Raw genomic sequence first — 288,358 nt, forward strand, 5'->3', positions numbered from 1 at the left:
GATCATGAGAGCATATTCCGTCTCTTTGCTTCAGGTATTCGAAGCCAGTGGGTGTTTCCGAAATTAACCCATTTCAGAACAATATATCTTCGACATGGGTGACGATAGACACTTGCAGTAAATTTTAACAGACAATCATTTCAAAAGTTGGGTGCAGATGAGGACCAAATTGGTATATTTACATAAGAGGAGTTCCTTTTGAAAACTACATAATAACAGCTTCCTCAAACATTTCCAATGAACGGAACAAAGACCTAGAGGTGTCAAGGGTCAAACATAAGTGGAAAGACAATAACTCGGTCGACATTTGTCAGTATTATTTGCTGAAGAATGACGTGCTGTTCTACAGACGAGACCCAAGTACAAGTTTATGGTCAGTATGCGATCCCGATGATCTAGTGAACAAGCATATATGGTACACTCACTTAAGTAATGGGCACTTTGGGGCGAAGAAATGTTTTATGAAACTTAAAAAGACAATACATTTCCCCAACATGGAAAGACGTATTCGGCAAGTATTCAAAAAATATAAGGACTGCCAACGTGGCAAACACGTTACTTTTCAGACACGGCCACCGTTGTCACCCATAATGCCGAAAAAGCTAAAACATCTAGGAGCAGCAGATTTGGTGGGCCCGTAACCAAGGACAAGGAACACGTTTATCTTTGTAGATTTAGAGTTAACTTAAAAGTACGTCACTTTCAACCCTTTGAAACGTGCAACTGCTGTTACGATCAGTAACGCACTGCAACGTGATCTCCTCAGACAGGTAGGGCACGCAGAAAGGTTAATTTCAGATTATGTGCCCCAATATAGATCTAAACCTTGGTTGGAAACTTTAAAAAGACATAAAATTAAATCCATCTTCATATCCAGGCACAAACCCAGCGCCAGTTGTGCAGAACGAACGATGAAGGATATTGGCACATGATGTCATCTGTATTGTAGTACACAACATACCACAAGGAAAGCCAATTTACAGCATTTACAGACGATTATTAACGAAATACCGCACAGTACTACTCGATTACCACGAGTCACACTGCTCAAAAATAAAAGACCATTAGGTAGGTTAAGAGAAATTGTACACTTCCCCCCCATCCAGAGGATCATCACACCAGCAGATAATAAAATTCCCACTCAAGAACATTGAACGAGCAGCTGCAAAATGAAAGGTCAGAGCAGACACATGGGTATTCAACGTGGGACCATTGATTCCTGTTATAACTCACTTATTATCTAATTAAGGAAAACAGGTTTTCCATAAATTCTATCCAGTTTATAAGGGACCCATGTTAATTAGTAATGTGGTTTACACAAATATTCTAGAATTGGTGAATCCAAGAACAGGGAATAATTATAGGTCTACATCACGTAAGCCACCTAAAGGCTTACAATGAATGATAATTGTAGCAGAGGTCAGATGGCTATTAGCCATGAAAACTAAAATGTAAATAGATCATAGATGGTACAGCAAAAGAATGTAGATATGTTTCAGGTAGCAGCAGATCTCAATAGGCAGACTGGACGAGTTACAAACATATAAATATTAAAATAAAGATACAATAATACTACTCATTTAAATTATGAAAGTCGGTTAGGATACAAAAAATAAATTAAGGGAAAACTAATTGCATGATTCTCTAATTAACTAACCTACACATCATCAATCCAAGCTCATTCAAGAAGTAAAGAAACCATTATAAAGTGAAGTAACTTAATGTATCAGAGATATATTTTAATTTCTTATGTAAAGTACTGAAGAAACTATTAAAAAGTTCATTATGTATTATTTATGTAAATGTTCAAGTGTAAATCTCGTAGTAAATTTAGACAAAGAAACTTGTAAGTAGCAGCATTAAGCAAAAGCCATTGTGAAACAAATGAAACAAAGAAGACACGCAACACAACGTCAGTACAATCATCTGGAGAAGTGGGCCAAGCTGACAACAGAAGCAGAAAGTTGACAGGTAGCTACAGGCTCAGTGTGAGAGTTTATATGATAGCACAATATGGCATTGGTGACACATCTAAGACAGAAGTAAGGAATTCAATGTCTCATTCTTCACATTAACATGGAGAATGAGCCACATGTATTTTGAAGAATATTGTCCTATGCCTCATCCCATTATCAAGAGAAGGGGAAAACCCATTAGCAGAAAGGGACACATAAGCTGCACACCTGCAAGGGAGACACAAGTAAACCCATTAGCAGTGATGAACAATAGGAAACTGTCTGCAACAGTTGATTTGTACAACTGCCTGGAAAAATGAACTCTGAATATTTCTCTCAATATTCCACATGGAGAAGCTGGTAACTGAAAACAGATATATCACTTCAGAAATTATCTATTCAGGCTTGACCATATCTCATAACAACATTACTGGCAGTCATTCAGAATATGTCTCTGAATAATATATCCTGTTCCTATGCCCAAGAAGTTGCAAGTTCCAAGAAAGAATACATGAAGACTTAGCAAGTAATGAAGCGAAGAAAGGGTCCCTAGATCAGTGCAGAAGACAGCAGGATTACTTTATAAGACCTACACCTTAAAATAGTACCAGATTAGGCAGAATGAACAGAAAGCAATATTCAACAAAACCATGGCAGTTATTTCATTCTAATGATCAAAACAACCAAAGGCAGTCAAACTAGGCAGAATCAACAGAAAGCAATATTCAACAAAACCATGGCAGTTATTTCATTCTAACTATCATAACAGCCAAAGGCGGTCAAACCATCCAACAGAGCATGCATAATGGGGACATCAAGATGCAGGATCCATTGGGGGGGGGGGGGGGATGGGGGGATGGGTCACTCATCAACCTCTATGGCCACTACGCCAATAAAGGTCTATGCCACCTGTGTTGTCACATCATAGCACTGCCTTTGGATGAGCAGTTTGTCATCAAAATAATGCTACATGGAATTGACCATGCAATGGCCTTTGTGCTCGAACACTCAGAACTGTAAATGTAGATAATCTTCATCGACATCACTCAGAGTCTACAACTGACCAGCAGCATCAACCATCACTGATCGACAGCAGTGTAGAAAAACAAATGCAGCTCCAATTTCAAAGCATAACGTATGTTAAGAAAGAAAGTGATTCATGTGACAAATCCATACTAATATTTTAAAGACTGCAAATGATAATTGCTTCAGCTAGGAGTTGAGATGCCTACTAATTGTAATATGTAAATGTGCATCCACTCTAAATATATGTTAATAAGAATTCGTGTATTGTAGATAATTTGGAAACGTGTTTTTAATGATTAAATACAATGAATACAACGTTTGAATTAATGTGTATTGAAATATGCAAAAATATTAACTATATTACATATATAATGTTCACTTAAGTACATACATGTCTGCTTATGTAGATAAGTTTCAATACTGATATAGCATTTAAGTGTTGAGAGTACATATAAGAGAAACCAACGTTTCCTTAACTTGACTCATCTTTCACAGTCATCAATACCATGAATATTTAAGAGTTGTGAAATGCCTGAAGTTATTGTAAACAGAGAATCTAAAGGGCTGATGAACCATTTTAATAGAATTTAACCACAAGTACTAGAGAAAAACGTTGTAAGATTACTCAAATAACTACCTACAAAGTACTGTAAAGCCACATAATAGTCATCTAAATATAAAATGCCATGTAAAGCAATAGATTTCAATTCAAAATATAGTGATAAAACGACATCATCTAGCATAAGAGAGACACGTTGCTGGAGAATTATTAAATAATTGATATTATAATTTTGCGCTGCAATGAGCAGTGCCTCAATTATTGATCACAGCAGCACAAAATTAATTTGGAAGATTTAACAGACCTTACATGGACTTGATCCATAAGAACAGCACGATATGGTATGAGATCCTCAGAAAATAATAATTACATTATATCAACAAAAGGCAATTGCAGTTAATCTCATGTACCTGAAAATTAACAAAACAATCTCTATCAATATATGGGCAGTAGCATGAAACAAACAAGTTAGAGCAAAACGCATTTTGGAGACGAAAAGAGCAGATGGCTAATGATATTATAAAACTTCCATTGGCAAGCGCATGGTGAGCTTCAGCACAGAAAGGGATAAGGCCAGAACAATACATTACTCCTATTAGCGTAAATAAGGCTGGGATTGAGGGCAAGTGGCTGCACACAGGTCTATGCAAGTACCCAGAAAGAAAAATAAAGATGTCTAGTCACCCTAGCAGGACAGTGATTGGCTGAAGACATACTTGGCGTCGCAGACACGACATGGTGGGGAGATCCCCATTATATAAAAGCAATTTTAAAACTAAAAGTATGTATCTCTCTCTCTCTCTCTCTCTCTCTCTCTCCTGTCTCACAGTGGACAGCACACCCGTATGGAAATAAGAGAAAACGTTGAGAGTTCGCTTTCTGCAAATTTCAATATTCCGGCGGAAATTTTTGTGAGCAAAAAAATTGTGCACCTCATTCCAACCCATAGCAAGTGTGCAATAGTCATTATTTCGGCTGTGGAAATATTAGTGATCTACAGAATGCAGGAAGGTTGCGAGTGAGTGAATTCAGTCATGGCCAGAGTAGGGAATTAGCATTTCAGATCCAGCATGGAGACAACAACATTGCATATGCCACTTGGTAAAGTACTACTGCGCATTAGGTCACAGTAAATGTTGAGTCTAGATTTCGCTCACTCGAACTTGTGTACACTTTGATCATTGAATATCAAATGCTAGGATAGTAACCTACCCTCATACTGAATACATGAGAGTTTTTCATTGGTTCAAAAAGTAAATTTAATCTCCACCAATTCAGTTCATTGGCCAGCCACAATTATGTAAATTAAAATAAGCTGACAAGGTATTTTAATATTCATTCTTTCCTGTGATGAGACATTTTCACTTGTAGAGATAATAGTTTTAATAATTGTCATTTCAATATGTCCAAGAATTAAATATTTTGTTATTAATTATCAAAAGTAATTGAACACATTTATCACTTAGCCCCTGAAAGCAGAAGTTGATAAATTGTATGTAGAATAAAAAAGGGAATAGCTGTTTTATCTTTCTAAAATAGACCCCAAACTCTCACTTTTAATATTTCACACATTCTAGGTACTTGGCAGCAGAATTTCTAATGATATTTTCTCGATCTGCTCCCGATTTAGCTGCTTTACAGGGCCAGGATCATATTTATTTAGAATGCCCGTTTGACACCCTGAGCTTGAGAAGACAGTTCAGAAGATTGGTCCACTTACACACTAAGTTGTAAGCTAAGTTTGCAAACATTAACACACTCACTGCACAGATGCAAAGGTGGTCGGATGTGCGACACTTGATTCAATAGCATACAATGTTGTACTCCAGACATACATTCACAGAAATTTCTTCCTCAAATTAAGGCCGATATTTGATATTATTAGACTTCTCTTTCAGCCATTGCTAGTCTGCTTTAGAAGTGCTCCTTGCTCTGTCCATCATTGACTACTTTTGTTCCTAAGTAGCAGAATTCCTTAACTTCATTTACTTTGTGCCCATCAATCCTGATCCTAAGTTTCACGCTGTTCTCGTTTCTAGTCCGTCTCATTACCTTTCTCTTTCTTCGATGTACTCTCTGTCCATACTGTGTACTCATTAGAGTGTTCATTCCGCTTAGCAGATCATGGAATTATTTTTCACTTTCACTCTAGACAACAATGTCATTAGCAAATCGTATAATTGATATCCTTTCATCTTAAATTTAAATTCCACTCCCGAACCTTACTTTCATTTCCGTCATTGCTTCCTCGATGTACTGATTGAACAGTAGGGGCGAAAGGCTATATCCTAGTCTTGCACCCATTATAATACGAGTACTTCGTTCTTGGTCGTCCACACTTATTATTCCCTCTCGGCTGTTGTACATATTGTATATGGCCCGTCTCACCCTATAGCTTACCTCAGCTTTTTTTCAGAATTTCGAACACCTTGCACCATTTTACATTGTCGGACGCTTTTTCCAGGTTGACAATCCTATGAACAGGTCTTGATTTTTCTTTAGTCTTCCCTCTACTATTAACCGCAACGTCAGAATTTCCTCTCTCGCGCCTTTACCTTTCCTAAAGCCAAACAGATCGTCATCTAGCGCATCCTCAATTTTCTTTTCCATTCTTCTGTATATTATTCTCGTTAGCAGGTTGGATACATGAGCTGTTAAGCTGACTGTGCGATAATTATCACAATTTTCAGCTCTTTGAGTCTTCGGAATTGCGTGGATGATATTTTTCTGGTATATCGCCAGACTCATACATTCTACACACCAACTTGAATAGTCGTTTTGTTGCCACTTCTCAAAATGGTTTTAGAAATTCTGATGGAATGTTTTCTACCTTGTTTGTTCTTATGTCCTCCAAAGAGTTCTTAATTTTTGATTCGAATACTGGATTCCATATCTCTCCTAAATCGACTCCTGTTTCTACTTCTATGACATCAATCAAATCGTCCCTGTCATAGATGCCTCCAATGTACTCTTTTCACCTATCCGCTCTTTCCACTACATTTGAGAGTGGAACTCCTGTTGCACTCTTAATGTTACCACTCTTCCTTTTAATTTCACCACACATTGTTTCGAATTTTCTGAGTAAATCCCTCCGACAGTCATTTCCTTTTCGATTTCTTCACATTTTTCGTGCAGAAAATTGAGGATGTGTTAGATGACGATCACTTTGGCTTTAGGGAAGGTAAAGGCACCATAAAGGTAATCTTGACGTTTCGGTTGATAATGGAAGCAAGGCTAACTGGAAAACAAAACATTTTTATAGGTTTATAGGTTCGTCAAAGTAAAATGGTGCAATGTGTTCGAAATTCTGAGAAAAATAGGGTAAGCTGTAGGTAGATCTACAATACAATGTACAAGAGCCAACAGGGAATAATAAGGGCGGAAGACCTGAAACGAAGTGCTAGGATTAAAAAGCGTGAGAGTCAGGAATGTAGTCTTTCGCCACTACTGTTCAATCTGTAATCGAAGGAGCCACAACATAAACACAAGAAAGGTTCAGGAGTGGAACTAAAATTCAAGGCGATATATATCTACGATACGATTCGCTAATGACATTGCTATCCTGAATAAAAGTGAAGAAGAATTACATGATCTGCTTAATGAAATGAACGGTCTTAAATGTGGAGAATATAGACTGAGAGTAAATAGAAGAAAGACGAAAGTAATGAGAAGTAGCAGATATGAGAGCAGTGAGAAACTTAACATTACTACTGATGAAACTTCCTGGCAGATTAAAACTGTGTGCCCGACCGAGACTCGAACTCGGGACCTTTACCTTTCGCGGGCAAGTGCTCTACCATCTGAGCTACTGAAGCACGACTCACGCCCGGTACTCACAGCTTTACTTCTGCCAGTATCTCGTCTCCTACCTTCCAAACTTTACAGAAGCTCTCCTGCGAACCTTGCAGAACTAGCACTCCTGAAAGAAAGGATACTGCGGAGACATGGCTTAGCCACAGCCTAGTTCTAGTTCTGAAAGGTTCGCAGGAGAGCTTCTGTAAAGTTTGGAAGGTAGGAGACGAGATACTGGCAGACGTAAAGCTGTGAGTACCGGGCGTGAGTCGTGCTTCGGTAGCTCAGATGGTAGATCACTTGCCCGCGAAAGGCAAAGGTCCCGAGTTCGAGTCTCGGTCGGGCACACAGTTTGAATCTGCCAGGAAGTTTCATATCAGCGCACACTTCGCTGCAGAGTGAAAATCTCATTCTGATTACTATTGATGGTCACGAAATAGATGAAGTTAAGGAATTCTGCTACCTTGGCAGAGAAATGACCAACGACAGATGGAGGAGGCAGAATATCAAAAGAAGACTGGTACTGGCAAAAAGGGCTTTCCTGATCAAGAGAAGTCTACTAGTATCTAACATAGGCTTTAATTTGACTGAGAAATTTCTGACAATGTGCGTTAGGAGCACACCATTGTATGATAGTGAAACATGGACTGTGGGATAACAGGGTCAGAAGAGAATCGAAGCATTTGATATGTGGTGTTACAGACGAATGTTGAATATTACGTGGACTGACAAGGTAAGGAAATAGGGGGTTCCGAGCCCAGTTGTGGAGGGTAGAAATGTATGGGAAACAGTGACAAAGAGAAGGCACAGGACGATAGAACATCAGGGAATTACTTCCATGGTACAAGAGGAAGCTATAGAGGACAAAAACTGTGGAGGAATACAGAGATTGTAATAGATGCAGCAAATAATTGATGGCGTGGGATGCAAGTGCTATTCTGAGATGAAGAGTTTGGCTCAGGAGAGGAATTCGAGGCATGCCGCATCTAAATGGTCAGATGACTGATGACTCGAAAAAAAAAAAAAAACTTAAACTTTGTTAGGATGTCTCCAGTAGTCAGTACTATCATCAACGCATTTGACGGTTTTTCTACTACATTTGCTTTTCTTTACATTCATTTTCATCACAATTTTCAGTAGATGGAACATGTGTTCCAATTCTAAATGCTGCTTATAGCCTGGGATACTGGTCAGAACGACATTTGTTTTTCCGAAGAAAAAATTATCTATGCCCCTGTGTGCTTTACACCCGAGCTACCATTAATTGTCTTATGATCCTAAGAAATATTTACCTAGGGCACCACCGTTGCTGAACTCTGCTTCTGAAGCCGCTCCGCAAATGCTTGAGTGAGGGCACTTTATGTGCCACTGTTCTGCTTCCTGTTTCTTTTGTGAATAGTTCGAGCGTGTAACGACATTCCATTAATTTCATATGAGCAAGAATTTTATTTAATTTGCTGTCATAGTCGTTCCACGAGATGTAATCGAGAGGAAGTAATATGTTGCCTCACCCTTCCTTAAACGTAAGCTCTCGCAATTTTAACCTCAAATTTTTCCATGCAACATCTAGCTCCTGAGTTTTTAGAGCATCCCTGCAACGCCGTTGCACTAAACTATTCGTGACGATGCGCTCCTATCTTCTTTGGACCTTCTCCATTCCTTCTACTAGTTCCAACTGTTGAATGTAACAGAATGATCTGCAGTACCAATAAATCAGATGAGCTGAGGTTTACCCAACTACGTCGTTCGCAGATGAAAAACGTTTTCTTACGTTCTTACAGTGACTCTCAGGCCGCCATCTATCCCACGATTCATTAGACGTAATCGTCTCACTTCAGGTAACTCCAGGCAGATCCTCACACATATTCTATTGTTGTTCCTGTTTCCACTGCTTCAGCATAGGTAGTGTAGTCGAACGAGAAAGGATCATTCCCCCTATTTGTGGGCAATGCGTTACATTTTGCTATGATGAGACTCTATTGCATAGCTCCTTAGCGTCGTTTACCTGCAGATTTTCGTGTATTTGGCTCCAGTTTTCTGCTATGTAGACTTTTCTATTCACAGTAGAAACGAATTCCAAATTAACACATACGTCTTGCCAAAACTTGTTAGACCTTTTTCTCAGACTGGGAAACAAATTCACGGCTATTGGATTATGGATACCAGTCCCTTCCTTTACAATCAACCCGTCAGACATTTCTCTAAAACATATTCTGAAAGTTTATACTTGGATCACACATTCATCTCCAGAGTTGAGTTTCTCATGATGACAGTCCCGACAATCTTCAGTGGCATTGTAAATTGACATTTTGTGCGTGCTATGCTTAACACCTGAACAACGATATCAGATGAATCGCAGATGTTGTTTTTTTCCCTTTCCTAGCAAATACAGGAACACAATGGTATTTTATTTTCGGTGTAGTTTCTATGTCGTTTGGGAATACAGTGTTGATTACATGTTCAGTGTCGTATTGTGTGTGAGTAATTATTGGCAACTGTTTATAAAAACCTGTAAAATATGATGTTTCAACCAAAAGAAAAGCAAACAAATGGTTTTATTTGGAAGCGAGAACGAGGCATTTACAACCGTAAACATGAAACAGAAATCCATTGTAAGATTCGTATACACATTTCTGCGAAGAACGTGACACAAGATGAGTGCAGAAGCGAGGAAACGTCCTCGCATCCATTATACGTAAGTGTCGTCTAAGAGCCGAGCAAAACGGGGATTTCTGCTTGTAAGCCCGGCGACGGCGCTAGAATCACGTTCCCTTCCAGAGAATCTTGTTTCGCGGAGAATATTTTCTATTTATTTTTTTCTGTTAGTTGCGTGAGATGCATTGCGGCTGCATAGGAACGCTGTGAGTCACACTTGACACATAACCCTGACATCGTTGTTTCAAGGAAATCAGCTTGTGATAGACATCAGGCAGCTCCATAAATGACGTTGTTAATGAGTTTGGCTGACCATAATGGCTCTAAATCTTAAATTTATGTAAAAGTAAACCTTATTAGCTGCTGTACGTTTCTCCTAGACCTGAAAAAAAATTGAAGCGCATTTGGGAAAATACATTCTAGCTCTAACAACTTAAGTGGATTCTAAAAATCATTTTGTATTCCAAAAAACCATCTGTAAGCAGTAAAAAAGACTTATTTGTTTGACATGTCCAGTTGTTACCGTAGTGATGAATTGATTACTCATAAAATTGGAGGATGTGGAAAATTTAAGAAGCGCTTTCTTTGTATTTCCATTTTATTCCGTTAGATCTCTGTGCCTCAGAGTCATAATCATGGAAAAATCAGAATTATCGGAAGGTTTAAGCATAAAATGCCAAGTGAACAAAAATGACATCAATAACCATAATAATGATAATTTGCCACATAACAAACATTAAGTTTTAGAAAGTTCAATAACTGCTAAGGCCTGTTAACAGGAACCAATACATAGGCCTTTCTGGTGATCAGCTTTGATGTAGTTTTCTGGTCACTGTAATGGGTCAAAACAGCTGTAATGGAACAATATTTACTTAAGATATTCGTTTATGGCCAGCATTATCGTACCTTCCTAAGCAATTCACTGAGCCGTACATATTTTAACATAATCCGTTACTTTATGTACTTTACTGAGACACTTCCGTAATACATTAATGCTGTAAGAGAGTATGACGCCGCTGGGTGGCGGATACAGTTGGAAAAACTATCGACGTACACTGAAGAATCAAAGAAACTACATCTGCCTTACATTGTATAAGGCCCTACGAGCATGCAGAAGTGCCACAATAAGACGAGGCATGAGCTCGACTAATGTCTGAAGTAGTGCTGGAGGGAACTGACACCATGTATCCTGCAGGGCTGTTCATAAATTCGTAAGCGTCCGAGGGGAAGGAGATCATTTCTGAATAGCAAGTCTCAAGGCATCCCAGTTATGTCGAATACTGTTCACGTCTGGGGAGTTTGGTGGCCAGCGAAAGTGTTGAAACTCAGAAGAGTGCTCCTGGAGCCACTCTGTAGCAATGCTGGACGCCTGGACTGCCGCATTACCCTGCTGGAATTGCCCAAGTCTGTCGGAATGCTCAATGGACATGAGGGGATGCAGGTGATCCGACAGGATGTTTATGTACGTGTCACCTGTCAGAGTTGCAACTCGACGTATCAGGGGTCCCATATCACTCCAACTGCACACGCCCCATACCATTATGGAGCCTCCACCAGCTTGAACAGTCCCTTTCTTGCATACAGGATCCATGTATTCATGAGGTTGTCTCCTTAACAGTACAAATCCATCCACTCGATAAAATTTGAAAAAAGATTCGTTCGACTAGGCAATATGTTTCCAGTCATCAACAGTCCAATGTCGGTGTTTACGGACCCAGGCGAGGCGTAAAGCCTTGTGTCGTACAGTCATCAAGGGTACACGAGTGGGCCTTAGGCTCCGAAAGCACATTTCGATGATGTTTCATGGAACGTTTCGCACGCTGACATTTGTTGATGGCTCAGTATTGAAATCTGTCGCAATTTGAGAACGGATTACACTTCTGTGACGTTGAACTATTCTCTTCAGTCGTCGTTGGTCCCATTATATCAAGATCTTTTTCCAACCGCAGTGATGTTGAAGATTTATTTTTTTTTGTTTTTTTTGTTTTTTTTTTTTTACCGGATTCCTGATATTCACAGTACACTCGTGAAATTGTCGTAGGGGAAAATCAGGACTTCATTGCTACCTGGGAGATGCTGTGTGCCATTGCTCGTGCGACGACTATAACATTACGTTCAAACTCACTTAAATCTTGATAAACTGTCATTGTAGCATCAGTAACCGATCTAACAACTGCGCCAGGCACTTGTAGTCTTATATAGCGTTACCGACAGCAGTGACGTATTCTGGCTGTTTACATACCTCTGTATTTGAATACGCATGCCTATACCAGTTTTTTGGGGGTTTCGGTGTAAATAGCATGTAATATAATGTGAACATCTGATTAGCTGGTGAAACTGGCCACAAGATTATTTTGCCCAAGACAGTAAATAAACGAGATATATATATGCGGAAAATGATCTCCAACTTTCAATGCTAAGTTATACATCGCATTTCATAAAATTTATAAATGATGAACTTATGTCGAACCTCCCAGACTCAAAGCAGAGGAACGACAGCAATGGCTTATCTATACAAGAGAAATGATTACATGCTTCAAAGTTACAAAACTTGTGAGGAAAAAAGCCAAGAAACAGATCTGTCATTAAAATTTACATTTTTGCCAATACTAGTCACAAAACTTGAGTAGATAATTGTGATGTATGCACACATAATCACATTCATGTTAGAACCTTTCGAATAGTTCACAGAAATGATAGTGGGAGGTTAAATTAAAAACTGAATTGATTATAAATTCTCCGATTTTCTTCAGGGGAATATAGTCACACTTTATGCTTAATGTAGGAGGAAAGAAGGAAGAAGCCAATGCACAGTAATATTTTAGAAATTGTCAGGTAAATAGTTATAAATTAAAATGTTATATGTGTAATTTATGAGTACAATTAGCATTTGGGAGTATTTGACGGGGACAGCCAAGTGAAATATATGCCCATAATGTAGAACAAAGTAAAAGGTTTTAGTTACTTATTTAAGATTTAGGCTTACGTGAAAGAGGAAATGGAAGATATTTTCAGGGCAAATGTTTACTGGAGAAGAGGATAAGCAAGATATATGTTTAATGAAACTGACCAATTATCAATCGCACTACATTATTTGTGCTCAGAAAAAGTAAATCCGAACCTACATTATTTATCTGAATGTCATTACCCTGAAGAAACCTGCTGTCCTTTAGTTATGTCAGTAAATATTTATCTGTTACCAATTGCTTGAAATAATTATTGTGTGGGTACTATTTAAAAAAATATCTATATTGCAGAACAACTGTAGAAACTTATCATATGACTCCTACAATCAGTAGCGTAAATAATAGTGATGTATGTTTCCGGGAAGTGATCCCAGTACTTCGACACAAAGAATTACATCAACCGTCATGAAATTTCTAAATAGTGAGATTATGTCGAAAATCTTAGAGACTACAAAAATTAAAGAAATGATAGTATTTCTCAAGATCATTCGACTTATTCGCTTGCTAACAGGAATTTTAGTCCTCAGATCCTTATACTTTAAAATAAAGTACTTATAAAAACCGTGTTAAAATACTTTTGGATTTAGTATCTCGATGTAGTGTTGGGCCTTAGAGGGCATTCTTAAGCAACAGTTCCAACTTTATACAAAAGTGCTGCCTGAAGCCTAGGCAGAAAGATAGTGTCTACATAGATTGTATTATTGTCTTAAACTGTGATTAGGACTCGTATTAATTATGAAAGACACTTTTTTTAAACTGTTGGCTATCATTAAGTAGCATATCTACGGAGACCTGAGGATAAGAGCCTCAAATCTGATAAGAAGGAACTGAAAAACGCTTAGCTACTTAGTAACACCATATTCCTAGTTACTTAGATAAATATTTTGTTTACTTAGTTTCATATTCCAGAGGGCAGTATAATCCAATATTAAGCAGGGAAGTAAAATACAGAAGTGCAGGTAACATGTGTACTAAGATAACCATAGTGTGCAATACATCAATGTGATTTTATTCAATAGCATGTTAATTTTTGACCCCACTTTAATTTGTCATTTATCTGCAGCCCCAGAGGATATTACAAAAGATTTTGATTTACTGCATGGGCATCAAACTGTGAAAGCAAGAGATTTATACTTGTTCACAACTAGTATCAGTAGGGTTGAAAACTGGAAGTAACATATTTTCTGAGAGTAGGTTGAGCAACACTTGTACTACAGCTTCACCTAGGACCTCAAACTTGATACAGTTATTGAAACTTTTTGACTCATTTAGAAATATAAATCATGTAAGTGTAGATTAGGAATGAATCAAGTACAGAACCTTCAGGCATGTTATGCTTTGTATACTGATTCTAGTTTCATTTACAGGGTATGTGTTGTTATGGAAGTTCCCCCCTTTTCGTTTCGAACATACGATTCTGTTTTTAGGTAAGGGGTATTAGGGCCAGAATATTTTAACAATCTAACTATATTTTTCTCATTTTGACCTATCCTCGTATTCTGTGTGCATAAAGAAGTTGGTACTGTGTAAGCTAGCTCTAGAAAAAAAATTTTAGATCTTGACTATGAGAACTTAATTAGTTCTGTAATTAGAAATTAGTGCAACTCAACTCAATACAAAATTGAATCAAGTTGTGGCGAAGCGCTATAGTTCTCAGGAGCTCTGTAATGTTTTCTGTTCTCTATATTGATATGTGTGTTATGTGCTATGCCTATAATAGAAAAGAATATGCATATGATTTTGAATATCAACTATGCTTCCTGAAATTAATGTAGATACACAAACGGATTTCAGTGAATACGCAAAGGAATTGCCATGTGCTGCCACATCTGTTAACTATGAAACGTATTTCTAAGTCGTCATTGTTGAGTCTTCCTCTCTGTTCATTAATGTGCTACATAACTGTTGTTAAAATTTTGCCAAAACTGTATGATTTTTTTCTACAGAGCAATAAATTAGTTACAGTTCATTAGATGCTGTGAACCGAACTCAACATAAGGCCTGTTCACAATACCTCTGAATCACTGAAAATTTTCCCTTCAGGAGGCGAAATGTTAGTCCTCCCTAAATGTAATGTCTTTCGTACGTCTGCACTCAAATAGGCGTCCAGCTTAATGCTTGATAGTGAACATTTGCATTATTTCTGCTAGACGTGCAGATGTCACCAGCGTCACGAAAATGTGAGCGACAGAGTTGAAAATTATGATTGACTCTACTAATACGTTTTGTAGCTATGCAGTTGCTCTCTGCAGTACAACCCAGTCAGTCCAGAAAGTTTCGAAACTGGATTGATACAAAAATAGCGAAAAATTAAGATGGTTGAAATTTTGGAAATTTGTGGTCAGTTTCTGCGGGACGAAACTGCTGAGGTCACCGGTCCCTAGGTTTACACACCACTTAGTGTAACTTAAACTTACGCTAATGACAACACACACACTGATGCCCGAGGGAGAACTGGAGCCTCCGACGAAAGAGGGAGGGGTGAAGGGGGGAAGCCGCGCGAAGGCGTCCTAGACCACGCGGCTTCCCAACGCGGCAAGAAGATGGTTGACTTAATGCTTCAGGTATCCAACACTGTCCCACCCCTTCCTACCCCCCCCCCCCTACTTGAACGTTTATACAATCATGGAAAGCCGTCAACAAATACTTATTTACTTATTTGGAACGCTGTTCAACTTACATGTCATACTAGCTTGAACGTCGGTTATGTCATCAAAAGCGTTGGCCGTCCATGTGAATTTTTCCATTTCGTCATTCTGTGGTAGGGTGGAGTCTAGTCGTAAGTGAAGAATTTTTTCCAGAAAGGGGTTTCCTGCATTTTGCATTTCAGACAAATCTTGGCAGGAATCCGAGCGTCGTTGTTTTGCTTCGGGAATCAAGATGTGCGTGACACATTTTTCACATATTTTTCGGTTCTTCAAAATGTTTTGAAGAACGTTTGATAAACCTCATTTAGAAATGTTGCTCCAATGCGATGTATGACGTAGCAGCTACGATACTTTGCACGTCCATTACTTAACAGTGCCTGTTCACACACAATTCTTTTAATGAATAGCTGTGCTTTACAGTTGAAGCGACCACAGTGGTTACTGCGCTGATGTCGTTTATCGGCCAGTAATAAAATGGGGCTCGATACTTTTAGACTGGCGCTGAATGTATAGTTCTAAACGTCGCCCTTTATATGCAGCTGCCTCCTTACAGTGTCTTCATCGAGAAATTAAAGATATGAACGTCGGAATAAAAAGGTGTTATCGTTCACTTCAAGCTCTGCGTAATCAGTAACGTTTATAGCCAATTCTTGATCACCACTTTTTGATACAAGCTTGACATCGAAGAAATATTAAAGTTTCACTTTCCCCATCCTACAAATGAGTTTGAAAGCGGGAATTCCGGATTAGAAAAACTGCAGTAACCAATAGCAACGAAAACTGAAGTGCTCTTGTATCAGGACACTATTCGTCTAGCAGAGTTGGAACTGCTGTTCTGTTGCCGCAGAACCTAAGGCAACAATCACTGACACATTGATTTTTTTCTCACAGCACCATCCGAAACCGACTGAACATTCTAAGTGTTTCTGCTGATCAGCGCCGTGACTGCAGAGTGGTTGATCGACACTTTCATGGCATTAGCCCATCTGCAGCTATTTATAACATTCCAATACAGTGAAGCAGCCTTACAAAAGTAGCTTGCAGTTAAATTTTTCAAATTAATTAAAATATTTTCCCTGACGACACAAGTGACTCTTAGAATACTGGAACAGTAAGAAATACGCAGACGGAAAAAAAGAACGGTTACAGAAAGAAGGAATTGTACGACATAGACTAAAGTTGATAGGCGTATTTCTAGAACTGAAGGATAAGGTCTTTCCACATTTCGCGTCAGTCGCCAGTGTTGCTTTTAGCGGCACTATGAGGATGCATATGAAGTTTGCTTTCAATACACGACGTAACGGTCGTGAGCGTTAGTTACCTTGACGGGTTGACGCTAGTCATGAATGTCTTTAAGGCTACAAAGACGCCATTATCAACACCTCACTGAGTTTGAACGAGGTCGTCTAACAGAGCTACGGGAAGCTGGTTGTGCCTTTTGCGACATTGCAGGAACACTTAGCACGAATGTAGCCACTGTACGTAACTATTGGAAGCGGTGGTCACGAGAATCTACGCTTGCAAGAAGACCTGACTCCGGACGACCAAGTGGCACTTTTAATTTACAGAGTTAGTTATTTCGGCTATCGGCTCTGAGGTAAATATACGCACAGAACGGGCCTGAGCCAAAGCCAACATTTTTACCCACTGCTAAGCCAGGAACTCGTTAAATTTCATCATACCATTATTACAATCGAACGATAAGCAGTCATGGAGGCAGAAGTGTAGATACGTGTGCGTTTGGGCTCGAGAGGGCATAATAACGATAAATAAATGTGAATAACTGTGAATTACGTTCTGCGAGTATCATGACTTTTCCAGAGTGGCTATCACCTCGTGGCTTAATGTATAGAAGCTATATTTCTGCTGCACTTCGTCATCGTCAGTAGGAGAAGGGTGGAGCAATAACCTTACGTGAGGTGTCATCCAAGGGATTCTTTCATTTATTAAATCCGTGGTAGCCCTAAGTAGAAAGTAACTCACCGAATCCATGAATACCCGTAACTTAAATGTCCGACTCACCATCTTTTGTCCTCAGCACGAGTCAGCTGCCTTATTTTGTCATCCTATTCGGTATTGTTAACATTTTGCAATACCAATACGTCCACTACATTTTTAATTGAGCATTCGCCTCAATTAACAGTAGTATTGACATCAGCTAAATTGACAGAGCCGGAAATGTTGAAGTTAGGTTAAGCACGATTCAGGCGTTGGAAATATAGGAACTTTATAATAAATCGATTTGCAATTGGATGTTATCAACCGCGAAAATTGGTTAGCATTATATTTAGTTAGAAGCTAGTGAGTATAGAGTTCCGATTTTATTTGTGACGATCGATAGCTGGAAAGATCAGATTAGAATATGATTAAGTTCACGAGGACTCCTCACTCCATTTTGACGCCTTTTTTCCTAGTAAGTTTGATTATACTAGTCATCTTAGGTCTTTAGATGAATAAGGGTGAGGCATTTCACAGGATAAGATTTAAATAATCATTGTGTTGCTATGGAAGATAGTGAAGTGTGGGTGAGCTAATATCGGGATTTACATGCACTGCAAGATAACTGCATTATACGCAGGAAACAGAATGTGTGTATGTCCTGTGGATCCTAGGAATCATGACTGCAGTCTTTCTTCCTTTCTTCTCCTTTTTCTTTTTTTTTAAAAAAGAAAGGCGCATAGAAACCATTTTAAAGCAAAACCCAGAAATGTTTCTGAACTTACTTTAGGATTTTAGTTTGGATTCATGATCATCAATAAAACGAAACATTGTCAATTTCTGGAGACCAAAGTAAAAACCAGTGGCTGAAGGTGATGCAGGGGAGGGATGATTGGTAATGTGAAAAAGTGAAGGCCCGTGCTTTTTGGGTTTCCCAGTGTTTAACACCTATGTATTACACGTACAGGGACAGATCTAAGTTTGACTTCCTTAAGCTGCCTTGAAGGAGGGACTGACTGAAAAATGTTTCAGACTGACTTGAAACTGCATCCGAAATGTGATAGTCACAATGGTAAACGTGCGCCGCTTGGGATTAGAATTAGCTCCTCATTTGTCTTAATCTCCAAAAATAGCTCTAGAAGATTTCATCCTACACCCTTGCTAGGAAATTTTGTTTTTTGAGAAGAAATTTTCTGAATATGAGAATCAGTTGCCTTGATAACAGAATAGCTTATATGTTTGAAGAAATATATGGTACTAATGGGTAATAAAAATGCCATCATTCAGTGTCAAATATTTGGCTGTCGTAAGCTAATTTCACTGGAAAAATACAGGTAGTTTTCTCCAGGATTATGAATCCATCCTGGTAGTTATGCTGCGCAGTAGAAGTTTACATGACAAATTTAGTCAGCTTTAGGAGATAGAAAGAAGTGAAGGTCTTAGTGCTGTGCATTAAATAACGTTTAGAACAAGTTTTTAAAGAATAGAAAGGAGAAGGAAAAAATATAATTTGAAAATGTTGTGTGAAATGGTAGATGTTTTAGTATCGTTGCTATTTATTTGTGTTACATTTTTTTAACAGATCCATAATATGTATTATCAGAGTAATCTTTCTGTGTATAGAATGTATTGCTAAACAGGTCCTTCTAAACTACATATTTCCTTAAATTTCTGTTAGTAATTTCTTTAACTCCCTTTGCCAATTCATTGTACAGTTTTACTCTTTGGTAGAAAACGCTGTTTTGCAATTTACCTTTATTCTTTCTTGGTAAACGTAAGTTTAATCTGGATCTTGTTCTCGATAGACAAAGTTGTCTGTACAGTAATTTCAGTGTATTTGTAACTTCTGCCACTGAATGTATCAGGTTGAAATGTAGCAGGAAAAGGTAGAAGTCACCGTATTAAGACTCGTCCGAGCTTTCCAAATGATTTGTTGTTTCCAACTACAGTGCCCCCATTCCTCTCAATCTGCATCAGTGGGTCCCACGATGATGAGGATACCACTTTACTGTTTGCGAAACGGCTTGGTGTGGAATGGCTGCCGCAGTGACCCGTGCACGCACTGCTGTGAGTTGGCCTTGTTCGCCAGCAGAGTTGCGGCGCCAGGATGCTGGCAGTCACCTCAGTAGTCTGCATCCCAGCCGACTCTGTGCCACTCGGTAAGAGCTGCAGGTGGTCAGCTGCGTGTCCTCGCTGGCGTGGCTGAGATTTCGGCAACAACAGAGCACCTGCAATCCGGTGTCCGCAACTGTGACCATCGCCTCAGGATGCCTCCGGCGTGTGTTGGAAGCCAGGACTCCTGCCCGTGGTACCGAGCCTTGGAGTGGCTCGCCGCTGGCTGGCTATTGACCCCGCATTGGCCTCAGAGGATCGAACCAGCGACCTGCCGTGGACTGGAATGCTGGTGCTCCATTGGCTACTGCGTGTAGCTGCAGTTGTGACATGCCACGCCACCCAGGAGAGCTGTCACACATGAATGAATCTCGTTAGAAACCTGGACCTATTTATATGTCGCTGTGCACCTCTGTTTTGCTATACACACTGCTTCACGTCACGTACTCATAACATGGTAGGTTGGCCAGTAGGCCCCTTCTGCCGTGATTTGCGACATGCAAAACCACTATGTATACGCATTCAGCAATTTGACGGCCCTGTGGCCTCCATTCTACTTCGCAATTGTTGGTATACGTAACTCACTGCAATCTGGCCTGCACCTCGCAATAACTTGTGCTCAGAATATTGCACAAAACTATCTTACCCTGTCCTAAACGGTGGTGTCGCTACATTATTCCCCTCTTTGGAAAGAGCCGGTCCCTGGGTTGACTCTTAGATAGCTCTTAACTTGTTTGGATAGGCACCTACGGCATATTTCCTTACCATTAGAAAATTTATATATGGTATAGCGCCCCTTAAAACCACGACATGAAACAAAACTTCAAAATTCCATACTGGTTGACGACTGCTCGATCAACCCCTTACCTACTCGTCTCACGCCCTCGGTATCCAATCCACTGGGATTTGGACTATCCTTGGTTCCCTCTTGCAGTTAACTCTCCGACTGATCAGAAAGAAAACAACACATAACAAAGTTAAGACTGCCATGACACTTGGCACACAGGTGCTCGAAATGATCGTTGTTTGCTATTGCATTTCCCTATACTGTGCAAGGTGTCAGGCAAATCCAACACCTTCCATGAAAACCCTGACATGATAAGCAAATCCCTAAGTATGTCACATAGCTCCGAATAAATCGTGACATTAAATTAACCAAAGTAATACGAGTAACGAGTGAGCAAATGGAATACCACAGACTAACACAAGAAGGCCTAAATGCATGTCATACCTTCCCACCGTGAGACAGACGCAGTTCCGAGAGGAGAACGAGAACAGAAGCCGAGAGCAGAACCGTGTTAAGCTGGAAGGCCCTACGATAAGGGACGGACACCCACGTCGCGAGCTAACCGCTAGGACCACCCCCCAGCCCATGTTAATAGCTAGAGCCCTCCAGAAGAAAAGTATAGATCTTACGATAACACTAAAAGAGCCACCCCAGCCGCAAGTTTTAGCGTGAGACTTTTTCACGTCTCCTTTTATCAATAGTGCAATTTATAAAAAATGTTTTGTGAGTAGAATAAAATTTCCAATGGTAAACTTAACTGCCTTTTCGACGTTATTTTACCAGCTAACTAAAAATAGGAAAGCCTTGAACCCCTTCCACTAAATTTAGTTAGTATTATGATTCTTTTACAGGGAGTGCAGTGGAGGTGACGCTGAAATCATTAAGTATTTGGTTATATCATCGATAGTCTCACTGAACTCTTCTGAACTCTACATGTCATGTGTGGTCTGGCGTCTCCTTACCAGCAACAGGTCCCAGGTTCAAACTAGTCAATTCCCTAAAAAACACGCTCAGAGCGTCGTTGCGCGAAAGTGGTAGGGAGACACGATATAGAACAAACAGACACCACGCAGAATGTTAGAACTGAGCGACATGTTGCACCAGCTGTTCTGCTGATATGTGCCCCTCTTGCTCTAAAATGAACTGGTTTACGGATCTCAATAGACCTGGCTACAGAGTTTGACTTAACTAGGTCAGGTTCTGGCTTGGCAAAAACTCTAAAGTGAGTTCTGGCCAGTACAGCTGTGGCTGCGTAACATTCAATTATGTGACTCCTGAAATTGACGCTGGCAGGTGGATGGTTGTTCCTATTATGTTACACTTAGTTCCATTAATTAAAATTCCGCTCCTCTCGAGCTCTGTACGTTTCGCTTCTGCAAATACTCCCTGATCAAACAACTTGCTACTACTACCAAATTCTCTTAGGTGGAGAAGATGCAATGCATCCCGACCCATTGTAAGCTCAATTTTGGTTCCACGATATCTCTTGGACAGTCTATTCCTTTCCCCCTGGCCGAAAATAACTGCACCACGCATGTGTCCGGATTAGTACTTACCACCCTGGCTGGACATACCGTTACCTTCCCTCTATGGCAGATTCGTAATTCCTCCCTTGCCATTTCGGCGTACCAGTTTCTAGTTGCTGAAATCAGCAATACCTCTTTAGATTTCTCTTCCACAAATTTGCTCAACGTTCCCCACTTCAGTGAGTTGAGGACAGGGATCACCATCACCCTTCCTCTCTCCTCAAAAGGACCGCTGTCCGCAGCAGGCTATATTCTAAAATACATACAACATATGAAAATACAATGACTAATAACTCTACGCAAACCCAATGATACATGACACGAAAACAAAAGAAAAAGAACTACAAATACTCTAATAATTTCTGGATCTCAAAGCATATGGTACTTTGTGCTGTACTCTATCTTCCTGGTTTTCTCTGCGCTTAGCACCTCTCTTCATTCTCTCTTTCTTCCTCTTTCCTTCCGGTGACATGCCTGGAATCACATCTGGGCAACACTTGAATGGCCATAACCACCCAAGGTGTACCATCGTTTTTCTAGTTGGCAGCTGAAGCTTAACATTAATGGGGGATGTGGTTTCAACAACTTGGTATGGACCTTGATACCTTATGAGGAACATCTCTGTTTTCCCTTTTTGCGTATGAGGCCTGGGCTGCATTACACATTGCCCCACTCTATACTGCTGTAAACTTCCTTTCCACTTTACTGCGTCTTCCTGCCTTTCCAGATCCTTTGTATTCGCCTTTTGTATCCGTTTCCAAACATCTGCAATTGTCCTTGCGAACTGACGTACCGATTCACCGCTCCTTCCCTTCTCTAGCTTCACCAAATCAAACGGTGATGGCATTTTTCGCCCGTACACTACCTCATATGGAGACCAACCGGCATTTGTATGGATTGTTGCATTATATGCGCATACAATATACTTCTATTACTCGCCCCACTGGTGGTGATGAGAATCCACATAAAAACTCAGCATATTCCCGATTGTTCTGTGTACCTGTTCAGTCCTTCCATTGGCCTGTGGATGCAATGCGCTCATCCTCAACTTCTTTACGTTTAACAATTTAAACAGTTCCTTCATTAAATCCGGCATGAAGTTGGTCCCTTGGGCAGTAATTATTGTCTCCGGTACACCAAACTTCAAAATCCAGTTATTTACTATCGCTTGCACGACCATTGCTGCCAGTTGATACGGCATAGCCATCATCTCCACATACCTCGAAAAATGGTCTATTAATGTCAGAACGAATCTGTTGACCTGAAAGGTCCTGAGACATCGATCCCCAGCATAGAAAATGGACACGTTGCTTCCGGCAATCGTATAACTGTATCGGTTTCGGACTCAGATTTGCTCTCTGCGCACATGGTAAACAATTCTTGACATGCTGATCCACATCTACCCTTCCTACCTCTCCACCAATACCTTTCCACCACTCTCCTATTCGTCGCTCTACACCCTCCGTGACCAGATGACACATGTTCATGTGCTTCCTTTAAAACCCCATCCCTCAACTTCGCTGGCTCTACTATCCTGGGCCCTAACTTCGTTTCCTTGCACAGAAGACCGTTGTACAAATTAAACTGTGGCTGTGTCCGATACAGTTTACAATCGCTGTCTGCTTCCTGCAATTCTTGCCTTACTGCTAGATCATAACCTATGCCTTCTACTTTTGCCACCTTTCTATTTAATGCATCTGCATTACCGTGTTTCTTCCCGGGCTTGTGCACCACCTCGTAGTCGAATTCACTAAGCCTCACAGCCCATATGGCGAATCTAGTGTGTGGATTCTTCAACCCCAACAACCACTTCAATGCAGCATGATCTGTCACTACCCGAAAACTTCTCCCAATTAAATAACATTTAAAATATGTGATTCCATAGATTACGCTAAGCATCTCTCTGTCAATTCTTGAGTAATTCCTGTGCTGCAATCAACTGCCAAGATGCATAGGCTACAGGATGATTTTTCCCATCAGTTTTCTGACTAAGAACACTCCCTAACGCTTAGTTCGATGCATCGAATGCTAGTATAAACTCCTTTTCTAAATCTAGAAACACAAGAAACGGACTTGAAGTTAACACTTCTTTCAGTTTGTCAAAAGTTTTCTGACACTCTTCTGTCCACTCAAATTTGAAACCCTTGTATAACAATCGCGTCAACATGTGTGCTAAATCTTCAAAACCCTTGACCTACTTTGGATAGAAATTCCAAATTGTGATGAATGACTGCACTACCTTAATTGTTTTAGATTCCCGAAAATCCCTTACAGCCTGTACCAACATCGGATCTGTTCGCACTCTGTCCTTACCGATAATATGACCCAAACATTTTACGTCTTCTAATGCATAATGACACTTCTCCAGTCTCAAAGTCAAATGAGCTGCTCTTAATCTTATAAAGACTTCCATTAACCACTGTCTATGTTGCTCGATACTACTAGAAAACACTATAATGTCATCCAAAAATACGAGACACTGCCGTGGTTTCAAACCCCTCAAGACACTGTCTAGCAACCTCTGAAACGTTGCTGGAGCGTTTTTCAAATCGAATGACATTCTAATGTACTGGTAATGGCCTCCAGGAGTAGAGAAAGCAGCTTTTGGACGATACTCTGGAGTCACCTCTAACTGATGGTAACCACTTGTCAAATCCATCATAGAAAAGTACTGGCACTGTCCTAAGTGATCCAAAGTCTCTGATATGTTTGGAATGGGGTATACATCCGTTACTGTCTTATGATTGGGGTATCGGTAGTCACAACAGAACCTGTATTTCTTAGTTCCCTCTATAGATTTTTAGGCACAACGACAATGCCCGCTCCCCAGCAACTATTATTATGCTCTGTAATACCATCTGCAAGCTGCTGATCAATGAATTCTCCATAATTGGCGGGCAATACCGCGGTATTCTGTATGGTTTACGGTAAATAATTGCTTCATTCCATATAGGTATCCTATGTTGAACTAATGGAATTGATGGTAATGGTTCTTGTGGAAAAAACAAATCCTTTAATTTCCACAATAATTCTTCCATATGTTCCATTTCTCCTCCTTTCAAACGCTTCATTTTGTCACGCAATGCATCTCTATCGGCAGTTAGTGGTTGATCGCTTCGTCTACCTCTCGAACACCAGTCTTCGTCATCTGGCACATCCAAATTTGCTACTAAAACTCCTTTCCTCACATTCGTGTCTACAGCGCTAAAATTATACACGTTCACGGGAACTACTCGCCCGTCGTTCCCCTCCTGTAGATGTTCAACACTACGTTTCACAGAAAAACCCAATGGACCTAAACCTTCATTATCCTCCAATGGTTCAATAACACATACTGTACACACAGGTAGATTTGACTCCACTCTTACCCAAAGCGACTTCGACTTCCTGATGCCACTAGACACACTCTCATGCGAATTAAGCCTTAATGCTAATGTACGCGGTTCAATTAGTTTGTGAATTACGTTGAACGCTGTAACCTCCCCGCAAAATCTATGAATAAAAATGCAAAATGTAGCCAAGTGTAACCTCCCCGCAAAATTATTAATTTAAATAAATTTGGTAATTGAGCTAAGTGTAACCTCTCCTTACGAAATATTGTTAAAAGGAAATGCAAAAATTAAAGAATGAAAAATGACCATAAACCACACAATAATATCAATTAAATAGTGAACCATGAACAAAATGTAGCCTCCTAACGGAAATAATAATATCTGGTAAATTTTATGAGGGCAGCAGCGCTGACCTTCGGCCCTGTATTCTGAATAAAAAAGCAAAAATTCTTACCTCAATAAAAACTGCATCTATATCTGCTCTTACCTATCGACATAGCTTCGTGCAATGCTGCCGTATATTTAATTTTGATACTTGGAGGAATTGCATAGTAAAAATACTTTAGATTGAAATGATTGCTTTTTCTTCAAAAGAGTAGAAAAATTCTTTAAATTGAAATGATTACTTTTTTTTAAAAGAGTTACTTTATAAAAAATTATTATTGGGGCATTTTTTAACAAATTAATTACAATTAAAATACATTACTAGATGTGCGCAATGCTGCTTCATTACTTTCTACAACAATACTCATCGTCCACCACAATCCTGACCAGAGTCGCAAGAAGAGCACGCCGCCGACGCATGCCGACGTCTGCTCGGTACAACTGTCCACTCGCTACCACTGACGACTGACTACTACTACAGACAGAGTACAACTGAACACTCGCGCGGTCAAGCGCAGACTAGCAACGATAAATAACTCTCTGGTCAGAGACTCCGTCGTGCCTCGCCATCGCTGGTGATGAATACATACGTGTTTCATAACCCTCCACTGGGGGGGAGGGAAAAATTTGGCAGCGACGGTGAGTCATTTGGACTTGCCATGAGCAACAAATTTTTGTTAACTAGCTAACTTTACAGTCACAGAATACACAGATATATATAGGTATAGAACATGCAATAAATACAGTGCACATGCACCGACTACAGAACATATCAGATAATGACAAAATATACATACAATGAGTACAAAACAAATTAACAAATGACGTAAGTGCACATGCACTGTAGTTCAGGACATATCAGCAAATCACAAAAAATGTATAGGTCATGAATACAAATCATGTTAGCAAAAATGATTTTCACTATGTTACAAGAATTAGGATAGGAAAGGGAAGGATTGCATCATGGTTGTAGCACTTCAGGTTGCACGCAACTGCACTGAAAGTCCATATCTTTCTACAGAAGCACAACACCAAGTGAGACAATCTGAAGTTCTTTTCCCGGAAATATTAATCAGCGTAGCCAATACACTGAAATGTCGTAGTAATAGTCCATGTTATCTTTTTGGTAGTACATTAGGTACACCAAACAGTGGGATCATAATAGCATCTCCATCGCTCACGGTGGTGGACAGCATGTCGTGTCAACACCACGTTCTTGTAAGGTACACCAACGTAGAATTAGTGCAAAAACCAAATATAGTGCTCCATGATCATGTGGATATACAGGACAAACGGATATTGCAGTAATTCCAGGTAATTAGGTACAGAAGGTGAAGGACATTAAGTCACATACTAGTCTTCATTGAGAATTACACTTATAGTTGGTGGCATTCATTGCCCAGTTATTAAACATTTCTGTACCATGTATGTATTATTACAGAATAATGTTCATGAGTTGTTTTACAGAGAATATTGGCACTCATTGCCTAATTATAAACCATCAGAAGCCGTCATTGAAAACAGGAGCTTATAAATGACATAGTGTTACAGAATAATGTACATAAATCGTTTTACAGAGAACATTGGCACTCATTGCCTAATTATAAACATTATATATATATATATATATATATATATATATATATATATATATATATATGTATATATATATACACTCCTGGAAATGGAAAAAAGAACACATTGACACCGGTGTGTCAGACCCACCATACTTGCTCCGGACACTGCGAGAGGGCTGTACAAGCAATGATCACACGCACGGCACAGCGGACTCGCCAGGAACCGCGGTGTTGGCCGTCGAATGGCGCTAGCTGTGCAGCATTTGTGCACCGCCGCCGTCAGTGTCAGCCAGTTTGCCGTGGCATACGGAGCTCCATCGCAGTCTTTAACACTGGTAGCATGCCGCGACAGCGTGGACGTGAACCGTATGTGCAGTTGACGGACTTTGAGCGAGGGCGTATAGTGGGCATGCGGGAGGCCGGGTGGACGTACCGCCGAATTGCTCAACACGTGGGGCGTGAGGTCTCCACAGTACATCGATGTTGTCGCCAGTGGTCGGCGGAAGGTGCACGTGCCCGTCGACCTGGGACCGGACCGCAGCGACGCACGAATGCACGCCAAGACCGTAGGATCCTACGCAGTGCCGTAGGGGACCGCACCGCCACTTCCCAGCAAATTAGGGACACTGTTGCTCCTGGGGTATCGGCGAGGACCATTCGCAACTGTCTCCATGAAGCTGGGCTACGGTCCCGCACACCGTTAGGCCGTCTTCCTCTCACGCCCCAACATCGTGCAGCCCGCCTCCAGTGGTGTCGCGACAGGCGTGAATGGAGGGACGGATGGAGACGTGTCGTCTTCAGCGATGAGAGTCGCTTCTGCCTTGGTGCCAATGATGGTCGTATGCGTGTTTGGCGCCGTGCAGGTGAGCGCCACAATCAGGACTGCATACGACCGAGGCACACAGGGCCAACACCCGGCATCATGGTGTGGGGAGCGATCTCCTACACTGGCCGTACACCACTGGTGATCGTCGAGGGGACACTGAATAGTGCACGGTACATCCAAACCGTCATCGAACCCATCGTTCTACCATTCCTAGACCGGCAAGGGAACTTGCTGTTTCAACAGGACAATGCACGTCCGCATGTATCCCGTGCCACCCAACGTGCTCTAGAAGGTGTAAGTCAACTACCCTGGCCAGCAAGATCTCCGGATCTGTCCCCCATTGAGCATGTTTGGGACTGGATGAAGCGTCGTCTCACGCGGTCTGCACGTCCAGCACGAACGCTGGTCCAACTGAGGCGCCAGGTGGAAATGGCATGGCAAACCGTTCCACAGGACTACATTCAGCATCTCTACGATCGTCTCCATGGGAGAATAGCAGCCTGCATTGCTGCGAAAGGTGGATATACACTGTACTAGTGCCGACATTGTGCATGCTCTGTTGCCTGTGTCTATGTGCCTGTGGTTCTGTCAGTGTGATCATGTGATGTATCTGACCCCAGGAATGTGTCAATAAAGTTTCCCCTTCCTGGGACAATGAATTCACGGTGTTCTTATTTCAATTTCCAGGAGTGTATATTTAAGCAATGCATTGCGTTGGGTAATTACTGAAGAATGAAAATATTTGCTTTTGAGTTGTTGCTGCAAATGAAGATGTGTAACGTCATTCGTCATGAGTCAGCTGTAGCAAGATTATGAAACAACTAGAGTATATGTAATCACATTCATAAATGATATCGGTTTAATGAACAACTGCTAATAGCACATTAATTTCATAAATAATTTCTCCTGCAAAATACAAAAACGGATTATTAAACTGAAAGAAGAAACGCATTTTATGCTAAAAAGTAGTGAACTTCGAATTAACAGGTAGTGAAATGTGTATAAAAAAATGTGTTCCCTTGCTGTCCTTTCCGAAACCTTCACTCATCATACTATGCAATATAACACACACTGTCAAAACGAACTGCAACAAATACTTAAATAACTACATAGCATCTCTTAACTAACAGCAAATATATAAACTTCATCATTATTTTCATCTGCAAAGAAAAACTTCATTATCCATATCACCATAACTCCATAAGTATCATCACCTGTAAAGAAAAACTTCATTATCCATAGTAGCATATTCTTCATCATTATTCATCACCATTCATTATCATCCGCAAAAAAAGTCACTTCATTACTCATTACACAAATATTCCTTATTTATAGCATATTTCATCACTAAAACTAAGATGTGTAGTTCTGTCTGACAGCCTGCATCAATTGCCTTGTATTCTGAAAGAAAAAATTAGCTAAGACTGCTATTCTACGATGTGTATAGTATATTCTTGTTAATGCTTGTTGATTCTGATCCATTTACTCTTCATCACGAAGTATTGTATCCTTTTCCGTTCATTCCGAAGGAGAAATTCCCATTTCTGTTTAATTTATTTCTTTTACACGTTATTTCTTTCTGAAAATGATGAACAAAGAATAATGTCTTGCATTTAAATCATATATTCATTAAATAAAAACTGGTTTATAGTAACATAATTGAGCATACAGCGTAGCATGACAGAAAACGTAATATGTCAAAAACATAGATAGTGTTCAGAGGCAAAAATGTACACAGTGTATCACAATGTAGCAGCAAAAAAGAAGTAAAGTAGTCACGAAGTTGAGATATCATAAGGCAAAATGTCTAAGTCAACTGGTGTTTGCTATATCTTAACTATTTCATAGTGCATACAAACAAAACAGGAAAACAATCGTACATACATAAAAAATGATGACAAGAAATCTGACTTTCTCTGTGTTCAGCTTGCATGTTGTGTAGTTAATAGAGGCGAGAATTAAAGACTTTAATGGAGAGAGAATTTAATAAAATTAATACGTCACTAGATAAAATTGCATATTTATTCAAAAGATAAGTAAGTTTATCTGGAAAAATGTGCATGGTCTGATGTGTAACGACAAGAAGAGCGACCTGCTAACCTTACCTTGCCGGGCACTTGCCAAGAAAAAATACGACAATCATCAGTAAGTAGTCACATAAATATAATTGCATAAGTGGTCATAAAAATTATCAAATGGCATTACAGCATGTTAAATCATAAAGTATCTTCATTCAGTAAAAGGTTTGATATTCGATATGTGGTGGTTTCCTTTGGTTTTTCTGGTTCTCAAAGTTTCGACGTGTACAACATTGGGGTGAGGAATGCTGCGAATCCGATACGGACTTGCGTATAGAAGTTGAAATTTACTGCACCTACCTTTTACTCTATTGGATAAATAGTGTGTACGTACTAATAACTTCCGTCCAATGTGAAAGTCACGGCGTGTTCAAACCTGTTTTTGCTGTCTTCTCCGGCGCTCTGCGGCACGTTTGATGTTGTTCAGCGCATTGTCAATTATTTCATGGTGTCGTAGTCGACGAGATGTGGGAAAGTTTACTAATTCTTTAATTTTGTTAGGTGGTTCAACATTTTTCAGTATAACAGACGGAGATAGCATAGTGGATTCACTTGGTATGGAATTAATTACATCCTGGAATGAGAGTATGTGTGTGTCCCAATCAATATATCTTTTATGGCAGTATATTCTACACAGTTTACCAATTTCTTTCATTAATCGTTCACAAGAATTCGAAGAAGCATGGTACCTGGATATATAGATCGGAGAAATGTTTCTAGCTCGTAACATACGGGTCCATATAGCAGATCGAAACTGTGGTCCATTGTCGGAAATTACTTTCAACACATGCCCTACATGAAATAAAAAATGTTTTACAAATGCTTTCGAAACAGTTTTAGCAGTAGCTTTGCGTAACGGAGTGAAGGTAACAAATTTTGAAGTGAGTTCAACAGCGAAAAAGATGTAGCAAAAACCACTATTAGTTCTGGGAATCGGACCAAAAATGTCTACAGCGGCCATACGTCTCAATTTAACAGGTACATTGGGATGTAATGGAGGAATATGTGAAGTCGTATCTGACTTAGCTTTCTGGCAGATTTTACATGAAGTTAAAACTCGTCGAATACGTTTCTCCATGTTCGTAAAATAACAGTTCTGTCTCAGTATAAGAAAACATTTTCTGGCTCCGTAATGTGCGTAACTTAAATGAGTATACCAGATTAATTTGTTAACAAGTTCATCAGGAATGCATAATAACCAATTGTTGCTGTCAGGATGAGAGCAGCGAAACAGAATGTCATTGCGCACAGTGTAATGGTTTCCAATCGTAACATTTTTCCTATCTTGCCAAAGGTGTTTAATCTCTTTCCATATGTTGCCTTTACTCTACCCCTGTGCTATGTCTTGTAATGACGACGAAATGAAATTTTCAAATGCAACTTGTTGAATGTACATGACGCTGAAATTTGCTTTGCAGAAGTTGGTTGCGACGTCTTGCTGATTGTTGCTAAGAGAACGAGATAGTGCGTCTGCTACAATATTTTGTGTGCCGGGAATGTGAACAATTGTAAAACTAAATTCCTGTGGATAAAGTTTTCATCTGCTTAATCTGTCGTGCGTAAACTAACAATTGTATCGCTCTATGGTCTGTGTAAACGGTAGTATGTCTTCCATAAAGAAAGTGCCGAAATCTGGTTAAAGCCCAAACAACACATAATGTTTCAAGTTCTGTAACGGAATAATTTCGTTCAGCAGGTGACAAAATGCGACTTGCAAATGCGATGTTTTTAATTACTGTAGAGCCATCTTCTTCAATTTCCTGAAAAATATGTGCGCCTAAAGCGGTGTTAGAACTGTCGGTGGCAATGGAAAAATTTCTGGTAAGATCTGGGTGCGATAAAAGTGGTGCATTCAACAAAGCTTCTTTCAGGTTCACAAATTCAGAATGTGCCTGCGGTACTGCAATATGCAACCTGTACTGCATTTAATCAAATCCTATCTGACGTGTTATTATTTTCGGGAGGATGCTGTGGCATTTCAACTATTTGTACTGTTCTGTTAATTCTTCCTGACGTATTACGCTCTGGAAGATACCTACTGTCTGGTTCATTCATGATTATTTGTTGTTGCCGATGTTCTTGCTGCTGATAAGACCGACTGTTATTAAATGTACGCTGAAAATTGTGCTCATTAATTTTACGTCTGTCATGATAGTCATTTCTATACGGCGCATTGCGATAAGAATTGAAGTAGTGTGTTTTCTGTACGTACTGATTTCCTTGTTGCTGTGCGTTACTATTTGTTGGAGCTGAGACTATACGTGCACGCGGCGAAACATTAAAGCTTGGTTGACCTTGTACATTACATTGTTGGTTAGGTATGCTAACCGGTTGATTTTGTCGCTGTTGTGGAGAAAAAACATCCTTTGTTACTAAAATGTAGTTCTGTTGCTAATAATTTTACACATACTGATGATTATAATTTTTATCTGTTATTAAAATTGCGCTGATAGTTCTGGAGTGCCTAATGAAAAAACGTCACTTTCGGTATAACTTGTGTAATCGGGTTTTCTTTACACTTTTCTGAACACTAGGTAGAGCAATAGTTAAAGAGCTGTTTTGATAGATATAACGGATAGTAGAAGAGAAGGCAGCAGTGCAGAAAACTAATGATGAAACAGCACTACTACGGCTCGGGGCCCTGTGCACGCTACAGCACATACTCATTAAAGCGTAATGAATCCTCTGAGGTCAGTTACGCACTGCAAATAAACTTTGATTTTTGCGTTACAGGCAATGCCGTTAAAAATTCAGAAGCAAATTGCCATATCGATGCTAATTCTAGTTTCTGCATTACACGAAATGTTGGTAAAAATTCAAGAGCAAATTGTCGTATCCAGTTCAACGCTAGTTTCTGCGTTACAGACCAAGCTGGTGAAAGTACAAAAATGAATCGACGTATCCAGTTCAAAGTGTATATCTGTCCTCTGTCATTTTTGAATTCCTTAGATTTTCTTACAGATACAAATTGCTTATAATCAACGTTCTCGTCCCTGAATGTGTGAACAGGTTCACGATTACATAAGAATCTGTTTGTATGTATCTTTTCGGATTTTAAGTCGCGTAGCTTTTCGGATTTTAAGTTGCGTACTCTCTGTAAATTATCCAAATTACAGTGGCTGTGTGATTGTGAGAACTGTTCGGAATTCGCCGTATGCTGTGACGTGTTATTAACTGAAATATTTTTTATCTCTGTTACCTCTTGCTGTAAACTTGACAAATTTCTACGTAATGTGTTATTAGACGAATCGATCTCATTGATTGTCTGCTGTAAATTTTGGAATTCAGGTGTTTGGTTAAACAAAATCGGTGCAGTATCGTCTGATTTGCTGTCATTATTACTTTCGATAACATCAATACGACTGGCCAATTCATCATATTTTTCAGTCAGTATTTTTACCTGATCATCGTTTTTAGTGTCAGAAGCATTAATTTGTTTTTGTATTTTACGTGTAGTTTCGCTCAATTTTTTAACGTCTGCTTTAATGAGATCGGAATCCTGTGTTAGTTCTAATTGTTCGAGTCTGTCTGTCACTGTCTGTAAGTCTGCTGTGTGAGTGTCTGTTTTCGATTTAAGATCGGAAATTTCATCACGTAATTCTGTGTTCAACTGTTTGATGGTATTAATTTCGTCGGACACTGTAGCAATATTGTCGTCCACGTATGTTTTTGCTTTCGTAAACAATTTAAGTTTATCTTCCAGTCTCTGTGCGGTGATTGTTTCCATTTTACGGAAACGCGTATCACTGTTTTGTAGGTGGTGATAAAACCTTCGTCAATTTGACTGTTCTGTTGGTCGAATTTCGCGTCTACTTTTGTATCCAGTGTGCGCGAAAAGTTCTGCTGTCATCAATTTAAACTCGTCGCGTAACTGTGTTGCTTTTTCAGAGCACTGTTTACCGACTGCACTAATTTCGTCTCTAAGTGATTCTGTTGTAGTTGTTTGCATATCTCTTAATTCTTGCGCAACAGATCTAATTTCCTCGCTACTTTTCCTATCACAAGCCTCGATTTCCTCGCGTAATTGTTCCTTAGTATCATGACACTGCGCGGCAACGGCTCTAATCTGTTCACTAAGCTGTCTCGAGTTGTTGTCTAATTTTTCATTCAACTGTTTGGAATTGTTGTCTAATTTTTAATTAAGGTTGTCATATTTTTCATTAAGTTGTTTGAAATTTTCGTCTTGTTTTTCATTCTGTTGTTTGGAATTGTTGTCTAGTTTCTCATTAAAGTGTTATTTGAGATTTTCACCAAATTGTTTAAGATTGTTCTCTTGTCTTTCATTCTGTTGTTTGACACTGTTGTTTTGTTTTTCCTCCATTTGTCGTAAAAATGCCATAACTTGATCCCAGCCAAAGTTATCGGCTCTATTCTCTGTGCTATTTGATGTTGTACCTGCAATTGTCACGTTTTGTGTATCCATTCGGTCATTTTGCGATTCTTGAAAATGTTTGCTAATCGGATGTGCATTGTTAATCACTACACCGGAATTAAATAAATCTATCGTACTCTGATTACTCTCTTCATTTTCATTGGAAAAATTTGTCTGTTCTTCACGTAAATCCCGCAAACCGGGTGTGTCAAGCTGGGCAGCGCTCATTGCAACAGAACGCCCCTTGTCAACAATTGTCGTAAAATTAACAGAGGACACAATTGAGTTTATTTGCTCATCATTAGCAATGAAATCATTACCGGTGATCAGTACGCATTTACTGTCTGTAAATGGGGAATTGTCATTATTACACTGCGTGTCGCAAGTACTACCGGTCAAGTTATTTAACTCGGTTATTTCACTCACTATACATCGCAATGTATTAACAGTTTTTCGCGGCATTTATCTCAAAACAAATTACTCACAAATGAAATAAGCACAATGCAAAAAGCAACAAACTCTATTACAACAAAGAGCAACAAATTGCCGATGATCTGTGGAAGAAAAATTAACAAATTAGAAAATGCGTTGCGCCAAATGCTAATTGCATTTAAGTAAATAAGAGCAGATATATGACTACTTCTCAGAAGATTCACTAAGAAATACGATCCTGGTCCGGATGTCGCCAAGTGTAGCCTCCCCGCAAAATCTATTAATTTAAATAAATGTGGTAATTCAGCTAAGTGTAACCTCTCCTTACGAAATATTGTTAAATGAAAATGCAAAAATTAAGGAATGAAAAATGACCATAAACCACACAATAATATTAATTAAATAGTGAACCATGAACCAAATATAACCTCCTAACAGAAAAAATAATATCTGGTAAATTTTATGAGGGCAGCAGCGCTGACCTTCGGCCCTGTATTCTGAATAAAAAAGCAAAAATTCTTACCTCAATAAAGACTGCATCTATATCTGCTCTTATCTATCGACATAGCTTCGTGCACTGCTGGCGTATATTTAATTTTGATTCTTGGAGGAAATGCATAGTAAAAATACTTTAGATTGAAATGAATGCTTTTTCTTCAAAAGAGTAGAAAAATTCTTTAAATTGAAATGAATACTTTTTTTTAGAGAGTTACTTTATAAAAAATTATTATTGGGGCATTTTTTAACAAATTAATTACAATTAACATACATTACTAGATGTGCGCAATGCTGCTTCATTACCTTCTACAACAATACTCATCGTCCACCACAATCCTGACCAGAGTCGCAAGAAGAACACGCCGCCGACGCATGCCGACGTCTGCTCGGTACAACTGTCCACTCGCTACCACTGACGACTGACTACTACTACAGACAGAGTACAACTGAACACTCGCGCGGTCAAGCGCAGACTAGCAACGATAAATAACTCTCTGGTCAGAGATTCTGTCGTGCCTCGCCATCGCTGGTAATGAATACATACGCTCCTCGAGACAGCTCTGCATTGGCAACAGATTCCACTAGCTGAAATAACATTCCACGCAGTTCCACAGTGCGTTGTCGTCAATTTTGGCATGATGTTAATGCAAGAAATCTACTCCTAGGATCATGTCATAGCCCTCGCTTACCCGTGGTACTACCTCCGTGGAAGCATTAAATTGGACTTTCTCTATTCGAAAGTCACCTGTCACTGACCCCAAAGGCGTGATCTCCTTATCCCTCACTCGACGCAACCTTTAACGTGGTGGGTTTATCTTCCTTCGTCCTATTATATTCCTAGTAGTCCCTGACACTTACGCCCCTGTGTCCTACACAATCTTATAATTTTTGGTCCCTATGGATACTACCACTGAACATTCCACCTCTGCATATGTATTCATATGTATCCGTAGCATTAAAATTAAATGAGAGCTGCCTTAGGTGGATCTTGGGCCCCCTCTGCCCTTTAACGCTTGTCCACCTCTTCTATCTCAACTTCTCCATCCTCGCCACTGCCGATTTCCACCCCTTCCTTTATTCCTCGGTGACTGGGTACATTGCCCCTGCACATGTCCCGTACGACTACACTTAAAACATTTCACACCCGCTGTGAACACTGTTTGCCTCTCGCGTGCCCCTGTTGCCACGTCTGTTTCCTCACATTGAATTTCCGGCTTAGTGGCTGAATACAAATCTTTCGGAATCCCTTCACGCACTTTCCGTGAAATATGCTGCGGTAACCACCTCAAAGAAACATCAAGTGACTTTTACTTGGCCTAATGCAACAGAACACTATTCGCTTCATCGCTCTGACCCATCTCGTAAGTATAGTCATTAATTTCCCTTTTCCTGTCCGCAAATTTCTCCACCATCTCCCCCTGTCTCTTTGTCATTGTACTTAACCTCTCCCTAAAGTAACGAGCCCTATTCTGTTTTTGTACCTTTGAAAAAGCCCTTCCTTTAACTACTTAAACTGTCCTGCCTTCCTTAATGCCGCAGAACACCTTACATATGTTTTCGCTCCACTCGTTAATCTAATCTTGGCTATATGTAACGACTGCTCATCTGGCCAACCATTCATCACCACTGAAATCTCCAATTCCTCCACAAACCATCGCACATCCTCAGATGCCTTGCCAGAAAACGAAATAATCAAACTCGCGGCAGCTGGATCAGCCTCCTGTACCCTAGGCAACAACGACAATCAGATTCGGTTTCCTGCTCACTTATGATGTTAATTCATTTCTCAACTGCTTAATGTCTGCTGTCAATTGTGCTACTTTTTCCAAGAAAATCCGTACTGCTTTTGGTTCCAACACACCTCGCTTCTCTGGCTCTGCCATTGTGTTGCTTTCGTTCACTGTTAGTCCCGAAATAAAACATTTAAGTACAAGAATAAGCTACACCTACACCTCAGTATCATCATACTCCGTAACATCATACCCAACCCAATAAAAAAGTAATTAAATGTCACAAAAAAAGAAATTGTAAATCTTATTGCCCCATATACACTAACACTACTCTGACAAAAAAAAAAAAAAGAAATAATATGCCTATGCAAAACATCCAAAATGGCCTGCCAGGAGCCATGCTCAAAAACACAAATAAGAAAGAAAACGTCCAACACTCAAAAGGAAACTGGTCAAAACTCACAACATCTTATGAATATAATGTGATCAGTGGCCTGGAATGTCGTGCTGTACGGACGATGTCCGCTATTCTGACACCAAATGTAGTGGCAACTTTTGCCACCGAATGTATCAGGATGACCAAATGTAGCAGGAAGAGGTAGATGGCACAGTGTTAAGAATTGTCTCAGCTTTCCTAGTGATTTATTGTTTCCAAATACAGTGCCCCCATTCCTCTCAGTCTGTGTCACTGGGTCCCACAAGCCTGAGGACACAACTTCACTGTCCGCGAAGCGACTTGGCGCGGAGTGGCTGCTGCAATGACACGTGCACACACTGATGTGAGTCAGCCATATACGCCAGAGGAGTTGAGTCATCATCAGGATGCCGGCAGTGAACTCAGCTGTCTGTGTCCCTGCCAACTCAGCACTGCTTGGTGTGAGCCGCACACGGCCAGCTGCGTGCTTCTCGCTATCGTGGCTAAGATCACGGCGACAACAAGCGCCTGTGATCCGGTGTGCAAACCCGTGGCCCTCTCCTCGGGATGCCTTTGGCGTGTGTTGGAAGCCAGGACACCTGCCCGTGGTAGCGAGCTGTGGAGTGGTCCGCCGCTGGCTGGCTACGGACCGCGCATTGGCCTCAGAGGGTCGAACCAGCGACCCACCGTGGACTGGAATGCTAGTGCCCCATCTGCTGCATGTAGCTGGTTGTGTGACACGCCCCGCCATCCAGGAGAGCTGCCACACTTGAATGAATCTCGTTAGAGACGCACACCTATTTACACGTGGCTGTGGACACCTGTGTTGCCATATGTGCTGCTTCGTGTCAGATACTCATAACATGCTAGGTTGGCTAGTGGACCCCTTCTGCCTGTGATTTGGGACATGCAAAACCGCTATCTATACTCTTTCAGCAAATTGGCAGCCCTATGGCCTCTATTCCACTTGGCAAGTATCGGTATATGTAACTCACTGCTATCCGGCCTGCACCTGGGTAACTTGTGCTCAGAATATTGCACAAAACTGACTTTCCCTGTCCTAAACGGTGGTGCCGCTACATCGGTGTTATTTTCAGTGTATACATGTGGTTGAATCCCCCGTGTTTTGAACCGATCTTAACAGTGCGATCCACTACAACGAATTTTTAGCTATCATTCTCAACGGTTTTTCTGTCGTTTGATAAATGTGTTCAGCTTTTGTGCCTTTTTCCCCAGAAAAGAATGCACATTGGTGACAGGACACTAGGGGTACAACGTACTGCTGATATTAAGAGTCTTTACACATAAATACTCATTCTTAAAAATCCTTCCTTCGTGTGGTCTACATTTAATTTAACTAAAATACATGGCACTGTTTCTCATTATGTTCAATGTCTCTTTATTATTTACTATCCAATTGTGAACTTCCTTGAGGAAGTTTACAAGTGGTTGGTACAAAATTATTTGAGGCACCAAAACAGTTTCTTTTTCGCAAAGCAAGGGCCGAAAACAGTCAGCCTTCTTACTTAGTTACTGATTGACTGTTGCCAGTAACTGCGAGACGTGAGACAAATATTGTTAAATGGGACACATTTTGCATCCGAGAAACGACTGTAGAAACCTGGTCTAACAACGAAACAAAAATAGGCTGCTTTGGAGTTTGCTGAAAAACGTATGTCATGGACTTCATAATGAGATACAGTGGTCTTCACTGATGAGAAGAAGTTTAATTTAGAAGAGTTGAATGTATTTCAATTACATTGTCAAGATCTGAGAACAGACCAGAAGGTAATTATGAGGACAAATTTTCGTGGTGAAAATGCTAAGATTGGAGAAGCCTTCTGCAATAAAAGTAAACCACACATTGCTTGGATGAACACTATATAAACTCAAATATGTACACTGAGGTGCTAGAGACAGCATGGATTAGAATCTATGAGGACTTAACGGACGAAAGTCTAATATTGTAACAAGATAATGGATCTGTGCATGTTTCTGTTTGAAGGTACACATCGATGTTTTACTCTTTCCTGCGCGTTACCCGGATATTAAAACCGTGGTAAACCGTTGGGGAACACTTGCAAGGTTTGTTTATCGCAATGGAAGGCTATTTGAAGCCTCGTGGGAGATAAAATGAGGGATACGAAATAATGGTCGACAGTTTCACAGTAAGAAATACAAACCCAATCAAAGAGATGTTCTGAGGTAATTAGAAACACCGGAGGTTGTACGAAGTACCAACCATGCAACAACACACCATGACAATGAATGCGTCTATACCTATTTCCACCCGAGAAATGCATAAGTCTTAAATTATTATTCGTGTTATGGAAGGATTGTCTATATCTTACATGTACCAACTACTTTGACAATAACTTCGATACAGTATGCTATCTCAATGTGTATCTATATAGATACTCCGCAAGCCACCATACGGTGCGAGGCAGAGGGTACCCTGCACCACAACGTGTCAAAATAAAGCGTGATTTCCTACGGGACCAAACTGCCAAGGTCATCGGGCCCTCTACTTACACATACTTAAGCTAACTTATGCTAAGAATAATACACACACCCATGAATGAGGGAGGACTGGAACCTCCAGTGGGAGGGGCCGCGCAATCCGTGACATGACGCCCCAAACCGCGTACGACTTGTCATTTGCCGGCCGTAGTGGCCGAGCGGTTCTAGGCGCTACAGTCTGGAACCGCGCGTGATGTCCTTAGGTTAGTTAGGTTTAAGTAGTTGTAAGTTCTAGGGGACTGATGACCTCAGAAGTTAAGTCCCATAGTGTTCAGAGCCATTTGAACCAATTGAACTTGCCATTTCCACTCCTGCTTCACTCGTAAATAGAGAGAGGGAAAAACGACTGTCTGTATGCCTCCGTATGAGCCCTTACTTCTCGTATCTTATCTTTCTTATCTTAGTGGTCCTTCTAACAACCCTACCACAACAAAGGTAGAAAATTAATTACGATTGTAGTTTTGCTCACGCTGCTAAATATTGCATTTTCGGGCGACAACAAAGTTATATTATGTGGCATGTGTCATTAGAGCACAGTTAATAAAGTCATTTCTTGAAATAATGGATAAACTAGGCATTCATCATTTCGTGTTTCCCACGCTGGTCTCGTTGTCAACTCATGGCTCAATCGTCGAAAATCTAGGTATTGATGATTCCAAGCTCGGATGCAAAGAGCCCTAGGTGTTATTCTGCGATATTCAAAAGTTTTATAGATGTGTTTCATAAACCATTCTTGAAGATTAAACTTTTGCAAGTTAGGAAAATGGTGATGTAAAAAAGTAATCAGCACTCCGAATTTAATTTACACTTCTGTTTTATTACTTTTGTTGCACGTAACTCGTTCCAAGACATCACTTCACAGTATAATACATACGTGAAAATATCTTCCTCAGTGTTAAAGTTCACATTTCATTAACTGACTACAATTTGCGTCCTTTTAACATGACGACCAAAACTTGACTTTCTAATAACCGCTCACGCGCCCAAAAATCAGTGTTACAAGTACGTCAAAGATCACAGTGACAAAAGAAAGAATACACGTAAGAATAATATCATTGCAATATATACATATCGATGTTCGAAGTACCTCTACATTAATGAAATCAAATCTGAATGTTGCCACAGAAATATGTTAACTATTTTACGGAAACACAGTAGAATATTGCTGGTATCGAGAGGTTGAGGTGAGGTGCCGTAATGATTACGTAATTCAAGTAGCATTACATCCTGAAGCGCAATGTATGTAGGCGCAGTAAAATCGCTCGGAAGTGAGTTTCAGTTGCCGGTTCTCTATATTTTATCAATAGTGTATCTCGAAAAGAACGTCGCCTTCCTTCCACGAATTCGCATTTGAGTTCCCGAAGCATCTCTGTAACACTTATTTGATGTTCCAACTACCTGTAACAAATCTAGCACCCCCATTCTGAACTGCTTCGATGTGTTACTCCAATATGATCGGGTACGTATCCCAAACACATGAGCAGTACTCAACAAGAGGTCGCACCAGCGTCCTATATGCGGTCTCCTTTACAGTTGAACCACTCTTCCCTAAATTTCTCCCTATAAATCGAAGTCAACAATTGCCTTTCCTACCACAATTCTCACAGCTCGTTTCACCTCATACCGCACTGCAACGTTATGTCCAGACATTTAAACGACTTGACCGTGTCAAGCAGGACACTAGTAATAATGTATCCGAACAATACATGCTTGATCTCCCTACTCATTCACATTAACTTACATTTTTCCACATTTAGAGCAAGCTGCCATTCATCACACCAGCTTGAAATTTTGTCTAAGTCGTCTTGGATCTTTCTACAGTCGCGCAGCTTCCATACCTCACCGAACACCGCGGCATCATCAGCATACAACCGCTGATTCCTGCCCACCCTGTCTACCGGTTTATTTATGTACATAGAGAATAACAGTGGTCCTATCACTCTTCCCTGGGGCATTCCTCCTGACGACACCCTTGTCTCTGACTAACACTCGCCGTCGAGGACAACATATTGGGTTCTACTATTTAAGAAGTCTTCGAGCCACTCATATATCCGTGAACTTCATCAACAATCTCGTACTTTCGTTAACAAACTGCTGTGGAGCACCGTGTCAAATGTCTTTCATTACTCTAGAAATATGGAATCTACCTGTTGCCCCTCATCCACAGATCTCAGCATATCATGTGATAAAACGGCGAGCATCGTACTATTACTTTAAAAGGAATGCTGTCACTATACTCATTTCTACTACTCTATTGATACTGAATGGTTCCGATAAAGGTTTTAGTAAATATTTGGAATTATTTGTCACATCGAAAACAACATTCGTGGTGTGCCCACGGGCCCGCCTAAACACTATAGCCCTTTCCTACCATTCTTTCACGTCTCCATGTCGACCATTCTTATTGCACTGTTTGCATACAACCGACTGTAGCGTACACACCTCTTCATTAACGTGAGTTACGTCTATGGTGTGCCGTTACATGAGCGCCTACCCCATCTACAGTGTTTCAACGGGAGTTGGGCTGTATTTTGCGTTTTGAGGGGGGGGGGGGGGGGGGGGGAGCAGCGTCTTGGCAAGTAATGTATTCTTTGAGCTTACGGCATACAGAAAAATCAAAACAACCTTCTCTGAAATTAAAAGCAACTGCGCTAATATTAAGGGCGCAATGGGAATTCAAGTGTTAAATGTAGAGGAGAGAGCGAATAGGCGAAGGGAGTACATTGAAGGCCTCTATGAGCGGCAGGAAATACCTGATTACATGATGGAAGAAAGAAGAGGAGTCGATAGGGAAGAGATGGGGCATCCAGAATTTGATGCAGAACGTATAAGAGCTGTCGAGGACTTGAGATACACATAAGGCGGAACGGATAGATAACATTCCATCGGAGTTTCTAAAATCGTTGGGGTGAATAGCAATAGTGATTGTTGACGTTGGTGTGTAGAATGTACGAGACTGGCGATATAATATCACGCTTTCGGAAAATCATCATTCGCATACTTCCCACGAATAAAAGAACCGACACATGCCAGAATAATCGCAAGATCAGCTGAACAGCTCATGCATCGAAATTGCTATTAAGACTAACGTACAGAAGAATGGTAAACAAAACTGAGGAATTGCTAGAGACGATGTGGGTGGCTTTAGCAAAGATAAAGGAGTCAGGGACGCTTTTCTGTCGTGGCGTTTCATAATGCAAGCAAGACTGAAGAAAAATCAAACATTTTATAGGATCTGTGAACCTGGTAAAAGCGTCGACAACGTCAAACAGTGCAGGATGCACGAAATTCTGCGAAAAATAGGGGGAAGCTATAGGGAAAGACGGCAATGTACAATATTAACAAGAATCAAGACGGACCAATAAGAGTGGAAGATCAAGAACGAAGTTCTCGGGTTAAGAAGAGAGTAAAACAGGGGTGTAGTTCTTTACCTCTAGTGTTCAATCTATACTTGGAAGAAGCCATAACGGAAATAAAAGAATGTTATCACGAAGTAGAGGGAGATAAGTCTGCAAAATAACACACGATGGACGGAAGAAGCAGGGTATAAAAGGCAGATTAGCACAGGCAAAAAGGACATTCTTGGCCAGAGAAGTCTTCAAGTATGAAACATAGGCCTAAATTTGACGAAGAAACTTCTGAGGATGTACGTATGGACCCCGTCATTCTGTGGTAGTGAAATGTAGCTTGTGGGAAACGTTAACAGAAGAGAATCGGAGGATTTGAGATGTAGAGCTACAGAAGATCGTTGAAAATTAAGTGGACTGATAAGGTAAGGAATGAGGAGGTTCTTCTTAGAATCGACGAGGAAATGAATGTGTGGAAAACGCTAACAAGAGGAAAGTACAAGATGATAGGGAATTTTGAAACATTACTGAACAACTTCCATGGTACTAGAGTAAAAGCTGTAGAGGAAAACAGAGACTGAAATACATCAAGTAAATAAGTTGTAAATGCTACTCTGAGATGAAAAGTTTGGCTCAAGGAGGAGGGGGCAGCATCAAACCATTCGGAAGACTGAAGAAGAAAATAAAAAAATAAAAAATGGGCAGGCATCATCAGATGCCCGGTGTGTATGTTAGTATCTTATAGCTGGTATCATTTACCAGTTCACCAAGCTAAATTCGACTTCGTGGAATCAAAGGTAACGGCACCCCTACTACTCAGACAGTCCCCACAGTGAAATCACGGATACGTAAGAACATCGCATTTGCCACGCCAATTCGTGCAATCCGTTCCTTGAATTTGACTAGCAGTCTCCTGTACTCAAAGCCATCACGGCTCGCTAGAAGGAAAAGACGATTAAGTTCGGTGTGTTGGTTTGTGGTCCCTAGGCGAGCTGAGAGAGAGCATCAGCGCGGCCGGCAATTTGCATAATTGATTGCTTTCAGTGTCGTGGCGGCGTACAATATTATTCTGTCAAAGTAAGTAAGGTGTAACGTCGTTGGAGGTGGAAAGCGGAAAAGCGAAGCAGACCACTAGCTGCTGGGGTGGGGGCGGTCGAGAAGGATCGGCAGCGGGTTGTGCGCCGCCCCTCTGCTCACTGAGCTGCGGGCCAACCACAGAGTTGGTGAGCGGGTGGGTGGGGGAGGGAAGGAGTGTGGGAACACTTCTCTTTGAGAGCGCACAGACCGAGAGGCACGCCAACCGCTGCCTCTGCGAAGACGGCGCGGGAGATTGCGGGAAAGGGAGTCATTTCCAAAGTCGTCGCAGGAGAGGCAGGGGAAAGAGGGGAGATAAAAAAGTGGATAGACAGAGATAGAGAAGTCACAAGAGAAAAGGGGCGGGGAAGGGGAGCCACTTAGGAATCAAAGGCCAGAGCACGGGGTGGTGGCAGCGTTTCAGATTTGTTTCCGTTCGACGACTGCTGCAGCGGGCTGCCTCCCGTGACATGGGTCCTACAGAAGTGATCCGGCCCTAACTCGATGTCTCCTCCGCCGAGCTACTGCCTGCGCGAAGTTCATTTATGAAAATGTGGGGCAGAGATCGAGGACCGCTCACGGAAAACGCCGCACTTCATTCTTAATTGGACAAAATGCATATGTTCGTATTAAACAACATAAACTAAGGAACCGTTTGGTATTAGAAGAAATACAGGAACACAGGGTGCCGGCAGCAGTGGCCGAGCGGTTCTAGCAACCACAGTCTGGAACCGCGCGACCGCTACGGTCGCCGGTTCGAATTCTGCCTCGGGCATGGATGTGTGTGATTCCCCTAGGTTAGTTAAGTTTAAGTAGTTCTATGTTCTAGGGGACTGATGACCTCAGAAATTAAGTCCCATAGTACTCAGAGCCATTTGAACCATTTTTTGAACACAGGGTGGAGCATCAGTTGCAAACTTTTGGAGAGAGCGAAAGCCGTTCATTTGAACACTTTTTGAATACTATTCATTGCACTAATTGCCTACGTACATATTAAACTACTTATACGAAGGAATAGTTGATTTGAAAAGGAGTATAGTCGCTGTCGACATGTAAGGATACAGTATGCATCGGTTTCATCTGCTAGGTATGCACGGCCTTTCACGGCATCGCTGAAGTATATCTACACTACTTGCCATTAAAATTTCTACACCACAACGATGACGTGCTACAGACGTGAAATTTAACCGACGGGAAGAAGATGCTATAAAATGCAAATGATTAGCTTTTCAGAGCTTTCACACGAGGTTGGCGCCGGTGGCGACACCTACAACGTGCTGACGGAGGGAAGTTTCCAACCGATTTCTCATACACAAACAGCATTTGACCGGCGTTCCCTGGTGAAACGTTGTTGTGATGTCTCGTGAAAGGAGGATAAGTCCGTACCATCACATTTCCGACTTTGATAAAGGTCGGGTTGTAACCTATCGCGATTGCGGTTAATCGATTCGCGACATTGCTGCTCGCGTTGGTCGAGATCCAAAGACTGTTAGCAGAATATGGAATCGGTGGGTTCAGGAGGGTAATACGGAACGCCGTGCTGGATCCCAACGGCCTCATATCACTAGCAGTCGATATGACAGGCATCTTATCCGCATGGCTGTAACGGATCGTGCAGCCACGTCTCGATCCCTGAGTCAACAGATGGGGACGTTTGCGAGACAACAACCGTCTGCACGAACAGTTCGACGACGTTTGCGTCAGCATTGACTACCAGCTCGGAGTCCATGGCTGCGGTTACCCTTGGAGCTGCATCACAGACAGGAGGACAGGTGCGATGGTGTACTCAACGACGAACGTGGAAGCACAAATGGCCAAACGTCATTTTTTCGGATGAATCCAGGTGCTGTTTACAGCATCACGAAGGTCGCATCCGTGTTTGGCGACATCGCGGTGAACGTACATTGTGTAAGTAGGCTGTTTAGGTTTTTATGTTGGTAACGCCATGTAGCGCTCTATATGAAAATCACTGACTGTGCTGTGTGAAGGCTATGGCTGGTTTGCATTGTTGGAATTTGCTATTTTAGTGTTGGGCAGTTGGCTGTTAACAGCGCGGAGCGTTGCGCAGTTGGAGGTGAGCCGCCAGCAGTGGTGGATGTGGGGAGTGAGATGGCGGAGTTTTGAGAGCGGATGATCTGGACGTGTGTCCGTCAGAGACAGTAAATTTGTAAGACTGGATGTCATGAACTGATATATATATATATATATATATATATATATATATATATATATAATACATTGTTTGTTCTTTATCAAAAATCTTTCATTTGCTAACTATGCCTATCATTAGTTAGTGACTTCAGTAGTTAGAATCTTTTATTTAGCTGGCAGTATTGGCACTCACTGTATTGCAGTAGTTCGGGTAATGAAGATTTTTGTGAGGTAAGTGATTCATGACAGGTATAGGCTATTGCTAGTCAGGGCCATTCTGTTGTAGGGATTATGAAAAGTCAGATTGCGTAAAAATATTGTGTGTCAGTTTAAGCACAGTCATTTATAATTTTTCTGAGGGGACGTTACAATTGGAAGCATGTATTCTTCATCGCCATACTAGCGTATCACCCGGCTTGATGGTATGGAGTGCCATGGTTACACGTCTCGGTGACCTCTTGATCGCATTGACGGCACTTTGAACAGTGGACGTTACATTTCAGATGTGTGACGACCCGTGGCTCTACCCTTCATTCGATCCCTGCGAAACCCTACTTTTCAGCAGGATAATGCACGACCGCATGTTGCAGGACCTGTACGGAATTTTCTGGATACAGAAAGTGTTCGACTGCTGCCCTGGCCAGCACATTCTCCAGATCTCTCACGAATTGAAAACGTCTGGTCAATAGTGGCCGAGCAATTGGCTCGTCACAATACGCTAGTCACTACTCTTGATGAACTGTGGTATCGTGTTGAAGCTGCATGGGCAGCTGTACCTGAACACGCCATACAAACTCTGTTTGACTCAATGCCCAGGCGTATCAGGGCCAGAGGTGGATGTTCTGGGTATGGATTTCTCATGATCTATGCACCCAAATTGCGTGAAAATGTAATCACTTATCAGTTCTACTGAAATATGTTTGCCCAATGAACACCCGTTTATCATCTGCATTTCTTCTTGGTTAGCAATTTTAATGGCCAGTAGTGTATAACGTTTGTGCAGGGCGCAGTACTGAATAATGTATCCTGTGTCGGAAGGATGAGATCTCAGGGCCATCAGCACACGACCTCCGTAGCTGTACAGCTGTGCTTCATTAAATGACAATTTCTACGCTCCAACACCGAGGAATTTATATTGAGAACGTTGCTTATGAGCGCGCTTTGCAATAGTATTTCGTCCACCGTAATTTTAGCTTTATATACGGTAACGAATCATTAATCTGACCACCTGTAAAAACCCTCGACAGCCCCCTACAGCAGCGTGGAGGTTTACGAGACGTCCAGGAAGAAAGTCAACGAGGTTCTGGAAGGTAAGGACTGGAATGTAGGACCACGTCGACTCCAGTGCGCGAACAACCCGGAAGAGGGGCCCATTGATCCTAGACTGGGTTTATATTCGGGGATTTTGGTGGCCATGGGAGTGTGGTAAACTCATTCTAGGGCTCTTCAAAACACGCACATACACTGTGAGCTCTGACATGTTGCATTGTGGTGCTGGAAGATGTCTTGTGCCAATGAAAAACAAACCGCATCGAAAGGTGGACATGGTCCCCAAGAATAGAGGCATACCTTTGATGATCCATTGTGCCTTCCAGTACGATGAGATCACCCAGGGAATGCCACGAAAACGTTCTGCCTCGCCGGGCTGCGTCCTGCACCCGAGTGCCGCAAGGTGTTTGCCATTGTCCGATAGAGTATAAACTGTGATTCATCTCAAAGGCCACCTGTCGTCGCACAGTGGACGTCCAGCTGCAGTATTGATCTGCAAATTCCAGCCCTCATCTCCGACGTACATCAGTAGGCATGGGTGCATGAGTCAGACACTGGCTATGGAGGCGCAAACGAGTAATGTTCACTGAACGGTCGTGGAGGAGTGCCCCTTAATTCATAAGTGCTGTCAGTTGGTCAACAATAGCCCGGCCATTAGCCCGGATTGATCTCCACAGCCGTAGTTCCCACTGTCATCTATGGCCCATGGTGCACCACAGTTGCCTTGACGCCAGTTTTGGATGGCACCATTTTACCACACACTGTATCCTTTAACTCGGCGGCACGAGAACAGTTTACAATCTTAGCCGTTCCGTGAACCACCCTAGCCCAAAAGCCAATGAATATGTTTTTGGGACGTCTGATAAGGCTCTCCGTTTCCGCATTACGACAGCGACTGCACTGCTTTTCGCGACCATCCAGTGCGCTTTATATACTCTCCACTGCGAGTGCTGCCACCAGCCATCTCTGAGCGGCTATTGCACGTTGACGTCAAGCGTAGGCGGTTGTCACAATAACTTTCCTGAAGCGTGTGGATGTATATTTTTGTGATCAAAATTAAGTTAGTTGATTAATGCATGATGATTAGTTCCATGTTCGAGATTCAGTACCGGTTTTTCATTTATTCATTAGTTATGTACTAATTTTATGTTTAAAAGTAGTAAAGAGAAAATCAAGAGGTCTATCCAGAATGGTAGTGACATATTTTATAGTCCAGGAAAAGGCTGGCTGTGGATAATCTTACAACTGCAGGGTGTCCCAAGTAGAATGGTTAATATTCAGGGTTATGACAGGAACGATCATTCGGAGCAAAAAGTGTAGTAAACATAGGCCTTAAAATGTATACCTTACATCTTATGAGCAGTTCTTCATCTTCGATACTATGAAACAAATCTCTTCCACTTGAAGCTCTTTGATTTCCATATTTTGAGAGCAGTCAGTATGGCTCAAAATATTCGTAAACATGGGCTCTAAAATACATACTTTCCAAGCTTGGAGCACTTGTTTACTAGAAAAGATGTGTTTCACATTAGGAAAGATAAACAAGTTCTCATAGTTCTTTAGATACACACTTTGCACTATATGATCAAAAGTATCTGGACACCTGGCTAGGAGGGATTTACAAGTTCGTGGCGCCCTCCATTGGTAATGCTGGAATTCAATATGGTATTGGCCCACCCTTAGCCTTGCTGACAGCTTCCACTATGCCAGGCATACGTTCAGTCAGGTCCTGCACTGAGGAGAGGTATCGGCGTCAGTCTGTGAGGCCTGATACGCAGTCGGCGTTCCAAAACACTCCAAAGGTATTCTTTAGGATTCCAGTCAGGTTTCTGTGCAGGCCAGTCCATTACAGGGATGTTATTGTCAAGTAACCACTCCGCCACAGGCCATGCATTATGAACAGGTGCTCGATAGTGTTGAAAGATTTCTCTTCAACATTGGGAAGCAAGAAGGTGCTTAAAACATCAACTTAGGCCCGTACTGTGATAGCGCTACGCAAAACAATAAGGAGTGCAAGCCCTCTCCGTGAAAAACTCGACCACACCATAACACCACCGCCTCCGAATTTTATTCTTGGCACTACACACGCTGGCAGATGACGTTCACCGGGAATTCGCCATACCCACACCCTGCCATCGGATCGCCACATTGTGTACCGTGATTCCTCACTCCACACAACATTTTTCCACTGTTAAATCGTCCAATGTTTACGCTCCTTACACCAAGTGAGGCGTCGTTTGGCATTTACCGGCGTGATGTGTGGCTTATGAGCAGCCGCTCGACCACTAAATCCTAGTTTTCTCACCTCCTGCCTGTCACAGTATTTGCAGTGGATCCTGATGCAGCGTTACTTATAATCCGTATTGAGTCCAAAATATTTATTCACACGACCGGTTTCGGTTCTTCTAGAACCATCTTGAGATCTGCAATTTCAGTTACACGAGTAACCTGTCCACACTCAGCAACCTTCACAAGGTACGTCACATGTGCAGATCTGAAAATGGTTCTAGAGGAACCGAAACAGGTCATGTGAATAGATATTTTGCAGTCAAGACGGGTTATAAGTAACATTGAACAAAAAAGTGATAATGGTATCCCTGCAGACATTATGTCTGTTTTTGCAAAGATCCTGATGCAGTTTGGAATTCCTGTGTGATGGTCACATAACGAACCTCTTCAACTGTCGGTGGTCTCTGTCAGTCAACAGAGGAATTCGGCCTGTAGGCTTTTGTGCTGTACGTGTTCCTTCACGATTCCAGTTCACTATCACATTGGAAACAGTGGACATAGGGATATTTAAGAGTATGGAAATCTCGCGTACAGACGTATGACACAGGTGACACCCAATCACCTAACCACGTTCGAAGTTCTTGAGTTCCGCGTAGCGCCCCATTCTGTTCTCCCACGCTGTCCAATGACTGCTGAGGTAGCTGATATGGAGTACCTGGCAGTAGGTGGCCGCAAAATGCACCTAATATGAAAAACGTATGTTTTTGGGGTGTCCGGATACTTTTGATCAGATAGTGCAGGTCTCTGTTTATTAGACAACTTTTTCTGTTATGGTGCACATGGTGCATGGTTGTTTATTAGACAACTTTTTCATGTTATGGTGCACGCTACCACCTCTCAAAATATGGCTGGCTCTGAGCACTATGGGACTTCTGTGGTCATCAGTCCCCCAGAACTTAGAACTACTTAAATCTAACTAACCTAAGGACATCACACACATCCATGCCCGAGGGAGGATTCGAACCTGCGACCGTAGCAGTCCCACGGTTCCGGACTGCGCGCCTAGAACCACTAGACCACCGCATCAAAATATGGAAAGCTAACAGCTTGCAGTAGATGACATTTCTTTAACAGAATCGAAGTTGATGAAGTAATTGTAGCTCTTAATGTGTGCGTTTTAGAGCCCATACTTACAAGACCATTCCTCTCACAGCTCTGAATACCGATCATACCTCCTGGGACACATAGGGATAACGATGGAAAGGCAGGTGACTTGTGAATACATTATACTTAAATCAAATAGTTGGAAGTGCGAGCAGAAGAAGGAAAACCCCAACAGTACTGAACTAGGAAAAAAGTGTGAGATAAGACTTTCGGAATGTTCACTGTTTCCTACTGTTTTCAGTCTCTACCAAGAGAAAATCGGTAAAAATGACAGCAAGATCAATGTGATGTCTGGTGTTTGAAGGCGGCGAATGAAAAAAAGTTGAATCATCTAGTGGGAATGATTTAATACAAAGGAAAAATCTATGGAATGACAGTCAGTATGTAGGAAACTAAAGTAAACGGCATTAGCAAGAAATGACAGAGTTAAGGGAAACCGAATGAATAAGTATTAGAACACATGGCATACTGTACATAGCTAAGAAGTAGAATAGAAGTGACTAGAAGTGCAGCACAGAAATTAAATCAGGGTATCTATGGGGAAGAGCTGTTTTGGAAGAAAAGGAGAGTTTTCTACAGTATTATGGATAAAGATTTCATAAAAAGCAATGTGTTTTGCTTGGAATGTCCTCCTGTGTGAGTAGTAGAACAAGGCTGGGATCACTCCTCTCTATGGTGTTGCAAAATATATTCAAGATGGCTGATCCAAGATGGCAGCGATAGATATGGCTACATTGCAATGGCATCATGGTGGGAAGTTCAAGTTTTAGCGGGAAGATAGGTCAGTTTGCTGTCTCCAATAACCTAACCCCCTGCCCCCTTTTCCCCGTTCCAGAAAATGGCATCAAGTTCAAATTCCAGCAGGACAATGCAGCACACCGCAGCTACCTCCAGTAACCTAAGAAAATGGTGGGAAAATAGGTAACTTGGGCTACCACCACTAATCTAAGTTGTCTGAGAGCCACCTCTTCCTAGGAATTTGTGGGGAAAGGTCTCAACCTCTACTGGATAGGATGGAGTGAGGAAGGAGTGTACTTTATTCATTTTGGAACAATTTATTTAGGGACAGATTTGACATAGCATATTTATTACGCTGATACAAAACACTCACCATGATGTGCTTCAGGTCGCAGTAAATGGCCTACAGACCTGACAAACACTCGTAAGTAAAGCAGTTCACTGATGTACAAAGGTGCACAAAACTCGTAAATTACCGAAATAATGCAGTACACAGCCTAAAGACGTGCAAACCACTTGCAGATCACCGCTATAAGGAATCTAAAAGGCTCTGAAAACACACTCACGACGCTTAAACAGCCGAAAATAATGCTATGCACAGAGATAAATTGCACATAAAAAAAACGCTTTCAAACTACCGTCAACAGCGACATACAGTGAACTGTTCCAACACGCGCATGCATGGACGCCACCACAAGCCACCGCTGGATGCAAGCATTCTCCAGAGACCGAGCTATTGCTCTGAGGCCCCTGCCAATGGCAGGTGAAAGTCACGTCTACAGTTACAGTTCTTCGAGTGTTATACTGGCGTCACATATCTATGGAAACAAGAAGCAAGTCACCCTCTGGGCCGTGCATTTGTATTTACTGTTGCTGGCGCGAAACCTCTCTATCTGTGGATACTGACATCACAGGTCATGCTATAGAAATCTGGTATAATGCTTCCCAGAATAGCACAGGATGCATTGTTCGTAGCGACACTAATAGGATATGCAAGAAGCCTCTAGCCACTTACATGGTTACCCAGACAGCATCCGTACCTGCTGGTACAGCACAAGCCTAATTGCAAAGCGAGAGATGTTTGTATAGTGACTCACCTCCACTGGTGCAGATAAATGCTCTCAATGTTATACTGATGTCTCTTGTCTAAGTAAATATCAGCCAATCCATCACCCCTTAGGATATGCTATAGAAATTTTCTACAATGCTTTCACAAACTGTTAACAAAATAAGCCAGAATAATACTGAACGCTTTCTCCCTTGTGATCCTAGTGGGACAGCCTGTCCATTACTTATCAGTCCCTTCTCGGATTTGGTAAACTTTCACAGAAGTAGTTAACCCTCACTTTTGTTGTAGATTTCGTGACGTCTCAGCTTGTGTGAATGGAAATCCCTGTCCTAACAGGACCTGTTCACGAAAACAGCCGGGAATAGCATTTATTGCATTCTTATTGATCGTCCTTATGAGGCAGCCTGTCCATCACGTGTTACCCATCCTTGAAATCGTTAAGTCTTGCTTTCAACCAACATCTCCGAAACACAAACGTCTTCACCACTATGTTGAGGCTCCTATACCCCACCAAAAAGAATTTTTGTGAGTTAATGGAGCATTCTGATTAACTCTTACAGAAATTACCCGCCAAATTACTGATGCTGCTAGTGTAGAAGCACTGTCTGCCTTTTTTTCTGAAGATGAGGCTTTCAGTGGCAAGCAAATATTTTGTACAGATCGCCATATTGCACTGACAGTTAAATCCTGCAAAAGTCAAATGCATCTCATGTATTCACCATGACACTTTGCAGCGTTGTTAGAGGAAACTTCCATTGTACAGGTGGCCCGTGATCGCAGTCGAGGAAGAGTATGTCAAGAAGAGGGAGAGAGGCCAGACCGCCATGGATGACCCCAAATCCTGGGAGAATGCTATCAATACTCCCAGCGCTAACACTCTTCGTATTGAATCTTCTCAAACTTCGGAAGAGAATACATTTTACACACATGGTCCAAAGGCAACTCAGCACAAAGAGGGTATTAGTTCACTATTCACTGGCGCACGGAAAGCCATGAGATAAATCTTCATAAACCATAAGCTTTCTTGGACACTATGAACTGATGTACAGAGGATGGGCAAGCCCCATCTCGGAACAAAGGTGTTACTGTATCCGGCCCCGCATGTTTGATTGCTGCTATACTTTCTATGGCCATCTCCAGACTCACAAGAATATGATGAACCAGACATATATTTATCAGTGTAACTACATTTAAATGTCAGGATTGCTGCCACAGTCTGATACTGAGCAATGTACTGGACATGTCTCCACTTTACGACCATGGTTCTGGATCGAATCTCAGTATCTGTAGCACATAATAGTTTTTCACGTAAAAGAAATTTTTCATTCCCCTTACAGCTATTAATGTGCCGAATCTGTACCTCCCTCTCTATAGGGCACGCAGTAGCGACCACCAGACGCTCGTACACATACCACAAAGACTGTTGCACAAAGGTTGGGTCGGTTCCCCTAGGCACAATGACGTCACTGCTTCTGGCCCCGACCAATTTGTTGCTTGCTTGCTTTCTACACACAACTCCAGCCTTTGGGATTACAAGAACACATATATTTTCAAATGGTTTGCCAGAATATTATATCATTTACTGGATGCTTCTCGATATCAAGCACATAGCAGTAACCTACTGACCGCTCGCGCAACATAATCCTGAAGGTACAGACTGAAAGTTATTTCTCTACAAACTAGAAACACTAGCGAGGTGGAGCGTGCTGTAAAGCATTGAGTAACTAGAAATTTATCCCATCTGTGAAGATCTTTATGTGAAAACACTAAAGAAATAGGGGAGACTGATATTTCCTATAACTTACAAACTCAGCTAAGTGTTTCTCATGTCTAGAGAACTAGAAAAGCGTGTCCTCCACCCATCTTTCACCTGCTATATGCACTCAACGCACAGCACAATAGATGTTCTCTCAACCAACTGAAGACAGGAAATGTGAAGAAGCAATGAACTGGACAATTTACATGGTAGGGAATAATGGTCCAGTGCAAACAGATGCTCATTTCGAATCTTCTCAAATTTCCACGCGATCAGGATAGCGCTCCATAACATAATAAGTTTTAGTTCACTATTCAGCTGTCTAGAGGACGACACGGTTAAGTCAGCTATATTCCTGGCTTTATAAATCAAGGTACGGCATTACCTCTGATTGAAGTGGTTTTTTCCAGACAAATACCGTGACACTGAACATAGACCGTGGTCGCCAAAGTGTATAGTATCAGACCAACAGACCGGTTACACATCGCCGTTTGTGCGAGCTCGTAATAAAGTTACCAAATTTAGAAAGTGATTCAGCTAAGGAACGTGGTATGAAACCAGTATTTGCAACTCCCTCACGCCGCCACCACTAGATATTTCTCCAGTATTTGTAATGCATTCCGTTTTGAACCATGTTAGAGGTTCGGTGATATATCGACTGGGTTGTAGGCGATGGTTGAGCGAGAAGGATCACAAACAGTTGTAGATGGTATGTTGATTGAGGTCATAAGAAATGTACACTAGCTTTTCAGATCTCTGCTGTTATGCCATCAACTATAAATGCTGTCTCGTATTTGGAATCAAGTCTTTCCATTCAACCACATACCTGCGTTGGATTCTATGGAGAAATCCTTTAATGATTACAGACACTAGTGAATCATAATTATGGCACTCTCGTATCTCAAGTCACCTTTCTCGAACCTATGTGCTACAGTAGAATTCCAATGTCGTTTTAGGTAGTCTCTATGCATCATGCCACTGCTACCATTTCTGCAGCTTTACACATGTGATCATTCCAGTTTAAGTCGGAACTGAGTAGAAGTCAGAGAAAGCTATATCTACCACCTTCTGCCACCCTTGTAGAAACAGGCTAAGCAGAGTTAGTGTGACAGGTCTGTGTTTTGACCATGGCAACGGGAACATATTGTCTTAGCTCCGACAAATATGCATGATGTGTAAAGTTAGCGCCAAATGAAGCCCAATCCTGCAATACGAAGTAGTATAAAATACATAACTGGAACAGGGAGAAGGACGAGCGATTTTCTACTGCATTATGATGCGTCCCCAAACTAAATACAAGTACTGCTGTCTGGAGCAGATCTGCATCCCTCAGTGCCAATTTACGTCTATCGCTCCAACATCTTCGTTATTCTGTACCATACCTCAGAGAAAAATTACAGACTATAAAAGCTCCACAAACTTCGTCCAATTAAGAACTCGATGAGATTTTTACCGCATCTCTCTCCTCCCATATATCAATAATAAATACTGACTGCATGCCGTCCTTGAGCACATGTGACGATCCTGTTAAAAATACTGCTATTGATCCATTGCACGGACCAGTATCAAGGTGCATCGCGTGTATTGTAGGAGATGACTGTAACCCACAAACCATACTATAAGTCGAAGAAATCCTCCCTGTGACTCTGTGTCGCTGTTTGAAACGTTGTTTTTTTTTTGCTGTAACATGCTTTGTACACTGCCATACATTTTGCTGTCTCCACAACGACTTGAAGGTCAAAAGTTCTAACCAGACATTTACACGTTCTCATCCATTGCTTTTCACAGAAAACTACAAATCGCGTGATATAAGTCATGTTGTTACTGCTGCTACCATAGCACACCACACACACTGGATGATTTTAAATAAAAGACAGTTACAACATAAGGAATCTGGAGGAGTTTGGCGGCATTGTGGAGAGTTTTCAAACTGCTAACCGAAGGTGATTGATGACCTCTACATTTAAACTCATCTGTCGCAGTGACGGAACAGCTGATGGCTCTGTGTACAATTTCCAATGATTCTTCATATTTCAGTCATGTATGCGATCACTATTTCAGTGCTATCCATCCCCAGAAGGTGTTGCCCCTCCACCAAATACTCAAATAAGCGATATAAGTCAATCATTATCTAGTAAACAACAGCGTACCAGTGCATGGATGTGATAGAAAAGACACCTTCGATGTACAGAAATAATAAATATCACAGTTGAATGGCTTCAAATGGCTCTGAGCACTATGGGACTTAACAGCTGACGTCATCAGTCCCCTAGAACTTAGAACTACTTAAACCTATCTAACCTAAGGACATCACACACGCCCATGCCCGAGGCAGGATTCGAGCCTGCGACCGTAGCGGTCGCGCGGTTCCAGACTGAAGCGCCTAGAACCACTCGGCCACCCCGGCCGGCTATCACAGTTGACAGTATACACAATTTTAGCAATTTTACAGTAATTTCAACACCGACCAATGATGTGACATCATGTTTCCCAATATCAGTATCATAGCTAAACCGTCCCTTCTCTAATTGGCGAATATCGTTGCGAAGGTAGATAGATGACTGTGCAGTACGTCCATTCATTGTTAATTGTCGAACATGTACATTATCTAAGTATACCAGACAGCACTCTAGATGTTTCTAACATCTCGAGCATAATGCTTTAGTTATGATCTATCTTTATATGTATGAGAGTCACAGAGCATTCTCGAAGTAAGGATAAAATTAGAGACTGAAAGACCCCTTCGCACTGTCTTTGACCAACCCACCCTCCAGCACCTTTTCCGATTTAATCTGCAACCAACTAGAACTAGACTGCTACATTCCATGTCTCGCGAATGAATGGAGCTTGCCGAGTCCTCACTCATCCAAGTACATGAGATTTCTCCAGATGCGCCCATGTGGAGGAGGTTAGCACACCTTATCGATGTATGGTAACAGATTTGAAAGTGTTGTGATGTAATAGCAGATGGTTAAGAGGAACTAGAAACTGGTGACTTTTATGCATGATGGAGCTCCAGACGGATGGAGTTCGAAGCATTTTATGTAAATCAACTACGCTATCAATTTTAATGTATTGGTCTAGTGTCTGGGATCAGTATCAGGAGGGTATTGGTAACAGAGAGCATAAACACATTCAGCCCTAAGGCTACAAAGTTCTGCACCTATAATAGACTATAATGTTATATCGCTTGAATTTACAACGTTTCAGTCGTGTGGAATGCAGCACTGTTAATATTCGAATGTAAGAAATATATTTCAAGCGCATGACATACATCCTTCTTGCAGGTTTCTTTACGATAAACTTTGGTAACAAACTGTAAAACGAAGAAATCTACTTCCTTAAAACAGCGGCTCTGTGTGATACATGCACAATATAGCTTTCCAGAGACGTATAGCGTTTACTGTTCACATCAGATCACGGTTCAGAAATTATACTATGCCCACATCAGTCCTATATAAAATGATCGTTAGTAACGGAGAATACCTGATACAAGGAAACAGATAAACGCATAGCAGCAGCCTCCGACATTTGAAATTACAAGTGGTGACGCCACTAACTCTGTAAACAGCATATATGCCAAGCAGATGTATACGAGGGCAGTTGAATAAGTAATGCAACACTTTTTTTTTCTGAAACAGGGGTTGTTTTATTCAGCATTGAAATACACCAGGTTATTCCCCAATCTTTTAGCTACACAACACTATTTTTCAACGTAATCTCCATTCAATGCTACGGCCTTACGCCACCTTGAAATGAGGGCCTGTATGCCTGCACGGTACCATTCCACTGGTCGATGTCGGAGCCAACGTCGTACTGCATCAATAACTTCTTCATCATCCGCGTACTGCCTCCCACGGATTGCGTCCTTCATTGGGCCAAACATATGGAAATCCGACGGTGCGAGATCGGGGCTGTAGGGTGCATGAGGAAGAACAGTCCACTGAAGTTTTGTGAGCTCCTCTCGGGTGCGAAGACTTGTGTGAGGTCTTGCGTTGTCAGGAAGAAGGAGAAGTTCGTTCAGATTTTTGTGCCTACGAACACGCTGAAGTCGTTTCTTCAATTTCTGAAGAGTAGCACAATACACTTCAAAGTTGATCGTTTGACCATGGGGAAGGACATCGAACAGAATAACCCCTTCAGCGTCCCAGAAGACTGTAACCATGACTTTACCGGCTGAGGGTATGGCTTTAAACTTTTTCTTGGTAGGGGAGTGGGTGTGGCGCCACTCCATTGATTGCCGTTTTGTTTCAGGTTCGAAGTGATGAACCCATGTTTCATCGCCTGTAACAATCTTTGACAAGAAATTGTCACCCTCAGCCACGTGACGAGCAAGCAATTCCGCACAGATGGTTCTCCTTTGCTCTTTATGGTGTTCGGTTAGACAACGAGGGGCCCAGCGGGAACAAACCTTTGAATATCCCAACTGGTGAACAATTGTGACAGCACTACCAACAGAGATGTCAAGTTGAGCACTGAGTTGTTTGATGGTGATCCGTCGATCATCTCGAACTGTGTTCGCACGCTCCGCCATTGCAGGAGTCACAGCTGTGCACGGCCGGCCCGCACGCGGGAGATCAGACAGTCTTGCTTGACCTTGCGGCGATGATGACACACACTTTGCCCAACGACTCACCGTGCTTTTGTCCACTGCCAGATCACCGTAGACATTCTGCAAGCGCCTATCAATATCTGAGATGCCCTGGTTTTCCGCCAAAAGAAACTCGATCACTTCCCGTTGTTTGCAACGCACATCCGTTACAGACGCCATTTTAACAGCTCCGTACAGCGCTGCCACCTGTCGGAAGTCAATGAAACCGTGCGAAACGAAGCGGAAATGTTTGAAAATATTCCAGAAGAAATTTCCGGTTTTTTCAACCAAAATTGGCCGAGAAAAAAAATGTGTTGCATTACTTATTGAACTGCCCTCGTACATTGGGCTTGCAGTGTCTCACAAACACCTATCGCCATCTTAGTTATGAGACTGAAGTATCGAATTTTCACGCAACATACGACAGATGAATGGAGGACATCTCATAAATCTTCGTTTGTTTAGAGGAATGTGTCACGTTTCATAACACAAGTGATGGAACTCCTCTGATGACCGAGAGGTTTACTGTTAAAAATCGCAAGTAGACACTGCTCTAAGACCCACACATGCAGTTGTATATGGGTCGAATGCACGCTATGTCACACAACTGATGTATCCTGACAGAGCATCAGGAAAAAATGGTCAAATGACCTGCAGAAACCTCTCCCTCTCTCTCTCTAGAATGCATTACCAGTCTACCAATAAATGGTACCTTGTTACAACTCCACCTCAACCGAACACTCTATCGACTCTGCGTCAGCCTTTAACACAGATGCAAGTAACTTTGGAGGCAGATGGCTCTCTGTCTTCCTGAAAAGCGTCAAATACAGTATTCAACTCGTGTGTATCAGTGTTGCCTCAATAGACATACAGTAGAATGCTGCTGTGACAGGAAAAACGTGACTCTTACCCTGGTTACCTTCACTTCCATGTCGACGTTTCCTCGGATTCCTCTTGCTGTCACATACTTGTTTCCATGTACAAACTGTTCTGCGCGAACCAGAAGACACACAAGTACTTCCTCAAATTCCCCGCAATTCTATCGATTTGTTTACGTCAGCTCTATCCATGCGATCATGACATAACCTCTCGTTCCGTGTTCTAAAATCGCTTGTAAATGTAGTACAGATGCCAACAGCTAGCGAAAATGCACTGATTAGGAGGCGTAATACAGCACTAACCGTAGGCGTGGACTAGGGGTGTCGTCTTTGATTCATAATCAAAACGTCTTAGGTCCCGGGTTCTATCCCCACCGCTGCCTAAATTTTGATAAATAATCAGCATTGGTGGCCGAAGACTTCCGGCATAAGAAGTCAGCCTCATTCTGCCAACGACCTTGTCAAAGAGGGTGGAGGAGTGGATAGAGGTTCAGGGCACTCTCTTCTCCTAGGGGTGGGAAATTGCCACTAAAGGCGGAAGAATCAGCAATGATCAACGACATGAGGATGCAGAAGGCAATGGAAACCACTGCATTAAAGACACGTAACGTGTATCCACAGGACAGGTGGCCTGTACTTGAAGAGGCGTCATGATGATCTCTCCATTGGCACAATATTCCGGAATAGTCCCCCATTCGGATCTCCGGGAGGGGACTGCCAAGGGGGAGGTTACAATGAGAAAAAGATTGAATAATCAACGAAAGGATAACGTTCTACGAGTCGGGGCGTGGAATGTCAGAAGCTTGAACGTGGTAGGGAAACTAGAAAATCTGAAAAGGGAAATGCAAAGGCTCAATCTAGATATAGCAGGGGTCAGTGAAGTGAAGCGGAAGGAAGACAAGGATTTCTGGTCAGATGAGTATTGGGTAATATCAACAGCAGCAGAAAATGGTATAACAGGTGTAGGATTCGTTATGAATAGGAAGGTATGGCAGAGGGTGTGTTACTGTGAACAGTTCAGTGACTGGGTTGTTCTAATCAGAATCGACAGCAGACCAACACCGACAACGATAGTTCAGGTATACATGCCGACGTCGCAAGCTGAAGATGAACAGATAGAGAAAGTGTATGAGGATATTGAAAGGGTAATGCAGTATGTAGAGGGGGATATGTAAAGGGGGACGAAAATCTAATAGTCATGGGCGACTGGAATGCAGTTGTAGGGGAAGGAGTAGAAGAAAAGGTTACAGGAGAATATGGGCTTGGGACAAGAAATGAAAGAGGAGAAAGACTAATTGAGTTCTGTAACAAATTTCAGCTAGTAATAACGAATACCCTGTTCAAGAATCACAAGAGGAGGAGGTATACTTGGAGAAGGCAAGGAGATACTGGAAGATTTCAATTAGATTACATCATGGTCAGACAGAGATTCCGAAATCAGATACTGGACTGTAAGGCGTACCCAGGAGCAGATATAGACTCAGATCACAATATAGTAGTGATGAAGAGTAGGTTGAAGTTCAAGACATTAGTCAGGAAGAATCAATACGCAAAGAAGTGGGATACGGAAGTACTAAGGAATGACGAGATACGTTTGAAGTTCTCTAACGCTATAGATACAGCAATAAGGAATAGCGCAGTAGGCAGTACAGTTGAAGAGGAATGGACATCGCTAAATAGTGCAATCACAGAAGTTGGGAAGGAAAACATAGGTACAAAGACGGTAGCTGCGAAGAAACCATGGGTAGCAGAAGAAATACTTCAGTTGATTGAAGACAGGAGGAAGTACAAACATGTTCCGGGAAAATCAGGAATACAGAAATACAAGTCGCTGAGGAATGAAATAAATAGGAAGTGCAGGGAAGCTAAGACGAAATGGCTGCAGGAAAAATGTGAAGACATCGAAAAAGATATGAGTGTCGGAAGGACAGACTCAGTATACAGGAATGTCAAAACAACCTTTGGTGACATTAAAAGCAACGGTGGTAACATTATAAGTGCAACGGTAATTCCACTGTTAAACGCAGAGGAGAGAGCAGATAGGTGGAAAGAATGCATAGAAAGCCTCTATGAGGTTGAAGATTTGTCTGATGTGATAGAAGAAGAAACAGGAGTCGATTTAGAAGAGATAGGGGATCCAGTATTAGAATCGGAATTTAAAAGAGTTTTGGAGGACTTACGGTCAAATAAGGCAGAAGGGATAGATAACATTCCATCAGAATTTCTAAAATCATGGGGGAAGTGGCAACAAAACGACTATTCACGTTGGTGTGTAGTGTATATGAGTCTGGCGATATAGCATCTGACTTTCGGAAAAGCATTATCCACAGAACTCCGAAGACGGCAAGAGCTGACAAGTGCGAGAATTATTGCACAATCAGCTTAACAGCTCATGCATCGAAGCTGCTTACAAGAATAATATACAGAAGAATGGAAAAGAAAATTGAGAATGCGCTAGGTGACGATCAGTTTGGCTTTAGGAAAAGTAAAGGGACGAGAGAGGCAATTCTGACATTACGGCTAATAATGGAAGCAAGGCTAAAGAAAAATCAAGACACTTTCATAGGATTTGTCGACCTGGATAAAGCGTTCGACAATATAAAATGGTACAAGCTGTTCGAGATTCTGAAAAAAGTAGGGGTAAGCAATAGGGAGAGACGGGTCATATACAATATGTACAACAACCAAGAGGGAATAATAAGAGTGGACGATCAGGAACGAAGTGCTCGTATTAAGAAGGGTCTAAGACAAGGCTGTAGCCTTTCGCCCCTACTCTTCAATCTGTACATCGAGGAAGCAATGATGGAAATAAAAGAAAGGTTCAGGAGTGGAATTAAAATACAAGGTGAAAGGATATCAATGATACGATTCGCTGATGACATCGCTATCCTGAGTGAAAGTGAAGAAGAATTAAATGATCTGCTGAACAGATCGAACAGTCTAATGAGTACACAGTATGGTTTGAGAGTAAATCGGAGAAAGACGAAGGTAATGAGAAGTAGTAGAAAGGAGAACAGCGAGAAACTTAACGTCAGGATTGATGGTCACGAAGTCAATGAAGTTAAGGAATTCTGCTACCTAGGCAGTAAAATAACCAATGACGGACGGAGAAAGGAGGACATCAAAAGCAGACTCGCTATGGCAAAGATGGCATTTGTGGCCAAGAGAAGTCTACTAATATCAAATACTGGCCTTAATTTGAGGAAGAAATTTCTGAGGATGTACGTCTGGAGTACAGCATTGTATGGTAGTGAAACATGGACTGTGGGAAAACCGGAACAGAAGACAATCGAAGCATTTGAGATGTGGTGCTATAGACGAATGTTGAAAATTAGGTGGATTGATAAGGTAAGGAATGAGGCGGATCTACGCAGAATCGGAGAGGAAAGGAATATGTGGAAAACACTGATAAGGAGTAGGGACAGGTTGATAGGACATCTGCTAAGACATGAGGGAATGACTTCCATGGTACTAGAGGGAGCTGTAGAGGGCAAAAACTGTAGAGGAAAACAGAGATTGGAATACGTCAAGCAAATAATTGAGGACGTAGGTTGCAAGTGCTACTCTGAGATAAAGAGGTTAGGACAGGAAAGGAATTCGTGGCGGGCCGCATAAAACCAGTCAGTAGACTGATGACAAGAAAAAAGTATAGCACTGTACTTTATTGTATCCAGTCACCTCCACCCCACATATTCCACATTTGCAGAGCGTTTGCTCTGTTTTCTATATGTCTGTATGTCTGCATGAGTCACAGATGACTCCCAGGACCTATAGTAGACCCGAGATAGTGTTCAAATGTAGCTACGCCATGCATTATATCTGGAGTGATGTTCTTTCGTGGATTCACAATGTGTCACATCTGTGATAGTGTTTGAAGGTGGATCTGCAACACACAATGTACAGAGTGATGTTGGGATACAGATCGACAATATACCACATCCACGTTAGCATTCGAGTGTGGGTCTACAACGCACTATATATCCAGACCGATGTTCAGAGGTGGATACACCACATGTTACATCTGGGATAGGACTCACAGGCTCGACCAACCACACATTGCATCCACATGCTTATCCTATATTCGAAGTTGGGGCCACCAGCAGGAGGACCTTTTGGATTGCAGTATGTCAAGTCACAGGAATGGTATAGATACTTCTATTTCCAGAGCCACAGCGTCAGCAGGGTGCACTATCAGGATTTCGCTCATTGTCGAATGTCGTTCAACTGAGACTGCAATGGTAGTATTTAATTGTAAGTATAGCGATCAAATACATACGTGGCCAATTTCGTAGGACAATTCTGTCTATGCGCGCTTGGCATGGCAGTGGTGGTCGCCCGTGCGGGGAATGATTTATGTTTCCCACTAATGGCAAGATCCGTCAGAATGGAAAGTCCTGTTAGGATGCAGGAATTTAGTTGACTTAACAATGTTGTCCGAATAGGGGACCAATACTTAGTATATGTTGGATAGCTTTCGTGATAACGTGAAAATTTGAGAAGATTCAATATGGGCATGTGTTTGCGCTGGACCATTATTCTCTCCCATGTAAAATGTCCAATAGACTGCTTCTTCACATTTCCTGTCTCTATTTGGTTGAGAGAGCATCGATTGTGGTCTGTGTTGAGTGCAACTAGCAGGTGGAAGACAGGTGGATGACACGTTTTCTGGTTCTCCAGAAATGAGAAACACCTTAGCTGAGTTTGTAAATTATAAGTATGATTTGTAATTTGCAATATCAACGACATTGTTATTCAAGAGTAGAAATATCAGTTTCCACTGGTTTTTTCGAATTTTCATATAAAGGTCTTCGCAGACAGGATAAGTTTCTAGTTACTCAATGGTTTACAGCACGCTCCACCTCGATAGTGTTTCTGGTTTGTAGAGAAGTAGCTTCCAGTCAGTATCTTCGGAATTATGTTGCACGAGCGATCAGTAGGATAATGCTATGAGCTTGATATCGAGAGGTATCGCGTTAATGGTATAATATTATGGCAAACCATGTGAAAATACATGTGTATATGTAATCCCAGAGGCTGGAGATCTGTGTAGAAAGCTAACGAGCAAGAAAATAGGTCGGGGCCAGAAGCTGTGACGCCTTTGTGCCTATGGGAACTGACGAGGCCTTTACACAACAGTCTTTGTGGTATATGTACGAGTGTCTGGTGGTCGTTACTGCGTGCCCAGTCGTGAGGGAGGTACAGATTCAGCAAATCAAAAGCTGTTAGGGGGAGTGAAAGACTTTTTTTTTTACAAGAAAAATTAATATGAGCTATAGAAACTGAGATTTGTTCCAGGCCTGCCACTTTGACCGAGCGGTTCTAGGCGCTACAGTCTGGAACCGCGCGACCGATATGATCACAGGTCCGAATCGTGCCTCGGGCATGGATGTGTGTGATGCCCGTAGGTTAGTTAGGTTTAAGTAGTTCTAAGTTCTAGGGGACTGATGAGCTCAGAAGTTAAGTCCCATAGCGCTCAGAGCCATTTGAACCATTCGTTCCGGAACCACAGTTGTAAAGAAGAGACATATCCAGTACACTGCACGGTTTCAGACTGTGGCAATAATCCTCATATTTAATTGTAGGTACGCTGATAAATATGTGTCTGGTTCCCAATATTCTTGTGAGTCTGGAGATGGGGCGTGCCCATCATTTGTTCCGAGATGGGGCTAGCCCAATCTCTGTATATCAGTTCAGAGAGCCAGAGAAAGCTTATGGTTTATGACGATTTTGCTTGTGGCTCCCTCTGGGTGGGTGACTAATGAAGTAATACCCAGTTTGGATTGAGTTTCCTTCGGGACCGCATGTGTCGCATGTATACTCTTTGAAACTTTTAGAAGATACAGTACGACGAGTGTTTACGCTGGGAGTATTGATAGCATTCTCCCAGGATTTGGGCTCGTTCACGACTGGCTGGCCTCTGTCTTTGGTTGACAAGCTCTTCCGCAACTTCGATCATGGGCCGTGTTTACAGTGGTAGTTCCCTCTGTCGGCGCTACACAGCAGCACGGTGAATATATCAGATGTATCTGACGATCTGTAAATTACTTTTGCATGGTTTACTGGTCAGTGCAATATGGCCATCTGTGAAAAACATTTTTTTGCCACTGAAAGTGTTGTGTCTAGGCAAGACAGCCTAGACACAATGAGAGGAAGCCGAAAGGCACGCGCTTAAACTCACGCAGGCTGGCGTGAGGTCTGAAACAGGATACGTAACGAATGTTATAAAGAAAAGTACGTAGCTTCTGGAATACTTAACTTTAATCCATAATTGTAGAACATCGCTCTTGATGATACATGCTTCATAATATTAATTAGCAATTGAATACGGCGCCTTGCTAGGTCGTAGCAAATGTAGCTGAAGGCCAGGCTAACTATCGTCTCGGCAACTGAGAGCGTAATTGTCAGTGATTCCCTTCTGGCAAAGTCGTCTGTACAACTGGGGCGAGTGCTAGTACGTCTCTCTAGACCTGCCGTGTGGTGGCGCTCGGTCTGCGATCACTGACAGTGGCGACACGCGGGTTCGACTTATACTACCGGACTGCGGCCGATTTAAAAGCTACCACCTAGCTAGTGTGGTGTCTGGCGGTGACACCACAGAAAGTCTGATCTGCAGAAAAAAAGGCAAACAGTGCATCCACACTGGCAGCATCAGTAATGTGGTGGGCAAAATCACTATGAGCCAATCAGAATGCTCCATTCAGTCACAAAAATCCTTTCTGTTGTGGCATACGAGCCTCAACATAGCGGTGAAAACGTTTGTTTTTCGGAGATGTTGGCTGAAAGCAGGACTCAACGATTTCCAGGAAGGGTGACACGTGATGGATGGGGCGCCTCGTTAGGACCATAAGGAAGACTGCAATCGGTGTTATTCTGGGCTGCTTTCGTGAACATGTCCTGTTAGGATAGGGATTTCCATTCAGACGAGCTGAGACGTCACGAAATCTACAACAAAAGCGAGGGTTAAGTACTTCTGTGAATGTTTACCAAGAAGGGACTGATAGGTAATGGGCAGGCTGTCCCGTTAGGATTGCGTGGTAGAATGCATAAGGTGTTATTCAGCCCTATTTTCGTTAACAGTTTCTGCAAACATTGCAGAAGAATTCTATAGTGCATCCAGAGGGGGAGCTTGGCTGTTATTTACTTAGACACAAGACAGAGCATTTATCTGCACCTGCGCAGGTGAGTCATTACGGAGACATCTCTCCCTTGGCAATTAGGCCTGTGCTGGACTGGCAGTTACATATGCTGGCTGGCCCGCATCTCGTGGTCGTGCGGTAGCGCTCTCGCTTCCCACGCCCGGGTTCCCGGGTTCGATTCCCGGCGGGGTCAGGGATTTACTCTGCCTCGTGATGGCTGGGTGTTGTGTGATGTCCTTCGGTTAGTTAGGTTTAAGTAGTTCTAAGTTCTAGGGGACTGATGACCATAGATGTTAAGTCCCATAGTGCTCAGAGCCATCTGTGCTGGCTGGGTAAGCATGTATGCATCTGTAGGTGTCTCACGTGTCCGATTAGTATTGCTAGGATTTATGCTATTCTGGAAAGCATTGGAACAGATTTGTATACTGCGACCGGTGGGGTCAGCATCCACAGGTAGAGAGGTTTCGCGCGAGCAACGGCAAAGACACACACCTGTCCCAGAGTGTGACTTGCCTCTTATTTAAATAGACATGTGAAGTCAGCATAACACTCGAAGAACTGTAACTGTAGACACGACTGCCGTTGGCAGAGGCCTAAGAACTATATCTCGTGCTGCAGTGCTTGCTTGCATCCAGCGGTGGTTCGAAGTGGCGTCTGCATGTGCGCCTGTTGGTAAGGTTCACTGTACTCTGAAGATGGCGATAGTTCGTAAGCGTTTTTACATGCAATGAGTCTTTGTGCACTGCATTATTTTCGGCTGTTTAAGCGTTGTGAGTGTGTTTGCAGAGCCTTTTACATGCATTATTTCGGTGATCTACGAGTAGTTTGCACGTCCGTATGCTGTGTACTGCATTATTTCTGTAATTTAAGAGTTGTTTGCATCTCTGCACATCATTGTACTTCGTTACTTATGAGTAGTTGGCAGGTCTGTCGGCTATTTACTGCGACCTCAAGCATGTCACTGCGAGTGTTTTGTATCAGCGTAATAAATATACTTTGTCAAATCTGTCCCTAAATAAATGATTCTAAATGAAATAAAGTATACTCCATCCTCTCTCCAGCAGCCCAGAACAGGATGACTCTTTTTCCCACCACTCTTGCCCTTCCCCAGACCGTCATGTCGGATTACAGCACAGGAGAGAGGATGGTGCGCTTTGGTGGCAGTACTGTGTACTAGCTCAGTTGCACTCCAGACCACATGGTGAACATACTGGGTGAAGATATTGCCTCAAATTGTTTAAGTAAGGACTGAATGTAAAATAAAGACTTTTGTTTATGCTATGCAGCACAGGTGAGTCTTTTCTGCCCCCATTCCTAGGAAGAGGTGGGGGTTGGATGACATAGATTAGTGGAGGTAACCCAAGTGACCCATTTGCTGGCCATTTTCTTAGGTTAGTGGAGGTAGCTGTGGTGTGTTGCATTGTCCAGCTCTAATTTGGACGTCCTGCCATTTTGTATGGGAGGGAATGGGAGGGGGGAGGGGATGGGGTTAGGTTAGTCGAGGTAGCCCAACTGATCTATCTTCCCGCCAAAAATTTGAACTTCCCACCATGAAGCCATTGCGACATTGCCATATCTATTGCCGCCATCTTGGAACCGCCGTCTTGAATACATTTTGCAGCAATGGTGAGTGGGGAGACACCAGGCATGTTCCACTTCTTATGTGGTGCTGAAACATGGACAGTCGATACTAATCAATACTCCCGTATTAGTATTATAAAAGCGAAAGTAAGTATATCTAATATACTTTCATGATTAAACTGTTGAACCGACTTTTACATAATGTGTTATGGAGATATCTTGAAAGCTGAGGAAGAACATATGCTACTTAAGAAAGTGTGTAGTAGAAAATTTTGATTGATTTGAAGAATATAGTGCAAAATATGGAACAATAATTACTCGTTGATAAAGCCAATTACTCTTTGACTTCTGCTATTTATCATCTTTCGTAAAACGCTTTTATTGTTGCATATGTTCTAAACAATGAGATTCAATGTAAGAAATACAATGTTTATAGAATCCTCTAGGTGTTTACATACTTCCATACTAGTACCAGTTTCTAACCAGTCATGTTTTAGTCGCTCATCTTCATCCTTCAGTTATAACTTCTTTATTGTGTTCCATGGCACAGACAATTCATATAACATTAGGACATACATTAACGGACAACTTACAATATCTGGTATACTTATGGGATGAATATCACGAAGTAACGAGTTAGCCTAAATTCAAGATTATGTACGTGAATTTTCTCAAGATTCCAGTATGTAAAGCTTAAATATTTTGACATGAAACATCACGCAAAAAAGGGCAATGTAACGTGAATTCTACAAAAATGTCATTTAAGAAATAACTCAATGGAAAAATTATATCAAATTTCCGTGCAAAAAACTTAAATGCGCTGTAATACATACAATTATTTTTATAATGAGCTTGTTTTCTGTTATTACGTGAAAGTGTTAAAAACTAAATAACTATCTTTAAAAAATGTGGTTACAGTTGCTGGCTTACGATCATGGGTTCCCAGATACATTTCCCACTGCGTCAATTTTCTTCTGAATGTGTGCATTTTCCTAATCGTAATGTTATCATCATCGACGTACATGTCACCGAGGTGACGTCAAACAAAAAGATTTGCGCCAAGCTCCAAAACATACCAACTGGGGCCTCTATGCTAATGAAACCATGTGCACGTTTTATTTTACTGATGGGTGGAAGCAGTCGTGGGTAACAGCTGGTATACAATGCTTATATAATCCACGACGTGTTTAATCCATGCCAACCATACTTCCATACTAATGTCATAAATGTGAAAGTAACTCTGTCTGTTACGTTTCCATGAATAAACTGCTGGATCGACATGTATGAAATTGGACATGAGGTAGCACGAACCGCGATAAAAAAGTATGTAGTACAAGACATTTGTTCATTTGAGGAATATTGCGTAAGTTAAAAAAATATTTCCTCTTTGAAAAATCTATTTATTCTTCCACTTTTGAACAATATCATATTTGTGAAAATGCTTTTCCTGGTTGATATTTCTTATGTAATATGATTCGTTGTCATCAATACAATGCTTTTTCAGTTCTCAAAGCGTTAAATACATACTTCCATGGAAATACCAGTATTCTTAATTGCAAAAGTAAATCCCTCCGTTACGTTTCCCCGACTCCACCGTGGAACCCATTCCGATGATATCTGGTATGGAGATAGCTTCAACCCTGAGGAAGACCATAGTCTAGGTTTCAGATACTTGATGATGTGCTAGATAGCAGCACATGTAGCAGAATTAAGAGGAAAGCGATGGACTACCTGAAACGAAGACCGAAAGTACCTGTTAAAGGAGCAGACAACTGGTGATGATGACCATAATAAGCTAAATTTGTGGCATACTAATTGTATACGATCATTCAGTCATAAAGCATGGTAGGGTGCATTTGCAGTAATTATTCTTCTGTTAGTGACTATATCTGCAGAAACATCTCGTGCCACCTTACGTTTCATTCAGTGACAAACAATACAACTTTGTATATGTAAAGTAATTGGTAATTGACGGTGAACTCAAAACCCAGAACATGAAGGTGTTTCATTAGGAGAAAGCACCTCTGAGTAAAGAAAAATGTAATTCTAAGAGTGTTGCATCCATCGTTAAATTATTTCAACCCATATGATGTAATAAGTGGAAATCATCACACATGAAGTAGGGACACTACTCAGCAGTGTCAGCTGAGGAGTGTACGTCTAGAGAGACGCCAGGTAATAAAAGCCAACTTGGATTCCACAAACAGCCAACATGGATTCCACAAACAGGCATCTGATGAGACTCAGATCGCTCTGTTCTTTCATGAGATCAGTAGTGTTGTAGACAACGGTGCTCTAATGCTGCGTTCCTTGACATCAAAAATACATTTTACACCATCCCATATTGCCGTTTAGTGAAAAAAGTACGACCATATCAAGTATCTGACTTCCTTGTAGATGGAAATCCACACATCACTCTTAATTGAACAAAGTCGACAAATGCCAAGTTAATTTCAGGATTTCTCCAAGAAAGTGTGACAGTACCACTACTGTTTACAAAGTATATAAACACTGTAGTAGAAAGCACCGGTAGGTCTGTAACAATGTTAGCAGTTGGTGTCGACGACTGGCAGTCGATATTGAAGGCAAATGAATGTAAAATGCTGCGTACACATACGGAAAGAAATCCACTACTGAAAAACTACACTATTGATTATAAACTGCTGGAAATAGTATCTACCATGAAATATCTAGGAGTAACTGTCCCGAGCAACATTAAGAGGAATGATCACATAAAGCAAGTAGTAGGGTTCTCATTTGAATTCACAACTTGATTATTTCATGGAGCTGTAGTGAGTTGATTGCCCGCAGCTAGCACAGTCCCACCGACATTGACAAACTGATGTCATATAAGTGCGATGTGTCTCTGTCTTTTGATCCAGATTAGTGTTCCTTTCGTGGTAGCTTGCCGCCACTGTTGCATAGTAGCATGGCTGGACCCAGAGCATTTCATTTATGATGGCCTGTCGGCGCTTCTGGCTTGTGTTAGCTAGCAGTCCAAACCGGATGAACTCTCTCCTCACCATGCAATAAACGCCACTCAAGTTGCATGTTCGTCACACACATGTGTGCGAGCATGTACATCCAGTACACGAGCACTGTCTCCATCCTCAACTGGTCCCCGCTACCTGAAGCTGCCCAGTGGACTCTGCTTGCTGCACATTCGCCTGTGGGTGCCGTGCCATTCCCTGATGCCAGGCATCATCCATTGTTGCTGCAGCCTATTCCTGCCATTCATTAATACTGTCTGTACACCGCCACTATCTCCACCCAATCCTACTAATGCAAGTATTATTAGCCACGGATTCGGTATCCTGTCAATTATTTGCTAGCAAGTATACGTAACTGCATATCAGCCATAAATAATAGGTAATTTGCTCCCTGTAGGGCTTGATTTTCATTTCTTACCTTTGCTTTGATCCATTATTGTTAATTTTTAGGTCCGCTTTTTCTCGTAATCATACCTCAAACACAGTCTCAGGAGGAAGATTCCACAGAAAATAACAATACAGATATCGTCGGATCCTTACAATAAGAAATGCATCAATTTGTGTCCAAAAATACAGGGTTTAAAAAACAGAATAGTCAGTTGCGAAGGCAAGCCACTCCATCAAGAGCAGGCGTGAACTCTCAAGACACTCTACATGAACTTAAAGAAGTTGAAACTAGCTTCGCTGTTCTACCATCTGCTATTGCAAACAGCTCTCCATCAGTTAATTTTATTCCTCCTCCTCAGGAAATTCAACAGAGAGTGTAGATTGCTTTCTAGAAAGGGGACATGGGCTGCAGCTGCTCATAGCCAGATAATTTCCACCTAAATATGGTGTGAGGAAGTTTGCAGGACACACATGCACCACGTATGTTAAGTTCGGAGACGCAATAGTAAAATACTGACAGATTTTAACTCCACCTGGAAACCAGTTAGTAATACCAAAGTAACACCAGCCCTGCATCATTTTTCAGTGCCATGATACCATCCAAGCTCACTGTAATGTGAAATGGGCCACAAATGCCCATATTTCTACCTGCTGTTGGTGGCAATAACGTAGATAAGTAAATAAGCACCAGCTTGCCATCCACCCAGAGGTCACAGAAGGCACAGCCATAAATTCCTTTGGAGGTCTTACTGGAAGCTTCAGGAGCCTTTGAAACTGTGGAATTAGAGATAATACTACCCTTCCCACAAACCCGGCAGGAAAATAAATATATTTCTTCAATAAATGACCACCATTCACAGTACATAGTACTGGTGCTGATTGCTGATATGACAGCAGAAACTGTGGCCAACTTGCTACTAATCTCTGGCTGTCCTAATGCTACATTAATTGATTATGAAACAAATTTTACGTCCTCATTTTTCGTACAAGTGCGTAAACTACCCAGAATTAAAAAGCGGATGAATTCCCCTTTCCACCGTGTTTGATGGACTGGAGGGCTAGGTTGATTTGACTGACACGGTTGAGATGAACTTTCCTATGAAACTTCGTAAAAGCAGCAGGATGTGTTGCAGCTTCTGGTGTATCCTCTTCTTAGCACCATATGAAGTTAGCTGTAATTGGTATTTTGAAACAGCGCCAACAATCATAAGTCAGGCTAAAGTCGTCTGTCAGAGATGCTGTGACTTACAAACACTCAATTAATTGGAAATGATTCTCTCATCAGCTTAAAACCATTTACTATGGCGATTACGAAACAACAGAACAGCAAACTGATTGAGGTGTTCAAAGCTGAATTTTGTACTGTGAAAAAATTGTTGCTTTAAAATGAACTCCAAGTATAAAAATATTTCGAAAGCTTGAAACGGGCGTCCGAAACCAGTCACCATCAAGAAGTAAGAAATTGTACTTCCCAACGTAACTTATGACTGAGCTACAGCCATTTATTTCAGTTACAAAAATTTGCATTTGCCGCCGGTATTCTAAGTCTCTTACACAGCAAAAAACTTGGAAGGATTGTTGAACGGAGTAAAGAGTCTTTCGGTAAAGGTTGTAAAATGGACGTCAACTTAGGGTGGAACGAAGGAAAGGAATGAAGTAGAGTTAAATCAACTGATACTGAGGGTATCACTCGTACATTACGTAATGAGACACTGACACTAAAGATGTTTTGTTGTTCAAACACCAAAATAAATGACGATGGCAGAATAACAAAGGCTTAGCATGTGGAATGACAACAATAAGGAAATCACTTCTGAAAAAGAGAATTTCTTAACTTCGAGAATAAAATGAACTGGAAGGACGTTTTTTTCTAAAGACTTGTACCCAACTGTGCGTAGTCACCTACGGAAATACAAGTGGCACGATAAACAATTCAGACACGGAGAGAAAATGAAGTTTCCATGAACAGCGCTACAGAAGAATGTTGAAGACAGAAATATTAGATCGGATAACTATTAAGGTACTATGTCGAATTGGAGAAAAATTATTTATAGCACAATCTGATTAACTGCGGGTATTGTTTGATAAGACGCATCGTAAGTGAAATGTTCTTTCATTGGTGCGGCAGGAAATCATGGAATAGCCACGCCCCATGTTTTACATCACTTGCATTTAACAATATCTATATTTACTTCATGAAAACATTTAAAATATTTCTTTTCACTGGAATAAGGCTAAAAGCCAGTTAACTACAATCAATAAACACACAGTGTCAGAAGGGATTAAAATTTTCTTTGATATTGACCCCTTTTTTTTAAAAAAACAGGAAGTTACAACAAGATCAATACCAATAAATACAGAGCGCCACAAGGCTGAGAATTTAGTTTAAATTTGAGTATTAAAAAGTTTACGACATCAAAATCAAATATCACCTAGCGCCAGAAGGCATAGATATTGCCCTGAAATGTTTGAGCGCTACAACAGGGTCAGGATCAATACAGAGCTCCACAAGGCTTAGAAATATTTCCATAAAAACACTTTAATAGAAAGAGATCAAGATATTTTACCCTTCTTCCAAAACAAATTAAGAAAGTAAATGCCCTGCTTAAAAACGCCAAGGCCAAGGTAGTGGCTACAAGAAATGCAACAAATGTAAAAACAGTAACAACAAAGGGCTTAAACGTTTGGTAAATTGGCAACAATCTGAAATACATGTATATACCTGTGGTGAACGAAACTTACAATAGAGTTATACTTGTTGAAATAATGCACCTGTCTGATGATTTGAAACCTTCCTATTCCCACAACTGTGAGGCTTTACTCCAGGAGGGAAGGCAGGCAACGGCAGATTTAATGAGGAACAGAAAATTAACAGGATCTCTGAGACAGTAAGTCTCAATAAGCACAAGAACATAACTTAGGTGTCTGACGACCCTCAACCACAACTCGACTTGGAATAGTGGTCCCAATGAGGTCCTAGTATCGGCTTCCACCCAGAACCACATCCACTTTCTCTCCCGTCGGCCTACACCTCGAACAGCACCCACTTCCCCTCCAATCATCAAGTCATCCAGCTGATGAGGCCCAGCGGAACAATTTGTCGGTCGGTCAGATAACGAGGAGCTGGGTCAGCATACAACATTGCTAACTAGCGCAGCCAGCGAAACTGATATTTTGATATTAGTATTAGATCAGCTTAGACAGAAACTGTGGTGTCACCGCCAGACACCACACTTGCTAGGTGGTAGCCTTTAAATCGGTCGCGGCCGGGTAGTATACGTCGGACCCGCGTGTCGCCACTATCAGTGATTGCAGACCGAGCGCCGCCACACGGCAGGTCTAGAGAGACTTCCTAGCACTCGCCCCAGTTGTACAGCCGACTTTGCTAGCGATGGTTCACTGACAAATTACGCTCTCATTTGCCGAGACGATAGTTAGCATAGCCTTCAGCTACGTCATTTGCTACGACCTAGCAAGGCGCCATTATCATTTGCTATTTATCTTGTGATGCATGTGCCGTCAGACCGACGTTCACCAATTATGGATTAAGGTTAAGTATTCCAGAAGCTACGTACTTTTTTTACTAGACTCAACTACTTTAACTGTTCCAGACCTCACGCCAGCCTGCGTGAGCTTAAACGCGTGCCTTTCGGCTTCCTCTCATAGTGACTTGGCTGTCTTGCCAAGTCACAACAGAAACCACATAAAACTAAAGAGCAATTCACCTTTTTTTTTTAAAAAAAAAAGGTAACGAACACTTAAATAAGACTATAACACTTACTCCCAAGAAATAATAAATAATTACAGCAATAAAACTAATATTTGTCCTCAGAACTCCGATACACTGACAAACATTTAAATAAGAGGGTAAAATGCAAACATGAGATTAATCCAAGGTAATTACAACAAGTTGCCTCCATAGATCCAGTATGCTGACAGCGTTGAGACTGACTGTGCATTTGAAAATTTCATTAGATACAAATATTACACCTTACCAATATAGGGCACTCTTCAACAGTCCACAGCATCATGACAGCTGTCTCCCTGCGCAGCTTGGTCTAACGGATACCCCACTGGATGGCCAATGTAATTCTACACAATAAAAGGAGTTCAACAACTCAGCGCAATAATTGACTTGTCTATCGCAGTAGGAACGCTATTGTTGGACCACAGATCCACCCAAACACAATACCACAAGCAACTCAAACAATGCTAAACCCAGTCGCTGTGCAAGTAATCCGGGGCACCAGAACCCAGAAGCGGCCAAAAGACCCAATACACGTCGTCCGCTAAGACGACCGATCCACCAACCAACGGTCGTTTCCAATTAAATCACAGGCAAGTGAAAATATTGCAAGTGAATCGCTAACTGACAACTTGTCAGCGTCAGCGTCACTTCGATGGATGACAGCACAATGGGTGGTGGTGGCAACACACTTTCGATGGAAAACCAATAGCCATCAGCCTCTTGTGGAATGTAGTCTTTCGTCACTTCTTTCACAATTGGCCAACAGTCTTCCCAACCACTTCAGATCGGTGCTCCAACTTTCTCCCAGTGCTGTGCAAACGAGACTCATACGCCGTGAAAATTCTGCCCACTGGCCGCGGCATGGCATCAGCGTCACCGGACGACTAGAGGAGAGACCAAGCAGAGGAAATAATCCAGAAGGGAAATCGATTCGATCTGACACAGATAACTGAGGTATCAAAAATCGCCAAATTTGGCAAGGTTCGAATGTGATAGAAGAAAGTTGAGAAGGGAATCCAAGACTCGATTATAGGAAGACCGTTCAAATGGATATAGGCTGCGGTAGTCACTCAGATGTGGTGGGGCTCGTACAAGATGAGTTGGAGTGGACAGTCGCAGGAAACAACACTCTGGAATGAAGACTAGTACATGCAAAGTCCACCAGGCCAAAATGGAAGTGAAATTAATGTTACATTACAGAACGAAATTTTCTCTCTGCAGTGGAGTGTGCACTGATATGAAAGTACCTAAAAAATTATGACTGTGTGCCAGACCAAGACTCGAATTAGGGACCTTTGCTTTTTGCAGGCAGGTGCTTACCATCTGAGCATTCCTAGCACGACTCACGACCCATCCTCGTAGCTTCAATGCTGCCAGTACCTCGTCTTCTACCTTCCAAACTTCACGGAAGCTTGAGAGATTGCAGGGCACACTCACTTCTCAGTGAACTTCCAATGACTTTGTGGATGACATCGGAAGTTCACTGAGGCTTTTTGCAGATGGTGGTGTGGGGTATCGAGAGGTTGTAACAATGGAAAATTGTACTGAAATGCAGGTGGATCTCCAGCGAATTGACGCATGGTGCAGGGAATGGCAATTGAATCTCAATGTAGGCAAGTGTAATGTGCTGCGAATACTTAGAAACTGGAAGCAGTTAATTCCATAAATTATCTGGGAGTACGCATTAGGAGTGATTTAAAATGGAATGATCATATAAAGTTGATCGTCGGTAAAGCAGATGCCAGACTGAGATTCATTGGAAGATTCCTAAGGAAATGCAATCCGAAAACAAAGGAAGTAGGTTACAGTACGCTTGTTCGACCACTGCTTGAATACTGCTCAGCAGTGTGGGATCCGTACCAGATAGGGTTGATAGAAGAGATAGAGAAGATCCAACGGAGAGCAGCGCGCTTCGTTACAGGATCATTTAGTAATCGCGAAAGCGTTTCAGAGATGATAGATAAACTCCAGAGGAAGACTCTGCAAGAGAGACGCTCAGTAGCCCGGTACGGGCTTTTGTTAAAGTTTCGAGAACATATCTTCACCGAAGAGTCAAGCAGTATATTGCTCCCTCCTACGTATATCTCGCGAAGAGACCATGAGGATAAAATCAGAGAGATTAGAGCCCACACAGAAGCATACCGATAATCCTTCTTTCCACGAACAATACTAGACTGGAATAGAAGGGAGAACCGATAGAGGTACTCAAGGTACCCTCCGCCACACACCGTCAGGTGGCTTGCGGAGTATGGATGTAGATGTAGATGTAGATGTAGATGTCATGCTACTTAATGTTCTTAAGGAAGATGATTTTTATTACGATCTGACTTCATACATCATGATGAAATGGTGCGCAGTAGTTAAGGTTCTTGCTTGTGTGCGCTAGTGAAGGAATAGTGGCAAGCTTTACCTGCATTCAAAGGAAGAGGGTGGCAATTTAAACAACTGCAGTAAAAGTGTATGGTGACTGAGGGTTGAGGAGAGGGCGTTTTTTCTGCAGAACCTGGGTGAAAACATTTCCAGACTGCTGAGTTCCATGGTTTCATTGTGCAGACACTTTGGTGACGCTGGTCGGTCGGCAGCCACGTCCAGGTAGACTGACTAGCGCCGAGAAGTCGCCACTGCATCAGGCAGCGCATTCTAGACTGGCAGTAAAGTAGAGGAAGGGCCCTCGTTAGGCAGAAAGCCGACGAGACAACTCTAAGCTTTCTGCAAATCTCTGTGGGACAGGTCACTGGCGCCCAGACGTCCAGACTCTGTTACAGTACAATTTGTGAAGGCACGAGGATTTTAGCGAGTTTATGGCTGTTGTTTGGAAACTTCGAAATGGATGCAACATACGAGATAACGATCTTTTTAAGAAGGACTGTGCTTCCTCCCTGGTCCTGTTGTTGGAGAAAGACATGGCGTAAACGTGTGGGAAAGAGGCCGTGAAGCTCTTTTTTTCCTATACTCCCAATTAACTTCGAAGTCTCTGATTGGTCAAATCTGTGCATTCAGAGTAAGGGGCAGTCTCCCATAATCGTATGTGGCGCTCCAGCTCGTGATTGGCTTGTGATGAACTGGAAGTAGTCTAAGATGTAAATGTGCTTTGCTACCGAGCTGCCAAGTAGAGAAAGAGAAATGGGAACTCCTGTATTGATGCTTCGCTAGTAAAGAACTGCAGGTCCCTACCTAAAGGGTAAGACTTGTGTCCTTCGCTAGTATGCCATTTAGAGCCCATGCCAGTCACCTTCTGAGCCATCAGAGGTACTGCTCCTAGCATCACGCACACAACGAGTGATGTGTGGGTGTACTTATTTGTCTTCAGTCGGTCGTTTAAACATTTGACATGTTCCGTCACGCATAGTCGTGGGACGGAGTCAGATTCGTGTGGCAGAACAGCAAACGGGCCCATCTGCTCACTGGAATCCACCGGGGTTTCAGAGACTCAGAGGTAAGTACCTGCGTTCCGAATTAGCTGAACGCGGAACAGCGTACTTGCATTTTCCTGGCGCGCGCCACTAATAACAGATTGCTGCCGTCCAGGGCTTCAGTCGCCGAACGCATCGTGGTGTGTCGCCCTGACAAGCAGAAGGGTAAAGAATTCGCTGCTGCGGCCTAGGGCTCTAATATATGCTTCTCAGCACCCTTTTCCTTGGAACCATATTTTTCTTTTTGGAATAGTACAGTATATATGCTTTATTGTGGGGTAGTTTTTGTGCCATACCTGGATTCACGTATATGAAGTCAGATAAAGCGATTAGTGTTCTGGTTAGTGTCGTGTGTCGATCCCCAGCTGATCACTTTGCCCACCATAGACCCCATATTAGTGAAAGTGTTTGTCAAATGAAAATGTGTGTGTGACGTTTCTTTAGCCATTTTTTTGTCATGGGATGTTGAGAATGAATAAAGCTATTGTTATTTAAATCACAACTCCCCCTTGTGTTCTGATTAAGATTACCTTTGCCATTTTTATCCACGTCCAGATTATAAGAGAAAGTAGCAAAGTTGCAAACTCTCTTGTGAACATTCTAGAAACATCCCCCAGGGTGTTGGAAAGCTATGTTTCCGCAATATCCTTTCTTCCAGGATTGCTAGTCATAAAAGGTTCGCAGGAGAGCTTCTGCGAAGTTTGGAAGGTAGGGGACGATGTACTGCCGGAAATGAAGCTGTGAGGACGGGCTGTGAGTCGCACTTGGGTAGCTCAGATGGTAAAGTCTGCTTTCCGCAACGCTGCGGTGAGGATGTCCTGTTTACGTCCCGTCCGTGCGGTCGCGATTGTCCTTAGTTGTTTATTACATATTAACCGCTAGTTTACAGTCCACAACTACCGACCTAATATGGCACATTCTTACAGACAGACCACCATCAAGATCAGTTTTCAACCCGCTCATGCACGGCCGCGAGCCTTTGAAGTGGAACGTTTTCTACGTGTCTATGTTGAAACTGATCCGCCGGACATAGTTGGTATCCATCTCTCTATCACGAGCGGTTTTGTCTACGTCAAGTTTGTAAGTGATGAGGTGTGCAACAGAATCATGCGCTCGCATGCGAACGATCTTAAATTCAAACATTCTGATGGCCATATTAGGGCAGTCTCTATAAACCACGCGTGGCTTGGCGTCCGTACGACACGAGTCTTCGAATTCGTGTTCGAAGTACCAGCGGACGTAGTCGCTGTAGCTTTCCAGCCTTACGGCAGAGCGGTCAGCCACATGGCTGAAAAATAGACGACCTTTATAACGTACCCATTTCTTAATGGGGTATGACAGATCAAAATTGAGCTGACAAAACATGTACCATTCTACCTTGTCATCGGCGGATCTAGGGCAATTATTATGCATGACGGACAGCCACGCACTCGTTCTAACAATGCGCAAGAAGGACACATCAGGTCGAAATGTCTCTACAACGTCTTGCTCAACTCCAGCCAGGTGTATCTACGACTCCTTCTACGGTGACCACCCTTCATCTGAATTACGTCGGGGTTGCACGAGCGGCCACCCTTTCCGATGCTGACCACATTCTTCCGATAGCCGCCCCCGATAACGAGGCACGATGGATTCTGCGGTACCGGATCCAGCCACTACAACGGTGCCCCCTCCTGAGGACAACCACCGACCGACCTTACAAGAAAGCAGGGATGACTGAATGGACATTGACCCACGGGTTGTGGCGACAGTGGCTTTTCTTCCTGACACAGTAGCAGCTGAAGAGATCCACCCACATTCGGATACTGAAACACTCGTCCGTAAACAGCGTTTCCCGTGGAAACACAAGAGACAGCGGCGTGCTCCATCGGACGAGTGCTTGCAGCTAGCGTTTGACATGGACTGTGGACAATCCGAGACGATATCGGCGGTAGAGAGGCCCCAGTAACGTCCTATCCAACAGAACGCCATGGTAACGGCTTCAGTCCCTCCGACCCCACTGAGATGCAGGATCACATGCGGACTGTGGATACCGATTACCAGCCAGTAGCGCCGAAGGAGTCTGCTCCGAGTGCCGCAGCAGCCACCAACAGCCACCAACAGCCTTTGGTATTTCACGGCGACTCGACGGACGACGGTGAGGAATGCTCCTTGCCCATCGTGTCGGACGACACACTGGGGAATTCACCCCAACAGTGTTGATTCTTTTCCATTATCAGTCACTGTGATGAGACAGCCTGACGTCACGTGCACAATCCTCAAACTTAGCGTTGTGACTATAAACATCAAAACTATACGGACGCGCGCTAATTTGTAATTGCTTCAGGATATGTTGAATTCTGCTTCTCCAGGAGGTGTACGTCGACGACTTCGTAGGCATGTACAGTTACGGCGCGTGTGTTTCTCCAGCTTCCCCCACAGGCAGCGGCGTCGCTGTACTTCCACGGGAAGGGATAGTGGTGAACGATATCTTCTCTCTGCCAGAGGCAATTACTCACAGTACTGGGTGCCCGCCTTATCAATATCTATGCACCTTCCGGGATTGACAAATCTCGCGAACGTTCACGATTCTTTGTGGAAGACGTCGCCCAGCTCTTCGCCACGACCATCTGGTGCTTGGAGGTGACTACAATTACGTACTGGCACCCAGAGAACAACTCCCAAAACACAATCCTTGCCAGGTACTCGAGACGCCAATCCAAGACCTGCAGATGGTGAACACTAGCGAACATCTTCAAGGCCACCTACCGGGATTCACACACTGTACTCTTCCAGTCGCATCGACCGGATTTATGTCTCACGCTCTCCTGCCGCTGCGACACAGGATGCGGAACTGTGGCCAGCAGCTTTCTCGGATCACTCAGTTTACATCTGTGCCTTCACCCTACGGCAACAAGTGTGGAGAAGCCGCAGCCCGTAGAAATTAAACGTCGCTCTCCTGTCGTACCCAGATTGCTGCCAAGCCGTTCAGGATATCTGTGATTCGTGTGAAAATCTCCTCCGTGCATATCCCACAACGATCCGCTGGTGGTTGAACTGCGCCAAACCGGCATTGAGGCGAATGTTGATAACCTATGGTCTCGACCACGCTGCTTGGCTCGATCTTTACTTTAGGGTCCTGCTATGGCGCCGTCTCCGAAACGACAAACGGCGGTGCACCGTGCCAAGGCTCAGATCATCTCTAATATGCGACGCCACCTAGAGATAGTGGTCATCCGCTCGAGGACGCAGGATGGGATAACGAGCGAACGCCCGTCTATGTTCCACATACTTCGTGAACGCAAACGATGCCAAAGAGCGCTGATACGATTCATCGACGCGGAGGACGGTCGTCGCCTGACCAAGCAACATGACGTAAGCACAGCGTTCTAAGACCACCACTCCCAGCTCTATTCAGCTCAGACTCCTGATCCGAAAGCATTAGAGGACGTCCCTGAAACGATTTACGGCACCGTCACCCCAGCAATGGAAGCGGCCTTGATGGAAGAAATTACGGAAGGAGAAGTGATCGACGCCATTAGAAAAGGAGCTGTAAACAAGTATACGGGTCCTGATGGCCTCCGCGATGGGCGGACATCTGTCGCGAACCACTATCCACAGAAGTGCCGCTCCCTGAGGCTCTTGTAGAGGGGATGATTATTCCTATTCGCAAAGCGTCTGGTGGCCCACGGATGCAGGACTACCGCCCGCTGACACTACTAAATTGTGAGTTTAAGATCATTTCTAGACTGTTGGCGGCGCGGATACGTCAGACATTACAACACGTCATCTCACCCGATCAAACGTCATTTTGAAGCGACAATAATATTCAAACACTAGTCAGTGAATATTGTGACTTGATCTCACTGGTGGGGGCACGTCGTCTGAAGGGTGCCTTGGCGGCAACCGATTTCAGCTAAGCTATCGGCTGCGTGGACCACGAATATTTGAAAGTGGTCCTCCAACATATGCGATACCCACAGCCATTTGTCACTGTCGTCACGTGACTACTACATGGCGCGACATAGAAGGTGGTCGTCAAGGGCCGACCTACGCAGCCCCTCACCATTTCTATATTGGTACGCCAAGGCCACCCTCTGTACTCTTTACTTTACGCTGTGCCCAAGGAGTCACTCATATGCGGCCTCTGACAACGACTAACGGGTATGACGTTACGAGGCCACACTTTCCGATGTAAAACATACGCTGACGCCCTAGTGATTGTCATCCGCAACGGCGACGACACCGCCAGCGCACTGAATTGGTTAGCTACTTACAGCATGGTCACTGGTAGTCGTATCAACGTTGCAAAATCAGTGGCGATGAACATCGGGGTCGGACTGCCTGAAGACAGCGTCACTTCCTCACAGCTCAGAGATACTTTGAAATGCCTCGACATTGATTTCACAGACGATATACGACGAATCGCTGCTCACACTTTCGACGAATTTTACGAAAAGTTCGGACTGGGATAGCCAGCAACTGCCTACGAGCACTGGAGATCGTCCAGCGGACCCATTATGTCAACACAAATTTAGCGTGACGCATTCCGCACATCGCCCAGATATTACCTATACCGGTGACATAGCTCACCGTACACTGGCGGCTTATGACTCCTTCGTGAGTTCAGGAATGCTTTTCAAAATCACATACGAGACTCTCATCCCTCCCCCGGATCGGGCAGGGCTTGCCCTTAATCATCACCCTATTTGTAAGCACATTAGTCAAGCTATGGCACCGCCGTCCGGACAGTTCGATGAGTTTGTTATTATAAGAACTAGCGCCGCCTTCCCTCTCGCCACCTGTGACAATACACCACGTCCCCTCGTCATTCGTCTACATCGGTGTCTTTTACCTCGAATTCAGTTACGTTCGACTTGCCTTACCAGCGACTCAATTGGCGACGGTACTGACGGCTGATCGTGTCCTGCAGCGTGGACGACCCGATAACATCGTGGAGAGGAAGCACCCGAACGTCAACTGGCGTTTAGTGTGAAGGACGATTCACCCTTTACACTGGACACTGCCGTCACGGCGATGTGGTATATCACTGTCAACGGTAAGCAGGTGACCAGATCAAGGCTACATGCGATCCATACGGTTGACTCACCCACGTGCACGAGCTGTGGTGTTCAAGACAACGATGAGCACCGTCTTAGCTATGGCGAGTCTACGGCAGTGTGGCACTTAGCGAATCAAATGTCAGAGTACATCCTTCGAGTGACGACGAATCATGTCGAGCCAGACTATATTATTCCCGGATGAGACGTATTACCCACGTACGAAAACTAATTCCATGACGTGGCTTCGTGGACATGCAGCGCACTATTTGTTTCAAGACGGCACTAAGGACCTTTTAGACTTTGGAACTATTTTCAGGAACGCCATTGCAAGATCCTCCGTCACCTAAAGTATCGACAGTGTTTTTCCAATTATTTGTGGAGTGCGTTGCACGACCCTCCACGCAGCTTGATCATCACGGGTAAGAGAAGGTAAAATTACAAGACGATGGTAGTACGCTACACGGTACAACGTGGGATCTACTTTGGTCATTGAGAGAAGTCATACCTTGATGATAAAGCAGATGGAGAGTTTCGTCGTGACCCCTCGCACTGTGCCGCAGTATTTGCCCCCCTTTGCTTTTTTTGTCCCCAGTGCGGAAGGTTCTTCACTGTTTTCGTTTCCCATCCGGTGCAAGACGTGGTACCGGTTATAGGTGGTACGGACAGCACTCTTAGGTTTTGTTTAATGCATTCCTTAGCCTCAAACTTTGCTCTCTTTCTTTTTGCCCTTTGCTGAAACTAAAAATGTTTTCAGTTATGTGCGTCCCCAATCCGACGCAACGAGTGTAGTTACTAGTTTCAGTTACTTGCTGCTTAAAAAACAAATTAATTAATTAAAAAAATTCAAAACAATAAAAAAACGCATATTTTTTACAACATCACCAGGAATGGGAGGAAGGAGACATTGTGGCTAGGTCTGGGGTTGCGACCCGTGCCCAGCTTGCCTCCGCCAACCCACGACCAGATACATTTTCCACGTATCTGGAATAGACTTAGTTATATGGTCTGCCCAAGCATATGATCGTGTATATTAAACATGGTAATGGTTGCTGCACAACAACAATGCATCAGTGAAGTTAAAAGCCTTGGTTCTGTGTTTATAACTGTGAAAAGCAGCTACAAGTCACCAAATGAAATGGAAGGGCAGTGTTTAGAATGCTGTCGTCAAAAACATAACGTCGGTGAAGGTATGTATTACAACAGCTGGAGAAGGCTGAAAATACGAAACTGTTAATGGTGTAAATAATTCTTTATGAATAATACTGGTATTTAGTTTTTGAAGTAGTTATTAGTCTCTGTTGTACCGCTTTTATCATTTTTATTTTTATTCTCTTTAGTCAACAGTATTTTTAGCTATTCGATGTGTTCCGTCACGAATACCTATATTGTGCCAACCTCTTCACCTCAGAGTAACACTTCTACCCAAAATGCTCACTTACTTTTTGGAGCCGTTTCTATTTCTGTCTTCCTCTACACTTCTTTATCCTCTGCAGCTGCCACTACTACCATGGAAGAGTTTCCTGATGTCTTAACACATGTATCACCACACTTGTTTTTTTTTCAGCGTTCTCCACAAGTCCCTTTCTTCACCAATTCTGCGTAGCACCTCACAGTCCACCTAATTATCAACATTTTTCTATGGCATCAACTCTGAAACGCTACTTTTCCGGTTCCCAACAGTACATGTTCACTTCCATACAATATTACAAAAGTACATTTTTTGAATTTTTTTTACTGGTTAAGGACGATGTTCCATCTTAGGAGACTTATCTAGGGCTCTATTCTTTGCCTCTTTCGCTTTTCAATTAATCATTTCCTTGTCATGCGTCATTTTCCTTCCAAGCTTGCACAATTCCTTAACTTCCTTTACTTTGTGGTCTCCAATTTTTGAGCTGCGATTTGTTCCAGTTTCATTTCTGCTACTCATTAATTTCCTCTTTCTTCGGTTCACATTCAGTCCATATTCTCTATTCATTAGACTGTCTATTCCATTCAACATATCCTATAATTCTTCTTCACTTTGACTGGATTGCATTGTCATCGGCTTACCTATGTCCTTGCAGTCATTTCACCATGAATTCTAATCTCATTCTAGAACCTTTCTTTTATCACCATCACGGCTTTTCCGATGTAGGGACTGAACAGTGGCAGCTTTGGACAACCTTCCCTATAACTTCGTTTTTGGTCTCAATCCTTATTTTTACCGCTTAGTTCTTGTACTTATTGTACATTATATCGTTCCTTACTCCGTACGACTACTTTTCTCACTTTCGAACATATTGTACCATGTTGTACTTAGTAATTCATTCAGTCAGTATGCTACGGTCGCAGGTTCGAATCCTGTCTCGGGCATGGATGTGTGTGATGTCCTTACGTTAGTTAGGTTTCAGTAGTTCAGGGGACTGATGACCTCAGATATTTGGTCCCATAGTGCCTAAAAAGAAAAAAAGAAAAGAAAAAAAGAAGCCAATCGGTAGGGGAACCTGCACGATTGATATTAATACCACATCTCTATCAGCTGCAACTGGCTATAACTTCCATTTACCATCCGTTATGAAAATGGGCCAATTTCGATCACGACGTGGTTAATATTCAGCTGCTCGACGAAATATGTTTTTATCCAATGCGTGTTTACGTAAGTCACAAATTGAGGGCTATTAGTAGAGTCCAGCTGAGGACTTCCTTTCGGACGCTACGGATTTGTCGCCAGCACTCAAGAGTAATCCGCAAAGAGCTGAGCCATCAGAGTCCAGAGAGTCTGCAGAGTTCCGACGCCTAAGTCGCCCAAAGCTGGTGACAATGGCTGAGAATCGGCCGCCGGCCTCTGGCTGAAGAGGTTCCGGAGTGGCCTTTATCTGCTGGGGCCAACTCTCTCGACGTCCGCTTTAAGGCGCGCGTCCTCCGGCAGAGGAACCACTGTGCGCTGGCTGTGGGAGCCCGGGGCGCGCGCCCGTGGGAGCCGACAGGTGCGCTTAATGCCCGGCAACCCGACCCACACCGCGCCGCCACCGCCGCACCGCCTCTGCCCTGGGGATAACGGACCGCTGGCCCGCTGCTGGCCCGCGTGCACCCCGGGCCGTTTAGTGCGGCCCGCATAAGTGGCTCCCTGCCGCACCTGCGGTTATGCGCCGCAGGGAGGCGTTCCTCTCTCCCGACTGCTCTAGCCGCCGGCGATACTCCCGGCTCCCACGTACATTACCCTACGCCCCTAACATGTACAGAAAATGAAAAGAGTTATACTACTGCTCCTGTGAATGTGTACACGTCATGCTATGCTGTTCCCCAGATGTTGTGGATGTATGTAAGTGGGCCGCTTGGATTTTCCTACAGTGCTACGGACGTCTGAATGCGTCCAGAAACGCCGACTTCTCACCGTTGCGGGCAAGTTGCTTCCATACCTCGGCGAATAATTAGTTTCGAGTATTTATCACGTAACATGTTGCGGGCAAGTTGCTTCCATACCTCGGCGAATAATTAGTTTCGAGTATTTATCACGTAACATGTTGTTGTTGTTGAGGTCTTTAGTCCTGATACTGGTTTGATGCAGCTCTCCATGCTACTCTATCCTGTGCAAGCTTCTTCATCTCCCAGTACCTACTGCAACCTACATCCTTCTGAGTCTGCTTAGTGTATTCATCTCTTGGTCTCCCTCTACGATTTTTACCCTCCACGCAGCCCTCCAATACTAAATTTGTGATCCCTTGATGCCTTAGAACAAGACCTACCAACCGATCTCTTCTTCTACTCAAGTTGTGCCACAAACTCCTCTTCTACCCAACTCTATTCAGTACCTCCTCATTAGTTATGTGATCTACCCATCTAATCTTCAGCATTTTTCTGTAGCATCACATTTCGAAAGTTTCTATTCTCTTCTTGTACAAACTATTTATCGTCCATGTTTCACTTCCATACATGGCTACACTCCATACAAATACTTTCAGAAACGACTTCCTGATGCTTAAACCTATACTCGATGATAACAAATTTCTCTTCTTCAGAAACGCTTTCCTTGCCATTGCCAGTCTGCATTTTATATTCTCTCTACTTTGACCATCATCAGTTATTTTGCTCCCGAAATAGCAAAACACCTTTACTACTTCAAATGTCTCATTTCCTAATCTAATTCCCTCAGCATCACCCAGCTTCATTCGACTACATTCCATTACCGTCATTTTGCTTTTGTTGATGTTCATCTTATATCCTCCTTTCAAGGCAGTGTCCATTCCGTTCAGCTGATCTTCCAGGTCCCTTGCTGTCTCTGACAGAATTACAATGTCATCGGCGAACGTCAAAGTTTTTATTTCTTCTCCATGGTTTTTAATTCCTGCTCCGAATTTTTCTTTTGTTTCTTTTACTGCTTGCTCAATATACAGATTGAATAGGTTACAGTCCTGTCTCACTCGCTTCCCAACCACTGCTTCCCTTTCATGCCCCTCGACTCTGGCTTCTGTACAAATTGTAAATAACCTTTCGCTTCCTGTATTTTAACCCTGCCACCTTCAGAATTTTAAAGAGAGTATTCCATTCAATATTGTCAATAGCTTTCTCCAAGTCTACAAATAGTAGAAACGTAGGTTTGCCTCTACTTAATCTATATTCTAATGTGTCTAGTTAGGTGCTATCATTAGCAAAAGACCTCGTTTCGACATCTTGAATTGTTTGAGACACGACGATTGTTATGACCGTATTACTACGATGTGCAAGGACATGTAACTTATATAAAGGCATATAACTAGATAACTAAGTCTTTCTCCTATTAATTGTATAACAAAACGATACTTGAAAGAACAGTTAAACAGAATGGACAGTGTCTTGAAAGAAGGATATAACATCAACATGAACAAAGCAACACAGTCTAATTAAACAGGTGATTCTGAAGAAATTATACTGGAAATGTGACACTGAAGTAGTAGACAAATTTTGATACTTGGCGATCAAAGGAACTGATAATGGCCAAAGTGGAGAGGATATAAAATGTAGACTGCTAAGGGCAAGAAAGGCGTTTCTGAAGACGAGAAATTTGTTAACATCGAATATAGATTTAGGTGTTAGGATGTCTTTTCTGCAGACATTTATCAAAGTGAAACATGTACGATAAGCAGTTTAGACAAGAAGAGAATATAAGTGAGCTGCGTGTGGCTCGTGTTCCCACCATCATGTATTTTACATCCTGTATTTAACGTACTTCCACCAAACTACGCTAATTTAAAGTTCTACTGTCACTGAGTTGCTGTTTTGCCTGACCGTGAGCGGCGTTAGTGATTGATGGGAAGCAATTAGTCGTTGGTTGGTCCGAGGCTGTCCCCTGGTTGGGTTCTGACGGATCAGGTGTAATTGAGCTCACCACCTGTCTCGCCTAAGCAAACGAGGGCATACCGACCTCCCTGCAAGCTTCTGAGTGACACCAGTGTTTAATTCTCTGTTTTCAGGTGCTTCAAATTTAAGGCTTACGGTTACATTTTCTTTTTTTCTTAAAAATTTTGCAAAATTAATTCTCTAATTTATCTTTCAAGCTTAAACACTGCGGCCTTCAGCCTTTAAAAGAATATAGTAATGTATTATAAAATCTTGAAATCTTCAGCCATTCGTATTGCACCTTGCATATGTTTGTTCTATATGCTTTGCCTTAAGGCTTTCCAAATAGCCATGATATGTTTTTATTATTTATTTTATTTTCCTTTTAATTGCGTTTTTTATCTTGTTGGTTATTAGGATTTCTTCTTTTTAAACATTCTGGCCTTCTGCCTATAAAGGTGTGTGGTAGTATATTGTAAAATTTTGAAACTTAATTGTGGCCTTCAGCCTTTAGTATTGCACCTTGCATATGTTTGTTCTATCTACTTTGCTGTGATGTTGTTTTTTAATTATTCACCACCGCCCAAGCACATCGTATCTACGACAGAATGGAGCGAGCTTTTCTTCGTGAGCGAATACATACAACACGGAAGGACTTGGCATGAACGGATCTGGAACTTCTGCACATTTTCTATCAACTAAGTAGCAGAATGCATCGAGACGACTGGGACATGATCGACAGCATCACTCACAGGAGCATGCAGAACGAACTCGAGCGCTGCACCGAGCGGCAGAAGAAAAAGTTTGAAAGATGCCGGAAGCAGACCGACAAGGCGATTCCCGACATGTCACACACAGTGGTCAACCTCACTGTACGACAATTGACCGAAAAGGAACTGTCTGTTCTTCAAAATGGAGGGAATTTCGCTATCGTCCCGAGAACTATACCTATGGAGGACATCATTGCCAACACCTAAGCAGCCATTCGGACCCTTCCTTGTGAAAGGGCAGAGGAAATACGCACTGAAACAGCCAGGGTACTGCGCCGAGCAAAACCACCAGCTTGCAACCTGAAGAAAGAAGAGGTACAAGCCATTAAGAATCTCAACGCCGACAAGAGTATGTTGGTACTGCCTGCCGATAAGGGGAATGCGACCGTCGTAATGAAGACCGAAGATTATGGGCAAAAGATCCGAGACCTATTAGATCCGACGACGTACCGAAAACTAAGTGCAGATCCGACGCAGCGTATCACTCGGAATACGAATCGATTAATCAAGCCGTCTTCTCTGCCAGCGGACATACAGAGAAACCTGCGCAACACAGAAGCCCTACTACCTCGGCTGTATGGATTACCCAAGATCCATAAGAACAACGTTCCACTGAGACCGATCGTTAGCGCTCCTGGCTCACCAACGTATAAACTGGCAAAACACTTGGCCTCTCTGCTCCAGCCACACGTGGGGAAGACGACACATACATTAAGGACTCAGGACATTTCATCGAGAAGCTGAAGGAACTGAAACTTGCACCAAACGACATACTGGTCAGCTTTATGTTGTCTCGTTATTTACGAAAGTGCCACTCAGTGACGCTCTGGAGCACATCGGTTCCATGTTCCCGCAAGACATCAAAAAGCTTTTCCATGCATTTCTCACCTCGAGCTATTTCACGTGGAATGGTGATTTCCACGAACAGCTGGAAGGCGTCCCCATGGATAGTCCTCTCAATCCAGTGGTGGCCAACTTCTTCATGGAACAATTCGAAGCACAGGCACTGGACTTTCGTGGTGTGGAGCCATGGTGAAGAACAGCTCGGTGACTTCCTAAGGCACTTGAACAGCCTCCATGCCAACATAACATTTACCATGGAAGTAGAAAAAGACACGAAACTGCCATTTCTAGATGTGCTGGTCACAAGGGACGGCGAAAACCTGGGACACAGCGTGTATCGAAAACCGACACACACGGACCGATACCTGCACGAACTGTCAAACCACCACCCGAGCCAGAAAAGAGGCATGATTAGTACGCTCGTAACGAGAGCAGGACGAATATGTGAGCCGCAACACCTCAAACGAGAAATGCAACACCTGGAAACTGTTCTGAGGAGCAATGGGTACTCCACAAATTACATTAGAAGTGTAACAGAGCCAAACACTCGGCGAAGTAAGGAACCAGAAAAAGAAATGTCGGGTACGGCCTTTCTGCCATACATTCCCAGAGTGACGGACAGAATCGGCCGTATATTGCGTAAAGACAATTTTCAAACCGACAAGGAAGATCAAAGAGTGTCTTAGATCGGCGAAGGAGAAAAGAGACCCACTTGCAATGTCGGGAATATACCGTATACCATGCACATGCGGAAAAGTATATGTCGGAATGACTGGACGATCCATTAACACCTGGATCAAAGAGCATAAACGACACTGCAGGTTGGGGCAGGTGGAGAAATTGGCAGTGGCAAAGCACGCACTGAATGAGACCGACCACGTAATAAAATTCGCCAACACGGAAGTTCTGGCTGTAGAGAAGCACTATCACACGCGCTTGTTTAGAGAAGCTGTAGAAATACAAAAACACGCGAACAGTTTCAACAAGATAGAGGAAAGCCTTAAGGTAAACGGGTCCTGGCTTCCCGTACTGCAGCGAACGACCGTCGCAGGTTGCAAGAGGAGAACGGCACTGGAAATGACTGTGGAGAAGCCCTCGGACGTTGGCGCGCCAGGTATATATAGTCTGCGGCCGCGAGCTCGGCTCCAGTTCACCACCAGCAATGGAGGTTGAAGCTTTGACAATGCCAGCCACTCGTGCTTTGGAAACGTCAGAAAAATCATTAGATGAACGTCGGCCGAAGAACCTGAGACAGAAGCCAATAGGCAGTTTGTGAACAAGTGGCCACGAAAGCCTTAACAATTTTGTATGTATAAATGGTGTTTGAAGGGCTTTTTATTTACTTAAGGAGAGCATTATTGATATTTAAATCTGTTTGGCATTCATGATAATATTCAATCTGCTAATTGTTTTATTAAAAAAGATAAAGTCTATTATTATATTAAAATAAAAATGAATTAAAACAATTTAATTTCCGGATCATTTGAAGTTTTTAAGTCTCTGTTGATAGAAACAAATGATTTCAATACTTTTATGTATCAGATGTATATTAAAAGATCATATATAAAATTATATATAAAAATTAATAATGAAAAAGTAATGGGAAATCAATTTACTTGAGTAATTATTAATTTTTACATTTGAAGGGTGTTCGTGTGTGTTTACCCACTTTCTCATACCCTCTTAATAGTGCCGAATTCGCACTATTGATATTTATTAATGTACTGTTTCCTTTCATCAACTACCTAAATTTAAAAATATCTTCATTTAAAAACACATATATTTATCATTTTTAACCTATGTGGGAGTCTAGTTCAAAATTATAATTATATAGTCTGATGAAGATTTGTTATATCATTAATCAATTGTTCCCACATAGAGTCACCCATAATATTAAAGTAGTTCAGATGACAGACAATTCTCACATTTTCTTCTGGTTTTTGGTGCAAAGTGATTGTGTTAGGTTTGTACTCAAGTCTCAACATATCCTCAAAAGTCTGGGTGTCCACCATAAAACTGTCATAGTAAATTCAGATCACATAATCATCTTCAGTTGATGTATATGTCTAATTAAATCATCTTTCTCTTCCACTTGTTGTCGTAGTTGTTGATTTAATAGGTAGTTGTTTAACTTGAATTGATCTATATTCTGCTGTATAGTTAAAATAATGTATAATTATTTCTTTAAGAATAATGAAATAATGCCTTATTCCCTTAGCCATTTTACTCATTACACGATCCTTGAAGTTTTTAACAGATACTTAAGTCCATGAAGCTATAGTTAAACAATTTGTTGTTATTTGATTTCATTTGTTTGTATATATATTCTATAGCTGGTGGTTCATTGCATTTTTACTTAAATTTCATTTTTATTTCAATATATTCCTGATTTTATTATTCTGAAAATTTTATTCTGAAAAGTTTAATTCTGAAAAGTTCTGAAAAGTTTAATGAAAAGTTCTGAAAGTTCTGAAAAGTTTCTGAAAAGTTTAATGAAATGTGATTTTATTTCATTATGTATTTCAAGCCTTCAGACTCAGAAGACCTAGAATATTATTATGTTTGGAGGGTTCTCGGACACATGACACAATTTTATTACAATTACATAAATCTTTACATACTAGAAAATCTTCTTAAATTAAGTATAAAATTTCATTGCTGATGAATCTTCATTGGTTAAGATCTGCTGTGAGTTTACTTTTAATCTCTGGATTTCAATACAGAAATGGCTGTATGATATTAGTTTTATATTTTTCAATTTTTCAGGATCCCACTTTACAGATCCTGAAATACCACATGTCAGAAGTTTGAAATTTTCACAGAGATAATTGGTTTCCTGGCTCACATTGACTGAAATATCATAGCGAATAAAACACAAAACATCGTTAGTATTCAGTATAATCTTCTTTCATATGTTTAATGTCTTTAATAGTATACCCTGAAATTCAATATTTAATGAAATACAAAATATCATTCGCTTAAAATTTTCAGGCTGGATACATCGTTTTCTATACACAAAATAGTATGTAGCATTATTAATCAACATAATCTTTTCTCATTTGTTTAAAATTTTCAGAAGGAAATATTTCCCCCACGCAATTCCATATAGAAAACTGAAATTATCATATTTAATCAACATATTCTATACAGCATCCTATAGCTACAATTTGACTAGGTAGCTAGCAATAAAGTTGAGAGTTGGACAGGTTGGAACAGACAGAGCTGCTCCAGCAGTCTGGCACTGATTGCATGAAGCATGATTTTGGACAGGATACTACAAATGAAGTGGAGATATCAGGTAAATAAAAAGTGTCACTTGCTGAATGCGACAGATGTGGAAAAGCAAGAGTCATTGATGATGAGTCAAGTGATGAGTGTTGACAAGCAGGACAAAATACACTCCTGGAAATGGAAAAAAGAACACATTGACACCGGTGTGTCAGACCCACCATACTTGCTCCGGACACTGCGAGAGGGCTGTACAAGCAATGATCACACGCACGGCACAGCGGACACACCAGGAACCACGGTGTTGGCCGTCGAATGGCGCTAGCTGCGCAGCATTTGTGCACCGCCGCCGTCAGTGTCAGCCAGTTTGCCGTGGCATACGGAGCTCCATCGCAGTCTTTAACACTGGTAGCATGCCGCGACAGCGTGGACGTGAACCGTATGTGCAGTTGACGGGCTTTGAGCGAGGGCGTATAGTGGGCATGCGGGAGGCCGGGTCGACGTACCGCCGAATTGCTCAACACGTGGGGCGTGAGGTCTCCACAGTACATCGATGTTGTCGCCAGTGGTCGGCGGAAGGTGCACGTGCCCGTCGACCTGGGACCGGACCGCAGCGACGCACGGATGCACGCCAAGACCATAGGATCCTACGCAGTGCCGTAGGGGACCGCACCGCCACTTCCCAGCAAATTAGGGACACTGTTGCTCCTGGGGTATCGGCGAGGACCATTCGCAACCGTCTCCATGAAGCTGGGCTACGGTCCCGCACACCGTTAGGCCGTCTTCCGCTCACGCCCCAACATCGTGCAGCCCGCCTCCAGTGGTGTCGCGACAGGCGTGAATGGAGGGACGAATGGAGACGTGTCGTCTTCAGCGATGAGAGTCGCTTCTGCCTTGGTGCCAATGATGGTCGTATGCGTGTTTGGCGCCGTGCAGGTGAGCGCCACAATCAGGACTGCATACGACCGAGGCACACAGGGCCAACACCCGGCATCATGGTGTGGGGAGCGATCTCCTACACTGGCCGTACACCACTGGTGATCGTCGAGGGGACACTGAATAGTGCACGGTACATCCAAACCGTCATCGAACCCATCGTTCTACCATTCCTAGACCGGCAAGGGAACTTGCTGTTCCAACAGGACAATGCACGTCCGCATGTATCCCGTGCCACCCAACGTGCTCTAGAAGGTGTAAGCCAACTACCCTGGCCAGCAAGATCTCCGGATCTGTCCCCCATTGAGCATGTTTGGGACTGGATGAAGCGTCGTCTCACGCGGTCTGCACGTACAGCACGAACGCTGGTCCAACTGAGGCGCCAGGTGGAAATGGCATGGCAAGCCGTTCCACAGGACTACATCCAGCATCTCTACGATCGTCTCCATGGGAGAATAGCAGCCTGCATTGCTGCGAAAGGTGGATATACACTGTACTAGTGCCGACATTGTGCATGCTCTGTTGCCTGTGTCTATGTGCCTGTGGTTCTGTCAGTGTGATCATGTGATGTATCTGACCCCAGGAATGTGTCAATAAAGTTTCCCCTTCCTGGGACAATGAATTCACGGTGTTCTTATTTCAATTTCCAGGAGTGTACTTTATGTAAAACCAGACACAATGTGAATGCAGTGCATGAGCAGTTGAATTTAGTGAAATTAAACTTCTAATTCTTGTTGTTTATAGGTGCCCTGACTCTGACTTGAGAGCATTTCTGCTCAAGGTAGAGAAAGTTCTATGATCACTTTATATGAAGTATCGAAAATTAGTTCAATGTGACGACTTCAATATTAATTTTGTATGTGGTTCTGCAAGATAAAGGTTGTTGGAAGGTCATCTGAACTCATATGATCTGATGCAGACTGCATTTCTCCAACCATGGTACAGGGGAACAGTAGCACAGCCATACTTTTATTCATTCTGCATTACTCGGTGGGTAATCTATTAATAAAATGATGATTGGCCTTTCATTCCATGATGCACAAATTTTAACACTAAAAGGTTTTTGTACTCAAATAAGTATTATATACAGGGTGAGTGACTAACTATTGCCACCTAGAATAACTCTGAAACTATGATAGTATCTGAAACATTTGTGAGACAAAAGTTACACGGGACAATGGGGGACTTAATATTACCTTGGTTTGTTGTTGCTATGTGGGATCACTTCAAAGATATTAAGGTCAACTTTGATTTTTTTAAACGGGATGCTGTAGTTTGATACTTATTTTCTGATAGCAGCTATCGAGACCAATCCAACGATGTGTAACAATGAGGTGTTTGAAGGACATTGAAGGTCAAGAGGGTGGTATGAACGTACATTTACAGAAGGTGTTGGAAGTGATGCTGCAATATTCATATCACGGGTTGAGAGGTAATCCGTACCAGTTTGGTACTTTTCGAAGCACATCCTCTAACAACTCTCTCTCTTGTATCTCGTGGAAATAGTAAATATTCGCCAAATGTTTACCATTCGATGGTTTCGCAATACAACACTAGTAGTGAAACGTCCCCTTAGAAAAATTATAAATGACTGTGCTTAAACTGACACACAATATTTTTATAGCAATGCAATCTGACTTTTAAAAATCCCTGCAAGAGAATGGCCCTGACTAACAATAACCTACACCTTTCATGAATCACTTACCTCACAAAAATTTTCATTACTCGAACTACTGCAATACACCAAGGCCACTACTGCCAGCTAAATAAAAGAGTCTAACTACTGAAGGCACTAACTACTGATAGCCATAGTTAGCAAATAAAAGATTTTGATAGGACAAACAATATATTTACCTTAATAGTGTTAAAAAGTCATAATATACATAGCAGTTCATGACATCCAGTATTACAAATTTACTCTTTCTGGCGCACACACGTCCCGATTATCTGCTCTTAAAATTCTGCCATCTCTGTCCCCACATCCAACACTGCTGGCAGCTCACCTCCAACTGTGCAACGCTACGTGGTGTTAACAGCCATCTGCCCATTTCTACAATAGTGACTATTTCAACTATGCTCACCAGCCACCGACAACACACAGCATAGCGAGTGATTTTCGTACAAAGTGCTAGGTGACATTACCAACATAAAAACCCAAACAGCCTTACATAGCCCCGATGCTCCCAAAAAAAAAAAAAATATTACAAATTGTTTTGGGCAGTGACCAATGCAGATTTGAAGAATATTTTCATAATTACAATAACAAAGATATCAAATGGACACACTTCTGATACACTGTTGGTCAAAAGCAAAGATTTTCTTACAGTCCATTAAAACAGTCCTGATCATTCATCACAGCAAAATTACAGTGTTTTTCTCAAAGTCTCAGCAGTAAAAGAAAATGAACTCAGAAGTAGTGGATTCGCATGCCGTCTTGAAGAACTAGTGTTGTCCTTCCAATGGAAAGACAGTGCTGACCCTTGACATGCAAACAGGTAATGGGTCACGACAGAGCAAACCCACATCAGAGTCAGTCAAAGTTGAAGAATATTGGTAGGTAAGTCGTCACAGAGCAGTCCACTGTACTCCTGTTGGAAATTGCGGTAATGGTGGGCCACTAGAGGTGCAGACCCACTGCAGTCCTTGTAGAGATGGCCAGCCGCTATCTGCTCAATCACCATCGATGGACAATATAACTTGCGCACTCATAAAGTTATTGGAATTGTCCTTAGAACCAGCAATGCTGTGAACCAGTCCCTCGCTGAATTATCAACACATGTGCAAACACTAACAGTCCCAACTTCTCATCTACTGTGCAGATACTATGACCAACAGAAACGTGTGCACTGAAATGAAACTTTTTTTGAAGAACTGGTATCTATACAATTATAAATATACAATATAAGAATACAATTACAAAGGTACAAAATACATCATTAAAGAAAATAACAATACAGATAACATTTGTAGTAATATGGCCTTACAAAAGAATAGAAATAGACATATACATCAGTGTTACAGGAATTATGACATAAGCAAATGAACAAAATAATGAGAATAATTTTTGAAACATTAATTTCACACATGACAATTGAAACAGAACATAATTAATAATGTGTAAACATCTTTACAAAGAAAATGACATATTATTAATGCGAATTACATTTGAGGATAACAGTATTCCTCATCATAGTGAATGTAGCTGAGTATTAGAAAAATTCTACAATGTAAGTCTAATCAGGTAAACAAATAAAGACAGGAAGAAGACAATTACACAAGGTACACAGACACATAGCAGAACAATACAAAAGGAAAGGACAGGGTTTGTTTTACTGCAGTATTTTGCAAACAAAATTTTCTTTACTTCTTGGATATCTCCCTTCATTCTTCATTATTTCCAAAAAGTCCTATTTATACGTGCTTTCTGTACTTTTGTTGTATAACTTCTCAATGCATTTCTTACAATTCATCGCAACTCATTCTCTTATGTAGTCCACCCCCTCTTAAGCTAACTTAAATCTACTGAGCTAAGGGATGAGGCAATGCTGCAGCACAAAACAATTAACATTAATAGCAATGACAAAAAAATACAAATTGACAAAGCAAGCAGCAGTATATCTAAATTAGCAAAGCAAATGCAATATTACAACTAATATAAGGCAATGAGCAGCAAACAAGAAATATTAATCAGTAGCAAAACTGACTTAACACAAGGTAAAATTCAGTAGGACAGTGCCTGAAAAACAGCAGCAGCAAATGCAGTAACTTATACCTAAACATGACAAAGCTCAAGCAGAAAAAATAATACAGTAAAGATAGGAAATGTCTAATACCTATGTCAGATCTGAACACTAGAGTGATGTATCACCTTGACTTACTCTACGAAACAAGTTACCCAGTCATTGACAGAAATTATGTATGCAATTCCTATGTAGGGAAATGTCTTTTTGTGCTCCCTCGTTTTCTTGGAAGGGGATCATAAAATTATTATTTACTGGATCTGTAGGCATAAAATATCTAAATTAGTACATCTATTAAATTTTATTTTGACCAATGCTGCAGTGCAGCTAGAAACTAGATATTAAACAAAATGAGCAAATATATATATATATATATATATATATATATATATATATATATATGTATATATTCAAGGCATGAAACGTAATTCACTAAGCAAATGGCGTCTCCAAAGGCAGTAAGAAAATCTCTCAACTAGAAAGGCAATAGATGTAAAAATGTTTCTCATTATTTCATTAGGCATTTTAGACAATATCATAAATTAAGAGTTCCACAGTGAAATCAAATGTTTTCTAGTCTGAGTGTGTCGTATTTGCGATGCTTTCTACAAAGAAATGTCAATAGCGAGGATAGTGGCCTCCTTTTTTCCCCACCTAATGGCTTTCTTTTTTCAGACAACTGTCTCTCAGCTGGGCATCCACAATGCATTATGTCAAGGTCACTTACCTTGCTTACCGAAATATTTACGACAGCAATGACTCTTAAAGTACTATTCTTGGTTTCCAACATCCTTTTTCACAAGTCAAAGTCCCTAACCACTACTCATTATTCCTTACCTTATTACACATATACATATTCGTCGACCTTTCTTTAATATTTCATCATAATAAATACATAGCATAATCAAATTAGCTTTCTGCAATAATTTCAAAACCTAAAAAAAATTCTCTACTTGTTTCAATAGTGTCATCTACCTCAAATGTACTTTAAAACTCATGATCCCTTACCAAATACATCATTCAAAGCTCTCACAGTATCACAATGGTTTGGAAAAAGTATGAACAGTTCACACAGTACAGACAAAATACAATTTCATAAGTGTGAAGTTAATCAACTGTGTAATTGCATAAACATGTGTCACTGACATAGTAAAATAAATGTTTGTCTCTCTCAGTTAAGTGATCAGATAGCTGTGTAATTTATGTGTTAGAGAAATATGGTATCGTTGTGTAAAGTTGTATAAGCAACTTGTGCTTGCCAAACACATGGTACACAAACTAAGTGTGTACCCCCCCCCCCCCTGAGGGTTAATGTAATTATACCATCATGTGTTAAAGATTTCAGCAATGGAATGAAATGTATCACAGAAAACTTTGTTTGTAATTCAAAAATCTTTAAAAATAAACGTTTTAAGTACAAAATTAATCACCCAAATGCGCGTCCTGTGGCACTAAATTGTGCATCTTGCTGTAAGATAATCTCTGTTTCTACTTAATGGTAGAAATGTGCCATATGTAGCAATTATCGTCGTCCATAAGCAAAGTTCTGTACAAGTCAATGTACTTGCCTCATAATAAACAAAAGTGAAATGCTATGCATATAGATATCGTAGTTATTACATACAGTACCATGATCAAGGAAGTACTATACTGTAATGTACTGCTGTGTTACGAAAAAATGCTGTCTCATTGTAGCTATATCACAAAAGTTACTACTAAAACATGTTTTTTTCTTTCCCGAAGAATTCAGATAAACTGTGCAGATATGAAACAGATACATCGCAAAATCAACAATGTAAATTGTGTCACATATTAGTAGCATCGTGATATAATCATGTAGCTGTCAAAGAAACCAAATGCTAAGTCGTCTTTAACCTCACAGAATGTACTTCAAATAAAGAATATCTTTTCAATTAAACCAAAATGTTGCATTAAAATCTCATTAGCAGTATATGTTCTAAATATGTAAGCCATTTAATCGTTACATAATCGTGCAACTAACAAGCAAGAATGTACAAATAACAACACTGTGTCATCTGTTCACTATAAGAATGCATTCGTAAATACTGTCTAAATATGTTCCCTTCGTTCTAGACTAGATAGTTTATTTTAAAACATAGTTGCATCTTACCAGTTTCTAAGTGTGACAAAGAGTACTAGTAGTGTGAAGTGAAAAATTTTGTGGCAAAGACTAAATTAAAAAGCAGATTATCTTTCACCAAACGGTTTTACATGTGAAATGTGGTGTAAACCTATACTCTTCCTAGTATGCAGAGTTTCAACTTCAACGCAATTATCATGTGGTATACGTCGGATTCTGTAAAGTCCATTGTAAACCAGAAAGAATTTGTGACTCATGTGTTTCTTGTTATGTCACAATCAATGAGCTTTAATGAGAACTTTCTGACCAATATATAGTTTCTTTGCATTTGCTTTACCGTGTAGTTTTCTCCTTTTGTCTGCAGCAGAGTTTATATTTTTAATAGTCAAATTAATTACGTCTTTGTGTCGAAGTTTCTGTGTACTCTGAACATGTACAATCTCTCTGATTCTGTTCGGTGGTTCTTCATTCTTCAGTACAAGAATAGGTGGTAAAGCAGTGGAGTCATGAGGCATCTCATTCAGCATGTTTCGAAATAAGTGTAAATATCTGTCCCAATACTGATGCTTTCTGTGACAATGAAGTCTGCAAAGCTTATTGATTTCTTTCATAATCCATTCAGACGGGTTACAGTGTGGTGAGTACAATGAAATAAAAACAGGTTTGATTTTATGATTCTGAAGCATGCGTGACCAAACAGCAGATCTGAAGTGCGGTCCGTTACCTGGAATGACTTTAGCAACATGGCCAATTTCATGTAAGAAATTTTTAACAAAGGCGTTGGATAAAGACCGCCCAGTGGCTTTACGTAATGGAGTGAAAGAAACAAATTTTGAAGTATGTTCAACAGCTACTAGAACATACGAAAATCCATTCGATGTTCTGACATGGGGTCCCAAGAGATCAACAGCAGCAAATTCTTTTAATTTACAATGAATGATAGGAAACAACTGTGTGCGATGTGAGATAGTAGATGGTTTAGCCTTTTGACAAAGTTAACAAATAGACAAGACTCTTCGAATTCTCTGTTCCATATTGTTAAAAAAACAAGTCTTCTGAAGAATATGATAACATTTTCTTGGGCCAAATTGTGTGTAGCTTATTAACAAAATCGTCAGGAATGCAAAGTACCCATAGCTTGTCATCAATAGTTCAGCGTTAGAAGAGTATGTTGTTTCTAACCAGATAATAACGCTGAATCTGTGTGTATGTCTTCTCATGCCATTTACTTTTGATGTCTTTCCAAATCGGATCTTCATCTTGTTCATGAGCAATGTCCTTTAAAGATGTGGTGATGAAGATTTTGAAGGCGACTTTCTGAATGTAAAGAATAGTGAAATTTTTCTCGAGGTTGCCATCTGTGTTACTTTTCTCAAGCCCAGCCAATGCACATGACAGTGCGTCCGCAACAATGTTCTTGCCGGCAATGTAGACTATTGTGAAGTGGAATTCTTGCAGCAACAAAGCCCAACATTTTTACCTGTCATGATTTAATTTTGAAGACATAAGAAATTGGAATGCACGATGATCACTGTATACTTTTACGTGCCTACCAGAAAGAAAGAAATGGAATTTGTTAAATGCCCAAATGATTGCTAAAGCTTCTAATTCAGTAGCAGAATAATTTTCTTCAGATTTTGTTAGCACTTGGCTAGGAAAAGCAATGGTTTTCTGAACAGTAGTGTCATTTTCTATGGCTTCTTGAAATAATTGGGCACCAAGACCAACTTTAGAAAAATCCGTGCTAAGGCAGAATTTTTGAGACAGATCTGGATGAGATAGTATTGGCGCGTTAAGAAGCGTTTCTATCAGAGAATTGAATTCCAGCTGTGCCTGCTTATCCCAGTTCCAAATTGTATTTTTTCCAGTGAGAGAACAAAGTTTTGGCGTAACTAGAATCTGCATATTCAGAAAACGACGGTAAAAATTTACGAGACCTAGAAAACTACGAACTTGTTTTTTTGTGGATGGAACTCGAATGGCTCTGATTGCTTCTAATTTTTCAGGATCTGGCAGCATGCCTTCAGAAGAAATAATATGTCCTCAAAACCACACCTTTGAACTACCAAATTCAGACTTTTCCAAGTTAACTTTAATTCCAGATTCTGCAAAAATACGTAACAAACTGTTGAGGATGCGATTATGTTGTTCCCATGAAGCTTCTACTATTAGAAAATCGTCCACATGTAAGGTGACGTGACGTTTTAAGAACTCAGTTAATATGTAATTTAGCCCACGAATGAAAGCTGCCGAAGAAATGTTCAAACCTAAAGGAAGTTTTCGAAACTGATAACAAAGGCCGAAACAAAGAAAAGCTGTGTATTTTCTACATTCTGGATGAAATTCGATCTGATAAAAGCTGGATCTGAGGTCAATAGAAGACAACACTTTTACACCATTAAAATTTTGAAGAAGTTCTTCCAAAGTTTGCGGCCTGTCTGTTTCAGGTTCAAAAATGGCTCTGAGCACTATGGGACTCAACATCTTAGGTCATCAGTCCTCCAGAACTTAGAACTACTTAAACCTAACTAACCTAAGGACATCACACACCTCCATGCCCAAGGCAGGATTCGAACCTGCGACTGTAGCGGCCGCGCGGTTCCAGACTGTAGCGCGTAAAACTGCATGGCCTCACCAGCCGGCGTCTGTTTCAGGAATGATAATAGTATTGATTTGTCTCGAATCTAAGACAAGCCTGATCGATCCATTTTTCTTCTCAACAACATGTAATAGATTGTTGAATGAACTTACTGCTGGCTTAATAATGCCCTCATGCATAGATTGTATTTGTGTCCCTATAATCTGCCATAATTACGTATGATCTAACACAAAACTTAGTATGCTAACAAACACGAAATTGCTATTGAAATCCCTTGATTGTTCCTGATTTGTGAGTAAAAACTGTGAAATGTGATGCAAAATCTCAAAAAGGTCCTGCCTGTCAGTGTCATGACAAATCTCAATTGTTTGAATTTCATTCTGAATTAACTCATTAGCATCAAATACGCCATCGGTATCATCCCTGTCAGCACTTGCAGAGTGATAGTTAGTGTCTAGTTCCATCGAAAATTCTGAACTGTTGTCTAACAGAAGGTAAAGCAGAATAATTTCCTCGTCATGGTTTGAGAGCCAATCTTCAAATTCCAAAGCTATTGACCTACCTCCTTTCTCTAAACTTATTTCAGCATTGTGATAGTTTAAGATTGCTTTGTATTCATTCAAAAAGGCTACTCCTAATATACTTTCCGTCGACAGTAATGGAATAATAAGAAAGTTCATAGAGAAACTGTGGCTATGACAACGGAACTCTAAGCCGGTTTGTTTGAGTACATCTACACTTTCTCCAAAAATTGCACCTTGTAATTTAATCTTACCTAATGGAAGTGTGGGGCAATCGTTCGACATGTTGCATTTGCTAAAGGCTGTTTCACTAATTACTGAAATGGGACTGCCAAAGGCAAGTACTGCCATAAATTTTACGACATTTACCGTAATGTGAATTACAGGATATGCATTGTTGTAATATTTTATGTCGTGTTCCTGGAGTAAGATGTCCCTAACGTCTTCCATTTTTACATAATTACTGGTCACGTAGCTATGTCGTCAGCTTCGTAAATACGTTTTGTGGTTACCAGCAGTTTGAGTCATTTACGTTTGTCTCTCTGTTGGCGCGTGTCGTTATTGGGATTAGGAGACATAACTTCTACAAATTCACCTTGTCGAGACGGGCTTCCGTTGTTTGGATCCCGCCAGTTCTGATGTAATTCAGGTCTGTCATTTTGTCGGTAGTTTACGTAGTTTGTTTTTGTCAGTCATGTGGTGGAGAATTTCTCCCGGAATCGAACTGCCCAGTGGACCGTTGCGTCTGAAGTATTCTGTCTCCCTTGATAATAATTATTTTGGTTCCCATATTGTCTTTTTCTCTGATTGTCTCAGTGATAGTCATTACTGCGGAGAGGTGATCATTCGCTGTAATTATTCCTACTCTGCCAAGGGTTGTCATATGGGTGGTGTCTGTTTTGGTCATGATTTACGTTGTAAGAATAGCCTTGTCGTGTCCAGTTATTATTTCTGTCATTGCAGAATTGTGACATATGTTCTGCGATTGTCATTGTCAATTTCTGATTCTTGTAACAGTCCCAGAAAAGCTTCAATGTCGTCTTTGCAACGTCCTGTCAAAATAATGTGTCGTAAATGTTCAGGCAATTTGATTAAGCAAATACGGATGACTTCTGAGGGGCTGTATGGGTTTGACAGGTACTGATTCTTATGCAACATGTCTTCAAAATAATTCACAAGACTGGAAAATTCAGATTGTTCGAAATGTTTCATCATTGTGATAATATGTTTTACTCGGTCTTGTGTAGCTTGACACCAATACGCTGAGAGGAAGGTATGATAAAATTCACCTTCACTGTGGCAATCGTGAATGACCGATCCCATTCTTACAGGTGGTTCATTCTCTAAATAGCCACACATAAATTCTAATCTGTGCTCTAATGGGCAGTTGGGAGGAAAACAATGAGAGAATTGATGAAGCCACGCTTGTGGAAGAATGTCGTTTCCGAAATTCTTAAATGTTTCAATTTACGTGTAGTAATAAACAGCTTATAGTCAAAATCATCATGTTAGCGAGTCGTATGTCGGTCACTGTTATGTCGTTTCGGCGGCTCCATCTCAAAATTCAGTGTATGTTGCCAATTTATTTCATTATTTCCGAAGTGCCCTGTGTTATTATTTTGTGGCTGTTCCATATTTCTATGTCCCTCTTCCTGTGTTGGAGTGCGAGTGTCTTCTGAAATATGTACTTCTTGTATTACTTGTGCTAACTGATCTTGTACTTCCTTGATATGTCTTTTGTATTGTGTATTGATTTGTTTCTGATTTTGTTTGAATTTTCTAATTTGTTCACACTCTTCTGTGTCATTAAATACTACCGGTCTTGTGTCATTCAGAGTATCATCTACCTTCATAGATAAATTATTAACTGATCCGAAAATTCGACTACTTTATCTGATAATGAACTAATTTCCCCCATGTGTCTTTCTGAACCAATTTTCAGAGTATCTACTGTGTCCTTGAAGTTTTTCTGAGTTTATGGAAGTTGTGTATCCGAATCAGTAGATGCAACTCAGTCAATTGTAGCCCGCAAGGTCTCGTAATTTTCATGAACAATAGGTTGCAGTTCTTTTATGGCTGCTTCATGATTCTGTAATGCATTTTCATGCCGTGAAAAAATAGGTTGAAAATGCTCACAAATTTGTGTTTTTACATCATTACAGACTTTTCGACATTTCAGTTCGATGTCATGTAACTCAGTAGTTAAATATACATGTGTTCGTTGAAGTACTTCTTTAATTTGTTTCCGATTTTGTTCCATTTGTTGCTGTGACTGTTTTTGAGTTTGTCTCTTTTGTTTCTGATTCTGTTGAAGCGTTGTGTCTAACTTCTGTAGCCTTTGTCCCATTTTTTGCATTAATTGTAATAATAACGCACAGGTGTCTGAAACATGTTCCTCAGTGCTATTCGGCAGTACATTTGAACTGGCAATATTCGCATTTTGAAAAGCAGAAAATCTGTCTTGACTTATTTGAGAAAATGGCGAGAATGCAAAAGCTGAATCTACGGCATTTGCAAGGTTGTGTCCTGTCATTTCAGATTCCTGAGGTGAGCTGTTGCTGACCGATCGATCGATAATGCTTCCATGTTCACTAATTGTTTCACTGTTTACACCATTACTTGTTGCCTCGTCCATTTCCGTATGCACAGCTACGAAATTACCGTTGAAAATATTTGTTAATTCACTACACAGTGGCGCTAACACCTACTCAAGTCTTCACTGTCAATTCTTAATATAGTTTGGAGCCTAATGTAACATGTTTCGCATGCCATAATTATCATGTATTTCACACGATAACAAGAAAAGTACAATTTGAAGAACAAAAACAAGAAAACACATTAGCATAGCACTGAAAATAAAATCTCGTTAATTGCAAGCGCAGCTGCTAAATACTTGCTGCAAATCTACATGCCTACCACAACTATTTTACTATATAGCAATTAAAAACTGCAACTACAAAGGACATTCTCTCTGTCATTACACACTAGCAATAAAAAATAGCAACACTAATCACACAAACTACAAGAAAAATCAGTAGATTCCAGTGAGGTATCCTCGGCTAAGGGACGACGTATGTAACATCCCCTTGGAAAAATTATGAATGACTGTGCTTAAACTGACACACAATATTATTAGCGCAACACAATCTGACTTTTAATAACCCCTACAAAAGAATGGCCCAGACTAATAATAACCTATACCTTTCACGAATCACTTACCTCACAAAAATCTTCATTGCTCGAACTACTGCAATACAGCGAGCACCACTACAGCCATCTAAATAAAAGATTCTAACTACTGAAGGCACTAACTTCTGATAGGCATAGTTATCAAATGAAAGATTTTGATGGAGAACAAACAATATATTTACTGTAATAATGTTCAAAATTCATAATATATGTATCAGTTCATGATATCCAGTATTACAAATTAACTCTTTCTGGCGCACACATGTCCAGATCGTCCTTTCTTAAAATTCTGCCGTCTCTCTCCCCACACCCACCACTGCTGGCGGTTCACCTCCAACTGCACAACACTACACACTGTTAACAGCCAACTGCCCAACACTACAATAGCATCTATTTCGACAATGCCCACTAGCCACAGACTGCCCACAGCGCAGCCAGTGATTTTCATACAGAGCGCTACGTGGCATTACCAAAAAGAAAACCTAAACAGCCTACTTACATAGCCCCCATGCCTCCCACAAAAAATTTTACAAATTGTTTTGGGCACTGCCCAATACATATTTGTTAAAATTTTTCACAATTACAATAACAAGGAAATCATATGCACACACTTATTGATACAATGTTGGTCAAAAACTAAAATTTTCTCACAGTCCATAAAGACATTCCTGATCATTCATCACAGTAAAATTGCAGTTTCTTTTTCTCAAAGTCTGAGCAGTAAAAGACAATGCACACGGAAGTAGTGGATTTCAATGCAGTCTTGAAGAAGTAGTGCTGTCCTTCCAACAGAGAGACAGTGCTGACACTTGACATGCAGACCAGTATTGGTCCACAACAGTGCAAACCCACAGCAGAGTCAGTCGAAGTTGAAGAATAATGGTAGGTAGGTCATCACAGAGCAGACCCACTGTAGTCCTGGTAGAGATTATGGTATTGGTGGGCCACCAGAGGTGCAGACCCACTGCAGTCCTTGTAGAAACAAGGGTATTGGTGGGCCACCAGTGATGCAGACCCACTGTAGTCCTTGTAGAGACGGCCAGCAGCCATCTGTTGCGACTGTGCAGGTGCACTGTCACCATCGAAGAGTCTTGCGGAGAATATAGTCCATAAACCACCACTTGTGCACGCACAAAGTTTTTGGAATTGTCCTTAGAACCAGCAATGCTGTTATCCAGTCCCTTGCTGAATTATTAACACATGTGCAAACACTAACAGTCCCAACTTCTCACATATTGTGCATTTACTATGACCAACAGAAATGTGTGCAGTGAAATGTAACTTACAAGTTACTTAATTTGATGAACTGGTGTCAATTACAATTTTATAACATAAGAATACAATAACAAAGGTACAAAATACATCATTAAAGAACATAACAATATAGATAACATTTGTAGTAATAGGGGCTTTACAAAAGAATAGAAATAAACATATACATCAAGAATTAAGACATAAGTAAATATATAAAATTATGAGAATAGTTTTCGAAACATTAATTTCACACATGAGCATCGAAACAGAACAGATTAAATAATGTCTACACATATTTACAAAGTAAATAACACATTATTTGAAAAATTCTACAACATAACTCTTATCAGATAAACACTTAAAGACAGGAAAAAGACAAACACACAAGGGTACATAAACACATTGCGGAATAATACAAAAGGAAAGACAGGGTTCGTTTTCAGGGTAACATTTGGTACTGCAGTCCAACCCAAAACTTCATTCCGTAGATCTTTCCTCTTATTTCAACATTTGTTTCCAGCAAAAAAAATCCTATTGAAGCATGCTTTTGTATTCTGTTCCTATCCTCTTTCAAAAATAGTTTTTCTCCGCTGTATACTACTTTTTTGGCCAAAGCATTTCTTATAGTTTCTCAATGCATTTCTTCCAATTCATCATAACCCATTCTCTTATATAGTCTACCCTCTCTTAAGCTAACTTAAATCCGCTGAGCTCAGATATATATACCAAGGGACGAGGGAATGCAGCAGCACATAACAAATTAACACAAACAGCAATGACAAAAAAATGGAAATTGGCAAAGCAAGCAGCAGTGTATATAAATTAGCAAAGCAATTGCAATATTACAACGAATATAAGGCAATGTGCAGCAAACAAGATAAATAAATTTGTAGTAAATCTGGCTTAACAGAGTAATACAAAGCGAATTTAAGTAGCGCTATGCTTGGCAAACAGCAGCAACAAATGCAATAACTTGTATCTAAATATGACAACCAAAAATCAGAAAAAATATTACGGTAAAAGTGGCCATGTTTAATATCCATGTCACATCTGAACATTAGAGTGATGTATCACAATAACTTACTCCACCAAAAAATTACCAAGTAGTTGAAAAGAAAATTATGTGTGCAGTTACTGTTATTAATCCCTTCTTATTGTTCTTTCCATTCCAAGTGCTCCTTTTCCGAAGAATATGGATCATAAAATTATTATTTAATATATCTGTTGGCAGAAAGTGTTCACATTAGCAAATGCACTTAATTTTGTTTTATAAAACCAATGCTGCAACACAGCTGGAGACCAGATATTAAACAAAATGAGCAATCTCTCAACAAGAAAGACAATATAAGTAAATTGTTTCTCATCATTTCATTAGGCATTTTAGTAAATTTCATAAATTAAGAGCTCCACAGTGTAATTATATTTTTTCAAGTTTGAGCGTGTCGTATTTGCGATGCTTTCGACAAAGAAATGTCAATAGCGAGGATAATGGTCTCTTTTTTTTCTCCAGCTGGGCGCCCAAAACGCATTACGTCAAGGTGACCTACCTTCCTTACCGAAATATTTACGACATCAGTTTCCGCTACAGTGACAGTCTCATAAAAATTTCACAGGTCGAGAATTTGTGTTACAAATGTGTAGAAACAAAATCCTATAAATATAACTGTGTCCAAAAAATTTTCGCCGGCTTTGTGGTACATTCACACATTTACACACATTTCATAACTCTTAAAGTACGATTCTTGGTGTCCAACATCCTTTTTCACAAGTCAGAGTCCCTAACCACTACTCATTATTCCTTACCTTATTACACATAGAGATATTCATCGACACTTCTTCAATATTTCATCACAATAAATATGTAGCATAATCAAATTCCTCATATAGCATCAGGTTATTGATCATAAACATACTTCAACACCATAATACACATCGTTGTCGTAATAATAACATCATAACACCTCAGTCGAATCTCAAAAACGTCGTAGCTTTCTGCAATAATCTCAAGACCTTCAATAAACTCATCTACCTCAAACGTATTTCAAAAATCATGATCCCATACAAAATACATCACTCAATGCTCTCATAGCATCACAAAGCTTCCAACAAATATATGAACAGTTCACAAAGTAGATACAAAATACAATGTCATAAGTGTGAAGTTATCCAACTGTGTAATTACATAAAAATTTGTGACTGATGTAGTAAAATAAATGTTTGTCTCTCTCAGTTAAATGATCAGATAGCTGTGTAATTTATGTGTTAGAGAAATATGGTACCGATGTGTAAAGTTGTATAAGCAAATAACATATTAGCTAGGGCTCCTTGCGCTTGCCAGATACATGGTACACAAAGTAAGCATGTACCCCCCTGAGGATTAATGTAATTACAGATTAGAGCAATGGAAAGAAATGTATCATGGGAAACCTTTGTATAATTGTAATTTAAAAATCTTTAAAAATAAATGTTTTAAGTACAAAATTAATCACTCAAATATGTGCACTGTAGTGCTAAACTGTGTGTCTTGTTGTAAGACGATCTCTGTGGAAGTGTCGTAGTTATCGTCCTCTGAAAGCTAAGTTCTGCCGAAGTCAATGTACTTACCTCATGATAAACAAAGTGAAATGCTTTGCGTTTATATATCTTACTTATTACGCTTATTGCCGTGATGAAGAAAGTACTGTGCTGTAATGTATTGTTGTGCTACGGAAAAGGCTGTCTCATTGTAGCTATACCACAAAAGTTACTACTAAAACATGTTTTCCTTTCCAGAATAATTCATAAAAACTGTGCAGATATAAAACAGACACACCGCAAAAGCAACATTGTAAATTGTCACTCATTAGTAGCGTCGTGATAAAATCGTGTAGCTGTCACATAAACTAACCAGTGTCGTCTGGCATCTCGCAGAAAGTATTTAAATCCAGAATGTATTTTCAAGTAAACCAAAATGTTATATTAAAATCTCATTAGCAGTACCAGTATGTAAGCCTGATAGTCGTTACGTAATCGTGCAACTAACAAGCAAGAATGTACAAATAACAACACTGTGCTGTCTGTTCACTATGACAATGCATTCGTAATTTCTGTTTAAAAATGTTCCCTAGGTTCTAGACTGGATAGTTAACTTCAAAACATTGTTGTATGTTAACAGTTTCTCAGTGTGACAAATTGTACAAGTAGCATGGAGTGAAAAGTTTTATGGCAAAGACTAAGTTAAAATACAGATTATCTTTCAATAAAAGGTTTTACATGTGAAATATGGTGCAATCCTCTACTCTTCTTAGTACGCAGAGTTTCAACTTCTACGCAATTATCATGTGGTATACGTCGGTAAAGATTACTGGAATTGTTCTGAAGGTTAGCTTATGTTATTTTCCTCAAGCCGAGCCAGCGCATGTGGCTGCCTACGGTGCGAGTCATTGTCTGTCTCTTTGGTGGCACGCGTCGTTATTGGTATTAGGAGACCTAACTTCTACAAATTCACCTTATCGAGAGGGCCCTGTTCTATTTGAATCCCACCAGTTCTGATGCAATTCAGGTCTGTCGTTACGATCATATCGTCTGTCGTCATGTCGGTAGAATCCATAGTTTCTTTCTTGTCGGTCACGTGGTGGAGAATTTATCCCTGAATCGTAACTGCGCGGGACCGTGGCGTCTATTCTGTCTCCCTTGATAATAATTATTTTGGTTCCCCTATTGTCTGTTTCTCTGATTGTCACTGTGATAGTAACTACCATGAAGAGGTGATCTTTCCCTCTAATTATTACTACTCTGCCAACGGTTGTCATACGGGTGGTGTCTGTTTTGGTCACGATTTGTGTTGTGAGAATAGCCATGTCGTGTCCAGTTATTATTTCTTTCATCGCGGAATTGCGACGGATGTTACCTGTAATTGTTGTGTTCCTGTTTTCGCGTTCTGCGATTGTCAGTGTCAATTTCTAATTCTTGTAAGAGTCCCTGAAAAGCTTCAATGTCGCCTTTGCAACGTCCTGCCAAAATAATATGTCGTAAATGTTCAGGTAATTTGATTATGCAAATGCGGATGAATTCTGAGGGGCTGTATGGGTTTGACAGGTACTGATTCTTGTGCAACATGTCTTCAAAATATTTTACAAGACTGGAAAATTCAGATTGTTCGAAATTTTTCATCATCTTTATGATGCTATGTTTTACTCGGTCTTCTGTAGCTTGAGACCAATATGCTGAGAGGAAGGCATGATAAAATTCTCCTTCACTGTGACAATCGCGAATGACCGATCGTATAAATTTCAGCTGGTTCATTCTCTAAGTAGCCACACATAAATTCTAATCTGTGCTCTAATGACCAGTTGGGAGGAAAACAATGAGAGAATTGATGGGGAAACGCTTGTTGGTGAATGTCGTTGCCAGAATTTGTAAATGTTTTCAATTTACGTGTAGTAATGAACAGCTTAAAGTAAAAATCATCGTACCGGCGAGTAGCATATCGGTCATTGTTACGTCTTGTCGTCGGCTCCATCTCAAAATTCGGTGCACCTTGTCATTTTCTTTCATAATTTCCGAAATGCCCTGTGTTATTATTTTATGGCTTTTCCGTATTTCGAAGTCCCTCTTCCCTTGTTGGAGCGGGAGTGTCCTCTGAAATATGTAATTTTTGTATTACTAGTGCCAACTGATCTCGTACTTCCCAGATTTCTCTTTTGTGTTGCGTATTAATTTGATTGTGATTTTGTTTGAATTTTTTAATTTATTCATACTCTTCTGTGTCAGTGATGGCTACAGGTCTTGTGTCATTCACATCACCATCTACCTTTGCAGATAAGTTAGCAAACTGATCCGAAAGTTCGGCTACTTTCTCCGATAGTGTACTTATTTCCTCAGTGTGTTTTTCTGAACTAAGTTTCAGCGTGTGCATTTGTGTTGATATCGTATCTACTGTGTCCCTTAAGTTTTCCTGAGTTTTTGCAAGTTGCGTAACCGAATCGGTAGATGCAACTGAGTCAATTTTAGGTTGCAAGGTCTCTTGATTTTCATGAACAATAGTTTGCAGTTCTTTTATGGCTGCTTCGTGATTCTGTTATGTATTTTCATGCCGCGAAAAAATAGGTTGGAAACGCTCACAAATTTGTGTTTTTACATCATTAAAGACTTTTTGACATTTCGATTCGATTTTATGTAACTCAGTAGTTAAATCTTCATGTGTTTGTTCAAGTGTATGCTCCACTGAGTCTAACTTTTGAATCTTTTGTTCCATTGCGTCTAACTGTTGCTGTGTTTGTCTCTGGTGTTGTTCCATTGTGTATAGCTTTTGAAGATTTTGAGATTTTGTTCCATTGTGTCTAACATTTGAAGATTTTGTCCCATTTGTTTCTGATTTTGTTCAAGCATTGTGTCCAACTTTCGTAGCCTTTGTCCCATTTGTTGCATTAACTGTAATAACAATGCACTGGTGTCTGAAACATGTTCCTCAGTGCTTTTCGGCAGTGAAGTTGCACCGGAAACATTCACATTTTGACAGGCAGAAAATGTGTCTTGACTTATTTGAGAAAACGGTGAGGACCCAAAACCTGAATCTGCAGTATTTGCAAGATTGTGTCCTGTCATTCCCGATTCCTGAGGCGGGCTGTTGCCGACCGATCGATCGATAATGCTCCCTGTTCACTAATTGTTTCACCTTCTACACCACTGTTTGACACCCGCTCCATTTCCCTATGCACAATTACCAAATTACTATGTTGATCATTAATTAATTGATTACACGGTGGCCCAAACACACTGCTTTCGTCTTCACTGTCATTTCTCTATTTACTTTGCAGCCTAGTATTACGTTTTTCACATGCCATATTTGTCACAATATTTCACACGATAACACAGAAAAGCGCAATTTTAAGAGCAAAAATAAGAAAACACATTAACATAGCACTGAAAATAATATCTAGTTAATCGCAAGCGCAGCAGCGAAATACTTGGTGCAAATCTAGATGCATGCCACAACTGATTTACTGTACAACAATGAAAGAGTGCAACTACAAAGGAGATTGTCTCTACAATTACGCGCTAGCAATAAACAAAAGCTACACTAATTACACAAACTACAAGGAAAAATCAGAAGATTCCAGTGAGGTATCCTCGGCTTAGGGTCGACATATGGAACGTCTCCTTTGAACAATTTATACATGACTGTGCTTAAACTGACCCACAATAATTTTTAGCGCAACGCAATCTGACTTTCAAAAATCCCTACAAAAGAGTGGCCCAGACTAACAATAACCTATATCTGTCATGAATTCTTACCCCACAAAAATCTTCGTTACTCGAACTACTGCAATACAGCGAGCGCCACTACTGCCAGCTAAATAAAAGATTCTAACTACTGAAGGCACTAACTACTGATAGGCATAGTTAGCAAATGAAAGATTTTGATAAAGAATAAACAATGTATTTACCTTAATAGTGTTCAAAAATCGTAATATATATGGCAGTTCATGACATCCAGTCTTACAAGTTTACTGTCTCTGACGAACACACGTCCAGATCATCCGCTCTTATAACTCCGCCATGTCTCTCCCCACATCCACCACTGCTGGCGGCTCACCTCCAACTGCGCAACGCTACGCGCTGTTAACATCCAGCTGTCCAACACTACAATGGCAGTCAACAATGCAGACTAGCCACAGACTGCACACAGCACAGCCAGTGATTTTCATACAGAGCGCTACGTGGCGTTACCAATAAGAAAATCTAAACAGACTACTTACATCTTTACCAACGTATTACCACACGACAAAACACACACAAGGCGAGTTTAGTTTCAATGGACATACGTATCAATACACTATTTGGAAACCAAGAACACTTGCGAATGCTGTCTATAAATCCATTAAATACAACAAAAATAACAAACTACACGGACTTGGACACGACGCAGGAGCGAGTGGCAGTGAAGGACTGCCGTCGTAATGGCAGCTACCGCAACGATATGCGCACCACGTGGTGGCACCATGAAGCGACTGTTTGTGCTGAGCATGTGGCCCAAGCTCGCGGAGTGGCTCATTCCTGCCTGTACTTCGTAGCTGTCCGTATCGGGCCCCTAAACAGCGAAGTTGACTTATTTTTCTTCGGTCGCGAATGGTTACTAATTGGAACTGTTCAATTGCTAAGCCGACTTCGGTACGTCCCGGTTTCGTTAGTGCTTCGTTCACTTCGTGAACTCAATCTACTGCGAACTCATAAGGACTGTGTTCCTTTCCCTGTGGTGCGGTACACCCACCGGAGTAAATTACAATATTCAGTTTCTGCCTGCGCCACGTAGGATAGAACGCTGGCGATGAGGAAGTTCCCCATCGTGCCGTTTCGCTTAGAGAATCACACATTCTGAGTTTGTCAAGCTGTGGCAGCTAAAATAGCAGGAACAGCACACATTGCTGTTACAGTTTCTCCAGAATCAACCACAGGCAGCAGCTACTGTCTTCGAGCTACTATCTCTACCTTCGCTTCCTTCGACGAGACAAGCGACAATTGGGAGGCCTATTTACGACTTTTCGAACTGCACTACAAGGTAACTCGAACTGATGCTTCTGAATTCCATTGTGCGTTGTAGTTACTGTCTTCCAGTAGTAAACTATACGATGAGCTGCAAGAATTTCGCACGTCTTTGCAGCCAGGCTCGAATTCAGTAAACTTATTAAGCAAAGTAAACAATCCTACGCAGCGTGATCTGCTGATTTTTTTAGCTCACATGTGTGAATTTTGCCTGTCAAAAACATGGCACTTCTTATGTGGGTCCTTTAATTGGGGCTTTATAATCCGCCTGGCTCTGGATCGTGAGTTTAATGCAAAGGCTTCAAATAATTCGGGTCCTGCTTTAAGTGATGCTAATGGGTATGAAGTGACTGTCTCAGCAAAAGTTCTGTTCTACGATTCCTCTGCTCTCGACGTTATTAAGACTACTAGTTGTCGCCGTATTCTTCGATCAACTGATGACTTCCAGTCGAATTCATCATCTGATTAACCGAGATCTCGTGCAGCCAGTAGTTCAGCGACACGATATTCTGTTATTAGTCGCCATTAGGACTATCATTCAAAGTCATAATCTGGTTCACCAGTGTCTCATGCTTCTGGTAGCCTGATGCTAAGGGATTCGATAGTTAGCGACTCATCACACTCTGAATTGTTGGAAAAGCAAAGACTAAAGCGCTTGACTCGCCATCGACGTTCCAAAAACTAGCGGGGTCCCCTGAAGGATTTCCCTGTCTGTAATGGTATGAAAACCCCAGTACAAGTTGTGCCATCACAGATACACCGTATCACGCAGCATCTCAACGCCGACGGGGTGAGAGCGGATTTCCAGTTGGATACCAGCTCGATCGTGTCCCTAGTTAATGGGGAAACTTACTGACACGTTGGATTCCTGTCGCTGTGTGCATCAAGGCGAAAAGTGGTGATGTACAGTGGCCATTCCATGCCGCCGTGGAGTCATATCACAGTGCATGCTAAGTACAAAAATGCAGCTCGACAAGTATCCTTGCTTGTAGTGTATTCTTGTACAACCACTAGCATTCTTGCTTTCAACGATTTCGCAAGTTCTGGGTTCCAAATTAGGGAAGAGGTGAGTCTAATTTCTAATGCCATTAAATTCACACAACTTGATTCATTGTGTGAAAATTTCAGTCGTTAGTGCTTACCTTAGGTTGTGCTCCTGATTTTCAGGTACTCGTCCCTTTGAAACATTCAACAGTGCCCAAGTTCTGCAGAGCCTATCCGATGCCGTTTATTACGCGCAAACGAGTTAAGACGGAACTAGAGAGAGTGTAGAATCTATCTCTCCCTTTTTTTTGGGGGGCATTATCAGTGGGTGACGCCTATTGATGATACACAGAAACCGAATATTTGACTTCGGATCTGTGGTGATTTTAATTCTACCATTAATGCCCAAGCAAGTGTTGATTTGTACTCCTAGACAAAAGGAATTGGTAGATGGAGAACAGTATTTTTTAAAAGTTGATCTCCTTGATGGGCATTTTCAGTTACTTGTTGGTGTGCCCACAAAACTGTTTCTGGCGATTAATACGCCCTTCGGCAGGTACATATATAACAGATTGTCATTTGGGGTTGCTAGTGCAGCAAAAATTTTTCGAAGGTGTCTAGAACAAAAATGGCTCTTTGAGCACTATGGGACTTAACATCTCAGGTGATCAGTACCCGAGAACTTAGAACTACCTAAACCTAACTAGCCTAAGGACATCACACACATCCATGCCCGAGGCAGGATTCGAACCTGCGACCGTAGCGGTCGCGCGGTTCCAAACTCAAGTGCCTAGAATCGCTCGGCCACCAACGGCCGGCTGTCTAGAACGACCTATCCAGGTGATCCCTAATTGTATCAGTTGTTTGAACGATTTGTTAGTTACAGGGTACACGCGGGAGTAGCACTTGAGCAATTTATAACTGTTGTTTAAAGGGCTAAAGGGCTACGTTGTAGTCTGAAAAAGTGTAGTTTGTTCCAACCGAGAGTCAAGAATTTGGACCACATATTAAATAAAGAAGGGCCTGCACCCACACAAGACCATGTGACCACCACTATTAATTCATTGGTGCCTAAGAATCTTGAAGAACTTGAGTCATGATTAACAGTTTCTACTTATACCATGCAGGATAGAAAACCGCGAACTAAATTTTCTGACATGTTCATTTTAAACACGAAAAAATGTATTAGAGCTAGAGATCTGAGTTCTTTTTGGATGGTTCAGGGTACTATAAGCAGGAAAAAAGAATGCAGATCTTCAACAGGAAGGCAAATACATGCTCATTAATCATAAGAAAGTAACCTTAATTTTGATTATCAAATAGAAATATTTCTAGAATAAAAGACAGAAATGGCACGCATGCAGTATAATTTTTAGATGAACATGTTGCTAATGTGTAGTTAAAGCTTGAAGCATCTAAGTAAGATAGTCAGTGCAGAGATTCCAAGTATATATCGGCTTCTGAAAGTGTAAATTACTGATTTTACAAAAAGAGGTCGGAAAAATGAGAAAGATAGCAGAATTAAGTGTGGTATCATTAAAAATCCTGGTAACTAAAGTAAATTAAAGGAAGCATCCGTCTGATTTCAACAAGGTGGATTCCTGTCGTAGCTCGCACAATAGGCTGCCTGATGTAGTTGGTATTGACTGACCAAGGGTAATCCTTTTTCAAACGCCAAAAACGTTCCATCCAGGAAAAGAAGTGCGGCAGAGGCGACTTGGTGAGGACTGGGATTCTGAGAGTCAAACGATGGCTGAGTAGAGACGGCAGCGGCTCTCACAGGCCGGCCGGCTGGAGTGCATCGCGGTGAAATGGGTAAGGGGGTAAGGGGTGGGGGGGAGGGGGGGGAGGGGCTAGAGACCGGCGCTATCGCGCCTGTTTGTGCAACTTCGTCTGCAGAAGGCGTTATTTATCTTTGAAATCGCTTCTTCCCGCTACTGGAGGAGACGTTATTTACCCTGCGGAAGCGGTGGAAGCCAGCAGCTCGTCTTAAAAATGAGTCCTCCTGCTTTCATTTCCCCACTGACAACCAGCCAAAAAATACGCACACACACACATACTGTAGTGGCGTGGCAAGACAGCCAAGCCACTCGGAGGTAGCCGAAAGGCACGCGTTAAGCTCACGTAGATTGGCGTGAGGTCTGGAACAAGGTATAGTGATTATCCTATAAAGAAAAGAACGTAGTTCTTGGAATACTTAGCTTTAATCCACAATTGGAGAACATCGCTCTTGTTTAGACATTATTATACTGAATATAAACTGGTAATGGCGCCTTGCTAGGTCGTAGCAAATGACGTAGCTGAAGGCTAACCTAACTATCGTTTCGGCAAATGAGAGCGTATTTGTCAGTGAACCATTGCTATGAACGTCGGCTGTACAACTGGGGCGAGTGCTAGTAAGTCTCTCTAGATCTGCCGTGTGGTGGCGCTCGGTCTGCAATCACTGACAGTGGCGACACGCGGGTCCGACGTATACTAACGGACCGCGGCCGATTTAAAGGCTACCACCTAGCAAGTATGGTGTCTGGCGGTGACACCACACATACACACACACTTGAAAACACCACGACGCACGTGAAGGAAAGGAAGGACGGAAGATTAGAGCTAAGAGTCTTACTAATGGCTACCTCATTCGAAACTCGTCATGTATGCAGAATATCAGCCCAGTGGTTTCCAAAGACACCATCCCTGACTTTGCCTTAAACAATTCATGAAGATCACCGAAAATACGAAATTTGAATGATTGTATGAAGAATTAATCCCTCGAATCCTGAAATGTCAAACGAAGGTATTAAACTCTGATCCACTGGTAAAACTGAAGTGCAATGACATCATGTAACTTTTTTATGTTGGACGAAGCAGTCATTTACCAGCGGTGCGCTGACGATGATAAAAATCCATATAGAAACATATATGGAAGAATTTTATTTCTCTTCACAACTTAAAAACAGGTCGTAACGACAAGGGGTAACTGCACCTAATTCCTAGGAGGCCTGGCATCATTCAGTTGTACCAGTACAAGCAACCACTGTGACTCGGACTAACTAAATTTCCGTCATCACATTTGGTAATAATTCCCGTTACTTTTAAAGGGACAAAACGGTTTTCCGACCTTTCATGAAAACTAGAGGCAGTGATCTATGGAACAGAGTAGACTTCAACTGCAGTTTTGTTCTCCCCTTCAAAGATAATCTAGTTTCGCAAAAAGCTGATTATACTGTGCGCAAACCATAAGTAGCGTTCTGCAATGGATTTTCTAAGACGAGCCTAATAGCTACAAAATGGTTTGTTCAGATAATAAAAAAAATTGTGGAGCATCGTACATCTAATAATAGAAATAAAGTACAAAAATGTTCAAGGAAATTCAGGAATACAGAATTGCAACTCACTGAGCAGTGAAATGAACAGGAAGTGGAGGGAAATTAAGGCGAAATGACTGCATGAAACATGTGACAAAATCGAAAAAGAAATGAGTCTTGGAAATATTGACTCAGCTTACAAAAAAGTCAAAACAACCTTCAGTGAAATTAAAGGCAAGACCAGTAATATTAAGAATGCAATGATAATTATTGTGTTAAATACAGAGAAGATAGCGGATAGGTGAAAAGAGTACATTGAAAGCCTCTATGAGGGGAATATTTGTCGAATGTTATAGAAGAAAAACAGAAGTCGATTTAGAAGAGACGGGGGATCCAGTATTAGAATCAGAATTCAAGATACCTTTGGGGGACTTAAGCTCAAATAATGCAAAATGGATAGACAATATTCCATCACAAGTTCTAAAATCATTGCTGGAATTGGTAACCAAACGATTATTCACGTTGGTATAATGTATGCGTTTGGCGATACACGATGTGACTTTCGGATAAATATGATCCACACAATTACGAAAACTATAAGAGCCAACATGTGCGAGAGTTATTGCACAATCGGCTTGACAGCACAAGCATCGAAGTTGCTTGCAAGAATAATATATATAAGAATCGAAAAGAAAACTGAATTAGATAATGAACAGTTTGGCTTTAGGAAATGTAAATGTGCGTGAGAGGCAATTCTGACGATGCGGTTGGTAATGGAAGCAAGACTGAAGAAAAATCAAGACACCTTCAGAGGATTTGTCGACCTGGAAAATGCGTTCGACAGTGTAAAATGGTGCAACATATTGAAGATTCTGAAAAAAATTGGGATAAGCTAAAGAGGGAGACGGGTAATATACAATATGTAAAAGAGCCAAGAGGGAACAATGAGAGTAGACGACCGGATTGAAAAGGGTGTAATACAGGGATGTAGTCTTTCGCCCCTACTGTTCAGTCTGTAGGCGCGCGGGGTATCAGCTCGGTCTTAGGCGGCTTGCCACGGTTCGCGCGGCTCCCCCGTAGGAAGTTCAAGTCCTCCTTCGGGCATGGGTGGGTGTGCTGTGCTTAGCGCAAGTCATTTTAAGTCGCACTAAGTATTGTATAAGCCTAGGGACCGATGACCTCAGAGTTTGGTCCTATAGGAACTTACCACAAAATTCAATCTGTATATTGAAGAAGCAGTGATGGAAATAAGAGAAAGGTTCAAGAGTTTAATTGAAATTGAAGGTGAAAGGATATATATGATATGTTTCGCTGATGACATTGCTGCCCTGAGTGAAAGTGAAGAAGAATTACTTTATCTGGTGAATGGAATGACAGTCTAATGAATACAGAATAAATTGAGGGTAAATCGTAGAAATATGAAAGTAAAGAGAAGTAACAGAAATGACAACAGCTAGTAACTTATCAGGATTGATATTCATGAACCAGATGAACAAGTTAAGGAATTCTACTACCTAGACAGCAAAATAACCAATGACGGACTGAGCAAGGAGGACGTCAAAAGCAGACTATCCCTGACAATAAGGACACTCCTGGCCAAGCCTACTAGTATCACACATTGGCCTTAATTTGAGGAAGAAATTTCTGAGAACATACGTTTGGAGCACAGCATTTTATGGTAGTGAAATAATGAAAACCGCAACAGAAGATAATCGAAGCAATTGAGATTTAGATGAATGTTGATGAATGTTGAAAGTTAGACGAATGTTGAAAATTAAATGGACTGATACGGAATGAGAAGGTTCTGCGCAGATTCGGAGAGGAAAGGAATATGCCGAAAATACGAACAAGAAGAAGGGAGAAGATGATAGGACATCTGTTAAGGGAACAGCCAATAATTTAAATGGTGCTAGATGGAGCTGTAGAGGTATAAAATTTGTGGAGGGAATCTCAGGTTTTGATACTTTCAGCAAATAATTAAGGACATAGGTTACAAGCGCTACTCTGAGGTGAAGAGGTTTACACAAGAGAGAAATTCGTGACAGGGCGCTTCAAACCAGTCAGAAGACTGATGACTGAGTAATAATAATAATAATAATAATATTAACAACATAAAGTGTATAATCGAATAGACAAATATGTAACAATACGATTATAGAGATAAAGTACTGCCCAGCATAGTTACATTCCGCATCTATGTCTGCTCTACCCTGTCATAGAGAAGGGAATCGAGTTTTGCAGTAAAATGTAATCTGGCACTGATACTTGTCGTTTGACATCCAGATTACGTAACGGTGTATTGTATATCATATAGTTCCCCAGATTCCAGAATATGTATGCCCACTAAAATGTTAGTGTGAAACTACTGTAGTTTAAAACGTCTTCGCAAAAGCGAGGAGAAAACAAAGAGTGAAGGGACGCGATGTAGTAGACTTTTAACAGAGTTGAGCAGTGACTCCATAGAGAGCAAACAGACAATAGAAAAACACATTTACATATCTACTGCTAAAAGTGTGATAAATTTCCCTCAGAACTGTTTCAGAACTATGACATAAAACAAACTGAAATGAAAAGTAATGTTTTTAGCGCATGCTAAAAACGAATGGTTTTGAAAAAATTACAAAGTGAGTGGGGGATCGAAGAAGTATCGAAAAGCGCGTGGCCGCCGTAGAAATGGCTCACATTGTAGCCCTGACAGTGACCAGGCTTTTTAGTGGGTGAGAGAAATGGAGAACGTGCTGGCAACAAACAACCTCTCTATCGAGGTGGGTGAGGACATTGCAGATAACATACGGTTTGGTGTTATCCCATTGAAAGATAGTCACAGAGGCCTCGTTGAAAGGGAACCACCACTGGTGTTAACGTGTCAGATACATAAATCCCACCACTGGCTCGAAATGTTCAGTTGTTGAGAGATATGGAGATCACGATGGCAACAGTCTTTATCAGGGGAGGTGAGAACATCAGAAGTAACTTACGGCTTTCCATTTCTTGTTGGAAAATAACATCATGGAGACCAATTTGAGAGGGGACCACCACTGACATTATTGTGCCAGAAATATCTTATCAGTGACCAGATGTTTTTAGTGTGTGAGTGATATGGAGAAAGTGCTGTGAACTGTCAGACATCCACTCTCTCCAGGTAGGAGAGGGTATCACAATTAACATAAGATTTTGCGTTAGCTTGATAGAGGATAACATCACAGAGACTTGTATGAAAAGTGAAAACCGGCGTAAAAGCAACCGAAATATAGCTCCTCCCGGTGAAGAGTGGTTTATAGTGTTTGAGAGCAGTGGAAGACCCTCTTCCTCCAGGTAGGTGGGGACAACACAGGTGGCATTTGGATTTGCATAATGATGTCTAAAGACCTCTTTGACAGGGGATCACCACTGGCGCTAGTATAACATAAATGTAAATCCTCGCAGGGACCAGAGGTTTTTAGTGCGGGAGAGACACGTAGAACTTTATGGTAATAGTCGAACATCCTCTCTATCAAAGTGGTCGTCACGAGTAACATAAAGGTTTGCATTATCTTGCTGAAAGAAAACGTTATGAACGCCTCTTTGCAAGTGGAGCGCCAATGCCCTTAAGGCATCACAAATGTAACTCCTCCCAGCAACCAGAAGTTCTTCGTGGGCAATTGATATGAGGAATGTGCTGCCAACTGCCAAACATCCTCTCTATCTAGGTAGGTAAGGATATAACAGATAACATACGTTTCGATTTATCTTGTTGAAAGATAACGCCATGGATTTCTTTTTGTAAGGGGACCACCACAGACATCAAAATATCGTAAATACAACTCGTCTGTCCAAAACAGCCATCGTACGAAACAGAGGTGATTGTGCTGCGTACCTACTGGCAGTCCCTAACATTATCCCAGGTGGTGGATTGTATAATCTAGACGAATGCAATCCGGTATCTGTAGTCCACTCGGAGCTCCCACACATGAACACGCCAATAGGAATGCTGTACGCACAATCGGGACTCCTGTGAAAGGACGACGTGCTGGCAAACTTGTGCCCAGTGATGTTATTGGGTGGGCATTACTGTCGGTGCACCTGTTTCTCCTTCCAGGTTAAAGGAACGGCAAAAACGATCCCTATGCTGATGGTCCGTAGTACTCAGGACGATGTGGCTCTAACGCACTGTAATGGGATTTGGCACCGGGGACTTAATTATTAGTCACAAGGTAGCCGTATATTGACTCGCGACATTGAACGAGCAAAAATTAACACAGAAAAAGGACATACAGTTAAACAGTGTCAAAGGCATAAAAAAGAGAGCAATGGAACCTTGGCAGTCGCAATTCGAAGCGTGGAAAGATGGAGAAAAGTGTTTCAACGTTAAAGACAGGTTAAAATTTTTCTATTTGAAACCTGCTGAGATTGTGGTGTCCGTACATGTCCCTAGCTGGACATCGCCCCTACCTGGTGTGTTTCCACCGGGTAGGAAGAAAGCCAGCAACGGAATATAGCTGTGGTATTCCAATGGGGACATGCGAGTGCTCATACTTCTATCAGGTTGTCTCCGAAGCATGGCTTCTACTAGACCGTAATTAGACCCGGAATACCTGATCTTGCCGGCCGGAGAGGCCGTGCGGTTCTGGGCGCTACAGTCTGGAGCTGAGCGACCGCTACGGTCGCAGATTCGGATCCTGCCTCGGGCATGGATGTGTGTGATGTCCTTAGCTTAGTTAGGTTTAATTAGTTCTAAGTTCTAGGCGACTGATGACCTTAGAAGTTAAGTCGCATAGTGCTCAGAGCCATTTGAACCAATACCTGATCAAGAAAAATTTTATGTGAGGAGCGTTCAATAAGTAATGCAACAAATATTTTTCTCAGCAAGTTTCGGGTGGGAAATGCGGCATTTGATAAAGGACATCGTGGAATATTCCCTCTTCAGCCCCTGTAGGTCCTATTGGTGGCTGCGTTGTAGGTACCCTTGCAAAGGGGTTCTGTAACGAATGTGCGTTTCAAGCAAAGAGCTGTCCTAAATTTCTTTTGGAGGAGAATTAGAGCTTCGGAGACATTCATAGGCGTTTGTAAAGTGTGTGTGGAGACCAGGCCGTGAACAAAAGCACGGTGAGTCGCTAGGCTGAAACATGTCCGATATTCCATGTGCCGGCCGACCGCACTTAGTTGTGACTGCTGTTGTGTTGGAATGTGCGGGCACTATCATTCGAGTTGATCGACGAATCCGAATCAAATATGTCGCTGCACAACTGGACGTCTCTGTAGGTAGTGCTAACACACTTGTCCCCCTGTTGTGGTACTGTCCTGAGTTGAGTGCCCCCCGGTTTTCCTTCAGCCTGGATCTCGCCTTTCCCGACTTCCATGTGTTGGGCTCAATGAAGAATTTATTTCGAGAGAAGCAGTATGTGGATGACGTATTGGCGGTGGGGTAAGGGGGGGGGGGGAGGGGGAAGAAGGGCGGAGTTATTGATTCGGCAAGATGTTTACATCCGATGCCAACCAGAAGTGTGGTATCATACTTGCATACAGGCCATCCCAGTCAATAAGGTTGCGTAAGGCCGTTGCACTGAACGGAGATTACGCTGCAGCCAAAGAATGGGGAATAATATGACGTATTGGAATCCTGAAAAAGCGAACCTACTTCCAGCAAAAATATGTTGCATTATTTACTGAACGCCTCCCTATACGTCAAAAGCTGGTTAATAATATATCAGAACATGCTAAACATGTATTTTTGCAGAACTACAGACAATGGAAACAAAGGAGACAAAATCCCTATAACTCATCCAGGTTTGAGTTGTAGGGCTTTTGTTTACTTTGTTTTCAGCCGTGTCGGAGTTGTAGTGGCAGGTAAGAAGCAGAGAAGGTGAGGCTTCGCTACCTGTTGCAAGATGCGAGTTTGTTTAGGTGGATGTCATGGCGTGGTTCCTGTCTGGTGGTCGTCTCCGCATTCGCCCACACTACGAATTGCAACATCTGACAGTACTGTAAACAACTAAGACCAAAAAAGTCACATGTTTTTACTGCAGTTAATAACCATGTTTAATTTTTGTCATTAATCAAAAAACAGCGCTAAAAGAAGTTTATTTTGTTTTATTGTACTGTAGTAGAGTAGTTTACATTTAGTTTTGTGTATTAAGGAGAAAGTATGTAAACAAAAAATAATATATAGAAGTGGCATCGCAGATACGTAGTAGGGGCCCACTTCTAAGACGCAACGTCTTGTAGTTAGCCCATAGAGGCGAAGAGCCCATAAATATTGCTAACAAACCTTGTAAACACAGTACAAACAGCAAATTACTGTCTTTAGTTTGTTAGTAAACTAATAAAGCCATACTGTACAAAAATACTGTCCATTTAATTGTATCCAAAGAGTGGGCTATTTGTTTATACAGGATAACGTCGTGCTGCATCAGTATCTTCCCCATCTTTCACGTACCGCTTCTCGTAGGGTGCATCCGTTATTGGTCCAAACAGATGGAAGTCGGAATGTAAGAGATGGGGTTGTAGTGTGGACGAGGAAGAGTTTTATGTGATTCTTCGGGCATAGACATGTATGACGCCTTGCGTTATCATGTTCAAGGTGAAGTTCTTTGCTTTTTTGTGCCGACGAATACGCTGAAGTCGTTTCTTCAGTTTCCTGAGGGTAGCACCATAAGTGAATACATCAAACTGAATAGCCCCTTCAAAGTCCAAGAAGACCGTCGCCATATCTGTACTGCCTGAGAGCGCGTCTTTCAACTTTTCCTTCGGAGGAGAGGTGGTGTGGCGCAACTCTAGGGATGGCCGTTTTATTTCCGGTTCGAAGTGATGAACCCATCTTCCATCGCCTGTGACGATATCCGACAAAAATCTCGTAACTTGCTAACGATTCTGCACAGATGGTGCTTCGTTCCTGTTTATCGTCTTCTGATAGGCGGCGAGGAACTTAGCGGGAACACACTACTGAGCCCCGCAACTGGCGGATGAGTATGTCACCACTACCACTATTCAGCAGCGGGGTGTTTGATTGTAATCGACAACCAATTCTGGTTTATGGCACTTAAAATAACATTTCTCTGAATTTCGTACAGGTTAAATATCATACAGTTTGTAGTTTATCACTGAGTTTTGTGACTTGTCATGCTCACAGCTGTTAATATATGTGTTGACTAAGTTATTCTTGAGGCTTGGTGTATATCATTTTGGAAGTGTTCACTGAAATGTTTTTCTGTCGGTTCTATTACACTACTAGCCATTAAAATTGCTACACCACGAAGACGACGTGCTACAGACGCGAAATTTAATCAACATGAAGAAGATGCTGTGACATGCAAATGATTAGCTTTTCAGAGCATTCACACTAGGTTGACACCGGTGGCGACACCTGCAACGTGTTGACACGAGGAAAGTTTCCAAACCGATTTCTCATACACAAACAGCAGTTGACCGGCGTTGCCTGGTGAAACGTTGTTGTGATGCCTCGTGTAAGGAGGAGAAATGCGTACCATCACGTTTACGACTTTGATAAAGGTCATATTGTAGCCTATCGCTATTGCGGTATATCGTATCGCGACATTGATGCTCGCGTTAGTCGAGATCCAATGACTGTTAACAGAATATGGAATCTGTGGGTTCAGGAGGGTAATACGGAACGCCGTGTTGGATCCCAACGGCCTCGTGTCACTAGCAGTCGAGATGACAGGCATCTTAACTGCATGGCTGCAACGGATCGTGCAGCCACGTCTCGATCCCTGAGTCAACAGATGGGGACGTTTGCAAGACAACAACCATCTGCACGAACAGTTCGACGACGTTTGCAGCAGCATGGACTATCAGCTCGGAGGCCATGGCTGCCGTTACTCTTGACGTTACAGCACAGACAGGAGCGCCTAGAATGGTGTACTCAACGACGAACCTGAGTGCTCGAATGGCAAAACGTCATTTTTTTCGGATGAATCCAGGTTCTGTTTACGGCATCATGATGGTCGCATCCGTGTTTGGCGACATCGCGGTGAACGCACATTGGAAGCGTGTATTCGTCATCGCCATATTGGCGTATAACCCGGCGTGATGGAATGAGGTGCCATCGGTTACACGTCTCGGTCACCTCTTGTTGGCATTGAAGGCACTGTCAACAGTGGACGTTACATTTCAGATGTTTTACGACCCGCGGCTCTGCCCTTCATTCGATCCCTGCGAAACCCTACATTTCAGCAGGATAATGCACCACGGCATGTTGCCGGTCCTGTACGGGACTTTCTGGATACAGAAAATGTTCGACTACAGCCCTGGCCAGGACATTCTTCAGAACTCTCACCAATTGAAAACGCCTGGTCAATGGTGGCCGAGCAACTGGCCCGTCACAATACGCCAGTAACTACTCTTGATGAACTGTGGTATCGTGTTGAAGCTGCACGGGCACCTGTACCTGTACACACCATCCAAGCTCTGTTTGACTCAATGCCCAGGCGTATCAAGGTCGTTATTACGGCCAGAGGTGGTTGTTCTGGGTACTGATTTCTCAGGATCTATCCACCCATATTGCGTGAAAATGTAATCACATGTCAATTCTAGTATAATATATTTGTACAATGAATACCCGTTTATCATCTGCATTTCTTCTTGGTGTAGCAATTTTAAGGGCCAGTAGTGTATGTTGCGTCTATTCTTTCGGATATGTCCGCAAGAACAGGCACTATTTTGGCTGACCGGCAACTACGAATTCAGACACGTAGGATTTATAGACACTTGCTGCTAGTGGGCGCGGTTTTAAATCAATGGGAAAAGTTGAATATTTGTGCCAGACCCCGATTCGAATCTTGATCTGCTGCCTACCAGGAAGATGTGCTGACCACTGCACCATATGGACATGGTTGTCATCGCAACGCACGGACTACGATAGCACGCCTCCCGTCAGACCCGAATCCTCGGCGTATCTACACATAATTAATGTAGTGGCCGTTTCTAATTATCGACTTTACTCGCACCATTTCGTCATTTCCGGTAAACGTTCGAGCCTATTGTGCATTCGCACTGAAGAGACAATTCGCCATCATCTCTTTAATTGCGTATATGTGGTGTCTATTCTTTCGGATATGTCAAGAGTATAATTTTTTTCTGGCCCAGTACATTACGACTCCCATCTCCTCATTTGTTCATATATTTCAGTGAAATCAACGAAATAGTATTTCACTCTAGGCTCGGTGCCCTCAGAGTACATCATCCGCAGTAAGATGGGGCGTGAAGAAAGCGATGACGCAACAAGGTGCCTACAAACATTAAAAGCTGGCAACGAGAGGAAGGGCCACAGGTCCCGTCCCCTATAGTTACAGCGGGTGACTCACTCGGGAGCAGGAGTAACAGAGTTACCGGGGATAAGGCCGCCGCCGCTGCCTCCCGGTGTCTCCTTACGGCCTGGGCCCCCGTTACTCGCATCCCCCCCGACCCGGGGCCGTTTAAGCGCCGGCGCTTGTTACGCTGAACACGAGCCGGCGACGGCGACGGACGCCGTATCGGGCCGCGGCTGCCTCGTTGCCTGGCAACGCAATCAGCAGAGTTGCCCGCCCGAGATTCTGTTGCAGAGGCGGAGCGTGAGTCGGCTGGCAAGCGCCCCGGGCGCCAGCGAAGCAACGCGATACCCACCCTTCCGAGGGAGGTACGCCGGCAGCCTTCTGCAGCACGACCTCAAGTCCGTGTCGCACCTGTTCTTTCCCGTGTGGCGACCTATCACTACGTGTAATATCCGAAATATCATATCTCTTAACTGACCAAGGCTCTGGTCTATTAGTATATAGTCTGTTTGAATACAGTCGCAAGATTTTATCAATTTTTGTAATCGACCAAATCAAAGCTCAGTCATAGGATTCATCAATACAGAAAAGCATGAGACGACGTAAAGTTGTACAAGATGCTTGCAGTTTTCTTAAAATTAAGTATATGCTGCAGGGAAATACACAACTAAATTAGAAACAGTAGTGCGTGAATGAATTCAGGTATCTGTTCAACCATATGACTACGGCCGATGTAGAGTAATTATAAAATTAAGGTAGGCATTGCAACAAAAACGTGTCTCGAAACGGGACATTGTTATCGTCTATCCATATAACAAATTAAAGTATCTAGCAGCGTTTTTCTGTCTGTAATTGATGTCTGACCTCTGAAAGTACTGTAGGGATTTAAAAATTGTTTTCAATAGCGTATAAAATTTATTAGAGCTACGCAAGACATGTCGTCCGCCGTAGATAACTTCGCGAAGTGTGGGCGGGGCGCTAGTCAATTATACTACAAATGTAAATGTTTAGAAGTTTTTTATGAACGTGTTTGTCTGACGTGCAGCATTTTGCGAAAGTAAAATGGGGACCAACAACAACGCAGAGAAGAAGAGAACAGATGCTTTTGAAGTGGTGTGGTATATGGGGATGCTAAAGATTAGATGGGTAATCACGTTACTAACGAAGAAGTAGTGAATCGAGCAGGAGGAAAAGGTGTTTACAGCACAACTTGGCTAAGGACCTGATAAGCTGATAGTGTCCTATCAATCTGAGATATCAAGGTATCGTCAATGTCGTACTGAAGGAGAGCCTTAGGAGTAAACATTGTATAGACAGGCTTAAGGAAAGTAAGCGATTCGATGAGATTTAAGTTTTAGTATGATAGACTAACACAGGGTGTTGCATTCTATCATTCTTTGGATTGGCGGCCACAACAATATCAAAAAGGCAGGGACGATGACTTTCTTTCCTGTTGTTCAACCAGTGCGTGGAGGAGGCAATGAAAAAAGCAATGGAAAGCCTCGGGAGTGGGATTTATATTCAGAGTGAAAGTATATAAATAAGATTCGCTGTTAAGATTGCTATTATCAGGGATTATAAGAAGGAATTTGAATGTTCTAGTAAGCACACAGTGTGGACTTAAAGAGTCGAAAACACAGGTGAAAGTAATAGGAGCAGCGGAAATGAGGTTGTTCTGGAACTCACACTGTACTATAAGTGAAGGACTTTCATCCACCTTCGTAATATGAAACATAAAATTTGAAAAGTTTTCTTGTAATTCATGATGTACATATATAAAATTGAATTTCGTATCAATAATTTAACGTTTTGTGTCTTCACCTCATAATATTCAATCCCAAATTCCAGTTCATAGTTAAGAAAGAATGTATAAGATGGAAATGTGGATTTGTCTAGAGCAAAAACAAGTTCTTTTTGTTTAAATACCAAATAATTGTTTCTGCAGTGGGTTCATTTATTCTCTGTCAGATTTGTTGCTATATACAACTGAGCATATGTGTACATGTATCTCTTGAATGATGTCACCAAATTTGGCACGAGACAGCACAATTCATGAGTATCAGCACTGTGGAGTTTATAGCCTCTCTGCCTCGGTAGGAATGCAGGTACAGACAAAAGCATGCTCTTTTCCCAGCCCCTGGCGTGTAGGCTGCTGTGAATGATGTTGTGTGGGAGTAATATCAACCTGGTAAATCAAACTGCTTTACAGGGAAGAATACAAGTCAGAGGCAAGAAACAATCTCCTGGGTCAGACATATAGGCTACACAGCATGACAGGCATGTTGTGTTAGAGTAATTCTGGTCTGCTTTATTAACCTGCTTTGATGGTGGCCTGTATTTCAGGGGCAAATAAAGGATTCTCCATCCCCTGATATGTAGCCTGCACTGCATGACAGGCTTCTTGCTTTATTGAACTGTACTGCATGAGCTTCACGTGCTGATCAGCATGGCTGGGTTCAAATTGAGATGGATAGATGAGGGGGTGGACAGAGTGAGGAAGAGGATGAAATTGAAAGAGAGAGGGGCAGAGGGGAATATGCCAGAAGCTGGTAGTAGGTTCGCAGCAATAGTGGTAGGTAGGTGGAAAAGTAATAGATAAAGGAAGAAAAGTAAGAATAGGGAGGTGGAAGAGACTGTAACAACAACAACGCTGTACTATTGTACATATAAGTATTTTTTTTTTTTTCATGTGAATTTTCGATAAATTAGTGTAATCGATGTTGTGATTTCATTCCTTTTTTGTTTCATGTCATTGTGTTAAGAAAACTGTAAACAAATTTCAATGTGAATATTGATGTTTATGTCAAAATGATTCAAATGACTCTGAGCACTATGGGACTCAACATCTTAGGTCATAAGTCCCCTAGAACTTAGAACTACTTAAACCTAACTAACCTAAGGACATCACACACACCCATGCCCGAGGCAGGATTCGAACCTGCGACTGTAGCAGCCTCGCGGTTCCGGACTGCAGCGCCAGAACCGCACGGCCACCGCGGCCGGCGCTACGTCAAATGTCAAGCAATATTGTAATAGAATTGAAATGTATCAAATATTGAGACTGTTGTAAGATGTTTAAAATTGTAAATGTGCGTCTGGTCCATACGTAGGCAATGTGTTAGGATATGTAGAATGCAAAACCTCGGGTGAATACCCTGTCTGTAAGGGAGCAGTAAAAGGTGGATGGCAGGCGAGCGCGGGAAAATGCGCACGGGAGCTGCACGGCACAACGGGCTCAGCAGTTAGTTGGAGTTTGGCATTGGTCTGAGAAACACCTTCTGGAGCGAGGAGGCTCTCCTGGAAGACGTAGTTTCATTGAGCCTCGGGAATGCCGTTCCAACACCCACACAGCATGGCAAAATTCCATAGGCACTAAATGGGAAAGTATTGCGACGCCAAGAAGAATTAAAGTGCCGACACATCAAGAGCCATAGCTGTGGTTGTATGTGTGCTCTGCGCCTAGCCATCTCGCCGCCCGCCAACCGCCACATCGATACAAACAGGTTGAAACTTTTAGTACTGTATTCGTATGGACCAGTGTTACTTTTGTTCCACACTGTTCAATAATAACTTAATAACAACTTAAATTTTACCAGAACTTTCCTATCATTTAATTATCCTCACAACTAACCTAGATAGGGTCCTTTCCAAATGTTGTGCAATCCGAGTGTCCCGAGATGAAAAATTAAATTTTGTGTTAATAATAATTACTTGCAGACCTAACTATGTTATAATGGTGTTTAAGGAACTGTTTTGTTAATGAACCAGTAAATGATTAACGAAGGTCTAACGAAGTTGAAAGATAACTTTAATATTGATATAGTAATGAAGTTTAATTATTTAGAGACAGATATAATGGTATTTAAATGAGCAGGAAATAAGATAAAAAGAGTAGTAACTCATATATTGGATATCTTGAGCGCATAATGCTTTCAGTAATCAATTTTTTTAATACAGTGATCATAACAGTTTCAGGGCCCCCTCCCCTCATTTTCTTCATTTGAATTCTGAAGTGTTCTAAACTGATTTGACCAGCAAAGTTAAAGTCAATATAAAAGCCAAAATTTATCAGTGTTTTACCTTTATCAAAATTAACATTGTGTGTGTGATTCGAAAGTGCTATTTCTAGGATAACCTATGCCCGATTTTAATCAGATGAATAGACCGTATGAAGTTTTGTAGTAAACATTATAGTGTATTGTTATGTATTTATGGTTTTTCCATATCAGTACAGAACGTGAAACCATCAGTTCAATAGATTTTCTGGTTCTAAAATTCTACTGTATTATGCAATGTTACTACTTGTTGCTTTGCACGAATATCTGCCAACTCGTACAGGGAAAAAACTCAGTTAATGCCTAATTAGACTGGCGACCGTATTATTAACAAATAGGTACCATCTTCTGTGTTGCTTTTTGTCCGTCCTGACGTGTAGTTGCATTTCGGACTTATTTGACGTATCATTGTCATTACAGAGTGAGTGTAAGTCTGATTTGTCCCCATTCAGGTACACGCGGTCAATATCTATACAAAAATCCTGTCTCGTAAGGTGAACCCCACTCACTTATCATAGTACAGGCCTTAATGAGTATTGTGTGCCCCACGCGCACGTTTACAAGACGGACAAGGAGAGGGGGAGAAGACATCAAGAGACAGGAAGAGTGGGGAGTAGGAGATACACAGGTAGGGATGGGACGATGAGGTGGACAGAAAGAGGTAGGGAGAAGTGGACACGGAGACAAAAGAGGAGGTGTGTTCAATATACATACCTACTACACACACAAGCAATGCTGGGCGGAAAATACTGGTAACGTATAGCGTATTTTCACATCACTATACATCGTGGTTTTTCAGACTGCGATATTTACATGAGGAAAAGAAATTAACAGAATATTTTTAACAGAAAGATACACGCATTCTTATATTTATGTGGCTGTCTGACAATTTCAGTAGCATAAAGCTATTGTTTTGTTCCAATTTGTAATTTGTCAAAATGTTAAGCCTTTTTACCTTTGTCTATTATTAAATTATAGTACCAATGTCTTTATATTACGCTTTGCTCTCAATGAAGGTTCACTGTTTTATTCCTTCAGTGTCGTTTGTGACGTTAAAGTACTAGTCTTGGTAAATGTTGTGTTGGTATGTTGATTACTAAAGGGTCTTCTAAACAGATGAGGGTGGTGTACGTATTCGAAGGCATTTAACACACACACGCACACACACACACACACACAAAGCACAATATCATTTTAAATTCGAAATTTTTTCCGAGAACACAAAAACTCAACAGGTAATTATCAGGCTAAAAAGTAAAACAGCGTGTGTTAAGAGACATAGCTCTAGTACCCTGTAAAAGCATGAAAAAATATATCAACAGTAAGTAAGTACGCTCTATTTTCTCACAATTAATAAAATTTTCCGGCTATTTTACCGTGGCCGAATGGATTTCACTTTTAAGCCGAACGTTTCGTTCCAATCTGCAGAAGACATTTTCTAGGGGAATCGTAGCTTGTCCCAATCACAACCAGCCGCGTACTGGCTGCAGCAAGATTCTGTTTACTAGTGCTCCCGCTCAGTGGCGTTACATGTTTTAAATACCCGAGCGCAATTGGCCGTTGTAGACTGCAGCTATCCACTGTTGCTGTCACCCCACTGTGGAAGGCTTGTACACATCTTCTACAGCATTGAGATCCTATTGTCATTCAGTTTAAACCCGCCCTCTTTCTTCTTGATGTTCCTGCGGTTCTTTATACAATCTATGTTTAACATCTATGGTCTAAAGGTAGCGTCTTTGATTAGTAATAAGAACGTCTTTGGTCCTGGATTGGAACCCAACCTTTGCTTAAGTTTTGAATGAAAATCAAATTCCGGCATAAGAAGTTACCCTCAGTCTCCCAGCAGACCTGTAAAAGAGGGCAGAGGCACGGACGCGGGTTCAGTTCGAAATCTCACCCTTCGAATGGAAACTGCCCCAAAAAGGCGGAAAAATGAGCAATGACCAACGGAATGAGGATGCAGAAGCAATGGGAACCACTGCATTAAAGATACATATTGCATATTCAAATTACATGTAGCTGGTAACTGAAAACTGTCATGTTGATCTCTCCACTGGCAATAGATTCCAGACTAATCCCCTGATCGGATCTGCGGGAGCGAACTACCAAGGAGGAGGTGGCCATGACAGAAGACTGAATAACCAATGGAAGGATATCGTTTTAAGAGTCGGGACTTGGCATTCCAGAAATTTGAACGTAGTAGAGAATCTATAAAACCTGAAAGGGAAATGCTAAGGCAGAATTTAGATGTAGACAACAGCATCTCGTCAGATGAGTATAGGGCAGCAGAAAATGGAATAATGGGAGCAGGATTCGTTATGAATAGGAAGGTTGTCAGAGAGAGAGTTACAGTGAACAGTTCAGTGATAGGGTTCGACAGCAAACAAACACCAATAACAATCATTCAGACACATATGCCGCGTCCTGAGTCGATGATGAATAGGTAGGATATTTGAAGATATTGAAAGGGCAATTCACTACGTGAACGGAGATGAAAATTAAGAGTTATGGGCGATTGGAATGCGTTTGTAGGGGAAGGAGTAGAAGAATGGTTGATGGGAATGCAGAAGAATATGGGCTTGGTATTAGGAATGAGAGAGGAGAAAGAGTTCTGCAATAGATTTCAACTAGAAATAGACAAAATTCTATCAAAGAACCAGAAAAGGGTAAGCTATACTTGGAAAACGCTGCGGGATACGGGAAAAATCAGTTATATAGACTACATCATGGTCAGGCAGAGATTGCGAAATCTGATACTGGACTTTAAGGTGTGCCCAAGAGCAAATAACAAAGCAGATATATAACAACTTAATATAAAGAATAGGCTGAATTCGAGAGAGAGAGAGACCAGCCATGAAGAATCAAAGCGCAAAGAAATGGGATACGGAAGAACTAAGGAATGATTATATACGAGTGAAGTTCTCGGAGGCTATAGAGACTGCAATAAGGAATAGCTTAGTAGGCAGTTCAGTAAGGCAGCAATGGACATCAATAAAAGCTCCAGTCATAGACGTTTGAAAGAAAAACATAGCTGCCAAGAAGGTAACTGCGAAAAAGCCCTGGGTAACGGGAGAAATATTTCAGTTGATCGACAAAAGAAAGAAGCACAAAAATCTTCAGGGGCGTTCAGAAATACCTATCAAATAGGAATGAAATAAATAGCAATGCTGGGAAGCAAAGGTGAAATGGCTGCTTGAAAAGTGTGGCGAAATAGATAAAGAAATAATTATCGGAAGGACTGACTCAGAATATGGTTCAAATGGTTCAAATGGCTCTGAGCACTATAGGACTTAACTTCTGAGGTCATCAGTCCCCTAGAACCTAGAACTACGTAAACCTAACGAACCTAAGGACATCACACACATCCATGCCCGAGGCAGGATTCGAACCTGCGACCGTTGCAACAGCGCGATTCCAGACTCTAGCGCCTAGAACCGCTCAGCCACTCCGGCCGGCACTCACAGCATGGATAAAGTCAAAACAACCTTCGGCGAAATCAATGGCAAGAATTATTACACTCAGAGTGTAATGAGAATGTCACTATTAAATGCAGAGGAGAGAGCAGGTAAGTGGAAAGAGCACATTGACGGCCGAAGGGAGAAGAATTGGATGATGACGTGATAGAAGAAGAAGCAGGAGTCGATAAAGAAGAGATTAGGGAGGAGATATTAGAATCAGAACTGAAAAATAGGTTTGAAAAACTTAAGATGGAATAAGGGAGAAGGGATAAATAAATTTTATCAGAATTTCTAAAAGTTATTGGGTGAAGAGGCAACACAACGACTGTTAAACTTGGTGTGTAGTATGTATGAGACAGGCGATGTATTATCTGACTTTCGGAAGTACAATTCCGAGCCTAAAAGAGGCGAAAAGTGCGAGAATTACCGCACAGTCAGCTTGATAGCTCATGCATCCAAATTGCTGACAGGAATAATATACAGAAGAATGGAAAAGAAAATTGAAGGTGTGTTAGACAACGATGAGGTTGACTTTAGGAAAGGGAAATGAACCAGAGAAGCAATTCTGATGTTGCGGTTGGCAATGGAAACAAGAGAAATCAATACAATTTCATAGGATTGGAAGTCCAGGAAGAAGCTTTCAAAGATGATACAAGCTGTTCGTAATTCTATGAGAGAGAGGGGTAATCTATAGTGTAAGACGGGTTATATACAACGTGTACAAGTACCAAGACGGAACAATGTGAATGGAAGACCAAGAAAGAAACTCTCGTATCAAAATTGTATAAGGCAGGGATGTAGTACAGGAAACGCAGAATGGAATGAAGTGTTTAATGGGTACAGAACATAGACTAAGAGCAAAACAAAGAAAGACGAAAGTAATGAGAAGTAGCAGAACTGAAAACAACGAGATACTTATCAGAATTGGTGGTCACGCAGTAGATGCAGTTGTGGAATTCTGATACCTAGGCAGAATAATGACACATGACGGACGGAGCAAGCAGGACGTCAAAAGCAGACTAGCATTGGCAAAAAGGGCATTCTTGTCTAGGAAAAGTCTACTAGTATCAAACATAGGCCTTAATCTCAGGGCTGCTACGGTCGCAGGTTCGAATCCTGCCTCGGGCATGGATGTGTGTGATGTCCTTAGGTTAGTTAGGTTTAAGTAGTTCTAAGTTCTAGGGGACTAATGACCACAGCAGTTGAGTCCCATAGTGCTCAGAGCCATTTTTTGCACCTTAATCTCAGGAAGAAATTTCTGAGAATATATGTTTGCATTATAGCACTATAAGGTGGTGAAACATGGACTGTGAGAAAACAAGAAAAGAAGAGAATCGAAGCATTTGAGATGGCGTGCCACAGAAGAATGTTGAAAATTAGGTGGGGTCAGAAAGGCTAGGATGGACGAGAGTCTCCCGAGAATCGGCTAGTTCAAGAGTATAAGGAAAAAACTGACCAAAAGGGACATGATGATGCGATATTTGTACTAGAGGGAGTTGTAGAGGGTAAACACTGTAGAAGCAGACAGAGATTGAAATACAAACAGCAAACAACTGAATACGTAGGTTGCAAGTACTGTTCTGACATCAAGAGATTAATACAGGAGAGTACTTCGAATTGGGCTGCATCAAATCAGTCAGATGACTTATAACACACAAATAAAGGTAAGGTCTTCATGTATAGCCTTTCATGGTATCCGATTGCGGCTGCCGGTACTTGAGTCCCAACAAAATGAATGAGGTTGGATCCTTGCTATAAAGCAAGTTCTTCAACAGTGGATTTGTCAGTCTCTCTCTCCCCCCCCCCCCCCCTTCTACAATTCCCTTGTACCGTACTCTTATAGTTTTTTTTGAACGTCCTTTTCGTAATACCAACGTACACCTCCCAAAAACTACACGGAAATTCAATTTCCTGTCTTTTCCAGCATTTTTCGAGCATGTTTGCCCAATTTTTGATGATTCTGTATTTTCTGGGTGGGCCTGTAGGTTCCGAGACATTTTTCAATGAGGTCAGTAAGGCCCTTAATGAAAGGAGGGGAAGCTCTCGCTTTCTCAAGCTTTTGTGTATGGATACGATTTTTCCACGGTGGTATTTCTTCTCTTTTTACTTCAGTAGAGGAATTGATTCATGAACCATGTACTGATGAGGTTTTAACTCCATTAAGCAGCTTTGGCTCGCAGATGTTCCTTGCTGTATCCGCTACCGTTCATATGATGCCACCCTTTTGTTGTGGGTGGTGGTTCGAATCGCGGTGTAACTGACCGTCTCTGTGCAGGGTTTTCGCAAAACTTTGTGGCCTTGTGTAGCGCCTTCTGTCTTGAAAACTAACACATCAAGAAAATTTAATTTTCCGTCTGCCTCCTCCTCCTCCTCCACCACGGAAGACTGAATCTTGGGATGAAACCCATTCAGACGCTTGCGAAAACGATCTAGATCCTTTCTGAGACGCCCTCACAATGAAAATTCATCATTCATGTGGGGGGACCCAATATTCGGTTTTTGCTGGAAATAACAAATGCCTGGCCCTTAGCCAACCGGCCGTCACTCTGTGCGGATCGGAGGAGCAAGTGGTCAGCACTTGCCACGCTGTTGTCAGCTTTCGATACAGGAGCCACTACTTCTCGGTCTGGTAGCTCTTTAAATGGTTCTACAAGGAATGAGTGATACCCCTTGCCAACAGCTCTCCGCAGGGCCGCACAGTCACCCATCCATGTGCTAACGAAGGCCGACAGAACTTGTCCCCAGTGACCTGACGGAAACTGGTATTACCACGGCAGCAGGGCCTATGATATTAATTGATTTGAAGACTATAACGCAATATATGCGAAATTAATTTCGCCTAAAATAAGCTATTTAGTCTTTGTATTTCCAACTTAATCGTATTTGTGAGAATGCTTTTATTGTTTAATATGCCATACACAGTACAATTCAATTCAATGAATACAACGTTCGTGATTAAGCCATACTTCTATTCAAGCCCGTCGCATTTCAGCTGCTGACAGTCAGGAGTATTTATAGCTTGTGAGACGCTTGAGGGTTCATAATAATTGTGTCATTTAAATGCTGAACGACAGAGGGGCGAGGTAGTCTTTTAGTCGGATTGGATTTTGTGATATGGAGTGTATCCGCTGGTAACAGGCACCTTTGTGAATACAGATGACGTCGTTGCCTGTACAAATATAGCAAAATCTACGCTGCACCAAACTAGAAATTGCTTAATTTTTTTTTTCTGCGTCGATGTTGTATGTTAGTCACTCCTTCACTAGGAAGCGGATGGCCGGATTTGGAAGAATTCTGGGATTTTGATATCCTATAAACAAAATTGACATATAGGCTAAATTTTCCCCAAAGAATGTCAGGGTTCCCTTGGGATGGTGAATGTGACTACGGTTCCTATCGAATGGGTAACGTGACTGGACTCTCATCCTGACGATTAGCTATCAATTAAATGGAAAATTAGTGCAAAGATTAGTTTTCGTTTTGACAAATGAAGTAAGTACGTAAACAAATTCAAGACAGCAGGAATATTAATGTGGGATAAAACCGTCACTAAACCCCATAATAAGGTAACACAACCAAAGATCGCTCGAACAGGCCTCGAAGGCCCAGCGGTACCGATCGGCCGCCGTGCTATCCTCAGCCCTTGGGCGTCATCGGCTGCGGATACGAAGGGGCATGTGGTCAGCACGCCGCTCTGAGGGCTGTTGTCAATTTTCGTGGCAGGTGCCACTACTTGTCAGTCGAATAGCTGCTCAATTGGCCTTTCAAGGGCTGAGTGCACCCTACTTGCCAACAGCACTCGGCAGACCTGGATAGATTGTAATATTAACGGAGTTCTTAAACACTGAATTGGCTTTTCTATTTGGATTTAAACGTTCAGTAATTGTTTCGTATGTTACGTAAACTTCTTAAGGTCTCGGTAGTTCAAAATAATTTATGTTGAGAACTTGGAATCTGGCAAGGTATTGTTCTGTGATATTATCGTGATTCTTCAACGCTGATTTAGCTTTTATGCTTTGGATTTCAATTTCTTCATTGATTCTTCGGCGATTTCCATTGTTTTTAGGTAGCTTTCTGCTTTACGGGCAATGACTTGCTTAGAGTTGAGTTAGTCACAGTTGGATGGTTCCGTGGGTTTGTAGGTTCTCAATAGGTTGTTTCTTTTTTAAGTTTGTTTTCTCTTTCCTTCATCTAACTTGCATTTGTTTCAGATTAAAGACTGTGTCATGCATTTGGTTGCGTAGTTGTTAGTATCGTTAGTTATTATGTTCAAATTTCTAACCGCCATCAAACGCCAGCGGAGTCTTTCACAGAGCTCATAACGACCTCCAGCTGTGGTTCATGCTGAAAAGCGGAGAATCGAGCAGGTTGGTCATGAGGTAAATGCTCGAGGGGCTGACATCTAGATGCAGGCCGATGCTCAGCAGACCGCTGAACGCGTAGCATCTCGGCGTGCAGCTGAAATACCAGTTCAGTCATATGTTCGATGACAGTACACAGCAGAGCACACGGTGTCTCAGCGGGCTTCTAAGACAGCCGAATACGCGGCTTGTCAGTGTCAGGAGAATGCGGAACGCATGGGCCATGTGCGCGCCTCTGAAACAACCGAAGGGGCAGAGGCGTGTCGACTCCCTGTTGGTCAAAGTCAACCGCTAGTACTCGGCGACCATCGGGGACTGGCCTTGAAAGACCGTTGACAGATAGCCCAGACAATTCAGTTTCAGTTTCCATGGACCGTTGGAGCGTAGAGCGTCGTGTGTTCGTGACCTACCAGTTCTTTAGAAGCAATGATTCTGCGGACTCGGTTCAACGATTTTTTCATCAGAAGTTGAATGTCTTACGTCGAGAAGCAGTTCCAGATCTGGATAGTATAAAGCAATGGGTTGCACTATTTAAACCAAGGGAGGTGGCCCAGTTGTTAGCACACTGGACTCGAATTCGGTATGACGATGGTTCAAACTCGTGTCCGGCCAACCAGATTTAGGTTTTTCGTGGTTTCCCTAAATCGCTTCAGGCAAATGCCGGGGTAGTTCCTTTCAAAGGGCATGGTCGACTTCCTTCCCAATCCTTCCCTGATCCGAAGGGATCGATAATCTCGCTCTTTGGTTCCCTCCCACGGAATCAACCAACCAATCAACCATTGTAGAAAAGTACTGGATCTAATATAAAGAAAAGTACCAGGGATTCTCCGTTCAGTTCGAACTCCGAACAACGCACACAGAATGACGATGGCAGTATTTGCTAGTCCGAACCGATCCGCTAGGCAACACATTGTATCGCTGGGTATGTCACTTCGTTCGCTACATGACATCGCATATGATGATCTGAAATTTCACGCATTCAAAATAATAATTGTGCAGCAACTTAGTGACACGAATTTTGCGCGGTGCAGAGAATTTTGTACCGTAATGGATGTTGTTCTTACGGGAGATGCCGATGTTCCAGTACTCGTGAGTGACGAAGCCAATTTTCATCTGGACTGTTAGTTAACGCACAGAATTGTCGCTACTGGGCGTCGGAGAACTCACATGAACTACACTAAAAACCCGTACACAACAAAAAAGTAAAAGTGTGGTGTGGTATCTCCAAAATAGGGATTGTTGCACCCTACTTCTTTGAAGAGGGAAGAACCACAGTTACTGTGACAACAGTGCACTACGTGTAAATGTTAAATAACTTTCTTCGTCCAGAACTTGAAAGACGTAGACTGAGCATGAGAGGAACGTGGTTTCAACAGGATGGTGCCAAAATTCACAAAAGCAGATCGTCAATGGAAGCAGTCTGTCGGATGTTCCCAGGACATCTCATTTCCCGATATGGTAATGTTCCTTGGACCCCACAGTCATCCGGTATATCGATCTGTGTCATATCCTTGTTGGGCTATTTGAAATCAAGCCCCTCCCAATCGATGATTTCAAGATTTCCATTCATCACAAAATTTAAGCTGTCCCGAAAGAGATTTGAGAGGGAGCCAGGCGTAACTTTCAGAACAGGATCCAAACTTGTATCCTGAAAGAAGGATATCATCTCGATGAAGTTATTTTCCGTACATTATGTAGATTTGGAACATGCACTAAAAGTACAATTACTCAAAGCGATACTTTTTTAATGAAATCAGGTTTCAGTTTTTCAATAGTGAAAAATGTGCATTTCCTCTGATGCACCCATGATTTCCAATGAATACCTGACGATTTATTAAAAGAAATTGCTTTGGACTACATTCTGACTTTAGATTACTCTGACCACAGGTTCATTAGAACCAACTGTACGAACAAGGCATGTAGACTCTGAGGAACACTGAAATGGGGTGAGGAAACAGCTGAAATGTGTTGCTCTGTAGGCAATGCATCCATTCCCATAATAGAAATGCCGGTCGATCCTTCAAAGGAATTATTTTCTTTGCAAAAACAGACATAATGTCTGATCGGATAGCCGCAATCAGTGATTTTACAATGTTCCTTATAATCCGTCTTGATTGCAAAATGTTTTTTCATATGACCGGTTTCAGTTCATCTAGAACAATCTTCAGATCTGTAACGATAATTTTGATTAGATAGGATGAAAAAGATTTGCATTCGTGAAATAGTAAATTAGTATCATTATCGTTACAGATCTGAAGATGGTTATAGATGAACCGAAACCGGTCATATGAATAAATATTTGGCAATCAGGACGGATTATAAGGAATATTGAATTATATTCTGGCGAGACTCATGAGTCGCCGTGGTTTCTAAACCGTATAAAAAAATAATATTCATATTTTGACATGACCTCCTTTGCAGCAGATTGAATTCTTACCATGCTTTGGTTTTCACAGACCTCTATGGTGCGGGGGCAGCAGCACCATGAATTGGTTCGCTTTTAACAGCTTCCAACGGTGAAGCATAATTTGGCAAATGGCAGACGATGAAGCGGATAGTGATAGTCGGTGTCAAATTATTCAGGTTGCTGAATGTACAATTGTACTGAAAATAAAGTTTTTTGATATCGCTATATGTTGGTGCATGAGTTTAAAACAGCTCTTGAGAACATGCTCGACGAGAGCTCCATGTTCGTGGGTCACAAGAACTGCATGCCAGGGTGCAGAATGCGCGCTGCTACAACGCGCTGGCCATCGCCGAGGTCACGGCTGTAGTCTCGGGCATCGACCCCATTGTCCCAGGGGACAATGTTCTGCGCTAACGCGAAGACTCCTTAGCCAGGATCGTAGGTACGCACCGCTGCTACAGTGATCTACAGTGTCACATTGGGTTTGGGAAAGGGCCAGCAGGAAATTATTTCAGTATCCTTCAAAAGAATCCGGCAACAGGGTGGTTCAACCCAAACAAAAATGTAAAGTGCTATTCAGTCAAAAACCGACATATTGAGCCGTGGCTCTGTAAAAAATATAGGTTGACTCTTACACTGAAGATTGCAGCAACCAGACACTTTTTGCAAAGCTATTTACTCATTTAAAGAGCGGCGTTACCGGTTTGGATCCAGTCGGCTCATCGCCAGACCGCTAGTTGACGTTTTACATTACACCTGATATTTTGTTTGCCCACCTAACGAAACTTCCTTGGAGTGGTGATGCCCTACAACCAAAACAAGATGTGAGGCAAAGTGTTTTTAATTGTAATTGTGCCTCACGACGATTTTAAGCGATGCAATCAAAGTATTAATATTGAATGAAAGATGTTTCGGTCACTTAAGTGAAGAATCCGCGCCTTTACGTTCTAGTGCAGGTTGTTTACTATCTTGCGACGTCCAAAACTGTATAATGTACTTTTTGTGTATATACATGCACGTAATGTAAAACATCACTCACAGACTTAGTAGTGCCATCACATGGAGCTATGCATACAAATATCGCGATATTACAACTATTACAATGCCAAAGACTTCCACTCTCAGAGATATTTCATTGTGTGCATGTATGTGACAATAGAAATTCACAAATTGCTAATGTTACGTTACTTACTATTTACTCTGAAAGAGAACTGCTTAAAATTAAGATAAACAAATAAAGCAGTCATTTATAAAGTGTTACTGCAGTGATATTACGTAAATATTATGGTATACATTGGAACAAACGTAAATGATAAGTGCCAGACATTCATAAATAAATGTTACAACTATGCACATATTATGGCATACGTTGAAAGCACAATAAATGATTTGGTATGGATGTGGGTATATAAATATTACAAATATTACAAAAGTGGACTTATTTTACTTTTTATTTTAAATTTGAAAGCATGAGAATGAGATTTTGAAGAAAGGCTGCATTGGCTAATTGAACATAAAATATAAAAAAGAAATGTCTGTCAGCACACATGACAACAAACTACATAACTCTAAAACCCATATGGCTAAAATAGTTAAAGCAAAATGTGAAATCATGTCGCTCAAGACAGAGATCAAAATGCTATATGAAGAGAAAGAACTTCCCAACAAGCAGCTGTACAGTCTACGTTTGCAACTTGGAAATTACCCCTCCAGCCTTCAATTCACCCACATCTTACAATACACAGAGAACATCACTGAAAAAGATCAGCAAAAAATATTGTGTAGGCATAAGAAAATACTTGATACTCTGAAAATAAAGAAAGATAACCTTCCCTCCAAAAATTCACATGACAGGCAACATCAGTTTCATGAAAGAACTGTCAACTCAACTAATATCAATTTTACAAATAATGAACTTGCTCTCACAAATAAAGGTCTAAAGTATAACATAGAGGCAAAATGTAATGTCAAAAACTTGAAAAGCCTTGTTGCATCCACTAAACTTGTTTGTAATGCTGCACAATTAAATTCAAGGGAAACCAATGCCCTAGCCTTCAAAGCCAATAAACTAATAACAACAAACCTCAAAAACAACAGATCACACAGTAACAGTAACCTAAATGTTCTAAATTGCATGAACTCCAAAATTTCTAAGAATAAATTTTAATAGTCAAAGCTGGTAAAAGTAATTGTGCAGTGATAATGTATGAAAAAGGCTATGTTGACAAAACCATGCAATTCTTCAATAGTAATAACATAACTGAATGGGATTTTTATCCTACCTGTCAATTTGAGGCCAAAATTAAGAAAACACTTCAGAATTGTTACTTCCTCCTAACTAATTGGGAAATACATGACTACATTTCCATGAATCCCATTGCACCATGGCTCCAGTCACAGCCTATGACCCATAAGGAAAATTGTCCCATCAGACCAATTGTGAACTCTAGGAATAGCCCTTATTATAAGTTAAATAACAAACTGCTTGCTCTGCCTAATACCTGCTGTACCTTTGTAAACAAATTCTCCATTAAGAACACATATGAACTCATTGACAAAATTAAAGATGTTTATGTTTCACCAACAGCCAGATTAGCATCACTTAGCATAGCAAACCTTTATACTAACATACCTGTAGAGGACACCATAAACACAGTCAGAAACAATCTACACAAACATAATAAACTAGGTATGGCTGAGATCTATTGAGCTGCTCACCTTGGTACTGTCATATAGTTGCTTCAGTTTTAATAGCAAAATATATAGACAGAAAGATGTGTTGGCAATGGGTAGAGCCTAGCTGGGATGTTAGCAAATATTTACATAAACTTAGAGCAGACATTTTTTGAAGCTAACACTCACATCAACAGCAAAATCATCTACTACAAAAGATATGTTGATGATAGAACTATACTTTAGATAACACTAATGAGGAAATAGACACATTAGCAACAAAACTGTGCGCCATACTCAAATCAATTTCCTAGATGGAAAAATCACCAAAAAAACCCATAAGCATCACTTTGAGATTTATAGAAAACCAACCTCCACTGCTGTATGTATCAACAGCTCATCCTGCCATTCAGACCAGCATAAGACGGCATTGAGGAAATAGACACATTAGCAACAAATCCGTGTATCATGCACAAAACAATTTCATAGATGAAAAAATCACCAACACAAACCATAAACATCATTTTGAGATTTATAGAGAACCAACCTCCACTGATCAACAGCTCATCTTGTCATCCAGACCAGCATAAGATGGCATAGTTTAGATCCATACTGAACTGCCTACACAAAATTCCTCTTGAACCAGTTTGAAAATAAAAAGAAATCAGTATCATTAAAACCATAGCCTCAAACTATGGATACAGCTCTCTCATGACAGAAACCATCAGCCAACAATACTATGTGCTAGACAACCATGCAAGGTACACAAAACACAGTAGAAAAGAGCAGAAAATATATGTTGCACTATCTTTCTTAAGCAGCATTTCCAATGAAATAAGGAGCCTATTTAAAAACACTAACATTAAAATAAGCTACCACACAAACAAACTCCAGCAGTTAGCAGTTCACAACTTAAAAACTAACAACCCCCCCTTAAAAAAATTTGGCATGTACAAACTCAGCTGTTGAAATTGCCTCTCTTACTATTTGGACAAACAGGAAGAAGCACTGAGACACAGTTCAAAGAGCATATAGACGTCATATGTTTGAACAACATTTCAAAATCCACACTTGCCATGCAGACAACTACCAACAGTCATGGAATAAAGAACATTGAAGACCATGTTCAAGTATTGCACCAGGCTGAGAAAGATAGCCTTATGAGTTTGCTTGAGAAAATTGAAATATATGTGCATAAAAAAATCACTACAAAATCTGCTCAGTGAACAAACCGAGTTAGCCAATGCCGCCTTTCTTCAAAATTTCATGCACTTGCTTTCAAATTTAAAGCGAAAAATTAAAAGAAGTACACTTTTGTAATATTTGTATAAGCAAACCCATCCCAACCCATTTACTGTGCAGAGGTTAGCACACTGGACTCGCATTCGGAAGGACGACGGTTCAACTCCGCGTCCTGCCATTCTGATTTAGGTTTTCCGTGATTTCTCTAATACGCGTCACGCAAATTCCGAGATGGTTCCTGTTGTGGGTTGGCAGGAGAGCCAACACCGTGTTACTAGAGGAAGCCGAAAGGCACGCGTTTTAGCTCACGCAGGCTGGAACAGGACAAGGAAATTAGAATTTAGAAAAAACGGACGTAGCTGGTGGAATACTTAACTTTAATCCATTAATGGTGAACATCGCTCTTGTCGGTACATGATTCAGTATCATTAGTAACTGGTAATGGCGTCTTGCTAGGTCGTAGCAAATGACGTAGCTGAGGGCTATGCTAACTATCGTCTCGGCAAACGAGAGCGTTTTTTGTCAGTGAACCATCGCTAGCAAAGTCGGTTGTACAACTGGGGCGAGTGCTAGGAAGTCTCTCTAGACCTGCCCTGTGGCGGCACTCGGTCTGCAATCACTGATAGTGGCGACACGCGGGTCCGACGTATACTAACGGACCGCGGCCGATTTAAAGGCTACCACCTAGCAAGTATGGTGTCTGGCGGTGACACCACAGTTCCTTTGAAAGGGCCGGCCGACTCCCTTCCCCATTCTCGCCTAATCCGAAGGGACCCATGATCTCGATGTTTGCCAAGCGACCGCTAAGGCCGCAGGTTCGAATCCTGCCTCGGGCATGGATGTGTGTGATGTCCTTAGGTTAGTTAGGTTGAAGTAGTTCTAAGTTCTAGGGGACTGATGACCTCAGCAGTTAAGTTCCATTGTGCTCAGAGCCATTTGAACCTATTCATCCAACGATGTATTACACTGAGTGGCACTTGCTGCTGTGGTTAAAACACAAATAGCAGCCGAACCGCATGGATGATCACGTGATAGTAGCTGAGCTGCTTGACGCCAATGTTTACAAACAGCTACGTGGCACGGTCACTAACAGCCTACTCCACGGTCCTTGCGGAGCGCTGAACGCTAGTTTCCCGTGCTTCAACAACGGGAAGCACACCAAAACGTTTCCTTGGGCGCTGTTAAAAAAAAACCAAACAAGCGAGTGTGGATATACATTCTACGGCTGCAGAATTTTAATGCTCACATTAATGTGGAGTTTTGTAACTTTTTCAGGCGTTAAATACATTTCCAAGTACATAAAAAAAGGTAGCTGCCAGGTAATATTTATTGTGTCACAGTAGGACTATGCTAATATTAACGCAAGGGACGAAGTGCAGAGGGTCAACATGTGAGCAGCAACGAATCAGCCTGGTGGTCATTGAGATTCCCGCTTCACAAGAGGCAACCGAAAGTGAGGTATCCTGGGGGGCATCTTTCCAGTGACAAGCGCATGCACTTCACAAAGGCCAATTTGCGCGATCGAGTAATGACACCGCTCACCAGCACCCTCATCCTCTTCTGTGCCAGACTGACGACTTTGTCCGAGCTTCGATGCACGCAGAAGTGCCAAAAAACTACACATAGAATGTGTCATTGAAAGAATGGAAGCACTGTGTGTAGCGCACCACCGTGGAAGACTGGCAACGCATAAAGGCCTTAGATGCTCATTGTTATTTGTGTGGTTGCTGCTGATCCGTAGCTGGGGCCCCATCACGTTTCAGGCCGTCAGTCAATGGACAGGAAAACGCCAGGTACCAGGAACCAAGTGAGGTGTGGGCCCCTTGGAAGATGCTGGCCACTGGGATGCTACGATGGATAATGTGGTATTGTGTCAGTCATGGGCTAAACTGAGTGACCTCATCGCTCTCCATAAGACTTTGGAGCAAGCATAAAAGCGCATTATCGGAAGAGATCGTACATCGATGCCAAAGAACAGTACAAGCCAGCAACGACATATATTTCAATAAAGCGCTGAAACGTATTGAGGACGAAGTTTCCCCAATTGTGAGAAACACCTGTCTGATTTCGGCATGCCCACCTGTCAACGCGAGGGACATTTGTCCATGGATTTGCTCGGGATGCTCAGATACAAGGCAGCCGATGAGGCATACTGGCAAGACATTCCTGTTGAATTGGTTTTCAAGGACAGGAATGTGGCACTTTCAATTGCGACCTCTGGAATAGCAGCGACCTTGCTCAGCGGAGGAAGGACTGTCCATTCGGTGTTCAAACTGACGCTGAACCTTGCGAATGAGGGAACATCCTCTTGCAATATAAGCAACAGCAGTGGTTGCACCGCTCTGTTAACGCAGTGTAAGTTGATCATGTGGGACAAATACTGTATGTCACGCAAGCGTGTGATCGAGGTATTCTATCGAAGCCTGCAAGAGATCAGCGGTAACAGAATGTAAATAGGTGTAGTGGATGTCTTTCTTGCAGGCGACTTCCGACATTGGTCATCGAGAGAGCCACTGCGGCAGACGAGATCATCGCGTGCCTCAAGTCTTCGCCACTGTGAGCAAACGGGGAAAGATTGCGCCTCACAACTAACATGAGAATCCTGCTTTACAAAAGCGAGAGTCTGTCTCTTTGTTCACTACCTCCTCGACACAGTCTATGGCCGCATGGCTACGGATGTGGAAGGCTTAATAAATTTTGAAAGGTGCCACTGCTCCGAAGATAACCTAATTAATGAGATTTTTCAGAGCTTTCTGCTGTACCTTAGCCAGGAGGAGTGGTTTTGAGAAAGATCAACATAGGCACCAAAGAATGAATCTGTGCGAAACATCAGGAAAGAAATTATTGTTCAAGTATATGGTAAAATAAATAAATGTCGTGTGGCTAGAACCTCCCGTCAGGTAGACCGTTCGCCTGGTGCAAGTCTTTCGATTTGACGCCACTTCGGCGACTTGCACGTCGATGGGGATGAAATGATGATGATCAGGACAACACAACAGCCAGTCCCTGACCGGATGATATCTCTGACCCAGCCGGGAATCGAACCCGGGCCATTAGGAGTGACATTCTGTCGCGCTGACCACTCAGCTACCGGGAGCGGACCAAGTACACGGTGAGGTGACTATCTACATGTCAATCGTTACTCTCCTAACAAGAGCCGACGCTACAACATACCTTGCAGAGCTTCTAAACTCATTAGTGCTGTCGGGGTGCAGTCCAACAAATTAGAGCTGAAGATGGGTCATACTGATGCGCAAACGCACCTGGATTGTGCAATGGAACTATGTTACGCGTTCACGAAGCTGAGAAGGTATAACGTGCAGCCCACCATTATCACTGGCGGGGTTAAAAGAGACACAGTATTGACATCACGAATTGCTATCATATCAACAAACTTGCCTTTCCAGTTCAAACGCTTGCAGTTCCCTTTGAATGTGAATTTCTCGTCCACTACCAATAGTGGTTACGGAAAAACGTTGAGAGAGGAACGTATTCCTCAACACACGCCATGTTTTTCGCACGAACAGCTCTGCATTGGCTGCTCGCGTGCGTCAGGAGCCAGAAAGCGCTGTTTATACGCAGAGAACAAGTCTTGAAACGTTGTTTATACAGATGTATTAGTGTAAATTTCTGGCTCTCCGTAAATATCATGCTAAGCATGTCGCAAACAGTCATGGAATTATTCACTCCCTTTCCTGGCACATTTTGTGATTCCCTGCTTTGTCGGCTTAGATATTTTTCTTATGTAAACAATTGAGTTTTAAACGACAGGTATTCTTTCAGCCTCTCTCATGCTACAAAACCTGGTGTCACTTTTTTTTTTTTTTTTTTTTTTAGTTTTTTGCTGTCTCGCTGTTTGGTGGGCCCCAAGAAGTGCTACTCCTTAAAATCTCCTAGTGTTAAATTTTGTGATGGCACACACGGGTGGATAGTGAGTTGTAGCATTAACATTTCTTTGTAAATAACTGCTTAACGGCAAGTATAAATGCAAGGTGCAGCTAGTTAATTTTATACTTTTATTTAGTGACCAGCGAATCATTTCAGGATTGGCAAAGATTCATATTCCGCGTCATTATTCCTCTGCGTCGTTACATAATGTCTGACTAAAGCCAGAAGCGACGCCAATCTTCTAATATTTCGTGACATATATGTCCTACCGTGAAAGACAGAATAACATAGGTCCTTAAGCTGCCTCATGCTATCACGATCTCTGGAAAAAAATGCAATTCATTTCAGTCCCACCAGTAAACAGTGATATTGTAAGGACTGTCTTGATGTTCGAAGGCTAAGAATTTTGCAATCTTCAGTCCATTCCTCCCCATCTTCGCGGATCTACTGCAACTCACCATTTTAACCTATTTTATGTATTCGAGCCATGGTTTTTCTCTTAAATTTAACCCTCCCCCCCCCCCCCCCCAAACCCACCACCTCCTCTAACACCACTCTCCCATCCCACACACGCTTCCATCAATAACCAATTTGACAATTCCTTAATTCCACAGGATGTGTCCTATCAACTGATCCCTTCACTTACTCAAGTTGTGTTATAAGTTTCTCTTTTCAGCCGTTGACTCTAGTGAGCTACTCCATCTACCAGTTCATTATTCTTCCGCAGCGTCACATTTCAGAGATTCCTAATCTCATCCTGTCTATTTATTGTTCAAGTTTAATTTCAGTGCTACCCTATAATCGAGACAAATAGCTTCAGAAAAAAACTTCCTAACATTTGATTTTACGTTCAATGTTAACAAATCTCTCCTTCTGAGAATTTTTTTTCTTCCTATTGCCAGTTGGTGAGACCGAGGTCAGTCGTAACACTTTGCAGACTTTTACCTCTGTGTCACTAATTCGAAAATATAATACTATGTGCTTACCTGAAAACATAGAACAATATCTTTTGTCTATGGATGCACAATTATTTCACATTAAATTTTATTTTAAAGCAACTATATTAATTAATTCGGATCAAAGTGTAGATTTAGAATTGCCCACACTTCGTGGTCAGTTGTTAACAGTCATGTGCGTCAGTTTCAACATAATATCTTCAGGTCTAAAAATAATATTTGGTCAACACGGACATAAAATTTTTATGAAATCGCTAGTGTCAGATGACATGAACAATGATTGTGAGTGAAGAGTGCAATCATATATAATTGATATGACATTTTACAATGAACTCAACAACAAATTATTCTTACACTATCTCTTCTGATCACACTGTAATTACTTTAAACACGAGTACATACTAATATTTCCAGAACACATATATTTTACCAAGCTAATTAAATTTTAACATATACGACAGTTGAAAATGTATAGTTATTAATATTATCACTTTTAAAACTTTCATCTTTTTAATAAAATTTCTTCATATCAATGTATCACACGTTGCATATATTGATTGTAAATGAAAGAAAATCCACCTACTAATCCGATTGACAGTTGAGATACTCGTAAAGAGCTTTTTCTTTGGTCCTTTGGTGCAACAAATGTGTGTCTTAAACTTATACTTTACACACTTAACCCACTGCTAGTTCGGTAAACCATCTGCAAATTTTTCCAGTCAAACGACATGAAAATAATCATCTTTTTCCGAAGAGGAACATACATCAATCTATTGAAATTCAAGTTTTCTTTTAGTGGCTGTAGCCTTTCTTGTAATTTGATTTGTCTATAAATCGTTCGACAAAATATACATATAAGGACACGTGAAGTACATCAAACTCTTCGAAACGCTTCGAATGCTTTTCACTGAGCTGATAATTTCTTTAGAAGCCGCTTCCATTGGGGTGTTTGACATCTGTCAGTAGCCGGGCGGTGTGGCTGAGTGGTTCTAGGTACTTCAGTCTGACACCGCGCGACCACTACTGTCGCAGGTTCGAATCCTGCCTCGGGCATGGATGTGTGTGATGTCCTTAGCTTAGTTAGGTTTAAGTAGTTCTAAGTTCTAGGGAACTGATGACCTCGGATGTTAAGTCCCATAGTGCTCAGAGCCATTTGAACCAATCTGTCAGTAGTTCTAACTGAGTTTCTTGGTATCCTTGAAATATAGAGTAAGATATCTCTTTGCACACGAATTAGTTTATTCACAAAATTTACTACAAAACCACAAAAGTGTTCACAATTTTTTTTCTTTTTTTTTTTTTTTTTTGCAAAGGGGACGACAGTAACATGTTACAAACGTCTTAAGTGCCAGTGTTACAAAAATCCTCGGGTTCGTTACAAAACATTACCATGAAGACCCTCTGACTTCCCTGGAAAGCTTCTTTCTTTATTATAAATGTTCAGAGATAATCATATATAATTTACTCCTACATAAAATTTTTGTTAACATTGCTGACCTGCAATGAATGATGTAGGAGGAAAAAGCCAAGAGGCATAAATGTAACTTTGATGGGCAAAAACATACTCCTGTCACTACAAATAGCGACTCGCCAGTTAGGTCTCTCTACTTAGGTACACAGACAGAGCACGAAAGGCGGCACAGTGCTGTGATTGACGATAAACTCAGATAACCATATAACATGCGAAATTCAAATTGTTACTGTTGACCCCTGTTACTTTGGCCCCGGAATTCCCGAAGCGTTAACTATCCTCTTCGCCGATCTTCAGCTATTTTTCAGCCCAAATAGCAAAAATGAATTGCAAATTTTATTACCCAATTCCTATTCTACACTGTACTAAAGAATTAAGGAGCCACTTTTTGAAACCAGATCGTTTCGCCCACTGCAATGCCCAAGTGGGAAATTTGGACAAAGAGCCTACAACCTGCTCTTGTAATGGAGCAAATGCGTGGCACACTGTGACGTCATCCTCGGGCTCGGCAGAACTTCAGAGAACCAGGTATCGACATACTCGAAAAAGACCAGAGCTTAGAAGTTCATATGAGATATAAGGTGGGTTAATAGTGTCAATTTGGCAATAAATTTCACCACAATTCTGCCCAGTAGTACTGTATCCTTTTCGACTACACATACCCTATATATCAAAAGGAAATTCAGCAGGTTATATGTTAAGTATAGGGTTGCATCAAAACAGTAGGAAAAGAAGTGGAATGAGCGAAAAAAAATTAAAGCATCTCGATGCATAAATAATGTACCAAGAAGCATCTCTTTCTCCGTTGTTAGAAAAACATATGCTACATAGCTTTATTATTTGAGCGGCTCCCGGCGTATTTCGCGAGCCGTAAATTAATTAACGTCTAGTTCGGAACTCCTCTTCGTAAAATTTACTGGCAATTTCTCGCCGAGGCATGATATTAAACGATAATATTTGGGTTCCATTTATCGCCATAGTTGAAGAAGAGCTTATGTAAACTGTTTGCCTTCCACGTCTTAAGGAGGTACTAACAGATGTTACTTCAACCGTGCACCAAACAAGCTGTGTTCGTGTTAAGGTCTCTGCTCTTTCAGAGAGGTTTCAGCGGTCTCTACGGAGTGATTCAATTAATGACTGTGTGATTATCAGTAAACTGGAACAATATTCGCTTATACATCATTAGAAGAGTTAAAGTACGGCTTGCTCTTTGCACCAATAAACACATGGTGTTCGGCTTTATAATCTCTTTCCAAAATATCTCATTTCACATTAGAATCGTGCGATAGATGATTTCACTTAGATGATTTGAAACACGGGTTTACATACTAGTGAAATATGTATTGTCATAAAGCTAGATCGACTCATCAATAAATATTTTTGTAATTGGATCTTAATTTTTATTTTGCTTTGTTTTTATTTATTTTTTATCGTAAGTGTGTTACTGAAGTGGTAAATTCAGTTATATAATTGTATTGTATGTTTACGGAGCGCCCGCATCTCGTGGTCGTGCGGTAGCGTTCTCGCTTCCCACGCCCGGGTTCCCGGGTTCGATTCCCGGCGGGGTCAGAGATTTTCTCTACCTCGTGATGGCTGGGTGTTGTGTGCTGTCCTTAGGTTAGTTAGGTTTAAGTAGTTCTAAGTTCTAGGGGACTTATGACCACAGCAGTTGAGTCCCATAGTGCTCAGAGCCATTTGAACCATTTTGTTTACGGAGTAAGTAAACGATTAAAATTTGATCCCTTCTCATATTATTCCGTCTAGCTAAATGACGTTTCACCCAGACATTAAGAGCAACACATCCTAAGGTTTCATGTGTCTCTTGCCCTCAGGAGTGACTCATTGAAGTGTGGTTGAATAAATTTCAGCGTCTGCTAGACACATGTAACATTCTGACATAGAATACGTTTTCTTCGATTAAATGTTCCAGTTTTGCTAAACCCTTTGGTAGTATGGATATAAATGGAACTAAGTAATTTACTCGAACCAGCTTATGCTGTGTACGCATGTAAGGCCACTGTTCGCTGCTTCTGCGTATACATATATAATCGGGAAACCATTGTAAAATTCGCAGTTCACCAAAATTAGCAACTTTCTGTCCTCTTTGGTTCACCTACAATAAGAATAAGACTAGATCGTTAGGTTAAAATGCTGGGCACAAAACCGAATCGTCAAATGTAATAGGAATACAAAAACGTACGAGTACCATTAATCAGTAGGGCGAAGGGCTGAGCGATTGCAACGATGACGACGCTCAGCTATAGAGTGTTTCTGTAATTATCTTACAGATCTCAGGGGTGATAGAAACGGGTAAATGAATCAGTCTGAGATAAGGGACTGGTCCGGAAGCGACAGAATGGGAACTTGTAAGCGAAAATCTTTCTGATACCTGTGATACTGGACCTCTTCTACAGCAAGCTCTTTGCTTTCCGTATTTTTGGGAAAGGTGGTACGGACCAAAACAAGAAAATATGTCTTGGTTAACATGGGCTCTAAAATGCATAGCTTAAGAGCAATGTTGAGTAGGAGCGATGTGTTTACGGTAACGAAGAGAGAAAAGTGCACGTAAACGTTGAGCTGTACACTTTAGAGGCCATGTGTACCGGACATTTTCTCCTTTTCTTGGTCCATTCTGTCTAATCCCAATACTCGGAAAGCAAAGAGCTTGCAATAGACTCAAAAGTTCACCGTCAGAGGTTTAAAAATGGTTCCGCTTACAGCTTTAGACTCGGTCCTTTCCAGCCCACGGTTCCCACCTCAAATTAATACAATGAACCTTACCCATATCCCAGAAAGTTTGTAAGGTCATCACATTATTAACCTGTCTAATATATAGATTTCAAAATTTGTCTGCGACGTGGCTTTGTTTATATCACTTTTTAGTGAGACCGCTAACCTATAGGAGCCCTCTAGAGAGACTGTATCCCAATAGTTATTGCATTATTAAACAATTTTACATTTAACTAGATTTTAAGATTCCTTTAATTTTAAACGTAATTTCTGGTGTAGCGAGAGCTGATACTTTAACATTCGAAGTTCTCTAAATACCAAATTTCATATGATTTTTGTTGCTTGATATCGTCTTCCGATTTGAGAAATATGCATTTTACTACGATGACGGTTGACCTGCTTAACTGTGATCTTACGAGGCTCTTTTCCACTTCGGCCATGGATGTATCTTCCGGCAGACGTATTGATATTTAAACATATTACAAAGTAGTCATCTTAAGTTTATCTTCAGTTTGTCGCTGTCCTTTTGTCGATAGGTGTGTAGTTTTGGAGATTTTGAAATATTTTCAGACACTTCTGTGGGGATGGTATGAGTTGAAATTTCTGCTTGGACCAGGACACTTCACGCAGTTTTTGTCGTTTGGGAGCCCTTGGCGTCCAAAGTGTCACAATGTAACCTGACCTAGACCTTGGGCTAAGTTACAGCAGCTTACCACAACCAGGTATCTTGCTTTCACGTTCGTTGGCTTCCCAGCGAGTGTCGTAAACTCCGCAAAATGTCTCTGTTCAGACGTATCACTCCAGGCAAGTGTTGCAACCCCGTATTTAGTCAAGGCGATCGGTCAGACTGATTGCAAAACTTATGCCATCATCTTGTGTCTCTAATTTATGACTGGTACCGAGGGTATTTCAAGAGTTCATCCAGGTCGTGGCCGGCCGTGGTGGCCGAGCGGTTCTAGGCGCTTGAGTCGGGAATCGCGCGACTGCTACGGTCACAGGTTCGAATCCTGCCTCGGGCATGGATGTGTGTGATGTCCTTAGGTTAGTTAGGTTTAAGTAGTTCTAAGGTTTAGGGGACTGATGACCTCAGATGTTAAGCTCCATAGTGCTCAGAGCCATTTGAACCATCCAGGTCGTCTTCCTCCCACCCAATGTAGTCTCTTAATTCTACATAACAAGCTCACATTTCTTATACTTTGTGATTTACAATTGATCCTTGTGAGACATCATGTTTTAGTAAATCACTTTTTATCTCCAATTTCTGGCCGAGCAAACATGATCAAAATGGTTCTGAGCACTATGAGACTTATCTTGTGAGGTCATCAGTCCCCTAGAACGTAGAACTACTTAAATCTAACTAACCTAAGGACATCACACACATCCATGCCCGAGGCAGGATTCGAACCTGCGAGCGTAGCGGTCGCGCGGTTCCAGACTGTAGCGCCTAGAACCGCTCGGCCACATCGGCCGGCGCAAACATGGTCAGTCAAGTTTCATTATAGTAGTATTTTTATCGTAGAGTATCCGTTTGCGGTAGAACTTATTTGCATAATTTAACAGAAAATTATCGAGTAAGTTAACCAAACATTCTTTGTCCTTCTAATAAAACTTTATCTGGATAATCAAATGATTTCCAGAATGGTGAAGTCCTGGCATCTTAATATTTTTCAGAAAACTGGGACTGATTACTCTAACAGGAGTGTGTGTCGTAACATTGCCCTCACTTCACACCAGCGTCTGGTTATCGAATCGTGAGTGCATCTAAGTCGTTTAAGATGGTTTCATAATGAATATTACCCGATGTGGAAGCGGTTCTCGCCTAGAGACAAGTGTAAAGCAATGGATTACGTTATCTCTCTTTAACGAAATACGTATGGATTTATATTTGTTTAATTGTTTGTTTTATTTGACAAATGAACTGTATGTATCTGTAACGAAGGACATGCGATGCATAAGACCAAATGATTTGGATATCAAGTGGTGTAATCTAATGAATTCGGACTAAACAGCACACACTCACACAGACCACACAATTCAAAGCTGAAAAAATTATAAAGTTCGAAGTAGATAGATAGCGACAGCAATCAGTGTCATGAATCAAGAATAATTGTACTGAAATGTCCAAAGGCAAAATTCTAAACTAATATGAAGACGAAATCATCGATCATTAATTCTGCACAAAAGAATTATTTAACTGCATGGCGAGCTGCATCAAATCAGTCTCTGGACTGAAGACCACAACAACAACAACAGTCCGTCGATACAGCTTTAACTCCTGATCACTCACACCACACACACAGCTTTAACTTGCTTACTGATAATCAGTTACCATTTTTGTTGATCTCAGAAAACTGCTCCGTGCCGTCAAATTCTTTAATACGGTACACAGAAATAGCTCTAATGCCGTGCAGATACATCACGGTCTAACCTGGTTGCAACGGTGAACTGGGTGAACTGTCACATATAAATTCGGAGTTCTTGAAGCGAAGTGAATGCGATTTGGAAGTTAAATTGTGAAATTACGACAAGAAGAAGAGTATTACGACCGTGTAGAAATTGCACATTCTTCCACGCGATCGTTTTATATTCAGCCCCATTTTATAGCGTATCAGTCACTCAGTGGTAACATTTCTTCATAAATCATAAATTAATTCTGAGTTCTGAAATCGACCGGTTTATATTCAGCCCCATTTTATAGCGTATCAGTCACTCAGTGATAACATTTCTTCCTAAATCATATATCAATTCTGAAGAGGAATTTTAACTTCACACATGTGTTGAGTAACTTTCTTACAGAACTCTCCATACATCTGATATACTTTTATTTCCATTTAACTTCAAACATGGAATTTCACTTATGTGCTTGAGGTGCCGCAAGACAAATAACAGAAAATACTCCATTGTAGAGCATGTTTACCTCCAAGCCCGGTTAAAGTCCGAGTCGCACCTTGTAAGTCTTATTACGCTCAGCAATTACAAACTAATAATAATGAAGAAGACAGCGACAGTGTTTGAACGGGGGGGCGTCTACATAAGTAAACTGTCTCTGGCACTTGCGGTTACACCTTCCGCATTCAGCTGTTCAGGTGTGTGATAGAGAAGATCAGGAAATGTACTATTCAGCACTGACATATCGCACCTCAATACAGTGGTATTTGCTCTTGTTATGAATTTACACACGAAGTAAAAGGAGACTAAATAGTATCTTAGGCGTTCCCGACAGCCCCTACAACTGTTTTGGCGCTATAATGTTCGCGATCTATTATTTTTCTGCTCACATCGTTCATTTTTAATTGATTTTATTTCTTCACTAATGTGAAGAAGGAAATTAATAAAAGCGATGTTGTGCAGTGAATCATACACAAGTAGTGTTCTTTACCAATCGCCTATCCGCCCATGTATCGAACCTTGGGGACTGATGTTGTATTACAGAGGCTCAGTTTGTTGCATCAATAGAGTATTATAACGGATACTACTATTTAGGAACAAATTTACGTGCATGACTAGCGCAAGGTGAAGTGCATTACATTACGTTTCTATATCGTAACCGGAACATTTTAGCGGTATACGTTAGCAGTGAACGTGCTATAGTGAAAGGTCCAGTCTGCTAACGAAATGGAAGTTGGAAAAAGACGGAAATGTTGCCTGTAGTACTAGCGAGCGCGATAGTTATTACGATTACTTTAAATCCTAACGAAATACTGTTATCGCTATTGTCATGAAAACTAAGCGTGCAATTATAATATCCCTGACAGATATTAAGACTACACTGGTTCATGAAAGCTATCCTAGAAATAAACTAAATCCATGAAGTGGGGATAAAGTGAAATGTCATGTGGCAGTAAACACACTTAAGTAAGTTTAATCTGAATCCCATATATCAAAGTGTGAAAATATATCAGTGGTTCACACAAATATAATTCGAATCTGGTACTATGTGACGTAAAGGCAACAGAATTACGATACCACTTCGTACGCCACAGAGAATGTCTGTGGTTATTCCTCGTCTCCATAAAACGGATACAACAGCTTATTTGTTGAGCTTTGTTATAGTCATACTAGCCACTTCTTATACGCCGCATCAGTGAATGCGACTATAACATCCATCATAACAGGACATTCCAAGTGAAATTCGTTAAGCTTATCAGTTTTCCATAGCAGTTTCTTTTATTTTCCTTTACTGTTTTCTCATTCCCCAGTCTGTAGTGTGGGAGTAATTATAAAATGTACAAACACAGACTTACGAAGATATCCAAAATATTCAGTTATGTACGTATTTTAAAACTAATTAATTAGGATGGCTGTAGACACATGAATAAAAACTCTACATCTACATCTTACCTCGCAAGCCACTTTACTTTGTGTGGCGAATCTACTTTGTGTAACTCCGTAACTACTCCCTTTTCTTTTCCACTCGTGAATGATTCACGAGACGAATAAGCATTGATAAGCTTTAGTGTGGGTCCGAATCTCTCTAATTTTATCATTATCGTCTTTCCACGAGGTATACGTAAAAGGAACAACATATTAACAGACTCTTCTAGCATTTTTCCCTCTCGTAACTCTAACTGTGATCCACGCCGGGAAGCTCAATGCATTTTTGTAGCGTCTGTTACTGAAGTTGAGTCAGCATCGCCATGACGCTTTCGCCTTTAAGGACTCGATCTGAATCTTCTCTATTTATTTTATGAATCCAAACTTTTCGGAACTCCACACTGATGAGCAATATTAAACTACTGATCGAACAAGGGTTCTGCAAACTATTTCCATTGATGCTGAACTACGTATACTGAGGATATTTCCAATGAACTACAATGTAGCATCTGCCACATCTACGATCATCATTATGTGAACATTCCACATTAAACCTTTCAGTACACATACTCCAAGTTGTTTACTGAACGTGAATGAAACCTGAAATTATGCACAAAGGTGTACAAGGCGAAAGGTTAGGGCCGATGTACCATCACGTTTCATTTCCTGTTCCTACCTTACTGACAAAAATGCCTCTGATACAAGGTAGGCTTTTGCGCATCACAATTTCAGTCAATTACAACACAGATTAAGATATCTCAATAATAGGGCAATAGAAGCAGGTAGGCCTTGATTTATAAAAGTTTTAGCTAAACCACATTAGGAAATAGTTCTTAATTTAATTAAAAGGGAATAGGCAGACCTTCAATAATAAGCACTTCAGTTAAATAAAATTACCAAATAGAAAACAGGCAGTGACTTGATAATAACAGCTCCAGTTAAGGAAAATTATGAAACAGAAAACCGGCAGGCCTTCAATGATAACACCTTCGTTAAGTAGAACTGCCAAAACGAAAACCGGTAGGCCTTCAATGACATAAGTAACAGCTTCAGTTAAGTAAAATTGCCAAATACAAAACAGGCAGGCCGTCTATAATAAAAGCTTCATGAAGTGAAATCTGCAAACAGAAAACAGTTAAGTAAGACTACCAAATGGAAAGCAAGTAGGCCTTCATGAACAACTGCTTCAGTTCAGTAACCAAGAATTCGAATTGTCTCCTCAGCAGAGGTTACACCAGAAGGTTTATACACAACGAGCATAAGTACACACTAAATAGGGAGGCCAAGAAATGTTACAATGAAAGGACGGGCCTTTCAACGCCCTCTTCGTTGGATACAGATTGGCAAAAGAAACATAAACACAGCAAGGCTAATTACTAGCCAAACGGTATACCCGCGTGACTACAAAATACCGCCTCTACAACGAAGGCAGAACGCCCGAAAGAAAACTAGGCTGCCAAACTTAATTGCACAGCCTCAGTAATTGCAAAGTTTTGAGAACCAGGCATCTCCCAGGCCAATATAATTAAAAGAGTGATTACGTCTGCAATCCCTGAAGGTATTCCGAAACCGACATCCGATCGTATTACAAGAGAAAGTTACTTATCTCGTTCTTGAAGAAGTTTGGCCCGGGGGTCCGCTAGAAACCAACCGTCTACGTAGTGCTTGACGATGGAGGGTCCGGACACAGCAGAGAAGAAACACGTCATCGCTGTGACTTAGGAAACGCCATCGGCTCACACAGTTTAAGATATCCTGTTAAACAACCAAGGCCAGTATCGACTCAGAAAAAGCAAACTGTTGATGAAATAGATCAGCTAAGAAATTCCAATGATCGCAACAGACCTATAGGTATCAATCAGAAAATATCAGTTCAGACTTCAAAACCCAAAACTTAATCGAAGTTCACGAATTGAAGCTGAAAAATGCCGGTTGCAAAGAGTTGTGTGTGTGTGTGTGGGGGGGGGGGGGGAGGGGGGAGAGAGCAGGAGCTCGAAACGCGACGCCAACAACCTCGCCACGACTCAGTGACTTCTTCCACTGATTGTTCTGATATGCTGTAAATATTTATTAGTGAGTATTTCTTCGTTTTCTTGGACAATACGGTAAATTCACGTTGAGCGTTAGATACCAATCTCAGCGGCCGGCCGGGGTGGCCGAGTGGTTCTAGACGCTACAGTCTGGCACCGCGTGACCGCCACGGTCGCAGGTTCGAATCCTGCCTCGTGCATGGATGTGTGTGCTGTCCTTAGGTTAGTTGGGTTTAAGTAGTTCTAAGTTATAGGGGACTGATGACCTTAGAAGTTGAGTGCCATAGTTCTCATAGCCATTTGAACCAATCTCAGCATCATGTGTACATTTTATGCAGGCCCTCTCGGATTTCGCTAGTTGTCAATTGGTGCGGTTTCTCCATATAAAACTATATCATCGGCTAGAAGCTTCCCTTGTTATCTACTATGTCATTTAGATAGCAAATTAGATGTCAAATAACACTCACCTTGGGGTACATCCCAAATTACTATTACATTCGAAGATCGCTCTTCTTTAAGAAGGACATACTGTATCCTCTTCGTTACTAACCCTTCACCCTCTGTTACAGTTGGTCTTATTTTCCGTACTCTGATATATCTTTCAGCAGTCAGCAGAGCAGAACTGTATCGAACACCTTCCAGCACTAAACGGCAGAACACGGCATCTACCTGAATCTCGTGGACGAAGAGAGCAAGCAGGGTTTGTCCTGATCGTTGTCTGATGAATGCATTTTGATTCCCACAGATATGTTAGGTCTCCAGAAAGGTTATCTTACATGAACATAACACATGTTCCAAAACTCGACAACATGTAGAAGTCAGCGATATAGGTCTTGTGCTGGTGTCCGACGACAATTCTGGGAAACGATCTGGCCATTTTCCAATTACTAGCAACACTTAGCTCCTCTATCGGCCTGCGGTACACTGCCGCGACGAGGAAGAAGTTTTCTTCATACTCTACTCACAGTCGCGTATATACCCTCAGATCTGCCCTCTATAAGATCCTCAGATCTTTTCTGTATCAAGCTATTTGGGTTGATTTTCTTAAAAGATATCTGTTATTTTGACGTTCGTGGGACGGCTTAAGCACGACACATTAGTGCGTTTTAAAATACAGGTAACTGACACTATTACTTACAGTTCATTTCACTGCATTAAATGTAGAAATTAAAGACTGTGTACAGTGCGTACGGCATTTTTTGGGTGAGTGGCGGAGTGAGAACCAGTGGGTCCAGGGACTCACTTGCAGTCGAGGGAAATGTTTTATTTAACTTCAAATACGCGTCACGTAATTAGCCAAGTGAGGCAGACACGCACCACTTCTGCGACCCTGGCTGGCGTAGGTACACAGAGGGTTGGCTTCTGACCCGTTGAAGAGATGGCTACGCAGGCGTCCTGCAATGCTGATATCACCCCAAACAACGGTCAGCAGCCTGAGAATGGGCCACTACTTGGAGATTACAGTTACAATTACAGGATTACAATTCCTGCCCGTCATGGGCTACTACTCTCTTCTATTATACTGTCGGCCAGCTGTTGATTGATAAAATCCTCCGAAATCGGCTGCAGAGACTGTAATATTTTGTAGTCTGTGCTACAGTGGTACTTCGTTCCCTGTGGGAATCCTGTCTTGCATCACAGATGTTGCAGGCCACAAGTCTTGAATCTCTAACAACAGTTTCTCAATTGTTTCCTTTCCGTTCCCCTCAAATGCTTCGCCTCTCAGGCAAAGCAGTCTTAGTGGCATCCTGTGCTCTGTCATACCATATACCTTGTCATGAGCAATCTTACTCTTCAGGAATTTCTAACGATGCCACTAACATTCCCTACAACATCTTAACCTGTTCAGCGTCTGAATTATCTGTTTTGACGGTTATTACCTTACCTCCATCACTTTCCTATGTGGCACATAATACTTCGTCTTACTGAAAACATGTTGCATCCTATAGCTCACTGTTCAACAAATAAACTGGTAGTCAGGCTCTCCATTTACGCATATCGACTTTCTGGTGACACTCTACGCTCAAACATGCACTACGTTTCTTTAAGTTTTGATTGTCTTGCCTTTTATACCAGACGCTCCTCCCAACATATCAACCTTGATGGCAGACCACCTGAGTTAGAGTATCTCCTTATCAGACAACTAGTCTGGTTACTCTTCATCTGTCCCCAGTATGAATCACAAGTAGTGTCAAAAGACAGTTTAATAAACGCGAAAGGATTCTTAATAAATATGTTACCCGTCAAAATTTGTGCAAGGCTTTTTCTTGATAATAACTCTGAATCTTGTGGCAAGCTTAGCATTAATGGTGCTTTATGCGTAGGACTGTAATACAAATTATACGTTATTTTATTGTGTGTCTGAGCATCGGGTGGCACAAATAGAGCCATCACCGCTTTTCACATCTTAGTGACACATAATCAGATTTTTGAATGCGTTTCATAGTACTTGTAAAACTAACAACTACACAGACGTTCAGAGGCCTGTTTAGTTCACACTAAAATCATATGATGATAACGTATTGCCAATTAAATTTCAACTCTGAATCTTGGGCGACGTTTACGTTTAATGGTTTTTCGTTCATTTCGCGGGCACGAATGGCTGGCATTGACAAAGATTCACTCGCCAGTATTGGAAGCAGACTGGAGTCGAGACCACCGCTGGAGATTACACACCAGTGAGCAGAACTGACGGACGAAAGCTGATTACGCCTGAAGTGTCACTGTTGCGTCACACAGCTCGATGAAACTTGGACCATACTTGGAAATAACTGCTACAGTGTGGTACAAAAGGTAACTGAAAGAAATACTCAATCAGACAAACAGAAGTGACACCTTTAATCACAGACAATAATTATACTTAAGTCACCGCGACTTATGACGGTCCGCTGGGCAATACAAAAGGCCGGACACTGTTCTTAATGGGGTGTATGATCACCACGGACGGTTGTGCGTGCTCCGCTACGATCTCCGATGCTTATCACAAGGTTCGTCCGGTAGAGCATTCAGTTCGACCACCAGCGAGGTCGACAGTTGCTGAATGGTTGGATGGTCGTTGGTGCATTTCACCGTACGGCAATACGTCTCCCCAATAAATCTCACACATTCGTGATGGAATTTAATTTGTGGGGAACAGGCAGACCAGTCCATTCGCCAAATATTCTTACGTTCCAAGGCCTCCGCCACTTGCGCTGTTAGATGCGGCCGCGCATTGTCATTCATAGAAGTGAGGACGGTGCCGAATGCGTTCCTGAAAAGACGCTGAAGGCGGGGAGCACGGTGTCACAATAACTTTGACCAGTAAGCGTAATGCTACATCTACACATACATCCGTGATGGTGTGTGGCGGAGGGTACCTTGGGTACCTCTATCGGTTCTCCCTTCTATTCCAGTCTCGTATTGTTCGTGGAAAGAAAGATTGTTGGTATGCCTCTGTGTGGACTCTAATCTCTCTGATTTTATCCTCACGGTCTCTTCGCGAGATATACGTAGGAGGGAGCAATATACTGCTTGACTCCTCGGTGAAGGTATGTTCTCGAAATTTCAACAAAATCCCCTTACCGATCTATTGAACGTCTCTCTTGCAGAGTCTTCCACTGAAGTTTATCTATCATCTCTGTAACGCTTTCTCGATTAATAAATGATCCTGTAACGAAGCGCGATGCTCCCCGTTGGATCTTCTCTATCTCTTCTATCAACACTATCTGGTACGGGTCCCACACTCGTGAGCAGTATTCAAGCAGTGGGAGAAGATGTGTACTGTAACCTACTTCCTTTGTTTGCGGACTGCATTTCCTTATGATTCTTCCAATGAATCTCAGTGTGGCATCTGCTTTACCGACGATCAACTTTACATGATCATTCCATTTTAAAACACTCCTAATGCCTACTCCCGGATAATTTATGGAATTAACTGCTTCCAGTTGCTGACTGCCATATTGTAGCTGAATGATAAACGATCTTTCTTTCTCTGTCTTTGCAGCACATTACACTTGTCTACATTGAGATTCAATTGTCGTTCCCAGCATCATGCGTCAATTCGTTGCAGATCCTCCTGCATTTCATAACAATTTTCCATTGTTACAACCTCTCGATATACTTCAGCATCATCCGCAAAAAGCCTCAGTGAACTTCCGATGTTATCCACGAGGTCATTTATGTATACTGTGAATAGCAACGGGCCTACGACACTCCCCTGCGGCACTCCTGAAATCACTGTTACTTCGAAAGACTTCCCTCCACTGAGAATGACGTGCTGCGTTCTGTTATCTAGGAACTCTTCAATCCAGGCACACAATTGATCTGATAGTCCATGCTCTTACTTTTTTCATTAAACGACTGTGGGGAACTATATGGAAGGCTTTGCGGAAGTCAAGAAGGACGGTATCTGCCTGGGAACCGGTGTTTATAGCCCTCTGAGTCTCGCGGACGAACAGCGCGAGTTGGATTTCACACGATCGTCTTTCTTGGGGCCCATGCTGATTCCTACAGAGAAGATTTCTAGTCTCCAGAAAAGTCATTATACTCGAACACAATACGTGCTCCAAAACACTACAACTGATAGACGTTAGAGATATAGGTCTACAGTTCTGCATATCTGTTCGCCGTCCCTTCTTGAAAACGGGGATGACCTGTGCCCCTTTCCATTCCTTTGGAACGCTACGCTCTTCTAGAGACCTACGGTACACCGCTACAAGAAGGGGGGCAAGTTCCTTCACGTACTCTGTGTAAAATCAAACTGGTATCCCATCAGGTCCAGCAGCCTTTCCTCTTCTGAGCGATTTTGTTTTTCTATCCCTCTGTCATCTAATTCGATATCTACCATTTTGTCATCTGTGCGACAATCTAGAGAAGGAACTAAAGTGCAGTCTTCCTCTGTGAAACAGCTTTGGAAGAAGACATTTAGTATTTCGGTCTTTAGTCTGTCATCCTCTGTTTCAGTACCATTTTGGTCACAGAGTGTCTGTCGTAGATTTGGAGGTCAATCTGAACCATGCAAGATTTGCTCCTCTCATCATAACAAGTGGACCACCAATACGTTCGTGTTCATCAGCTATGCGAAACCACCTCCCGCCGTATGAAAGTACGTCGAGAGTCACTAAGCAGAATGAATCCGTTCCCACCCAAGAAGAACACGCGCTGCCACTTCTCGCTGGACTAGTCCAGACGAGCTTGGTACTGTTGCAAATGTCTGACGTGGTAAGCTCACGGGTCAGCGTTACTGAGACGCTGTTCACTTTCCCCTCGTGCATCTAGTCAAGGGTGCATTCGGTCATGACGACATGTATGTGGATGTCAGTGAACAACGACATCGGACAGAAGACGTGGAGGAGCACTTGGAACGATGGGATATACGGGGAAGGCTCTGGATTGTCTGTTCCGCCCGACTTAAATCATTTGGAGCAGGTATAGGATACATTGAGGAGATGTATTTCAACACGTCCACATGCACCAGTGACGATCTAGCTGTTATCAAACGCACTGATGAAGGAAAGGAACACCCAACCACAATAATCACTTACCAAACTTGTGGCCAGCATAGGAACTCGCAGCATAGGAACAGAGCATGGGTCATGGGTTGCCGTCACACTCACATACACACACACACACACACACACACACACACACACACACACACACACCTTATTAAGAAGGATGACCCGCCTTTTGTAATGTCATACGTCGCATTGACTTAAGTATACTTAATGTACTTTAATTACTCTTCGTTTCACTGCGTACTTTCTGTCCTACACAAGATTACAACGAATGGCTGAAGCGAATTCTTAAAATCACTGTAGCTATGGTAACTACATACGTCACAAATCTCAACATCCTTATAAAAAAAAAGCTCAGAAGGTGTTGTACTGTTGCAGCCACACTTTTGATTTTTGCCACGAAAGTGTCGCAGTGAGCAGTTATCCAAAATGGCCGAGAAAGCGTATGTTGAGCTTGAAATGTATTCACATCAGTCTGCCATAACTGTGCAACCACGTTTTGAATGACGTATAACAAAGATCCACTATCTGCCAACTACAATCGGCGACAGTACGTGTGGTCTGTACCTTCAGGTTGCCCCTGGAAGGGAGAATCAGTGGGTTGGCCTGCAGTAAATGAACGAACAGTTGACCGCAGCGGGCTGGACATACCACAATCCCGATCATTTGGAGGAATGGTTTTTTTTTTTTTTTTGAGTTATCAGTCTTCTGACTTGTTTGATGCGGCCCTCCACGAATTTCTCTCCTGTGCCAACCTCTTCATCTCAGAGTAGTATTTGAAACCTCGATGAACTGCTAGATGTGTTCCAGTCTCTGTCTTCCTCTACAGTCTTTTCCCCTCTATAGCCCCCTCTAGCACCATGGAGGTCAGTCTTGACAGATGTCAAATCATCCTGCCCCTTCTTCTTGTCAGAGCTATCCGCGTATTCCTATCCTCTCCCTTCCCGCTGAGAACCTCTTCATTCCTTATCATATCCGTCCACCTAATATTCAACATTCGTCTGTAGCACCAACCCTCAAATGCTTCTATTCAATTCTGTTCCTGTTTTCCCACAGTCCGTGTTACACATCCATACGATGCTAAGCTCCAAACGTGCATTCTCTTAAATTTCTTCCTCAAATTAAGCCCTGTTTTTGGTACTAGTAGACTTCTGTTCGCCAGGAATGCTTTTGATGTCCTTCTTGCTCCGTGCGTCATTCAAAATGGCTCTGAGCACTATGTGACTTAACATCTGTGGTCATCAGTCCCCTAGAACTTAGACCTACTTAAATCTAACTAACCTAAGGACATCACACACATCCATGCCCCAGGCAGGATTCGAACCTGCGACCGTAGCGGTCACGCGGTTCTAGACTGAAGCGCCTAGAACCGCACGGTCACACAGGCCGGCCGGTGCATCATTGATTATTTTAGTGCCAAGGTAGCAGAATTCCTTACCTTCAGCTACTTCGTGACCACCAATCCTGGTATTAAGTCTTTCGCTGTTCTCATTTCCACTACTTCTCATTACTTTCGTCTTTCTTAGATTTACTCGCCATCCATATTCTGTACTCATTAGACTGTCCATTCCATTCCGCAGATCATGTAATTCTTCTTCACCTTCACCCACGATAGCAATGTCATCAGCGAATAGTATCACTGATAGCCTTTCTCCCTGAATTTTAATTCCACTAGTGACCCTTACTTTTACTTCCATCATTGCTTTTTCGATGTACAGAATGAAAAGTAGGGGGGAAAGACTACATCCTTGTCTTACACCCTTTTTAATCGGAGCACTTCGTTCTTGGTCCTCCACTCTTAATATTCCCTCTTGGTTCTTGCGCGTATTGTACATTACTCGTCTCTCGCTACAGCTTACCCCTACTTTCCTAAGAATTTCTAATTTCTTGCAACAATCTTTGTGAATCGCACAGTGGTCGTAAACAGTGCGCCACACTATCGTGCAACGCATTAGATATCCACCAACTGTTAGTGTTCTTTGGAATCTCATGGTTTAAAGTTTACATTTTCTTGTCCATCCACTAAAACACGATTGCTGGAGAAACGTAGCGGGACATACTGGAAAATTGGCTGCTGGCAAACAGTGTGGACATTATATGCCTACAGTATGGAGCTCCACCCCACTTACATCATGATTTCCGTGAATTCTTAAACTGTAAATTGAGAAACCGGTGAATAAACGTGCTGGAGTGGATGATGAGCTACTCATATCATGACCTCCACACTCTCCCGACCTAATCCCTTGCGACTGTTTTGTATGGATTTATGTGAAAGATTCGTGTTTATCCATCCTCTTCAAACAAACTTACCAGAACTACGCGCTCTCATGAACGATGCTTTTAAGCGAACTGGTACGGAGATGTTGTACTGAACGCGGGAAGAACGTGATTATCGACTTAATACCTGCAGTATCCGTAAGGGTTTACATGTGGAGGAATTGTAACATGTCAAAAAAAAAAAAAAAGTTTCGATTGTTTCTATGTATGTGCAAATCCCTGTGCCAGTATGTCAAATAATATAGCTACAGAAAACCTATGCCGGCCGGGGTGACCGAGCGGTTCTAGGCGCTACAGTCTGGAACTGCGCGACCGCTACGGTCGCCGGTTCGAATCCTGCTTCGGGCATGGATGTGTGTGACGTCCTTAGGTTAGTTAGGTTTAAGTAGTTCTAAGTTCTAGGGGACTGATGACCTCAGAAGTTAAGTCCCATAGTGCTCAGAGCCAGAGCCACAAAACCTATGGAATCATATCAGTCATGTATATTAACCTTGTAATATTCTAGGTGTTTCTATGCATGGTCCAAATTCCATCGAGGTGTGTTAGTTTGTCCTTAAGTTTTGCATACCAGTGCCAGTTCTCGTCGCGCCAACTACGGCCACAGATGTTGGCGAGCAGTTGCAGGTTTAAAGAGAGTGGTTGCAACAGTGGAAACCTAGGACAGATGGGTGGGGTGCAACGGTAAGCCGTAGTTGGACGGAGTGCCGTTGAAACAGGGGCGCCGAGGGGGGCAGCGTAGTCGCTGCTGCGCTGCGATGCCGCAGTCGTAATGCGGCTCAAAAGCTTAACAATGTGCAGGAACGCCGCGAGCGAAAATAAAAATAAAAAGGAATTAAAAAGTTTTTGTTTCCTACGTCGCTGCGCCGGCCTCGTTACGGGACGAACGGCGGGCGTCGGCTGCGCCCCGCGAGTGTAGCGCGGCGCATCGTCGCGGTCGACGCGACGTATTTTTACCGTCGAGTCCAAGTCGATAACCGTTCGGGTCGTAATCTGTGCGTCCGCGCGATCAGCGGCGCCCTAAAGCTTTGTTCCGCGCGCCGAAGCTGCAAACACAGCCGCCGCGACCCGCCAAGGCCCTCTAATTGCGACACGGAGGCGGGGCCGCCCGTGGTGTAACGACTGCGGTGTTTTCGCTTCAGGGCCACAATGAATATATCGCTACACTGCCCCGCTTAAATTGCTTGATAATTCCGAAATATTGTTGCACCGCTTGTCTGGGCTCCCTTTTTTTGTCTCTTAATACCCTTGCCTGCTCTGTAGGCGGCTCTTTTTATTTTTATGTTTTTATCTGCGATTCTTTGTTTTTACTGCTGCCACTCGGGCACTTTATGCAATAATGCTCAGCTTTAAAGTCAAAAGTATAAAGGTTTATTACTGCGTAGCAGTAACGATAAAAGAAATAGGTCAGCCTGACGGAAAATTTAATAACGTCTTTGACGTTTTGTGGTAACGCTTCTCCATCATCCCTCCGGAGTCTGTCTACTCGTCGTAATGATGTCGATAACCAGAAATATCGGCAACGATAGCAATAGAATATTTTGTACCCACGAAGCTAAAAGCGACGCTGGGTAACAGTTACAAACAGTTATGTAGTTTTCTGAAAAGCCACCTCTGAGAAGGAAGAAGAGCTGAATTAGCCTGTGCATTATCGGGAAATAAGCATCACTTGTTTGTGGACTCCACGCCATCCACTCCCCCCCCCCCCCCCCGCCCCACCACCACTACTACTGGCACGGACGTGACTGCACTGCAAGTAAACTCATCCATATAAAGTAAGACGAAGCTACATTTAGCCGTGGAAAAACTATTAGACTTGAACGCTCGTAAATTTTTCTGGTGCGAAAATACGGAGATGCGTTGTATGTTGTAATATGACATTTGACTGTATGCACCTAATTCCTTCATACGTCCTTCCCTCCTCCAGCACGCAACTTAAAAACCCCGTTAACCCCAGCTGCCGGCCGGAGTGGCCGTGCGGTTCTAGGCACTACAGTCTGGAGCCGAGCGACCGCTACGGTCGCAGGTTCGAATCCTGCCTCGGGCATGGATGTGTGTGATGTCCTTAGATCAGTTAGGTTTAATTAGTTCTAAGTTCTAGGCGACTGATGACCTCAGAAGTTAAGTCGCATAGTGCTCAGAGCCATTTGAACCAATTTAACCCCAGCTCCACTTTCCGACCATTGTTTTAAGATGTATGACTGGAAATAGAGAATAAAGGGAACAATTCTGTTGTAGGAGAGGTTAATAAGATAACGGTCTGAAAGTTGACGAATCATCTCAAAAAAAAAAAAAAAAAAACTTATTTAAGGCCTGCGTTGGTCAGAGCCGTACCTCATTAACCTCCTAGTGATAATGAATTACGCTTTGGGATTGATGTGCCAATAACACACGAGATAAGCGATGCCATACACGAAAGGATATCTCACCCCACCACCAGCACATTAATATAAGGCCATATGATCTGTTCTTGAGGTAAGCGCAAATTGGTGTAATTTTTGTCCAGTATCCTCACATCTTCATCCAGTTTTAGTTGGATTTTCTCAAATTTCCTGCTCGTGTATGGCATGGCCAGTTAACCGAAGAAAGTGAATCAACACAATCACCGTACTCGCTACGTTCAGCATAAAACAAACAAATATTTGTCCTTCAGTTTACCTTCCATATATCGTGTAAGAAGAACTGCTTACTGAATAAAACAGAAATCTCCTGTACCAACTTCTATGATACAAACTTCAGCCATCGTGTGCAAATTGGCACCGTAGGGAGGACAATTTTTCGCTACTTCTGATAGTACACACTCTACACTCCGATCGGTTTGATGGTAACAGCCGTATAATAGTAGGTTAACAGTTTGTAAATACGGAAACTGGTTCAGAAGTACAAGAGAAAGAAGATGAAAAAATAAACATCTGCTCTCTAAGATAAGTTTCCTCTGCTACTCGCCTTCATATTAAAATAAATGACACTTTTGAAAAATGTTATGCAAATAACTATCAGTCTGAATCGTTTGAAGAGGTAGCTGATCGTCGAAAGAAAGAAGAGCAAAATAATTAGTACACAACAATAAGGTCGCAAGTCCAGTTTGGGCAGTTCCATCGAGTTACCATTTAGTTATCCAAGCAGACTTAACACTGGTGTAATAGTTAATAGATGCCCACGACAAAAAATGAAAATATCCCTGCTCAGCTCAATGATTTAAAGTATGATCCTTTCAGCTTGGTTTTGAAGAAAGTCCAGTACTAAAAACTGTAATTTAAGTACTGTGACTCAAATAACGTGTAATCACAATGGAAAATACGTCACGACGCAATAAGGTTTACAGTTACTTGCCTGTAGGTGTTTGAATTTAAATAAGTATCTTGGATAACGCACGAAATAATGTTACCTCAAAATGAGAATTAAACACCGAGATTCTGCATGGGGGACCACTACGTTGTCAATTCTATATAATCACAGATAAAATAAAGGGCATAAAAAGATATTCGTTCCACAATAACTGCCGGAAAGCTAAATAGTTGAAGTTATTTTGACGGTGCTGGTTACGTTGAAGTTTGAGACTGAAAGTCTTCATTTAACAATTGAATGAGCAAGGAAACAACTTTTAAATTACTGATTTAAGCTAATTTTGGAGCTTTTTCACATAGTTGTGTCAGGAGTAGGCTACAGTACATCTTTTCAGGTAATACTGTCGTGTGAATAATGACAGACACTAATTACAAAATCAAAAATACAGTACCACTACTGTGTTCCTATTATTACATCACCAAAACATGAAATGGGACCTCCTTTCACGTGCTATACGGTCTAAACGGTAATCATTGCAAATTGTTGACGTCCTGAATATTGTGCTCTCGGACGATGATCTGTTCAAAAATGGTTCAAATGGCTCTGAACATTTAACATCTGAGGTCTCCAGTACCCTAGAACATAGAACCACTGAAACTTAACTAACCTAAGCACATCACACTCATACATGCCCGAGGCACGATTCGAACCTGCGACTGCAGCAGTCGCGCGGTTCCGGGATGAAGCGCCTAGAACCGCTCGGCCATGTGATGATCTGTCACAAATTTAAAATTTTATTCAGGTAAGTGATGTCATGGCTGCTACGAAAAGAGAGAAACTTTATTAAGAGACATTTTAAGACAACACGCAAGGTGTGGTGTCGGGTGAGCGCCAGCAGTAGATATGAAATAAGACAGACAGCCAGGAAAGCGGCCATGCTGTAATTATCAGCTAGGACAAAACCCTCAGGATAGACGGGAGGTGCTGAAGTTACTGTGCTGGTCAGGATCACTACGTTTGAGCCAGCTAGTACATCCTTATCCGTCCTTATTAATAACTTCACAAGAGCCAGGGGAAAGAAATGATACGGGAGAAATTGGTTCGAGATCCCTTAAAAATTGGTGCATAAACGATCAGGGCAGATGGCCAAGAGGGTCAGTATAATGAGTTAGAAGGCGGCCAGGAACACGGCCTAGCCTCCAAGTTACTACAGAGTGTCACCATTATGCTGCTTCAGTAAAACTACGAGAATTCTGTACACATTCCTGCTTGGACAAATGATTTTTCAGTAAGGAATGAGCTTGCAGTAAATATCCGGGAACAGTTATTATCTTCAGTTTAACATTCATGTAGCAAACGCATGAGATAAACTAATTTAGAAATAAAACTAAAATAAATTAATTACGTTACGAAAAGCTGATGTTTCGAAAACACAAAACTAGAAGTTCAACTGTTCTACTAACATTTCTTTAAAAAAACACTTTTATGCCTATTGACGAAGTGTAAGTTCTATAAAGTTTGCGTCTAGCAGCCACGAGATTTTTATGTTTCTCACAACATAAAAACGAACCAACGCTGTATGGCACTTGACATCTAATCTGAGGAAGGTATTTAATTGTGTATTGTAATATGAACTGAAAGCATATAACTCATCTCTGATAGCACGAAGGTAGAATTCAGGGATCAGGATTTCCTGTAAGGACCGAACATAGATGTATAGAGCGATGGAGTGTACTCATTGTTTTTCAAAGATATAGAGGCACCATAAGACGCCTCTCAGAATAAGTGGCGTTGCCAGAGGAGACCTTACTGTTTTCCATGAAAGGACCATTTCCTGATAGTAGCTGTTTCATTAAAGAGGGCATATTTATACGAAATAGGAATTCAGTTATGGCTAGTAATAGACACAGGGAAACATAGGAGCCTTATAAAGCAGGAGAAGATAATAAAAGAAGCAGTAACTAGCTGGGAAGGTATCTGTTGGCTGAAGGGTATGATGCAAGGTACAGTGGTCGTATTGGGAACCACGGTTCTGCAATTACTAATAGCAGGTAAAGTGCCAGTGAAGAATGAGTTCCGTGTCATAAGGAGAGGATCGGATATTCCTCTAACATTCTACTAGAAAGCACCTTTCTGAAGAAGCTCTGATTTCCCTTATTTTATTGTGATGATCGTTTCAGTGCCGTAGATATCTTAACGACCGAGATCCAAAGGGCAATCGGAAACTCCACAACAAAAATTCCGAGACATACTGCTGTTTGTTACGGACTGCCTCCACTACTGCTGGAACTAAAGCAAGAGTTGGCCGAGGTTTTGCAGCCTTCGTGAGGAAAACGCCATTTTCACCGCCTCCAACGGGAACAGGACTGTCGCCTTCGATGACATTATGGACCACCTTTTGCTTCAAAACAAATCGGTGTGAGCTGCAGTATATACTCCCAGACCCAACAAAACATTCCAGCCTCTCAGAACGGAAACGGCCTTTCTAAGAACCGCTCCAGACGGCGCAGACGTTAGCCGATACCCTTAAGGCACGAGATCTATTGATCGCACTAGACCTCACACCTGAGGAACTGTAGATGGAATGGCTCGAACTAGAAGCGGTCGATCCTTGGACGGCGTCACCAGTAACCACCTTCGCTATCTTCCACATAAGCCTCAGATTTTACTGACGCAGATCTTGAGTCGTTATCTTATTGCAGGCACGTTCCTCTAAAATGGAAAATGCGAAGCTGATTACCATACAAAAACCAGACAAGAATCCGACGATATCAGGATATAACCTGCAATCACCTTTCTCAAAATGATGTTCGAAGTGCAGGAGATATTTGTCCTGCAACGATCTGCACTTTGGCGGCAGCAAAGCTATGTAACTGGAGGAATTCAGCCTTCCTTCATATCTGTCCTTAGAACTCCAAGTACTTCGCCTTACGGACCACATCTCCAAAGGCTTATATTTTACCATGACCACAGTGGTTGCCTTTATTGACCTCCAGAATGCCTACAATAAGTTTTGGCAGCAAAATCTGATCCGATAACACAGACAGGCATCTCGGATATCTACGCTCACCACATCGCGGATTTTCTACAAAACAAGAATTTTGTGGTTGCACAACACGACCAAAGCTCCAGTACAAAGCACCTGTTGGCAGGAATGCCACAGGACTCAGTTATGTCACCCATATTACTTGAATTCTACGTAAATGATTTACGCTTGGAGACGCACGGCCAACTAGCCCCAGTATGCCGGCGATAAGGCAATGTTCTCCACATGCCGCAATACTAAGCAGCTAATCAACCGTCTCAAGCGCCGGCTCAATAAAACGGTGCGAGGCGAATAAAATCGTCCTGACTGCCGAAATAACGACGTTGATTTATTTTATTAAGAAGAATCCGACTATACGCTATAATATCAGCATCAACGGTACAACAATCCTAATGTCTACAGTCACGATATACTTGGGGTAAAATCGGATTACAAACTCCTGTTCCATCAGTACGCCTAGTAGGTGACCCAGAAACGTCTCCGACTGTCTAAGGCCTTATTTCACTTCTACATTAGCTGAGATCTTGGAGATGACACTTTAAAAGCTCTTTTATCGCCCAGTCGTACGAACATCACTCGCACACAGTTGCACTGCATGGTAAACGATCACTGCGGCAAGAATGAAGACACCCCAACGAATCCAATATAAGGTTCCTTGTAGGAGTCTCTGGGAACCTTGCACTAACGTGAATTATGACTCTTCGTTTATGATTCTTCACGAGGAAGCCAGCGTGCCGTTCGTGTAAGACTTCATTAAACACGCAGCGACGCGCGTTTATGAAATGGTTGAATCCCTCAGAAGCACTTTAGGAACGACATTTCCCGAAAGTGCCGTAGATACCTTCTACCACTCTCCCTGTCTGAAGATTTGGATAAGGACAACGGCTAAACATACTGTACCCGAGGATCTTAGTCCGCCTGCTTAGCTGAGTGGTAACTTGTTTGCCTACCATGTAGCGGGCCGGGTTGGAGATTTTCTCCGCTAGTCGACTGGGTGTTCTGTTGTCCTCGTCACTCTTTCCCTATCATCACCGACATGCAAGTCGCCAAATGTGGCGTCACCTGAAATAAGACTTGCAACCCTGCGAACGAACTTCCCCGGATGGAGCCTTCATGACAACACTGACACATGATCATTTTACTTCATGTCCCAGGCATGTCGCCCACTCCCCAGCAAAGTAAACACCAACACAGCCCACAAGACGCACTTTCAATGAGTATGAAGTAACGAAGTATACCTCACTTTCAACAAACTCCCTTAGTCCAACTCCGCTGCTGGTGGTATTGTGCGCTACATACGGTGGCAGCAAAAGAAAAACAAATCATGAAGTCAAAACTTAACGCCTGTCGACGACGATGGAGTCAATAACCGGAAGCTAGCGATTTTATTCGAATTTAACATGTCAAGTAGACGGAGAATATTATGCAAGGACTCCGTAGAGAAGGGGTTTGTAGCCATACTTACAAATACTAGTTTACAGATATCGGAAAATTATGTGCCACACCAATCATCTCTTCCACATAGACAAAAATAGTGGTTGAAAGAATTAAGTTTGAGCTTTTTTCTTGTGTTGACATAAATAGTATAAGTTTCTCAAACATTGGTTCTAGTATTTTTGAGAATTGAGCATACTCAAAATATGTTACAAACAAAGACTTTTTACTTTATTGCACAAAACAAAAGTTAAGTCCTCACTATAAGACACAACTGTGTCTTTCATACTTCCACAAATCGGATATTAGCCTGATGTCATCAGCGAATAGTAAATTTAAATTTGATTATTCAGTTACATTCGCACACGACAGAAGTTTATTTTTTAGTTATGTGACATCTGTAAGTCCTTAAAGGTAGAGTTTGAGGGGCGTTGAACAAGTAATACAACACATTTCTTCCCTGATGTTTCTGAAAGCATGTTGATATTATCCAGGATTCCAATACATCATATTATTCCCCACTCTTTAGCCTACAAATCACTATTTTCCGACATAATCTCAGTTCAATGCAACGGCCTCATGCCACTCTACTGGGAGGGTGTGTATGCTCGCTTGTTAGCGCTCCACGTGTCAACGTCAGAGCCAATGTCTTGCTGCATCGATAACCTCCCCATCACGCACGTACTGCTTCCCGCATTCTTCAGTGGGCCAAACAGATGGAAGGTACGAGATCAGGGCTGCAAGGTGGAGGAGGAAGAACGGTCCACTGAAGTTTGATGACGTCCTCCCGGATTCGGCGACTTGTGTGTGGTCTTTCTTTATCATGTAGAAAGAGAAGTTCATTTCCATTTTTGTACCGATGAACATGCTGAACTCGTTCCTTCAGTTTTCTGAGGGTAGAGCTGCAGTCAGAACTCTGATCGGCCGCCTGGCACGTGGGAGATCGCACGACCTTGTTGCGATGATAACAGATGCATCGCCCAACGACTCACCGTGATTTCGTTCACTGCCAAGTCCCCGAAGACATTCTGCAAGTGCCTATGAATATTTGCGTTGCTCTGTTGTAGCACCAAATGGAACTCAATGACACCTCTCTGCTTCAAACTCAAGGCTACGCATAGCGCCGCCACCTACCGGAAATTCATGGAACTACACAGCCTGAACCACAAAACATTCTACGATATGCCACAACAAAGTCCTTTCCAACCAAACTTGACCGAAAAAAAAGTGTTGCATTACTTGCTAAACGGGCCTCATTGTTCTATTATCATTAATAATATCTCCTTACTATTCTTCAATTTTTGCTTTCGCATTGTTAGCTGCTGATGCAGAGAAGTTGAAAATTTGAAATACGAAACTAACTACTAATATACAGTTGTAAGAAATTTTTTTTTATGATTTACGTAAATCTCATTCATCATAGCCCAAGTCTTAAAAATGACAGAGTTGCACTCTTTCTGGGCTTTCTGGAACAATTTGCACAATGTTTGCTTCGTGTGCTTAATGGCCTAGTAATTTTCTACTGATACGCTACTGAGCATTCTACATGGAAGTTTCTTGAGGTATGATCATTTCAGTATCACATTCAATTGGAAATGGCTGGCGATTTTTGCACTGAGCTCCAAAATGGGGTCGCTCCTTTTAGGTTAATGGAACTGGATGGAGTCTCTAAACTTGCTAGCCTTGTAGTTTAAGAGAAATCACCCTGAACTTAGCTTTCTGCCTCAATATATAGTCTTATTTTAATATTCTGTCACTATCGTGTATGAAAGCTTATAACGACACAAATGACGTAAAGGTACTTTACCTTAACGTTCTCTGCCACTGAATATTATCTGTTCCCCCTCTCCAAGTACAAAGCGCATTCCTGTTTTCATTTGTAGTAGCACGGCCTACAGTTGGCACAGACTCGCTGACCTGTCCTGAAAAGGGCAAAGGGCCAACAGCCGTAACCGTTAGAGCGAAGTTGTTGATGAGGCGTAGTTTGAAGGATGATTAGAACAGGAATATGCACTTTTCTCAACATACCCCGCTCTACTGTGACGAAATAATATACCTGTACGAAAGTGAAAATAAAAATGATCCACTGTAACGAAGTTGCCTGCCACGGAAGCTGAATGGTAACGACATTAGTGGCATCGTGTTTAAAGTAAAAGAAAACGGGAGTCTCTTACCTCAACTCGCGTGATTTGGCAGAAAAACTTTGTGACGAGCCTGGGAGCAACGTCAACCCACATACAGACAAGAGAGTGTTCCGTAGGCACGGCAAAAGTGGGCGTGTAGCAGAAAAACGGCCTGTCTTTATAAGATCAGCTGCAATCAAAGGTAAGACCTCGAAACATGCAACTTTACTAAGAACCCAGAGTGATGTAAAGACGTTCGACTTGCGAGACATAGAATATTCGTGGTACACACATCAAAAAAGTTTTGCAGCACCTCGCTTCCGAGAGTTCCGGAACCTGTAAACAAAACTGGAATAGAGATCCACATAAACATCACTTCCACCGTTTTTATTGCTCATGAAAACCCCACATTCCACGTTGTATCACCATACGGCGAGACTTTCAGAGGTCGTGGTCCAGATTGCTGTACACACCGCTACCTCTAACACACAGTAGCATATCCTCTTGCATTGAAGCATTCGTCGTGGCATACTATCCACAAGTTCATCAAGGCAGTACTGGTCCAGCTTGTCCCAGTCCTCAACGGCAATTCGGCGTAGATCCTTCAGAGCGGTTGGTGGGTCATCTCGTCCATAAAGAGCCATTTCCAATCAATCCCAGGCACTTTCGATAGGGTTCATACCTGGAGAAGACGCTGGCCACCCTAGTCGACCGATATAGTTATCCTGAAGGAAGTCATTCACAAGATGTGCATGATGGGGGCGCGAATTGTTGTCCATGAAGACGAATGCCTCGCGAATATGCTGCCGATTTAGTTGCAGTATCGGTCGGAGGATGGCACTCACGTATCGTACAGCCGTTACGGCGCCTACCGTGACCACCAGTTGCGTATGTCGGCCCCACATAATACCACAGCAGGGAACCTCCACCTTGCTGCACTCGCTGCACAGTGTGTCTAAGTCGTTCAACCTGACCGGGTTGCCTCCAAACACGTCTGTGACGATTGTCTGGTTGAAGGCATATGCGACACTCATCGGTGAAGGGAACGTGATGCCAACTCTGAGCGGCCCATTCGGCATGTTGCTGGGGCCATCTGTGCCGCGCTGCATGGTGTCGTGGTTGCAAAGATGGACCTCACCATGGACGTCGGGAGTGAAGTTTCGCATCAAGCAGCCTATCGTGCGCAGTTTGAGTCGTAACACGACGTCCTGTGGCAGCACGAAAGTCATTATTCAAGATGGTGGCGCTACTGTGAGGGTTCCTCCTAGCCATAAGCCATAGGTAGCGGTCGTCCACTGCAGTAGTAGCCCTTGGGTGACCAGAGTGAGCCATGTCATCGACAGTTCCGGTCTCCCTGTATCGCCCCCACGTCCGAACAACGTCGCTTTGGTTCTCCACGAGACGCCTGGACACTTCCCTTGTTAAGAGCCCTTCCTGGTACAAAGTAACAATGCGGACGCCATCGATCCGCGGTATCGTCCGTCTAGGCATGATTGAACTAAAGGCACCACGAGCCGTGTATTTCCTTCCTGGTGGAATGACTGGAACTGATCGGCTGTCGGAACCCGTCCGTCTAATAGGCGCTGCTCATGCATGATTGTTTACATTTTTGGGCGGGTTTAGTGACATCTCTGAACAGTCAAAGGGACTGTGTCTGTGATACAATATCAACAGTCAACGTCTATCTTCAGGAGTTCTGCGAACCGGGGTGATGGAAAACCTTTTTTAATGTGTGCATGTAGTCATAAAGGAAATCTTATCTGTGTGACACACGAAGGAGAAATAACTGCTAAGGGTTTGTATTCAGACTGGTGAAAGTTTAAGTAAGGGAAATTAATGCACCTATAGAATTCATTAGAGAAGATAGGTTTATGAATGAACAGCCGCAGTTGGCTGACATTTCAAAAGAATGTTTACGTGTGTCTGATAGCATTTAGGATAAAATGATTTAATTTCACAAACACGAACTGGAAGAAGGTAACTGGGATCTAAGAAGATCACAAACATTTATGAGATGAAGCTATGCTCGGAAATAATGAATTCCACTGAAGCGAGTAAAATCTTTCCAGGAGACGTCACTTCGAATTAAAGACTCGAGCTTTCGACTGGTGTCGTTGGTATCGTCATTAGGAGTAGAAAGCTGCTGGGGCTGAGACTCTTCCACGTAAATGAGCCCGACAGCAGTATCTGGGGCCTGCCAGAGACAGCAGCAGTGACGTAAGCGCGGGAATACGAGCTGAGTAGCTCACAGCAACTGCGGTCCGCCACGGGGCAGGCGCCAACCATGTACATGAGCCTTGCAAGGAACTAGTGACGTCACAGAGATCGGCTTGTCCGTCACGCTTCGCGACCACCCTGCTCCATGCAGGAACCACAGGAAATCAATATTTAATTGAAAGAGTACCAACTAAAAGTCTTAATTTTGTCATGTGCTATCAAGAACTTGAATGTATTAAAAAACTCAGGCAAGAATTGTTAAATTCGTCTGAAATAGCTACTTGCTCCCCGCCTGTGGCACCTGCTGGCTCTCGTAAGACCGGTAGTGTCTCTTGCTGCGACGTTTGCTCCACGGGCTGTCTTTCTGTGAGCCTCGCACAAGACCGACTGAGGTCAGAAGATGGCGCCACACTTAAAACAGTCGCTTCCGCCTCCCTACAAGCATCAAGTATCTATCTGGATTCCACCTGGAATCCTCGATTAAAATTGTTTCTCTTTACTCGAATCTCGGTAGCTTCTTTTATAGCGTGTTCCAAATTTGATGCATGAGCTAAGACTCCCGTCTTTTCAAACTGTATTATGTGTCCGTTATCCAGGCAATGTCCAACCACGGCTGGTTTTTTTATCCTCCTTTTGTTTAATGTCTCACGTGCGTATCAGCCGCAAGTGGTTTTCTACTCTTGACAACGGTAGCGGAGACAGCTGCCGAAAGCTCGACTGTTTTGTTCCAAGTAAACGCGTCTTGAAACACAACACGATATTGTTCAGGCCAAAGTCTCCAAGGTCAGATGAATGAACTAGTGATTAATAAAAAAAAATTGTCACATCAGCCCTGCTGTTCGTTAGTACCAAGCAAATTACGTCTAAAAAATGTGACAGGATGAGCAAAATGGCGAAGTCGGATTGGCTAGGGGAGAAATGTACGGATTTAGAAGCATATGTCGCTGAGGGAAAGGTCAATACCACCTACAGGAAAGGTGAAGATAGTCTTGAAGAAAAGAGAACCGCTTGCATGAATGTCAGGGGCTCAGATGGAAAACCAGTCGTAAGCACAGAAGGGAAAGCAGAAAGATGTTCTATACAAGGGACATGTACTTGGGGGCAATATTTTTTAGATGGAAGGGACTTGATGGACATGAGATGTGAGATAAGATACTGTGTGAAGAATCTGACAGAGCGCTCAAAGTACTAACCCAAACCAAGGCCCCTTGGAGAAGGCAACATTCCGTTAGAGCTGCTGATAGCCTTGGGAGGGTCAGTCATGACAAAACTCTTCCATCTGGTGAGCAAGATACATGAGATGGGCGAAATCCGCTCAGACTTCGACTACAATAATTCCAATTTAAAAGAAAGAAGGTGGCAGCAGTTGCAAAAATTACCGAACTATTATTAGTTTAATTAGTCCGTATTACAAAATACTGATACGAATTCTTTACAGAATAATCAAAAACTGGGATACGTCTGTCTCTGAGAAGATCAGTTAGGATTCCAGAGAAATGTGGGAACACGCGAGGTAATACTGACCCTAAGACTTACGACTTACCTTAGAGGGTAGAGGAAAGGCAAACCTACGTTTATATCACTTCATGACTTAGAAAAAGCTGTCGGCAGGGTTAACTGGAATATTCTCTTTCAAATTCTAAAGGTGACAGGGGTAAAATACAGGGGGAAAGGCTGTTTTCAATTTGTTCAGAAATCAAATGCCAAGAATAATAGTCGAGGGGGATGAAATGGAAAATGTTCAAATATGTGTGAAATATTATGGGACTTAACTGCTAAGGTCATCAGTCCCCAAGCTTACACAATACTTAATCTAAAGTATACTAAGGACAAACACACACACCCATGCCCGAGGGAGGACTCTAACCTCCGCCGGGACAAGCCGCACAGTCCATGACTGCAGCGCCTTAGACCGCATGAAATGGAAACAGTGATTAAGAAGGGAGTGAGACAGGGTTACAGCCTATCCCCGATGTTATCCAATCTGTGTATTGAGCAAGCCGTAAAGGAAGCAAAAGAATAGTTAGGAGTAGGAATGAAAGTTCAGCGATAAGAAACGAAAACATCGAGGTTTCCATAAGACATTGTAATTCTGTCAGAGACAGCAAAGAACTTGGAAGAGCAGTTGAACGGAGTGGACAGTGTAGTGAAAGGGGGATCAAAGATGAACGTCAACAAAAGAGAAACGTGTATAATGGAATGTACCTGAATTAAATAAAGCGATTTTGAGGGGATTAGACTAGGAAATGAGACACTTGAAGCAGTATATGAGTTTTGCTATCTGGGCAGCAAAATAACTGATGGTGGTCAAAGTAGAGAAGATATAAAAAATCAAGACCGGCAGTGGCTAGGAAAGCACTTATGAAGAACCGAAATTTGTTGACATGGAGTACAGATTTAAGTGTAAGGAAGTCTTTTCTTAAATTTGTATGGTGTGTAGCCATCTAGGGAAGTGAAACATGAACTATGAGCAGCTTAGACAAGAATTGAAAAGAGGCATTTGAAATGTGATACTACAGAAGAATGCTGAAGATGAAGTAGGTAGATCATGTAACTAATGAGGAGGTACTGAAGAGAACTGGGGAAAAAAGTTTGTGGCACAACATGATTAGATAAATAGGTAGGTTAGTGGAAAACATTCTAAGATCATCAAGGGATCACTAGTTTGGTACTGGAGGGAAGCGGGCGGGTTAAAAGTCGTTGAGGGAGACAGAGAGATGAATACAATAAGCAGATTCAGAAGGATGTAGGTCGCAGTTGTTACTCAGATATGAAAAGGCCTACACACGACAGAAAAACATTATTGAAACGTGCAACAAACCGATCTTTGGACTGAAGACCACAACAATAACAACATTTCAATGCCAGTCTACGACTCGAATAGTGAGATAATTTAGTTATACATACCTCCTCCCACGAATTAGTAATAAATATACTGCTCTCTGCACATACGATTTTCAGGGTCTGAAAGGTGGCTTTCGTCAAGGGCGTCCAGATGAAGATGTTCTGCAGTGGCTTTTTGTTAACTATATATTAATGTTTTGATGATATAATTAGTCGAGGATATGGTAATGAGATCTTCCCCTTTTGTAATACTAATGCGAGTAAATTACGTTCTTGGACGTTATCATTACTGAATCACATTGGTTTGTATTTCACCGCGACAGAGACAAAAAAAAAAAAAAAAAACAGCAATAGCACCTTGCTTAGCTACAAGCTAACCAGACTTATATTCTATGAAGAGCATTTACGCACTAGCTATGGCTGTCACGTTGTGCCGATTCTCTGTAAGCGTGTGCTTCTGCGATTGTTTCAACTGCTTACTTCGCAATCAGATAGTGTTACAGTATAGATTATTAGATCCTAAACATTCATATAACACAGCAGAACTTCAATAAATTGGAGTTCAGTCTAACTAGTCATGTTAGTAGGTCATTTATCAACACAGTACGGCACTTACAACCGTTTTGGCAGGTTGAAATGCCCCAATCCTATGCCAGCGTTTGCTGCACCAATTTCTGAGTCCATTATTTAAAATCGGAGGACGGCAGACAAATTCATTACAGGATCAGAAACACCGATCTCCCTTCGTAGACTGGTCAAGCTCCTTATTGTGAGCCAATCCGACGCGACCTTTGGCCCTTAGTAAGAAAATTCTTATAGCAACGATCCGCGTGTATTGTCCAGTGTTTAGATGTACCGTACGTTTAGTTGCTCAATTTCGCGTTTTCAGTATATTTCATTACGCTTTTTGAGTCTAATACAATAAACAGGCTCTAGAGCGTGAAATGATGACGAAATTTAAAAGCCTAGTTAATCGCTTTCGCTTCTAGAGTGAAAACTGAACAATATGGGGGTAGACGAAACAACTCAGAAAAGAGAGCCACCTATGCAAACATAAATTTTGGCTAATGAAGATTACTACAAGCACTGGAAGCTGAATTAAAGTCCGCTGAAATGATTTTTTCCTATAACTGTACTGGTAACAACGAGATTTTCTAACTGAAACTTGAAGATAATTAAAAATGGTACTTTATCTGTTCCGTTGTGTTCAACGTCCTATGTCTAGTTTTCTCCGTATATTTCATTCTCTTCTCGTGAGCTCAAGCGGGCGGGAGTGGCGGGGGGGGGGGGGGGGGGGGGGGGAGGGAAATCGAACTGGAAATACTTTAGAGGTGATTTCGCCTAATTGCCAAGGCAATCCAACCGAAAACTTTGGTTTTAATTTGTTTCTGAGACAATGTTATCCCAGGCCCTGGTGAATTTCTTGGGTTGTATGGTCGTAGTTGCATGAAACGTTCATGTACCATGTGTCTAGTGCTGCATTTGACGTTTCTAGAGGTACTTCTTGGTCCGATTGAAGGGTCGGAAGTCGGAGAATGACCTAAGTACTGTAAAATAGGGGCGCAGTGGAAGTGATGAAGAAACATTGTTGGTTGTGGGGTTGTAATTATTACTTATTTACCAATGACGCGTTTCGCCTGAGTCATGCGTCTTGAGATTGGCCAACACAAAGAATATACTTTTTGTTAGAATTTTGGAAGAAGGTTGGTATCTTTTTTAACTGTAGTTTCTAGCTTCCCTGTTTTATGTATAGACGTATTACTGGACATACGCTCTGTATTCTACATTGTATGTTGGTTAACACACACGCATAGAATCCGCGTATGGTGTGATGATCCCCAAGGTATAGAAAGTGCTCATGATATAACACTTGAAGGATATTCAAGTTAATACATTATTTATTAGCCATAGATTTCCTTTGTTCATTCGAGATTATGGGTCGTCCACTACTGACGATATTTCTCTCGAAGCATTATACCATGGAACAATTTTTTGGTATTTACGAAATGCTCCTCTATTTCACCTTATGTATTTTGTGGATCTCATATCGGCCTTGTCTTAGGCCTTTAGTACTTAATGCTCCAATTTTATTTCAATTTTAACCTTTTAATTTTTGTTTGTGCATACATCTTCGATGATGGCAATTACCAATTAAGGGTTCTTTATGCGTTTCACGTCTCTGCACTATAGCACGCAGTTTTCTATATTACTTCTTATTTTGTTACATGGGCCCACGAGAGTAACTAGACTACCCACAATTTTTTTGTAGGATTAGTTTCATATTAGTTTTATACATGACTTATAACAGCTTTCACGTTTCACTGTTTAAGTCTTGCCTATATTTCCCAGTTAAATAATACTTCGTAACTCACAGCTCAATGACACCGCGTGCTGCAAGCTACGGACAGTTGTCGCACGATTCCACGCATTTCTGTGCCCAGTACTACTTACTTAGCCGAATAAGAGCCACTACACCCCTAATATGTTTACATGGTGACAGATCTATGTAGGTCTGATCCTGTTTTGTATTCATTGGCCTCCACTGCATGCCTGAAAAATATATCTTCCGGTTTGTCGCTATTTTCATGGTGTGTAATATACATTTTTACGACATAGCCGGTCACCAGAACATTCAGTTCTATTTATTCAGAGGATTCTGCGCAATGTTTAAGAATATTTGACGTGAACAGCTATTTGATGGGACATTTTGTATGCTCGATATAATATGTACCTAATACCATCTAATACCATTTTCCTGCTTTTAACAATAATTTAGCAAAATAGAGTCGTGCCACTTCTAATAAATGTATATTTTTTGTGTAGATAACTCTGAAAATGCAAGAACCACGCGGAACGTGTCATTGGTAAGCAAATAATAATTAAAACCCTACAACCAAGACTGTTCCTCCATAGTATATTACTGGTTACTGTGCCACGCCCATTATGCTTTGGTAAACATTTTGTGATACAGGTTTGCATGTGATCTTGCCGAATACAGGAATAAACTGTCGAATTGTCGTCTATCGAAGATAATAGTTATGTATGAATTCTGTAAAGTAACTCTCATTATTTTAGTAAGTTTCATATTGTCCATTGCTCTATACAGAAGGTTAAAAAAATGGTTCATATGCCTCTGAGCACTATGGGACTCAACATCTACATCTACATCTACATCCATACTCCGCAAGCCACCTGACGGTGTGTGGCAGAGGGTACCTTGAGTACCTCTATTGGTTCTCCCTTCCATTCCAGTCTCGAGGGTATGTTCTCGAAACTTCAACAAAAGCCCGTACCGAGCTACTGAGCGTCTCTCCTGCAGAGTCTTCCACTGGAGTTTATCTATCATCTCCGTAACGCTTTCGCGATTGCTAAATGATCCTGTAACGAAGCGCGCTGCTCTCCGTTGGATCTTCTCTATCTCTTCTATCAACCCTATCTGGTACAGATACCACACTGGTGAGAAGTATTCAAGCAGTGGGCGAACAATCGTACTGTAACCTACTTCCTTTGCTTTCGGAATGCATTTCCTTAGGATTCTTCCAATGAATCTCAGTCTGGCATCTGCATTACCGACGATCAACTTTATATGATCATTCCATTTTAAATGACTCCCAGATAATTTATGGAATTAACTGCTTCCAATTGCTGACCTGCTATACTGTAGCTAAATGTAACGGGATCTCTCTTTCTATGTATTCGCAGCACATTACATTTGTCTACATTGAGATTCAATTGCCAATCCCTGCACCATGCGTCAATTCGCTGCTGATCCTCCTGCATTTCAGTACAATTTTCCATTGTTACAACCTCTCGATATACCACAGCATCATCCGAAAAAGCCTCTGTGAACTTCCGATGTCATCCACAAGGTCATCAGTCCCCTAGAACTTAGAACTACTTGTTGTTGTTGTTGTTGTTGTTGTCTTCAGTCCTGATGCAGCTCTCCATGCTACTCTATCCTGTGCAAGCTTCTTCATCTCCCAGTACTTACTGCAACCCACATCCTTCTGAATCTGCTTAGTGTATTCAACTACTTAAACCTAACTAACCTAAGGACATCACACACATCCATGCCAGAGGCAGGATTCGAACCTGCGACCGCAGCGGTCGCGCGATTCCAGACTGAAGCGCCTAGAACCGCTCGGTCACCCGGCCGGCCCAGAAGTTAAAGTGTGCGTGTGCGTGCTTGTGTGTGTGTGTGTGTGTGTGTGTGTGTGTGTGTGTGTGTGTGTGTGTGTGTGTGTGTGTGTGTGTGTGTGCGTGTGTGTGTGTGTGTGTTTTAAGGAACATACCGTCTTCTATATAGACATGGTGTTTAGCTCCCGCAGAGAACCGATACATCCATGAGAGATCTTGTTACTTTACTCTCGGATCCATCCTCGTATAAACTACTCACGTTCTAGTTTTCAGGTACTGAACTAGTTTCCAGCGCAGGTGTCCTGCTGTCATGAGTGCATAGATCTGTCAGGTAACTGAGTGATACGCGGATTCTACGTGTTTCCCCACACTGTGTTACTGCGGCTGCTGCGACCTCGCTACGATGGCCGCGTTCTTGAGGAGACGGCAACGCGCGCAGAAGCCTCCACAAAGTAGGACAGGGGGCGGCTGCCGCAGCCGCAGCAGCCACCCTCCTTGTCTCAGTTTCCGGAGTTCTGCCGCCGTCTGCGCCCCTGTAATATTCACTCAGAACACTACCGACAAGTTCCCAGGCTGCTGTTTCTGCCCGGAATTCAGTTGTTCTTTTTCCACACAGTGATATGAAATTCTGCGGCGGAATATACCGCCGGTACGTGCCGGTACGCCGAGCTCCGACGCGGAGGGAAGCGGCAGTGCGTACGCGCGGAGCCCGCTCAAGTCTGCGCGAGACAACCGCGAGTTGTGCGGGCGTCGCTCTCTGGAACGCGTGCACTGAACAAAGAGAAGGCGTGGAATGCGTATCAAATCTAGATCGTGTGGTGCGCTCCGACAGCAATATCTCCTGTGGGCCAAGGGTACAGATAAGTAGGTATTACGACGCTGCACGCTTAGGAGATATTACTCGTAACTCGTTTCGTAGGTCCCATCTCTGTCAGCTCTTGAGACCCAACAGCATAAAAAAATTTAATTCCTAAACTTCTCACAAAATGAACCTTTATAGTTACAATGAATATAAGAAGCTGCGAAAAAGTAGAGAACCAATTACGCCAAGGAGGCAATTTCACTTTGGAATATAATTTCAAACTTTTTCACAAAATTAATTTTTACTATCGTGGTAACCAATGAATAAAAGAAGAAATTTGCAAAAAGCTGACAACAGATTCTTTTAAAGTACTGGTTCCACTTTGGAACCACTGGGGCGTATAGCTTTGAGCGGGAGGAGATGATGGGTGTTCTACGTCCCGTCGACAGCGACGTTATTACAGACGGCGCACAAGCTCGGGTTAGGAAAAGATGGGGAAGAAAATGGGCTGTGTCCGTTCAAAGCCATTATATCGGCAGTTGTTCAAATGGTTCAAATGGCTCTGAGCACTATGGGACTCAACTGCTGAGGTCATTAGTCCCCTAGAACTTAGAACTAGTTAAACCTAACTAACCTATGGACATCACACACATCCATGCCCGAGGTAGGATTCGAACCTGCGACCGTAGCGGTCTCGCGGTTCCAGACTGCAGCGCCAGAACCGCGCGGCCACTTCGGCCGGCTATCGGCAGTTGTCTGAAGATATTTAGGGAGTTCAGGGAAAGTAAATTAATGTGGTCGTGCGCGGGTTTGAACCGCCGTCCTCCCGAATGAGAGTCCAGTGTGGTAAATACAGCACCACCTCGTTTGGTACAGTTTCAAATCAGCCATCATTTCATGAGATATGTAGGAAAGCAATTTAGCACTTTCCTAGATACAGTCCCACATCTTGAATCTCCTATGAACTCCTAGTAAATGGTTATTAGTGAGTGAATGGTTATTCGAACAATGATTCGCAAACAAACTATGAGAAGTTAGTCAGTGTGGAACTCTGAAATCTACTGTAAGTTTCATGAGCCACAAAAGTTTGCTACGTCGCCGCTTACTTAAATTTGGAAAATTTATGGTAAGAACTGAATTAATCACTGAATTGTAAATAATAGATTTCAACAATCAGTCGTCCTTTTTAAATTTTATTGGCAGATCCAGATTTCAGCTAGAAACTAGCCATTCAATGAACTGTCGATGAAGCCCGACCAACAGGCATTACATGCATTGATCAAAACTTATAGTGCACTGAGAATGGCAAGTTTCTAGCTGAAATCTGGATCTGCCAATAAAATTTAAAAAGCACGACTGATAGCTGAAATTTATTGTTTTCAAGTCAATGTAAAAGTCGTTGAATGCAGCAGCCTTCTGAATGGAAGGTAACCTAATCACTGAATTGTTAAGCATACTTAATGTGTTAATATTAATAAAAAGATCCAACTGATTATATGGGCCGGCCGGAGTGGCCGGGCGGTTAAAGGCGCTACAGTCTGGAACCGCACGACCGCTACGGTCGCGGGTTCGAATCGTGCCTCGGGCATGGATGTGTGTGATGTCCTTAGGTTGGTTAGGTTTAAGTAGTTCTAAGTTCTAGGGGACTTATGACCACAGCAGTTGAGTCCCATAGTGCTCAGAGCCATTTTTTTTTATTATATGGAATGAGCATATGGGAACAACTGAAGTACAAACGTTAACTCAAAGAATCCAGAGCAAGTAGGAGTTACGAAAGAGGATGGGTATATCTGAGAAACAGTCATCTTAGTTTAACATAGTTCATTAAAATAAAACATCATATTAAAAATTCACAAAGTAACTCCAAACCGCAAATGTCGTTCAATAAGTAATGCCCCATTTATTTATCAGAACATATTTATTGTTAAGAGTTAGAATTTGGTGCCAATACACATCAACCTGTGTTGTCCATCTGCTATTTGTCTACGTAGTCCCCATCACGTTCTATGGCCGTACTCCAACGTTGAGGAAGACAACGTATTCCCTGCTGGTAAAAGGTCTTGTCCCGTAGACATAGCCATGTTTTCACTGCACTCTCGTTATCTTCAAATTGCGTTCCCCGTAGAGATTCTTTACGCGGCCCAAATAGATGGAAATTTAAGGGTGCCAGGTCTCGAGTGTAGGGAGGATGAGACAGTGATACCCATCCCAAATTGGAGATGTGTCCCCGGGTGCGCAGATATGTCTGTGGGCGTCTGTTATCGTGCTGGAGCAAGATATCTGCTGGATTCTTGTCCGATCGAACATTTCGGAAACGGCTCTTGAGTTTATTTGAGTCCTCACGTATGCCTCTAAGTTGATCGTTGACCCTCTTGGCATCAAATCCACGAGAATGACGCCATAAAAATCCCAGAAGACTTTTCCGGCAGAGAGAGTTGTCTTTAATTTCTTCTTTTATGGTAAATGAGGATGATGCCACTCCAAGGACTGCCGTTTCGTTTTCGGCGCAAATTGGTGCACCAAACTTTCGCCCCCGTAACGATCCGTGAAAGAAAGACCTCTCCGTCGGTCTCAAAATGCTCCAACAATTCAGCTGAAATAGTTTCTGAATATCCGAGAGTCTTCATCACTGTTGTCGCACTTCCAACGCTGACCGACAACTATGGAGCCACTTGTTGAGTTGTGATCCGGTCGTCACGATTGATGGTATGCGCACGATTCAGCATGTCTGGAGCAGTGGCTGCGACAGAACGTCCGGAGCATAGCTAATCATGGAGCTCTGTTTATGCATTTCCATCTGTAGCCTAGCAACTGCACACAAACGTTTGTGGATGATCACCATGGTAGCGTTTCATGCACACAAGAATTCAATAACAGCACCCTGGTTGTAGCGTGAGTCGTACATAGACGCCATTTTGACTCTGTACTACGTCTCTGCCAACTGCAAGAACGGTTCGAAACTTCACCTGCGCATAGAAAAATCATCAAATGTGAAACACCAAAAAGGACGTTTGTCTATGTATCTTAACAGCTTTTTTAAAAAAATGTGGGCCATTAATCACTGAACGTCCCTCGTATGTTTTGTCGTTGCCAGTTATTTAGTTAATCAACTCACTTATATTACACTACTGGACATTAAAATTACTACAGCAAGAAGAAATGCAGATGATAAACGGGTATTAATTCGACAAAAATATTATACTAGAATTGACATGTGATTACATTTTCACGCAATTTGGGTGCATAGATCCTGAGAAATCAGTACCCAGAACAACCACCTCAGGCCGTAGTAACGGCCTTGGTACGCCTGGGCATTAAGTCAAACAGAGCTTGGATGGCTTGTACAGGTACAGCTGCCCATGCAGCTTCAACACGATACCACAGTTCATCAAGAGTAGTGACTGGCGTGTTGTGACGAGCAAGTTGCTCGGCCACCATCGACCAGACGTTTCCATTTGGTGACAGATCTGGAGAATGTGTTGTCCAGGGCAGCAGTCGAACATTTTCTGTATCCAGAAAGGTCCGTACAGGACCTGCAACACGAGGTCGTGCATTATCCTACTGAAATGTAGGGTTTCGCAGGGATTGAATGAAGGGTAGACCCACGGGTCCTAACACATCTGAAATGTAACGTCCACCCTTCAAAGTGCCGTCAATGCGAACAAGAGGTGACAGAGACGTGTAACCAATGGCAGCCCATACCATCACGCCGGGTGATACGCCATTATGGCGATGGCGAATACATACTTCCAATGTGCGCTCACCACAATGTCGCCAAACACGGATGCGACCATCATGATGCTGGAAACAGCACCTGCTGTCATCCGAAAAAATGACGTTTTGCCATTCGTGCACCCAGGTTCGTCGTTGAGTACACCATCACAGGCGCTCCTGTCTGTTCAAAAAAAAGTGTGTGAAATCTTATGGGACTTAACTGCTAAGGTCATCAGTCCCTAAGCTTGCACACTACTTAACCTAAAATATCCTGAGGACAAACACATACACCTAAGCCCGAGGGAGGACTCGAACCTCCGCCGGGACCAGCCGCACAGTCCATGACTGCAGCGCCTTAGACCGCTAGGCTAATACTGCGCGGCGCTACTGTCTGTGATGCAGCGTCAAGGGTAACCGCAGCCATGGTCTCCGAGCTGATAGTCCATGCTGCTGCAAACGTCGTCGAACTGTTCGTGCAGATCGTTGTTGTCTTTCAAACGTCCCCTTCAGTTGACTCAGGGATCGAGACGTGGCTGAACGATCTGTTACAGCCATGCGGATAAGATGCCTGTCATCTCGACTGCTAGTGATACGAGGCCATTGGGATCGAGCACGGCGTTCCGTATTACCCGCCTGAACCCACCGATTCCGTATTCTGCTAATAGTCATTGGATCTCGACCAACACGAGCAGCAATGTCGCGATACGGTAAACCGCAATCGCGATAGGCTACAACCCGACCTTTATCAAAGTCGGAAACGTGGTGGTACACATTTCTCCTCCTTACACGAGGCATCACAACAACGTTTCACCGGACCACTCCGTTCAACTGCTGTTTGTGTATGAGAAATCGGTAGGAAACTCTCCTCATGCCAGCACGTTAAAGGTGTCGCCACCGGCGCCAACCTTGTGTGAATGCTCTGAAACGCTAATCATTTGCATATCATAGCATCTTCTTCCTGTCGGTTAAATATCGAGCCTGTAGCACGTCTTCTTCGTGGTGTAGCAATTTTAATGGCCAGTAGTGTATTATTATTATTATTATTATTTTTATATTCCCCCTATGAACCATGGACCTTGCCGTTTGTGGGGAGGCTTGTGTGTCTCAGCCATATAGGTAGCCGTACCGTAGGTGCAACCACATCGGAGGGGTATCTGTTGAGAGACCAGACAAACGTGTGGTTCCTGAAGAGGGGCAGCAGCCTTATCACTAGTTCCAGGGGCCTTGCTGCGCTGGTACTGCGAACGGCTGAAAGCAAGGGTAAACTACAGCCGTAATTTTTCCCGAGGGCATGCAGCTTTACTATATGGTTAAATGATGATGGCGTCCTCTTGGGTAAAATATTTCTGGGGTAAAATAGTCGCCCATTCGAATGTCAGGGCGGGGACTACTCAGGGGGACTTTGTTGTTGGGAGAAGGAAAGCAGGCGTTCTACGGATCGGAGCGTGGAATGTCAGATCCCTTAATCGGGCAGGTAGGTTAGAAAATTTAAAAAGGGAAATGGATAGGTTAAAGTTGGATATAGTGGGAATTAGTGAAGTTCGGTGGCAGGTGGAACAAGACTTTTGTTCAGGTGAATACAGGGTTATAAATACAAAATCAAATAGGGGTAATGCAGGAGCAGGTTTAATAATGAATAGGAAAATAGGAATGCGGGTAAGCTACTATATACAGCAGAGTGAACGCATTACTGTGGCCAAGATAGATACGAAGCCCACGCCTACCACAGTAGTACAAGTTTTATGCCAACTAGCTGCGCAGATGTCGAAGAGATTGATGAAATGTATAATGAGATAAAAGAAATTATTCAAATAGTGAAGGGAGACGAAAATTTAATAGTCATGGGTGACTGGAATTCGACAGTAGGAAAAGGGAGAGAAGGAACCGTAGTAGGTGAATATGGTTTGGAGGGAAGAAATGAAAGAGATAGCCACCTGTTAGAATTTTGCACAGAGCATAACTTAATCATAGCTAATACTTGGTTCAAGAATCATAAAAGAAGGCTGTATACATGGAAGAAGCTTAGAGATACTGACAGGTTTCAGATGTAATACTAAGACAGAGATTCTGGAACTAGGTTTTAAATTGTAGACATTTCCAGGGGCAGATGTGGACTCTGACCACAATCTATTGGTTATGAACTGTAGATTAAAACTGAAGAAACTGCAAAAAGGTGGGAATTTAAGGAGATGGGACCTGGATAAACCGAAAGAGCCAGATGTTGTAGAGAGCTTCAGGGAGAACAATAGGGAACGATTGACAAGAATGGGGGAAATAAATACAGTAGAAGAAGAATGGGTAGCTGTGAGAGACGAAATAGTGAAGCTAATAGAGGATCAAGTAGGTAAAACGACGAAGGCCAATAGAAATCCTTGGGTAACAGAAGAGATACTGAATTGAAATGTTGAAAGGAGAAAATATAAAAATGCAGTAAATGAAGCAGGCAAAAAGGAATACAAACGTCTCAAAAATGAGATCGATAGAAAGTGCAAAATGTTATGGCTAGAGGACAAATGTAAGAATGTAGAGGCGTATATCACTAGAGGTAAGATAGATACTGCCTACAGGAAAATTAAAGAGACCTTTGGAGAAAGGAGAACCACTTGTATGAATATCAAGAGCTCAGATGGAAACCCAGTTCTAAGGAAAGAAGTGAAAGCAGAAAGGTGGAAGTAGTATATAGAGGGTCTACACAAGGGCGAAGTTCTTGAGGACAATATTATAGAAATGGAAGAGAATAAAGATGAAGATGAAATAGGAGATATGATACTCCGTGAAGAGTTTGACAGGGCACTGAAAGACCTAAGTCGAAACAAGGCCACGGGAGTAGACAACATTCCATTAGAACTACTGACAGTCTTGGGAGAGCCAGACCTAACAAAACTCTACGATCTGGCGAGCAAGATGTATGAGACAGGGGAAATACCCTCAGACTTCAAGAAGAATATAATAATTCCAATCCCATAGAAAGCAGGTGTTGACAGATGTGAAAACTATCGGATTAATAAGCCACGGCTGCAAAATACGAACACCAATTCTTTACAGACGAATGGGAAAACTGGTAGAAGCCGACCTTGGGGAAGATCAATTTGGATTCCGTAGAAATGTTGGAACACGTGAGGCAATACTGACCCTACGACTTATCTTAGAAGATAGATTAAGGAAAGGTAAACCTACGTTTTTAGCCTTTGTATGCTCAGAGAAACCTTTTGACAATGTTGACTGGAATTCTCTCTTTCAAATTCTGGAGGTGGCAGGGGTGAAATACAGGGAGCGAAAGGCTATTTACAATTTGTACAGAAACCAGATGGCTGTTATAAGAGTCGAGGGACATGAAAGTGAAGCAGTGGTTGGGAAGGGAGTGAGACAGGGTTGTAGCCTATGCCCGATGTAATTCAGTCAGTATATTGAGCAAGTAGTAAAGGAAACAAAAGAAAAATTCGAATTAAAATCCGTGGAGAAGAAATAAACACTTTGAGGTTTGCCGATGACATTGTAATTCTGTCGGAGAAAGCAAAGGACCTGGAAGAGCAGCTGAACAGAATGGACAGTGTCTTGAAAGAAGGATATAAGATGAACATCAACAAAAGCAAAACGAGGATGATGGAATGTAGTCGAATTAGATCGGGGGATGCTGCAGGAATTAGATTAGGAAATGAGAAGCTTAAAGTAGTGAACGAGTTTTGCTATTTGGGGAGCAAATTAACTGATGATGGTCGAAGTAGAGAGAATATAAAATGTAGACTTGCAATGGCAAGGAAAGCGTTTCTGAAGAACAGAAATTTGTTAACATCGAGTATAGATTTAAGCATCAGGAAGTCGTTTCTGAAAGTATTTGTATGGAGTGTAGCCATGTATGGAAGTGAAACGTGGACGATAAATAGTGTAGACAAGAAGAGAATAGAAGGTTTCGAAATGTGGTGCTACAGAAGAATGCTGAAGATTAGATCGTTAGATCACATAACTAATGAGGAGGTATTGAATGAAATTGGAGAGAAGAGAAATTTGTGGCACAACTTGACAAGAAGAATTGGTCAGTTGGTAGGGCAGATTCTGAGGCATCAAGGGATCACCAAATTAGTATTGGAGGGCAGCGTGGAGGGTAAAAATCGTAGAGGGAGACCAAGAGATGAGTACACTAAACCGATTCAGAAAGATGTTGGTTGCAGTAGGTACTGGGAGATGAAGAACCTTGCACAGGATAGAATAGCATGGAGAGCTGCATCAAACCAGTCTCAGGACTGATGACCACAACAACAACATTATCATAATAAGTGTTGAGGTACATTGCGGTGATAATAGTAAAGAAAATCTTAGGTGCGCATGGGAAACGTTCACACGAAGTTACTAGAGTCACACACACAAGAACAGAGATGAAAATAAATCAGCCGTCGCAATAAAGGTTCAGAGGTTCATCCAAAGCACTATGTGAATATGAATGCTATGGAACACTTGCCAACAAAAGTATCTATCTGTATCACCTTCCACATGGAAATAAGCTACGCTGGCATGATGCCGTTGAATACTCGTGAACATGGCAAAATTACTAAGACTCACGGAAACATCAAGAATACAAGTGTAAACGGTATAGAAACAAATAGAAATAAAATGTCGTGCGGAATTAAACATAATCAGGATGGTACTGAAATTGCACCAGGTGATATCCCCACCATGTGGTTTGAAAAATGATACACGATTTAAAACTGAAACGAAATGGAAATTAGAATAAATAGAACACATACACACAAGGAAAGTCCATACATATATTCCAGTTAAAAGAGGAGTTAGACAACGGAATTTTAAACCTGTGCTGGAGTTACGAACTTCCCACACAACGTGCTCTACTTAAAGCAAGAACGGGAAAAACTTACAACATACAGAAAAACATACTCGTGACTACACTCTGAAAAGTATAAGAATTCGACTACTGAACATGAACATGAACTAGCAGATCAGTCCTGTACATCAGCTGGATTATCGACACACCTATTACACATTAACACACACACACCAGCGACAGGTCGCGCTTAACAGTGCTAAGGGTCGAGAGCATGCTCTCCATGCAACGAACTTCTCTCCAGTAGCCGGAAGAGACCAGAGGCGTCCTTTCTACCACCAATTTAACTACTGTCGAATGATTACCGAAAGAATACAAAATCTCTTTGCCTTGGCTGAGAAAGCTACGTCAGCTACACTGTACCTACTACAGCAGACAGCCAAATGCAGTACTGCTACCATACAAAAAACAAATTCAAATATGCACTCACTCGCATTTTCATACAGGTGATAAAGAGAGAAAGGAAATTTGAGAACGCAAGACTCAGGTCATGTATATAGGATTATGTGCTTACTGGAAAAATTGATGCATTAATTATGCGGCCAAACACGAACTACAAAATTAAATTACAAATGATTGAGAGTGACAGGGCGAAATACACCTATGAAACGAGTGTAACAGAGGTGTTTCAGTGGTATTTAAAACAAATGGGTATAATTTTTAATAAATTTATATCGGAAGTACATAGTGTTCCAGTGGTTTCATTTCGAACCCACCCTTAACAGCACTACTACGAACTCAAATTTACGTTACAATACCAGATTGCGCTTAGCTTCAGTGTTAATGATCTCGTCATAGTGCTTTGAACGTTGTGACTGCTACAGTGTACTACATTCGTAGAAGTACCTCAGTCTACAACTAGATGCCTCTGTCGTGCGATGACATTGGTTGTTTAAAGCGAAAGACGGTGGGAACTCAAACAAGTTAAGAAGATGACGGTTCCAAGGAGTAACTACTGGTACTCAATGTGTTAAACGTGTACGCAACAAAGAATCACCTATGAAGACGCGTTTGGACTTGTCAGGGACATACTTATTCTGTTAATTTATCAATTTTTTCTCACAGAAATCCAGGCAGGAAATGACACTGACCTACATTCGTTATGTCTGCCAGTAAGAGCTGCAACGGAAATCTGTTGAATTACGGACTGTACTAGGAGCGACCCGAAGTCGCATAAGGATTACGTATGCGACATTGTAACTGTATGAGTGCGATTACACAAATAGACGGGCGGAAAACGGGAGGCAATGTACAACGAAACACCCGTCTGGTATTTATCAAACTTCATGGAGGTGCTTATCACACACAGATATATATCTGGTGACTAAAATTTCACCACGTTCGGAACACATGTCCATCATCACCATCAGTATAAGTTGTGACTCCAATGGATACTAATTCACTCATGCATTCGTTGTGGAAACAAGCTGTTTCAGAATGTTATATAGAGGAATTTCTTGCCGTATCTCAAATACGTGTTATCAGCTCATGAAGACCGCTGACAGGGACTCTTATGAAACTAAACGTTTTCCCATCATATCCCACATATGCCCTACTGTTGACAAACCAGGGCGCCGATGAGAACTGCATTGCGGGGTCTTGGCGTATCATGTTGGAATACTGAATTTGCTTTTCTGGTCATGTAGGGTATGACGAATAGAGCTTATCATTGTTGCCACTTACTGGTTACTATTTAGCCTCTCTTCGACAATCATAAAGTGTATAATGATGGAGTCTCACAGAAAAATCAGAGAGCCAGTAACCTACGGTAGTTTTCTAATAATTGATATGGAATTTTGTTTTGTCATGTATCTTATTTGTATTACGTTCATTTCAGTTAGACGCATTGTCATTTGTGTAGGAGTCCTCAAAAGCAATGGTGATTTACTCCAGAGAAAATGAAATTTGGGCCCCTGATCCGAGAACCGCAAGAACATCAGGGTCAATTTAGAGTCACAGTTACCCGTAGAAGCTGCTAAACCGTAATATGTATTAAGTTTTTTAAACCTACTTTTTTACTTTCATTTAATATTTAAAGGCAACATCTAATGATACTTCATCTCACTAATTTAAGCACACCAAATGCAATGATCTGTGATTTTTCGACTACTTATGATCAACGCAATAAACATTGGCCAACGCACTACAACTACCCATTACTGTTGACTTTTATTAGCTCCATTCACATCTCAAGGAATAACTAATGTTTAGACAAGTGAACAGAAATGTATAGTCCACTTGTTCGTGTCCCTTCTCAACACTGAGGTCCTACGCCTTCTGACGTAGCTATGCAGTGATGTGTCACGAACGTCAAATCTTGGTACGATGAGCTATCTCGATGAATTACAGTCACTTCTACTACTCAACACTGGTGTGGTTTTCATGCACTGATTGACTGGATTAGCTCTACACAAACGAGAATATAAATACACCACGTGTAGTTTTAACACTAATAAGCAAATATATTTCAACGCTCATACATGCCACATTTTCAAAAATTTTGGCAGCAGTGACAGCCGAAGTGATAACGTGAGAATCCTTATGTCTTCGATTTCGCTCTTTTTCCGTGACATCTCCTCACGATGAGGATGACAGTGATATGATTAACCCCTATAACACACAATATCTGTGGTTCATGGTGTGGGTTCCTGTAGTCATGTCCTCGTTCATGAACGACGGGCAACGTATGAGTGGCCAAGTAAGTGGTCCCGACAGTCGGGATACCAGTTACTTTGGAATAAGGCTAGGCATCTCGGACATATTCTGAGTCGTGGTCACCTTTGTGCTCATACGGCAAAGACTACCAAATCCACGGGTTAGTCTCTCAGAAATTAAGGGTAAAACCCAATGGGACTCGAGGCAAGTAAGGCTAGCAACCTGCTTCCCTGGTACTTTAAATAAGATGCTGGCAACAATCAGAGCAAAATGCCTCGGACTTTTGGAGGTGACGGAGTCCCACCTCTAACTGACAAACCAGGGACTCCTAAGATACGTCTTGGCAAACAAATGGTAATGAGATGGGGAGCTATTAATATCAATGGGGGCTACTCTGTGAAGAAGTTAGAGCTGGCAGAGGCTGCAAGTAAGATGGGGCTGGACGTTTTAGCTGTTAGTGACATTCGGGTAAGGGGTGAGAAAGAAGAGGAAGTGGGAGAATACAAGGTCTACCTGTCAGGAGACAAAGCAGGAATAACACAATGAGGTGCAGGGCTTTACATCAAGAAATAAATGGAACCCACCGTAGTTGCATTAAGGTATGTAAACGAACGACAGATGTGGATAGATTTGACAGTGTCCAGCAAGAAAATTAGGATTGTGTCAGTATATTCGCATTGTGAAGGGACAAATCAAGATAAGATGGGTAGTTTTAATGAGGCACTCAGCGATGTAGTTGTTAGAGTAGATGACAAGGACAGTGTTCTGCTCATGGGTGATTTTAGCGCCAGGATTGGAAATCGAACAGAAGGGTATGAAAAGGTTATGGGTAAATTTGGAGAGGATATGGAGGCCAACAGGAACTGGAAACAACTCTTGGATTTCTATGCCAGTATGGGCTTAGTAATCACAAACTCCTTTTTTAAACATAAGAACATTCACTGGTATACTTGGGAAGGCAGGGGAACCTGATCTGTCATTGACTATATAATAACAGATCAGGAATTCAGGAAGGCTGTTAGGGACACACGTGTATTCAGGGGATTCTTCGATGACACTGATCATTATTTAATCTGCAGTGAAATTGGGACTGTGAGGTCGAAAGTGCAGGAGGTCAGGTCCGTATGTAGGAGGATAAGAGTGGAGAAACTTCGGGATAAGGAAATCAGGCACAAGTACATAACAGCGATCTCAGAAAGGTACCAGTTAGTTTAATGTAGTCAATTACAGTCATTGGAAAAGGAAAAGACAAGATACAGGGACACCAGTACTAGAAGTGGCTAAAGAATGTCTTGGAACAGTAGTGTGTAAATGTAGGATGAAGCAAACAGTTTGGTGGAATGACACAGTCAAGGCAGCCCGTAAAAGGAAAAAGAAGGCGTATCAAAAATGGCTACATACTACAACTCACGTAGACAGAGAAAGTTATGTTGAAGAAGGAAACAAAGCCAAACAGATAATTGCAGCATCCAAGAAGATATCTTGGGAAGACTTTGGAAACATGTTGGAGACTATGGGTCAAGCTGCTGGAAAACCATTCTGGATTGTAATTAGCAATCTTCGAAAGGGAGGTAAGGTCAAGAAAACTGCTGGTGAATCCTGTGGATGCCTTGGGCAGATGGAGGGAATATATTGAAGAGTTACTCAATGTAGGTGAAAATACGATCAGTAATGTTTCAGATTTCGAGGTAGAATGGGATAGGAATGATGATGGAAATAGAACCACATTTGAGGAAGTGGAGAAAATGGTCAATAGATTGCAGTGCAATAAAGCAGCTGGGGTGGATGAAATTAAGTCTGAACTCATAAAATAAAGTGGACTGTCAGGTCGTAAATGGCTACACAGAATAATTGACATGGCCTGGGAGTCGGGACAGGTTCCATCAGACTGGACGAAAGCAGTAAGCACACCAATCTTTAGACATGGAAACAGAAAAGATTGTAACAACTAAAGAGGTATCTCTTTAATCAGCGTTGTGAGTAAAATCTTCTCAGGTATTGTTGAAAGGAAAGTGCGAGTATTGGTTGAAGACCAATTGGATGAAAATCAGTGTGGGTTTAGGCCTCTTAGAGGTTGTCAGGACCAGATCTTTAGCTTACGGCAAATAATTGAGAAGTGTTATGAGTGGAACAGGGAATTGTATCTATGCTTTATAGATCTAGAAAAGGCATATGACCGGGTTCCTAGGAGGAAGTTATTGTCTGTTCTACGAGATTATGGAATAGGAGGCAAACTTTTGCAAGCAATTAAAGGTCTTTACATGGGTAGTCAGGCAGCAGTTAGAGTTGACGGTAAATTGAGTTCATGGTTCAGAGTAGTTTCAGGCGTAAGTCAAGGCTGCAACCTGTCTCCACTGTTGTTCATGTTATTTATGGATCATATGTTGAAAACAATAGACTGGGTGGGAGAGATTAAGATATGTGAACACAAAATAAGCAGTCTTGCATATGAGGATGACTTAGTTGTGATGGCAGATTCGATTGAAAGTTTGCAAAGTAATATTTCAGAGCTGGATCAGAAATGTAAGGACTATGGTATGAAGATTAGCATCTCCAAAACGAAAGTAATGTCAGTGGGAAAGAAATATAATCGGATTCAGTGCCAAATAGGAGGAACAAAGTTAGAACAGGAGGACGGATTCTAACAGGATGGCAACATAGTGAAATAACTGGAAGCGAGGTGTAGCAAAGGTGGTGCAGTGACCGCTCAGCTACGATCTACTCTCTTCTGCAAGAAGGAAGTCTGTACCAAGACGAAGTTATCTGTGCAACTGTCAATCTTTCGACCAACTTTGTTGTATGGGAGCGAAAGCTGGGTGGATTCAGGTTACTTTATCAACAAGGTTGAGGTTACGGATATGAAGGTAGCTAGGATGATTGCAGGTACTAGTAGATGGGAACAATGGCAGGAGGGTGTCCACAATGAGGAAATCAAAGAAAAATTGGGAATGATCTCTATAGATGTAGCAGTCAGGGCGAACATGCTTAGATGGTGGGGTCATGTTACACGCATGGGAGAAGCAAGGTTACCCAAGAGACTCATGGATTCAGCAGTAGAGGGTGGGAGGAGTCGGGGCAGACCAAGGAGAAGGTACCTGGATTCGGTTAAGAATGATTTTGAAGTAATAGGTTTAACATCAGAAGAGGCACCAATGTTAGCACTGAATACGGGATCATGGAGGACTTTTATAAGGGGGCTATGCTCCAGACTGAAAGCTGAAAGGCATAATCAGTCTTAAATGATGATGATGACACACAATATGTGACAAGCAGTAGAGATTTAAATCTAATCAAAAATCATTTCTTCTGGCTACGTCCTTCTGCCTCGTAGATACTTTTTGAAGCTTGGTAGCCTGATAAAATAAGTTCCCTGGCTTTATGTGTAGTTACATGAATAGGTCTGAAAAGTAATATGTTCATTAATGTTTAGACCACTACGTCGTTTATCAACTTGAGGCGGTCCACTGAAACTAATCATCCATACGATACATCGTTTCCATAAGTAAATTCATTTCCAATGATCTATGGGAGATTTAACTAACCCGACTGAAGTAACGAAATGACACACCTGGTGAATGTTTTCCGACTTGCTCTGGGTCTAATGAAGTAAAGTCTCGCTGTCGAGAGCAAAATTAAATACGACTGTCCCGAAGTATTGAAAACGTCGTGCACGGGGGTAGTGCCATATGTAGTTACGCGACAAGAAAGCGCGAGTAACGCGTAGAAAAGGAAAGTTACGCAACCCGTTTACAGGTGACAAGAATATAGCACCGAGTGTAACCCTGTGTTAAGAGAGCCGTAAAAGGTTTCTGCTGTGACGCAGCGCGGCTCCGCGTGACGTCATAACGAGCGACCGCGGGGCTAAGTGCTGTCTGGGCCTGGAGGGGAGGCCGTTAAGTACCCTGGGCAAGCGGTTTAGATTGCTTCTCGCCCGCCGTTGCTCGGAGACCAATTAAATTCGCTGCCGTGCAGCACGGGGGCTCCAACAGGATATCTCCAATTTGCATGTTTATTACTCTGCTCCTTTGTAATTATATTAAGAGCTTCTCCACGTTGGACGGAAAGTGACCTGAAATTAGACTAGCGTGTAAGTGATCGCTTTGAAGAGGTAACTTTCCCTTGTCCCTCGCCACAAAAACGTGAGATGAGCATTACGACCCATAGCATCTTCTTACATTGCGATGCTAAAGTCATGAACAATGTCCAAAACACTCCAAAGTATAAGCTGATATGAGTTTGACAAAATTAATGATAAGATTATATAAAGTACTGGCTACGCGTAATGTTCCTAGTCTCATGAGTAACACCACATTGATAAAATAACTAACTTAACGAGCGAGAGCAGCGGCGTTTCAGTACAGTTGTTTCTGCTACGAGACAAGCAACATTGAATAAATAACAGCAAAAATCAATGTGGGACGTACAGTGAACGTATTCGTCAGAAATTTGGCGTTAATGGCCAATGGCAGCTCACTATCGACCGGAGTGGCTTTGCTCACAGCACGACATTCTCTGCAGCGCCTCTCTTGGGCTCGTGACCATACTGGTTGGACTGGAAATTCCTAATCTGATCATAAGAGTCCCGATCTTAGTCGGTACGAGTTAACTGTAGTGTACTAATGTGGAGCAAACCCTACGAAGCTGTCGAGCCAGGTTGCTAATAAGACACTGAGCAAGATAATGGCGGCTCCGTAATTATGTGGGCTGTGTTTACATGAAATGTACTGGGTCCTCTAGTCCCACAGAACCCCTCACTGGCTGCAAATAGTTACGTTCTACTTGGAGACCAGTTGCAGCCATTCATTGATGGAATTTTTATGGATGATAGTGTGCCATGTCACCGGGCTAGAATTGTTCACAATTGGATCGAACAACATCCTGGACAGTTCGAGCGAAGGATTTGGCTTCCATATCGCCCAACATGAATCCTGTCTATCATTCAGAGGACATAGTCCAGGGGTCTGTTCGTGTACAAAACCCTGTACTGGTAACACTTCGCAGTTATGAACGCTGTAGAGGCCTCATGGCTCAGTATTTCTGCAGTCCAGTTCCAACTACTTTTTGAGTCCTTGCCACGTCGAGATACTATGCTGTGCAAAAGGAGGACCGACGCGATACTGGGAAGGATCCCACGATTTCGACCTCAGTGTGCTAACTGTACGAATATCTGTGTTTTAAAATGCAAAAAGTTCAGTTTATAAGCAATAAAATATCAACGAACAGAAACTATTTTGAATTAAGCAAGGCATGAGTTGAGTTACTTCTGAAATTCTATTCGATAAGCCACGTTTTGAATCCAGTTTCATATAAGTTTGATTTAGTAAATCGAAAAAAAAAAAGACACACTATCTTCATCAACAAATTGCAAAGTATCTTCCAAATCTTCGATTGTAGGTCCTTTGTAGCAACTGCTCCGTACGGACTAGCGAATTCGGGTATGGTCTCTGGATTATAACTATTTTACTAAAAGATAAAGAGTACTTGAATTTGGCGTGGTGTATCAAGGAGCAAATTCTGTGATTAACGAAAATGGTAGAAACAGAAGGAGGGGGAATCAGAAGTACAAAACGGAGAATTACTTTCACGTACACAGTTTTAGAGACAGAAGTATGAAACTGGTCTGAATTGAACTACCCTACGGAATTTAGTAAATATTGTGAAGAAACAGGGAAACACAATACCAGAACCAGGACCAGGTCAAATAATTATATCTCCTGAATACTGACCAAAAACTGTAAGACTTGTCCTCAACAACATTACATTCCTGAGAAATGGTGTTTATTTCAAAGCAAATGAAATGTCTTGTGTAGATTATAGACTACCCTTGATTCAGTTCATTGCAAAATTTTTTGTTACGATCCATAGTTAAATAAATAGGAACATGCAGTTCCTAGGGCGATACTAGTCACGTAAAGAAATTTGGATTTTAAAGGAAACTCTCTAGTGAAGAACTACTTTTTTCAAAATAACTTCAATCTAGTCAACAGGCGAAGTCTGTTTAGACAAAGAAAAATATTCCGTCAATTTCTGTATGAATAATTTAGTAACGAAGTCGAACAAAACCTAGGATTCTTGACTGGTACGCCATATAATAGATACATACTTCATAGGAATGGTAAGGGTTAAATAGGAAAAGCTCAGTCGCCAAGATGGCAATAGAAGGCATCCGCAGAAATCAGTTTCGACTGCCGGTCTGTTCGAGCAGAAAAGGGGATATTCTCTAAAAAAGGACTCAAGGATAAATAATCTCTCATGGTACAAAATATATTTTGTCGATGGACTGTTGACGCTCAAATATTGCTAAGAAATTAAAAATTCAACAAAAAATTTATGCCTATCTAGAGACGACTAAGGAAAATATAATGAGACTTCTCCACAATTAGCAGACAATGAGTCGAAATTGTTGAAATCCAATGCTGCCAATTGTGGCACCGACTTTTTAAAATTATCTATGTAACTGGAAGGAGCTTTCGTAGAGAATATCATTGACATCACACATAAGGATCTGGGACATTAAGTAACAAGCTAAAAGCAGTGCAAAGCACTATCACACCGTCAGGAGATAAGTCCCCACAAGTCCAGTTAGTTATTTCCAGTAATATAGGTCCTGACATGGGAATATTCTGAGACCTCTGTTACTTGAACCAAACAAGTTACACATTCAATGGCTTCGTGACTAGTAATTCACGTACATTTTCTTTCTGCACCGAAAAGTACATTCAAACATTGCCATAATCTTTTCTCTCTCTCTCTGTCTCTCTCTTTCTCTCTCACAAAGTAAAGATCGCAATGCTAGCCTCTTTACGGATTTCCGGTTTTGACATCCGTTTCCGAACAACTGCATTAAGTAGCTCCATACCATTTTTAAGCGAAATGGGTGCTTGATTTCGCCTCAAATTGTCTGTCATAGATAGTAAAAAGAAACAGTACCTGTATTTAAAATAAGGAACACAAAATAGTCATTACGAAAGAAAGTGTTTGTGGTATCAGGTATCGATACCACATCACGGGAGTCGCAATAGAATAGCAAGCTTCCGTCTGATTCCGATAGCCGTCACGCCGGATCTGGCGGACGCAATGGGATGTGCCCTCAGAGAAAGATCTCCAGTGGCTTTCGACTATGAGGGCCCTCTGCTGCTGCAGTACTGGACAGTCGGTGGTAACCGCAAGCTTGTAGCGCCTTCACTACGATACGATCGTTCGTGCTGAGTACAGCGAGCCTCATGTTTGTTGACAACATGATGGCAAGATCCTGTTATTTGTAATTGGTCTTCTTACACTTAGCGACATATAAGCCAAGTAAGTCCTATGGTTACTGTGTTATCTCGTCTGCTAATCATTTCTGCTCCTGTTCAGCTTTCCTACAATCACAGTTGTAGCACCACTCTGTATCGCACCTCTCCTTTCTGTTTTGTACAAAGTCATTCACAAAAGTGTTATGACAATGGTAGTAACCAGTGGCCAGCTTTTAAAAAACGCCAACAACCATTGCCGACAGCTTTTTCTCGTAATTTTGAACAAATACCAAACCACTGAATCTGGGTGATGATGTACCTGAATCTTCATTCGTCACCAATCTTTTCGTATTGTAAGGGATACTGTTAACTGTTACAATATCAATTTAGGAGTGGGATGTACTCTGCGTCCACCTTCCAAAAATGTTGTTTACTCAAGTGTTTATATTGTGTATAATTGTGTTTATTGCTTTTAGTGAAGTCCTACAACAGATTATTGAAATGTTTGACATTTTTTTAAAAAAAGGTAACTCATAAATTTAAGTCGCAGTTGTAGATGGGACTTCACAGTGCATGTCATATTCTAAAATTTCAGGATTAGGAGCGTATTTACACGTCAGCAGCTGTCAATAAAATTCTTCAGGGTTTGAGGCCGCATTGTCAGCTACAAAATTCCGACGTTTCGGCGACTGTCGCAAGAGGGTACTGCTAACTGCTGAGTGAGCCCTTGTTTGGTTGCTTATATTCGATGGAGAAGTGCTGTAATTGGATAGCCGACCGGTGTGGTCGAGCAGTTCTAGGCGCTTCAGTCTAGAACCGACCGACCGCTACGGTTTCAGGTTCGAATCCTGCCTCGGGCATGGATGTGTGTGATGTCCGCAGTTACTTTTAAGTAGTTCTAAGTTATAGGGAACTGATGACCTCAGATGTTACGTTCCATAGTGCTCAGAGCCATTAGAACCATTTGTAATTGGATATGAGGGTGAGGTGGATGGGTTTCAAATGTTCTTTCATTGGTCTTTGCATTGAGTGTTGCCAGTGGCAGAAGCAGGCGCTTTTCATTGGACTCTCCTTTATTGCTTGCCATTGGTGGAAATAGACGAATGGTAAACTGAGCGGCGACTGCGGCGTATTGTTGTTTACTACCTGCCTAGTATCGACTAGGGCGCGTCAACAGTGTGTGCCCTCCGCCGCTGAGGCCTACCGCGCTCCTGTTGCTTTGCGAGAGCTGTCCTTCCGCAAAGCTGTCACTGCTGCCAGCCAAGACGCGGAATTAGGTATCGTCTTCTCCATTCCTGTTCTCGGGTCGCTTGGCTATTTATATAGACATTCTCTTCAAACTAAACGGCTGTTTCGCTGGTACGCGGGCCACTCGAAATTCGATCTTCATCCTTCACTGGTCCTGGTGTTCTGCCGCCACTGATGCATTGTATTGTTTCAGAAGGATATATCTCTCGCTTTCAGATAATCTTATGCATATTGGACGCCAATAAGAACAAGGTCAAAAACTAAAAACTATAATACAGTAATACATCGTCATATTGCAATAACTTATCTGCGAAACAGCCTCGGCCCCATTTCGCGACCGCAGTACGGCAGCAACTGATGTTGTACTGGAACGGGCTATAGCTTCGAGAGCGCATGCGCGATATTGTGTCACGCCTCCTTGTTAACACTGGTACCAACATATACTCCTAAACTTAAAATTTTATGAATAACCAGGTGCGGCTAACGAAATTCACGTATACGTTATCCTGTAAGGAACAAAGATATATCGACTGTCTTAACATTTGTAATAGTTTGTTGGACGTCAAAAGTGAAGCTTGCAATGCGTTTACTGTTTTAAGCCAACCTAACATATTCGGGCTAATCATCGAACTTGACCTTAAGAGGATAACTAGGGGTTTGAAATACCAGATAATCCCAGCTATTCAGCAAAGAGGAGTGATAAAACATGTTGGCAAGGGTATAATGATTACTCCCTAAAATTATGGTGGATGTGGTAACAGTTGAAAACCTTCAAAAAAGTTTTTGTTTCGCAGCTGCAGCTGGTCGTTAAGAAGTGCAGTTTCATCTGTGCTTGCAGAGTGACGTGTGCGAGCAGCAGTAGCCGAAACTAGTCGTATATTCAGCTTCGTGTATTAGTTCCGCAGGTTTAATTCAAATTACTTTGTGTGTTTGTGTGCTTGCGTGGTGAAATTTTTCCGATCTTTGCGTATTTTCGACTTAGAAAGGAGTAGAATCAAATTTTAATAACGGTAGAGGATAGCATCGCGTAGGCGGTTCTCATTTTTACTAAGACAGGGGTAGGATCGAATTGTAATATCTGTATAGTGGCGTAGTCGTTGTCATTTGATTCCTTAGTTCGTAAGTAATTGTTCATATATCGCAGCTCAATCTAGCGCTTGTGACGCAACTGTGCAGTCGCATATTGCTGCTTTATTTGTTGCAACTCTATACGTCCAGATATTAGTAGTAGAATGGATAGGGTGTGTGCGTGCTGCGTGCAGGCGCAAGAGGGACGCCGCGGTTCGCGAGCAGCTGAGCGTGCTGTTGGCCACGGTCAGCCGCCTTCAGGCTGCTGCCTCGAGGTACAGCGGCGGCGGAGGGTCTGGCGCGTCGGTTGAGACACTTCAGGTATCGCTTGCTGCGTCCGCTGACTCAACCACCGAGGCACCTTCTAGTGTACCCGGCGCGTTGGGGCTGCCCTCACCTCAGGGTGAGTGACGGACTGCAACGCGTTCGCGTCACTCGAGGCGGAGGACCAATGTGGAGGCTGACCGTCTGGCCTCGCCCGTTCATCCTGTCAATTGGCAGGTGGCTGCTCCTTCAGCAGGGCCCGAGCAGGCACACGGGGGCAAAGGCTTGCTGGTTATTGGGAGCTCCAACGTTAGGCGGGTGATTGAGCCCCTTAGGGAAATAGCGTACATGGCTGGAAAGAATTACAACGTGCACTCGGTTTGTCTGCCGGGGGTCTCATCCAAGATGTGGAGGCGGCCTTGCCTGCGGCTATCAAGCGTACGGGGTGCAGTGGTCTGCAAGTAGTTGCTCAGGTCGCCACCAATGATTCCTGTCGCTTTTGTTCTGAGGCGATCCTCAGTTCGTACAGGCGGCTGGCGGATTTGGTGAAGACCGCTGGCCTCGCACACGGGGTGCAGGCAGAGCTCTCTATTTGCAGCATCGTTCCCAGAGTGGATCGGGATCCTTTGGTTTGGAGCCGAGTGGAGGGTCTCAACCAGAGGCTTCGTCGACTCTGTGACGGTCTTGGCTGCAGATTTCTAGACTAGCGCTATTGGGTGGGGAGTTATAGGATGCCCCTAGATAGGTCAGGGGTGCACTACACAAAGGAAGCGGCTACTCGGGTAGCGGAGTACTTGTGGCGTGCACTTGGGGATTTTTTAGGCTAGACAGTAGTGCGAGGTGTCCTGATGAACACTCACCAGTCGACGTGCAGGCAGGGAAATCAGGACGCGCTCAGTGTAAAGAAACTTCAGCTATCAAGGTATTAGCAGTAAATTTTCAGAGTGTTCGGAATATAGTTCCTGAATTTACAGCCCTCCAGGAATCGTATGTCGCGCAAATTATTCTCGTGACTGAGACCTGGCTGAACACTGAGATAGAAAGTACTGAAATATTTAGTGAGGGTTGGAACGTGTATCGGAAAGACAGATTAGACACCGTAGGAGGTGGTGTCTTCATTGCAGTTGACAAAAATATTGTGACTACTGAGGTCGAAGTAGAGTGTGATTGTGAAGTTATCTGGGCACGTTTAACAGGGCTAGGAGAAATAAAGTTAATTGTTACGTGTAATCACCGGCCACGGGGTTCACCGTGACAGTTCTAGAATCATTCAAAGGGAGTCTACACTCTGTAGCGCAGAAGTACCCGGATCATGCTACATTAGTCGGAGGCGACTTCAACCTACCTAGTATAGACTGGGATGTCTATGGATTCATTACAGGTAGGACAGACAAGCCGTCGTGTGAGTTACTTTTGAACACATTATCCGAAAACTATCTTGAGCAGCTAAATCGACAGCCAACGCGTAATGGAAATATTTTAAATCTGGTAGCCACGAACAGACCAGACTTCATCGGCGGTGTCACTGTTGAGACACGGATTAGTAATTATGATGTTGTCATTATTACTATGGTTACTAAAGTTAAAAAGTCGGTCAGGAAGGCTAGGAGAGTATTCTTACTAGAAAGAGCAGATAGGCAGTTGTTAGCATCCCACTTAGTAAATGAATCGACGTCATTTACTTCCGGTACGATGGACGTGGAAGAATTATGGGTAAATTTTAAACACATTGTAAATGACGCATTGGACAAGTAGGTGCCGAAAAAGTGGGTTACGGACGGAAAAGACGCAACGTGGTTTAACAGAGCAATTCGGAGAATGCTCAGGAAGCAAAGACAGTTGCACTCGCGATACATGAAAGATCGGAAGAATGAGGAGAGGCAAAAGTTAGTAGAGATTCGTGCTGCTGGAAAAAGAGCGATGCGCGAAGCGTACAACCACTACCAGCGTTATACCCTAGCAAAATATCTTGCTGAAAACCCAAGGAAATTCTGGAATTACGTAAAATCGGTAAGCGGATCGAAGGCTTCCATCCAGTCACTCACTGATCAGTCTGGCCTGGCAACGGAAGACAGCAATACGAAAGCTGAAATTTTAAATTTAGCGTTTGAGAAGTCTTTCACGCAGGAGGATCGTACAAACATACCGCCGTTTCAGTCTCGTACAGATTCCTGTATGGAGAACATAGTGATAGACATCCCTGGGGTTGTGAAGCAGCTGAATGGGTTGAAAATAAATAAATCGCCAGGTCCTGATGGGATTCCAATTCGGTTTTACTGAGAGTACTCTACTGCATTGGCTCCTTAGTTAGCTTGCATTCATCGCGAATCTCTTGCCCAACGTAAAGTCCCGAGCGCCTGGAAAAAAGCGCAGGTGACGGCTGTATATAAGAAGGGTAGAAGGACGGATCCTCAAAATTACAGACCAATATCCTTAACATCGGTTTGTTGCAGGATTCTCGAACATATGGCGTCAAATCGAAAGACCTGCACCAGGCGAACGGTCTACCCGACGGGAGGCCCTAGCCACACGACATTTCATTTCAGCTGTCCATGCATCAGCACGGCTTTAGAAAGCACCGCTCCTGCGAAACGCAACTCGCTCTTTTTTCATATGATATCTTGAGAACCATGGATGAAGGGTATCAGACGGATGCCATATTCCTTTACTTCCGGAAAACGTTTGACTCGGTGCCCCACTGCAGACTCCTAACTAAGGTACGAGCATATGAGATTGGTTCCCAAATATGTGAGTGGCTCTAGGACTTCTTAAGTAATAGAACCCAGTATGTTGTCCTCGATGGTGAGTGTTCATCGGGGGTGAGGGTATCACCTGGAGTGCCCCAGAGAAGTGTGGTAGGTCCGCTGTTGTTTTCTATCTACATAAATGATCTTTTGGATAGGGTGGATAGCAATGTGCGGTTGTTTGCTGATGATGCTGTGGTGTACGGGAAGGTGTCGTCGTTGAGTGACTGTAGGAGGATACAAGTAGACTTGGACAGGATTTGTGATTGGTGTAAAGAATGGCAGCTAACTCTAAATATAGATAAATGTAAATTAATGCAGATGAATAGGAAAGAGAATCCCGTAATGTTTGAATACTCCATTAGTAGTGTAGCGCTTGACACAGTCACGTCAACTAAATATTTGGGCGTAACATTGTCGAGCGATATGAAGTGGGACAAGCATGTAATGGCAGTTGTGGGGAAGGCGGATAGTCGTATTCGATTCATTTTTAGAATTTTGGGAAGATGTGGTTCATCTGTAAAGGAGACCGCTTATAAAACACTAATACGACCTATTCTTGAGTACTGCTCGAGCGTTTGGGATCCCTATCAGGTCGGATTGAGGGAGGACATGGAAGCAAGTGAGAGGCGGGCTGCTATATTTGTCCCCGGTAGGTTTGATCATCACGCGAGTGTTACGCAAATGCTTCAGGAACTCGGGTGATAGGCTCTAGAGGAAAGGAGGCGTTCTTTTCGTGAATCGCTACTGAGGAAATTTAGAGAACCAACATTTGACGCTGACTGCAGTACAATTTTACTGCCGCCAACTTACATTTCACGGAAAGACCACAAAGATATGATAAGAGAGATTAGGGCTCGTAGGCAGTCATTTTTCCTTCATTGTGTTTGGGAGTGGAATAGGGAGAGAAGATGCTAGTTGTGGTACGAGGTACCCTCCACCATGCACCGTATGGTGATTTGCGGAGTATCTATGTAGATATAGATGTAGATGAAGGTTATTGTTGTCATACAGTTTGGCCATTGTGGACAAATCGTAGTTCCTTTTATTCTGAAGAAGGTTGGGTTATCCCAATTGAAACCTAGGTAAATCTAGGTAAACATTGTAACTGAGGCTGTTGTTAATTTAAAATAATAGCTTTTAATTATAAGCTGAAATTTCAATTGTTGTATTGTAATAAAACCGCTAATATAAAAGGACAAGACACTTGTGATAACCAATAGCTGATTTACCAACAGACATCGAATGCTCTTTCGAAACTACAGAATAATTCTTCCTGGCACGATTTTTAGTCATACGTTTGTACGAGTAGATTAGGTTGAGGTTGCACACCCTCAAGATTTAAACTCATCTGAAATAAAATTAAAAAAAAACAATACTTTGAAACATGAAGAGCTGATTCGACATCTCTCAAAACTTACAACAGATAAGGAATGGCTTAAAGCTAAGGAATAACAAATGAAAACACCAGTGCACATTAAGATTCGGGTAAAACAGGTCAACGAAAAATTTAGCGCTTACCACAGGCCACATTCACTGAGGGAATAAGCCCAATATGCACAGTAAGTTCTTTAGTACTCCATATGCCATCATTCAAAACACTATTCCGGCTGCCAACATCAAAACTGCGCACGGCGAGAAAATTCTAGATGGCATTCTGTAGTGTGCTCTCTCCCAAAAACCCAGAAATCAGCCACAATGGATGCTCTGGCACGGTTGTTTAGATTTTCCGCGATACATATTTCAATAGATTCTGTTATAACGGAGTCCTAAAAATAAGTTTCTGTTGCCAAAATTAATTTTTTGTCAAATTCCATTGAATATCCGTAGGAGTTACAATGTTTTGTAATAGAAGACTTTAAGGGTTTCAAGGGCATTCTCAGCTACACCCAAGAAACGTGATTTGCATAAACAGGAGAACGCGCCTGCAGCGACCCTAGCTTTTCTTCCCTCCGTTGGAACTATTTCCGTCAAAAGTGCAAGAATTCTTAATAAGATTCAGGTGAAAGTGGTTTACCGCCAAACTTCTATAATTTTCTACCTGCTGGGATATTGGTATACTTGTCTTCTGTTTGACTATTCGCATTCATATTCACAGAGAATGTGGTGAAAACTTTTTCTTTCCGGAGAGACAATTCGAATCTGACGCATTAGAATCAAGAGCTAGAAAAGAAAATAAATTTGGTCTGACCAAATACCCGAAATACATATCCTGCCGTAACCATTTACTGTGGAATTCCGTGTACTTGCGTTCTGTCAACAGAGACCAGGAAAATTAATTGGTCTGTTTTTAAAAGGACCAGATACAGAGGAAAAAACCGTTTTCGATTTTACCTTAATTAACTATTGAACATCTGGAAGAGTCTTCTTCTCAACGATTTCTAACAGATTATTCTTCATGTATATTGTCCTGCACCCTTTCTCCTAATAGCCTCTACCATCACGTACTTGATATGCTTTCAATATCTGAAAACTCTAACACAGCTGTCGCTTATTAGAAAGTAGTTAGTTTTGTTACTTTTCAGCGCTTAAATTCAGTAATTTGTCACAGTGTATTTCATTATAATGTGCTGTGGTTACCTCGACGTACAAAATTATCAGCCCCTCGAAAAATGAGGCAGCCGTTTACTGAAACAATGGTTGATATCATTCCTGGGAAAGATTAAGGCGTTGATTTTTACACAGTGACTTATTTACAGCCCTATATGCTTTTTATGTCTAAACGTTCCCAGTCTCAGATAAGTTATCCGCGTGAGTAGTGTTGGGAAGCCCTTGTGTGTGTTGCCTTCAAGATGGAGTGGTTTGGTACTGCTTGTGTACTGACTGTTCAAAATGAAGCCGCGGTGACATTATACAGAATCGCCAGATTTGACTAAATGTCAGTTGGCGATAAACCTCTAGTAACATAAACATTTATGACGATATTCCAGTTGAAGCATTCGAATAAAGCACACACAAAGCGACAACTCAAAAAAAAGCCTTATAAATAACACTGTTTTGTAGATCAAACTGCTACTATAAATGTCGTCGCACAACAAATACTAGTATAACAGAAGTAAAATGACATGCATTCGAGCGGCATCAGTGTTGTCCGCAAAAATTCATCTTGCCAACATACGTGCTTTCTTTGGTAAATTGCTGTAGTATTATTTTAAGTGGTTACACAGTCACAAAAAACGAGCTGTAGCGAAGCACTATGGTTTGTTGTCTATTGCAGAACATGGCTTTTTCCCTGAGGAACAGAATCGTAGCTATTCTGTTAGGACGCTTATAGCTATTTCAAGGAAACTTGTTTCTTCGTGATTGAGGGTGGTGTAGACAGTGAACAGAGGAAATCTCTAATCGTCTGGTTTGAAACACCTTGACAAGCTGCGAGGGTCTTGTATCATTCTATTTTATGAAGAATACATTAAATGAAATAGTGCGAAACTGGGAGCTGTGAGTAGAATTTTTGTTGACTGATGTGACATGGAACAAACCAAACCGATAGTGACAGTGGACGTGGAGATGCGCAGGTAATTTAATCTGGACTTCAAAGAACTAAACAAGACGTAGCCGGAATATTTCAATTTGTTCCAAAGAATACTACAGCTAAGGAAGCCTGCAGTGGCATGTTTAAATGTTCATTGGCTTTGGACTTTGTATCTAGCTGCCCACGAGCAAAAAGTGAAAAAAGACTAGAGTAGCAAGGCTCTTTTAAATTCTCTTGTTAATAACAGATCCTGTAGATATACATATGCAACTTGTAATCACATATAGAGGTGTTATGCTTTTTGTTGTAATATCAGTAATTATTGATAATGTTCTAAACTTGATCTTTGTTACATTTTGATTGTAAGACAAACCTGGTTTTGAAGTACTGTTGGTTTTAGTGTTGTAGTACTTTATTTATGGCTTATATTTAATGGCGGAGTAAATAAGAGATGCATTACATGGGCTTTGTGTACTCAGAAAGCAATCACATATAATAGAAACTTAAGAATAACGGTTGGTATGCATGCCTCGGGTTAAGTTTGAAATCGTATTGTTTTAGTAGAGTCTCACGAACGCAGATGATAGTTTGTTAACTGAGGGCATGATTTCATTACAGTCAGCATGTACCTATGAACATTTGACACTTTCTGACAAAATGAAAGGATATTTGAAAGCAACAGCCACTTTTCAACGAACGGCACGATAAACGGACTTGTAGTAAGACGCCTTCATTGAATGGGACACTCAACAAAGACAGCCATTAATGAACTGTTTTAGTGTTCTCGAAAATCTATCACAATTTTGCGATAAATATTTTACATTTTTAACTGTGTACTGCACGGATTTCAAAACCATTTCGCCTTCAGACTGTGCATTTCTGTACTAATGAACGTCGGTGAAATATTATCCTCTAGACCTAAGATACGAAATGTGGACTTCACTTATACTTGTAACATTAGTCAATTCATAAAATATGCAAATTTCTCTAGACACGATCAAACACTAGATATCGTATCATAACGTATATTCAGTTACAAATGTTTTATTAGTTTGTCGAAGGTGGCGGTTTTCCCACTTACCTGCTTTTTGTATGTTGGCCCTACCATGTCACTAAATGATCAAATGCATGACACATATGGTCATAGTGTCACCACAAAGATACTTACCAGAAACCAGATCTGTGAACCAGATCACAAGCTACCTCAGTCCTACCGACTATATCTGAGACGCATCTGAGCGATGTGTTCGGCACCTTGTAACTGTGGTGGTGCCACAAACATTATAATCGTAATTAATAATAATTACATGATCACTTGATGGAATTTTCATTTCAATGACACATCCAGTAATCGCTCAAAGTATTCACCGTAGCGGAGTTGTTAAATACTGGTGGGGTCGTTAATGATGTCAAATTGCCGCGGGCCTCAGCTGCAGACAAGAGTTAACCCACAAGCCGTCGTCACACCGAACGAGGCCAATTTGGACGCGTACGTGGACGGGATATCCGACCTCATGAGAGACAACACCGTCTCCCACACGAGACGAGCCGGGTAACGTGATTTGCGCACTCAGCACTGTCCAGTGTCCGTTGTTGATTTTTTTGGCTCCCAAACCGTACAATTTCTTTACGAAAACGGGCGCGCGCAAAATAGCTGCGTTAATTGTAATAGCAGTTGTCTAAAAACAGGGGAGAAAAACGGGAAGGGGATTTTGGACTCGTCGATGACTTTAACAGGAAACTGCTGGTAGAGGATCACCATATCACTTTACATAGATTTGAGATACATATTAGGAGAAGTTATTATTCGTTAACACAATCGAATTTTGATCCCATTTTCGATTTTAAATAGAAAATGGTTAAGGTATAGTGTCTAATGTCAGTTTGCGCATGCGTGATTTTCATATCCTCGATGTAACATTAACTACCAACACTATTAAATAACGTGCATGATCACATAGATTTGAAGATCCAGATTTGTTTTGCAATTTCGTTCGAATGGAAGCGAAGATTTTGTCGAAGCTGCTCATCGTCATTGAATAAGATGTTTACCACCAAGGTACAAACAAGAGTCAGTCCATAAACCCAGAGATGGGCACAAATATTTCACATAAAGCTTCATAATAACAAAAACTTCCAGTGTGTAACGTGGGATGATCTGCAGACGTAGACTGACAGTCAAGATTATGGCCACTGGGGTAGCATTCCAGTCGATGGCGTTTGCAATAAGAATTGCAGCAAATACGTCATTTATAATAAAAACGTCGACTTTACAGATAATACTTTTATTAGACAAATAAAAAAACTCTGAATCTTTTAGAAAGCAAAAGGTTACAATAAAGATTGGAAGGAGATGCAGGGTTCGGTCACGTGCAATAAAATCGTCACAGTCTCAGATACTATGTAGTAGGCACCTGGAAGTTTAAGCGCTGTCTCATTGTTTCCCTCCACAACGGTCACACTGCTTGGTACCTTAGTTGAAATGTGAACGTTGTGGATAGCCTCAGCAATGTTGCATCAGCGCCGGTTTAGAGCTGTTTTCCTGCGGCAAGCACTGACAAGATCTTGTCAGAGGCGGTTGCTACTGCATTTGGTTGCTGCATGTGTTTTGGTCTATCATGCATCACATGTTAGGGAAACGGGTACAGCTCCACTGTGAGTGGTTCCACTGCGATCTGTTTGAAATCTGATTCTGTATCTCAGTGGCATGGTATGGGTAATAATACCGTCGACGAAATAAGTTTTGCCTGTCGTTCGAGGGGAACGACAAGAAAATCTTGCGAGGATACTGTATGGAATCTCGAGCAACGTAATTAAGACTAGAGGCAATACTATGGGTTAGATGGTAGCTCTATGGTGGTTTTCGATGGCACGTTGTGTACGACAGCCATGTTACACAGCGTATTAAGTTTAATAGTGTGTGCTTTATTGTGATCTTGTTGATTGCTGGTTGCTGCACGAAAGTGGGTGAGCTAAATTTCGCGATAGCCTTGTCTCGCTCTGCGTTTACTTTGAGTATTCTCTTCGTAAATTTCTTATTTCTAGTCCTCTACCACATGTCAGCGCATTACTGTTAGGCCGACGACGTGTTCTGATAAGCGTGTTGTTGCAGAACTGCCGTTGTGTGTTTTACCTGGTTCTAAGGAAGTATGTCATTGTTCACTGCGTTTTGTGAACATTAGGTATACTTGTCCATGGCGCTTATTTTAACGACGTGTGCGAATAAACTAAATCGTTTCTTAGGCTCACGTTAGGAACAACGTTCGTTATCGTGGTCACTCATTTTCTCGGTGAGCGTCTTAAGCCCTCATCTGCGAAGTCCTTTAGAGAAAGCTGTTCTAATTCATTAGTGGTAAATTAGTCTGCCGCTAAAGCTACGGTGGTATGCTGTTAGTGATGATGTGGTTAATGCCTGTTACCTATTTCATGAGGCTACTTGCTGTTTAGTTATTTGATCAGGCTATTGCGTACAGGGTTATAAACACAAAATCAAATAGGGGTAATGCAGGAGTAGGTTTAATAATGAATAGGAAAATAGGAATGCGGGTAAGCTACTACAAACAGCACAGTGAACGCATTATTGTGGCCAAGATAGATACGAAGCCCACACCTACTACAGTAGTACAAGTTTATATGCCAACTAGCTCTGCAGATGACGAAGAAATTGAAGAAGTGTATGATGAAATAAAAGAAATTATTCAGATAGTGAAGGGAGACGATAATTTAATAGTCATGGGTGACTGGAATTCGAGTGTAGGAAAAGGGAGAGAAGGAAACATAGTCGGTGAATATGGATTGGGGGACAGAAATGAAAGAGGAAGCCGCCTGGTAGAATTTTGCACAGAGCACAACTTAATCATAGCTAACACTTGGTTTAAGAATCATGAAAGAAGGTTGTATACATGGAAGAACCCTGAAGACACTAAAAGGTATCAGATAGATTATATAATGGTAAGACAGAGAATTAGGAACCAGGTTTTAAATTGTAAGACATTTCCAGGGGCAGATGTGGACTCTGACCACAATCTATTGGTTATGACCTGTAGATTAAAACTGAAGAAACTGCAAAAAGGTGGGAATTTAAGGAGATGGGACCTGGAAAAACTGAAAGAACCAGAGGTTGTACAGAGTTTCAGGGAGAGCATAAGGGAGCAATTGACAGGAATGGGGGAAAGAAATACAGTAGAAGAAGAATGGGTAGCTTTGAGGGATGAAGTAGTGAAGGCAGCAGAGGATCAAGTAGGTAAAAAGACGAGGGTTAGTAGAAATCCTTGGGTAACAGAAGAAATATTGAATTTAATTGATGAAAGGAGAAAATATAAAAATGCAGTAAATGAAGCAGGCAAAAAGGAATACAAGCGACTCAAAAATGAGATCGACAGGAAGTGCAAAATGGCTAAGCAGGGATGGCTAGAGGACAAATATAAGGATGTAGAGGCTTATCTCACTAGGGGTAAGATAGATACTGCCTACAGGAAAATTAAAGAGACCGTTGGAGATAAGAGAACGACTTGTACGAATATCAAGAGCTCAGATGGAAACCCAGTTCTAAGCAAAGAAGGGAAAGCAGAAAGGTGGAAGGAGTATATAGAGGGTCTATACAAGGGCGATGTACTTGAGGACAATATTATGGAAATGGAAGAGGATGTAGATGAAGATGAAATGGGAGATACGATACTGCGTGAAGAGTTTGACAGAGCACTGAAAGACCTGAGTCGAAACAAGGCCCCCGGAGTAGACAATATTCCATTGGAACTACTGACGGCCGTGGGAGAGCCAGTCCTGACAAAACTCTACCATCTGGTGAGCAAGATGTATGAAACAGGCGAAATACCCTCAGACTTCAAGAAGAATATAATAATTCCAATCCCAAAGAAAGCAGGTGTTGACAGATGTGAAAATTACCGAACTATCAGTTTAATAAGTCACAGCTGCAAAATAATAACGCGAATTCTTTACAGACGAATGGAAAAACTAGTAGAAGCCAACCTCGGAGAAGATCAGTTTGGATTCCGTAGAAACAGTGGAACACGTGAGGCAATACTGACCTCCCGACTTATCTTAGAAGAAAGATTAAGGAAAGGCAAACCTACATTTCCAGCATTTGTAGACTTAGAGAAAGCATTTGACAATGTTGACCGGAATACTCTCTTTCAAATTCTAAAGGTGGCAGGGGTAAAATACAGGGAGCGAAAGGCTATTTACAATTTGTACAGAATCCAGATGGCAGTTATAAGAGTCGAGGGGTATGAAAGGGAAGCAGTGGTTGGGAAGGGAGTAAGACAGGGTTGTAGCCTCTCCCCGATGTTGTTCAATCTGTATATTGAGCAAGCAGTAAAGGAAACAAAAGAAAAATTCGGAGTAGGTATTAAAATCCATGGAGAAGAAATAAAAACTTTGAGGTTCGCTGATGACATTATGATTCTGTCAGAGACAGCAAAGGACTTGGAAGAGCAGTTGAATGGAATGGACAGTGTCTTGAAAGGAGGATATAAGATGAACATCAACAAAAGCAAAACGAGGATAATGGAATGTAGTCGAATTAAGTCGGGTGATGCTGAGGGAATTAGATTAGGAAATGAGACACTTAAAGTAGTAAAGGAGTTTTGCTATTTGGGGAGCAAAATAACTAATGGCTCTGAGCACTATGGGACTCAACTGCTGAGGTCATTAGTCCCCTAGAACTTAGAACTAGTTAAACCTAACTAACCTAAGGACATCACAAACATCCATGCCCGAGGCAGGATTCGAACCTGCGACCGTAGCGGTCTTGCGGCTCCAGACTGCAGCGCCTTTAACCGCACGGCCACTTCGGCCGGCAGCAAAATAACTGATGATGGTCGAGGGAGAGAGGATACAAAATGTAGACTGGCAATGGCAAGGAAAGCTTTTCTGAAGAAGAAAAATTTGTTAACATCGAGTATAGATTTAAGTGTCAGGAAGTCATTTCTGAAAGTATATGTATGGAGTGTAGCCATGTATGGAAGTGAAACATGAACGATAAATAGTTTGGACAAGAAGAGAATAGAAGCATTCGAAATGTGGTGCTACAGAAGAATGCTGAAGATTAGATGGGTAGATCACATTACTAATGAGGAAATATTGAATAGGATTCGGGAGAAGAGAAGTTTGTGGCACAACTTGACCAGAAGACGGGATCGGTTGGTAGGACATGTTCTGAGGCATCAAGGGATCACCAATATAGTATTGGAGGGCAGCGTGGAGGGTAAAAATCGTAAAGGGAGACCAAGAGATGAATACACTAAGCAGATTCAGAAGGATGTAGATAGCAGTAGGTACTGGGAGATGAAGAAGCTTGCACAGGATAGAGTAGCATCGAGAGCTGCATCAAACGAGTCTCAGGACTGAAGACCACAACAACAACATTGCGTATATATTTATAAAGGAGTTAAGCTCTCGCTCTAAAATGAAAATTTAACTCTATTGCCGATCACTTCATTCATTTTACCACAAGTTCCTACTGGGATAATTTTAGGTGACTTTAAGCTCAGCAATATTACCAAGTGAGCCCTCTAGCATAAGTAGTTGTAGATATAGTTTAGAGAGCGGAAGCGGCTATGCCTACTAACATCTAGTGACTGTAATTATTAACAGGGCACGTGAAAAAATCTTGTGTAACGTCCTGATTGTGAATGTTAGTTTCTCAGCCACTGTACAAGTTTCCAAAATGAGATTTTCACTCTGCAGCGGAGTGTGCGCCGATATGAAACTTCCTGCCAGATTAAAACTGTGTTCCGGACCGAGACTAGTACTCGGAACCTTTGCCTTTCGCGAGCAAGTGCTCTACCAACTAAGGTCCCCCAGCACGACTCACGACCCTTCCCCACAGTTTCAATTCTGCCAATACTTGCCCGTGAAAGGCAAAGGAACCGAGTTCGAGTCTCGATCCGGCACACAGCTTTAATCTGCCAGGAAATTTGACTGTGCAAGTTGCTATCACTTTTCTTTATTGAACACCAGTCTAATTAAGTTTCAGGACAATGCTGAACAGCATGTTATGGGATGATTTTCATTGCCGTCAGCCAGTGATGTTCTTGTTCGATGTGAGATCAAGTCAATAATTCAGATCTTATGTTTTCCGTTCATCCGGTACTCTCAGCAGGTAACGGATCCGTACTGTCATTGTTAGAGACGCATCGATGGACGACATTAAGAGGGGGGGGGGAGGGGGGGGGGGAGGGGAGGGAGAAATTTCTTCCATTTGACGCCAACCTATCGCCAAAATCGTCAGGTATTCCGAATTGGAGATGAAGATGTTATTTTCAAAACAAATTTGGGTTAAATAAAGGATGCAAAAATAATTATCTGTGCTACCACCCTCAGTCGCAAACAACCCGCTGCTTCTCTCTCCAACCTCATTCTGGGCCCTTTCAGGGCAGTACGTCATTTCACGTAAATATCCGTGAACATGAGTCCAGTTCCAGGGAACCTAACTTTATTGTTTCGCAAGTACTGCATATCTCCAAACGTACCGCTAATTTTACACAGAACCAATAACTGCCTGAATCGTTTTCAATACTGAGGGAATGTGGAAGGGGAGAGGGAGACAGCGTCTTTACGTGTGTGCATCTAATTGAGAGACAAGTACCTGTGAGAATGGGGCTATTTTAAGCAAATATCTTTGACATAGACGCCTTATCAAGTTGACGTTACGCTTTTTATCGAAAATACTGAGTATCTTCGAACTTGGTACTAATTCAAATTAAAGTTGGGTAATTTCACAGCTAGTTTCTTATTTCTTGTCTCATTGTAATACATCACTTTCACTTGTTGTCTAACATTCTGCGTGGTGTCTGTTTGTTCTATATCGTGTCTCCCTACCACTTTCGCGCAACGACGCTCTGAGCGTGTTTTTTAGGGAATTGACTAGTTTGAACCTGGGACCTGTTGCTGGTAAGGAGACGCCAGACCACACATGACATGCAGAATTCAGAAGAGTTCAGTGAGACTAGCGATGATATAACCAAATACTTAATGATTTCAGCGTCAGCTCCACTGCACTCCCAGTAAAAGAATCTTAATACTAACTAAACTTAGTGGAAAGAGTTCAAGGCTTTCCTATTTTTAGTTAGCTGGTAAAATAACGTCAAAAAAGCAGTTAAGTTTGCCATTGGAAATTTTATTCTACTCACAAAACATTGTTTATAAATTGTACTATTGATAAAAGGAAATGTTTTATTACACAATGGTAAAAACCAACGGCGTTCAACAAAAATGTGAACGAATATTCCCTGAGTGGGTTTCCAAGTTCTACAATGGATCGAAGGATGACCTATGCCATGTCACATCTATAATTTAGGTTTAAATTAAGTTTCACAAAAGAGAAAACTATCAAAATTGTCTACAGTGCCCCTCAATTATCCTTAATTACTTATCTAACTTGTTGTAAATTACAGTGGCTGATGTGGCTTCTCAATAACTATATAACAGAAAAATCATCGCGTTTCAGATATTTACCTCAAGTGGCAAATGTGAACACCATGAGCTTTAATTGACGATCGACACTAGTATTACGCAAAAAGGGGGTGTAACAGATGAGACTTCTGCAGTTCTGAGTGAAGCTTAATGCGCTGTTATGCGGCATCGCGTGCGTTCATTACCTTGTCAGTGTTCGTCAGGGGGCTTCGGCCGGCGCAGCTCCGCTCATCTCGCCGTCTCGGAAGCAACTCTCTCCTAACTTCTCCTTACTACTATTTACCGAAGTTGGTTTAAAAAAAACTATCTTGCTGTGTTTTAATCTGACCAATCAGGGTCTCAATGTTAACCTTAAGCTCCGCCTACAAGAATTCTGTCTATCCAATGAGAAACGTTATACTTTTCATGGTGGGGCAATGTTTTTTAAAGTGTGCAACGTAACAGAGACGCGAAAAAGTCTCACGCTAAAACTTGCAGCTGGTGTGGTCCTTTTAGCGTTATCGTAAGATCTATACTGTTCTTCTGGAGGGATCTATCTTTTAACATGGGCTGGGGAGTGGTCCTGACGTAACAGAGACGTGAAAAAGTCTCACGCTAAAACTTGCGGGTGGTGTGGTCCTAGCGGTTAGCTGGCGACGTGGGTGTCCGTCCGTCCTTTATGGTAGGGCCTTCCAGCTTAACACGGTTCTGCTCTCGGCTTCTGTTCTCGTTTCTCCCCTCGGAACTGCGTCTGTCTCACGGTGGGAAGGTATGACATGCATTTAGGCGTTCTTGTGTTAGTCTGTGGTATTCCATTTGCTCACTCGTTACTCGTATTACTTTGGTTAATTTAATGTCACGATTTATTCGAAGCTTCATCAAACAATACCTTTACATATTATTTGTAGGTTACAGAAAAACACACCCTATGTGAAACATCTTCAAGGCTAATCAGAAGGTAATAAAAACAACGTAATTAAAGTTTTTTTCTTCAACCATACGTATTTTACATGCTTAAGATAAAATATGTAAGAGAATAACGTAATTGTAAACCAATCAGACTTGTAAGATTGTTTTATACGTGAGAGATCGATTCTTTAAATAACATGGAATTGGATTACTGACCCGCCCGGTGTGGCCAAGCGGTTCTAGGCGCTTCAACCTGGAACTGGGAGACCGCTACGGTCGCAGGTTCGAATCCAGCATGGATGTGTGTGATGTCCTTAGGTTAGTTAGGTTTAAGTAGTTCTAAATTCAAGGGGACTGATGACACGCGATTGTCCACTGTCATTTTGAACTAGAATCACAACTTGTTGAACTGAAAGGTTATCCCTAGGTGCAGAAGACGTATCGGCGCACAACTAAGTTGGCTCTGAACACTATGGGACCTGACATCTGTGGTCATCAGTCCCCCAGAACTTAGAAATACTTAAACATAACTAACCTAAGGACATCACACTCATCCATGCCCGAGGCAGGATTCGAAACTGCGACCATAGCAGTCGCCCGGTGCTGGATACTGTGCAATGAACGAGGCCAAGATGTGCGAATATAATCCTACAAAATCTTGGAATCTGCGTCTGCTTCCGTGGCCTGTGTAATTTAGCTGTAGTGCGAAGGAAAAGATTGCAGCAATTCAGAGTCCTGCGCATCAATTTGGCAACAGGATGCGGCAGGTGCATCAAAATCAGAGTCTGAGCCAATCGGAAGGAGAGATAGGGCGTCTGTGTGGCCATGCTTTGCCGTTGGTCTGTACACAATTTCATACTGGTAATGCGACAGTAACAAAGCCCAGCGTTGCAATTTTTGAGCAGTGCGTATAGGAACCTGCTTTGACGGATGGAATAAGAACTGCACTGGCTTGTGATCTGTCACTAAAACGAACTTGCGACCATTCAAATAGTCATGGAATTTGGTCACACCATACACATTAGCGAGATCCTATTTTTCTATTTGGAAATAACTGCAATGAGTTTCAGTGAACTACTTTGAGGCAAAAGCAGTGAGTCTGTCTTGTGCACCAATTCTGTGCAAAAGCACGGCTCTGATTCCATAAGAGGAAGCGTCTATTTGCGAAATCACTGGTTTGGCAGGATCAAAATTTACTAAACATCTGTCACAGAGAAAGGCACTTTTGACTTTATGGCCGGCCGCTGTTGCCAAGCGGTTCTAGGAGCTTCAGTCCGGTACCACGCTGCTGCTACGGCCGCAGGTTCGAATCCTGCCTCGGGCATGGATGTGTGTGATGTCCTTACGTTAGTTAAGTTTAAGTTGTTCTAAGTTCTAAGGGAGTGATGGCCTCAAATGTTAAGTCCTATAGTGCTCAGAGCCATTTGAACCATTCTTTTTGGGGATTACTGGAAACAATTAGTCCTAAACGAATATTCTATGCCACCGAGTAAACTATTATAATAATTGAATGCCGATAACCGAGGCTCCCAAAAAAAAAGGGCTCTGAGCACTATGGGACTTAACATCTGAGGTCATCAGTCCCCTAGAACTTAGAACTACTTAAACCTAACTAACCTAAGGACATCACACACACCCATGCCCGAGGCAGCTTCGAACCTGCGATCGTAGCGGTCGCGCGGTTCCAGACTGAAGCGCCTAGAACCGCTCGGCCACACCGGCCGCTACAGAGGTTCCCAGGAACGACCTATAAGTACAGGGAAATTGAAAACGATACAACTATATAGTTACATACCTAGCTAGATGACAGGTGATATTCCTAATACATAAGGACTGATTTACATGCGTATGATGGCGGGATTTAACACGCTGACGGCATGCAACTCTGCCAGGTATTTGTCTTTGCGGGGTGAACATCGTGTCACCTACTTTTTTAATTTCCTGGTGTAGTATATGTTAAGAAACTCTATCAAGATTCTAATGTACTGACAACAGTCGTAGCACCCAAATTCATTAGACAGGGCCCTCTTCTCCTTGAGTGACAGAGCTGAGTTCAGATTTCTGTCAGTATACAGAGGTGTCGGTAATTCAGGCTCCGCTGTTTCCTGTCCTAGGTTATGACGATGTTCGCGGGTATTGCTACTGCTAATTTAGTGCGTGCACGCTGATAATTACACACGTAAACATGGAAATATGGGACAGATGTAGAGCGCCACAAACACATATTCGGACACTGGACGCTCTGCGGGAATCACGCCCAGGGTGTTTTGTGGGTGGGTGGGGCTGGTGAGGGGTGAGTCAGCGCAGCTGGTGATAAAAACCTCGATTGCCGCACCTTCCGCGCCGCCGCCCCATGGCGCGACCGCATTACGAGCCGCTGTTAAAAATGTATCAGGCTCGGGGGGTGGAATGGTGGCCTGGGGGGGGGGGGGAGGGAAGGGCAGGATCCCCTCCGTAATTTCCGCTACGTAATAATTCTTCCTTGCGGTGCCCGAGGCCGATTTAACGCCTACTAATTCGTTCGTCCAAATCCCCAGAGACGGAAAAAGGAAGACGCTCCCATTGTAAAGACTTAGCGCATTCTTTGTCGCTTTAGGCCTACAACAAGAAAATTTGACTCGGGAGGCAGGCGAAGAGGCAAGCAACACCACTGCGCTGCCACTTTCGTCATTTCCTGTTCTACTATGCCAGTGAGGTGTGGTGTACAAGCGATCTTCCACTGGATTTGGATATCACTTCAGGCTAGTTGTATTTTAGAGATAAATCCAAGCAATCATTTTCACTAATAATAAGCGAGGAGAAAATTAGTAAACCCTGTTTGCAATAACGATCTTCTCGGTATTCAAATTTTAGGACACACTACAATGCTGGTGTAAGTACACTACCGGAAAAGAAAAAATTTGTTCGCCTCTTTAATGGTCTCCAGTTCACTCAAGATTCAGAGTTTCACTAGTGCATAAAATGTTTACATTTATAGATCAATAGCACAAGTGATTCTGAGGTACCAGGTATCGACCCCCACTAAAAACCCTTATTAGTACATGGTGTAGGCCTCACAGGCGGCAGTGCTGGCATCGACTCAAGCGTCCAGTCAATCGCAAATGCGGTGATACGTTATGCTACGCTGGCTCGGCCGGTTCGCATTGCTCTCTAAGAGTTGTAGGTTAAGGGCCACACGAGTCAGTTCTCCTCCCATCATATACCACATGTTCTCGATTGGAGACAAGTACAGATTTAGTGCTGGCCCAGGAAGTTGCTGCACGTCTTTGAGAGCGCGGTGAGTTTCGCGGGCAGTGTGTGGGCAGTCTTTATCCTGTTGGAACAGCACGTCACCTTTATGTTGCAAGAACGGCAGAAGAACGAATCTAACAACATTCTACACAACCGAGCGCTGGTTGATATCCCCTCCTGAGACACCGAAGGTTGGCTCAAACGGCTCTAAGCACTATGGGACTTAACATCCGAACTCATCAGTCCCCTAGACTTAGAACTACTTAAACGTAACTAACCTAAGGGCGTCACACACATCCATGCCCAAGGCAGGATTCGAACCTGCGACCGTAACAGCAGCGCGGTTCCTGACTGAAGCGCCTAGAGCCACTCGGCCACAGCGGCCGGCGACACTGAAGGTGAAAGACAGTTGTAGCTTATCGCACCCCAGACGATAAGGCCTGCGGTGAGGCCAGTGTGTCTTGGACAAAGGAACGCTACAGGACAGCTCTCAGCAAGTTTACGTCGTACGCGCAGACGACCATCGCTTGCGTGCAGACTAAATCTGACTTCATCGCTGAATACCACTGATCGTCTGACGGCACCAGTCGAGCGAGCCGTGCAGATCGATGCTGTGGCGCGAGCGGAAGACGGGTTAGTGATGTGCATTCCCGCAGTCGCTCTGCTAATAACCGTTTCACCACAGTTCGTGTTGACACGATTGGACTTACAAGCCCTCTTATCTCTGCTGTGGTAGTTGTACGGTCTGCTACTGCTGCTCTAACAGTATGACGGTCCTGGCGGACGTCACTGTTGGATGGATGTCCGAAACCTCGTTCACGTGACCACTGACATCCGCATTTTTGCACAACCGACGCAGAAATTCCAGCTTGTGTGGCAGTTCCCCGAAAGGACCATCCCGCCATTCCGGAGGCCACAATTTATCCCCTTAGAAACTCAATCAGTTACCTTTAGGAAGCACTAGTGCATCTCCGGGGCATGGTTCTCTGCTTGCTTCACACGTTTGCACCACCACTCTGGCAGCTACGACTCTACGCGGAAGACGTTGACACTGTTATGAGTACAAATGGGAGCAGTGAAAGACAGGGAACCTTACCAGAACATTATATAGCACGGGAACACGTGTTTTTTGGTACCTCTTGGACGGATACTAATCTGGTGTTCAAAAGTTCTGGTTTAAATGGCTCTGAGCACTATGGGACTTAACTTCTGAGGTCATCAGTCCCCAAAAGATCATAACAAAAATAACTTTCGCATGAGCTGCCACTGCCAAGTAACATAGCTCGATGAACTTTGGACCAATCACAGAAAGAACTGCGGCAGTATAGTACATTACCGTATAGAAGGTAAGAGGAAGAAATACCCGTGGACAGGAACAGAAGTGACATTTTTATTCAATGACAAGAATGAAACTGCTTTGGAGTTGCTGAAGAACAAATGAAACTTACTAAGGAACAATTGCAAATTGCTACAGAGCAACCGGCAATTGCTACGGAATACCCAGCGATAGAACAAGGCAATATAGAGGGCAGGACTTGTTAACTGCAACTGAGTCTGTGCGCGAACGCTCTACTGCAAACAGTTTATGCCGTACGGTTTTTGACGAAGGCTGTTATGGCGACATCCCATGCAGTACGGAAACGTATGTACAAGACGTCGTTTGACTGTCTACGATAGTGAACGAACAGTTGCATGGATCCAAGCTGGCCGCAATGTCAGTACTGCTGCCAAAGAAATTCGTGTGTCCAGAAAGGTCATCTCGCGATTAGAAAGGACGCAGGAGGTAAAAATGCTATGCAAAAGCATGCGGGCGGCCATAGACGGGCCACCACAGCGCAGGGGGATCTATATGTAGCAGTAGTGTCAAAAATGGACACACATATTACATCTAGGTCGATCGCTGCAGACGTTGCAACCACTATTGGCACACGTATCACCGACAAACACATTCCACGGCCATTAAATCAGGCTGGTTTGTATGCCCGGAAGGTTTTTAAAAGCGCCCGACTTCAGTCATGCAATCTTCGAGGATGTGTTGGTCGGAGTAATGGGCGTGTTGGTTGGGATCAACAACAGTGGTCCATTGTGATGTTCTCTGAAAAATCCTGTTTCACTGTGCCAAGTGATTCTAGCCACCAATTAAGTGGAAAGAGAGGAGAGCATATTACACAGTATAGAAAGTTCATGATCGTCACCGGTACAGCCTAGGCGCCATGGTATGAGCAGGCATTTTGTACAACGGCCGAAGACTGCGTCGATTTTCCTGTGGTGGTGTAGTGTTTAGCATTTTGGCTATCAAGCAAGGAGACCTGGGTTCAAGTCCCGGCTGCAGTACAAATTTTAATTCACTTCTTCTGCTTCGATGATTATCGTAGATAATGAAGAGACTTAAATTTCTCAGGGAAACATTTCATTATAAAATCTGTAAGATCTCATATGGTACAGGACTTTCCAACGCTGGCGTGCTATTCCAGTGTCGGAGAGCCCTGGCAGTAGTGACAATGAAAGGGAAAATAAGGAGAAGATATGAATTGAAGTGTGTGTTGGGGAGGGCACTCAACTTCAGTAGTTCAAGTAAAGATGTTGACGATTGTACTGTGGTGGTGTAATGGTTAACACTTCTGCCTAGCAAACAAGGAGACACGTGTTCAAGTCCCGGCTGCAACACAAATTTTAATTCACTTCTTCTGCTTCGATAATTATTGTTTAAACAGTGTATTCGCGTTTACGAAATGAAACCGTTTGCTGTACTCAGTTATTGTTTCTCCTCTCTCATTCCTACTACCAAACTCTTATGCTCCTGTAAGACTATTTGTTCTGCTATAACCACATTCCAGTCTCCCATTAATACTAGATTTTCATCTCTCTTTACGTACCGAACTACGCATTCGTTATCCCTATATCTTTTTCCGCGCGTCATTAATCCGAGTTCGTGATTCGTTTTTAATGATCTCCTGCCGGGACATTAACCTCTGACATTCCTTGGATCCTTCTACATCTCAAGTAAATGATCTCTCTTTCCTTTCTGAGAACAAACTGCGCTTCTATACCCCTGGAGAATTTATTTAAGTAGTAGTAAATTTACTCTAAAAGTGACTTAGCACGTATTATATATCATAAATAATCTACTTCCGTGTCGAATGTCTAAACTGTGTTCGCCTAATTAAGTCCGTTAACTAGCAAAAAGACCCCTGATTTGGGGATAACACCAGTGTAGAATTTTCAAAATATCATTCTATATTGGCTCAAAAGATGCATTTAACGTTTAAAAACGTGAGGCAAAATGTCTAATCTCTGAAAAAGAAATAGTTCTGTCGATTTACAATCTCGTCTTCTATAGCCTCGAATGACCCGGAAAGGCGGCGTACCCGCGCCAACTCCATACCCCTGTAGTGTCTGGGCGTAGTTAGAAGCATTTTAAAACAATAATTTGTTAGCTTGGGTCAGCAAGCGTCAGTACGTGTACGAAAAAGACAGTTCTTTCTCTTAGAATCTCGATTTTTGTGTGCGATATTGACCTTTGATAGTTTGTAATCTCAATGCATTGACTTTTTTCTCCCAAGTAAGAATAAGTGGTAAGGAAGTCTATTCGGAAAGAAGAGCTACGAAACTACGAAAACATCGTGTCCAAAGCGGCGTCAAAGCTGTATGTCATCAAAGCGTCCAAAGAATAGATAGAGGCTGGGGATGGTTCAGAAGGAGTCAGTGCCACTGCGAAGAAATTGGAAGATACTGACCATGATTTTGATGTGAATTATGGACTGAAACATAAGTTTATTATTTTTAATATATATGCTCAATAATTACTCCAAGTTTTATTTCTCTACGCCCTTTCCTTCTGCCCGAAACAAATCGTCAATAAAACGCTTTTGTAGGCTGTTACAATGGTGTTAGCCTTTAATTACAGTTGATGAAGAACAAACATATCGTTCCACATCAATGGGAAATATGCATATTAGTTGAAATGTACATGCGGAAAATAAAGTAGATAACCATCGGTGGCCTTTTGAAATCAGAAGAGACAAAATGAAACAGCGTTAAATGAATAATTACTTAAATACGCAGAATCATTCAGTAATTGCTACGAGCAACACGTGTGAAACCGATATTCGTGTTTGAATGGATTCGGATATATTAGTAATTAGTCGTTGTAATAATAATTGCGACAAATGAGTAATTTGTACCAATCGCTGGTATAATTGTTCTATATCTGGAAACGCCACATTTCATTTAAGCAAACTGTACTCTTTTATGTCCACTTTCTTAGACAGCTTGTAATGACGCAGTGTACAGCAGATAATATTAGCTGTCTCGGGAAGCAGCTAGAAATAAAAATACAAGTCCATTACGTACGTAATCACGGATAAAATAACTAAACATAAGGTTTTTGTGCTATAAGACAGAGGAAATTAATTCTTCAAGGAAGGAACGATGGCTAGTATTTAACATAGCGTCGACAACTAGACCGCTATAGACGGCCCACAAGGTCGTGTTGTGAAGTTATCTGAAGGAAATCGGCCACTCGCTTTCCAAGAAACCATCTAGCCATTTACTTTAACCGATTTAGGGAAATCAGGGAGAAGCCATATCTGGATGGCTGGGCGTGGAAGTAGACCGTCCTCCTCCCCAATTCGAATCCAGTGTACGAAGCACTGGGCAATATCGCTAGGGTTTTATTTCGCGGAAACTTCATCGTTTTAATATCGTACTTTATACATTTTTTGTAATATTGTTATTTCCGACGTAGACGTGCCCAAGTACAATGCTCCAGGCAGATGATTACTGACAGAATCGATGAAATGGAGAATTGGAAAACTGTTCCGTTTTAAGAAATAGTAATGCTCAACAGAACATAATGTTTCCTGTTATGGAATCCTGTTTGTTTTATACCTGCTACAAATTTCTAAATGTGCAATGGCAACTTTAAAAACTTTGCATTACGACAGTTCGCAAGCCACATCCACCCCTAACCCCAGGTATTGCCGGCCGCTGTGGCCGAGCGGTTCTAGGCGCTTCAGTCTGGTACCGCGCGACCGCTACGGTCGCAGGTTCGAATCCTGCCTCGGGCATGGATGTGTGTGATGTCCTTCGGTTAGTTAAGTTTAAGTAGTTCTAAGTTCTAGGGGACCGATGACCTCAGATGTTAACTTCCATAGTGCTCAGAGCCATTTGAACCATTTTTGGGCCCCCCGTATTACTGGCAATATCGTCAGCAAACATGAAGTCGAGTTCTTATTACATTAAAATCTATTTGACGTCGACCAACATCAAACACTGTCCAGCTTCATCTGCGTCTACATACGTACTCTGCAAGGCACCGTGTGTTGAGCGGCAGGGGGCACATTGCACCACAACTAATCATTTCGTTTCCTGCTCTCATTGCAAACCAAGCGAAATAAAGACGACTGTCTATACGCCTCCGTGCGAGACCTAATTTCATTTATCTTGGTGTTCCTTACCTGAAATGTACGGGGGTAAGTCAATTATTATCCGCAATTTAGGTATATTTTTGTTTACTTTGGTAGTACTGTCGTTTTACGTCTATGACGGATGCTTTGTTTATTTGTTGTTACATTTTTGCGATTTCAAGCTGCTAGGTTAGTTTCGTTACCACTGCCGTGCTGATAATCATGGCTGCTCCGCTATCTATTTGCACCAAAGAAAAGCAACGTTCAGTAATCCGTTTTTTGTGGTCAGAACACATATTAGGGGCCGAAATTCATCGAAGACTCTCGGTACAGTACGGGAACAGTGTTTGGCCACAATGGAGTGTTTACGAATGGATTGAGAACTTCCGAAATGGTCGCACAAGTGCTACGCACGATGGAGGAGACGGACGACCATTTACTGCCACAAATGAAGAAACCATTGAGCATTCACGTGAAATGTTTCTCTTAGACAGACGATTAACTATTGATGAAGTGGCATATCGTCTGCAAATTAGTCACGGTTCTGCGTACGAAATCATTCTCAGCAGACTTTGGTTTCATAAGGGTTGTGCAAGATGGGTCACAAAACGACTCACACAGTTGCAGAAAGAGATGAGCTTGGACATCCGCAAAAAATATTTGGATTGCTTTTGTAACGAAGGGACAGCTTCTTAGACAGGATCATTACTGGTGACAAACCATGTATCCATCATTATGAGCCGGAGGGTAAACGGCATAGTATGGAATGGAAACATTCATCTTCGCCGTGCAAGAAGTAGTTCAAGACTCAACCATCCGCAGGAAAACTGATGCTTACGGTTTTTTGGGACGCACAAGGTCCAGTACCGGAACATTATGGGGAAAGGGGTACAACAGTAAACAGTTTACGTTACAGAGATATGCTTACTGCCAGGGTATGGCCTGAAATTCGAAGCTAACGCAGACGTTTGCTGTCATAAGGTTTTGTGTTGTTGCACGACAATGCCTGTCAGCATACTGCTGCCCACACTGCTGAAATGCTCCAGAAAGTACCGGATAATCCTCCATGAAATCCCGATCTTGCCCCTTCTGACTATCGCTTGTTTGGTCCACTCAAAGAGGCATTAAGGGGCCGTTGATTTGTCCTCGGACGAAGCGGTGAAAGAAGCGGTGCATTCCTAGCTCGCAGCTCAACCTAGAACCCTCTTTTATGAGGACTTCAGGAAGCTTGTACAACGATGGACCAAGTGCGTTGAAACGCTAGGAGACTATGTCGAAAAATGATGTTCTGGTGGGTTTCCTATTTGAACTTTGCGGATAATAATTGACTTACCCTCGTACATTGGCAACAGTAAAATCGTTCTACTTTCAGCATGCCTAGTCCGCCATCTTGTGTTGTGTGTATAACATCGAAGCAATTTGTGCAATGAATTACGTTGGCAACCAGTGACATAATCACAGTGTGCAATAGTGTAATGTCAATCAACAGCTCCGCCATTACACCGGTGATGCGAGTGAAGCAGCAATATTTTGAAATTGCTGTGATATACATAGTGAACCACAAAGACGAAAACCAGCAGAAGCCATCACTGATTTCGATTTCTAGCCATACACTGTCCCCCTCCTTCCACCCAAATGCCACACCAGCAGCTACAGTAAAAAACAATGGACAAAGTGTTCTAGACTAATCTAGTTTAAGACTGTTTATTTTTAAGTAACATTTCTCTATGTATGTATGTATAAACGCCTGAAGATGAACAAAACATGTTCGAAACGCGTTGCATTACGTCAGATTAAGCATAAAACAAAAAGTAAATGACGCAGTCTATGCCACCTGATACCTGTCCTGTAAAATCAGGAGGATCCAGCTGTGATCCCCGGCCCTTACCAACAGCAGCTGTGGGTTTTCGCCTGAGCGAAAGCCTGTACGCAGTGAACTTGTTGCCTTTCTACTTCTACGGCTGGGTGAATTCCTTTTGTTGGCTGTCACCTTCCTGGTGAGCCGCGCAGTTTGGCCTGTGCCAGCTAGTGATCCAGCTATCGGTCGCTCCAGCCATAAACTGATGTTCACCATCGGGTGGGCAGATAAACACCATCATAGTTTTAACTCCATCTATCCCGTAGTGTTGTAGGCTGCAGCAACGAAGCAGCTAGTCAGCGATGGGATGTCTGTCATCTGTCGTCAAGGGCTCGCTACCTGGCATGAAGTCTTTGTCGCCCCGCTGACGCCAGCCTTAATGTTGAACAACTACTGACACCAACACGCCGTGCGACCGTGGCTAACACTCAAACCTACAAATGTCAGACACTCATATCGGTATCAAACGTTGTATGTCAACAGATTCAGCCAAAATAGCGTTTTAGTTCGTGCTATGTACTATCGTCCAGCAGAACATGCGTAAACGGCAGCTGAAAGTAACATCAAAACTATGGAGCATAGTCTGTGAAAGGCTTACTTGCATATCTCTCATGGGTGAGCTGCTAGTGCAGAAGGTCGTCGTACCAAACGTCCTGAGTTCGAGACCTATTGATATCAGTTTCTTCTTCATTGTTTACATGTGAAACTGTTTTATGGGAGAACATTTTCCTGGCATGTAAAAGTAATTTACGGCGTTTGTAGCAATGTTCTGTTGGTAGCTTGCCTTCGCTTCGTCAGTTGAAAGTTGTTGTTGTTGTTGTGGTCTTCAGTCCTGAGACTGGTTTGATGCAGCTCGCCATGCCACTCTATCCTGTGCAAGCTTTTTCATCTCCCAGTACCTACTGCAACCTACATCCTTCTGAATCTGCTTAGTGTATTCATCTCTTGGTCTCCCTCTACGATTTTTACCCTCCACGCTGCCCTCCAATACTAAATTGGTGATCCCTTGATGCCTCAGAACATGTCCTACCAACCGATCCCTTCTTCTGGTCAAGTTGTGCCACAAACTTCTCTTCTCCCCAATCCTATTCAATACTTCCTCATTAGTTATGTGATCTACCCATCTAATCTTCAGCATTCTTCTGTAGCACCACATTTCGAAAGCTTCTATTCTCTTCTTGTCCAAACTATTTATCGTCCATGTTTCACTTCCATACATGGCTACACTCCATACGAATACTTTCAGAAATGACTTCCTGACACTTAAATCATTACTGGATGTTAACAAATTTCTCTTCTTCAGAAACGCTTTCCTTGCCATTGCCAGCCTACATTTTATATCCTCTCTACTTCGACCATCATCAGTTATTTTGCTCCCCAAATAGCAAAACTCCTTTACTACTTTAAGTGCCTCATTTCCTAATCTAATTCCCTCAGCGTCACCCGATTTAATTAGACTACATTCCGTTATCCTTGTTTTGCTTTTGTTGATGTTCATCTTATATCCTCCTTTCAAGACACTGTCCATTCCATTCAACTGCTCTTCCAAGTCCTTTGCTGTCTCTGACAGAATTACAATGTCATCGGCGAACCTCAAAGTTTTTATTTCTTCTCCATGAATTTTAATACATACCCCGAATTTTTCTTTTGTTTCCATTACTGCTTGCTCAATATACAGATTGAACAACATCGGGGAGAGGCTACAACCCTGTCTTACTCCCTTCCCAACCACTGCTTCCCTTTCATGTCCCTCGACTCTTATAACTGCCATCTGGTTTCTGTACAAATTGTAAATAGCCTTTCGCTCCCTGTATTTTACCCCTGCCACCTTCAGAATTTGAAAGAGAGTATTCCAGTCAACATTGTCAAAAGCTATCTCTAAGTCTACAAATGCTAGAAACGTAGGTTTGCCTTTCCTTAATCTTTCTTCTAAGATAAGTCGTAAGGTCAGTATTGCCTCACGTGTTCCAGTGTTTCTACGGAATCCAAACTGATCTTCCCCGAGGTTGGCTTCTACTAGTTTTTCCATTCGTCTGTAAAGAATTCGTGTTAGTATTTCGCAGCTGTGACTTATTAAGCTGATAGTTCGGCAATTTTCACATCTGTCAACACCTGCTTTCTTTGGGATTGGAATTATTATATTCTTCTTGAAGTCTGAGGGTATTTCGCCTGTTTCATACATCTTGCTCACCAGATGGTAGAGTTTTGTCAGGACTGGCTCTCCCACGGCCGTCAGTAGTTCCAATGGAATATTGTCTACTCCGGGGGCCTTGTTTCGACTCAGGTCTTTCAGTGCTCTGTCAAACTCTTCACGCAGTATCGTATCTCCCATTTCATCTTCATCTACATCCTCTTCCATTTCCATAATATTGTCCTCAAGTACATCGCCCTTGTATAGACCCTCTATATACTCCGTCCACCTTTCTGCTTTCCCTTCTTTGCTTAGAACTGGGTTTCCATCTGAGCTCTTGATATTCATACCAGTCGTTCTCTTATCTCCAAAGGTCTCTTTAATTTTCCTGTAGGCGGTATCTACCTTACCCCTAGTGAGATAGGCCTCTACATCCCTACAGTTGTCCTCTAGCCATCCCTGCTTAGCCATTTTGCACTTCCTGTCTATCTCATTTTTGAGACGTTTGTATTCCTTTTTGCCTGTTTCACTTACTGCATTTTTATATTTTCTCCTTTCATCAATTAAATTCAATATTTCTTCTGTTACCCAAGGATTTCTACTAGCCCTCGTCTTTTTACCTACTTGATCCTCTGCTGCCTTCACTACTTCATCCCTCAAAGCTACCCATTCTTCTTCTACTGTATTTATTTCCCCCATTCCTGTCAATTGCTCCATTACGCTCTCCCTGAATCTCTGTACAACCTCTAGTTCTTTCAGTTTATCCAGGTTCCATCTCCTTAAATTCCCACCTTTTTCCAGTTTCTTCAGTTTTAATCTACAGGTCATAACCAATAGATTGTGGTCAGAGTCCACATCTGCCCCTGGAAATGTCTTACAATTTAAAACCTGGTTCCTAAATCTCTGTCTTACCATTATATAATCTATCTGATACCTTTTAGTATCTCCAGGGTTCTTCCATGTATACAACCTTCTTTCATGATTCTTAAACCAAGTGTTAGTTATGATTATGTTGTGCTCTGTGCAAAATTCTACCAGGCGGCTTCCTCTTTCATTTCTGTCCCCCAATCCATATTCACCTACTATGTTTCCTTCTCTCCCTTTTCCTACACTCGAATTCCAGTCACCCATGACTATTAAATTTTCGTCTCCCTTCACAATCTGAATAATTTCTTTTATTTCATCATATATTTCTGCAATTTCTTCGTCATCTGCAGAGCTAGTTGGCATATAAACTTGTACTACTGTAGTAGGTGTGGGCTTCGTATCTATCTTGGCCACAATAATGCGTTCACTATGCTGTTTGTAGTAGCTTACCCGCATTCCTATTTTCCTATTCATTATTAAACCTACTCCTGCATTACCCCTATTTGATTTTGTGTTTATAACCCTGTAGTCACCTGACCAGAGGTCTTGTTCCTCCTGCCACCGAACTTCACTAATTCCCACTACATCTAACTTCAACCTATCCATTTCCCTTTTTAAATTTTCTAACCTACCTGCCCGATTAAGGGATCTGACATTCCACGCTCCGATCCGTAGAACGCCAGTTTTCTTTCTCCTGATAACGACATCCTCTTGAGTAGTCCCCGCCCGGAGATCCGAATGGGGGACTATCTTACCTCCGGAATATTTTACCCAAGAGGACGCCATCATCATGTAATCATACAGTAAAGCTGCATGCCCTCGGGAAAAATTACGGCTGTAGTTTCCCCTTGCTTTCAGCCGTTCGCAGTACCAGCACAGCAAGGCCGTTTTGGTTATTGTTACAAGGCCAGATCAGTCAATCATCCAGACTGTTGCCCTTGCAACTACTGAAAAGGCTGCTGCCCCTCTTCAGGAACCACACGTTTGTCTGGCCTCTCGGTTCTGGCGCTGCAGTCCGGAACCGCGGGACTGCTACGGTCGCAGGTTCGAATCCTGCCTCGGGCATGGGTGTGTGTGACGTCCTTAGGTTAGTTAGGTTTAAGTAGTTCTAAGTTCTAGGGGACTTATGACCTAAGATGTTGAGTCCCATAGTGCTCAGAGCCATGTGAGCCACAAACCACTTACCACTGTCTGGCCTCTCAACAGATACCCCTCCGTTGTGGTTGCACCTACGGTACGTCTATCTGTATCGCTGAGGCACGCAAGCCTCCCCACCAACGGCAAGGTCCATGGTTCATGGGGGGAGGCAGTTGAAAGTAGCAAACCTATAAAGTAGCAAACCTATAGAGTACATTTGTACAGACAGGTGTGGTATTCTGTCGGTTATGGGCTATAGAACAGACACCACTCGTGATGAAGTAGCTATATAGTGCATTTGCAGTTTCACAGAATAAACTAAACAATCGGAACAGTAGAACAAATAATAAAGTGTATCACACGTGTGAAAATATTATTAGTCTCATATAACACTTAACCCATAATACAATAAGAAAAAATCATCATTGGGATTTGAACGAAAGACGCTTGGTACGGCGATCTAATGCTCTAAAAGCTTCCCCACATTGTAGTTACAGTTATGCTTTTCCTGTGCTCCTTAGTACTGGTATTACTTTTAACTAACATTCAGGCCCGTTTTGCTGGATGCCAGCACATATTACGGACTAAATCCGAGTTTTAGTTGATGCACTATCGACATGCAAAGTTTGGTACTGACATCAGGAGGTTTGGCTATGAGTGTTCAAAGGAATACAGCCTTCTCTCGTGCCTCAGTGAAATGAATAAAAGGCTTTCTTCATTAGGGATATCTTACGCTGCACCGCATGATTACAGTCACCACCAACTCCAAAGCCCTCGTCCAGGTGGGAAACAGCACTCCATCCTGATCTGCCGGCAGCCGACTCACCTGACGCCGTAGGAGTCACTTCACGACCCCTGCGCCTGAGTCCATCAGTGTAGTGAATATTACTCCACATCCAGAGACTAGCAGTCATGTTTGAAGGATCATGCATGCAATTTTCTAATGCCCTAAGGTAACTATTGGATTGACGCACCCTCGAATTCTCTCGAAATGGTTATGTCTCTAGTAATAATAATACGAAAGCAGGTACGAATATCGATATTGTGGACTCAATAATCGTAAAAGTTGTCAACAGAAGCCTGTAAAGGTGGTAGGTCATATAAAGAAAAGTCACCAGTTGTATGCAAGTGAGGATCCAAAGACATTCAGACAGCAGATGTCGGTGTGGCACTTTAGTTCAGCCCTTCAATGACCAGAATAATAGCTGACTTCGAACATACTGGAGACTTAATCAGAGTATAACCACACCTAGAGATTAAAATAAATCAATAAATAAAATAAATATTTCTAGATTGATTCACTAGTCCTAAGACAATACAGTGAAAATCGTAGAGAGTAGAAATAACCGCAAATGGTCACTAAATGTGCTGAATATTGTTTCAAAAGTAGCTCACAGTGCCGAGAAGGTCTGCAGTGGCAATTGCTGTGTGAAGGCACTCTTCCAATGGCTGTCTAATTTCGCGTGATGACAAATGGTTTAACAAAGACAGGTGGAACGAAGACCAAACCACTAATTTCTTGGGGTCTTCTTTAATTTACTAGGCAACAGAAATTTTGCAAACTGACAGTTTGTGAAATCGGTAGCCAGCGAGGATATGGGAGTGGTATGTAGCCAAGCCACAAAAAACATTACGGTTCTCAGAAAAGATGTATTTGACAAGTAGTGCAAACACTTATTATTAATATTTTCATTTTTCAACACATGAAATTTACAAGCTCAAGTTAATTCAGGTATTTATAGCAATCTAAACAATCAGCAGTGTACCTTCAATTTCAGATACGATGAAAATTTTATGTCTCGAATCACGACATTTCGTAGAGCTACAACTCGAGCAGGTGATTCTGTCTCAACATAAATTCTGTAAACCGCAGTACGAATTCAGGCATTACTAAAACAGACATAAACATTCCAATTAACAAATATTTTACAGTAATATCCCAGATATGAATGAACGTTTAGTTAACGAAGGAGTTTTCACATGTAACGTACCAGATCACAACGGGCAATGAGCAACAACAAAAAATGTGAAATATAACTCTAACATAAATCAGAGAGGACTATCTGAAATCCCATAAATAGGGAGCTGCCGCTTTCGTACAGAGCTCGCCTACAGGAACAAAAAGCCACACGTGTTATTAACCAGAATGCAAATCTCAGCCAACTGAGACTGTACCAATCTGCATAGCTTGGGTGTAAGTGTGATAACTCAGGCTAGTTCTGTAAAAGAATGTATCAACAAAACTTAAACAACACCATCCACATGACTTCAACTAAAACAGAAGATAGTAAAATCGAAATTATATAAATGCTGAGTACCAAATAAATCACATACTATCAGTACTAAATATATTCACAAATTACCAACAGACTCAAATCCGACAGACAAACAGTACACAACATGCTCGGAGTTGGCAAACTCTTTAAAAAAAATAATTCCAAGAATCGCCAATGACTGCTACTAAGTGATCCCACTTGGCTCGTGGATCTTTTACCCACAAACATTTATGTTCCAAGGCCCTACTTCTTCAAGTACGAGCGATGTTCTTCTTGGAGATGTAGGATTGTAGTACAGACACACACAAACACACACACACACACACACACACACACACACACACACACACGGACAGCCATATTCTTGTCGCCAAATGCTCCTAGCTGCCATACGCCAGATGACTGAAAACACTTGGATGACTACCCCGCAGTTGTTGGGAGACTCATGCGTAACACCGTTAAGTCGATTTGGTGGAGAGCGCGCGGAAACCACCTCTCCGGACGCGAAGGAACGGGTTGTATAGCTACACAGGCAAAGAGATTACACTATGCTTTAGAGCTCCTAACGAAGCACTGCATGGGCCAGTTATATTAATAGTGAACCACCGCTTTACCAATAAAGTCAATAAAAGTCGAATTATGAACGGGACCTTTGATGATAATCACCACAATACTGTATTTTCTAAGGTTACGCCGTTAATTCTATGGAGGGTACTATTTACAAGTTATTGACTCTGGGATGCACTTACGACTAGAAGATTACAACTGCTATGTCGCAACCCCGCTGATGTGAACCAAGACAAGCTTTCCAGGCCACCTCGACACTAACACCGTGTCCTCGAATGCCCTTAGGTAGGGGATTGTTCCAGGAAGCGTTAACTGCACCCGTTTACTGAGCTCCTGGTAGCCAGTGGCAAGCGATTCCTCGAATCTGTATATCGACATGGTATACATCAGGCACTGTCGGCACACATCTATAGCTGTCTGTCTGATTCCCGATTACGGATCTCTGTTAGAGATCGTGTTATTCATTTTCATCTCCGTGTAAGCTTAATGAGCGAAAAAGAGATTACCCGAAGTATGGGACGTTATCATTCGTTGTAAGCGGCAAACTCATGCGTGTTTCGAAGGTACTGTTGCCGCAACACTCTTTGAATCAATCCCGTTGGATTTTACAATTATTCATGATCAATAGTTCAAAACTTTAAGCACTGCTATTAACTTAGAAGAAATGCATTTTTCTCCCTCCATCCATCTTCCTATAGATTGTGAGGAACAAAATCTTAATGTGTTGCGGACGCGGAGGATACACTTTATTCCCAGTCAGCTTCGCTGTTACATTACGCTGGTGCGCCACACGAAATGGAGAATGAATCTTCGAAAATTCCAATAACTTATACTAGTCAAATTTTTGCAAAACCAGTTGAACAAACGCCAGAAGATTTAGAAACAAAATCGAACAGAGAATATGTGTACAATTGGCCGCGAAAATCTCAACAATTTAGTACTGATAAATGTGCTTGCTATGGGACTATGAGTATGGATTAGTGCTGAAAGAACCTCTAATGTGATGTTCTACATCTACATCTACGTGATTACTGTGCTATTCACAGTAAAGTGCCTGGCAGAGGGTTCAATGAACCACTTTCAAGCTGTCTCTCTACCGTTCCACTCTCGAACGGCATGGGGGAAACACGAGCAGTTACATTTTTCTGTGCGAGCCCTGATTTCTCTTATTTTATCGTGATGATCATTTCTCCCTATGTAAGTGGGTGACAACAGAATGTTTTTGCAATCGGAGGAGAAAACTGGTGATTCAAATTTCATCAGAAGATACCGTCACAATGAAAAAAGGCTTTGTTTTAATGATTGCCACTCCAATTCACGTATCATGTCTCTGACACGATTTCCCCTACTTCGCGATAATACAAAACGAGCTGCCCTTCTTTGTAATTTTTCGATGTCATCCGTCAGTCCCATATGATGCAGATCCCACATCGCACAGTAATACTTCGGAATAGGGCGGACAAGCGTGGTTTAAGCAGTCTCTTTAGTAGACCTGTTGCACCTTCTAAGTGTTCTGCCAATGAATCGCAGTCTTTGGTTTGCTCTACCCACAATATTATCTATGTGATCGTTCCAATTTAGGTTATTTGTAATAGTAATCCCTAAGTATTTTGTTGAATTTACAGCCTTCAGGTTTGTGTGGCTTATCGTGTAATCGGAATGTATCTTTTTCTTTTAGTACTCATGTGATTAACTTCACACTTTTCCTTATTCAGGGTGAATTGCCACTTTTCGCACCATACAGATATCTTATCTGAATCATTTTGCAAGTCGTTTTGATCATCTGATGACTTTATAAGACGGTAAATGACAGCATCATCAGCAAACAATTTAAGACGGGTACTCAGATTGTCTCCTATGTCGTTAATATATATCAGGAACAACAGAGGGCCTATAACATTTCCTTGGGGAACGCCGGATATTACTTCCGTTTTACTGGATGACTTTCCGTCTATTACTACGTACTGTGACCTTTCTGACAGGAAATCACAAATCCAGTCGCTCAACTGAGGAAATACTCCGCAGGCACGCAGTTTGGTTAGAAGACGCTTGTGAGAAAAGGTGCCGAAAGCCTTCTGGAAATCTAAAAATATGGAATCAATTTGATATCCCCTGTCGATAGCACTTATTACTTCATGAGAATAAAGAGCTAGTTGTGTTTCACAAGAACGATATTTTCTGAATCCGTGCTGACTGTGTGTCAATAAATCGTTTTCTTTTTCGATGTATTTTGTAATGTCAGAATACGGTATATGTTCCAAAACCCTACTTCAAATCTACGTTAGTGATATTGGTCTGTAAATCAGCGGATTACTCCTACTTCCCTCTTTGGGTATTGGTGTGACTTGAGCAATTTTCCAGTCTATAGGTACGGGTCTACCGTGAGCGAGTGGTTGTATATATTTGCTAAATATAGAGCTCTTTTATCAGCATACTCTGAGAGGAACCTGACTGGTATACAATCTGGACCGGAGGCCTTGCCTTTATTAAGTGATTTAAGCTGCTTCGTTATATCGAGGATTTCAACTTCTATGTTTCTCATCTTGTCAGTTGTTCTTGATTGGAAATCAGGAATATTTACTTCGTCTTCTTTGGTGAAGGAGTTTGGGAAAACCGTGTTTAATAACTCTGATTTAGTGGCACTGTCATCAGTGACTTCACCGTTGATATCGCGCAGTGAGGGTATTGATTGTGTCTTGCCACTGGTGTGCTTACATGACGAGATCGGAAGGTGTGAAGACTGTCTCTTAAAAAGGCGTTAATAGCATTTTTATCAGCTTTTTTAAATAGATGTACTTTGCGTTTCATTTTGATGGTTGTAGGTGTTACGGTATTCAGCCTAGCAGCAACTGCCTTGTTGTCGCTAATCCCTATGTTCGTCGTAATATTCACTATTTGTCCCGTATTATTTGTTACTAAAAGGTCAAGTGTGCTTTAGCAACCATTTACGCTTCGAGTGGGCTCATGAATTAATTGTTCAAAATAATTTTCTGAGAAAGCATTAATTACAATTCCGGATGACGTTTTATTCCTGCCGCTGGCTTCAAACGTATAATTTCTCCAACATATCGAGGGTAGATGGAAGTCACCACCGACTATAATTCTATAAGAGGGGTACTTATTTGAAATGAGACTCAAGTTTTCTTTGAACTATTCAGCAACTATATCTTCTGAGGCGGGGGATCGGTAAAACGATCCCATTAATAGTTTAGCCCGATTGTCAGGTATAACCTCTACACATACTGTTTCACACGAACTATCTACTTCAATTTCGCTACAAGGCAAACTACCTCTGACAGCAATAAATACTCCACCACCAACTGTATTTGATCTGTCCTATCTGAACATTGTTAGATCGTTTGAAAAAATTTCGGCTGAACTTATTTTCGGCTTTAGCCAAATCTCTGTACCTACAACTATTTGAGCTTCAGTGCTTTCTATTAGGGCTTGGAGCTATGGTTCTTTCCCAACACAGCTACGACAATTTACAGCTACAATACCAATTGTTTCTACAACTACCGTACTGTGTTTTACCTTCCCACTTTTAGATGGACGTACCTTCTGTGGTTCCCTGAGACCCTCTAACGTGAAAAACCGCCCAATCCCTTCCACACAGGCCCCGCTATCAGTGTAGCCGCCTCCTGTATGTAGTGGACTCCTGACCTATTAAAAGAATCCGGAAACCCTCCATCCGATGGTACAAGTCAAGGAATCTGCAGCCTACACGGTCACAGAACCGCCTGAGCCTCTGATTCAGACCCTCCACTCGGCTCTGCACCAAAGGACCATAGTCGGTACTATCGACGATGCTGCAATTGGTAGCTCCGCCTTAATCTCGTAAGCAAGACTGGAAGTGTTTACCATTTCCGCTAGCCGTCCGAAACCAGACAGAATCTGCTCCAATCCAAAGCGACACACGAGCCACCTCCTGCTGTTGGCTGCACCCTGTAATCTTCATGGCATACGGAAGCAGCCTTTCCACATCCGGAATGACTCCCCACGAAATGCACATGGAGTGCACACTGGCTTCCTTCCCCTTCTTGGCAGCCATGTTTCCAAGGGGCCCATTACGCACCTAGCGTTGGAGCTCCCAACTACCAGCAAACCTACCCTCTGTGAATGCTCAGACCTTGCAGGCCGAGAAGCTTCCTCTGGAACAAGGTGGACGACTGCATCCGGCCCAGAGACATCGTCAGCCACAGATAACGCCCGAAACTTGTTCGTCAAACGAACTGGGGAGGCTCTACGATCGGCCCCTCAGAAAGTTTTTTGCTGCCTGACAGACTTTGGAATGAACTCCCACTCGCCCGCGGGTAAAAGGGCAACCACAGTGCAGGCAGTACCTGGGGCGGCCACAGCAGTGGACCGATCGGAGGACACGTGGGACATGCTCGACGTCCCTCGCATCCCCGCGTTCGATCGCCCACAGTGACGCCCCTTGGCAGCAGCCTCAAGCTGTGTGACAGAAGCCAAAGCAGCCTCAAGCTGTGAGCGAACGGTTGCCAACTCAGCTCGCATCTGCACACAACAATTACAGTTCCTATCCATTACCGCAGTCGCTCCTGTTTGAAGCTTGTGAAAATATGCAACAAACGAACGGTGTACTCACGGGAAATCGAAGTGCTCTCTCACTGACGTTATAACCGACACTGAGCTGTCCCAACCAAACAAAAAAAAAAAAAAGCCTGTACGATAGCAACGGCGGTACTGTAAACTACACTGTTATTGAAATGAAAGGTTGTACCTAGTAAGTACTCAAGCACGCAAGAAATTACAAAAATAAACTAGTAACTACCCAGATAACAAAAAACAAGTTGCTCCTGTTTGAAGCTCGTACAAATGTGTAACAAGCGAACGGAACCGCTCTCAGGCGGCACGTGGCGGCCCTAGAATTGGAAGGTGTATAAAGCTTGTCGGTGGGACACGGAAAACAGTGTAGTTGTTGTCATAAAACGGAAGCGGAGCCATTTATCTTACGTCCACAGGAGCATGATAACTGAATTTAGGGCCAAGGGTGGAAGCATTTCCAAAATCACTAAGTTTGCAAACTGTTCACAAGCCACAGTGGTTAAAGTATACCGTGAGTGGCAGAAGCGCTACACAAATCCTGCCCAGAGACATATGTGGTACACCACTGTCTGTAAATGGCAGGGGTGAATAACGGCTGAGGAGATGTCTGCAGGCGAACTGAGTGCTCACTTGAACAAGGGATTACCTTTACGTCTCGCGTCGACCGTTTAGCGGATGTTGCTGCCTACGGGGCTCCGCAATAGGATTCAAATGGTTCAAATGGCTCTGAGCACTATGGGACTTAAATTCTGAGGACAACAGTCTCCTAGAACTTAAAACTACTTAAACCTAACTAACCTGAGGACATCACACACACCCTTGCCCGAGGCAGGATTCGAATCTGCGACCGTAGCGGTCGTGCGGTTCCAGACTGTAGCGAATAGAACCGCTCGGCCGCTCCGGCCGGCTGAAGAGAATTACTGGAACTCGAGAGTGGGGCGAACAGTCTGTTGATTACAGAGTAAGGAGTGGGAGTAATTGAAGAAAGACGATAGTAACGAGAAGTTGCAGGAATGAGAACAGCGAGAAATTTAGAACTGGTCATCACGAAGTAGATAAGGTAAAGGGAATCCTCTATCTAGGCAACAAAATTACCCATGATGGACGGAGCACGGAGGATACAGAAAGCAGATTAGCACTGGAAAAAAGGCATTCCTGGCCAATGTAACTCTACTGCTCCTATCAAATACAGGCTTTAAGTTGAGGAAGATACCTCTCAGAATGAACATTTGGAGCACAGCATCGGATAATAGCTCAATGTGGACTGTGGGAAACCGGGAACGGAAGAAAATGTAAGCATTTGAGAAGTGGTGCTGCTAAGAGGTGGACTGATAAGGTAAAAGGAGGTTCTCCGCATAATCGACGACGAATGGAATATGTGGAAAACATTGACAATAACGAGGGACAGAACGATAGGCCATCAGTAAGACACCAAGAAATAACTTCTATAATACCGATGGGAGTTGTAAGCAAACATGACGGGTCTTCAATAAGTAATGCAAGGCATTTTGTTATGTCAGCACATTTCACTTGAAAAAATGCGAAGTTTGTTTTGGAACATTGTATAATATTCCAGCGTAGGTCTCAATAGCTTTATATAGTTCAGACAGGTGCCAGCTTAAGCCTCTATAGCTTTATAAAGTTCAGATAGGTGCCGGCACTATGAGTAGCCTTCAAAATGGCATCTGTACCAGAGCTGCGTTTCAAGCAGAGAGCTGTCACAGAGTTTCTTTTGGCGATAAACCTGAGCATTACAGATATTCATAGCCACTTTTAGAGTTTCTGGCAGTGAACAAAAGCACGGCGAGTCGATGGGCGAGGCGTCTGTCGTCACCATGGCAAGGTCGAGCAAACCTTCCAAATCTCGAGCATGCAGGCCAGCCGCCCATTGCTGTGACTCCTGCAACTTTGGGATGTGCGGACATTCTCATCCGAAGTGATCGACTGATGACAGCTTAACGTCTCGCTCCACAACTCGACATCTCTGTTGGTAGTGCTGACACACTCGTCGACCACTTGGGGTACTCAAGGTTTTGTGGACGATGTGTTCCTCTGCCTAACAGAAGACCGTAAAAGGAACAAAGAACCATCTGTACGGAGTTACTTGCGTGCTACGAGACTGATAGTGATAATTATTTGTCGAATGTCGTCGTAGGCTATGAAACATGGCTTCAACAGTTCGAATCAGAAACCCTCCAACTTGGTGAACTGTCAGCTCTAGAGTGTATTGCACTGTCCTCAGAAACTAAAGATAGCAGCGTGTTCGTCACCACAAAAATGCAAAGGAACTTCTCCTTCTAAATAACAGCACAATTCCTCTGACAAGTACGCTAATCCGAGGGGAGCTTGAAACTGCATTGCACTTCGTCGTGAAATCCTGCCCACTCGTCGGGTATAGGGTGCCTAAGGGATGCCACGTTCTCGGAATGCTATACGAGAGTTCAAGCAAATAAAGCAGACTGACAATACTTATCTTGGAGTATACAATGGTGTCGCAAGCGATGAATGACATGCAACATAAATCCGATTCCTTTGCTATACACAATGCTCATGCTAGTTTGACACAGTCTGTGGATCACTAATAATTGCTATTGTAGCGTCTTCTGCTAGGCCCGTCCGTATATAAATGATCTAGGTGATAATCTGAGCAGCACCTTAGGTTGTTTGTTGATGACGTCGTAATTTAACGTCTAATAAAATGATCAGACGATCAATTCCAATTACAAAATGATCTAGAAAGAGTTTCTGCATGGTGCGAAAAGTGGCAATTAGCACGAAGCAGGGAAAAGTGCGAGGTCATCCTCATGGGTACAAAAAGCAATCCGATAAATTTTGGGTATGCGACAAATCGCACAGATCTAAGGGCTGTCAATTCGACTAAATACCTAGGAATTCAATTTACGAGCAACTTAAATTGGAAGAACCACACAGATAATATTGTGGGGAAGGTGAAACAAAGAAAACGCTTTGTTGGTAGGACGCTTAGAAGATATGACAAACCCACTAAAGAGACAGCCTACATTAGACTTGTCCGCCCTTCGCTGGAATATTGCTGCGCGGCATGGGATCCTTACCAGGTAGGTTTGACGGAGGACATCGAAAAAGTGCAAAGAAGGGCAGCTCGTTTCGTGTTATCTTGCAATAGGGGGGAGAGTGTCACTGATATGATACGCGAGTTGGGGTGGCAGTCACTGAAACAAAGGCAGTTTTCTTTGCGGCGCGATCTATTTCCGAAATTTCAATCACCAACTTTCTCTTCCGAATGCGTAAATAGTTTGTTGACACCTACCTACGTAGGGAGAAATGATCATCACAATAAAATAAGAGAAATCAGAGCTGAAACGGAAAGAATACTGAGCTAATACTGAGCAGCCGAGGCCGGCATAAGCAGGGCTTACATTCTCCCCTTGTAGAGGCCGCTCCTGTCATGGTGCGGTCGTAAACAGCTAGCCATTGGCCGACGCCGTTTCACCGCCTTCTCTTAACTTTCGTTCCTCATCTTCGTTCCGGCGCTTGTGGCCATGCTAGAATATTCCTCACCCAACCAACAGCGCGAATGTCGGACTTTCCGACTTCCGTCTTCTTGGCTCAATGATAAGTGGACTCTGCGGGAAGCAGTACGTGGATGATGCAGAGGTTATATATGAAGAAAGACGTAGGCTATGACGTCGAGCATTAGAGTGGTATCATGGAGGCATACAGGCCCACCCAGTAATGTGGCATGAGTTCGTCTCATTGAACGAATTTCTTTTCAAAGTAAGGTTTTGTAGCGAAAAGAGTGGAAAATAATACAGTGTATTCGAGCCAAGACTAAAACCAACATGATTTCAGATACGAATTGTTTCATTCCCTACTGAACGCCCCTAGTAACTGAGGAAGTACCCTGCAAGTATTGCTCTAAGATGAGAAGGTTGGCAGAGGAGAAGAATTCGTGGTGGTGCCGTATCAAACCAGTCAGAATTCTGATGACTCAAAATAATGATAATAATAATAATAACACCAAAATTCGGCTGCATCAACTGGAGATGGTAATGCTGCTCTGTCGATTCGTTGTAGTGAAAAAATATGCACCATTTACGAACTTGTAATGTATTTGTATCTTTACAAATTCAGGAGACGTACGGCGGAGCCTCTCGCTCCACATAAAGCTGATACGCAGCTGTAATGGGCTCTATTTTATGGGGGTGCTAGAAGACCCAGTTGCGATGTAATGGCGATAAGACTATAAATCATGACTGTAAAGTACGGCTGCTCTACGACCAGCGTCAGTGTCGCAACATTCTCATTCAGGGGAAAGATGTGGGCGATACTTCGAGAGGTGTTCATTTTTTAAAAGTAATGTGGGGTGAGAGGGGACGTACAGAAGTATATAGAGGTAGCTTTTATGACACAATTTTCTACGTGGGAATATTTGCTGACGAGTGGAATAGGAAATGTTTTTAGTGGAATTACAAGTGAGTTTCACGAGAGAGATTTCTGGTTAAAAACATTTCATTTTTAGTCCTTGATGTAAAAGGCGTCTATTGTAGACCGCTCGATGAATATATTTCGTACTTATACTTTTGTTGCTAAATTCCGGGTTCCGACTTACGTTGTGGACTATAGCTACAAGCGCACACGCTGTAACTGTCTGGTTAAACATTGACAACATTACTTAAGTTGCCATCGCGTGCTACACAGTGTTCTGTAGGTTATCCGGACTAGATGCTTGACAATACTAATTCTCAGTCCGTGTTTTGGGGAAACGACTCGTTCCACATTTTCCCGAAGATCATAATATGATGCATTATACATACACAGGGGTAGAAGTACGCCTTTCAGTTATCGGATGGCTTATGAAAGCTGGGAGATTTGAAAACTCAGGCAAAACAATCCAAGATGATGAATCTAAGGGGGAGTGATTTTATGAAACACACTGTCGAAAAATAAATCGCAACACCCATTATAATGAATGCAGAGTAATGAAATTTCTTAAGTACATATGTCTTGATAATATATTTAAGTGATTTACTTTGTAAGGTCACAGGTTACTGTAATTACGAGATAAGTTATGGCAAATGTGAACTGCTGCTACATTAATAACCGGTGTCACCGCCACAACGTTGATTGAAACCTTGCAAACGTAGATGCATTGTTTTGCGCAGGTCAATTTGTGGGCTGGATTTCCATGCCTGTTGCACTTGGCCATCCAGCACAGGGACAGTTAATGCTCGTTGTGGGTAACGTTGGAGTTGCCGTCCGTTGACGTAAGACATGTGCACGATTGGAGTCAGGTCTGGTGGTCAAGCGGTCTACGGCAACATGTCGACACTGTGTAGACCACGTTGGATTACAACAGAGGTATGTGGGCGAGTGCTATCCTCTTGGAAAACACCCTGGGAATGTTGATCACGAATGATAGCGCAACAGGTCTCACCACCAGACTGACTTCGAACTTGTTGTCACCGTGCGTGGGACAACCACCGCAAATTGCCTCCTTCTAACCAACATGAGACTATAACTGGAACCGAAGTAGAACCAGCTTTTATTAGGAAACACAACATACCACCACCTTGTCCTCCAATGAGCTCTCACTTGACATCGCTGATGTAAATGCTGGTGGTTAGGGATCACTGGAATACACACTACAAGGCATCTGCCTCTGAGTTGTCTCGTTGTGCCACTGCGGTGCCAACTGCTGCTCAAAGTGCTGCTGCAGACGCAGTAAGGTGATCTAAAGTTATATTCCGGAATATGGCCAAGATAGTCTTCCATCTTGGTAGTGCCAGGAGGCCGTCCGGAGGCCGATTTTCTTGCGACCGTACATTTTCGTGACCACCGCCGCCAGCAATTATGTTCAATGGCTACATTCCTGCCAACATTTTCTGCAGTATCGTAGAAGGAACAGGCAGCTTCTCGTAGCGCTGCTGCACGACTTCGTTCAAACGCAGCTGTGAGTTGATAATAGCGTCTTTATCACCTTAAAGGCGTTCTTCACTAACATCAACTCACGACGTTAAGTCTCAAAGGCAACTAACGCTCACGACCGTTACAGTGTGTATTTAAAGAAGCCTGATTAGGATCGTCATAGTTGCTCTATTAGTGCCACTTTTATGTGAGTGGCACGGAATCTGAATCGATATCATCTTATAGATGTAGAAACACACTTACCAAAATTCACTTACACCGAAGAGCCAAAAAGACTGGTACAGACATGCTTTTTCAAATACAGACATATGTAAACAGGCAGAATACGTCGCTGCGGTCGGCACGCCTATATAAGACTACAAGTTGTTAGATCGGTTACTGTTGCTACAGTGACAGCTTATCAACATTTAAGTGAGTTTGAACGTGGTGTTATAGTCGACGCACGAGCGATGGGCCACAGGATCCCCGAGGTAGCGATGAAGTGGGATTTTCCCTTGGGACCATGACACGAGTGAACCGAAATATCAGGAATCGGGTAAAAATCAGTCTCCGACATCGCAACGGCCAAAAAAAGATCCTGCAAGAACAGGATAAACGACGACTGAAGAGAATCATTCAGCGTGACAGACGTGCAAACCTTCCGCAAATTGCTTAAGATTTGTGCTGGGCCATCAACAAGGGTCAGCGTGCGAACCATTCGACGAAACATCATCCATGAGGGCTTTTGCAGCCGATGACCAACTCGTGTACCATTGATGACTACACGATGCAAAACTTTACGCCTCACCTGGCCCCGTCAACACGTCATTGGACTGTTGACGACAGGAAACATGTTGCCTGGTCGGACGAGCCCCGGTTCAAATTGTATCGAGCGGATGGACGCTTAGGGGTGTGGAGACAACCTCATGAATCAATTGACCCTGCATGTCAGCAGGGGACTGTTCAAGCTCGGGGAGGCTCTGTAATAGTGTGGGGCGTGTGTAGTTTTAGTGATATGGGACTCCTGATACGTCTAGACACGACTCTGACAGGTGAGACCTACGTAAGCACCCAGTCTGTTCTCCTGGATCCATTCATGTCCATTGTGCAAGCTGACGGACTTGGACAATTCCAGCAGCACAATGTCACACTCCACACATCCAGAATTGCTACAGAGTGGCTCCAGGAATACTCTCCTGAGTTTAAACTCTTCCGCTGGCCACCAAACTCCTTAGATACGAACATCATTGAGCACATATGGGATGCCTTGTAACGTGCTGTTCAGAATAGTACGTGTGTTCCTTCTGCTGTCTCCTCAGATTTTCTTTGTGGTAGGAGGTCGCGAAGCGGGTCCTTTCAGCCTTGTGAGGCGAAATCAGAATATAATTGAACAGGGAAGCAGCGGAATCATCAGGATTCATCTACAGGTGGTAAGGGCTGGAGAGATAGGCGATATCATGTCCCACGATTATATATCCATCCTTGTACTGACTTTTAGGCAGCAGTCAGTCGGTACAGGCCAGAGTTCTAAAGCTTTGGTGGATTTTTTGTGCTTTATGGTAATATACCTACATTCCATTCTTGCACACCGAGTTCCCAATGTTATAAGATGAGTAGTTAATAACACATTCATGTACATTCTTATGCGATCATTTTTGTCAAAACTGTCACTTACGATGATTAAATTCCGATAAATAAGTTCAGCCAATCTGAATTAAACACAAATTAGAAACGAGAGTACACCTATGATCAAAGTTAATGTCACTGATTGCCACATCTGTTTATTATATTTCTATATTAAATTCTTCCTCCGGAGGCCTGTTTAAATACATCTGAGAGTCTTATTGAGCACAGGTTGGGGAGAGGTCACCTGAGCAGGGTGAAATAACCCGTGTGCGACAATTAGGTGGGGCTGCAGGCCCGTTCAAACGGCAAAAGGCGCCAGAGGGATAAAAGTCTACGTAGAAATTACGAACATCATACTGCGTGCAGGCTAGACTCCGCCATAGAGGCACTATCTATGTTGTGTCCTAAGCGGGGGGTAGCCATTGTACCGTGTTTTTGATTTGACCAGTCCGCTAAAGATATGTCGAGAGCGCAGTTCTACTGCGCCATGTCCTCAGCAGGAAGTCAGCATTCTGGGAAATGCGAGACCAGAGGTAATATAGATATAGAAATCTCTAAAATGGAGTAAAATAGGAGCCAAAGCGACACTATTGTGTTTAAGAACAAGGGACCTGCACCCATCAGGCTGGTGCCAAGTTAACTGCCTTATTGCTCACTTAAAAAATGATATGAGCTCTTACCATTGGATAATATTGATTAAACCTAGAGTAGCAGCTGAAAAACAGATGTGTGTACGTGCAGAGGCCTCTTTGGTACCGAGCGAGGTGGAGCAGTGGTTAGCACACTGGACTCGCATTCGGGAGGACGACGGTTCAATCCCGTCTCCGGCCATCCTGATTTAGGTTTTCCGTCATTTCCCTAAACCGCTTCAGGCAAATGCCGGGATGGTTCCTTTGAAAGGGCACGCCCGATTTCCTTCCCCATCCTTCCCTCACCCGAGCTTGCGCTCCGTCTCTAATGACCTCGTTGTCGACGGGACGTTAAACACTAATTTCCTCCTCCTCCTCCTCCTCCTCTTTGACTAAGAACAGTGGGTGAGACAGATGCTTGGAGTCAGGATCGGCTTGCTTCTTAAGTACAACACTAGAAACTAACACAACTGGTTACTTGTGTTTAAAGTGATTGTAGGAGGGAGAATGTTTCAATATTCGAATTAGTTTAGTCGGCGGTTATAACTAGCACTGTCGTTATTGCTCAAAATCAAGCACAAGTAAACATTCTCTATCTCCCTTGTAACACTCTGTAGACTTTACTTTCATCCTAGACTCCCAGAGGACGCGTAAACCAACAGAGCGAGTTCATTTCAGACGGAGAGCAGCTCTCGGCACAGATCAGATGGCACAAAATTTTCAACCACCATACCAGCTACTCGCAGTCACCGGTAATGCTAAGGAAGGTGAGCCACTGCAGCACTCACAAATCAAGTCATAGGATGTACACGGAGTTTACAGGCTGATTTTAGGGCTTCTAAGTTTCTAATTCAAGTACATTTATTAACAATCTTGAACTCAACATGTGCTCAATACAGATGAACGCTGTCCCCTGCCGAGTGTAGAGGTGTAATTAAACAATGAAGGCTTTCACGCCCGGATATTTCAGCTATCGAGAATTCTTCTGGGTTGTATGGCAGTGGTCCATGGAGCTCTTCTATCCCTGACGTTTCGTCCAAAGCTACGTTGGACATCTTCGGAGGTGCACCTGGTTTTTCTGAGTCTTGACGACTCAGCACAATCAGGAGCACCTTTGAAGATGTCTAAGATGTCTAACGTAGCATTGGACGAAACGTCAGGGATAGAAGAGTTCCATGGACCACGGCCATACAACCCGGAAACATTCTCGGCAGCTGTAGCTGTGTAGCCATCGACCGGCTAACAGTACATCGAGGAGTTGTGTGTTGTGTGGACTCACAGTTGTATATGAAGATGGTATCTGTTCTGTTGGACATGTCCGATACCATTCGTGATTTTGCAGGTCTCGAAGAATAAAATTACAGTGAAATACCGATTTACCAATACCTGTAAGCAGCTGAAGGTCTGGATTTCAATCACCGTTGGTACTGTCAGTGTTGAGTTCAATCAGGCAGTACGAAATATACAGTGTCTCCAACTCTGCTCTTGGCGAGTGTTATCAATTTGGTTCCACATCTTCAGAATATGTTTTAGCAGACTTTTAAAACGACAAATTTTACGCAGTTAGAACCGAACGGGCTGTTCCGTGATTGAGGAGTAGGAGAAGTGCTGGGAAAAGAAGTGCTTAAATACTATTTTAAAAAAAAAACTCATTTATTGTATTAAACACCAAGTACCATGAATTTTAGTATTAAAACATCCTGAAGTCTTTTGCAGTTCAGGCAATGCGTTCTAACACTTTTACTACAAAACCACGGCTGTTCAATAAATCTTTTTGAATTTAAATGAAACCTTGAAATGAACCAAAACACCAAAAGCTTTACTAACTTCAAAATTATTTAAGTAATACTTTACAATACCTTTAAAAGAGACATTTCCAGATATATGATAATAAATCACATGAAATGTAAGCAATGAGATCTCAGAACTATATATACCGGTTTGACAGTAAGGAAAAGTAAGGTTCCTCGTACCCAAACAAGGTCATTAACATGGCAGCATGAACGCTAAATTGAGCACCCTGCTCGCATCACTTATACATGCCACCTGTATCGCCACCAATTCTCCGTTACCTGAATTAATTGGTGCACATTTCAGCAGATAACGGTAGCTCCTGCAATATAAACGCTGTCAGTCACTGCAGGGAAGCTAAGTGAGTATACATTCTTTTAATACTGGAAACCGCCAGGGACTGGCATTATTGATTGATGCTTACTTCATTTCATTTCAAACAAAGATTGTACGTCACCAAGAATTTTTATTAATTAATAAGAAACAGTACCCAAATTAAGAATAACGATCAGTTTAATCGGCGAGGTACGTTGCGCGTTACCGTTGCTTTAGTTAACAGTTGTACCGAATGGCTATAACTTTTACAAATAACATGTTAGCAGTAAGCAACTGCTGACACCACAGTTTACGATCCATGGTAAATCGGGTTAATTCATTACACTTAACAACAGTAACAACTAGTAAATTTAAATATTGTTAAACAGCACCTAAATCACTTTGCGTATTGCCATCTTTAAAATTAGAAAAAGTTTTTCTATTGTGTTACAACTCAAACATGGAAAATATCACTTTACTGAAAAAAATTATCTATGGCTAGTAACCAGGTTGGAGAACCTGACACACTTTTACTAGAACATGTATATTTAGAGCAGGGTAAGTACGTACCTGTAATCAGACTCACATCTGCATTATTCTCACAGACATCAGCGCACTTAGCGTCTCATCCAAGGCATCTATCTATATCGGCAACACCTTGTTCCACAAGATGCACTCGGAACGGTACCTTCAGTAGGAAACAAACAGCAATTACATTTCCTGAGAAGTGCCATCAACTCTTACACCTAAGCAGAGATGACATGCTCCGAATGAAAACACCGAGACACTGTGTACTCCATCCCGCCTGGCAGAGCCCGAAACCGGCACATACAACCATGAATCTACACAGAACACAACACACACCACCGCGAAGTGCTGTTAGCCGTTCGGTGGCTCCACCTCTACTGCCAACAGGTAACAGCGTTCACTCCCTAGTCGCACCACGCGCGCTGCAATGCCCAGCACTCAGTGCATCACTCCAAGCCTCTGGTCTCACTATCTCTTCTAATGTCACAGTGCTCGACCCTTTAACTAGCCACGCCAGAGTTTCTCTAGTAGTCAGAGCATGGAAGATAGCGTTAGATGTTGAACCGAGATAACTACGGACACTAAAACGAAGTAAACTAGGGGGGGTTCTTTGGGGGAGGAGACCAGACAGCGAGGTCATCGGTCTCATCGGATTATGGAAGGACGGGGAAGGAAGTCGGCCGTGCCCTTTCAAAGGAACCATCCCGGCATTTGCCTGGAGCGATTTAGGGAAATCACGGAAAACCTAAATCAGGATGGCCGGACGCGGGATTGAACCGTCGTCCTCCCGAATGCGAAAGTAAACTAGGCCACAGCTCAGAATTCGCAACCACTTCATCACTCAACCGTTTTCAAGGTGCCTTCACTTTAATCAAGTATTAGTACTCAATGAATGTAATGATGTAATTGTGTACTTGTGTTTAATCTGTAGTCCAAACCAAACTGTAATAAACACGGTTTTATAGTTACCATCGTTTCATTCAGTGTTTACCTGTAGCTCGCTATTTCATCATCTTGTGATTTACCGCACCAAAGTTTCGCATATGCTAGGGTCGACCCTGTTCAATAAATTAAATTCATGAAGCTACACCAGTAATTATATAGTGAAAAGGCTTCATCTGACAGAGACTGTGTTTTCGTGTGAGTTGCTTTTGCGTGTGTATGTGTGTGTGTGTGTGTGTGTGTGTGTGTGTGTGTGTGTGTGTGGGTGGGTGGGTATGTTGTATATCTTCGACCAAGGCCTTGTAGGCCTTCCGACAGACTTTTTCTTGTGCTTATCTGCGACTCCGCATCTCCACAGTGATTGGAAACTATCCTTTTCGCAATATTGTTACTTTCCATTCTGGATTTTCCGTTGTTTGATTTCACCTGTGGTTAAATTCACATGATCCTATTGGGAGTTAAAGTCACACACTACAGCTCTTTCTGACGTCCACAGCGGTATGTCGCTGGCTTAAAAGAAGCCACACAACACAAAGTTTATTAAATAGTCAGCATTTCATCTGAACATCCAGTGTCTATAGAAGGCTACGGATCTCTTCCACGAGAGAGCTTAGGCAGCACATCCACTTTCGTATCGTTTGTTCTGCTCGTATTCAGTCGCCCGTTTGCAGTGAGAGTTCTGACATGAAGGCTCCCCCTCTTCGAAACCTCCGTCATTATGCGGAGCATTTATCGATAGCAGGCCGCACTGCTGCCTTCCGTTTATCCTCCGCGTCGTCTAAAGGTTTCCCCCTACCCATTTTTCTCCACGACTCTTATCCCCGCACGTCGCGCTAATATTCATTTCGCTTTATCTCTTCCACTTACTCCCCTTAGGTCATTTTTCACATTTATGTGTCAGCTGCTGGGAAATGCTAAAGGCCCTACCGATGGCATAAGTGAACCAATGCTTCCACAGATGATGCTGCTGCCCAAGGTCAGACACAACTATGTAATATTTGTTTTCTGTCTAAAGAATAAGGAATAATGACTGCATATTCTTGCAGAAGGGAACAGTTGACATCCTAGAAATCGGTTTCGAAAACAAGATATGAATGTATAATTCACTACAGATCTCGACTACATCACTTTGCCCCTCCTTGATGCAACATTTTGATGGTTTTTCTGTTTGTCATTATCTGTTGCCAAAAAAAGCGCTGTAAACCAGTGTAAACACTGCATTGAGGAGATGCCATTATCTGTCTGATCAACTAAGATGAGTTTCTCCCATTTCGGACATAGGTACTCCACCTACCCAGTATCGAACTGGATGTAGTTTCGTTAAAAATCACGTATTCTACAGAACAATCTAAAATATAAAACGTAACATGAAATGACTCGCAATAAGATATGAACAAATTCAAACTCGGTAGCTATAAACTTTGATGCTCGACAAAGTCATCAACAGATTATTATTAATTTCGTGGTTATATATTTGTTTGTTTTAGTCGCTAAGTTCCAAGGTTTCTACACATTCGCGATCAATTAAACATCAGTTAATCATCAGTAATTCGATAAACAAACACTGACAATAACACAGTGAACAACAATTTGGCAGAAGTGACAATGGACTGTAATTCCCTCATAATAATGGCGCTGTTGTCGGTCAGACAGAAGGGAATTTGATATTCCGAAAAATAGTTGTGCTCTACGAGGAGAATATAGGATCATTTTGTCCTTAAAATTTTTTTCTCTAGATGTGGCAACAGAACCAATTTATATGCATAAACGCACACATACGAGGAGCAGCAACTCGACTCTACCATAACTACCCAATGGAGAACACTTTTTATGTATTATAACCAAAGAGAGCGTTATGGAGTGTTAGCTAGTCCTGTTGAGTGTCTGTTTTATGAGTACTGACGAACAGTCTCATGCAGTAAATAGACTTTTAGTACAGGTTTATCACAGATTGCAAAATCGTGGAAATAAAAACAGTTGGTCCGTGGTTGTCTTCAACCAAGGCTCTAGCAGTCCATAATACGGCAGACTTGCCTGAGTCCTTCACGACGATTTGTTCTAATTCAAGTTTTTTACAGGTATCGGTAGTTTACACGGATGAAATGGAGTACTTTACTGAAGATCAAACTGATATACTTTTATCTTACCATAAACTGGGAAGAATAATGGCAAATGCTATCCCTCTTTATGCTGAATATGTTTTGATGAAAATGCTTCTTATTACTGTACTGTAAAAGACTTACCACAGTTAGAATCTTACACCCAAAGAAAACGACACTTAAAATTGCCGTAAATAATGGAAGTAAAGAGACTTCATTGTAAGCTGCTGTTGATGTAAATCCTTACGTGATGTTGCTCATGATTCAGCATTATCACAGATAGTGTTATGAGAAAATTATGATGAGAAAAATTTCAGCACCTTCATATTTAGATGCATCAAGAACTTCGTGACGATGGATTTCATAACAACTACACGATTTGTCAATAATCTAGTGATTAAATTCAAGTGAACAGCGATTTTTATGCAAAGCGTATTGCTCTGTGGTGAATCAGCTTTCATGATTCATATTACCCTGAGCAGACAAAAAACGCATCACTAGAGCTCGGTACACGAACTTTGACTGAGTGAAACTGGCTATACTTCTCTTAATTGTCCAACTACCTGACTATTCTGCAATGGAATTTGTGTGAGTATGATAAATGGCGCCGGGCAGCATTTACATTTCGGATCTCTTTAGACTATACAGTGTTTCTTAAAACCTACGTTGACGGTTGTTATTTCGCAGTACCGTTTGACAGTCTCTTGGGTCTGTGAAATCACGTTTATAGCATCGTATCAGCAGTATGTAGGTGCTCCAAAACTATAGGTTTCTGGAATACACAATTCTAATACGGTTCGCTATTGACAATCAGTGGTGTATCAAAATGCATCTAATCCAGGGTAACAAATGTACTTCACTAAAATCTCTACTTCTTTGTGTTGGATTTTTAAGAAAGGAGAGAAAGCGGTTTAAAGGAATATTGTAAGTAGAGCATAAGCTGAGATTATTTGAAAATTATCTGAACCCATGTATTGGAGCAGAGAAATGCTTCTAGCTCAAAGAAGTAATTGAAGTTACCGTGTGATCACAATGTAAGGAACACATCTGGGTGCAAAGAAGAGCGTCTCTGAACTATAGCGGCAGCAGTGTCTACTGCTGATTGAGCAGCGGGTACAATGAGCGAAGACGCCTTATGGTCTCAGATATGAGGCGCCCAGAGTTATTCATAGGTAATTCGCCGTATTTTTGCCAGGATATCGTCTGGACGGAGATCTAGCGGCAGCATCCTTCGATTGAAGATTAACACCTGGTTCTTCGCTGAGGTGAATTTCAGCCGCCATTTCTTTGACCATGAACTCCAATACCGCACTCGAGTTGGTGACGCAAGGTGCACGCGTTCATGTTGCAAGAATACAACGCAGTGTACAGTGTACAATCAGTACAGCAAGGGGCCGAGTACCGATCCCAGTGGCACTCCCAACCTGTCTGCTGGTCTGTGGATGTACAGTCATCTATCCTGACGTGGAGAGTTCGCTCCAGTAGGTACAATCTGAGGAGGATAGTGTGCGACGTCGACAGCACGAGTGCGTACGCGGGGCCGTCAGGCCAGGCAGAAACAAAGGCTCTGGACACGTCGAGAAATATTGCTCCAAGGTATTCTCTTGTTTCCAGTGCTCTTATCGCTGGCTCTAGCAGTCACAGCAGCTAGTGAGATGTTTAATGGCCGCTTCAAAAGTGGAACTGCTCGTCCGAGATGACTCTCCTCTGGGTGACGTTTATCATCAGCGTTTTCGCGTACAGCTGCTCGAAAACTTTCGAGAGCGACGGGAGCAAGCTGATGGGCTAGTAGGTGGTTACCTGACAAGGATCTCCGCCGGTGTTCTGGGTGGCCACTGTTTCGGCGTGTTTCCGCGTTAAAGGGAAGCAGCATGAGTGGAGTATCTAGTTGAAGACGTATACGCTGAAGAGAGCATTGTAATCAGAGCCGTATTTTGCTAAACCAGGTCACGTGCCCTAGCGAAATTGTGTTTAGGGGTGTGCCCATACCGCTATCTCAATAGTGGAATGTCATTTCAGACATGACCGCGGAACTACGAAGGCGGACGGAAATACACCGAAGCGCCAAAGAAGCTGATACGGGCATGCGTATTCAAATACAGAGAAATGTAAACAGGCACAATACGGCGTTGCTGTCGGCAACGGCTCTACAAGACAAATAGTGTCTGGTGGAGTTGTTAGATCGCTTACTGCTACTACATGGCTAGTTGTCAAGAGTTAAGTGAGTCTGAACGTGGTGTTATAATCGGCGCACAAGTGATGGGACGGCGGCTCTCCCGAGGTAGCGATGAAGTGGGGATTTTCCCGTATTACCATTTCACGAGTGTACCATGAATATCAGGAACCCGGGAGAACATCAAATCTCTTTCTGTAGCGGGATCAAAGACGACTGAACAGAATCGCTCAACGTGACACAAGTGAAACCCTTCCGCAAATTACTGTAGATTTCAGTTTTGGGTCATCAATAAGTGTCCGACGGGGACCCATTCACCGGAACATCATCGATATGGGTTTTCGGAGCTGAAGGCGTACTCCTGTACCCTTGATGACCGCACGACACACAGCTTTACGCCTCGCCTGGGCCCATTAACACCGACATTGAACTGTTGGTGACTGGGAACATACTGCCTGGTCGGACGAGTCTCGTTTCTAATTATATCTAGCGGATGAACGTGTACGGGAATGGAGACAACCTCGTGAATCCATGGACCCTGAATGTCAGCAGGGGACTGTTCAGGCTGGTGGAGGCTCTGTAATGGTGTGGGACGTGTGCATGTGGAGTTATATGGGACACCTGAAACGTCTCGATAAGTCTCTGACAGGTGACTTGCTGTTCAGAAGCGATCTCCACACCCTCGTACTCTTATTTATGGATAACTCTGCAGGATTCACAGTGTCAGTTGCATACAGCACTACTCCAGATATTAGTCGATCCCATGCCAAGCCGTGTTGAGGCCCTTCTGCGTGGTCTCCGGGGCCCTACACGGTATTAGGCAGGCGTACCAGTTCCTTTGGCTCTTCAATGTATCTCGGTGTTCGTGAGAGCTGTTTATGCACATCATCCTAGCGGGACAGCTACCCGCAGAACTTGCCTGCTGAGCGGAGCAATCGTCTGCCAGGTGAATACCACAACTTTGGATTTCGCAGTGAGGTGGTGGTTGTGGGTAGTGTTTAACGTCCCGTTGACAACGAGGTCATTAGAGACGGAGCGCAAGCTCGGGTTAGGGAAGGAGTGGGAAGGAAATCGGCCGCGCCCTTTCAAAGGAACCATCCCGGCATTCGCCTGAAACGATTTAGGGAAATCACGGAAAACCTAAATCAGGATGGCCGGAGACGGGATTGAACCGTCGTCCTCCCGAATGAGAGTCCAGTGTGCTAACCACTGCGCCACCTCGCTCGGTTTCGCTGTGTGAAAAACATTCACATAGCACAATGGAAAAATTGAAAGAGGCCTTAATGTAACGTAAACAAATAGAAAACAGCAGCCACAATGCTTATAACAAATTTCGTGTAGTTACTCGTTATTAGTTACATATTGAAGCCATAACGCTTATAACAAATTTCGTGTAGCTACTCACTATGAATAACATATTGTAGGTATACTGCACTGCAAATGTCTTTTCTCTCTGCATCCTGCAACACGTGAAAGGGTTGAGCTAGTGTGACAGCAAAATATTAAGTTCTCTGAGACTGCATCATCGTGTGTTGAAGGTCCGCTACCCACAAACTTACCTGACTATCTCTAAATGTAATTTAGAAATAAAGAGTGAAATAAAGAGTCACATCGCACTGTAGACAGTTTGAAATATAGTGAAAGCGAAACGTAGTTCTTGAGTCAACACTTGTAGAGGTTTCACGACTGTGAAACGAGTTCGTAAGAATCCTAAACTTTATGAATACAGTATGTTATACTGAACCTGCCCCTCACAACAGCGTATGATACTGTCCATCATCGGTTACTCCATGCAAAAGTATACAATATGATCAACAACGCCCACCTCGTTAGACTACTCAGCACCCTCCTCCAAAACCGCAGGTTTTTTGTTGAATTTCAAGGACAACGCAGTCGCTGGAGAGCGCAGAAAAATGGTCTACCTCAGGGAAGCGTCTTGGCTCCTCTTCAACATCCAACGAACAGTCATTGACCCCAGCACAAGGAGATTCTCATATGCAGATGACCTAGACCTTGCTACGCAGAGCTCATGCTTTCAAAGAGTGGAAAGAAACCTGAGAACAGCACTTAGAACACTGTCAAGCTACTACAATAGGGACCAACTCAGACCAAACCCTTCGAAGACACAAGTGTGTGCCTTTCATTTAAGGAACAGGGAAGCTAATCGTGAGCTACATATTGCATAGTCAGGCATCCAACTCCAGCATCATCACGCACCTAAATACTTGGGAGTCACTCTCGATAGAACTCTGACATTCAAAACTCACTGCAAGAACACCAAAATGAAAATCTCCGCTCGAAACAACCTAATTCGGGAACTAGCGGGGACACAGTGGGGATCACATCCACGAACTATTCGCTGTTCTGCAATGGCACTGTGCTTTTCTACTGCTGAATATGCTTCTACAGTCTGGTACAGGTCATCTCATGCCAGACAAGTAGACATTCCTCTCAATGAAACCTGCAGGTAGATCACAGGTTGCTTAAGACCTACCCCAACTGATAAGCTCTACTGCCTGGCTGGAATAGCGCAACCATGGATACGCAGGACAGTGGCTGCCAACAAGGAGACACTGAAAGTGGAACAGGACAGTGCCCATGCACTGCACAGACATAACCCAACACAGGAACGGCTGAGATCGCGAAAGAGCTGCCTGAGAACATCCGAGAAGCTCACCATTTCACCAGAGAAGGCAAGGCTGGAGTTATGGAAGAAGTCGACGCCTCACCCGCAGACGCCAGAAGCTGAAGAACTACCACCTGGACACAACGAGAGCTGGCTGGTGTGGAAATCTTTAAACAGATTACGATCAGGAGTTGTACGATCCAGAGACAACCTGAAGAGATGGGGCTTCATAAAAGAAGATCCGTCCTGAGATTGTGGACAAGAAAAAACCACAAGCCACATGCTCCAGTGCCTTTTGTGCCCTACATCCTGCACGAAGATTGTTTTCCTGCAAGCCACTCCAAGCGCCTTGGAGGTTGCAAAGTACTGGGCACATGTAATTTAAATACAGTTTGTGTATATATATGTACATATTTATTGATTTGTATGGCTACTGTAAATTTGTATGTTTCTGATTCGAGAAACTGAATCAAAAATATGGCGTTTGACATGCTAATGGCCTTCGATGGACCACGTGACTTTACATGATTGTACATCTACGAAAGACAAGGAAGACCGTTCTTCGTTTGCATTAGAACCCTTCATATTTCTTAATGAATGGAAAAACGTTGAAGTACTAAACTTGCAGTCCCCGATGGCTAAATGGAAATGTGGTATTGATCACCACATTTTACGACAAAACTATAGCGTTGAACAAAGAACATGTATTACCCCTGTTGAAAACGGCTGCAAAAAAAACCGCTAAAATCAACCTGATCCTCCACAATGCACAAACAGACAAGTGCAGTACAAGCAAGAAACCATCTCACCACAATCCAGACCGACGCCGCTTCAACGTGGTCATTTTTCTACAGCAAGACATAGCGTCTATACTAAACAGATCCGCACGCCTTCACAATACGGAGCGAAAGAACAAACACTGACAGTGCGGCTCTCGATAGCTGATTCTGCCCGCCAAACACAATACTGGATGGCTCGCTTCAGACGTGCTTAAGCCGTACCTTGTAGTTCTCATCCTAAGGTAAGCCTCTCAGGCAGGTGGATGAGGGACTAAGGTCCTGCAAGACAGTAACCTGCCTATTGATGCACTTCAGTACATAGCATGGAAGGTGTCACAGAGCAAACGACTTTCAACATCCACATCTGATACACGTTACTAATCATTCTGTAATGTCTCCAATTCGACCCAGTTTTCTAAGTTGCTTCTATACAACTAGATCGTACATACAAATCATTTCTCTGTCACCACTTACGCCAAGGTGCATGTCACATGATTGGCTGGTATAACTTCCACGCATCACTCTGTGTCCAAAAAGAAGCATCCGCTAGCATTCGAAAGTATCGTGGAGGATTGAAGCGCCACATAAGCCTGCCATCTTTCTTCCTTTTTTTGGTAGCTATAATTTATATAAGATATTGTTTACAAAGCGACTTCAACACAACTGCAATATTTCATGCTATTGGCTCCAAGTACACATAATAAAACGCATTGTAACCTCAAAAACTACAGAATGAAGATTCCCTACAAGTTACGAAGCAGGAGGAGTAAGAGGTAGTGACCTGTCGTTGGTGAAGTATCGGAAAATAGTAGGCCATAAAACCAGATACCTCTCCCGCAATGTAGTTTAGTAATTCTTCATCTTCAGTCATCTTAAAATGCAGCCTCAACCCAAGTCAAATGTATTAATCGCGATGTGGTTATATTATCCACTAGAGACTGTCTGCAGGTGATTGAGTACTCCGAAACTAATAATATTAATAATAGAGGACACTGCGTCGAGGGGCCGACTTTTTTCACACCATTTATAGCAGCTGTATCACACAGACGTTGTTGCTCCCCATCATTTCCCAATAACACAAATATATGTGTATAGTGCTATAGCTGTAAAGTTCTGTCGACAGGATTTAAAAAGGCCTGTATTCAAAAACATTGTGTAAGTGCAGCAAAATGTTAACAAACTTCAGTGTAATGTGAGTCTATAATATTGTCAGCATGTTGGGTACGGAATGATTTGTAAAGTTCTGTCTACAGAATTTAAAAAGGCCTGTATTCAAAAACATTGTGTAAGTTCAGCAAAATGTTAACAAACGTCAGTGTAATGTGAGTCTATAATGTCAGCATGTTGGGTATGGAATGATTGGGACAAGGTAGTAGCGAGACGTAAGCGTAAGGGACCAAAAAATTGAATTGAGAAGATATTACATGCTAATATCTGGGATGCAACTGCAGTTATGATTATGACAATGCTGATAATCTGAAAGAAAATTCAAGCAGTATCTGGAAACTGAGACATAGTTCAACAGCAAAGACAGGAGATTTATAAAACTTAAATGTTATAAGACCACGTAGATAGTTTTGCTCTTGTATTGAAGTGATCGTTGGATAAACAAATAGGACGATGAGAACAACACGAAGAGCGAACAGTGTAGGGCTGTGGAGATCTGATTAAAAGTGAGGTTTTACGAGTTGAGTTGAAAGTAGATGCTATTAACAACGAAACAGCTACATCTAACTAAAAGAGTAACATTCAACGAGTTGGAGGACGGAGTCAGACGTCTGAATATGGCAAGGAAACTAGAAAACTGGAAGCGAAAAAGCTACAGCTCAATATAGATTTTGTATTGGTCAGCGAAGTGAAATGTACAGATCTTCAACGGCAGCAGAAGATCGTACAACGGGAATAGGATTTTTCATAGATAGGGAGATAGTACAGAGAGTGACTTACTGCCAACAGTTTGGTGATAGGGTTATTGTCATCACAATCGAGAGCAAAACCAACGCAACAACATTGGTTCAGGCGTACATGCCGACGTCACAAGCAGAAGATTGAAAGAGTAGATGAGAAGATTAAGTATGAGGGGCGTTCAGTAAGTAACGCAAATTACTTCTTTTCTTCACAAATTTCGATTGACTAGAATCGGAATTTGTTGTGGGACATCTTGAAATATTCTATGCTTAAGCGCCTATAGTTCCATGAAGTTACGACAGATGGCAATGCTACAAGTAGCCTTCTAAATGGAATCTGTAACAGAGGTGCGTTCCAGCCAGAGACCTGTAATTCAGTAACTTTTGGCGGGAAACCAGAACGTCGCAGACAGTGCTGGGCGCTTGCAGAATATCTACGGGGACCCGGAAGTGAACAAAAGCAGGTCGTTAGGCAAGGTGGCTGGTCACATCGCAACAAGGTCGCGCAAACCTGTCCGACCTTCAGCTTGCCGGCCGGTCGTACACAGCTGTGACTCCTGCAATGTTGGAACGACACCAGCGTGTTCACAGCCACCAAAATACAAATGAACTTCTCTATGACAACGCAAAGTCTCATGAATGTCTGCGCACCCAAGAGGAGCTCACAAAACTTACTGGACTATTTCTCCTCATCCATCCTCCAGTCCGGACCTCCCACCTCCCGACTTCCATCTGCCTGGCCCAATGAAGGATGCACTTTGCGCAAAGCAAATGGTATTGATGCAGAAGACGTAGACTTCGACGCCGACCAATAGTGTGGTTTTATGGGGCATACAGGTCCTCCCAATAAAGTGACAAGAAGCGGTCGCACTGAACAAAAGCCATGATGGAAACTCGGGTGTTATAGCCAAAAGATTGGGGAACGATATACTTTATTGGAATAAGACCAATGAATAAAACCAACCTGCATTTAGAAAAGAAACGTGTTGCGTTACTCATTTAATGCCCCTCGTAGTAATCCGGGCCGGCCACTGTGACCGAGAGGTTCTAGGCGCTTCAGTCCAGAACCGCGCTGGTGCTACGGTCGCAGGTTCGAATCTTGCCTCGGGCATGAATAAGTTTGGTGTCCTTAGGTTAAGTTAGGTTTAAGTAGTTCTAAGTCTATGGGACTGATGACCTGATATGTTAAGTACCATAGCGCTTAGAGCCATTTGAACCAAGAAATCAGTTGTGCAAATAGAGATGGAAATCTAATAATTACTGGGGTTTGAAACGCTGCAGAAGGCGAGTGAACAGAAGACACTAATTAAAGATGAAAGACTACCCCAAAAATCGTGAAATGCAACACGAAATTGAGACGCTCAGTTCGATCAAGGAAACGATTGATGTCATCTTTGTGAAGACAAAACAGACACATGCGTAAGCCCTTTATACAGGGTGTTACAAAAAGGTACAGCCAAATTTTCAGGAAACATTCCTCACACACAAAGAAAGAAAATATGTTATGTGGACATGTGTCCGGAAACGCTTACTTTCCATGTTAGAGCTCATTTTATTACTTCTCTTCAAATCACATTAATCATCGAATGGAAACACACAGCAACAGAGCGTGCCCGCGTGACTTCAAACACTTTGTTACAGGAAATGTTCAAAATGTCCTCCGTTAACGAAGATACATGCATCCACCCTCCGTCGCATGGAATCCCTGATGCGCTGATGCAGCCCTGGAGAATGGCGTATTGTATCACAGCCGTTCACAATACGAGCACGAAGAGTCTCTACATTTGGTACCGTGGTTGCGTAGACAAGAGCTTTCAAAGCCCCTATAAATGAAAGTCAAGATGGTTGAGGTCAGGAGAGCGTAAAGGCCATGGAGGCTGGAATGATACGTGCTCCCTAAGTCGCCGATCAATTGCTTCGAACGTCTTCCTGTCGGAACACCTTCGTTCTGGAAATCTGTCTCGACACAAACGTACCGCGCCACGACTATTGCCCCGTGCTAATCCATACAACAAATGGGCATCTGCCAACTCCGATTTGTAAACATTGCACTGACTGCAAACCCACGTTCGTGATGAACACTAATCTGTTGATGCTACGTACTGATGTGCTTGATGCTAGTACTGTAGAGCAATGAGTCGCATGTCAACACAAGCACCTAAGTCAACATTACCTTCCTTCAATTGGGCCAACTGGCGGTGAATCGAGTAAGTACAGTATATACTGACGAAACTAAAATGAGCTCTAACATGGAAATTAGGCGTTTCCGGACACATGTCCACATAAAATTTTTTCTTTATTTGTGTGTGAGGAATGTTTCCTGAAAGTTTGGCCGTACCTTTTTGTAACACCCTGTATATGACATCGACAAAGAAGACATCATTAATATCAAGTTATAAATTTCTGTTATGAAACAACAGGTAAGGTTAACTTTTGTCAGCGAAACTGTCATCATCGTCACTTGGTCCTCATGACACCCTCTCAAAACAGGTCTCTACAGAGCATACCCTTGTAATCCCCGTTACTTCATTTCGGCGACACAGGCCGCACCCCACGCAAGATGTAATCCGCCGGCTGGCGGTGTAGCCTGCGGGCTGTGATTCACTGGCGCGTGTGTGGCGCCTATCTCTGTCCCTCACCGACCCCCACCCCCAGCGGCCACCGCCCGAGATATTACCACTGACACCGCCGTTGGGCGTGGAGGGGAGGCCCCGCACGTGACGCGTGACGTCAGCTCGGCGGGCCGCGACAAATAGCCGCAGCGGAGGAGCTAGCACTCGGGGCTCTTTACGGGTGGCTATCGGCTGCTTAGTGCAGAAGCAGAGGGTAATCCTATAGGGAGAGATCCCCAGGAACAGCAGAACAACAGAGATCTTACTTGTACTAGGCTCTGCATCTGCTGAAGTTTATGCTTCCCACCGACGATGCTTGTCCTTCTGTCCTCATCAATTAAGCAAATACGCTTCTGACCACAAAAATTTCACAACCAGGAAAGATAGTGATGATTGTAATCTAAGTTATTGTACGTGTACACTGTAGTTGGAAGACTGCAATTAAATTTCTATGCTGTTTAGTGGTGTTCGTTGCACGAAATCTATTACACAGAACTAACGCATCCTGCGGCAACAATGCATCTACCACGTTTAGTTTATGCTCGGATGATGCTTAGAAGCACGTGTTCCCACAAAGCGACGCTAAGCCAGAATTCATCAGCCATAGTGGCTGGCGGGCTGTAATCCCGTAAGAATTAACCACATATTTTCGTGGTCTTGCGGTAGCGTTCACCGATACCGCGCACGGGGACCCGGGTTCGATTCCCCGCGGGGTCATGGATTTTCCCTGCCTCGAGATGACTTCATCATCGTCACTCATCCCCATTACAGTCGGAGGAAGGCAATGGCTAACCACCTCCGCTAGGTCCTTGCCTAGTCAGCGGTGCGGGTCTCCCGTACGCTCCTCGGAATATGAGACCTCATCACCGTCATCAGACATTTTCAAAGAGTGGCATACCAGGAGGTAAATAGTTGTAAGTCTTTGCCAGGTAGCTCAACCTATGATGGAAAAATGCGGTGTTGCTTTATGTTCAGGAAAGGTAAGGCTATGGAGACGTCGAAAATACAGCACAACGACTAACCGTGACACATAAAAAACATAATGACTGGTGTCCAAATTTCGGGCTATTCGAACCAGAGTTACCTTCATGTCATGTGCAAATCCTGTAAGACAATGACTTATGCAATATCCAAACGTACGTTCTCCTCAGAGACCCAATATACAGGGTGTTACAAAAAGGTACGGCCAAACTTTCAGGAAACATTACTCACACACAAAGAAAGAAAATATGTTATGTGGACATGTGTCCGGAAACGCTTACTTTCCATGTTAGAGCTCATTTTATTACTTCTCTTCAAATCACATTAATCATCGAATGGAAACACACAGCAACAGAGCGTGCCCGCGTGACTTCAAACACTTTGTTACAGGAAATGTTCAAAATGTCCTCCGTTAACGAAGATACATGCATCCACCCTCCGTCGCATGGAATCTCTGATGCGCTGATGCAGCCCTGGAGAATGGCGTATTGTATCGCAGCCGTTCACAATACGAGCACGAAGAGTCTCTACATTTGGTACCGTGGTTGCGTAGACAAGAGCTTTCAAAGCCCCTATAAATGAAAGTCAAGATGGTTGAGGTCAGGAGAGCGTAAAGGCCATGGAGGCTGGAATGACACGTGCTCCCTAAGTCGCCGATCAATTGCTTCGAACGTCTTCCTGTCGGAACACCTTCGTTCTGGAAATCTGTCTCGACACAAACGTACCGCGCCACGGCTATTGCCCCGTGCTAATCCATACAACAAATGGGCGTCTGCCAACTCCGATTTGTAAACATTGCACTGACTGCAAACCCACGTTCGTGATGAACACTAATCTGTTGATGCTACGTACTGATGTGCTTGATGCTAGTACTGTAGAGCAATGAGTCGCATGTCAACACAAGCACCGAAGTCAACATTACCTTTTTTCAATTGAGCCAACTGGCGGTGAATCGAGTAAGTACAGTATATACTGACGAAACTAAAATGAGCTCTAACATGGAAATTAAGCGTTTCTGGACACATGTCCACATAACATCCTTTCTATATTTGTGTGTGAGGAATGTTTCCTGAATGTTTGTCCGTACCTTTTTGTAACACCCTGTATGGACAGGTTTATAGTGACTTTTTTTGAGTCATTAGTCTTCCGACGGCTTAGGTACCGCGCATTCCTATCCTGTGCCAACCTCTTCATCTCAAAGTATCACTTGCAACCTACGTCCTCAATTATTTGCTGGAGGTACCCAAATTTCTATATTTCTCTACGGTTTTTGTCCTCTATGATTCCCTCTAGTACCTTAGAAGTTAATCCCTGATGTCTTAACAGATGTCCTATCATCGTGTCACTTCTTCTTATCAGTGTTTTGCATATACTTCTTTCCTCGCCGGTTACTTGAATAATCTGTTCGTTAGTAACATTATCGGTACACTTAGTCTGCTGTGCAAATGGTTCAAATGGCTCTGAGCACAGACTGTAGCGCCTAGAACCGCTCGGCCAACCCGGCCGGCTCCCCTGTACAACTACATCTCAAATGCTTTGACTCTATTTTGTTTCAGTTTGCCCGCAGTACCCGTCTCTTTACTGTACAGTCCCGTGCTCCAAACCTACATTCCTAGAAATTTCTTCCTCAAATCAAGGCTTATGTTTGATATTAGTGGACTTCTGAAGGCCGGGAACGCCCTTGTTGACAGTGCTAGTCTGCTTCTTATCCTCCTTGCTCTGTCTGTCATGGGTTAGCTTGCTGTTTAGTTAGCAGAATTCCTTACCTTCATCTATTTCCTGATCATCAATTACGATGTTAAATTTCTCGCCGTCCTCATTTATGCCACTCCTCACGAATTTCGTCTTTCTTCGATTTACACTCAATTCATATTCTGTTCTCATGAGGATGTTCATTCCATTCAGCGTATATTGTAATTCTTCATTTTCACTGAGGATAGCAAAATCACCATGGAATCTTAATATTGATGTCGATTGACATTGAGTTTTAATTCCAATTTTGAACCTTTGTTTTATTTCCATCATTGCTTCTTCGATCTTTAGATTGGGGGGAAAAGACCACACCCGTTACTGGTCCGAGCCCTTGGTCTTCCCCCGATATTTTTTTCTCTTGACTCTTCTACGTATAGTATATTACCCGTCTCTCCCTATAGCTTACCCCTATTTTCCTTCGTATTTCGAACATTTAACACTGTAGAAGGTTTTTTTCAGCTCGACAAATTCTATGGACGTGGCTTGATTTTTCTTTAGCCTTGCTTCTGATATCAACTGCAACGTCGGAACTGCCTCCCTGGTATCTTTACCTTCCATAAAGCCAAATTGAGGATCAAATAACAGATCGTCACCTTTCTTTCCCATACTTCTCTAAACTATTCTTGTCAGCATCATGGATGCATGAATAGTTAAGCTGAATGTGCGACGTTTCTCTTACTTGTCTGCTCTTGCTATCCTCAGAATTATGTGGATGATGTGCTTGTTTATTGCCAGTCTCATACATTCTACACACCAATGTGAATAATCGGTTTGTTTCCACTAACCCCAATGATTTTAGAAGTTCCGAAAGAATCTTATCTATCCCTTTTGCCATATATGATCTTAAGTCTTCCAAAGTTCTTCTAATTTCTGATTCTAATACTGGATCCCCTATCTCAGTAAACTAGCTTACTATGCCTACTTTCATTCACTGCTTTCGTATGGCATCATATTCTGGGGTAATTCATCGTTGAGTAGAAAAGTATTCATTGCTCAAAAACGTGTAATCAGAATAATTGCTGGAGCCCACCCACGGTCATCCCGCAGTCATCTATTTAAGGATCTAGGGATCCTCACAGTAACCGCACAGTATATATATTCACTTACGAAATTTGTTGTTAATAATCCAACCTAGTTCAAAAGTAATAGCAGTGTGCATAGCTATAACACCAGTAGAAAGTATGATCTTCACTATGCAGGGTTAAATCTGACTTTGGCACAGAAAGGGGTAAATTATGCTGCCACAAAAGTCTTTGGTCACCTACCAGACAGCATCAAAAGCCTGACATTTAAAAATAAATTAAAAGAATTTCTAGGTGACAACTCCTTCTACTCTTTGGCTGAATTTTTAGATATAAATTAAGGAAAAAAAAAGACCAACTGAAACATTAGTGTCATGCAATATTTTGTGTGATGTAATATCTTGTACAGACATCTTTTATTATCCTGGCACGTTCCACATCATTACGAAGTGTCGTATTCACGATCTATGGAACAAGTATTAATCTAACCTAATCTAATCTAATCTCTTCCCTATCGACTCCATTTCTTCTTCTGTCACTTCATCAGCAAAATCCTTCCCCTCATAGAGGCCTAAGTGGACTATCCCCATCTATCAGTTCACTCCTCTGCATTTAACTGTGAAATTCCTATAGCACTCCTGATATTTCCTTCCTTCCATTTATTACCCTGAAGACTGTTTTTACGTCATTTCTTTTTAGATTCCTTCACATTTTTAGTATAGCCATTGCGCCTTAGCTTCCCTGAACTTCCTGTTTGTTTCATTCCTAAATGACTTGCATTTTTGTATTCTTCAATTTCCCGAAACATATTTGTACTTCCTTTTTTAGTTGATCAACTGAAGCATTTCTTCTGTTATCCTGGGTTTCTTCGCAGTTACCTTCCTTGTACCTATCTTTTTCTCTCCAGCAATTGTGATTTCCCTTTTTAAAGGTGTCCATTCCTCTCCTACTGAATTTACTACTGAGCTATAGCAGCGTCTACAGCTTCAGATAACTTCAAGTATATCTCCTATATCCTTAGAACTCCGTATCCCTTTTGGCTGCTCATTGGTTATTCCTGACATGTCTCTTAAATTTCAGCCTACTCTTCATCACCATTGTGATCTGAGTCTCTTTCTACCCATGGGTACACCTTGCAATCCAATATCTGATTTACGAAGATCTGTCTGACCATTATCTGAAATCTTCCTCTATCTCCCGGCCCTTTCCAAGTATACCTGCTCTTTTTGTGATTCTTGAACAGAATATTCCCAAGTACCATCTGACATTTATTATAGAAAATTAGTCTTTCTCTCTCTGCTACCTCATACATATTCTCCCACCCCCCTTCTATTACTTCCCCTTACTCGCTTTCCAACCCCTCAGGACTATGAGAGTGTCATCTCCCTTTACATACTTAAGTAGCCGTTCAGTATCTTTAAATACTTTCTCTCTCTCTCCGTCTTTTGTTTGCGACGTCGGCATGTACATCTGAACTATTGTTTATGGTGTTGGTTTACTGTCGATTCTAATGGTAACAACCCTATCACTAAACTGTTTAAGGTAACTCAGTCTCTGTCGTATTTTCCGATTCGTAACGAGTCATACTCGGCGTTACACCACTTTCTGCTGCTGTTGATATTACCCCAAAATCATCTGACCAGAAATCCTTCTTTCAATTTCACTTCACCGATCCTTACTATACCTAGACCGAGTCTTTGCATTTCCCTTTCCAGATTTTCTAGCTTCCCCACCATTTTCATACTTTTGACATTCCACGCCTAGACTAGTAGAACGTTATCATTTCCATGGTAACTCAATGTTTTTTTCATGGTCACCTCTTTCCTGACAGTCCCCTTCCTGAGATCTGGATGGGGGACTATTCCGGAATCTTTTGACAATGCAGAGAATGGCTTAGGGATTGACCTATGACCAAAGATGCGGCTTCAAATAATGGTTCAAATGGCTCTGAGCACTATGGGACTTAACATCTGAGGTCACCAGTCCCCTCGACTTAGTTAAACCTAACCAACCTAAGGACATTACACACATACATGCCCGAGGCAGGATTCGAACCTGCGATCGTAGCAGCAGCGCGGTTCTTGACTGAAGCGCCTAGAACCGCTGGGCCACAACAGCCGGCTGCGGCTTCAAGTTGTCCACCTGGTGCAGCGTTTACAGGGTGCGTGCGGTGTGGAATCAAAAACGTGCTAGCTAAGGTGAGAACTGTAAAGAAGAAACTGTATCATAACATTCATCATTTCCTTTTATTTTATTTGAAAAATATCACGAAAATAACTTATTTTTCATATAATCACAGAGGGCCTCCCATTGAGGGTCAAAGCTGATCCCGTAGTAGAGCTGTTAGTCTTGACTGACGTTCTTCTTGCCTGGGGTGAAACTACTCCTTTGTTTCACAACCGACAAGAAGTTTCCCAAATGACTCTGACACTTGTTCAAATCTACCAAACTGCTGTCTACATCCCGTCTGCTTAAAATTTACAAATGGAGTTTTTGTGACTTTCCGCTGTAAATTACGCCACGAGAGTACTCTCAGTACACAGTGAACTTCGCCGCTGTCCCTTTCTCTTAAAAAGCAGTTCCCATGTAGGAACCATGATACCAATATGTTAGAATGTCGTGATACTCATTTACAAACATTGTTCAACTTTCTGCTGTTTACTCGTTTAATACTCGATTGTATTTGGTGTCTGGATTTTAAAATAATTAAAAATTAAAAACGACAGATCAGAGCCCATAGTGCTAGGGCAGCCGGGAGAAAATTCTAGTTGCGTTACCTGTTCAGAAACGACAGTGCACATAAATACCGTGATGAACAGTACTAGTGCTTCGAAGAATCAGTGTGAACTATGCTGCAAAGGGCTAGGAATAAATGGGAGGTTGATTACCGCCACTACCTACATGAGGACATCCACATTGAAAATGTATCTCTAGCTGTCAACAAATTATATTAACGTAGTTGTGAATTACATTGCGCATTCGGGAGGACGACGGTTCATTCCCACGTCCACCCATTCTGATTTAGGTTTTCCGTGGTTTCCCTAAATCGAAAAAAATGGTTCAAATGGCTCTAAGCCCTATGGGACTCAACAGCTATGGTCATCAGTCCCCTAGAACTCAGAACTACTTAAACCCAACTAACCTAAGGACATCCCACAACACCCAGTCATCACGAGGCAGAGAAAATCCCTGACCCCGCCGGGAATCGAACCCGGGAACCCGGGCGTGGGAAGCGAGAACGCTACCGCACGACCACGAGCTGCGGACTCCCTAAATCGCTCCAGGCAAATGCCGATATGGTTCCTTTGACAGGGCACGGCCGACTTCCTTCTCCCTCCTTCCCTAATCCGATGAGACCGATGACCTCGCAGTTTGATCTGTTCCCCGAAGCAACCAACCAATTACATTGCGCACTTAGCTACTCTCTACATTCTGCGCTGTGAAAGCAATATGGGAGCTACTGTTGTTCTCATCAAATACGACGTAAGGGCTGCAGCAGCAACGCGTATACATCCATTCTGCGACAAACGCGGACGGGGCAAAGTAGTTCAAAACATCAGAGTGCTTTTTGAAGGTTAGTCTGCTAACATTTGAGGCAGGTAATCTCGTTTGATGGGTTTCAAGAACAGGAATTGAAATTATTTTCCGAGAGCCGCACTCAAAACTGTATTCGTGTCCGAGAGCCGCACTATTCGACGTTCAGAACACTTTACGAAATGTGACGTGTGGAATGCCGGTGTGCTGCAGGTAAGCAATTTTGTGGGTCGAGTTAGCCAGCCCCTCCAAGCTGTGAGTGCGCTTGTCCCTCCTGAGAGCGGACCGACAGATTAATTCGGAACTGAGTAATCGCTGGAACACGGGCAGCGTAAAATTGTAAAACTTTGCTGAGCGCGGTACGTACTATACTCTCTCATTCTCAAACTTCCCTCACCACATTTACCGGCCGTAATTAATTACTGGCTCGTACAATTAGCTCGTTTCCGAAGCATGACTGCAAAGGTTGTAACCCTTGCAGGACGTAAATTCAGAAAGGTAGTTGCTGTATTGGGTTTAATGAATGTCTTTGATGTCATGATATAATGAAGAATGCTTTCTAGTGAGATAATTTCCACACACTTTATTGCTAAAGGAACTAAATTAAATGTCTTCCCTCAACAGCTACTTTCTTAGACGTAGGGGATATGTCATTGATTCTCATGATGAGAAATAAGTAATTTTTTACTCGTAATTCCACTCGACCATATTGAACAGTCCTCTGCGATGTCTTCTGGGGGTAGCCTCTTGATCTGTAAGTTTCAGTTACTTCCACGCAGTACCCTGGATTCTTCTGTCAACAGCTTCCTACAATTTTCATCCAAGCTAGAGCCCACTCTGTGACGACCTCAACATCGACAAGGTGAATAGCTCTCTATGGCATAAACTTCAAGCTTCGGTCATATCGTCACTAGCTGGAATTCTATTGCAAAATGTGGTGAAGAAATTCGATACGTCGCACGGAGCCGTGTTAAAAATCTTCTTCATCTCTCTCAAATACATTATTTGCCAAACATTTCTTGATTACTTATAAGCGCGACTGTGGGGAACGGAGGAAGCAGACTCTGTCCACCACATAAACAGCTGGAGGATGGGCCATGCCATTCCAGACAGTACCACATGAGTATTATATACTTCGTACGCAGCACAACCATGAAAGTAAAAGTAGCAAACTCTTAAATGTTCCGTGAAACTAACGTATTTAGGACCTGTTTATTCTCAATATTTCTTACTGCTTGAAAATCAGTCATTTCTCAAAATGACTTTCTGTGCCATCGTCAATTAATTTCTACACTTCCCTGCATTTTCTAGAAAAGCTCGTACGATGACTAACATGTATCAACCATCATGGCCTCAGACTTTCTTAATGGCACATTCTGAACAAACAAATCTGACAAAACAACACACCATTGGCTTTGACTTGATGCTAGACTCGACACACTAGTGTCCTGAGGTAATCAGACTAACCTCTGCCGATTGACAACTAGTGAGTCTGCCCATCAAGAAAAGTTCAACTAAGGATACGGCAGTACCTCCACCAGTGGACACTTGGTCGACCGCCAGGTAAGGGAAAGACAGGTCTCATACAGCGATAGTGGGAGATGCAGACATGGGGTCATTCTGTGACCACACATGCGTCAGGTTGACTGGTACCATAGTTTTCCTTAAGGATGGACGCCTTGTGAATAGCCTAGCAGACAATGAGAGAGTGCTGAGAATCCATGGACCCTTGCAGGCAGTAAGATAGAGTGTAGAGGCAAAAGCAACAATAATGCACACATGGAGATTTGTGAAACTCCTGGCTGACATCAGTAGCTGTCACGTGACAAAAAAAAAAACTAATCCTTGGTGCTGCAGTGACCACAGACGCCCACTGCAGCGGCAACACAGCCGACAGACCATCGATGCGGGTTGCCAACTCTGCTGCAAAGTCTGGCTGACGCAACAATGTTTACAAACAAGTACCACAGTTGACAACAAAGAAGTAGATGCGACCAACGTCTATCAGAGGGCATCAACCAGTAGCAGACTCCACGATCAACGAACTACTTTTTGGCGATCACGTGTGCGAAAATAGTACCAGAAATATCCTTCCACCTGGGGAAGGCGCCCTCCGTTCAGCTGGCAGTTGTCGAGTCGCCAAGTGCGGAGAAGATCGGCCAAAAAAATTGTTCAAATGGCTCTGAGCGCTATGAGACTTAACTTCTGAGGTCATCAGTCCCCTAGAACTTAGAACTACTTAAACCTAACTATTCTACGGACATCACACACATCCATGCCCGATGCGGGATTCGAACCTGCGACCGTAGCGGTAGCGGGGTTCCAGAGTGTAGCGCCTAGAACCGCTCGGCGACTCCGGCCGGCAAGATCGGCCAGTCCAGCGGTGTGCCACGACCACCATCCTCTCTTCCGCAACGATTGTGCTACATCGCTTCGACTTGGAACAGTTCTACAGCTACAGAGTCGAAGGGCACTCTGATTGTAGGAATTAGTAGTTATTTGCTTGATCCGCAGAAGAGGTCCTTATCGTTTTTTTTTTAAAGATTGTATTACTGTTCGTGTTTTATTGAAGTTTCCATAGTAAATAAGTTGGCAAAAGAAGTTGGTTCTTGCTCTGTAGATTTAGCACATGGACCACTGCAGACACTGGGGCGGAGGGAAGACACACAGATCCAAGAATTGGCACTGGGATGCGTGTGAAAATGTGGAACTCCGAAGAAGTCAGCCTACTTAACAAAAAAAAATGTAATTACTGGGCCATAAGAAGACTGATGCTCATAATCCACGTATGACAGAAGATTCTTAGATGATGCACAAACATCAGACTATTCAGGGCTCATCCGGAAACAATCGTCACAAAGAAGTATTCTGTGGCTGCTTTCACAGCAACTGAAGAATACGGAGAAACATCGGAATAATGCCCTGGACGAACGTTGGAAAAGCTTCGACATTTAACACGTGAGAAGAAAAGCAGTTCCAGAGTCACACACTAGGCCACGCAAGATATAAAATTTTCACTTTGCATGGGATGGCATAGTCACGGTATGGCGGTCAGTCATTGGGTAGCATTGCAAATTGAGTCCGCCAATGACAATGCTGGCAGGAGGAAAAATTCGAAAACTTAGTGAGATATGAAAAGAGATGAGAAGGGACAGTGGGCGAGATAGCGTGCAAGCAAGAGGACATGGAGGCTCATCGCCTGCTTAGCCTGGTGACATGGAGTCAGATCCTTACTCACATATTAATTTTCATCGTCACTTTGTGTCATTCTTTTCCTGTTCCATGTTAAACGGACGAATCCTTACGATCCTGTACTTGGGAATTGTTTCACCTAAGGCAGTTCATGGTGAGCGGCCAATGTGGAAATCTTTCAAGGTCTTTGCCGATGACAGCTGCTGAATCGCCGCCGTTGCTACGAAGCTAAACGCCATATCGCCACAGCGTCTTCCGTCGACATCACCACACGCGAAATGACATCGAGGAATGGTGAGACGATTCATTGCCCCTACTTTCCCTTGATAACTGAGTCATTCCCACATCCGGTCATATCATCCATAATGTTGTGTAATTTTGTGTAGAAGACACTGTAATAAAAACCAATATTTCATGTTTTGGTCCGCTAATTGATTCTATCCATTTATCAATCACTAAATCTCATAACTTTTTGCTGCTTGATTTCACTGTGTTAATCAGTTGATTTTTGGCTGCCAGAGTGGGGTAGTCTCATTAGTAATCTAAATGTCATTTCATAACAATATGAGAATTTTCCGTTCACTACATTTTCGCCCTAAACATGTGGCAATTTCATTGGTAATATCCATACTATGTCATACCACAGACTTTTCAGTGCACTACATTACTGATGATTTCGTAGCCATTATTGTCCACAGCTGCGTGAGTAACAGGGCAGGCTAATGTAAGTGAAGTAAACTTCAATGAGTAATTATAGGGCAATTTTGAAGTACGTACACCGCATGACATAAGAAGTATAGCAGTTAAAACGGGAGGAGAATTCAGAAAGGGTTTGTGTGTTCACGATTGCAGCGGATGGCGGTTTGTAAGTGGGTTGCTTCTGTGTTGGCAGTGCTGTGTAGCGTTTTGCATTGGATCTCTGCGATTTCTTTGTGAGAGGCTCTGTGGCTGGTCGGGCTCGATGTTCGAAGTTAATCGCCAGTACTGTTAGGCAGTTGGAGGTGAACAGCCAGCAGTGATGGATGTTAAATGTGAGAAGTTAGCATTGGTACAGAGTAGAGGTCTGAAGTGTTAGCGTAGGCCAACGATCAGGAAGTATCCGACTTGGAGACTGAGAATTATTCATGATCATATATCCTTGTACTGGATGTCAATGACGACTTATATTCGTGTGTGAACTGGATGTCACATTATTACGGTAAAGAATACATAATTTGGTTTGCAACAAAATTTTTACTTTGCTAACCACATGCATATCTGATTTTTCTTCTTCACTGGCCATAAAAACTTAGTGTCGTTATTGAACCTCTTTGCTGAACTCGTTAAATTTTCTGGAAACAAAGTTCTTCTTATGTGGAAATATATGGGAGGAGGAGTGTGAAAATTGTAGCGAATACTGTGAGTGTTCACAGTTTGTACCTCAGAACTCTTCGTTTTACCATTGTGAGAGCAACTATGCGAAGAGAAACATTAGGAAAAATTCACTTTGCTGAAGCACTGTCACAAAATGAAAGTTTTGACGCCAAAGTTATCATATCCGTTTGAATGGAACACATTACACTGGCCGTTAATAGCTGCTTAATCCTTAAGTAGTGTAATTTTCCCCTTTGTACTCTAGGTACTATATTAAATTTTTTCATGCAAAAGTTGATAGTTGCACAAAATTCGACCGTTAGCTTATTACTGTTAACCATGGACCTTTTATCAATAATCAGTCCAATATCGAAAGAAGCACTGGTAACGTGGTCTTCGCTTCAGGTTGATTTTACTTCTCCTCTTCTGGTGTGGGACCTAGACCTCTACCCGTGGATGTCACTAATGTTTTGTTTTTGGTATGAAGCAGTGGGCTGTCGCATACAACACGATAACAAAACGTTAATGAAATTTGTTAGACTGTCTTCAAAAAGGCACTGAAACTGTTGAATACGTTTTTAAAAGTACTACAAGTCCACATTCAATAACTTTTTCCCACTTGTACACAGTATTCTCTTACTTAAATAAACGTTTAAAATGCACTACCCCCTTTTCTACCGTGCTGTTCAATACATCTGCCATCTTCTATAGCACAGTACCATTCTTGAACTTTCTGAATATTTTCATCAGTAATCGCAGCTTTGGGACAACCAACACGGGAACAGTCTTTGAGATATGTACGGAACGTTTGAATTCCACAGGAAATTTCTTATTTGTTGAAAACTAAGGAACAGTCTTTGTAAACCTTAATTTATGCATGGACATTGCATTCAAGGCGAAAGGAAAAAGCGATATCGTATTCCAGCTAACACATTTGAAAAAAATAAGCAATATAAGGAAAGTAACCTACATATGACGTGGATATTTGTCTTACTGCGTAATAGATCATAAAATACAAGAAAAAATCATAGACGTTTGCGCCGTCTCTGTAAGGCTACTGAACTTTCATTTTGTGTCCGCATCTAAAAGCTTATTCTGGAATGGAAATTTGAATTCTTACTACAAGTTCGCCAGAGGGTCGAAAGGAGAAACTTCGGTATTTAAGAAACCTAGCAAAGATAATTGGTAAGGTATTGTTTGTACTTTTAAACTAAAGAAAAACCAGCTCAGACAGCATAGTTGTTTGGTAACTATTCCAAAAGTGAAACTAAAGGCGATAAGGTCACAAAAAAGTCTCCTGTTTAGTTTGCCCTATCCGATGTCACTGTAACGTTAGTATTAGAAGACAATGGTTTATTTTTTATATCCTGTAATTTTTATCTTGGATCAGAAACCAGCTTTTGAAACTGTACTTCACCCAGCCCTCTTTTAAGTTCTTCAACACTTCTCTCCTGCTCTTATCCACAAGGCATACGATGAATATTTCCTTCATTGTGTACTGGTTTGCAACTTTCCCAACGCAATTTTCTATCGTAGTGTTTCTCATTTAGTGACAGCAAAATTAATTTTAGAAGTACTCGACTGCCACGCGGAGTGGCCACGCGGTTTGAGGCGTCATGTCACGGACCGCGCAGCCTCTCCCGCGGGAGGTTCAAGTTCTCTCTCGGGCATGGGTGTGTCAGTTGTTCTTAGCATATGTTACTTTAAGTTAGTATGTAACTCTAGGGACCGATGACCTAACCAGTTTGATCCCCTAGGAATTCACACACATTTGAACATTTTTGAATACTCGACCGTGTTATCTTCTTCTTAAATTTTTGGTTTGGAAATCTTTATGCTGCAACCGGGATTCACAACAGTCATACCACACAGTTTTCTAGAACCACCATCCCTCGAGGAGTCATTCATAAATACCAACTGTACAAAATTCGCAGTTCGACATACACACAAGGATGTTTCACAGAGGAAAGCTGCTGTTGTTTTTGTGGTCTCCAATCCTAAGATTTGTTAGAGCAGTTCAAAAAAATGATTGAAATGGCTCTGAGCACTATGGGACTTAACATCTGAGATCATCAGTCCCGAACGTAGAACTACTTAAACCTAACTAACATAAGGACATCACACACATCCATGCCCGAGGCAGAATTCGAACCTGCGACCGTAGCGGTTCTGCGGTTCCAGACTGAAGCTCCTAGAACCGCTCGGCCACAGTGGCCGACTTAGAGCAGTTCTCCATAGCATCACCTCCATTGTTTCACCTGACCAGAATAGCAGAGCCTTCGCGTTTACGTCCTAGGAACAGGGAACGGAGGTGGTAACCGAGTGCAGTGTACAGGCACACTTGTAGTTCGCCTGGTATTGAAGTCTGATGTTAGTTTTGCCACAGTTCGCCGCCTGCGCTGCTTCATCGGAATGCCCAGCCTACGACGTCCTTCATCTGTAATGAGGGGTGGCCACCCAACACCACGACGTCTGGACGTAGTATTACCTGTGTTTTGCCACGTGTTGCAGATACTCATCACAGAACTCCTCGAACACT

Source organism: Schistocerca americana, chromosome 5 (assembly GCF_021461395.2).
Source record: "Schistocerca americana isolate TAMUIC-IGC-003095 chromosome 5, iqSchAmer2.1, whole genome shotgun sequence".
Lineage (NCBI taxonomy): Eukaryota > Metazoa > Arthropoda > Insecta > Orthoptera > Acrididae > Schistocerca > Schistocerca americana.